This window comes from Pinus tabuliformis, chromosome X, assembly GCF_031772625.1.
Source record: "Pinus tabuliformis cultivar Carrire ecotype Pingquan chromosome X, CPIR1, whole genome shotgun sequence".
NCBI classification, from domain to species: Eukaryota; Viridiplantae; Streptophyta; class Pinopsida; order Pinales; family Pinaceae; genus Pinus; species Pinus tabuliformis.
The window spans coordinates 1,579,221,629-1,579,509,986 of NC_142308.1; the positions used below are offsets into that span (position 1 = coordinate 1,579,221,629).

General features: G+C 39.1%; 1 pseudogene across 1 annotated transcript; it reads right to left on the reverse strand.

Annotated features, from left to right (window-relative positions):
• Positions 1–229,107: 229,107 nt before the first annotated feature.
• Positions 229,108–231,661, reverse strand: LOC149146051 (F-box/kelch-repeat protein At1g30090 pseudogene; annotated as a pseudogene). Its single transcript, XR_016264170.1, has 2 exons — positions 230,099–231,661; positions 229,108–229,778 (listed from the first exon to the last, which is right to left on the reverse strand). The product of XR_016264170.1 is annotated as an F-box/kelch-repeat protein At1g30090 pseudogene (transcript).
• Between the last annotated feature and the right edge of the window lie 56,697 nt (positions 231,662–288,358).

Consider the following 288,358-nt stretch of genomic DNA (forward strand, 5'->3'; position numbering starts at 1 on the left):
CATTTTACTATATGAAGAGTAGACTGTAAAAAAATCAACAGAAGCTGATCATACAACTGTGAGACCCAGTCATTATCTTTAGACATGTTAAACTTGGTTTTTGCAATAGAAAATTTGAGAGAGATTTATAGTGTGGATACCCTCTTACGGAGAGCCTATGGGTTCATGATTTTTCATTCCCTTAAGAAACCCACACTATTCATGGTTGATGGACATAGATATGGGCTTAAGTCTAATAGCAATTATCTTATAAATAATTTGTACACAAAATTACATAATAATATTAGCCTAAAACCACTAAATATCTCCAGATAATAAAACTTATGGACAAGGGTCATAAAAGGGGAATTGAAGCTCCCAGGAACCTTCCCTAATAGTCTCACCTATTCAACTACCTTTAATAAGTCTTCCCTAATGAACTTGAAGAAGTCCAAATAAAATTAGTAATCCACCCATTTAGGACAAGACTTACCTTTTTGAAAAATATTTATAACAACTAGAAAATTCTATCTAGATATAGCCTTACACAAATTTTCATTATCTTCCCCATCACTTTCCTAGGAAAATTAACAACCACTCTAATAATTTATCCTATCTTCTCCCTCTCAGGTTCCTTAAAAACATCACTAAAAAATTGCAACACTATGTTTTCTTACTCTTGAAATCCTCGAACCTTATCTCGTTCTTGATTAGAAAGTTCCCAAATGGTGTTTTGAATTTTTCTAAAATTGGCATAATTATGGAAAAATTTAGTATTCTGGTTCCCTTGATCAAGCCAAATGGTCCTACTTTTTATTTGCTAGTCTTTCCCCTTGTACAACAAAACCCTACATTTATTGGATTCCAGAATTTTGATACTATTCAAAAATTCTACATTGAATAACCCTTTAAAATTTTCTTTAAAAATTCTATATATTTCCATTCAACTTCCTTCAATTAACTATTCCTAGCCATATACATCTCCCTTACCCAATATGCAACTTTCTCTTTCATCAATTTTAATGAGCTAGTAAATTGAGATCAAACATAATCATCCAAATCTCTAGCATAGTACTTCCAAGAGGTTTTAAAAAAATATTGAAACTCCTATTCATGAAACCAAGTAGGATTATATTTCAAAGGGGCCCCAGGTTTTGAGGTTCCTTGCTCCAAATTCCAACATAATTGGAAGTGATTCAAACATTGGGAAGAATCAACCCATGTCCTATACCTTCCACCTTTTTCCAACAATTCATGATGTACCAAAAGCCTATCAAACCACTTGGAAACCCTTCCACACTTGATCTCTTATTTGACCAAGTAGGAATAAAATCAATATGTTCCATGTCAACCCAACCTACCTTCTCAAACTATTCAAGAAAGAAATATGCTAGCATATCCTATCTTATTTAGAGTGAAATTCAAATCTCCTCCCATGATCAAAATTTCAACCTTTATCCATTGTAAAGTCAACATATTGGTCCAGAACGTATGTTTTCCTTTGGAAGGTCTAAGCACATTGAGCAAGGTTAATTCCATGCTTGTTCTCTTACTATATATATATACCTGAAAACATAATAAGGAGTTAATTAATGACATCTTCAGGCTCTACCCAATAATGAGGCCACTGAAATTTCTTATACATTCAAAGCCAAGAATTCCCATCTCAAGAAGGATTTTCTTAGATCCTTAACTTTAATATTCCTTTTTCCCATTCTTTCCTAAATAAAATTCACCTCAAGGTTAAATTTTATGCCCGTTAACTATTTGAGGGCCAATTTTTTTACATAACCCCTCGAACTACAATTGTTAATGGTGTTCGAAAAATACAATGTGGCAACTTATTATTCAATTTTCCTTACCTTAATATTTTCTTGTGAACTTATTTAATCTTCTTTAGTTCTTTAGTTATATCCTTTCATTAAAAAAATATCAAGAACGAAAAAATAACAATAGAGGACAAAAAAATTAGGCTCTCAGCCAGGGTAACACCCCTCTAAGGGGAAAACCTAGTAAACTCTTCTCCTCTTATCGATTTTTCTTCCAATGAGACAAAAAAACTCAATCCTATACCAATTCCTTCTCCAAGTAGCAAGTAAACCCTTCCAAGAAGTATTTCCTTGATCCATCACCAACCAACTTCAAACTGCAACTTCGACCTCCCAACTTTAGTACTATTTCTTCGACCCTTGAACCTGCTTCAAAAAACATAACCTAACATCCTTTTGAGACCTTCCTTGATTAATACAACTCCAACCAAGGTCAATGGGGTTATTATAGGGTAATTTTTCCTTCCAGCAACAAAAGATTGCAATTTGTCCTACTGTAACTTGGATATGGAATTTTAGCCTCTTCTGTACCTGCAGAAACCCTAGACTTTCACACATGTGGGAGAGAGATAGCCCAAAAACAAGTTCTTCATCCTTCTTTCCACTTCTAAACACTTACTCTTCTTGTCTTCCAGCTATAGATCAAACTTTTCCTTGAGATCGAACTTCTTGAGTGAGTGAGTGCTCAATGAGGTCGAACCACTTCTTTATATAACCTTTCTAAGGGGTCTAATTCCCTCCTTTAGGTCGACTTGTAACTGCCAGGGACAACTTGTACTCATTAGAGAATTTTTGAGGTAAAAAATGGGCTTCAAAACAAAAATGTACAACCAAAATCAAATTTATAAGAACCAAAAGGATTCAATATGATGATGTCAACCATGGGGCATGATTCACCATTTTTTGAGTAAAAAGGTAAAAAGATTAAAAATGTAAAAAAAACTACGTTTTCAACTTGTATTTTCAACTTATCTCCCTACAATTTTACTAAAATTTTGAATGGGAGTACTCGTTGGATGTAAAATTTAAGTCCTCATCCAAGGAGTACCATTATTGCATACTTTTGATGGACCTTTCTACACAAAAAATGAGAAATACATGAAAACATGATTGGAAATCAACAGAAGTTGATCATACAATTGTGAGACCCAGTCATTATCTTTAGATTGGTTCAGTATCGAAAGAGTGAGACCCAGTCATTATCTACAAGGTATGTACTTTTAGGACTATTCTTATATTGGATCTCCAATCCTAAGCCCTCAAATAATATCGGTCCTCTTCGACCACTCTTCTCTTGGATACTTGTCCTATCCTCAAAGAGTGTTGGTAAATTTTATTTCTTTGATTCTATATCGTCAAGGAAACCACATATGCTTATCTAATCCTCCACCAATATCTCTTCATTACCTGAAGACGAGAATTCACATGTGATGTCAAATATCACTCCCTCTCAACTAGAGAGGATAACGCTATTCCCTCTTGTCCAGGGAATAAATCCTTGCTCCTATTTAAGGAGTATCATTTTTTCCCTCTCAAATATAGAGGAGATTCCAGACTTCCTTTATATTTGGGAAGTTAACATCAAAAGCAGTATAACTTGTCTTCATAAGAGTATCAACTACTCGTTCTCCATAGCTGCTTGACTCTCTCTTTTCTTTGCATCTAATTGTATCAAGATTGCTTCTTTTCGAGGTATCATGGAACCATCTTCACTCTTCAATCTTGTGATAGGATATAGGTAATTTTTCTTACTCATCACTTTCATCTTCGACATCATAGAGGAAGGATTTGAATTGATACTTTCCAAACATCAAACTGATCACAACTTCCTCATGAAAGTGATCTACTTTGACCTTCAGGTTTTCTTATTTCACTGCTACTTTTCAATCCCAAGATGGACACATCTTGACTTCATAGTTTCCAGGTACCAAATATTGATCTTCCCTCAATATTCTTCATACAGTTGAACTTTCCTCAACTGTCATCGTGTATTCCTGCAACATCCTTCCAAATAGAAAAATAATATGTTAACCATATAACCAACAATAATTAAAATCAAATAACCTCATCATGATTAACTTCTCATTCAACATCCTCATGGTCCATCTCCATATGAATATTCCTTCATGCATCAAATTTCCCAAGGATCGAACTTGATTACCAAGTTACAAACTTTTCTTCCAGATATTATATTGGATGTTTAATCATTAGTTTACATATTCTAGAGAAATTATTAATCTTTTATACATCCTTGAGTAAGTAAAATTTTCCCTTTTAAACGTTATAGAATCATACAAAGCATGTTACAAGATTTTATTCACATGAATCTTATCCAAGAGTCACTTTCAATGTGCATTCTTATGCTTCTTATTCCATCATATAGCTATATGTCTCATAATGAACCTGCATCCTGAACCATTTCATTCCTTCATCCCTTTACCAGTATTGTTTCCACATTACATAAAATGTATACTAACTTTGTCATAGTCTTCTCCCAATAACCTTATATAATGATGATTCTTCTAGGATCATAATGATCCATCTAAGTAAGATGACTGCCTCTAACATAATGTTATATACTGCCTAGATAATCAATATGAAAAATAGTATATCTATCTATTCTTAAAGCCTATATGACATCTACAAGGCAAATTAACCAGGCAGACTCTACATATGCTACTATCACATGCTTCTCTTTATGATGTTACACAAAATCAATACTCTTATAAACTAAAAAATAATGCATGTTATCCTAAATGAAATACCAATTTACCAAGAACCTGACAAACAAGATGCCTTCTTTAATAGGAAAGATCTTTCACTTCTTCTCAGGTTCTCCTACTTCCTCAACTATGTGAGCTTTGCTTCTTTCCTTTCTCTTGTTGTTCTGTTGGCTTGGACATTCTGTTTTATAGTGTCCATATTTATTGCACTTAAATCATTGAACCTTGGATGTATCTTTCTTCTTGGACTTCCCTAATTTTCCTTTCTTCATCTTCTTGACTTGAGCTAGAAACGCTTGAGATTTCTCATCTGGTCCAATGTCATCTTTTACCTTGATCCTTGATTCTTCCAATATGCATTTTTCCGACAACTCATAAAATGGAGTTGAATCTTTCTTATAGTAGATACTTGTTGCAAAGATGCTCCATTTAGGTGGCAATGCATTTAATACATAGATGGTTATTTCTGAATCAGAAATTGTCTCTCCAAGCCCCTACAAGTGATCTCTTAATTGAGATATCTTCATCAAAAAGGATGTCATGTACTCATCCTTTGATTTCTTAATAATGTATAGTTTATTTCTCAAATACATATTTTTTCCAGATGTACTTACAGAGTACAAATTCACTATCTTATCATACATAGCCTTGGAAGTTTTCAAATTTGCAACAAATGGAACAAGAGGATCTTTGATGGATTCAACTATGATCCTTTGAGCCCTTACTTACCCTTTATTTTACTTTTACAGTTCTTGAGTCTTGTCTTTTCTAGGTCCAGTAATTTCCCCAGTTACATATTCGATTACCTCATGTTTTATTAGTTCCAGGTCAATCCTTTTCTTCCATGCTAGGTAATTTGATGCTCCAATGAGCTTATTTCTCTCCTTAAAGAAAGAAACCATATGACCTGTAGATTCAAACATAGAGTAATAATATGATACTTACTTGATAACTAATATTATCCTCTTCATTAAGGATGTATTCGGCCTTTCTTGATTCCCTTAAGACCTTTGAAGAAACTTCAACAGTATCCTTGAAAGATGTTTCTTGGGATTCCTTCAACAACAACTTTCCAAAGTGATGAATGATACCAAGATCCTTATGATGCTTCCTTTAAGTGAGCCTTTAAATGGATCTCCTTCTCTCAAGCAACAACCTTTCTTATAGTCTTCTTCTCAGGTCTTCTTTTGATGAGAGCTTGATGTAATATTGATCTTCTTCAATGTAGAAAACCTCATTCAAAATCAATAGGTCTTGTACTTCTTTCTTCCACATATGATTCCCTTTGACAAGAAAACCCTTGTTGGTTTCCACAAGATGATCCTTCCAGCTGCCTTCTTGTTCACCTTGTCTCTGACACCATGTTGCAAAAATACAATGTGGCGGCTTATTATTCAATTTTCCTTAACCTTAATATTTGCTTGTGAACTTAGTTAATCTTCTCCAGTTCTTTAGATATATCTTTTCATAAAAAAATATCAATAATTAAATAATAATAATAATAGAGGACATAAAAATTAGGTTCTCGGCTAGTGAAAAAACCCTCTAGGGGAAAGCCCAATAAACTCTTCTCTTATTATAGAATTTGCTTCTAATGAAACAAAAAATACCCAATCCTATACCTAGTCCTTATCGAAGTACCAAGTAAACCCTTACAAGAAATATTTCCTTGATCCAACACCAACCAACTTCAAACTACAACTTTGACCTCCTAGCTTCAGTACTACTTCTTCGACCTACAACTTTGACCCTTGAAACTGCTTCAGAAACCCTAAACCAACCTTCTTTTGAGACCTTCCTTGATCAAGATATCTCCAACCAAGGTCAATGAGGTTAATATAGGGTAATTTTTCCTTCCAGCAATAAGAGACTTCACTTCATCCTACTAGAACTCAGATCTATAATTTCACATATGTGGGAGAGAGATAGCCCAAAAAAAAGTTTCTCATCCTTCGTTCCTCTTCTAGACCTTCACTTTTCTTGTCTTCCAGCTATAGATCAAAATTTTCCTTGAGATCAAACTTATAGAGTGAGTGAGTGGTAAATGAGGTCAAACTACTTCTTTATATAACCTTTCCAAGGGGTCAAATTCCCTCCTTTATGCTGACTTGTACTTTTGGAGTTTTCAAGACCTTATAGACTCAAAATAATTTCTTTATCCAATTACATTTTTCCTGAAAGGGTCTTATAAACATTATGTTGACTCCTTTGATTCATGATAATAAATCCTAATACCTAACAAACCATAGAAGCATGAAGAACATGATTTTACCTAGAAGACCATCAATAATGAGCATGAAACCCATACTTTAATAATAATAATTTTTTCCTTTATTCTTTTGTTTGTTACATAGGATACATATTGAAATGAGTACAACAATAACTATGAAGACTGAAACTAGTTACATTTTCAACAAATGGATAGGATCAACATGGTTTAACCCCTACATAGATTATCCCTACCCTAAAAATCCTAGCAATATGTCTTTTCCTCCATTGATTAACTTCTTTAACCATGGTATTTTTTGCATGCTTCATAAGATATTATTCCAACCTTTTGAACCCCATTCTCTTTTTAAATATCTAATACCAACCCTATACAAACCAGAGAGACATGAGAGGAGGTACAAGGTTTCATATTGTAATGGCTACATAATTTTTCCTGGGTAGAATGAAAATAAAAAATGAGCTTTGCTAGGATTATCCCCTTAATAAATAAAGGGTTTGATTCATAGGATAGGTTAATAAAAAAATCCTCGCTTCCTACTAGTCCAACTTCCGACTTGGTCCACTCTAAAAAGGTGTCCCTTACACCCTCAAATTTATCCTTACAAAAAATAATAGAAAAATTCCTCATGCCAGATGATTAATATGATTCTTATTAGATAACTAGGAATTAAAGTCGAACACACCCTTGATGCCAAATGATCAATAAAATTCTTATTATATAGCGAGGAAAAAATGTGGTCTTACTCATAGCGTGCACACCAAAATCTAGAGCATATCCAAGTTTCATATTTTAAGGAGAAAAGTTAAAAAACCATGAACCTATTGGGACTTCATTCTTAATTAATTTTTATTGACAAGAGATATAAATTAAGGGAATAGGAATATTTACAATCATAAAAATCATATCCTAAAATGTCCTTTTTTCTTCCATAAATGTTACATAAAATACTTGTCACTATTGTGAGGAAAATGGACATATTGCTGGAATATCACACAAATAAAATTGAATTCATGTATCTGGGTGTATGATTTATCACCAACCACTAGCTTCATTAATTTAATCAAACCCTTAATAACATCTATTTCTACCAAATTCTAGGTAATAGAACAACCCTTCTAGAATTTTTAATTTCTATCCAATATAATGAACTCACCAAGGTGTCACCAATAGCCCACAAAGCACACAAGGACCACATCTCTAAAAGAAAACTTGGTACTTTTACCTAGACCAAATTACTAGTAGAGAATTCCTCCTTTGCATCGAAACATGAATTCCAAGTTTTGATGGATAGGTAATCCTCATCTATAAATCAATTACATTATATAATTTTTAAGGAATCCTCATCACACCTGAAAATAAACCAAAGCCAACATTTTGCGAGAAAATGAAATATCAATCCATACCCTATGATAAGATCCTACTCTAGTTGTAGTTGTTTAATCAAACTTGCCATGGAAACTCTATGATCAAGGATTTTTTCCACCAAAGTATTTTGTACTAAAAATCTAATTTATTCCACCCAAATATCTTTGCTAATAAACAAATAAATAACACCTCCTAGAGATCTAAAAAGCTTATGTTTATTCTTTCGTCAATCCTTTGCATGAATAACCCGACCACCCTGCAAATATTACAATTGAAATTTGCATTGATGAATTCTAATCTTGGATCATCTTATGACAGGCCTTAGAATGGTAGCCACAATGCTGCACTCCTCAACTCTTCAAATGTTAATATGAGGTTCTTACAAAATTGACTGGTACTAAACACTATATGTGTAGACTACACACACATTTTATCTATAGTAATAATCATAGATCATTCCATGGACCAACTTGAATTACTATATAAGGGAAAGTGACAATTAGCTATCTATTGTTGCTACGACAAACACCCTCCAAAGTTTTTCCTACACTTGAATTTTGGAGCCTACTAAGGATCTTACAATATGTTGTTCCATGGTCTCTTCATAGTCAGTTGATGTTTTACAAAGTGTTTAAGTATTCTTCTCATATTATAAGTGTTAAAGTCACTTTCTCACACATGTTAAAACCTTGATTAATTCATAAGTGCACCTTTCTTCTAAAATCTTAAACATGCATTGTGAAAGTATTGAGAGTAAGGCTTACACAACCTCTAGGAATAGGGCTTGAGCAATTTTCAGTTACAGTTCTTGTGCAGTGACTGTTGATAGTAACTGCAAAGTCCATAAGCATAGTGCACTGCATAACCTATGTCAATAGTCAATGCACACTTTTCATTGATAATCTCTCTCTCACTTTGGTTGCTATTGTACTTCTATTTCGATGATTTTTCCCAACAGTCGCTTTGCGCACCTTTGCTTTCAAAAGTGTCGCTTTCACTTTCGTGACTGTTGTTTTTGCTTGGTTTCACTTTAAAAAGTGTAAGTTTCATGTTATATTCACTCTATAATGTGCCTTTTTCGCTTTATTTATCTTTTTCAAGTGTCGTCTTCATGTCTTCTAACTATCGCAAGTGTCACTTCTAACCATTTTCACTCCTATATGTGTCACATCTTCGCACATCACTAGAGGAATATCTAGTGAAATATTCTAGATTAGATGGTCATACATATCATAAGAATATGCACTATAAACATTCCTACATCTTAGCACACTTTCTGGTCATAGTCGACACTTTTTTCATAACTTGTATTGTAAGTGTCGTAATGTGACATTTAACTGTCGTACTTAGAAATAAGTGTCACTTTACTATCGTTTCAAGGTACGATTGATGTTAATGAGTCCTGTGTATTCCCATAGCATGTATAGATGGAACTAATGTGTGTGAACCATATTTGAGTCTCATTCGGATGCTTTTCCCTCTCTTACTCTACTGGTCCCACACTTAGCCATTCTGGAGCTCTTCTTGGTCCTCCTACCCAGTGCAAGTTACGAAAGAATTGATCCTATCACGAGGTGACGAGCCTATCTATTCATGAGCCTCATGGATGAAATATATTCCTCCCAGACTTGTGCACTGATTCTTCTCAAGGTAATCTCCTATCATTTCACATTGAGATCCTTCAAAGCATAGTCACCTAACCCTTATTGCTTGTATTGAATCACTACACTAAGCTTTGATCAATTCTTCCTTGCATAGAACATGGAGCACCTCTAGCTGATATCAAGGACCTCCTTCATCCCACTACAAAATAAAACGACGAATTGAAAGTCCCTCCTTCCTTTATACTACAATGAACACCCTCCTGGAAAAGTGACTTGATTTTTTGTTTCTTGTCTCAACCATTGCGTAATCTCCCTTCCCAGTGAATCTCCCTCTATGCATGGTGCATTTCTAGCGGAAATCCAATCCATGTTTGAGCCATTTAAACCCTCAAATATGCTAGAATAGGAGTCTTCCCCTTAAGCATTGTGCATGGCGTAGTTGTAGTGCCTTGTCTTGCCTTCTTTGTTGACTGCAAACCCTCACTGTGCCATGCCTTGTTATGCTTTCCTTCCTAGTGCATGTCATAGTTCTAGTGGATAGTAAAACCTCCCTTGGATCAATGTTGAAGGGAAATGTGTAGTACACTAAGGCCGCCCTTCCTTCACAACCCATTATACAGTCTCGGTTAATAAGCCATCAACCCTTATCTAGTTGACCTCCCCATTGTGCAAAAACTTGTCCTATCTCTACTATGTTAAAATATGCAACTGCAGTTAAATTACACTTTGGAAAAATCAACTGATGGAGATAAGGGAAAGTGTACTTATGAAGAAAATCCCACATGTGCACATTTGACAAGGTCGGCCCTAAAGCAAGTGGACACCCTTGGAAGGCTATAAATACAAGTGACCTCTATATCATTTGCACACCACCATGATACACTCTTTTATCTTGGTTTTTGGATCGCACGGTCTGAGGCTCGTTTGTGGAGGAACATGTTTTCTTTGAGGTGAAATTGCAAGGTTTGAAGCTTGCATCTTAGTTTTAGGGTTTTCGACCACAGTCGTAGGCACAACACAAGAAGAAATTGACCTAAGTCGCTCACATAAGGGAGAGACTGGGAAGCTATAGTCATTCTCATGACTCCTCCTCCATGTGACCGAGACCTAAATGATGGAATTTTAGTTGTCTGAATATTTCGCTCAGTGACCGTAGTGTTTGGTAGTTGACCACAAACAATGACATTTCGTTACAAGATTTAGAGTCAGGATTTTGAGTATAAGTGTTGTTGGGTTAATTTCATGGATATTGTGTAGTTGTGTTTTCTGAATAGTTGTATGGATGAAGATATGGATCATTGTACTCTCTTTTGTTGAATCATTTGATGACAATCTAAGAAGAAGAAGAATTTGAAAGGGTTTCCCCCATAGTGGGTTTTTCCCCGATCTCTGAAAAATTTTGGTGTCTCTATGTGTGAATTATTTTCTTCTATTGTTCCTTTATGTGCTACTGCATTGATGATGATGATATTTTTCTTTCTACATAGTTGCATATGTTGCTGAATAATGATGTAAGTCTGAATAATTTTATGATGTTAATGGGTTAACTTAATGTGTTAATGAAAAAAAGAAATTATAAAATCAAAGAACAATATAGCCCTGTGAAAAATTAACATGGTATCAAAGATGGGCTGAAGAAAAGTCATGGAAATCATCCATATGATGACACCGTTGATGGATGCAAGAAAGGATGGAGAAGACCTAAAATAATTCTAGGGTTTAAAGAAAACCTTAGGTGATTTGTGCATTAGGGTTTGATGGATATTATGAGGTTAGGGTTTGAGAGAAACCTTGGTTTGTGGAAAATATATGAGATATAAAATCTAGCATGGTCAATGTGGAAATGTTCAAGTACTTGCATCATATTCGATGAAGCCCTAGATGATATAGTCTCTAGCAGGCCTGGTTGTTGATAAAGTTGATGAATGGAAAATGATGGATCTTGAATTTTGGTTCAAGGGAGAGAGGATCACCTCTAATTGAAGATAAGTTCCTTGTGATTTATGATGCTTCTTTATGTCCTTACTTTTATTTAGAATTATTGGTATGATTATTGTTTTGTTCATTACTTATACTTCTTGCATGTGTATTTGAGTATTTGGATGTTTCTAACCTCCTTGATGAGATGTAATAAGAGGATCCATCTAGAGGATCATTTGAGATGTAGGAAAGAAAATCTAGAGCTGGAAAAGGTAAAGAGGCACCTGATGAAAATATGACAAATTGCTAAAAGCTGCCTATGTCAAATGAAAATATGCACATGTATTTGAATACTACAACGTATTTATGGTTTTATGTTTCAACTGTAAAATTGGATGGAAAGGCAAGCCCTAAGATATGATGAGAACGTCTCTTTCAAAAATGGCCCATGCATATTGTTAGAGTTGGTCTAGTTATCCCTCCATCAGAGATCAAAGCTCTTTTGCATTTCATGATTAGGTGTCCCACCAGTTTTGATTAGTTGCATTTCGTTAGGCATGCCATAACTCTGATGGAGTGGGTTGTGTCACTTATTCCCCTTGTGCTTGGCACTGCTGGTTCAAGCCTGTTTATTAAAATAAGTCTTCAAAGGTCATTTACAATCATGTTTTAAATTTTGAGGTCTTAGGTCTAGGGTTGAGTCAATTTTGTCCTGAAAAGTCTTAGAAGATCAGCAGGCCAGAGGGATGTCTTTGATAGATCATCACTTCAATAATTTTCTTCATTGTACAGCTGAATAAGGACTTCCCTTCAAAACTCTGTTTTGAAGATAAGTCACCATCTCATTTTTGTAAAAAATTGTCAAAATTTTCAAGTTCTCCAAATGTTCAAGCGTAGCCTTGGTCTCCTTTGCCAGAGCATATCAGAGCTATCCCTGCAAAAAATTATCAGAGAAAATCATTATTTCAACCATTTTTTTTAAGAGAAAACCAAAAAGTCAGAGCCTATTAATCTGAAAAAGTGTCAAAAAACCAAACATTAGAAAAGGGGTTTTGGTCAAGCAAAAATCAAAGGGGAGTCTATATAAAGACATTTCTCCTCATAACCAAACCATTCTACATCCCAAGAGCAAAGAACAATGTTTTAAGGCGATTTTACAAATTTGTGGACAAATCGGGTCGTTTCCAGGGCGCGCTACGCATCAGCTTGGGCGTGCTACGCACCCAGGGCGCACTACGCATCAACACACTTTTCTAAGTGTAAATTTACTCGTGCGCTACGCACCAGGGGCGCGCTACACGTTGGATGAGGCGCGCTACGCGTTGGGAATTCTGCCCAGTAATTCGCCAGCAAGTATTCAACTCCTCTCCGAACTCAAGCAAAACCACAGGTAGGCTTCATTTCCATGGCTGGTTCTTGGTTTTGCAAGATTAATGAGAAAAAATTATGATAGATGTGCCATGAAAATTAAATGTAAAAACCCTAAAGTTGTTGTGTGGATTCAAAAGCCTAGTTTGCTAGGGTTTCAAAATTACATGCTGCCAAGGTTTTCCCACTTTTGTGTTTCCTATCCCTCCCATATTCACCAACATTTTCCTCAAAAATTATTCATAAAACCCTACACTATCCCCCTACAAAATTCTAACCCCTCCCTTCTATTACAACCATAATATTCCCTACTTCACCCCAAACCCTAAAATATTAGAATTTCTATGCCCTTTCCCTTCCCTAAATTCCTTGTTTTATTCTCATTGCCCCTATTTCCCTAATGTTTCCCCTTTCCTAACATTTCCCTTATATATTTGTGTCCCCTTGGTCACAACATTTTGAGAAAAAGAAAAAGTCCACAGTCAATTTTGCACACAGTTGTATATCAGCATATATATTCCAGCTACCTTGGTTTTAAAGAACATGTCAGAGACCGAGTCAGCTTATGAGCAGGATTATGATAGTGATTCTACACCAGAGGCAAGAAGGTATCACAAAGGTGGCAAAGGTGGTTGGCATGTCAGGGAGGAGCCTACCTCTTTGACTCAATTGCAAGCTTGTCCACTTGCAATGGATTGTTTTCGGTATCAATCATGTTTTTCATATTGTGAGCGGATCTCACAAATCCAGCATCATCGGGAACTAGTCTGTTTATTTGTTCTACATTTGCAGGATGGTCTTGTAAACCTTGCCAGAGTGAATTTCACCTTGTCACCCGAGACTATTGCTCAGGCCACTGGAATACCAAATATGGGGGAGGAATGGAGTAAACGCCAACAGTTAGACAGATATTACTATGAGCCATATATTAAGCCCGGATGTGTAAGCCACTTGACTGCAGTTTTTCCTTTCAGATTCCTAAGGGATGAGTATGCGCCATTGATGAAACTCATCATTCGATATTTCAGTTGTGAGGGAAGATTCTCACGTCTCTACGCGTACCATGTCCGTTTGTTGATGCATTTCACAAGGGTACGTATGATGAATATTCCATTTTTCATGTGTCGCAACATAGAGAGAATGGTGCCTTTAGTACGAAGGAAGAGCCCAGCACATCAGCATAAAAGCATCTATCATTATGCATTGATCAAAATCATAGTGATGCATCAGTTGACACAGCAGGGCATTACTTGGGAGGATTTTATTTCTCGTGACCTTTTCACAGCGCCACAGTCACCTCCTGAGATTGTTCATGATGAGGGAGGGCCTTCACATCAGTTTGACATTCCTGAGATAGAGCATGTCAGCGCTCCAACATGTGTGACATATCAGCGAGGAAACAGGGCCTTATTTGCATCTGCACGACGAGTACTATCTCCACCCGGGGTGGAAGGGTTCTCGTTGACTTCATCAGCACAACGAGTGTTATCTCCACCTCGTGTGGAAGGGGCGATTGAGTAAGGCACTAAAACGGCGGAAAAGGCCCGATCCACTCCAAATTTTGGCCGAAGCCTCTTTGACTAAGCATGGTACTTTATTGGGGACCCCTAGCCCAAATTTCAAGAAATTTGGGGAAAATTTTGTCAATTTTGAAATTTTTGTGTGAAAAACAGGTTTTTGGCCTCAATGCGTAGCGCGCCGCGCGCTACCCTTAGAATTGGGAGGTCCAAATCACGAAAGGTTTGCATTTTTGGATTTTTCATGATGAAATACACCTGCTCAGCTACTGCCAAGGCATTTTATCAAGGTTTGGGTCCCCAAAAGGTCAAAAAACATGCAAAAAATGACCTCACTGCCCCTTTTTGGACACACAGGTAGCAGCCTTGGGAGAATGCACGTTTGGAGGGGCAAAAGGACATCAAATTGGAAACTTCCACTTGGGTTGGAAAGTAGACATCTAGGGCTTTCCAACAAGCCAACCTGAGCTCAATTTGGATGCCGGGAAGTTTCCCAAAAATAGGTGGAAAGGCGTGCTATGCGTAGGGCTCAGGCGCGCTACGCATCAGGATTTTTTGCACATTTTGCACCTTCCAGCTCAGGAATTCGCCCAGTTTTGACCAGTTTTGACTTGTGATGGGATTTTTCACCCTCCTTGATGTAATTAATGTAATTTTATGTTGACTTGACACTTATTTACCTATTCTAGATGATTCATTCATAAAATAGCAAACATTTAATGAATGAATTGGTTTCCTAGCTTATAGAGGCAAGTTGTTTTGACTGCCTAGATTGTAGTGCTTTGTTTAGAATTGGTTGAAACAGCTCCTAGGATGATGAGCTCGACCCCTAGAGGCAAGGGAATGGGTTAGCTTGCCTATATTATGTATTTTCTTAGTCATTTTCAGGGTTGGACTCTTGGGAATAACTTGATACACTATTGTACATATTTTATCTGCATTTTTGGCAAAGGATAGACCAGGGTTTTGCAGCACTATTTGGGATTCATGTGGCCTTATGTGTTGATGGTGTGTTTCTCTCAGTACTTGTAAGTTGTGTATGTGTACCACTTTCCTTATTTAATCTTCTGCAATTAAACAAATGAAGTGTTAAGGTAGAATCCATAAATTTTCTATGCTCTGCCTTTAATTTTGTTTAATTTTCCATGTTTTCTTCAGTTTAAGGAGAATCCTTGAGACTTCCTTGCTCTCCTTAGCTCCTCACCTGTTAGGTCTATTCATTCAATCACTTTAAAGGTATCAAGATAATCACCTATCTTGCCCCAAGTAGACCTCTGCAAAAGCTGTGCCTCATCCCCGCACCCAAAATTGCCTTTCCCTTGAATTCAACAAAACTTCAAAAAATCAATTCCATAGTCCTTGTACTTCATACCTAGCCTAAAATTAGTCATCAATTCAGTCATCTCGAGCATTTTTGATTACTTTTTGCCGAGATTGACCGGAGAGAGGCCTCTCCTGTCCTCGTAGGGCTAGCTATGAGGCTGAGCGTGGTTTGATGTGGCCTCGAGTTTTGCCTTCCTCAGCCTGAGGCAGATTTGAGCGCTAACATAGTGGCGACCATACTGGGGAAGAAAAAATGGTTTACTTGTTGATGTCATTTGTTTTATAAGCTACAGACGGAGCCTGAAGTTATGCCAGGTAGCCTTCGAAACGCTTTTGCTTTGCATTAGCGGAAGTAGATAAACGCTGCTTCAGTCAATCTCCGGTCTAGCTTGTAAACGTGACATCTAAATTTAATTACCCCAGTACATGTATCAAGTTTCAGATCTGATTGTTGATGGTGGACAACGATTAGGCATAAGAAGGCTGAAATCATTCACCTGGCAACTCCTTTCACTGAAGAATCCAGCACCCTGTGCTTCATGGTGACTTCACTGCAGAGAGATCAGTGGTTGTGAGATTTTCAAGATGGACCGAATCACAAGAAGATATGCTCCCATGAGCCGAGATCACATTCCAGGTTTTTCGGATAAGATGCCCAAGGTAGATTGGTCAAGGAATCTGCCTACGTTTAAAGATGATGGTAAGAAGGATGCTGCTTTACATCTGGTTATATTTCACATGCATATTCGCAAGTTGAAGGTGGATTTACCTGAAGATTGCATGATGAAGATATTCCTGGCCACTCTGGAAGGTGAAGCCCAATCCTGGTATGAAAATTTGCCGCTGGCCTGTATTTACTGTTTAAAGGATTTTCATGCCTTGTTCATTGAAAGATATCAAGCATCTTATCCATCATTAAATTTGGTTCATGACTGTTGCAAACATGCTTCTACTTTTATTGAAAGCCTTGAGAAATATTATGAAGATGATAATTTTATGGATGATGAGATCATGGAGGCTCTGTATGAGAATCCATTTCAGCAGAATAAAGAAAACTTAGAGGATACTTGTTCAGATGATCAAGACATTTTGCAGCAGAATCAAGATCAGCAGGCTGAAGATGGTCATATGGTGGAAGATGATGAAAGAGAGGGTTCTATTTCAGATCTGCCCACAGAAGAAGACAACGTGCAGGGTAGTCAAGATTCAATTTTAGAATGTGATGCAGTCAAGTCAGCTATTTTAGATCAACATTCAGATCATGATGACCAAGAATACCTTGTGCTGAATCCTGAAAAGGAGAATTTTGTTGTTGAGATCATAGACAACGGTATGGATTCAAATGTTCTCAGTCGTGCTGCCAGTCTGTCATTAGAACCAAGTCTTCATGAGGAGGTCATTCAGTCTGCTCATGAATAGCAAGGTGAGATCTTTGCTCAAGCAAGTGAAAAAGTTTCTTTGAGTGAATTTGTGGCAGACGATATAAATGATAATATTGTGCTTGATAATATTGAAGAATGTAATAAGGAACTTGATAATTTGGTTGTGATATCATATGAAGATGACCTACCATATTGTTAGACTACAAAATATCATAGCATACAGGATTACCTTTCAGATTCTTCATATGTCTCATGTGTTGAAATGTTTTTACAAGAGGAGATCTGCTCATCTACCTGTTCAGAGTTTTTTGAAGCCCATGAGCATACTTTTACCGAATCACATGATGAAGGCAGATCAGAATTTGAAACAAAGGACACCTTGATCTTTCAGCAGGAGGTGGCAGTGACAAATCTTCATGTTTTTTACGATCCTCTAGCAAGTTTGTTGCAGCCAGCAGTGAAAGTGTTTATTACAGTGTTTTGTTGCAGCCATGGTCAACTATGTTTTTGGATGCCCAATGATAGGTTTGTACTGTTGACCAGAAGATCTGATAAGAAGAATCCGTCAAGAAGCCATCTTCTTGATTGGTTGCATTTGCATTTTGATATATTTTGAGGATATATTGTCTTGTAAGAAACACAGGTGGTTGTCATCATGATTTCAAATATTGATGGATTGCTGCCCTTCAAAAAGCTTTGAAAAGTCTTGTTTTAATTCAATCATGAGTCATTTGTGTTTGGTCTGTTGAGTGATTTTTTTTTTTTTCAAGTTATTTCAGTTTGCCATCGAGTCGGTTTGAGTCAAGCTTCAGTTAAGTTTCAGTCAGTTTTCAGTCAAGTTTTCATTCAATAAATGTGTCAAAGTTTTGTGTCAAAGGTGGAAATAATGACTCCATAGCCCAATGGACGAAGGCACTGTCTAGCTCTTCCAGAGATCTGCGGTTCTTGGCACCTCCAAGGAGCTACCATCCCCATTGGAGCCAATGTTAGAGTCGGTCTAGTTACCCCTCCATCAGAGATCAAAGCTCTTTTTCATTTCATGATTAGGTGTCCCACCAGTTTTGATCAGTTGCATTTCGTTAGGCATGCCATAACTCTGATGGAGTGGGTTGTGTCACTTATTCCCCTCGTGCTTGGCACTGCTGGTTCAGGCCTGTTTATTAAAATAAGTCTTCAAAGGTCATTTACAATCATGTTTTAAATTTTGAGGTCTTAGGTCTAGGGTTGAGTCAATTTTGTCCTGAAAAGTCTTAGAAGATCAGCAGGCCAGAGGGATGTCTTTGATAGATCATCACTTCAATAATTTTCATCATTGTACAGTTGAATAAGGACTTCTCTTCAAAACTCTGTTTTGAAGATAAGTCACCATCTCATTTTTGTAAAAAATTGTCAAAATTTTCAAGTTCTCCAAATGTTCAAGCACAACCTTGGTCTCCTTTGCCAGAGCATATCAGAGCTATCCCTGCAAAAAATTATCAGAGAAAATCATTATTTCAACCATTTTTTTTTAAGAGAAAACCAAAAAGTCAGAGCCTATTAATCTGAAAAAGTGTCAAAAAACCAAACATTAGAAAAGGGGTTTTGGTCAAGCAAAAATCAAAGGGGAGTCTATATAAAGACATTTCTCCTCATAACCAAACCATTCTACATCCCAAGAGCAAAAAACAGTGTTTTAAGGCGATTTTACAAATTTGTGGGCAAATCGGGTCGTTTCCAGGGCGCGCTACGCATCAGCTTGGGCGCGCTACACACCCAGGGCGCGCTACGCATCAGCATACTTTTCTCAGTGTAAATTTACTCATGCGCTACGCACCAGGGGCGCGCTACGCGTTGGGTGAGGCGCGCTACGCGTTGGGAATTCTGCCCAAAAATTCGCCAGCAAGTATTCAACTCCTCTCCAAACTCAAGCAAAACCACAGGTAGGCTTCATTTCCATGGCTGGTTCTTGGTTTTGCAAGATTAATGAGAAAAAATTATGATAGATGTGCCATGAAAATTAAATGTAAAAACCCTAAAGTTGCTGTGTGGATTCAAAGGCCTAGTTTGCTAGGGTTTCAAAATTACATGCTGCCAAGGTTTTCCCACTTTTGTGTTTCCTACCCCTCCCATATTCACCAACATTTTCCTTAAAAATTATTCATAAAACCCTACACTATCCCCCTACAAAATTCTAACCCCTCCCTTCTATTACAACCATAATATTCCCTACTTCACCTCAAACCCTAAAATATCATAATTTCTATGCCCTTTCCCTTACCTAAATTCCTTGTTTTATTCTCATTGCCCATATTTCCCTAATGTTTCCCCTTTCCTAACATTTCCCTTATATATTTGTGTCCCCTTGGTCACAGCATTTTGAGAAAAAGAAAAAGTCCACAGTCAATTTTGCACACAGTTGTATATCAGCATATATATTCCAGCTACCTTGGTTTTAAAGAACATGTCAGAGACCGAGTCAGCTTATGAGCAGGATTATGATAATGATTCTACACCAGAGGCAAGAAGGTATCACAAAGGTGGCAAAGGTGGTCGGCATGTCAGGGAGGAGCCTACCTCTTTGGCTCAATTGCAAGCTTGTCCACTTGCAATGGACTGATTTCGGTATCAATCATGTTTTGCATATTGTGAGCGGATCTCACAAATCCAGCATCATCAGGAACTAGTCCGTTTATTTGTTCTACATTTGCAGGATGGTCTTATAAACCTTGCCGGAGTGAATTTCACCTTGTCACCCGAGACTATTGCTCAGGCCACTGGAATACCAAATGTGGGGGAGGAATGGAGTAAATGCCAGCAGTTAGACAGATATTACTATGAGCCATATATTAAGCCCGGATGCGTAAGACACTTGACTGCAGTTTTTCCTTTCAGATTTCTAAGGGATGAGTATGCGCCATTGATGAAACTCATCATTCGATATTTCAGTTGTGAGGGCAGATTCTCACGTCTCTACGCGTACCATGTCCGTTTGTTGATGCATTTCACAAGGGTACGTATGATGAATATTCCATTTTTCATGTGTCGCAACATAGAGAGAATGGTGCCTTTAGTACGAAGGAAGAGGCCAGCACATCAACATAAAAGCATCTATCATTATGCATTGATCAAAATCATAGTGATGCATCAGTTGGCACAACAGGGCATTGCTTGGGAGGATTTTATTTCTCGCAACCTTTTGACAGTGCCACAGCCACCTCCTGAGATTGTTCATGATGAGGGAGGGCCTTCACATCAGTTTGACATTCCTGAGATAGAGCATGTCAGCGCTCCAGCATGTGTGACATATCAGTGAGGACACAGGGCCTTATTTTCATCTGCACGATGAGTACTATCTCCACCCGGGGTGGAAGGGGTCTCGTTGACTTCATCAGCACAACGAGTGTTATCTCCACCTCGTGTGGAAGGGACCTCGCTTTCGACAGTAGCACCGTAGGTATAGGATAAGGGCAAGAAGCCCAAGCATGAGGAGAGGCCTTCCGGTGAGCCATCAGGTTTTGTTACTAGTCATGATGAGACAACTTCATAAATCAATTATCTAGAGTAGTGCAATAAACAGTTAGAGGACAAGCACACACTTATAGAGCTGCAACGAATCCGTGAAGACCGTAGGTTGGCCCGTAAAAGACCGGGTGATTTGACACCTGTTGCGCGACAATTTGTGCTTGAGAAGGTCAACCGACACTTGGAGGGGTTGTTGGCGAAGGCCAATAGAGACAAAGACTTGCTTCGCCACATGAAGAATCATTATTGGGCCCGCATGCATGTGTGTAAAGCGAAAATGAAGATCCTTAAGTGGCGATTGAGCAAGGCACTAAAACGGCGGAAAAGGCCCAATCCACTCCAAATTTTGGCTGAATCCTCTTTGACTAAGCATGGTACTTGATTGGGGACCCCCAACCCAAATTTCAAGAAATTTGGGGAAAATTTTGTCAATTTTGAAATTTTTGTGTGAAAAACAGGTTTTTGGCCTCAACTCGTAGCGTGCCGCGCGCTACCCTTAGAATTGGGAGGTCCAAATCATGAAAGGTTTGCATTTTTGGATTTTTCATGATGAAATACACCTGCTCAGCTACTGCCAAGGCATTTTATCAAGGTTTGGGTCCCCAAAAGGTCAAAAAACATGCAAAAAATGACCTCACTGCCCCTTTTTGGACACACAGGTAGCAGCCTTGGGAGAATGCACTTTTGGAGGGGAAAATGGACATAAAATTGGAAAATTCCACTTGGGTTGGAAAGTAGACATCTAGGGATTTCCAACAAGCCAACCTGAGCTCAATTTGGATGCCGGGAAGTACCCAAAAAATAGTTGGAAAGGCGCGCTACGCATAAGGAGTTTTTGCACATTTTGCACCTTCCAGCTCAGGAATTCGCCCCGTTTTGACCAGTTTTGACTTGTGATGGGATTTTTCACCCTCCTTGATGTAATTAATGTAATTTTATGTTGACTTGACACTTATTTACCTATTCTAGATGATTCATTCATAAAATAGCAAACATTTAATGAATGAATTGGTTTCCTAGCTTATAGAGGCAAGTTGTTTTGACTGCCTAGATTGTAGTGCTTTGTTTAGAATTGGTTGAAACAACTCCTAGGATGATGAGCTCGACCCCTATAGGCGAGGGAATGGGTTAGCTTGCCTATATTATGTATTTTCTTAGTCATTTTCAGGGTTGGACTCTTGGGAATAGCTTGATACACTATTGTACATATTTTATCTGCATTTTTGGCAAAGGATAGACCAGGGTTTTGCAGCACTATTTGGGATTCATGTGGCCTTATGTGTTGATGGTGTGTTTCTCTCAGTACTTGTAAGTTGTGTATGTGTACCACTTTCCTTATTTAATCTTCCGCAATTAAACAAATGAAGTGTTAAGGTAGAATCCATAAATTTGCTATGCTCTGCCTTTAAATTTGTTTAATTTCCCATGTTTTCTTCAGTTTAAGGAGAATCCTTGAGACTTCCTTGCTCTCCTTAGCTCCTCACCTGTTAGGTCTATTCATTCAATCACTTTAAAGGCATCAAGACAATTGCCTATCTTTCCCCAAGTAGACCTCTGCAAAAGCTGTGCCTCATCCCCGCACCCAAAATTGCCTTTCCCTTGAATTCAACTAAACTTCAAAAAATCAATTCCATAGTCCTTGTACTTCATACCTAGCCTAAAATTAGTCATCAATTCAGTCATCTCGAGCCTTTTTTATTACTTTTTGCCGAGATTGACCGAAGAGAGGCCTCCCCTGTCCTCGTAGGGCTAGCTACGAGGCTGAGCGTGGTTTGATGTGGCCTCGAGTTTTTCCTTCCTCAGCCTGAGGCAGATTTGAGCGCTAACACATATGAAAGTAGTTTGAATTCATGGTTCTTATGAGGAACTGATGCACTTGGTATTGAACAAGTATCTTACTTCTTAGACATGATGAACTTCTTGATTCTATGAAGTTACTTAATATTGATATTTGATATAGTGGTATACTTTATATCAATTTGGATATCTTGATTCCATAGAAGGATAGCACCTTGATTCTAGTAGATGGTAACTTGATACTATTTATATTGTTTGTGAAACGAATGGTAGCCATGATGATAGAATTGTAACAAGGAGATTGATATTCATGATCTTTTGTTGACCATGGTTATGATTTGATGTGCTTAGTAATTATGGCATATGGTAAAAATGAATGCCCTCACTTGATGGATTGAGTTACATGTGTAGAAATTTTGAATAATTTAACACATATTCAATGGAGATTATCCTGATCATGTACTATTGCGGAATACATACACAATACATAAGCTCCTCTACGTTGATCACCAATATAGCAACATCAATAACAATAAAACATCAAGAGCATTCACACATTAACACAGTATGTAACCCGGGGAAAGCTTACAGCTGAAAACCCCACACTATCTGTATATTAATGATTGAGAACATGTAACATTACAAAGTACAATGCTTATCACAAGCAATCCAATACCAGCTCCACCTGTTACACACAATACAACTCAGATCTGATCTCCAAATCTATTCCATTACTTGCCTGCCTCCACTGCTCAATACCTGCTCAAGAATGAATGAGAATGGATTAACCAAAATCGTATTTACCTCCAAAGAATCACTCACACTAGGAAAAACGTGAGTAGAGGCTATAATATTGGGCAAACTCATTGGCATACTCAATCCCTTGATTGTGCAAATCCTCATGCACAACTATAGTCACAACTGATAGCAATCTGATCCTCTAACACCTGTCCCTGCTGAAATGAACATGCACTGACATGCAACTGAGCTAACTGATGTATTCTATAGTTGCATTATGAGTTAATAATTAGTTTAACAACTCATCATTAGTCTATTTGGAGTTAGACTAATTACAACTAGTTTAACCAAGTCAAACTGAACACAACTCCATCAACTCCACAATCAACTCCACCAAATTCAACTGATTGAGTTCTAACTGAAGTCATGCATGCAACAACTCAACTGACCCACAAAGAAAGCATACTTCCTTCTGACAGCTGCATGTGCCACATCTGTAGCTCAAACTGAAGTGCTCCAAGAGAATAAGATCAAGTTTATAGTCCAAATATTATTATGAGACACTAATATTTGACTTTTCTATTTTTGACAGCCAGTCTAAAAATAGACTTTGATCACTCCTGCTGTGATCACTCCTGCTGTGATCACTCCTGCTGTGATCACTCCTACTGTGATCACTCCTGCTGTGGTCACTCCTGCTGTGATCACTCCTACTGTGATCACTCCTGCTGTGATCACTCCTATTGTGATCGTCCCTGCTGTGGTCACTCCTGCTGTGATCATCCCTGCTGTGATCCAAAAATGGAACTTGCGCCATAATTTGCCTGCGGGCCCACTTAGTGAAGACGACTCTTTTCACTAAGCTCCATCATCTTGTTGCAATCTCAACACTCCCTCTCAACAAGATATGGATTATCAACAACCCCTCTCCTGCCTCGGTGGTATTCGAATTTTCTCTTGGTGAGAGCCTTCATCAGAATATCAGCATCCTGATCCTCCATTGGAAAGTATGAAAGCAACATGATCCTCCGCTGCACACAATCTCTGATATGATGGTACCTGATGTCAATATGCTTAGATCTATCATGAAATACAGGATTAGTCGAGAGTTTAATGCAACTCTGGTTATCACAGTAAATCACAGTAGGATCCAAATGATAATCGAACAAACCAACCAGGATCTTCCTCATCCATATAGCCTCACATGCAGCCAAACTTGCTGCCATATACTCGGCCTCTGCTGAACTGAGTGCCATGGTTCTCTGCTTCCTGCTGTACCAAGAAACTAATGTCGATCCAATACTGAAGGCCCCTCCTGATGTTCTCTTTCTGTCTGTTGGGCTCCCTGCCCAATCTGCATCTGTGAAGCCACATAGCTTCACCTCATCCTCCTGTCTGTACCACAAACCATATCCTGATGTGCCTCTCAAATAACACAATACATGCTTGCCCGCCTTCCAGAAGAACTTGGTAGGCTTAACCATAGCTTGTGAAAGCTGGTTAACTGCATAGCATATATCGGGTCGTGTATTGACCAAATACATCAGCGACCCCACCAACTGTTGATAAACAGTGGCATCCACTTCTTCTCCCAAAGGGGCATCCTCCTTCCTCCAACCTCCAAGAAGAGGAGTATCAACAGGCTTGCAGCCATGCATGTTGAACTTCTCTAGTATCTCTCGAGTATAGTTGCCCTGAGAAACAAACAGTCCACCACTGCGCTGCCATATTTCCAATCCTAGGAAATAGTGAAGAAGGCCAAGTCCTTCATCTCAAACTCCTTAGCAAGATCATCCTTGCATGAATGTATCAACAGCTCATCACCCATTAGAATCAAATCATCAACATACAGTACAATGATAAGCAACTTACCTTCCACCACAATCTGGTATAGGTTAGGATCTGCCTCGCTCTTGGAGAATCCAAGTCCTATGAAATAGTTATCTATCCGTGTGTACCAAGCACGTGGTGCTTGCTTCAACCCATACAGCGCTCTCTTGAGCCTGCACACATGTGACTCACTGCTGAAGACCTCAAAGCCTTCTGGCTGCTCAATATATACCTCCTCCTCAATGACTCCGTTGAGGAACGTAGTCTTCACATCCATCTTATGAATGTGCCATCCCATCTGCGCTGAGAGAGAAAGAATCGTCCGTATGGAAGAATACCTTGCGACAGGTGCAAAGGTCTCCTCATAATCGATCCCCTCTATCTGTGAAAAGCCTCAGGCAACAAATCTTGCCTTGTACTTCTCCACACTCCTGTCAGCTGCTTGCTTAACTTTGTAGATCCATCTCGAACCCACCACTGATTGCCCTTCCGGTCTAGGAACAATCTCCCATGCACTGTTTCTGACAATAGAATCATACTCTTCCACCATGGCGTCTACCCATGCGGGATCCTCCACAGCTTCCTCGAAAGAGGATGGCTCAGTCACAACACACTTGCTCATAAGAGCCATGTATCCAGTGTACCGATCAGGTGACTGTCTCTGCCTGCGTTGGGCTGTAGGTGGTCCTACAACTTTCTCTACATCTTGAGCCAGTCGCTCAGCTTCTGTCAAGTGCTTTTACCCTCTGATGGTTGGCGCTGCATGAGTGGTCTCTTCCACTCCATGAACCTTGTCCTGTGGCTGATCCATGTCCTGAAGCTCATTCTTAAAAACTAATAGCTCCTCATCTGCATGCAAGTGTAGCTCCCTCTCAAGCGAACACTTCATGGCTTTCTCCTCCTGAAATTTTATATCCCGTCGCACAACAGTTTTACCACTGTCTGGAAAATACACACGATAGTTGTGGGGCGTATCAGTGTACCCTACAAATATCCCAACTTCTGCGGTCAGCTCCAACTTCTTCTTGGCATCCTTCGTCACATGCATGTAAACGTTAGCACCAAAAATCCTCAAATGAGAAAGATCAGGCTTCGTACCAGAATAAGCCTCCTCAGGTGTACTCATACCAAGTATCCTATGAGGACAACGGTTCTGCACATAAACTGTTGTATTGCATGCTTCTGCCCACAAGTGAAGGGGTAGGCCCTGATCATGCAACATTGCCCGTGCAGCACCCACAATCGTTCTGTTCTTCCACTCAGCTACCCCGTTCTGTTGTGGGTTATGGGGAGCTATGAGCTCTCTTCGAATCCCTTCTGCCTTGCAAAAATTCTTGAACTCATTCGAGATGTATTCACCACCATTATTACTCCTAAGAGCCTTCACCTTCTTTCCCGACTCCTTCTCGACCAGTGCTTTGAATTCACAGAACTTTGAATATGTCTCGCTCTTCTTCTGCATGAAGAAGATCCAGCACTTACGAGAGAAATCATCAACAAAAATCACATAATACCTGTGTTTTGCTGTCGAAGCAACTGAGAAAGGTCCACACACGTCTGTGTGAATTCTCTCAAGGATCGTCGTGGCATGACTATCCTTCTCGTGAAAGGTGGCTTTCACAAACTTCCCCAAAGTACACCCCTTGCACTGATCTGACTGCGCAAGAGTGCCTTTAGGAAGCCCTGTAGTGATCTGCTGCAGTATCTTCAAGGCTCCATGGTGAAGGTGACCCAATCTCCTATGCCACAACTCGCCATCATCCAGGCTCACCATTCCTTCTGCCTTGCCTGCCATTGCTGCGCATCCATCTACATGCAACTGATAAAGGTTCCTCACTCGAACCCCTATCTTCCGGGTCTCACCAGTTGTCTTGCTGTGCAGGAAAGCTTTTCCCTCGCTGAAAACAACATCATACCCCTTGTCTTTTAACATTGCCACTAAGATAAGATTCTTCTTCAATCCTGGAACATGCATGACTTCCTTCAATACAAAGGGTTTACCAGACTCCCTCTCAAAGGAAATGGTACTGATACCGGTCGCACTGTATCTACCATCATCGCCCATCTCGATGTGCACTCCAAGATCTGTCTTCCAGATCAGAAAACAAATCTCTATCTCCCGTCATGTGAAAAGACGCACCACTGTCCAAGAACCACACTGATCCCATCACACTTGAAACCAAGCATGCGATCAATGAAAAATCAAGCTCAAACTGCGAGGCTAGAGCCTCTCCTGCTGCAGATCCAGCAACTTGCTTGTTCTTCTTCTTCTGCGGACAATTAGTGGCATAGTGTCCGTGCTGGTGACAACGAAAACACTTCACCTTGGACATGTGTAGAGCCTCTATTCTACACCTACTTGTCTACCATTTTCCTCAGTTCTTCCTTATCTTTCCTTCACTTTTGCCTCATTTTCACCATGAAACTTCTCAGATCATTACATTAGGTGTCAATAAGCATGATCAAGCAAGTTTTGCTAATAGATGACTATTTGTTTAGATTTTGACTTACTTGCAGGAATCCCGCAACTATCTGATGATCCCGCAGCTATCTGAAGATCCTGCAGCCTTTTTGTTAAACACAATGATCCACGTGTCGGTTTGCTAGATGAGCCACATGGGCACTCAGGTATCAACGTGCTCGAGGTTCCTGTCCCATTGTTCCAGCCATCCACGTCATCTCCACCCATGGTCAAAGCTGGTTAAGTTACGGTCAACTCAAGGCTGTTTAAACGGTGATTGAGAGCTGCTTGGTCACGTCATCTTAAATGGTGATTTGTCCATGTTCTACAGGTGGCAGGGGACGCAATCCAACATGGGATTTATTATCCATGACGACAGAACCACTAAACTCGTCCACGCAACCGTGATGTGTCAAGGGACCATAAATACGCATGACTGTTTATTGTTTTTCTGTTAATTAGCTGTACGAGTAGGCTATCTTAGAAACTCCTATAAATTGCTGCGTCTGCGTACGCTCAAAGAACTTTTATTAGTTGTAATTTTCTGAACTTGTGTTGAATTTAAGAGCTTTGTGAACTCTGTTTTCTAGTGCTATTCCAGCACTCTGTTTTGTATACTTTTTGCAAATGGAGGAATAGACATAGCACCGTTTTGAAGTTTCCAGATCTCTGAGTTTTCTTGTGGCTGAATGAACAGAGGGCCCCTGCTCATCTCAGCCTTTGTAAAGTATTTTATGTGCAGTATTTCGTTATTTTCTCATTTATTTCCTTAAGCATGTATAGTTTCATTTACTTGTTTTCCTTTCTTTCAAGCTGATCAGTGTTATTTCTTTGCAGGTTTCTTTTAGCCCGGGATTTATTTTTATATGTGTGTGTTTGCTTTACAGCTAATGGTATTTGAAGTTGACAATTCAAGTGCTGCCTTTGTCTTTATAGTTGATTTTTAATCTTATTTCTCAAAGAGCTGTTAACATACATGAATGATCTTCATCATAAACTATTATCTTTTAAGATCAAAATATCACTAATTTGCAGCTAGTTTGGGTGCTTTTTGGACTGTTCTTTCACTACTTTCTATCCGTGCTTTACACAGTACATGTGCTTTGAAGCATCGAGTTAGAAAGAGTAAATCATTACCACTAGTCTTTAAAGTAGAAGTTTTGATTTTAAAGTGCTTCCTAGACTATTTCCTCACTACTTTCTAATCATGCTTTCCATAGTACATATGGCTGAAGTAGAGAATTAGAAATAGCAAATCATTATCATTAGTCTTTCAAGCATATTTTTCTCACTTTTCTAATTCCACTTAAGCTACTTTCTTTCCGTGATTTACACAGTACATGTGCTTTGAAGCATCGAGTTAGAGAGAGATAATCTTTATTCTTGGGTTCTAAAAGTGACTCTCTTTTCTTTTATTAGCAGCAACTTGAACGGTGTCTAGTGCCATTGGTAGTGGTCATTTGCTTTCAAGTTTATTTCAAGTCATTTCAGTTCACTTATTCTTTTCAAGCATTTCCTTTCAAGCAAATAGTTAGAGATCACTCAACACACACTTTCACTCATTTAGGATTCACTCTACACACACACCATCACTCACTTGTTTATAAATTCTCACTCCATCTTAGGAACATAATTAACCACAACAACACCCCCAACGATAAGAAAAACTCTAAGAGGTTACTTAAGTACATATAGTACACCCTCACTTCATCAGCTTACGAGCCCCGGGTTGACAATAAATACTAGCAATTTAGATAACACTAAATTGACTAAATAACATGTCCTACTTCTTGCCTTTCGCACCAGACTGAGAAGCTTTCCTGCTCTTCCCTTTCTTTGCTTTGGCAGCCAAATCGAAATTCTCTTCATCAGCTCCCTTTAACGAAGATCCGTCCCTGGTACTCCGCCTGATCTCCTCCTGCATAAGATCTGACCATAGGCTTTCCCATCCTAACAATTTCTCCCGACCATTGACAAAGTCCTGATAGGAATGCCAACTCTTCGGAAGACCAAGGAGAGCCAAGCTCACCAAGTCCTCATCATTGACAGTAACCCCCACACTTCCCAGCTCATCTCGACACTGAGTGAACTTCGTGAGATACTTGGGCAAACTGTCACCCTTCTCGCATTTGATGTTTCTGAGTTTATCTTTGAGCGCCAGCTTCCTCTGATCGCTCTTGCTTTGTAGATCTGTTAAGCCTTCCACATCAGATATGGAGAAGTATTTCCATGCAGGCTAGACACAATGTGATCCTTCATGCCCTCCAACAGAATCCTTCGACATTTTGCGGTCTTCTTTTGCCAAGCATCAGCTTGAGTAGCATCAGTAGGCTTTGGGACATCCGTCTATATGAACTCCTTCAGCCCGTTATCATCCAATACTGCCTCCATCCTGTCCTTCCATGCAATATAGTTTGAGCTGCCCTCAAGAGCATACTCCAATCGCAATCCGTTGAAAGACATTGCTGCGTTGCCACCAAGAAAACACTGCTGCAAATTCGAATTCCACCAGCTCCAACCCAACTGCCTCGGATCTAAGATTCGTGAGATCACAATATTTCTCGTATAGAGATTGACTGTATGGGCATTCACCGGATATCTCACCTTCCAAAGGAAGGATGAATCCAGAGGCTACCTGGCCCGAATACAGACTCTTCCTGAAGAAATAGAATGTAAACACGTCCTGAATAGTAGATCTGATGATCAACAACTCCGATACCATGTAGAAATTTTGAATAATTTAACACATATTCAATGGAGATTATCCTGATCATGTACTATTGTGGAATACATACACAATACATAAGCTCCTCTACGTTGATCATCAATATAGTAGCATCAATAATAATAAAACATCAAGAGCGTTCACACATTAACACAATATGTAACCCGGGGAAAGCTTACAGTGGAAAACCCCACACTATCTGTATATTAATGATTGAGAACATGTAACATTAAAAAGTACAATTATTATCACAAGCAATCCAGTACTAGCTCCACCTGTTACACATAATACAGCTCAGATCTGATCTCCAAATCTATTCCACTGCTTGCCTGCCTCCACTGCTCAATACCTGCTCAAGGATGAATGAGAATGGATTAACCAAACTCGTATTTACCTCCAAAGAATCACTCACACTGGGAAATACGTGACCAGAGGCTACAATACTGGGCAAATACTTGGGCAAACTCATTGGCATACTCAATCCCTTGATTGTGCAAATCCTCATGCACAACTATAGTCACAACTGATAGCAATCTGATCCTCTAACACCTGTCCCTGCTGAACTGAACATGCACTGACATGCAACTGAGTTAACTGATGTATTCTATATTTGCATTATGAGTTAATAATTAGTTTAACAACTCATCATTAGTCTATTTGCAGTTAGACTAATTACAACTAGTTTAACCAAGTCAAACTGAACACAACTCCATCAACTCCACCATCAACTCCACCAAACTCAACTGATTGAATTCTAACTGAAGTCATGCATGCAACAACTCAACTAACCCACAAAGAAAGCATAATTCCTTCTGACAGCTGCATGTGCCACATCTGTAGCTAAAACTGAAGTGCTCCAAGAGAATAAGATCAAGTTTATAGTCCAAATATTATTATGAGACAATAATATTTGACTTTTCTATTTTTGATAGCAGTCTAAAAATAGACTTTGATCACTCCTGCTGTGATCACTCCTACTGTAATCACTCCTACTGTGATCACTCCTGCTGTGATCACTCCTACTATGATCATCCCTGCTATGGTCACTCCTGCTGTGATCCAAAAATAGAACTTGCGCCATAATTTGCCTGCGGGCCCACTTAGTGAAGGTGACTCTTTTCACTAAGCTCCATCATCTTGTTGCAATCTCAACAACGTGACAAAGAAGTAATGTTGTGATCATGATTCTTGAAGTATGCTCCGATTAGCTATTTGACACTAACCCTTGATGAAATATTGATGTCATCATTTCATGGTGAAGTAGATGATACTAACATTTATGACCATGATGAATATGTGGATATAGTCTGAATTTATGATCTAACAGACCAGCTGATGCATGGCAGTATTATAGACAGGTTGATAACTTGAATGAAGATGACTTTAGTGGATTCCCATTAAGAGGGAGAATCTCTTCATAAGATCCTTACTCCTATTATCTTTTTCATTATATGTATATTATTTACTGTTGATGTATGATTTATGGGCATGAATAGACAAATATATGACATTGTTGATCTGCAACAAAGTTCATATATGAGGAGAGAGAGTTTTCCCTTACTCTAAGCCTTAGTCACATAGAAGAAATCTTACAAGTGCAGTTGTAGTCTCCCAATCGCTCGGAGGAAGGCCTATGGTTGCGACTATGCGTATTGCACACAACAATGGATTTTTGTGGATAAAATCAGATGTTCACCTGAACGATGTCAGTCCTACAGACATGAAGCAGACAAAAGAAAGATCTATGTGCAAGAAAGTATGATTGTTTACTATAATATGAATATATAGACTAAAGTTGTGTCTATAGGTGACCGAGATATGATGTGTCATTATGATTGAAGTTTAGGCAACAAGAGTTTGACATGATTTGGATGATTGATATAGATGAGTAGTGTTTGGAGTTTTGACATGATGATTGATAATGACTAAGAACTTTGACATGATGTTGAAAAAAAATTTGAGCTATAGATCTCTCTATGATAGAAAATTTGGTATTTTACCTGATGACTAATGATTTGACTTGACCACTGATGATTTTCCTTGATGAAAATGCTATGTGGGCATGATGACTTTTAGTGACTAATATTGGTATGCAATAATGGTTTTGCATTGGCCTCCATGTTCTTAGTACATTTGTTGAATTAGTCTTGGTGTAAGCACTATGATCATGAGAATGACTTGATGAAATTTGGAATTATTTGGACAACTAGTTGGCATGATAATAGATGAAGTCATGACTTGATGACAAATTTTCCTATCAACTAGTCTAAAGAATTTGATACAAATGATATTTATGAGTTTGATATTAGTTTTGACTTGACATAATTGATTATGTAAGGCTAAGCATTTTTCTTTGATAAAGTGTTATGCTTGCAAAAAGATTTGTACGAATCAAGCTCCCCAATCTAGATATGTCTGCATTGATAGTTATCTCGTGAAGCCAAGAAGATGTGTTGATACAAACCTTTACTGCAGAAGTGTTCCAAGGTATGCTTTGATTTTGAATTTGGTTTTATATGTTGATGGTCTACTCTTGACATGAAATGAGCTCCTGTAAGAGGGAGATGGTATCTGAAATGCAAAATGAAGAATCATGGCCTCATGAATCAATTGCTGAAGTTTGGAGAAGAAAAATCTATACTGCAAAGCTACTGAAGAATTTTTCAAAAGTGGAAATGCAAATCCTTGGACACTCCGCATGAATTTCAAGAAGTTGTGAAGTTATATTGTTGAACTTGACTTGGAAACCGACAGTTGATTGAAGCATTGATGTTCCATTTTTAACACTCATCCATATATATATATATATATATATATATATATATATATATATATATATATATATATATATATATGATATACATAGAACCTGAGTGAATTCATGATTGAGTCGCTTCATATACATTGAGTTTCCACCAAGAATCCTTCTAGATACTTGCATGGGACGATCAATTTTGATCTGAGATATTCATTATATGATATGTGACTACATGGATGTACTGATGATGTTTGGGATTATTATTGATTAGCACATTTGGATGTTTCCTTAGTATGACATCTTGCATGAGAGGTCTGTAGCATGATTGAGGTTGAATACGATGTTGCTAGCATGGCTAGCTATGGGGCAGGATGAAGAAGATCCTTGGAGTTCCATTTGAGCAAGATCTGGATATTACATGGATACATTATGATGACAAAGAGTGGGAACCACTTGGAAGAGAATCCTGCATATAGTTGGGACTGAGTTACCTTCATATATTATGACAAGCTCAAGCTTGTGGTTGGAACCTCCTTGAGAGGGAGGATAACTATGGTATCTATTTTGTGATATATATATTTTTGTTCTAATATGATATTTTATTTGATGTCCTGTATGAACAGGATACAAATTCTATTGAGACATGATGGTTACCAGATATGAGTACGATGATACATTGCTGATCTATAAAGAACATTCTTGATCGAGGACACTGAGCTAACTCTTCCCCCTGTCTAAACTCCCAAGATGAGGAATTGAGATAGAGGGATCCTGGGGTTGAGGGAACTCTGGAAAATAGGGTATCACCCCTATCTTTTACCCATAGGGTTGGAGTAGCATCTCACCCTATCTTAATATTTGCAGAGTATACCCCAGTTGCGTCATACCCACACTCAGGGCTTGTTGGGATTGTCCCTCCTAGTCAGGCCAATGGGTTGAGGAGGCTTGGAGGCACGTTATCCTTACCTATTGGTAAGTCAAATATCTCGTCCAAGCTCATATTATGATGTAGATATTCTACCACATGACTATTGAGGGTTATTGCTGGGAAGATCGATAAGCAATAAGATGGGTTGAGTAGCAGGTCCCCTATATCACCTATTGCTCAATATGAGATCATAGTATTAGCTCTCCCATGAGATTCTGGATTTATATTAAGCTCCTCGATGTGGTTTCAGGTTGATATGTCCTCCTTGATGATATGCTCTCCATTGATGATACATGTCGTAGATTTAGCTCCCTGTCGATATCCCTGGGTAGTAGCCTACTAGCAGATATTTTGGGTAGTAACCTGCTGGCAGAGATTCTGGGTAGTAGCCCAATGAATAGAGGGTGGTAACTTAGGCTCCCCTTCGATGAAAAAATACTCTTATTTTGGATTCGAGAATATTAAACATATGAGCAGGGACAATCAAGAGATACGCAAGAATAATCAAGAGATGAATTGAGATGATCAGTGATGATACGAGTGATGATATACTTGATATTGGATATGATTTGATGATAGGATACACATGACATGATGTAGGTGGAATTCTCCCTAGTTGAGAGGGAGTGTTAAAATATGCAATTGCAGTCAAATTCCACTTTGGACAACTCACCTGATGGAGATAATTATTGTATTTATTCCTCTTTTCGAGAGGACCAAAATCAACCTAAAGATCACTCAAATCGGATAAGGGAAAATAAACTTATGACGAAAAGCCCACATGTGCACATTTGCAAGGTCAGCCCTAAAGAAAAGTGGACACCCTTGGAAGGCTATAAATACAAGTGACCTCTACCTCATTTGGACACCATCATGAGACACTATTCTATCTTGGTTTTTGGCTCGCACAGGTCTGAGGCTCATCCACAAAGGATCATGTTCGCTCTGAGGTGAAATTTCAGGGTCCGAAGCTCGCATCTCAGTTTTAGGGTTTTGGGCCACAATCGCACGCACAACACAGGGAGAAATTGACCCCAATTGCTCACATAAGGGAGCAGCTGGGAAGCTATAGTTGCTATCATAACTCTTCCTCATAGCGATCGAGACCTAAATGATGGAATTTTAGTTGTCTGAAGATTTCACTCAATGACCACAATGTTCAATAGTTGACCGCATAAAATGATGATTCATTACAGGCTTGAGAGTCAGGATTTTGAGTATAAGCGTTATTGGTTTCATTTCATTGATGTTGTTTAAGCGTTATTTTGAGTTTAAGCTTCTTTTTTTTTTGAATAGTTGTTTGGATGAGATGTGGATCATTTTACTCACTTTTACTGAATCATTTGATGAAAATATAAGAAGAAGAAGAAATTGAAAGGGTTTTCCCCATAGTGGGTTTTGCCTTGGTCTCTGACCAATCCTGATGTCTCTATGTGTGAATTATTTTCTTCTATTGTTCCTTTGTATTCCGCTGCATTGATGATGATGCTATTGTTATTTCTACATAGTTGCATATGCTACTGAATAATGATGTAAATATGAATAATGTTATGATGTTATGGGGTGAACTTAATGTGTTAATGAATAAATGTAATTATCAAAGCAAAGAACAATATATCCCTATGAAAAATTAACATCCTACATTGTGCAATGAACAATTCTAGTCAATAGTGAGACCTCCCCACAGTCACTATGAAGCTCAATTGTTCTATCATTGTCTCCTGCTCCCTTGAGCTCTGAGCACTACACAGTTTTAGTCAACAAGCTCATCATCCTTGCCTCTTACTCTTTATCACTGTGATGGAATGTGAACAGGCCCTCCTTACAGCCCATTTCATAGTTTTAGTGAACAATGGTTCCTTCCTTAGTCACTTCTAAGCTCAACTAGACAATACCCAACAAGCCCTTCCTTCTTAGTGCTTCACATACCCATCACAAGTAGCTTCTTCCATGAGAAGATTAGGGGTATAATAGATGTTTTCTAGACTGATATTTCCTTGTCATGAATGAACTACATTTGTAGGTGTACCATCACAACATGGCAAGGTGATGCTCAAGGAATATGTCAAGAAGAGGATACACAGAAACCCTTGTAGATAAGAAGCACAAAGAAGAACCATCAAGAAGATATGAAGAGATACTAAACCATGGTAGAATGAAGACATTTCATGATGACTCAGTAGGTCCCAATACTGATCCAAGACTCTTTGGAGGGTGAAGACAAAATTCAAGCAAATATCTCTCATGAATAATGCAAGACATAACAACAATGAAAATAACTTGGCATTGCCACATTATCATGAAGTTCCATGTCATCATTGTCAATTCATGGCTTGTACAAGTTCCATCATAATGTCATATGTGTCAATGTGTCTTGCCACATCATTTTTGGAATGTAATTATGTATTTTCAAGAAAATTACAGAATTTAAATGTGTGGAAGTCCAAGAGTCGCATGTGGAATAGGAAAAGTCACATGTGGACCAAAGAATCAATAGAAGTTCAAAGGTTCTTTAGGAGACCAATAGTAATGAGGGTAGCTTAATAGTTATAAGGGGAGATGAAAGGTCATCCCTCTTGTTATAAACAAACCCTCGTAACTCAAGCAAAGGGATTTGGGAGTCTTAGTATTTGGAGAGATAGCCTTGGCTTCTCTATCTTGGCATAGGAGAGAAGATCATTATTTGGAGAAGCAAGAAGTGACTTAATGTTCCACTACTAGAGCTAGTGGCTCACCATTGTAATTGTGTAATTGGATCTTTCACTTAATTATTAGAATCTCATTGAGCCAATGCACTTCCATGCATGTATTGTGAATGTTGTAAGACTATTGTTTAGATGTTTGAGGTATATGTCTTGTTCATATGTACTAAATAAATTAGACTACTTCATTGGCTTTGGTGCTTATCTTATTGAATGTGTGTTGTATTTGTTAATGATTGTTGTGTCTAAGTGAACTATTTCACTACATAATTAATGAATATTCCCTTGTTCTTGTGTGTCTTTCTTAGGATAGTACTATTACTTTCCTTCTAGAGACTCACCCTTATCTCCCCTCTCGTTAAAGCCTCCTTTCGCACATTGCAATTGGTGTTTCACAATGTTAACTTTCTCGTTGATCCCAAAGGTTACATGCATACTCCCTTATGTTATTGAGCATCCAAGGAAAACCTTGAGTTATGGTGGCCAGGAGGATACTCTGGATGGGGCTCCTACTCCAAATAATGTGAGGTATAATTGGGACTTCACATTGAGGAGACCCTCTATATGTTGGCAATATCCTCCACCATCAATACTATCATAGAAATATGAAATATAAGTGCTAGGAGAGTTGGAAATGAACTAAATGAAAAAAAAATGAAAAGTGAATTCAGGGAGGCCAAGTAGCTCAATCACTGATCCTTACTTTCTAAATAGTGAAAATCTAGGGTACAAATATGAAATAATTATACTGTAAAGATGCAAATCCAAGTGCGCTAAAACATTAAAAGTAGTTCTTCGATGCAAGCAATTTCTACAAGGTTTTGCGAGAATATACGTAAATCAAATCCTTTTATTTTTCTTTTTATAATAACTCACACATTCAGAATCAATCAAAAGGAACCAAATGCTCGTTCTAATGCACTTAACCCTAATGCACATTGTATACAATGCAATATTCAACTACAAGTCTTAAGGTAAGAAATCGTGGCAAGAAAAACAATGGAAAACCAAAAAAACAAAGAAGAAAAAGACTCCAATTCCAATCACACTCCCAAAACAAAAGGAATGCTTGAATTCACCACAAAGACTCACATTTCCAAAACCAAAATTCTTTAAACTAATGAAATGAAAACAAAAGAAAAAAATAAACACAACAATTTTTTTCTGTTTCTTTATTGAATGAAACCTAGATCTTCAAGAAACGAAGCAAATAGAGGATATTAAATCCAAATAATGAAGAATACTCAAGTTTACCAAGTCTATAATTCAAAATACAAGGAGTTTCAAAGACTAATGCAAACAAGATATTTAAGAACTCAAAAACTTTTCAAAGAAGGATGTAAGAGATTCAAAAGATCAACAAGGCCTCAACTGAATGAGATTTTAAATCTTCAAAAAGAAAGTCCAACGCTTTCAAGAAAAAATGAGAAAAAAACAATAAGATTATTTTATGGAAAATTCTCTTATGCGGACATAAGTGAATCCCTTATATCTAGTGGTTGAACTAAAAGTAATAGAAGCCAAAAAGGACAATTTTTTCATTGGAGAAATTAATAAATGGAGGAAGGGACTACCTGAAGTTCAATGCTAGTCTTCCTCTTCTCTTGATTTGTAGACTTTGAGGCCAAATACAATTACTATAAATGGAACCTGAAATATAATCACAATAAACAAGACAAATACAAGACTTCCATAGCATAAACTAATATCTCTATTGGATGATTCAAGTGGGTGTTGAAATACATATGCATCAAATAGACTCAAAGCATAGGAAAACAAAGCTTCTTATATTAATGAAATGTAGGAGAATATTACAACCCTTTTTACAGTTCTTGACAATGTCGAATCTCCCACCAAAATTTTCCTTCCTTAGCCACAACGCAAGCCTTCAATCACAACTCAAGGATGGTAATGGATCCTTAGGTAAAATTAGAAGCATCAGGGCATAGCTAAGTGTTGGCATTATGATACATATGTTGTACTTGATGGCAACCCACTCATCTCAGATAATAAATTTCATGTAGAGAAAAAGTTCACGCACTTTCATGCAAGGAAAATCGCGTATATGTTGGAGAACTTACCTTTGGTCCATGGTAGTTAGTCCTTGGTATTTGAACCTATGAGGAAAAGCGCGTATATGTTGGAGAACTTACCTTTGGTCCATGGCAGTTAGTCCTTGGTATTTGAACCTATGAGGAAAAGCGCGTATATGTTGGAGAACTTACCTTTGGTCCATGGTAGTTAGCCCTTGGTATTTGAACCTATGGTTTTTGGACCATGGTACCTCATCAAAAGTGTTGATCTCACGCAATTTCATGGTTGGTTCATGGTATTAGTCCGACAGTTTTTGATCCTATGGTTTTGGCCCGTGGTATTGTGAAAGGCCTAAGACTATATAAAGCAAAGGAGATCACTTGGCTAATTCACTCTTGCAAATCGAATATCTTAAGATCTGAAATATTGGGTTATTGTTTTAAAAGTTTGATCTATGAAAGGGAAGTTGAAAGCGAATCTCTGAAGGGTGATCTCTCGAGTGCTGCAGCTGCGGAAGCATAGAGGCGCCACAGAAGGCGCAGTGCGGAGGCGCCACAGAAGGCGCAGTGCGGAGACGCCACAGAAGGCGCAGTGCGAAGGCGCCATAGAAGGCGCAGTACGGAGACGCCACAGAAGGCGCAGTGCGGAGACGCCACAGAGGCGCCATAGAAGGCGCAGTACGGAGGCACCACAGAAGGCGCAGTGCGGAGGCGCCACAGAAGGCGCAGTGCGGAGACGCCACAGAGGCGCCACAGAAGGCGCAGTGCGGAGGCGCCACAGAAGGCGCAGTGTGGAGGTGCCACAGAAGGTGCAGTGCAGAGGCGCCACAGAAGGCGCAGTGCGGAGACGCCACAAAGGCGTCACAGAAGGCGTAGTGTGGAGTCGCCACAGAAGGCGCAATGCGGAGGCGCCACAGAAGGCGCAGTGCAGAGGCGCCACAGAAGGCGCAGTGCGGAGACGCCACAGAGGCGCCACAGAAGGCGCAGTGCGGAGGCGCCACAGAAGGCACAGTGAAGAGACGCCACAGAAGGCGCAGTGCGGAGGCGCCACAGAAGGTGCAGGTGCGGTGGTCGCGGCGCCACAGAAGGCGCAGGTGCGGAGGTAGTACAGATATCCGCAGATCTATACCAGTGAAGTTGCGATCCCTACTTAAAATTTGTTTTAACTACCTTTGACTATTCTGCAGGGTTTTGGGTGCATAACTGATGTTTGGTTACTGGTATTGAGTTCAGATAACAGCATGATTAATGACTTATCTTTATGTACTAGATCTGGTTGATAACTCTCATAATATCATTGTATATGTATGGATCTGGTGATTGGGTGATTCAGAAGGTTGTTTGATTATGAGCTTCAATGTTGTTATTAGGTCCAGTATGAAAATTGGATGAAAAGTGGCCTTTCAGATTATGTGTTGTGCTTCAGTGTATCAAGTCTGAAAATTGATGAAACGTGGTACCTGGAGGAGAGAAGATTGTAGGCCAGCGCCTATGTACTAGTATCTAAGCTAGTACAAAAGCTAAGGGAGATCTTTGGAGCATTGTAGCAGGTAGCAGCCTGCGTACTAGTAAATGGATCAGCTAGTACAAGAGAAAGGGGGGTTGTAGCTCCCGTACTGGTATAAGACTGCACCAGTACAAATATTGTAAAATGATTTTCTTATTAAGAAGAAGATTGAGATGACTTGCAGCAGGTGGTTTTTCTCCCGCATTGGGTTTCCACCTTATATCATGGTGTTCATGTGTGTGCCTTATGTGTGATGATCTATTCTCTATTACGACATCTGTTATCTGATAATATGGTTGATAATGTTCTAATGCACTCATTGAAGATCAATTAACTTAATCATAAGAAGTTGTGGAAGTATCATATATGAATCTGATTATGGAAATGAAAAAGTTTTATTAATGTGATAATACTGATTCACCCCCCCCCTCTCAGTATTATTTCCAACAATTGGTATCAGAGCAAGTCCTTTGGTAGAAGCTTGATCGCTTGAAGGAGATCCGTGGAACAATGGGAAAGAAGCTTAAGAAGAAAGCTCATAAGAAGAAGAAGACATCTCAGAAGAACTATGACAGTGGGAGAATCGATTGGGGATTAGGTATAAGAAGCTCTTCAGATTCAGATTCAGATTCGGAATCATTTCATAATGAAGATGAACTATCAGGTTTGAATTTGCTATCCTCTGATGTTCCAGCTATCTATCCATTTGGAAAAGATGGAAGTGATAACGAAACAACTGAATGTGCTCTTATGGGTGAGGAAGAAGGATATCAAATAGAAGCATAATTTAACAGGCTGACAAACAAAATTAGTGAACAAGAAAGACTTCTGAACATAAAGAGTGGTGCCCTCAAAGAAGCTGTTACTAGACAAAAGGATCAACGAGAGTTATTCAAGGAGAAATATCAAAAGTTGCAGGTTGAAGCAACATCTCTAAGAAATGAAGTCAATGAAAAGAACACAACCATCAAGAAACTCAGAGATAGATCCAGCTACTATGAAAGTCTTGAAGCCATGATCCGCTCTCTAAAGGAAGATCTTGAAGAATCAAAGAAGCAGAATAAAGATCTAGTCCAAGATATTGAAAAACAGGGAAACGAAGTTATCAACTTAAAATCCCAGCTAGAATGTGCCTTCAGAATTTGTCAAATGCAATAGGATCTGAATGAAGAACAAGAAAAGGAGATTCTCAAGCTAAAGCATCAGTTGGAAGAAGAAAGGAAAGCTGAAGAAGACATGAAGAAGCAATATCTAGAAAAAGAAGAACAACTTCAGGTTGAGGTAAATATCTTGAAAAGTAAATTAGAAGAAAAGGATAAGCTCTTACGTTTTCAAGATAGTACTAAAGTCTTGGATGATATTCTTAATAGTCAAAGATCTCCTGCTATCAAAACTGGTCTTGGCTTTCATGAATCTGTTGAAGGTGAATCTAGTTCACAAGGTGAGGCAAGGAACTCTAAAGAGAAATCTAAAATGATCAACAAGGAGATAAGAGAGATGAAAGGTCAATCTCATCATCAACCAAGGAAAGAAATTCTTCAAAGAAAATCCTTTACTCCTCCTATGAATAATGTTGAATGTTATGTATGTCATAATCTTGGACATGTTGCAGCTAGATGTAGAAGAAGAAGGGTTCAAGACCATTATGCAGAAAGATCATCACATTCAAGGTACTTTTATGGATATTGCTTTGCTTGCAATATGTTTGGTCACAAAGCTGCTGATTGTTACAGGAGGAATATGAAACATGTAAGATGTTATGCATGTAACAAGCTTGGACATATAGCTAAGGAATGCAGGAACAAAGTGTGGGCACCATATCAAAAGGAGAAAATGTCATCATCACGCTTGAAGATATGGAGGAAAAAGGAAGTACAACCAGAAAAAGGCGGCACTGCACAACGTACAGACATACCAGAATCAGAGGGAGCTGAAAGTACAAAACTTCAGTGTCCTGAATCTCATATGCAAACTCCATAAAGGAAAGTTGCATATATACGCGAGTTAGTTACTGCACAGTCGCGTATATGATTGTTTGAAGAAAGGCAGTAGGGACAGATTCAAGAGAAGGATCAGTTTTTCTCTAGTTAATAATAATGATGTGTGGATATGATGGTTAGAAGTGTTTTGGTTCTAACTTGATATTGATGATGTCTTGATACTTCTTATTGATATGCATGATCAGACAGATGGCACAGGTTTAGAGGGAGCATATGGACTTAATGCATTATTGGCATTATGGTTAATAGTCCTTGGAGATGATACTTATATGGATAAATGATTCATCTTGCTATGGTTATGAGTTGTTCACATGGTTCTTGGATTAGATTTATGGTTGATTCTCTAATGATGCTTGCATGGGAAGCACTGAGCTTGAATTCACATCTTCTTGATGTTGAGTCACTCATATGCTGCTGTCGTCATATGCATAAAGATCATATATTACAGTTATGATTCCTTTCATTCTTGGCACAAATGGATGAGGATTGTTGGCTGGATACAGGGATGATTATTCAAAGTTGCATTGTTGGAGACATGATGATAATGAGCTCTTATCTATATGATGATAGGATTGTTTCATACATATGTTGATTAATGCAGATATTCCCAATTGATGATACTTGATTCATGTAGATCTGGATGGCTATGATGTTTCTCACATAGAATGTGAAATTCTGTTGATGCGGACATACCTTGATGATTCATGCACTAATAAAAGTTGTTGGTCTAGTTGCTGTTGACAGATACTATGGAGCAGATCATAAAGTGTTGTTGCTGATGTTCATCTTATTTAGGTGATGTCATATCAAGACTCATGATGTAATAGTGTCATCTCTTCAGGTCATGTAACGACCTATGTGGGTTTCCCCACTATGCCTGGGATGAAGATGTAATGTATTTGGTTTTCATTTTTCTGATATATCCCCACTTGGTTGGGTGATGGATGTAGGTATTGAATATTTTAGGAAGGTCATTTGTGATGTAGAACATCCTTTTGCAGACCTTGCTTACAGTCAGGGGGAGCCTGAGCATGAACAACACTATATAGCAGAGCAGACATTTCAGCTTGTTCTCAGAAAGAGCATGATCAGATTGGTGCACCATGACATATACAAAGGGGGAGCTCATTCAGAGATTTCAACAGGTACTCAGGGGGAGCTTATAATGCATTGTTGGCATTATGGAGGACGTACAAAAGGAGATCTTGGATGCTGGTCTGATTATTGCTGCAATCTATCTCTTTCATGGTCATTTATGGTGTTTGGTGGATTATGTTTCTTCTTTATAGATCTGGTTCATATTCAGGGGGAGCATGCTCTTAGGGGGAGAATAACCCTTTGCCCTTGATGTCAAAGGGGGAGAATGAGCTGAAGATTTTGAGGTTGCCATCAAGTCCAAAGGGGGAGATTGTTGGCATTATGATACATATGTTGTACTTGATGGCAACCCACTCATCTCAGATAATAAATTTCATGTAGAGAAAAAGTTCACGCACTTTCATGCAAGGAAAAGCGCGTATATGTTGGAGAACTTACCTTTGGTCCATGGTAGTTAGTCCTTGGTATTTGAACCTATGAGGAAAAGCGCGTATATGTTGGAGAACTTACCTTTGGTCCATGGTAGTTAGTCCTTGGTATTTGAACCTATGAGGAAAAGCGCGTATATGTTGGAGAACTTACCTTTGGTCCATGGTAGTTAGTCCTTGGTATTTGAACCTATGGTTTTTGGACCATGGTACCTCGTCAAAAGTGTTGATCTCACGCAATTTCATGGTTGGTTCATGGTATTAGTCCGACAGTTTTTGATCCTATGGTTTTGGCCCGTGGTATTGTGAAAGGCCTAAGACTATATAAAGCAAAGGAGATCACTTGACTAATTCATTCTTGCAAATCGAATATCTTAAGATCTGAAATATTGGGTTATTGTTTTAAAAGTTTGATCTATGAAAGGGAAGTTGAAAGCGAATCTGTGAAGGGTGATCTATCGAGTGCTGCAGCTGCGGAAGCATAGAGGCGCCACAGAAGGCGCAGTGCGGAGGCGCCACAGAAGGTGCAGTGCGGAGGCGCCACAGAAGGCGCAGTGCGGAGACGCCACATAGGTGCCACAGAAGGCGTAGTGCGGAGGCGCCACAGAAGGCGCAGTGCGGAGATGCCACAGAGGCGCCACAGAAGGCATAGTGCGGAGGCGCCACAGAAGTCGCAGTGCGGAGGCGCCACAGAAGGCGCAGTGCAGAGGCGCCACAGAAGGCGCAGTGCGGAGACGCCACAGAGGCGCCACAGAAGGCGCAGTGCGGAGGCGCCACAGAAGGCGCAGTGCAGAGGCGCCACAGAAGGCGCAGTGCGGAGACGCCACAGAGGAGCCACAGAAGGCGCAGTGTGGAGGCGCCACAAAAGGCGTAGTGCAGAGGCGCCACAGAAGGCGCAGTGCGGAGACGCCACAGAAGGCACAGTGCGGAGGCGCCACAGAAGGCGCAGGTGCAGTGGTCGCGGCGCCACAGAAGGCGCAGGTGTGGAGGTAGTACATATATCCGCAGATCTATACCAGTGAAGTTGCGATCCTTGCTTAAAATTTGTTTTAACTGCCTTTGACTATTCTGCAGGGTTTTGGGTGCATAACTGATGTTTGGTTACTGGTATTGAGTTCAGATAACAGCATGATTAATGACTTATCTTTATGTACTAGATCTGGTTGATAACTCTCATAATATCATTGTATATGTATGGATCTGGTGATTGGGTGATTCAGAAGGTTGTTTGATTATGAGCTTCAATGTTGTTGTTAGGTCCAGTATGAAAATTGGATGAAAAGTGGCCTTTCAGATTATGTGTTGTGCTTCAGTGTATCTAGTCTGAAAATTGATGAAACGTGGTACCTGGAGGAGAGAAGATTGTAGGCCAGCGCTTATGTACTAGTATCTAAGCTAGTACAAAAGCTAAGGGAGATCTTTGGAGCATTGTAGCAGGTAGCAGCCTGCATACTAGTAAATGGATCAGCTAGTACAAGAGCAAAGGGGGTTGTAGCTCCCGTACTGGTATAAGACTGCACCAGTACAAATATTGTAAAAGGATTTTCTTATTAAGAAGAAGATTGAGATGACTTGTAGCAGGTGGTTTTTCTCCCGCATTGGGTTTCCACCTTATATCATGGTGTTCATGTGTGTGCCTTATGTGTGATGATCTATTCTCTATTACGGCATCTGTTATCTGATAATATGGTTGATAATGTTCTAATGCACTCATTGAAGATCAATTAACTTAATCATAAGAAGTTGTGGAAGTAGCATATATGAATCTGATTATGGAAATGAAATTTTTTTATTAATGTGATAATACTGATTCACCCCCCCCTCTCAGTATTATTTCCAACACTAAGAATCTCCAAAAACCAACCCAGACTCTATGGGAGGCAGTGAATTTATAGGGTAAAAGCGGTAGTTTAGGATATACCAATCTAGGCTTGAGATCCACATGTGAAGGAGGATAAGCTATAGGGATAAGAGATAAGACCTCTAGAGTAGGATAGGAAAGGAATTCAATATCTCTATCCATGGTAAATGGTTAAAAACACCTTAGAAGCTTATGGAAGGAGAAGGTTCGTAATTTTTTTTTTATTTTTATATTTTTCACAAAATTCTAGAACCATCACACCTTCAAAGAAGATAAACTTGCACTGGTTAGTGTAGCTGCTTAGTTATGAAACATGTGACCATAGAAGGTGGAAAAAAAGGCAGGGTGCGCAAGGGCCAAAAATGATTTTCTTAGCATATAATCCTGGAATTCTTGGACTTTTTGGAGAATCAATGCTTGAGGCTTTGCAAAGGGATAATGACAAGGTGTTAAGGATGCTGATTGATCCAGTTTCTAAGCCATTTGAATGAATGCAACAAAATTACTTGTAATATATTTCCCCCTAAAGTACAAAGTCAGAAGCAGTGTCTAAGGACTGAAGTACTTTACCTTGTGACAAGTTCATATTAAGTAATGGTTGGTCGAGATCATCTGTTACAACACATAATCATCATGATATCATTGTTGAGGTAGGCATACCCATGCTCATCCTATAAGCCAATATACATGTACAATGATCAAAGTGATTTCCATTAATGAAAAATAGTGGACCCATACTTCGATGCATTTCTGAAAAGGTCATTACCATCATACTTTGTGATTTGGTAATGAATTTTGAAATCACAACCCGGATGGATGGAACTAGATCTGGGGTCTCCTACCTCGTTCACTCGATAGTACGAATCTAACCATGCAAATAAGTGAGCTGAAATTGAACATGGTAGACACCAAATGATTACTGGCCAATGATGTAAGCCATTAATGGATGAGAGAGAAACCACTGATAATGATAATGGCTCTCAAGGTACTACAATAAAATCTATGTGGTGTAAATGAATGAGCTAAAATCAAACACCACACAAAATATTTCGGTCGAAGGCCAATGATGAGCACCCGCTGCCGGATGCAAGGAAACTTGCCATTATGGCATGCAAGTTCCAAGGAACTTAAGGAAGTTTCTAAGTCAAATTCCTGGATAATGAGCTGATGTAAATAGGAAGTGACCTGTCGTAGGAGGGCCTTGATGTACCCCCCATCAACGACATGAAACGAGTATCAAGATTTGAGATAGAATGATGTTGATACAAAGCTGGTTCAGGAATGATAGACATGAAATAACGCTTAAGGGTATTGTAGGAGATGTCAACTAAGGGTGGACTTTCTCTTGAAAATATCAACGACACTTAATGGAATTGGCGGCATTGACTCAAAGACCCATGATGAAGCTGTAATGAATAGTGAGGCAAGTGGATTCCCCAACCCAAAGAAGTCATAAATATAAAGTGAAATAGTGTCATGTTCAAGAGAAAATTGCTGCCATTAATAGGTAAAACGCCCTGTTTTCCCAATTTCCCAACCATTTCTAGCCAATACCTCTTTATTTTTGACAAGATTGAAGAGGATAACATATTCTTGATCTATAAGTTCATCCTTCAGATGAATCCTTTTGAGTATATTTAATGAACCCTTAGAAGGAGTGGTTCGGTCTCATCATGCTTAACAAGTCCATCACTGTTTAATAGTTTTACGATTCCAGTGAAGGAATAACTTGACTCTTTTTTTATGTTTAGAGAGTTTGAAAAATAGGTGAACAAGAAAACTCCAAGAGGTTCCTTTTTGTAAATTTAGTCTCTTGAGTCTGAAAAGGCATAAAATGATACCCAAGACAACCTTTTAGTCATGTTCAACTAAAGTATTCCTTTTTTTATAAATAGTCCATCCCAATTTGAAAAATGGTTAAACTTACACTGGGTAGACATATTTTCATGCACTTTAACAAGTTCGAAAAGATAAGTGCTCGAAAATATTTTCATATTTTGGGAGTCTGAAAAAAACCTGAAAGAGGACTCTAGGGGGTTCTTTTTTTGTATTTTTACAAAGCCTGAAAAAGTGATAAAAACATGCTCTCTCATCAAAATGACATGTATTCAATTTAAAATATGCATTACATCCTTCAATTAAGTATTAACCTGCTCAGAAAACCATAAAAGGATTCAAAATATATGACATATGGTAAAAATTAGGTCAAAATATTAAAAATGCAATAAACTAATAATTAATTTGACCATAAACAGTGAAAAGTAAAAACATTTATTTACCATTTTCATTTTACCTCTTGTGAGTGATCTTTGAGTGCATTTTACCCTCAAACCTCAATAGGTGATTGTAGCCAATTCAGTGGACCATTTCCAATGTCGTTAGTTCCAGGTAGAAGATCCATCCTTTCTCTTTTTCATTTGATGCAAAATTTTGAGTATTATTAGCATTATAGGGTTTAAAGTTTTCCCCTAGGCTCATCGTATCCTCTCTGTATTGAAAGGTGTATTGGTTCTACCTGAACTACACTAGGAAGAGCAAACCAACGCACCTGTCGAGAAGTAAAAGTGTGATGAGTCACTTTATCCACTAAAGGGCAGGTGTGATGGGCGTAGTTTGAGAACAATATTTATAATTTTGAGTTGGATTTCTCTCAAGGTTTTGCACAGGACTTATCCTAAGTGTTTTTCTTATGAGTTTGCAATTATTCATTGGAGAAAAAATGGTTTTGATCTGGAGAGAAAGATAACATGAGTCTCAAGACTTGGATGCTGCAAATGAACCGACAATAATACAATCTTTAAGGAACTGTGGGCTCCTTAAGATTTTTTGGATTTCAGGAATGAGAGCTCAACTTGACTTACAGGAATATTTGGTCAGGGCATGGGATATTGAGGGACAATTTTTCAGGACCAAAGCACATACGGTCATAATAGAGGTAGAGGATATATATTTCTTGACAAGTTTATCTCGTAGAGGAGATCCTATCTCACTATCTAGCATGAGAAAAGGTAGTGAGACTGTGAAAGACTACATAATTGCCCATTGTACGCCTCGTTCTCATGAAACAAAAGATGGGAAGATAAATATCAAAGATTTTATTCAAATTCCTCTCAAGATGATATTCTTCACTATTGCTCGGCTCACTGGCAGTGCTGCTTTGCATTTGGCTACCAAGTCCTAAATTCAATATGCATTGAAGTGCGTAGAACATATTGTCTTCAACTAGGTGAAGGGGTAATGCCTAATCTAAAGGAGCAAATCAATAGAGCAAAGGCTGGGTGATTGAAGAAATTTGGGTATGGTTCTATTTTGATCTCTTTTCCTCTGGAGGGGATACCATTACTCTGTCCTCAGTGGATTTCTTCTGAGCTTCCAAGACTCGGGGTTCCACAGATGAGGCAATGGGTAGATCTCATCTCTAGTCATGGGGGTGCACCTGCGATGAGCTTTACCCCTAATTTATTTTGATGGATGCGGGTACAACTTATTATGATCGAGGACTATCCATATGCTGGAGACGATTTCTGAGGAGACCTAAAACTTGTTTTACGCAAAGGTGAGCAATGGGGTGATATAGGTAAAATAATGTCATTTTGAATGTTTTTTGGTTTTTTGTATTTTACCATTTTTTTGGTATGTCTTTAATGTATCAGAGCCTAACTATTGGTTTCACGTGTAGATATTAGACCTGTTTGACCAATGGGATCGTCGTATCTTTAGCGACATGGACAACCACAACTTGCACAAATTGGAGTTGCTGCAAGGGCAGAGGGAGATATGGAGGAGCCCAACATAGCTAAGATTATTTTCAAGTTTGAGTGGAATGTTGAGGGTTTGACCCTTATGTGTTAGAGACTAGGATCAATGATATTCCTATGCGACTACAATGATACACTATTGGAGTACTAGAGCGAATCAATTGGTTGTTGTGCAAAATTTCCTGCGTAGTTGTTTGTTATCATGATCATCATTATGATTAGTTGACTGGGAGGTCTTTGAGCCATTTTTTGTCTACATGTATTTTGATATTATAGGCCATGGGGCCATATGTGTCTTAGACACAATTTTTTGTAAAACCAAACTCTATATATAATTGTCTATCAATATTTCCTATTTGCTTTATTATCTTGCTCAATGTGTGATGTTGATTGAATTATTTACATTTTTTGCAAATGTCTGTCTAAAACATAATTGGATAATGTATCCATTAATGTGTTTATACTTCTAGGAATATGTTTATATGGAATGTAATCAAAACATCATTTTAGAAGGCGAACCCTTAAAAACATGCATAATAAAGTTGGACTTTTGACTAAAGAAACATTATTTAAATGTTGTACCACAAGTTGTGAGTCAATTCTGATAGCTAAATAACGAATACCACTCTAAATAACATTAGATAACAATTTGATCACTGCACTATATTCAATGATATTATTAGTTGAGAAACCAATACAAATTCCTTGTAGAGTCACTTACTCATCATCGGGAGCATAAATTTCCCACACTGCGGAAGGAAGGTTCTGGGTACTACGACTAGCACCATCATCATAATCAACATATAGTTGAGGGAACACTGACATATGAAATTAAAATGTAATTTAAGATTAATAGAGATGCTAGGAAATTTGAAGGAAACGCACTGCAAACACACTTAACATACCTATACAATATGTACACAATTACTATGCAAAGATAAACTAGGCATATTATTTTTTAAGGTACAACCCATTTTTGGGTTGTGCCAAAGGGATTCCATCAAAGTCAACCAATTCATAGGCCCCTTTTTCTAGTACACATTTGAATATATATGGACCTAACCACAGTGGTTCGAGCTTCCCAGCTCCTAATTTTTCGCCAACCTGGTCGTATAAAAGGACTAGGTCACCTTGTGAGAAGGCACGAGGTTTAACATTCTAGTCAAAGTGTGATTTGACACATTTTTTTGTGAGCCTCGTTGGCCATTGCAGTGTTTCATTGGGTCTCATTTAATCGAGCTATATGCAAAAAGAATTCTTCTTTAGTGGAAATTGTGGGAAGAAGCTTGATGGCTAATTTTAAAGAAGGAATCTTGCATTAAATTGGAAGAATTGCTTCTAGACCATACACTAATTGAAAGGGCATGAATCTAGCCATTGTTTTGATAAATGTTCGGTATGCCAAAGCAGAAAAATAATGGGTGGAAAATTCATCTTATGAATACCTATGATGCATTGGAGCATCGTTTTCAAAACCTTGTTAATAGCTTCTACTTTCCCATTTGTTGGGTGTGGAGCCTGATTATCTTCTTTATTCAAAGGTTTTATAGACATATTTGGGCACTTCAACCCCAATATTATATGTCGATAAACTAGGGCTCTTTAACCCCTAAAAGTGTTGTTTCATACCCTAAAGGATCATGGTCAACTGATTACATCATTCCCCAAAAGTTCCACCTGAAAAACCATCCAGAACTGGCCAAAACAGGACCATACTGACTACTCCATTGTCAGGGTGCAATGCATACTAACTTCTACACTAGCCAGGTGTGATGCATACTGAAGAGGCCTTCTGTAGGGTGTGATGAGTGAGGATGGACAAATGTTCGAGACAATTTGCTAAGTGGATGCTCATGGAATCTTCTAGAAACTTCTCCTATGACACTTGCCTCTTTGAATTCGCCCAGGGATGAATAAGGGATCCAAGAAATCTCCAAGTGGAACCAAAAACAACAAGTGGAATGACACTAATCAAAAACCCAGAGATGACTCACACCCTTGCACACATCTATAAATGGATCCCTCATCTGAGAGATCTAGGAGGCTGGAATTTTGTAATTTGTAAGGAAGTGTTGGTAGTTTGTATCTGAGAAAGAGCATTGTATTGTTGGGTGATTTTGCTTTTCATGAGGTGAAAAGGGCTTTGATTCTGGGAGGATGATGCTGGATCAGATAGCTGGGTTGTAATTTTCCCTTCATATTTAGTAAAGTTATTTGAGTTTTCCTCCATACAATCGTGTATTTGTGAATGTTGTTATTTGTGAATGCCATTGTATGTTCATTGTATTTCTGATTCTGCATTGTTTATGATATAATAGATCAAGATGCTTTGATGGTGTTTTGTTACTTTGTTTCTATAAGTATTCTCTAAGCGGGATAAGTAGGAGAGGAGTTGCAAGCTCTGTCATGGGGGAGAGAAATCAAGCAAGGAGTCAAGCGAAAAATCGAGGTTGGTCCCTTTGCTTCTCCCTTATCTATCATACATAGAGGAAATCAAAAATTGCTTTAAACTATTTGTTTTTAGGATAGCTGCGAATCCTAGAGGGCTAGTCCATCGAAAAGACACTAGTTTTCCTAGAAACAAAATGGCGACTCCACTGGGGATCGAATAGATGTTTGTTTGTTGTTGTTGTTTGTTTTATAAACTATAGATGGAGCTTGAAGTTAGCCAGATAGCCTTCAAACTACTCTTGCTCTGCAATTGCATAGTAGATGAATGTTGCTTCAGTCAATCTCCGGTTTAGTTTATGAATTGAACATTTGACTTACAAGCATTCTAGATGCCCTTTTGGTAGCTCAGTAACCTCTCAAGATCATACCTTTGTACTTTTCTCTTTACTGTCCATCATAGCTCAGCTTAACTCACTGAAATCAGCTACAAATTTGAGCCAAAACCCATCTCAGTTGCGCTCCTTGGCCCATTGCACTATCTGTCACTGTCAACTAGTATGCATCACACCTCCCAAGCCTGAAAAGTGCGATGCATCCCTATTTCTGTGAAGCCCAGGTGCGATGATTGACTGAGCCTATTTCTCTCCTTGAAATTTGGGGTTTTTGTCCTTGTTTTCAGCTCTGTTTAGTTGTTTTTGCTGCTTATGAACAGTACCTCATTACTGAAGCCTGCTTGCATTACATAGACCAGCCTCCGTTGATTAGGATTTGTAAATGTTTTTATGTATTTGTCCATAATTTACAATCCTTTGTCGAAAAGTTGCTAAAATCGAACTGTCATTTTGGTACAAAAAGTGTCGTAACGGTCGTTTTGTGTCAAAAGAGAAGTGTCATTAAGTATTCCTTCTTTGAATAGTCGATTGAACTTTTCTTCAAGTATTTGATTTTATTTGTTGATATTTGAAGTGTCAAAAGCATTTTCTATTCAAAACTGAAAAGTGTCGTTTAGTCTTCCTTTCCATTTTGAAAAAGAAATTGTCGAAATGTCGCTTTGAGTAACATATTTTAGATCTTTGCTATACTTAGTTTTCCTTTTTTGGCATTTTTCACATTAAGGGGAACGAAAAATAAATACATGCATTTGCATTTGCATTTAGACTGTGTGTGAAAAACAATTTAGGAAAAGTGCATTTAGTGTGTGCTCTTTTGCTCTTTGTTTGAAAGAATCGTAATTTTCTTTCCTTAGTAGCTAGGATTTTCATTGCTCAAAATAAACAACGATTGTTTATCATTGTAGATTTCATTTTTAGGAATTTCAAATCTACATCACGCGGTGAACCATTGAAAGGCAAACTTTTAAACAAGATCAACTCTAAAATAAATTTCAATGAACTTAACAATGCTTTGGAACCTAACGCAACACATCTAGAGGTCTAGGCTAGAGATGTGTTCCGGTGTCATAAAATCTAGTAACTATCGTTTTCATCGAAGGTTGGGTGATTCCTCCTCTTTGATACGACAAGTGCTAGCACAGACTTGTGCTCCCCGTACCATCAAGTATATATTGGGAGACCACAATAGGCTTATATCCTTTATCCATAGGAAGCCGTGTCTGCCGCCCTATCGATCGCAATGCACTGAACACAACATTCGGGAAGATTGACTGTCGTACATAAGTCCTTGGTAATTTCTCTTTAATTTATCACCAAGGTGTATATTGCAGTTTTGCGATTGGTTTGGTAATCCCTCTATCTAGATTTCTAGAGTAGTCACTTTCATTCCTTTTCGACTCTTTAAAAGAAAAGGTCCATCTGAGCACTTGTCACTTTAGGCTCATTAAAAAATCAAAGGGGACTAGAGTCATCTTTAGCTTTTTCTCGACTCTTAAAAATTGAAAAAGCAAAGTTGTCTCAAAGCATCATTAAAATTTATTTAATTCGGAATAACATCCTTGTTCCTTCGTTGACCTTAGGTTGAGATATATGGAGGCAAATCCGGGAACCACCAATCAAGGAATCCCTTTTGAGGGGAATCCTAGTCCATTTTCTTCTTGGGGAAATATTGGTGCTCTGTATATGGCTACATTTTCCCTCCCAGGAATCAAAATTGGCTTGCTAGTATGGCTATTCTCAACCTCTGTCATTCAAAATACCATGATTCCTTAGCAATCGAATCAGCATCCAATTGATACTGAAGTTGACCCTTCACCTTCTTCTTCGTTTATTTCTCCCTCCCCTTCTTCCTCTTCGCTTGGTGAAAATATTGATGCTAGTAACTAGGTGGCTGAGAAGAAGAAGAAAGGGAAGGAGAAGAAGAAGAAGTCAATTAAGCAAGGGGGAAACCATGCAGCATTTGGTGAAAATCTGCACACTAAGCTTTTCAAACCAAGAGATCCATGCATAATTTGTAGAGGAGACCATTTTCATCGAGAATGTTCGTGCATTCCTCAGATCTTGAGAGAATGGTCCCCCCGTTCGCACCAAACGGTGTCATCAACCTCTGGTGATAAAGTTGACAGCACACCATCAACTAGTAATAATGGGTAGAAAAGAAAGGTCCAAATTCCATGTAAGTTATGTGAAGGGGACCATATCCTTCTCGTTGTCATTTTTTAGATGAAGCCAAAGGAGTCTTGCATAACTGTCCTACTTCACCACAAACTTCCAACTGGATACAGGAAACTCTCCTCAAGTCCTTTACTAGTTGAAAATCCAACTGACATAACTCAAACATCGGGTGAAACACCTCTCACTGAGAGTGAATATTCTGAGTCTGTATCAGACCAAAGTCAACAGGTCGAGATGGTAGTCAACCCAGTTTTACCTTCAGAAGATCACATCCTTTCCAAAGAGAGTGAGAATGATACTATTGAAATTCTTTTTGTTACTTCAGAGTCTGATGAACATGGGGGCAATCCGCCCATTCCTTCACAGCAAGAAGAGAATCCCCCAATTCCCGCTACTCAAGGGGTTATTTCACCCGTTTATTCGATACCCCCTCCAAGAAATCTAGTCACTTCCTTCGATTGGATTCGACTAGCAAGATCCCACCTTCCTTCTAATATACCATTCCAGATCATAGTACAAGTTTACAAAAGGATCATGTCTGGCACTATCATAGATGAAGGGGCATTAGTGAGTATCCTTTCCTCAACTACTTGGAAAGCGCTTGGTTCAGCAACGCTTATACCTGTCACACAGAATTTGTCAGGCTTTAACAAAGGAACCAGTCAACCATTAGGGATCCTTCCAAAGTTACCGATAACTTTGGGAAAGAAAACCATTCACCTGAACGTGATGGTAGTCCAAGGACTGTTAGGTTATAATCTACTCCTTGGACGTGACTATGTTTATAACATGGAGGCTATTGTTTCAACACTCTTTTGAGTGATGTGTTTCCCGCATGAAGGCAAGATTGTCACTATTGACCAACTTTCATTTCCTGGTTCAAGCATAGCTCCAAGTCCATTAGCAGTGTCTCTCGAACCTTCATTCCATCCACCTAATTACCACGAGTAGTCTGGTGAATGTAACGAAGCTTAGGGGGCATGCACCCTTGTCTATTTTGAGATGAACCCAGTTGAAAAGATAAGTTTCCTTGTAGGTTATGTGATTGGAAGTGCCCATTCACCTTTGTCCACTACGTGGACGAAGCCAAGGAAGTGTTTTGTTACTGTGTTTCCAAGGAAGTATTTTGTCTAAACGCTGACTAAAATCATCCTACTTAACCATAGTAATTTCCATATGGTTACTAGGAGACTCTCCTTTTCATCATGCTGCGGGCATGCAACTTTTTTTCAATTTCATTTTCTAGCCTTTTAGCTTTTTAGTTTTTTTTAGCTTTTTAGCTTTTTAACTTCTCAGGTTAGGTGATTGGTACAACACACCATTCAACTTTGTCTACTCTGCAGACGAAGCAAAGGAAGTGTTTTGTCTAAACTTTGATGAAACTATCCTACCTAACCTCAGTAGTTCCTTAGCTTTTTAGTTTTTCTAGCTTTTTAGTTTTGTCTTTTCTATTTTTGTCGTTTCTAGCTTGCATAAAAAGAAAAACTAAAAACTAAGCAATGTTGTCACATGGTTCAAGCTCGTTAAAAAATAAACCTACCACTGAGCATAGTTCCTCCACAGGTCAAGCTCATTAAAAAATGAATCCACCTTCGGTAAATAACCTTTGTGATTGCCCTGCTATCAGCCTTTTGAGCCTTGGTTGTGTTCCTGCCATCACCTCCATCCTTTTGGCCGATCATATGCTTCCACTTGATTGTTTACCTTTTTGAGGAACAACTGCGACGAGTGGTCCTATTAGCCACCCTCTTCACATCACCATGTTTTGAGAAGTTCCAAACTTACCCAGAACCAGTTTCTACCTTAAACACCACTCGTTCCTAAAAAACGAGTCTCCTTTAAACTCTTTTCAGACTCGTTAAATATGAAAATATTTTCGAGATATTGGCCTTTCTAGCTCATTAAAGTAATGGAAAGTGCCATCCCTCCTATATATTTTAATCTTTTTCGGACCTGAGGGATTATCTCATGAAAAAGGTCGAGCGCTTGTCTTTTTCGGCTCGTTAAAGTGATCGAAAGTCATCCCTTTCGTATTATTTTATCCTTTTTCGGACTGAAGGGATTATGCTACTAAAAAGAACTGCTGGAGTTTCATTTTCGTTCCTTTTCAAACTCTCTAAATATGAAAAGGACCGAGTTGTCTTTGTCGTTAAACTCATTAAAACGACAGCGACAAACTTGTCCACATAGGCAAGAACGAGTTTCACTATTGCTAGGCTTGCTAAAACATAGCGATGGGTTTGCCCAAAGGGAAAATTATAGAACAAGCATATGTTATCCTCCTCAAGCTTGACAAAAATAAAGAGGTACTGGTCAGCAATGACTGGGGAAAAAGAGAAGAAAACTTGAAGAATTTTATGGTAGGAGGTCGCTCTTGAACATGACACTTTCACTCCATCACCATGATTGAGTCGGGTTGGGTTATTCTGTTCACTGGTCATTTCACCATTGGTCTTCCACACCATCCATCTATTGGGGTTAACGCTACCAATCCATCTCAGTGTCGCCGATATGTTCAAGAGAAGTCATTCAGTTGAGAAACCACAATCCAGTTAATGCCTCATCCACTGCAATACCTTCACCCTCCTTTTTTCATGACTGCCATTCTTGAACCTTGTGTCGTCAGATCATTTTCACCTCCAGAAAATCATTTGCTTCGTTTCGTGTCGTAGATGTGGGATACATTAAGGCCCTCCTACGATGGGTCACTTCTTGTTGACATCATCTCATTATCCAAGAAGTTGACTTAGAAACAACCCTTTCAGTACTTTGAAGCTTGCATGCCTCAATGGAAATTTTCTCACTTCCGGCGACAGGTTGACATTAATGGCCTTCGATCGAAAGATTTTGTGTGGTGTTCAACATCGGATCATATATTCACACCACGTGAATTGTATTGTAGTACCTTGAGGGTCATTATCATTATCGGTGATTCCTCTCGTATCTGTTAACAACTCACATTATTGGCTGGTAATCAGGTGATGTCTTTCCATGTTCAACTTCAGAACATCTCTTCACATGGATCGACTTGTACATCGGGCGAAGATTGAACGAGATTGAAGACCCTGGATCTAGTTTCATCCATCTGGGCTGCGATATATTTAGGGATATAAAGACATCAAATGTACATAGAAGCTACATAGATGGTCATCCAAGCCAGGGATGATGACCCTACATATGAAGAATCACTAGTCTGCAACCGTAGACGATTATCTGTTCTATGTACATGAAATGAATTTATAAAGCTGAGCATGGGAATGCCCGCCTCAGCTAGATCATGAAAAAATTATATTATGACGATGTATTGTATTGTATCTTATACAGGTCACCTTCCATTTCGAATACCTCGGATCCTCATGATAAAGCATTTCACCCGACATCAAAGATTTACGACTTCATGCTTTAGGGGGAAACTGTTATAGACATATTTGGGCACTTCAACCCCAATCTTATATGTTGATAAACTAGGGCTCTTTAACCCCTAGAAGTGTTGTTTCATACCCTAAAGGATCATGTTCAACTGATTACATCATTCCCCAAAAGTTCTACCTGAAAAACCATCCAGAGCTAGCCAAAATAGGACCATACTGGCTGCTCCACTGTCAAGGTGCGATGCATACTGACTTCTACACTAGCTAAGTGTGATGCATACTGAATAGGCCTTCTGTAGGGTGGGATGAGTGAGGATGGACAAATGTCCGAGACAGTTTGCTAAGTGGATACTCATGGAATCTTCTAGAAACTTCTCCTATGACACTTGCCTCTCTGAATTCGCCCAGGGATGAATAAGAGATCCAAGAAATCTCCAAGTGGAACCAAAAACAACAAGTGGAATGACACTAATCAAAAACCCAGAGATGACTCACGCCCTTGCACACATCTATAAATGGATCCCTCATCTGAGAGATCTGGGAGGCTGGAATTTTGTAATTTGTAAGGAAGTGTTGATAGTTTGTATTTGAGAAAGAGCATTGTATTGTTGGGTGATCTTGCTTTTCATGAGGTGAAAAGGGCTTTGATGTTGGGAGGATGATGTTGGATCAGACAGCTGGGTTGTAATTCTCCCTTCATATTTAATAAAGTTCTTTGAGTTTTCCTCCATACATTCGTGTATTTGTGAATGCCATTGTATGTTCATTGTATTTCTGATTTTGCATTGTTTATGATATAATAGATCAAGATGCTTTGATGGTGTTTTGCTACTTTGTTTCTACAGGTATTCTCTAAGTGGGATAAGTAGGAGAGGAGTTGCAAGCTCTGTCAAGGGGGAGAGAAATCAAGCAAGGAGTCAGGCAGAAAATCTAGGTTGGTCCCTTTGCTTCTCTCTTATCTATCATACATAGAGGAAATCACAAATTTCTTTAAACTGTTTGTTTCTAGGATAGCTGCCAATCCTAGAGGGCTAGTCGATCGAAAAGACCCTAGTTTTCCCAGAAACAAAAGGTATCGCCACATTGGACCCCAGTTCATAATGGGCGGAAACGCCACCCGTTATTTGTGCTGCAAGGGGGGTCTAGGGGGGGGCTAAAATAAGATGTAAAATTGCCTTGTAAAATGTTGTAATTTCGTAGTCAATCTAGGTTGTTTATTAGGCAGAAATATGATAGTAGAATTTATGTTCAATTTAGGGTTTTTTTCCCTAAAAGGCAACCCCTTGCTATATATGAGGGAATTGTATTGCAGTTATGCAGATGTGTATTCTGAGCGAGAAAGAGAGAGGAGATCATGTGAGAGCGAAGATGGAATTAAAACAGATTTGTTGTAGGTTGTATCTCTTAATTTTGATGGATAATATAAAAGGAAGGACTAGCTGTTTCTCTGTGGACGTAGCCCAAATTGGGTGAACCACGTATATATGTGTCTCTCTTGTTTGATGCATTTTTTGTGTTTATATTTCTGCAATATTTTATGTGTTCCATTTCTTTGTAGTATATAATTTTCTAACACCATTAGCTTGTGGGTAATAGGGAGTTGAGCTATCATGCTGAAGGCCCAACTTGATAGTAAGTTCAGACATTGTGTAATTTCAAAAAAAATTCCATGGTCTATAAGAATAGCTCAAGGCACACCAAATATGGCAATGACATGGTTAAAAAGGAACAATGCAATAGTTTTTCTGGTGTTATCATATGTAGGAATAACTTCGATCCATTTAGTAAAATAGTCTACAACAACAATAATGTAGCCATGCCCCCCGACTGAACGAGGGTTACAGGTCATAAAGTCAATGCCCCATTTGGAAAATGGGCCAATGACAATAATTGGATGCATGGGAGCAAGTGGAGCATGGGATTTCTTATTATAAATCTAACATGCATGACATTTATGCATTGCAAGAATACAATCGCGAAATAGGGTCAGCCAGAAATAACCATCACGCAAAATATTTTGGAAATTCACATAACCAGACATGTTTCTGACACATGCTCCATCATGACAACCATTCAATTGTTTCTTGACCTCTTCATGAGTAATATAACGTCGAAAAATTGAATCAATACCATGATGGTACAAAGTGTCACCAATTATGATTTATTGGTGAGCTTGGTAGCGGATTTGACGCTGATCAGATCGAGTAGTATCAGGCCGGAAAGTTTGGGTTTGGAGATAAATGATAATATATCCATACCAAAGATCGGAAGAATCAATTAGAAACAATTTTTTATCTGGAATAGAATCATCAATGGTTAATTCTATTTGATATGAGGGAAGGTCGCAAATCAGTTCAACGAAGACTATAGATTTATTCAATTTAGGATTGATGAATTTCAAATCGAACTCTTGAAAGATGAAAATCCATTTGGAGTATTTTCCCACCAACAATTGTCGTGACAAAATGTAAGTCATGGGATTGCAATCAGAAACTACAGTAGCCTTTCGAGGTAGTATGTAATGGTGAAACCTTTGGACAACTTAGACAACTGCCAAAACTAATTTTTCAATGTGAGAATACTTGGCTTCAGTTTCGGTCAAGTTTCGGCTCAAGTAATAGATAGGGTCTTCATATCCTATATCTTCTTCTTATACTAGAACCATTGTGATTGTGGTAACTTCCGCAGCTAAATAGAGGAAATAATCTCATTGATAGTTAGGGGGATAAAATATGCTCTAGCTAACACACTTTTCAAAGCATCGATAGCTTTTTGATAAATGTGATCCCAATGGAAGCGAACCCCTTTTTTCAGTAGTAGAGTAAATCCTTTCATAACTTATGCATAGTTAGGGATGAATCTGCATAGAAAGTTAGCCTTACCTTGAAGGCATTATCACTAAACAAGTGAGGAGGGAGTAGACAAATCAATGATTGCCTAAAATTTCATAGGATTGATGCAGATCCCATTCATGGACACTAAAAATTATGTTAGGCTAGGTGGTAAATCCTAAAATCAATTTTGTTTATTCATTAATATTACTCCTCGTTATATACATGAGGGAGTGACTCTTGAGTTTCACCTCCCGAAGACTCTTCATTTTCCATTATTACTATTTACATTATTTACAAGTGTTCACCCAATCCCCATGATTACGTGTCAACATTCCCCCCCTTAATTTGAAGGGTTGTTGGTGAGTCCAAGCATCGTTTTGAATATTTCAAGCTTTTCTCTTCCAAGCGCTTTGGTGAAGATTTCTACAATCTGTTCATTAGTGGAACAATGGCATAGATGGATTGTCTTGGCCTCAACATGATGTCGAATCAGATGGTATTTTGTATTGATGTGCTTCGTTCGATCATGGAACTTTGGTTTCTTGGCCAACTTTATCACAGAGGTATTGTCAATCATGAGTGGAGTTGAATGTACTTGTTGTACCTACAAATCTTCCAGAATTTTCCTGAGTCACACAATTTCTTTTGTTGCCTTAGCTGCTGCCACATATTTTGCCTCTGTTGTGAAATATATTGGAACTTATTGTTTGTGTGATCTTCGAAAGATGGCTCCTGATCCAAGACTCATAGAATAACCAGAAGTAGGTACCCCAATTTCTTTGTCTCCATCGAAGTCTGAATCAGAGTATCCAATCAAGCTAAAGTAACCCACCTATGTAGACTTGAGTCCAAAGTCTTGAATTCCCATCAAGTACTTTAGAACTCTTTTTGTAGCAGACCAATGTACCTCACAAGGATTTTGCATAAACTTGGAGCGGATTCCAACAACAAATGAAATGTCTGGTTTGGTAGTAGTCATATAGTTGAGACTTCCTACAAGTTGTCTATACCTTGTTGTATCCTAAAATTATTTTCCTTCAATGGATGTGAGGTTTAAGTTTTGTTCCATTGGAGTAGTCAGAGGATTGCACTCATCCATGAAAAACATGTTCAACAGATCTCCAATGTACTTCTTTTGAGAGAGGAATATAGACTTCAGATGTTGAGTTACTTGAATACCAAGATAATAGTGAACATAGCCCAAGTCAGTTATTTCAAAACCTTTCCTCAATTCCTTCTTTATGGATGCAATGTAGATCTCATTGATCCCTGTCATCAAAATATCATCTACATATACCACAAGATATACAATTGTTTTTCCAACTTTCTTGACAAACAAAGTTGCATTATCAAGATCATAATATTTGAAGTTGAGTTTCATAAGATGCTCAGTTAACTTTTCATACCAGGCTCACGGTGCTTGCTTGAGGCCATACAAGGATTTCAAAAGGTTTCATACTTTATGGTCATGTCCCTTCACAACAAATCCTTCGGGCTAGGGCATAAAAAAAATGCTCTTTCACATCTCCATTCAAGAAATCAGTTTTTACATCCATTTGATGGAATTTCCAACCGCCATGAGCTACTAAGGCAAAGAGTGTCCAGATGGTATCCCATTTTGATGTGGGGGGAAATTTCTCCTCATAATCAACCCCTTCCTTCTGTACAAAACCTGTTTCCACGAGCCTGGATTTATGCTTTTCAAGTGAGCCATCAATTTTATACTTTTTCTTGTAGGCCCACTTGCAGCCAATTGGTTTGGTTCCCAATGGAGGATCAACCAACTTCCAAGTGCCATTCTAGCTCAATGGCTTCATATTCTAACTCAATGGGATTGAGCGACATATGGTCACCAAACGATTCAATGTTAGAGTTGTCAAGTACTATCCAAGGATCCACTTGAATAGTAGAAGATGAAATTATGTCAATAGAGGCAACTAAATTTGGAATGTCAGGAGGAGGGAGCGTAAAACTCCCCATCAAGTATGAATCTTTAACTAATCCTATACCAACATGTTGATAAGGTTGTAAGGATTCAGCTACAAGTGGAATACTTCCAATGACTTGGGAATAAGTGGAAAAGAAGGTAATTTGATCGATGGCCACGATGCCCCCCTGGTGGGGGAAATAAATCATCCTAAAATAGGTTGAGAACATGACTTCCATGGAATACACCCATGTTTTTCCTAGAAAGAGGTTATAATCTAAAGGTTCATCGATGACTTCAACCCCTACTAAGACCATTTTTTTTAGCTAATTCTACTTGTAACGAATTCAAGATCCTGTAAGGTTTAAATCATCTCCCATCAAAATATTTGTGAGTGGATGGTGACTAATTAAGTTGTGGAGAACCAATGGTTTTCCGAAATGAAAGAGACATGATGAAAGTTGAAGCACCTTCATCTATGATTGTGTGGTAAATAGTTTTATTTATAACAACAACTTGAATCATGAAAGCGAGTTGGGGCGTGAGTTTGGGAGTATGGTTCTCATGATTAAATACCACAAGATTCGAATCCAAAGGAAATACTCCTCTGATCGCTGCTAGTAAATAATTATTAGGTTGCATCGCTTCTTTCCATTCATCATGAGAAGCAGCTTCTTTGAAGGAATTTGGTTCAAAATCTGTAGACAAATTCAGTTCACAATCATAAGAAACATCCATATCAATAGGCGAATCAGAATCATCTACATCACCTCCATTTTTCCTGGTTGAATTTCTTGTTCCTATCTTTCCAACCTCATCAGGATGAACACTTTCAAGTGTCTTTGTCAACCACTTTGGGGGACCTTTCTGAGATGGTCCAGGCTGCTCAGTTGGTTGAGTTGGGACTGAATCAAGATTGAGTCTCACAATTTTGTCAATCACATCACTCAAAGTATCATTAGTGGTTGGAGTTTCATATGGGCGAGAGAGTGCTTCAGAAGAAGATTCTAGAGATTGATCCAACATAGGAATCCCCCCTTCAAGATGTGGAATCTTATTATTAAATTCTTGAAATGATTTTTCATTTCTGAATCTATCCAAGCGATCAAGTTGCCACTCAACAACGTTGTTAGCTTTGGAAGATTCAAGAAAGATTACATCTCTAGATATAACAAACTTTTTATTAACTTCATCATAGAGATGGTATGCTTTGGAGGTATTTGAATACCCCAAGAAGATACACTTACGACTCCTTGCACCAAGTTTTTTTTAACGCAATTTTGGTATCAAGGCATAATAGGTGGAACCAAAGACCCTGAGATGCTTTACCGAAGGACTGTGGCCATACCACATTTCATAAGGAGTCTTGTTTCTAATAGCATTAGATGGACATATATTCTTTACATTTACAACACATAGAACTGCATCAGCCCAAAACATCAATTTTACATTCTTGAAAAACATCATGGAACATACCATATTTAAGATTGTCAGATTCATTCTTTCAGCTACTTTGTTATATTGGGGATTATAAGGCACAGTTGTTTGATGTTTGATCCAATGTTGGACTAGATAATTTTCAAATTCATTTGAAGTGTATTCTTTTCCATTATCAGTGCGAATAGAGCCAATATGATATTGTGCATCATTTTCAATCCATGTATGAAAGTTCTTGAATGTTTGAAAAGAATCATATTTTTTATTCAATAAGTAAACCCAACACATTTTGGTGTAGTCATCAATAAATGTCATCATATATTTACTTCCATTTGTAGAAGGAACAGGCATTGGACACATGAATCTGAATGAATGAGTTCAATTTTTCTATGTGCTCTGAAATGTGAATCATGAAAAGGTTGTTTTCTATGCTTTCCTAGAATTCAAGCATCACATTGCTTAAGTTTCCTAGGAATTGTAGGCAAACCAGTAACACCATTTTTTTCAACAAGTGAAGGTTTTCATAGTGTCCAAATCTAGCATGCCATAATAGAATTTATGGAAATGTACCTTCATCATAATGAGAACTGTATGAGAAATTTTGTGCACAAGCAGAGGTACCTTGTAGCTTGAGAAGTCTTTGTTCTTCTATCCCCATCATGACGAGTGATCTGATTCTTTTCTCACCTCAACCTTGCCATCAAACATATGAATGGAGTGTCCTTGTTGTCAGATGTGGACCAAGGATAGCAAGTTTCTCCTCAGTTGTGGGAGAGATAAAAAAATCATACAAAAGAAAGTCTGGAAGACCAGGAAATTTGAGCCTAATTTTTCCAAGTCCCAATGGCCTAAGTTTTGACTTGTCTGCAAAATATACTGCTCCATCAACTCTGTCAGTAAATTCTTCAAAAAAATATTTTCTAAAATTCATGTGGCAAGTTTCCCCTGAATCAAGCAACCAATCATTTTTCCAGGAAGCAAGTGAAGCATTAAACAAGTCTCCATTTACTCCAATATTACAATGTGCCACAACATAGTGAGCGGATTCAAGTGCTTTACCTTTCTCTTTGTCATTGTTTTTACCTTTGGGTTGATTTCTTTCTGGCTCAATTATGTCCCAAGGCAACTTGCATGTGGATGAATCATGTGATCCATCTCTATTGCAATGTATGCAATGAAGATCATACTTTTCTCCTTGAGAGTGTCTACCCCCCTGCCTCTGAAATTTCTTCTTCCTCTTTATCTTCGACCACCTCTTCCTTTGGAAGAATCTTGAGCATGATTCTTTTCTCTATGTGCAAGACACACAACTTCTTCAGAAGACTGAGGAGTTTCCTTCTTCCCAAAACCTTTCTCTCTCTCAACAAATTTATTTACAAGGGAGTCAAAGGTAATTTCTTTGAGGTTTCCATTTGCTTGCAATGACTCAAGATAATTTTAATAATTGGGATAAATTTCCTTGACAAAAACTATCAGAGTAATTTCAACATTAGTGACTTTGATGTCATGCATAATAGATTTTACTTCTGATACAAGAGCAAGAGGATCATCATTTTTTAAGTTAAGGTTGAGCAATTTAATCATCAGTTGGAACTCTTCAAGCATGGAGTGTGAGTCATAGAGTTCCTTCGATTTTTGTAAGGCTTAAAAAGCATTCGAAAATGGTGAAATACTGTGACTCACCTCTTCATTTACAGATGTTGCAATCAAGGTGTAGGCCTTGTTATTCTTGTTTTCCGAAATGGAGAATTCCTTGCCTGAGGTAGGCTTTGCTGGTTCATTATCTCCTTCTCCATAAAATTGATCCTCCAAAAAACTCCAACAACACAGGTTTCGATCCTCCAGGTAGCGTAAAATCAATCCTCCAACAACCTTCAGCAATATAGGTTTTGATCCTCCAGGCAGCATAAAATCGATCCTCCAGAAACCTCTAGCAGCACAGGTAGATTAGCGCTTAACTTAGAGAATGGAGCAATGGCATAGGTGTTAGTTCTACAAAATGGGCAGAACATAGGCACAAAGGGAGTTACAAGGGAAAAGAGGGAATCCAAAAATGGCAATGGCTCTGATACCATGTCAGGCCAGGAGGTAACTCCTCAAATCAATTATGCTTATTCATTAATATTACTCCTCGTTATATGCATGAGGGAGTGACTCTTTAGTTTCACCTAATGATGACTCTTCATCTTCCATTATTTACTATTTACATTATTTACAAGTGTTCACCCAATCCCCATGATTAGGTGTCAACAAATCCTAAAAGTTGACCAGATTGGACACAAAACGCACACTTGTTTGGATTTAATCATATGTTATAATGCCAACAACATAGAAAGACAACTATGAGATGCAATGGATGATCCTCATGGTGTTTATAGTGGGCAGTAAAATCATCCAAATAAGGTTGCACTATATGCTTTATATCACAAAAAGCATAATTCATCGCCCTTTGAAAGATTGTGCCAACATTCTTCAAACCAAAATGAAGTTTACGGTAGGAAAATGTCCCCCATGGATAAATGAAAGAATTTTTATCCTAGTCCAATGATAAAATGTTGATCTAATTGTAACCAGAAAAACCATCCATACATGAAAATATTTGACTTCTAGAACAATCATCAGCGATTTGGTCAATGAAAGGGGTATGATAGTTGTCCTTCAGACAAGCTTGATTCATATCCATATAATCAATGCATACTCTAATTGTACCTTACTTCTTCATAACAGGAATGATATTCGAAACCCAATCAGTCAAAGAAACATGATAGATAAAACCAACACATAAAATATTTTCAACTTCTGCTTTTGTGGCAGCAACTTTCTTTGAGTAAAGTGGACGTAAACATTGATGAACAAGATTAACATCCAAATAAGCTTTAATCTCATGTACAACAATTTTTGGATCAATTCCTAACATCTCTTCATATGTACAAGTGAAAATGTCGTAGAATTCTTGAAAAAGGTCCTTATAAATCTTGATCTCATTGGGAGAACAAGATGCACCAATGTGCACATTTCCAACAACTCCAAGTTTCAATAGAAATATCGAGGTGTACAATCTCCTCAATATGAGCTAAAAAAAATTCAAATTCACCTCGTGAACAAAGATAGAACCACGAAGTGACTTAGTAGCGTTGGGTGAATAATAATATTCAAGATTATTCTCAAGAGTTTCAAGTAATGAGAACTGATGATGATGTTCATCCCATGGAGATTCATCTAGCATCATGATCTCCATAATGCTCTCATCAGTAGAAAATGTATTATTTAAAGGGTTAGAACCTGAATCTTAGGAATGATCAACCCAATTTACCAAGGCATCAATAGTAGGATTTTCTGAATAGGCTGAGTAAATGGCTTCATATTCTAACTCAATGGGATTGAGTGACATATGGTCACCAAATGATTCAATGTTAGAGTTGTCAAGTACTATCCAAGGATCCACTTGAATAGTAGAAGATGAAATTATGTCAATAGAGGCAACTAAATTTGGAATGTCAGGAGGAGGGAGCGTAAAACTCCCCATCAAGTATGAATCTTTAAGTAATCCTATACCAACATGTTGATAAGCTTGTAAGGATTCAACTACAAGTGGAATACTTCCAATGACTTGGGAATAAGTGGAAAAGAAGGTAATTTGATCGATGGCCACGATGCCCCCCTGGTGAGGGAAAGAAATCATCCTAAAATAGGTTGAGAACATGACTTCCATGGAATACACCCATGTTTGTCCTAGCAAGAGGTTATAATCTAAAGGTTCATCGATGACTTCAACCCCTACTAAGACCATTTTTTTTAGCTAATTCTACTTGTAACGAATTCAAGATCCTGTAAGGTTTAAATCGTCTCCCATCAAAATATTTGTGAGTGGATGGTGACTAATTAAGTTGTGGAGAACCAATGGTTTTCCGAAATGAAAGAGACATGATGAAAGTTGAAGCACCTTCATCTATGATTGTGTGGTAAATAGTTTTATTTATAACAACAACTTGAATCATGAAAGCGAGTTGGGGCGTGAGTTTGGAAGTATGGTTCTCATGATTAAATACCACAAGATTCGAATCCAAAGGAAATACTCCTCTGATCGCTGATAGTAAATAATTATTTTGGGTTGCACAACTCTACAACACCTCGAGTACTGACATAGCTGAAGGAGTTTGAGTTAAATCCTCAACTATGTTGTAATTTTGTGCAGCTCTCACCTGAGGATTAAATGCTGACTTATGAATCATCCCTTTTGGCACGTTGATAGTCAATTCAAAAGTTGGCTTCTTTAGTTTCTCTATCTAGAGAGGACTAGAATTAGGTTGAGTAGATTTGGAACATTGATCATCAGAATTTACAATTGAAGGATTCAAATTTCCATAATCCTTATTCCTTGTATCCACCATAAAACCATTCTTATTGTTAACAACAGATAACATCATTACCCGGGAAGAGGAAGATGGGTTTTGAAAAATCGTATTTGTATCCTGGCTTGGAAAGGGGTTTATCAAAATGGCAGGGGAAGTAGATGAAGCTTTCAAATACCTATTAACCTTTGCACGATGTAGACAATATTTCGTGAAATTATCATCATTACAAATAAGACATGGATAACGAGGCTTTTGCTTCTTGTTAGGATAATGATTCTTCTGCTTTTCTGTGGAGGTTTATCATTCATTTTATTTCCTTTACCTCGTTTCTTACTTCCAGGTTGTTTATATTTTCCTTTATCAAATTGAACAATGTTTATCTCAGAAGTACTCACAGGTGCAAGATTGGAAGTTTTTTGATTGGTTGTAGTGGGAGAAAATTTCGAATTAGGTGCATTAGAATATTTTCTTGCTCACTGGTGACCAACAAAACCAATTACGCTATCAACAATGTGTGGTTCCTTTAGAGGAAGAGCAGGTGGAATAGTATGTTGGAGCCGCAGAGTGTTTGGTATCTTGCCATAGTGCATTCCAAATTGAGTATAGACCAAATCCAAATATTGAGCACAAGAAATGAATTTATCTTCATTAAAAACCTTCGCCTTTGGCATGTTGAAATATGGCAACAAGAATATTCCAATTTAATTTGTCCTTGAATTAAATTGTGAATTAAAATCGAATTTAGTCTTAACAGCTACTTGGAAATAATTAATTAATTTATTTTAAATTAATTAGTTGGTGAAATTCAAGTTAGAAGTCTTTCTGAAGTCATGCAAGAGTTATCCCTTAAATTAAGGAGATAAGATTGAGTTATATTTGAGTTGTAATTAGTTAACTCGGTTTACTGAGTTAAGTCTAGTTAAATTAGTTCCAAACTATTTGAGGAACTAATTGTGAGTTAACAGTCAGTTGATGCATTAATGCACTCAACTAGTGCTACTCCAGTTAACTAAAGATTCCCTCATCAGAAACTCATGCATGTCTATTATGAGAAAGACCCAGTTGAGATTAATGTTCAAGGATATTGTACTATCAGTTGCATGTGTTTTCTTATAAAGTAAACTCATGCATGCAGTCAAGGATTAATCCTTGAGGATTGCGCAGTTTTGGAGGAGGTCTTCCACTTGGTAAAAGGAAAATCATCCACAAGGAACAACGCAAGCAAATAGGATCTTGGAGGGCAGAGAGGAAGGCTGGAGAGAATTCAAGATTGCCTGTGAGCATATGTGAGGATTGTACTGAGAGTTGGATAGTTGTGAGAGCTAAGTCTTTGTATAATTCCTATGTATTTCCACCATGTATGATAATATAATAGTGTGGGGTTTTTAGCTGAGGCTTTCCCCAAAGTAATTTCATGTGTATTGTGCGATTGACTCTTCTTCTTCTAGTTATATTGTTCAGCTCGATCTTTAAGCTTCCACAAATTGATAGTAGAAGTAGGTTATAGTATTCTGATTTGATTTATATTGCATTATCGGGTTAACCTACATCAAATTTTCTACATGGTATCAGAGCCAGGTTTGTAGAAATCTCTACATGGTATCGGAGTTGTGAATAGTATACTGAGAAGAGAATTCGAAGTTTGAAGTTCAGGGTTGCAGGTAAAAATCAAATTCATATCATACTTCAAGGTTGGTCAATGGCGTTCTATGGCTTGAGACTCGAGTATGCCTTGGAAGGTAGCTCGAATTACATAGCATGAAAAGATAGAATGGAGGTTGTATTGGAAGACAATGGCTTGAAGGAGTTCATTGATCAAGGAATCCCAAAGCCAGATTCAACTAATGCACAAGAGTTGGCTGAGTGGAAGAAGTGTGTGGTGAAGAAATTTCAACTCCCACTCTAGTTATCAGTTTTCCTTATCACTCCATGCATTTAGTTTTAAATCCAAGCATGATAAAAATTCTAAAATCTGGAAATGATAATATTTTTTTTAAAACAAAAATTTAGAGATTTCACAACTATTGAAATTGTAGAAATAAAACACAACAAAATTATGACAGCCACACAGAAAATAACACGGTGATTTTTGGTCAATGTGACCCTGGAAAAACCCTCTTGGGGAAAACTAGTTTGAGAGCTCTTCTTTATTTCTGAAAATGATTTTACAGAGAAAATGAAATACACAGTAAAAATTCCAGAAACCACAAATTACAACTTATCTTGATTTCCGTGCTTGAACTCCACCTCGAAAATCGTGCCAATCAGCAAACAGCCAAAACAGAAATTTTTATAGCAATAAAAAACATTAAATGTTGTATAGCTAGCCTCGAAAAATGTGCCCAGAACTTGTTATCCCTCTTCCTCGATTTTTGTGCCTTTCTCCTGCTGTACAATTTTTCCTTGGGATGCGTGCCAATAAATGTTGTTGCCCGGATTTGCTGAAATGTCTTCTTGTTGATCTCCTTCACTTCCTCACTATTCAGAAATTTTCTCCTTGCTCTCTCTTCTCTTTCTCTCAAACGCTCATGAAAGAATGAATTGATCGTTTCCTCTTCTTTTCTCCTTTTATGCTCTATATGACCTTTTGGGTTACCTTAAGATCTAATGGCTGAGATTCATTTAGATCTAGGGATGAGAATAAATGTGCATTTAATTCTCACTTTCTATTTTTTAACTCACCCACTTAAATAAAGACCCACTTAGCCTTTTATTTCCATAGTCACTTTTTCACTTTCTAATTCTTCATTCACTTTAATAAAGTCACCTTTAAATTAGAATGTAACTTTACCACTTATAAAGTCACCTTTAAATTAGAATGTAACTTTACCACTTATAAAGTCACTTTTAAATTAAATTGATTTTACCACTTATAAAGTCACTTTTAAATTAAATTGACTTTACCACTTATAAAGTCACTTTAGGAGAAAAGTAAAAAATAAATTTGGACACTTTTCCCTAGGCCAAAGATCAAAGCCTTAGGGAACCACTTGTCCTCTGGTACCCAAATTTTAACACTCCCTCTTACCGAGGAAAGTGTTCCTCACCACTCCCATCTTGTCTCTGAAGTATACATGCTTGCCCTATGGTAAGGCTTTGGTGAAAATGTCCACTGCCTGCTCATTTGTGGAAATTTACTCAAGCTTGACAGCTCCCTTTTGGACATAGTCTCTAATGAAGTGATACTTGATCTCAATATGCTTTGACCTGTTATGAAAAACTAGATTCTCCATGAGTTTTATGTAACTCTAATTATCACAGTAAATTACTAAAGGTCTCAATGCCTGAACAAATAGACCAAACAACATCTTGAGAAGCTATATGGCCTCACAACTAGCCAAACTAACAGCCATATACTCTACCTCAGCTAAAATCAATGCAACTGACTGTTGTTTCTAGCTGATCCACGACACAACTGCCGAACCCAACCCAAAACAACACCCATAAGTACTCTTCCTATCTGAAGCACAACCTGCCCAATCTGAATCCGTGTACCCTGCCAGTCTCACTCCATCACCCTATCTATAATCCAGGCCAAAATCCATTGTCCCCTACAAGTAACGAAGAATTTGTTTTACAACCACCCAGTGCACTCTCCTGGGCTCACACATGAACTGACTCATAGTGTTAACTGCAAAACATACATCTGGTCGAGTGTTGACCAAATACATCAAACAACCAATCAATTGTTTGTATAGACTAGGATCCACCAACTCAGAATTAGAAGCATGAAGCTTCTTCCAGTTAGTGATCATAGGTGCAGACATGGGTTTGCAATCCTCCATGTGAAATCTGGAAGAAATTCCCCTCCCCTTGCCACACCTCTAATCCTAGAAAATAATGCATCAAGCCGATATCCTTCATCTCAAACTTTGAAGCAAGATCTCTCTTGCAGCCCTCAACGAGTCTCTCTGCACCAGTGATGATCAAGTCATCAACATACAACACCAGAATGAGAGGCTCTCACCCACCACAATGAAGTATAGGTTCGGATCAGCCTCACTATTTGTGAAACCCAACTGCTGCAAGTATGTATCAATCCTCGAGTACCAAGCTCTAGGAGCTTGCTTCAGGCCATAGAGTGCCTTTTTCAATCTGCATACATGGGACTCCTTCCCATGCACCTCAAAGCCCTGTGGTTGCTCAATATAAACCTCCTCCTGAATGAAGCCATTGAGGAATTCAGTCTTCACATCCATCTGGTGGATCTTCCAACCCATCTCTGCTGCAATCGATATAATGGAGCGAATAGATGTATACCGAGCTACAGGAGTGAAGGTCTCCTCATAGTCAACTCCCTCTACCTGTGAGAACCCTCTCGCCACAAATCAAGCCTTGAACTTCTCGATGCTACCATCTGCAACATGCTTTATCTTGTAGAGCCATCTGAAAGTAACAACTGATTTACATTCAGGCCTCAGCACTACCTCCCAAACATCGTTCTTAATAATAGAAGAATACTCCTCCATCATGGCCTCTCTCCAGACCTGCTAGTTGGCTACCTCCTCATAACTAGAAGGCTCAGAGTCAACAATGCTTGTTACCAATGCCATGTAACTACAGAATCGCTCAGGTGGTTTACTCTCTCTAACCTGTCTCTTTGGCCTAGTAACTGATGTGGCCTCGCATAAGGTATCTTGAAGCCACTTGGGCTTCCTCTTCCCTTAGCATAGTTCTCCCACCGGAGTGAAAGAATCCTCATCATCATCAGAAGCCTGATCTCTTGAAGGCCTGTCAACTGACCTCATGCATGAACCTGTGCCTGTAGATGCTGAAGTATTGTGCGGACTATCCATTAGTGGACTACCTTGTGAACTGCTCTGTGGACTCCCCTGCATGCTGCCCGAAGAACCACCCACCTAACTCTAAGAGCCACTGCTCACTGATGGATCTAACACTGTAATCAATGTACCTCCTGATACCTAACTACTGGATCCCTGTGATTGACTCAGCTGCTCCTGAGGGTCTAGTGACTCTGGATACTCTAACTCCCATGACCTCCTGAAAACTCTCTCCTCCTCAAACTTCACATCCCACCTGACAACCACTTTCCTCTGCACAGGAATATAAATCCAATAAGATTTCGAGGTCTCGCTATAACCCACAAAGATGCCCTTGTCTGCAGTGGGCTCTAGCTTGGTCCTATTCTCCTTGGGGACATAGGAATATGTAAGGCACCCAAAGATACAAAAGTGCCCAACATCAGGCTTCTTCCTAGAAAAAGCCTCCTCTAGAGTCACATTCCCCAAGGCATGATGTGGACTCCTATTCTGCAAGTACATAGTAGTGTTGCAAGCCTCTGCCCACAAAAATAAAGGTAACCCCTGATCATGAAGCATGGCTTTGGCAGCCCCTGCAATGGATTTGTTCTTCCTCTCTACAACCCCATTCTGTTCGGGGTAGTAAGGAACTGTGAACTCCCTCCTAATGCCTTCCTCAACACAAAAATCAACAAACTCACCAACGGTATACTCACCTCCATTGTCTGACCTGAGGACCTTGATCTTCCTACCTGTCTAGGTCTCCACAAGAGCTTTGAACTCTTGAAACCGCTTGAAGACCTCACTCTTGGTCTTCAAGAAATAAATCTAGGTCTTCTTGGAGTGGTCATCAATGAATAAAACATAGTACTCATAGCCACTCAATGATACATGAGACATCAGACCACTCACATCGGTATATATCAAGTCAAGGATCCCGGTCACTCTACTGTCACTGCAGGGAAAAGGGGATCTGACAAACTTCCCCATAACACATCCTCTACATACATCAAGGTGATCAGAACTTAAATCTGGCACACCAGTGGTGATCTCCTGCAATGTACTCAAGGCCCCATGATACGTGTGCCCCATCCTGCGGTGCCAAATCTCACACAACTCTGAATTGTTAGATTTTTTGTCGGTCCTGTCTCAAGTGCTTCTACTTAATGCCATCAGAGGTTGGAATGAGAACTTGTACACCTTCGCATGGCACACACCAATCTCTCTAGCTGAAGAATCTGGAGTTCCCCTACGATATATAAGCACATGCCCTCTCCTGAACAACAAATCATACCCTTTATCCTCAAGTGCTGAGACGGATATCAGGTTCTTCTTCATTTTAGGCACATATAGAACATCTGACACTTTCAAGGGAGGTTTGGGTCCCTTATCAAATGTCAATTTCCCCACACCAACTACTCTAACAATGTTGTCATCACCAAGTACTACCTCCATATCAGTATCACCCTCTAAAATCTCTGAGAAGTACTCTCTCATTCCTGTCATGTGGCGGGAAGCACCACTGTCAACATACCAAATGCTAGAAAATGTTCTACTAGTAGCAGGGAAGACACACTCCCTCTAAACTTGTATGGCAAGTGATCCTACACTAGTGGCCTCACAAGCTATGAACCCAAACTCTTGATCAAATCTCTATGAGAAGCTCTCTATCTCTGCAAAAGCTACCATGGGTTTGTCTTTCCCTTTCTTGTTCTTCTTCTCCGGACACATAACAGCATAGTGTCCCAACTTTTGACAATTCCAACATTTGACTTTGGAATAGTCCTTCTCCTTGTTCTGCTGCTTGCCTTTACCTTTTCTTTTGCCTCCACTGTTGGAAGCTTGCTTCTTTTCTCTACCCTTCTTGCCTCTTGCTAACAATGCCGCATTGTCATCCTCCTCCACTTGTTTGGCTACCCCAAGATGGTTATTTCTTATCTCATTTTGAATGCAATCATCCCACAACCTCTCCCAATCGGGAAGGTTTTCCTGTGCAACAATGCCATCCACAAAATTCTCCCAAGTCTTAGGAAGACCATTCAAAGCAATTCTCACCAACTCAGTGGGTGTAATGATCTCACCTACGGCCGCCAACTCATCTCTCACTGAAGTGATATTTGTGAGGTATGATGTAGCATTGTCAGTCTTAGCCATTTTAATGGCCTTCAGTTTCTCCTTTACGACCATTTTTCTGTTTTCATTTGAGCTCTGGAAAAGACTGGTCAAGGTTGTCCACATCTCATGTGCATAAGTCTTTCCTCTCACATGAGGAATGACATGGTCTTTGATTCCTTCCAAAATCAATATTTTTTCCTTAGCATTCTTTTTGTTAAACTCTGCCAACTGTACAGGGTCAGCAGGTACTGCTACTGGGTTATGTGTGGTATTTACCATAATGCCCCAAACTTCTGCTTCCTCAAAGATGCTCTGGATTCTCTCCTTCCATGCACTGTAGTTCTTATGCTAATCCAACCTATCCTCAACTCTCAAACCCAAAGACATGTTTCACTATCCTATCAAACTAAAATTTTCAAATTTGTAGTAAAGATTTCTGTTTTCTGTGTAAAAATCAGCTTGCTGTAATTTTCACTTTGCTGTCCCAAACTGCACTTTTCAGCCAACCACACTCTGATACCATGAAGAAATTTCAACCCCCACTCCGGTTATCAGTTTTCCTTATCACTCCATGCACTTAGTTTTAAATCCAAGCATGATCAAAATTCTAAAATCTGGAAATGATAATATTTTTCTGAAAGCATAATTTTAGAGATTTCACAACTGCTGAAATTGTAGAAATAAAACACAGCAAAATTATGATAGTCACACAGAAAATAACACAGTGATTTTTGGTCAATGTGACCCTGGAAAAACCCCCTACAACTCTTGGGGAAAACCAGTTTGAGAGCTCTTCTTTATTTCTGAAAATGATTTTACAGAGAAACTGAAATACATAGTAAAAATTCCAACAACCACAAATTACAACTTATCTTGATTTTCGTGCTTGAACTCCACCTTGAAAATCGTGCCAATCAGCAAACAACCAAAATAGAAATTTTTACAGAAATAAAATAGCATTAAATGGTGTACAGCCAACCTAAAAAAATGTGCCAAGAACCTGTTGTCCCTCTTCCTTGATTTCTGTGCTTTTCTCCTGTTGTAAGGTTTTTCCTTGGGACACATGCCAATAAATGTTGTTGCCTAGATTTGTTGAAATGTCTTCTTGCTGCTCTCCTTCACTTCCTCACTAGTCAGAAATTTTCTCCTTGCTCTCTCTTCTCTTTCTCTCAAATGCTCATGAAAGAATGAATTGATCTTTTCCTCTTCTCTTCTCCTTTTATTCTCTAAATGACCTTTTGGGTTACCCTAAGATCTAATGGCTGAGATTCATTTAGATTTAGGGATGAGAATAAATGTGCATTTAATTCTCAATTTCTATTTTTTAACTCACCCACTTAAATAAAGACCCACTTAGCCTTTTATTTCCATAGTCACTTTTTCACTTTCTAATTCTTCATTCACTTTAATAAAGTCACCTTTAAATTAGAATGTAACTTTACCACTTATAAAGTCACTTTTAAATTAAATTGACTTTACGACTTATAAATTCACTTTAGGAGAAAAGTAAAAAATAAATTTGGACACTTTTCCCTAGGTCAAAAATCAAAGCCTTAGGGAACCACTTGTCCTCTGGTACCCAAATTTTAACATGTGGCGAAGGCGAGACGGATAATCCTTGAGGGAGTTCAAGACCATATTGTCTCGAGTCTCCATGGGAAGGATACTCCATTTTCAATGTCGAAGACATTGAAGGACCTCTACCAGAACAGTAGCGACCAGAGGAAATTGGCGCACAAGGATAAGCTTCGAAGAATCAAGATGGAGAAGGGTGATACTATTTCCACATATCTAAACAAGCTCACCACCTACAAAGATGAGTTTGGCAGTTTGGGAATAACTATTGTCAATGATGATATGGTGAACCTCGCTCTCCTTGGCCTTCCAAAGAGCTGAAATAGCTACCAGGACTCTGCGAATGGAAGGGAGAAACTGCTGGATTGGGAACGACTGTGGTCGGATCTTATGCAGGAGGAGATAAAGAGGAGCATGCGAGATGGTTCTTCATCCAAGAATGATGATGAATAAAATCTGGCCTTAGCAAGTAAGGCAAGGAAATGGAAGGGGAAGCCTTCCCATTTCAAATTGAATTCTTCTCATGGAGGGAAGAAGGGTGACATGTCTAAAGTAAGATGCTTTAATTGTCACAAGATGAGACATTATGCGACTAATTGCCCATCGAAGAAGTCCAAGAAGGGATCCTCAAAAGGATCGGAACATGAGGCATTAGCCTCTCAGTTCGAAATGGACTTTACCCTCATCGCATGCATGGTATCATCGATGACGGGTTGTGTCTGGTATCTTGACAGTGGAGCCTCGTTCCACATGACCGGTGATAAAAATTTATTCAGTGCCTTGGAGGAGAAATACCTCAAGATGCGCATAGAGATGGGTGATGATGGAAGGTATAGTGTTTCAGGAGTGGGCACGGTTGCTTTTCAGAGGGAGCATGGAGCTCCTCTCACCTTGACAGATGTGATGTATGTGCCTGGACTGAAGAAGAACTTGGTATCGGTCGTGATGTTGCAGGACAAAAGCTACGATTTTGTCTTCAGTAAAGAAAAGGCGTTCCTAAGACACATAGACACGGGCCAGGCCAAGATGATAGGGATTCAAGTGAAGAATCTATATAAACTAGAGGTAGATGATTGTGTAGCATTGAGTATGAAAGTATAATTGGTGCAAAGCGAAGACATTGGCAAGTTGTGGCACAGGCAGTTGGGCCATTTGCATCATGGGGCTTTGAAGATAATTCAACAGATATCTACAGGACTTCCCAAAGATAAACTTGAGCAAGTTGACACATGCAAAGGTTGTACCTTGGGAAAGAACACCAAGTCTTCCTTTTATGAACGAGATAATCGAGTAGAGGCTATCTTAGAGTGAGTTCATACTGATTTGTGTGGACAATTATCGACAGCATCCACAGCGAAGCAAACGTATTATGTGATTTTCATTGATCACTATTCTCGTAAATGCTGGATTTATTTCATGCAGATGAAGGACCAAACCTTCACAAAATTTGTGAGTTCAAAGATTTGGTCGAGAAAGAGTTGGGGAAGAAGATCAAGGCCTTGAGAAGCGACAACGGTGGAGAATATGTCTCTCAAGAGTTTAATGACTTTTGTGCAGCAGAAGGAATTAAACAAGAGTTGACGGCACCTCATAACCCATAGCAGAATGGGGTGGCTAAGAGGAAGAACATAACTATTGTAGGGCAGCAAGGGCAATGCTACATGACCAAGGACTACCACTTCACTTGTGAGCTGAGGCATGCAACACAGCGGTCTATTTGAAGAATAGAAGCTCGCATTGCATGCTTGGGATGAAGACACCAGAGGAAGCTTTCTCCCATAAGAGACCAAATGTGGGTCACTTTAGGATCTTTGGCTCATCAGTATATTGCCATGTGACAAAGTATGCACAGAAGAAGCTTGAGCTGACAGCAGAGTTGGGGATATTTGTGGGGTACAATGATACAACTCACAACTATCAGGTGTACTTGCCTACCAGTCAGAGGAGTGTGGTTCACATAGATCTCAAGTTTGATGACCAGAAGGCCATGTGAGTTTCCCTCGAGAGGGAGCTCCAACTACAGGCTCTGGAGGAACTTTTGGTTCCTAAGGAGGATGAGCCTCAGACTGATGCAGAGCAGCCGCATGCATAGGTTCCAGGAGTGGATACATCCACTCAAGCAGAGTCTTCCAGAGATGAACGGAAGTGCACAAGAGAAGCTGACAGATTGTTGGAGGATGCGAGAGAGAATGTGGGAGCACCATCTTCTCAGCGCAGATAGAGGAGGTCACCTAAGAGGTACACTGGATACATGGCCCTTGTGGGGGAATGTGTTGAGACCGAGCCATCTTCCTTTGAGGAAGTAGTGCAACAGCCGATTTGGGTTGATGCTATGGTGGATGAGTATGACTCCATAGTTTGTAATAGTGTTTGGGACGTGGTTCCGAGACCGGAGAACAAGTCAGTTGTGAGTTCCCATTGGCTTTACAAGGTAAAGCAAGCTGCTAATGGTAGTGTGGAGAAGCATAAGGGAATATTTGTTTCCCGTGGCTTTTCACAGGTCAAGAGGATCATGTTGTTGCAGTATATTTCGACAAAGGAGCAAGATGCTAACATTTTGACAAAGGCATTTTCAAAGTGTAAATTCGAGTTCCATAGAGATAGGATCGGGGTGGCAGATAATCCCTTTCTTGTTGAGAAGGAGTGTTGAAATATGGCAACAAGAATATTCCAATTTAATTGTCCTTGAATTAAATTGTGAAGTAAAATTGAATTTAGTCTTAACAGCTACTTGGAAATAATTAATTTATTTATTTTAAATTAATTAGTTGGAGAAATTCAAGTTAGAAGTCTTTCTAAAGCCATGCAAGAGTTATCCCTTAAATTAAGGAGATAAGATTGAGTTATATTTGAGTTGTAATTAGTTAACTCAGTTTACTGAGTTAAGTCCAGTTAAATTAGTTCCAAACTGTTTGAGGAACTAATAGTGAGTTAACAGTCAGTTGATGCATTAATGCACTCAACTAGTGCTACTCCAGTTAACTAAAGATTCCCTCATCAAAAAACCATGCATGTCTCTTTTGAGAAAGACCCAGTTGAGATTAATGTTCAAGGACAATGTACTATCAGTTGCATGTGTTTTCTTATAAATAAAACTCATGCATGCAGTTAAGGATTAATCCTTGAGGATTGTGCAGTTTTGGAGGAGGTCTTCCACTTGGTAAAAGGAAAATCATCCACAAGGAACAACAGAAGGGAATAGGAGCTTGGAGGGCAGAGATGAAGGCTAGAGAGAAGCCAAGATTTCCTATGAGCATCTGTGAGGATTGTATTGAGAGATGGATAGCTGTGAGAGCTAAGGCTATGTATAATTCCTATGTATTTCCACCAAGTATGATAATACAATAGTGTGGGGTTTTTAGCTGAGGCTTTCCCCAAAGTATTTTCATGTGTATTGTGTGATTGATTCTTCTTCTTCTGGTTATATTGTTCAGCTCGATCTTTAAGATTTCACAAATTGATAGTAGAAGTAGGTTATAGTATTATACTTTGATTTATATTGCATTATCGGGTTAACCTACATCAGATTTTCTACTTGCCAATGTCTTCAATTATGGTTGGCAAGAGGATTTGATAAACCATTCAACCAATAACTTATTGGGAATGTAAGTTTTGACCAATCGATGGTGGTGTCTCCACTCATGAATATGATTGGATATGTGGGTGGCGTTAGACTATTTAAAGGAGGTAAAAAGCTCAGTTCTAGTTTCATAATGGATGGGTAATTGGAAATGGGTCAGAAACGTGGTTTCCAAGGCATTGAAGTTGTTAAAAGAAGCTCGTGGAAATTCAAAATACCACTTAGTTGCCTTCCCAGTAAGAGTTCTATGGAAAAGTTGTAAACGGAGGGAATAAGCATTCAAGGAGTTGGATGAACACCATAAATGATAGGTCATAACGCAAGTGGACGGGTCTTCTCTATGATTTATGTTGAATTTCGAAATGTCACTTGGAAATTTAGTAGGAATAGATGACCACCAAGGAGAATGACAAATGGGATCATTAGTGAGTTGGGATAAATATGGTAACTCAAGCATTGTAATAAATGGAAAATGTCTATTAAAGTCCATTTAAGAAGGTTGACCTTGTGGATAAAGGTTAACCTGTGGTGGAGGGTATCCTGGGTATGGAAGAATGGGTTGAGAAACAGGTATTTGCATTCTAGGATAAGGAGGATTTTGATAACTAGGGTAACCATAACTAGGTTGCCCAATTCCATGAAAACCTTGATAAGGTTGGAATGGCTGAGTTTGGATTTTTTGGCCTTGATAAGGCATTTGCGGAATGGTATATTGACCAACAAGAATTTTTGGAATTCCTTGGAGTGGTTTCCCAGGTGGATTTTGCATTATCCCAACATTGGGTTGACTGGTTGGTACCTGTTTCATGTCATGCACAAGTTGGTTTATTTGCATCTGAGGTATAGAATGAGAAAGAGGTGGAGTTGGTAATTCTCCCTGAAGACATTGGGTAGATGGAATTTGAGAAATTCCAGATACCGTTGGAGTAGGTTGTATTTGAGATACAACCTGAACAGGTTGACTCACTTGAAGTGCATCTTGGGCAGATTGAGGTATATATTGGACAAATTGACAAGTCAAAACTTGGGGAGTAGCCATAACAGGTTGAGAGGTATGTATTTTATTTAAAATGAAACCAGGTTGAATGGGAAACATAGGGTGCCAAGGATTCATAGCCATTCTTGGAAATGGAGGACATGTAGGAAGATGACTCATAGGATGGAACACCAACTTGTGGCATTTGATAAACATAAGGGAACATTATAGCAATAGGTTTCCCCCCTGTTGAAGGATAAGGAGTATATGGAGTCAACTCCCCCCCTGGAGGAGGGTACCTAATGTAGGATGGAGTAGGTTGTTTTAGATGTCAAAATCCACTAAGAAATGCATCGTATTGCTGCTCCAAAGGAGATTGGGGCACAACGGGTGGAATAGGTGGTGGGATGCTCATAAAATAATGACTATATAATATTCCTGATGAAGTTGACAAGGAAGAAGTCCATGGAATAGTCGACACACCAAAAAAGGTTCCAGACAATGACTAATATCCAGGTGGTACTGATGGACCACCATACAAAGGGGTTTCCAATGAAGTTACAAACATCGAATAGGTTGTAACTTAAGTTGACTCACTCATGATAACATACATGGGTTGAGAAACTGTTGTTGACTCAGTCATGGTTGAACTTATCAAAATATTTTGTTGAGGGAGGTTCAAAGGCGAATTGAAATGAGGAGTATGATAGGAAGGAGCTTATGTGTGAGTAGGAGGAGTAGGAAAATGATGGTGTTGATAAATAGGAGTACCTCTTAAATGGATATGATTTGAAGGTTGAGAATCTTCTTCAGTAATTTCCTCAATACTCAAAATACTAGGTGGAAGTTGTTCTCTGCCAGGACCGAAATATACAGGTTGTGGTTGAGACAAAGGAAGAGGAAGAGAAGGAGAAACTCCTGAAGTACTTGGTTGGTTTATTTGAGGTTCCTCGTGCAATATGACCTCAAGTTGTAAATCTTTTCAATCCATAAATTTAGGTTCAATGACCTCAAATTCTAATGTCTTAGGGGCTTCCTTTTCAACTGTGTCAGTCTCACCAGCTGGTAAGGATGTAATTCTGGGTTTAGTACTTATGGAAAATGATGATTTTGGTTGGTTAATTTCGGATTTAATGCTAGAAGGGGTAGCTTCCGAAGTACCAATTTCATTAGTTTACATTTTCTTATTCTTACGACAACCAGGTGTTTCCTCTGGAGGTAAAGGGGGAAATATTTTCATTCTACGTGAACAACGAGGTTGTTGAGGGTGTACTTCCATGATGTATTAATAAATTTTATAAATTAACGACACAAATAAAACAAAATCAAGGTAACTTGGCAAAAGAATTTTCCAAGATGATGTGAACTACAGAATAATGTTTCTAATAAACGCAAGCAATCTCCCTAAATGATGTGTTCGATGTATCATAGTAATCAAGGCAACTGAATTAGTTACCTATGGCAAGATAAAAACGTACAGGAGGCTTCCAAAATATACCTGGATGTACATGGAAGCGCAGTCTGTGGTAGTGTTAGCTAATGCATCCTATACGATAGTAAATATTCTGATATACTTTTCATATGGGGAATGCCATTGAATATATGTGGAGAATGATCCAATATATGTACGTACGTGGAATACTGACTACCCCCATAATGTTACACAAACAAATAATAGCAAATCCTATGTTTTACGATGCTGGAACACGTCTCTAGCCTAGACCTATATGTGTGTCATTAATTTTACAAATTATCCTTAGGTTAATTTAATTTTGTTTGAAGTTGTTCCTCAATTATATTTCAATTTCAAGGCTCATGGTACGAATTCACCTAAACTTCCTAGGATGCAGCTAACATGATGAAAAGAACTCTTTCATTTGAATGAAGATCTATCTATGGGAAGGAAGAGAGAAACAATAATGAACCAATCAAAGATGCAACATATGGAAACTTCCTAATTATATCTTTCAATATATTATTTCAATGCAATTCAAAAAACCCTATTTTCATTGCAAAAAGGAGATTTTTATTTTCTTTTTCTTTTTTATTTCCAAATGCAATGAAAATGAAAATGCAGCTAGATTATTGACCAAAAGAACTCACGTAGGCTGCAACTGTAAAATGATTTTTTTTTCATTCAATCAACAATCAAGCTAAGTGCTTACAAGCCCTGATTGAGAAGAAGGAAGAAAAATCAAACAAATCTTCATCAAAAGGTAATCAAACTCAAATGTAACACAATGATGGATTTTGCAGAGACAATGACTATTACAGAGACTCAAAAAAATTAAGTCAAAAAAATTGAAACTAAGAGCAAGGCATAGAAATGAAATTTTTGCATCCTACAGAAACCATCACAAGCTAGATACAAACACCAGTGTGATGCATCACACTTGCAGAGAGTGACAGGTGTGATGGGTCACTCTGTCTCAGACCAAAAAGTGCATTAGGGCTACTTTTTTTCAAAAAGCAAAACAAAAACCCTACCAAGCTTAGAATAATTATTTCCCAAGAATAACTACTCTGTAAAAAAAGTCAACTTAAGTTAGATTGAAAGGTCCAAAATGGATAAACAAAAGAAGCCACTAAAGGAACATCTTGTTCCCCAGTGGAGTCGCCAAGTTTTTTTATGGAAAATTCTCTTCTTCGGATATAAGTGGATCCCTTAGATCTAGTGGATAACCTAGAAACAATATAAACCGAAAAGGAAAATGCTTTCCTTAGAGAAATTAATAAATGGAGCAAGGGCCTACCTGAATTCCAATGCTAGTCTTCATCTTCTATTGATTTGTAGACTTTGAGTCCAGCTCCAATTAATATAAATAGAACTAGAAATACAATCACAACAAATAAGAGAACTACAAGACATCCATAGCATAAACTAATATCTTTATTCAATGATTGAAGTAGGCATTGAAATACATATTTATCAAATGGACACAAAGCATAGGAAAATAAATTTTATTGTATTAATGAAATGTAGGAGAATATTACAACCCTTTTTACAGATCTTGACAATATAGAATCTCCCACCAAACTTGTTCTTCCTTAGCCGCAAGGCTAGCCTTCAATCACAACTCAAGGATGGTAATGGATCCTTAGGTAAAAGCAGCAGCATTAGGGCATAAATAAGAGTCTCCAAAATCTAACCTAGACTCTATGGGAGGTAGTGAATTTATATTGTAAAGTGGTAGTTTATGATTAACCAATCTAGGCTTGAGATCCATTTATGAAGGAGGATAAGCTCTAGGGATAAGATATAAGACCTCTAGAGTAGGATAGGATAGGAATTAAAGATTTATATGTTGTGTGGAGCCTGATTATCTTTCTAATTCATAGGTCTTTGTTTCAGCTAGATGTATACCCCAGGAATATTGTACACCCCTCCATGTGGGGGGGACTTGTTCCCCCCCCGTAGGGGTCTAGGGGGGACCATCCCCCTTGGCTGAGGGGTTCTGCGGAAGCACCCCCGGAGATAAAAATAGATACAAAATTTCCTTGTAAAATATTTTAATTTCGTATTCAATCTAGGTTGTTCATTAGGTGGATGATCTGACGGTAGAATTTATGTTAATTTATGTTTTTCCCCTAGAAGGCAACCCTTGGTTTATATGAGGGAATTGTATTTTGGATGTGTATGATTATTCTAAGTGAGAAAGGAAGATGGGATTATGTCAGAGCGAAGAGGATATTACAACAGATATGCTTAGGTTGTATCTCTTCATTTTGGTGGATGATATAAAAGGAAGGATTGGTTGTTTCTCCATGGACGTAGTTGTAACACCCTCCTCCCATGTTTACCCAAGCTAACTGGTCCACCGGGTTAAACATATGATGAAGAGTTACTATGATATTGTTCAACTCCCCATGTACAATTAAGGAAGTGGAATAGACATGAGAAGATCAATCTACCTTTCCTTAACATCCACAAAACCTTCAATATCCAACTAACCCCTTTAGGTGTCCAACCCCTAAGATAACTTTCTTTAACTGACCTAGAGCCTCAGTAACTCCCATGAAAATGCAGCATGTGATTGGGACCCTCCAGTCACTCCCAAAGAAGGCGTCCATGCGATTGTGGCCTTTTTTAGGCAATTCAATGCCAGTGACCCTAAATTCTGTGACACTTTTTAGGGCTAGGATTCAGGCCACTGCCTAGAACTTCATGAAACTTCCAGATAAGATAAATAACATTGAAATAAGGTTACTAATTCAAACACTTGAACAAGGAATTGAATTGAACAGACATTTCATCAAACATATCATAAACATGAAATCTACAGGTCATAACGACATATCTGAGAATAGGGGTTTCATACTTATATGAGAATCATGAAAGAGGAACGATATCTCCTCACAATAGCTGCATTGTTATCTGATAGGTAATTCATTCATAAAAATTTTATATACTAACCAAAACATGATGAGATCCATATATCGTAACTGTCATAAAACATGCTTATAACCAACAAATAACCAGAGATATATCAATGAGGAAACAACCATTAAAACCACATAATGGAAAGAACATTTGCACATAAAATACAAAAAGAAAATGCGCTCTTATGAACATATGAAAATATAACCAAGTCATGGAATTTCATGTACCACATGACCATAGATTGGGCTAAACCAAATATCTCTTTAAGCTAATCACCCCTGTGCGATATTCTAAGCATGAATGTGCGATCTCTTGAAACAAATCAAACAAAACCAAACTAGGGCTTCCAGAGGCCAAACCACCTCAACCCTCAACCATTGATTCCACCTCACAATTGGACATCACTAACCATTATTAGATTAGTCTCTACCCAAGTTGCCTAGGGCTCTAGAGAATTTTTTCCAAACAAGGCTTCCGGGACTAATAACTCAACGCACCAAGGGCTCCGGATCATTTGTCCAACCAAGGTTTCTAGGACTAGTAACTCAATCCAAGTTGTTACAGGGATTCTATAGAATTTCTCCAACCAAGGATTCAGGAACTAGTAACTCAACCCAGGCCCATAAGGAACATGAGAACCAACCAGAAAACGAGAGGAAAGAAACCCACAACACCATGACTATCTAGGAAATGGAAAGGCTAGGTAAAACCATTGTTAATCTAGGGAGTCCTTCATGCCAATGACAAACATAACCAAGAAGCCACACACATGTGCCATGCATGCTAAAACTAGCAAGGAAATCATACATGCAACTCGGTATCTACAAGAAAAACTCGCTATAGTTGTTGATCCCAATGTCCTCTTGCACTTTCCTGCTCTTCCTTCTTACTTCTTGCTCCAAATGACACCTACAACCAACAAGACTACTGAAAAGCAAAACATACTACCCATGGAGCTTTATAACTTTTTTCGTTGCAATATCTATAATGATCATCCTACTAAGAAGAAAAATAACATGAGAAACATAACAACATGACAACCATAACGACATGAAACCCATGCCACTTATTGGAGCTTTATAACACAGCTCATGAAATTATTTACATCCATATACATATACACATTACCAAAAATCACACCAAAACATGTACCAAAAGTCATTCGCTCAACCGGTGAATAGAGAAGGATACATATCTTGCATCTGATCAACCATCTCCCATGTAGCTTCATCAGGCCCAGAGTGCTTCCACTGCACTTTAACATGCTTGATTGCTCGGTTCTAGAGCATGAGCATCTTTCTCTACAAAATGCACTGAGGTTTCGTCTCAAATCCTCTTTATGGTTCCACCTACAATACAAACCAGTTAATCACATGATCAACATCTTTAACATACTTATTAAGAAATGACACATGGAAAAAATCATGGAATTTTATTGTCTGAGGCAGTGCAAGTCAATAGGCTAGTGGTCCAATCCTTTCAATAATCTTGAAAGGTCCAAAAAACCGAGGTTCCATCTTGGCACATGATCCAATCTACAAGGATCTCTTCTTGGGATTTATGCACAATTACACTTGTTCCCAAACCTAAAACTCCTTAAAAATATCGTTATAATCTGCATAACTTTTCTGTATGTCCTATGCTTCCTTTAGATTCTTCTTGATTACCTACATTTCATGTTTCATCTCTGCCAAAATGTCCAATCCTATCAACATCCTGTTAACTAGATCACTCCAACTGATGGGATTATTACAACTTTTCCCATACAGTAACTTGAATGGACTCATCCTTATAAGCGACTCCTGATACCCATTGTTGTAAGAAAACTCTACCAGTGGAAGATACTCTTTCCACTTTCGTTTATGATGAATAACATTCATCCTCAACATGTCTTCCAAAATCATGTTGACCCTCTCTGTATATCCATCTGTCTCTGGATGATAAGTTGTGTTGAAGGCCAACTCTATACCCAAACATGTAAACAAATCTTTCCAGAAACTAGAAGTGAAATTGGCATCTCTGTCTAATACGATCTTATTTGGTACACCATGCAACCTCGCTATATCTCTAATGAATACCCATTCTACATCATTATCTGAATAAGTAGACTTCACTAGAATGAGGTGCGCTACCTTAGTCAACCTGTCAATCACAACCATGATAGAATCATGTTGTCTAGATGTCCTTGGAAAACCTGTAATGAAATTCATGGCAAATACCTCTCATTTCCACTCTAGAATTGGAATCAGATGTAGTCATCCACCTAGATGCTTACATTTTGCCTTTACCTGTTTACAATCCAAGCATCTAGCCACAAACGCCGCCACTTCTTTCTTCAAATTCGGCCAATAGTAGAACTTCTTCACCACTGTTAATGTCTTCTGATATCCTGGGTGACCTGAGTATGGCTTAACATGAAATTCCTTCAAGTTAGGCTTCTTGAGCTCATTATTGTCCGATACAAATATCCTATCCCTAAATATGACCAAACCATCTGCTATGAGATGATAATCCACATCCTGATCACTTGTACCCTACTGTAACCTATGCTTAAGCTCCCTATACCTATCATCCTGTCCTCCTACCTACAAGATCTGATCTTGTAAATTGTCCCATATGAACTCATATATTCTATATGATTTACCTGTATTGTCCTACTAAAATCATCTGTAACCTTGTTTTCTTTACCTTTAATGTACCTGATCTCGAAATCAAACTCATTGATCATGGCCAACCACCTGGCTTGTCTGGAATTCAAATTTAGTTGGTCAAATAGATGCCTCAATCCAATTTGATCGCTCATCAATACAAACATCCTTCCAAGAATATAATATCTCTGCATATTCAATGCATGGATGATCTCTTCCAACTCAAGATCATGTGTTGGATAATTCTGCTTGTGCTCATTTAGTTTCCTTGATTCATAGCACACTACCGTACTGTTAGAAAATTATATATTACGGAGCAATGGAACACATAAAATATTGCAGAAATATAAACACAGAAAACGCACAAAACAAGAGAGACACAGATATACGTGGTTCACCCAGTTTGGGCTACGTCCACCCCGAACAGCCATTCCTTCCTTTTTATTATCCAGCAAAATGAAGAGACACAACCTATAGCAAATCCGCTGTAATATCCTCTTTTTTCTCTCACAGTCTCACCTCTCTGTTTCTCGCACACAGAATACACATCTATCTCACAGCCTCAAATACAATACCCTCATACAAAGAGAGGGGTTGCCTTCTAGGGAAAAAAACCCTAAACTAAACATAAGTTCTACCGTCAGATCATCCGCCTAATGAACGGCCCAGATTGACTAGAAATTACTATACTTTTACAAGGCAATTTTACAGCTGTTTTTAGCTTCGGGGGCGCTGCCCCCGAAACCCCCCGCCAGGGGGGGGCTCCCAAAGGTCGCAGCCGCCCCCCCCTGGACCCCCCCTGCAGCGAATATTTTACGGGCGGCGTTGCCGCCCCCATTTCGAACTGGGGTCCTATGTGGCGATACCTTTGAATATAGAAGATAATCAGGCTCCACACCCAACAATCTCCCACTTGGAGACTGATTGTAGCAACTCCACCGTTGCTCCATTTGCTGGACAATGACTCCTCTTTGGACCTGGCTGTTTCTCATCTTCATCGTCATCCTTGAAGACCAACTGAAAATGAGCATATTCTCAGTTTCTCCCTGGTTACAACTTTTGTTAGCATATCTGCAGGATTCTGGCTAGTGTGTATCTTTTCCAGCTTCAACTCTCCATCTTCCAACACTGATCGTATGAAATGGTACTTGAGCTGTATGTGTTTAGTCCTGGAATGAAATGCTGAGTTCTTTGCAAGATGAATGGCACTTTGGCTATCACTGTATAACGTGCCCATATCATGCTCCTTACCCAATTCACCCATAAAACTTTGTAACCAAATCATTTCTTTACTAGCCTCAGTAGCAGCAACATACTCTGCTTCTGTTGTTGAAAGTGCAACAACACTTTGGATTTTTGAAACCCAACTGACAGCTGTTCCTCCAACAGTAAATACATATCCTGTAGTGCTCCTCCTGTTATCTCTGTCACCTGCCATATCTGCATCAACATATCCTTGTAGGGAGATGTTTGAACCACCAAAGCATAATGCTTGATTTCTGGTACCTTTCAAATATCTGAGAATCCATTTCACTGCCATCCAATGTTCCTTTCCTGGATTGTTCATGTACCTGCTTACAACTCCCACTGCATGTGCAATATCAGGCCTTGTGCATACCATTGCATACATTAAGCTTCCAACTACTGATGCATATGGAACTTTAGACATATAATCCATGTCTTCTTGGGTCTTTGGGCACATTTCCTTGCTAAGTTTGAAATGGCTAGCAAAAGGTGTACTAACTGGTTTTGCATTGTGCATGTTAAATATTTTCAACACCTTTTGTATGTACTCATTCTGAGACAATGTTAATTTACGATTTTTCCTGTCTCTAGTTATTCTCATACCAAGGATTTGTTTCGCAGCTCCCAAATCCTTCATTGCAAATGAATTTGCCAATTTTCTTTTGAGCACATTTATTTCCTGCATGTTAGATCCTGCAACAAGCATGTCATCTACATACAGTAACAATATAATATAGCTGCCATCATTTTGCTTTTTCAAATAAACACAATGATCAGAGTGACATCTAGTATAACCTTGTTCAGACATAAACTTGTCAAATTTTAGATACCACTGCCTTGGAGCCTGTTTTAAGCCATACAAGCTCTTCTTCAACCTACACACTAGTTTCTCCTTCCCTTTCACCTCATATCCTTGTGGCTGCTGCATATATATCTCTTCCTCCAAATCCCCATGGAGAAAGGCTGTCTTTACATCTAACTGCTCAAGATGCAAATCTTCAGCTGCTACAAGACTTAAAATAGTTCTGATTGAAGTCATTTTAACAACATGAGAAAATATTTCATCAAAATCAATACCTTTCTTCTGTGCAAACCCCTTCACCACAAGTCTAGCTTTATACCTCTGTTTTCCTCCATCTTCTTCCTTCAGCCTGTAAACCCATTTATTCTTCAATGTAGTTTTTCCTACAGGCAACCTGACTAAATCCCAAGTCTGGTTATGCATTAAGGAGTCCATCTCTTCTTCCATGGCTAACTCCCACTTCTTCCTGCTTTCAACCTGCATTGCTTCTTCATAACATTCGGGTTCACCGGAATCAGTCAACAATAAATAATATAATGAAGGAGAGTATCGTTCAGGGGGTCTACCTATCCTGGTAGATCTTCTAACACCACTTTCAGGTGTTTGGGGTGCCTGTTGCTGTTGTGGTGGTTGCTGTTGTTGTGGTTGTTGATTATTATTATTTTCAGGCACCTTTACTTTTTCAGTGATTTCATCAAGGACTGCGTATTCCTTGTTTTCCTTTTCCTGTTTCTTTTCCTGCAACTGATTCTTATACAAGACCTTTTCATTGAATATTACATCTCTGCTCCTAATGATTTTGTGATTCTCGTAATCATATAAGCGATAACCAAAATCATTAACACCATATCCAATAAAGGTACATTTCTTTGACTTTGCCTCAAGCTTTGTTCTATTTTCTTTATCAATATGGACAAAGGCCTCACAACCAAAAGGCTTTAAAATAGAGTAGTTTACCTTTTTACCTGTCCATGCTTCCTCTGGAACACCACCATCCAAGGAACTTGAAGGCCCTCTGTTTATTAGATAAACAGTAGTATCTACAGCATCTGCCCAAAACTGTAAAGGCAATCCTGCATGCAATCTCATGCACCTTGCACGCTCCATGATTGTTTTGTTCATCCTTTCTGACACACCATTTTCTTGTGGTGTTCTTGGAACTGTCTTCTCTCTGCGAATTCCATGCTCTGAACAGTACCTATAAAACTCTTTGCTGCAATATTCACCTCCATTTTCTGATCTAAGACACTTCAATTTCTTTCCTGTCTCAATCTCAACCAAAGCTTTCCATTTCTTGAAAGTATCAAATACATCATATTTATTCTTAATACAATAAATCCAAGTTTTTCTAGTTGCATCATCAATAAAAGTAACATAATAACGAGAGCCACTGAGAGATGATACCTGAGCAGGTCCCCATACGTCTGTATGCACAAGCTCTAATTTTTCGTTCTTCTTTTGTTTCCCAACTCTGAGAAATCTGACTCCCTTCTGTTTTCCATAAATGCAGTTCTCACAGAAGTCCAAATCAACATTCTTCAAACCCGGCAACAAATTCCTTGAGTGAAGAATCTTCATCCCCTTTTCACTCATGTGTCCAAGCCTATGATGCCATAATGCTGCATCTGCTCCTCTAGAAGTTAAAGCATTAACAGAGTTAGAAATACCATTGCATAAATACAATGTACCAACCTTTTCGCCTTTTTCTATTACTAGGGCTCCTTTGGTGACCTTCCAAGCTTTATCTGTGAAAGTTGTCACACAACCTTCACCGCCTAACTGCCCTGTTGAAATCAGATTTTTCTTTAGATCTGGAACATGCCTTACCTCCTTTAATAGCCATTGGTTTCCATTCTGTTGTTTTACAAGAACCTTACCCATTCCAACGATTTTACAGGGTTTATCATCATCCAGACGAACTTGTCCAAAATCTCCTTGAACATAGTCTTGAAAGTATTTCTTATCAGGTGTGGCATGGAATGAAGCCCCTGAATCTACCACCCAGGAATCAGTAATATTTTCAAAAGAAAGAATCAAAACATCTTGTAACACCTCACCTGTCACATTTGCTTCATGATTGTTTTCTTGCTGTGCATCTCCTTCTTTTCCCTTTCGAGATCTACAGTCTTTCTTTAGGTGTCCTTTCTTTCCACATTTCCAGCACACTATCCCCGATCTGGACTTGGATTTGCCTTTCCTTGATTTACTGCGATATCCTGAGCCCTTTCCTCTTTCCATATTTCTTCCTCTAGACTCTGCACTCAAAGCATTTCCCGATGTCTCACCGGAGCTTTTCCGTTGCATTTCCTCGCTAAGGATAGCACCGACAACATCATCAAACTTTAAAGTACTAGATCCAAAAACGGAGTTACTAATGGCCATTACCAAACCATTCCAACTTTCTGGTAATGAGCACAAGAATAACAGAGCTCTAACTTCATCATCAAATTTTACCCCTACAGAACTTAACTGACTTGTAACTGTATTAAAATCATTTAGATGGTTTGCAACAGATCCACCTTCTGACATATTCATATTAAATAACCGTTTCATAAGAAATACCTTGTTTGAGGCCGAGGGTTTTTCATATAGTTTCGACAACGTCTGCATCAAACCCTCTGTCGTGGTTTCCTTCGAAATATTGAAGGCGACTGACGCAGCAAGGCACAATCGTATTGTTCCGAGTGCCTTTCTATCGAGAAGGTTCCATTCTTCGTCTTTCATACCCGTCGGCATCTTTGTTTTTCCGCCCAATGGTAGGTATAGATCTTTCTGATACAGATAATCTTCCATCTGCATCTTCCACAGCGAGAAGTTTTGGCTGTTAAATTTCTCGACCCTAAACTTACCATCTTCCGCCATTTCTCCCACTCGAACCAGGAACCCTTCTTTCCTGCGAGTTTATCAGCGAAATAGACCTTCGGCTCTGATACCAGTTGTTAGAAAATTATATATTACGGAGCAATGGAACACATAAAATATTGCAGAAATATAAACACAGAAAACGCACAAAACAAGAGAGACACAGATATACGTGGTTCACCCAGTTTGGGCTACGTCCACCCCGAACAGCCAGTCCTTCCTTTTTATTATCCAGCAAAATGAAGAGACACAACCTACAGCAAATCCGCTGTAATATCCTCTGTTTTCTCTCACAGTCTCACCTCTCTGTTTCTCGCACACAGAATACACATCTATCTCACAGCCTCAAATACAATACCCTCATACAAAGAGAGGGGTTGCCTTCTAGGGCAAAAAACCCTAAACTAAACATAAGTTCTACCGTCAGATCATCCACCTAATGAACGGCCCAAATTGACTAGAAATTACTATACTTTTACAAGGCAATTTTACAGCTGTTTTTAGCTTCGGGGGCGCTGCCCCCGAAACCCCCCGCCAGGGGGGGCTCCCAAAGGTCGCAGCCGCCCCCCCCTGGACCCCCCCTGCAGCGAATATTTTACGGGCGGCGTTGCCGCCCCCATTTCGAACTGGGGTCCTATGTGGCGATACCTTTGAATATAGAAGATAATCAGGCTCCACACCCAACACGTACTTCTTGCATCAAGTCTCCACCAAGTCCTCTCTTTCCAGTATCTCTACATACCACAAACTCTTTGTCTGGATCTACAATATTTAGAACTGGAGCATTTGTCAACAACTACTTCTACTGCTCAAAATTGGTTGCACATTCCTCTGTCCATTCAAATTTCTTACCTTTCCGCTGCAAAGGGATGAGTATTTTTCGAGTTAACAAGTTATTATCGCAAGTTTGTTAAGAATTATGGGATAATAGCAGCACCTCTAACAACATTACTAAATAACGATGCATTTTCTTGGACTCCATAAGAAACTAATGCCTTTGAAGATCTTAAAGAGGCAATGTGCCAAGAATTGGTCTTCGCTATGAAAGACTTCACAAAAACCTTTATTGTGGAATGTGATGCCTCGAGAAACGGAATTGGAATTGTTTTAATGCAAGAAGAGACCCATTTCTTTTGAAATGCATCCAATCAAAGGAAATTATTTACATAAACTTATTTATGAGAAGGAAATGTTGGCAATACTACATGCACTAAAGAAATGGAAAACTTACCTAATGGGAAGACACTTCAAGGTAAAAGCAGATCATGATAGTCTTAAACAATTTCTAGAACAAAGATTATATTCATAAGAGAGCCAAAAATGGGTCACAAAAATGTGGGTTATGACTTTGAAATCATCTACAAAAAAGGGAAGCAAAATGTTATTACAGATGCACTCTCAAGAAAGGATGAGGATGTGGAAGCATTGATTTGTGCCATTTCTATTATCCAACTAGATTGGATGACCGAAGCAAGGGATGAATGGAAGCATGATGAAGAAGTGTGAACACTCATTCAAAAGTTGCAGCAAGATCCCAGTACATCAAATACATTTAGCTGGGAAAATGATTCATTATGGCACAAATATCACTTATATCTTTGTAAGAATTCCCAACTCAAACAAAATATTCTTTTGGAATTGCACACCTCTCCCTTAGGAGGGCACTTAGGATTTTTAAAAACTTACCACAGGGTCAAGAAGGAATTTTTTTGGGATAGCTTTAACTATGATATTCAAAAGTTTGTGGTGGAATGTTTGGTTTGCCAACAAAATAAAGTTGAGACAATGAAGACCCCAGGTCTGTTACAACCTTTATCCATTCCAAGTCAATGTTGGAAGGAGGTTTCAATGGATTTTATCACAGGTTTACCCAAGTCCGAAGGAAAGAGTGTCATCATGGTGGTAGTTGATAGACTTACCAAGTATGCACACTTTTGTGCATTATCTCATACATTTAAAGCCAGTATAGTTGCTACTTCATTTATGGAAACAATTCAAAAGATACATTGAAACCCAAAGATTATTGTAAGCGATAAAGATCCCATTTTCACTGGAAATTTTTGGATGAAATTATTTTCTTTTCTGGGTACTCAGTTAGCTCATAGATCATCTTATCATCCTCAATCTGATGGTAAAATTGAGATAGTGAACAAATTTTTCGAAGGATATCTTCCTTGTTTTGTATCTGATAAGAAAACACAACTGGTCAAGTGGTTACCTCTATTGGAATGGTGGTATAACACTTCCTTCCATAATGCAACAAAAATGACCCCATTTATGGAACTTTATGGATATCATCCATCATTAATCATATCATATTTAAGAGAAAATTCTAAGGTTCAAGCAGTGGAAGATCACATCGAGCATCAACAACAATTTCTCCAACTCTTAAATAATAACCTCACTTTGGTGCCAAATCGAATGAAACAACAAACATATCAACATCGCAGTGAAAGAAGTTTGGATGTAGGTTACTGGGTATTTTTATGGTTAAAACCATACAAACAAATGTCCCTCAAGAAAGCTAAGAAGGATAATAAATTTTCACCAAAGTATTATGGTCCTTACAAGGTGTTGCAAAATATTGGTACTAGGCATACAAATTGGATCTTCTTGCATCTTCCCGAGTGCACCCAGCTTTCCATGTTTCATGCTTAAAGAGGGTTATAGGTAACAAGCTCCCAGTTCGAACAATATTTCCAGAACTTGGCAAGGAAGGAAAAATCATATTGGAACCTGATGCAGTCATGGAAACAAGAACTCAACAGTTATGAAATCGATCAATTTCAAAGTATCTCATCAATTGGAAGAACTTACCTGGTGAAGATTCCACATGGGAGGATGAGAATTTTATACAGAAGCATCTAGGAACTACTCAAGCATTGAGGAAAACACTTTTTTGAAGGAGAGGGGCACGTTAGGTCCCTATAATACTAGTGTATCCCCTTATTGTTATTGTTAGTGTAGCCCCCTTATTGTTATTGGTGTGCCCATGTAGTCCCCATATTGTTATTATTGTGCCCCATAAAAGCCCACTATTGTTATTGTTGTGCCCTTACATTATTATTGTTATGTAGGCTCTGATTATATTGTGACCCCTTAGACTCCTATATATAGAAATGAGGTTTTGTCATTTGAATCATCTAAGAATTGTTCATTTATGTAATGTAAAGGAGGTTTCCCCCTCGAAGAGGAACATTTTTAAGTCGTTGATATATCTATTTGCAAGATGGTTTCATAACACATAACTCATTGTGTAGAAAATGCCAAATATGGTTCTCAACACTATGCATGAAATATACTAAAATGAGACTTCTCATACATGGTTATCATAACAATCCTCTCATCAATATTTGTCTCATACAATGTCATAGTGTAAGTACATAGAGCATATAATCAGCCACATGTCCTCTATATGGCAACACGACATTGTCAATTGAATTTCCATAAGAGACATGCATCAACCTCTCTAAACCATCAACCATAAATCAAGATCTCTACAGTATAAATCAGTAGCATAGTGGCCCAACAATAACATGTTTCAACAACATCATGAAACAATAATCATATCACATCAATCAACCCAATATATCAGCCCTTTGTAGTCATACATGGAAGCAACAATAACCATCATATGGAGCATGATACGCTACAAGATACTCAATAACTGATAGCAAAAAATAAGCATTTAATGATGTAATTACAACAACATCACATCAACACCCACACTAAAAAACATAACCATCTTAATATGTAGTGGAAACATTAAAATGAAACACATCCATCCTTAAATATAAGCATCATTAACCATCATCATACTAATCTCCATAACACCACCATATGCATAAACTTATCAAACCAAGATGCATAATACATGCCAACTGCATGTCAAACCATATAGGTAGCATACATGATCAAACATACACATATGCAATGGATGAGAACATAGCATGAGATGCATAAGCCAACTCCTCCAAGGAGCCACAATGCCATTGAAATATTGGAATAAAATAAGGTTCCCCCCTTGGACATGTGCCATATCTCCTCCTGATTACAACTTAGCAAAGACAACATTAGTAGCAAAAATCCATAATCAAGAAATCATAATCAAAGAGATAAGCATCAATAACATCACATCTAACTTCATGCATAAAACATGACGTGTGATATACTCCCCCTGAGCCTATGAAGACCTCACATCCATTTTGTAGTCTAAAAGATTTATCATGCAAGATCAAACTACAATAGGTGTTGATCTCATTTACTTTGAATCTGATGAAGAAGAGTACTTCCTTGGTCTCCTTTCTTTGCATACTCTTTCCTTCAGCACATAACATTGTTTGGTATTTTAACTCCTCTAGCTATCACCCTCTTTGATCCTTCTTTCCTAATGAAGCAACCCTTGGATTTGAAGACCACTTCCTTACCTCCATCAACCATTTGGCTCGCACTTAAAATAATGTGCTTTAAACCCTCTATGAGCCACACATTTTCTGCATTGTCATCTTCTCACAAATATTGGCTTTATTGCTTCCCAACACTTTTGTTGGTTCACTCCCTTCAAAAACAATATGACCAATATTTATTTTCTTAAAGAAGTGAAATTTGATCCTATCTCTTGACATATGATGTGACCTTCCACTATCAATATACCATTTATCATCCTCATCATGAGAACAAAGAGAAATACCACATTTTCCTAACCATTCTTCCTTTTTCTTCCACATAGCTCCTGGTTGGTTCCTTTGTTGTGCATGCTTCTTTGGTTGTTGATTTTGTACTGAATGTCTCATGGATATAGGCATCTGGAAATATTTGGCCACGGGTCCAGAGTTGTGACACATATAACATTCTACATGACCAAGATAAGAATCCAAAGGATCTGATCTTTTGTTCTTCATGCTAGATTTCCAACTCTTCTTACTAGACCTACAATCAATGGCCTTGTGGAAAAAAAGGTTATAAGCACAACGTAAACCATTAAATAAACTTTTATACCTAATGGAAGATCTCATTCTTTGTTGTCCAAATTACTGCATGGATGTGTCCAATTTTCTCCTACAAAAAGTTGTTATATGTCCAAACTGATGGCAATTAAAACACTCAATTTCGTTCATCAAAGGAGCAAATGAATTATGATTTCTCCTTTGAATTTTGCTACTATCAACTCTAGGAGTGAATGATTTTCTTGGCATAGAAACTCCTTTTGAATCTCTTCTTTGTTGTTGATGAAATTGTTTCCTCTTTTCTTCAACATTGTCATGGTTGCTCACAAATTTCATTGTAGGCTTCTTTGAATCTATCTTGTTAATTTTTCCTACATCTAAACTTGCATCTCCTCTTTGAAGGTTAGAGCTAGATTTTCTCTCTGCTATGTTGCTCTTAATTTTTTCAAGTTGTTGGTCTTTCTCTTCTATTTTCTTTCTCAATTTATCTACTACATTTTCAAGTGCTTCTACATAATCTTTCTTTTCCTTTTTCTTGTTGCACATTACTTCTTCATTTATTTTTGAATCCGCCAGCTGGGTTCTCAAGGTAGTGAGATCTTCCTTGATATTTTTTTCCTTCTCATCACAAACCTACAATAATTTATTATGATATATACATGTAGCTTTTAGTTTTTCCACTTGAGAAGCTAATTCTTTGATCACAACCATTGTCGATTCATATTCAGCCTTAACAGTAGAAATATCCTTTTGTTGATGATGTTGGACCCGCCAACATGTCAAGGGGATCTCCGTGGTAAGAAGTCCCAATTAGACCTCAGACCGTTTGGTGAAGGAGTCCCAGCAGGGTCGTAAGGTAATGCCTTGGCTGCGATGTTGCACAGAGGCAAGTAAGATAACTCTGTCAGTAGCAAGGGTGTGACTGATGCAGAGAGTCATGGAATGAGTATGAGAGGCTCCAACACTTCAAAAAGGGGGAGGAAGGTGAAGGTGAGTTCCAGGTTGAAAGCAATCAGTCCCAACTCTGCTAGGAACACACCACACAAAGGACTTGCACAACTTTCGGTAGAGCAGTCGACACGGATGCAGCAGTCCCAACATACAAGGTAAGATAACCTGAACAACACTCATGAATCAGTCCGAGACGAGTGTGACAGTTTATATAACAAGGTTCAGATAAAGGTCTGTCTGGTGTCCGGCAGAGAAGTTGACATGGACAGTGACAACATTAACAACATATGCAACACATTAACAACAAGATTCATATAATTGCATGTGAATTAGTTCATACACAAGTAAACAACATATATCATTAAGGAAACTGGAGTAGTCCAATTACAATAACAACATATGCATGAAAATGTGTTGGATTTTATTATATAAAGAAGTGTAAGTCACAATCATACAATACACCATGTAAACCTGCTAGCCCTATAAGTAGAACATTACAGCCACATCCCCCTGCTCCTCCAAAGAGATGTACTAACTCCATGTAGTGGAGAAGCCAAGGCGCATTACAATATTGTCCAAGTCTTCTTCAAGATAGTCTCTGTAGAAGCTTGGGTGACCAAAATCCTATACAATGAGTTATGAGGGACTATTTATAGCAAAGGATGGGGTTACCCATGACATTCCCCTTTGTGACAGTTCAACTACCCTCATGACTCTTCACCTACTCTATGATTGTTACATCCAACTGTTGGCACTCGACTTACACTTGAAATGACTCAACATTACAATGCACATGTACTCATGTGAGATATCATGGCTTGAGCAAGCCTTGCAAGACATCACTGACACTCGGTCCGCTGTGGTGAGACCACCTCTTTGAAATGCTTGTGATGGTGAAGTTGGTGAGCCGATGCCAAGCTTGGTCGTCCGTGATGGTGTGCATGCACCTCATGGTGACATCTTTATGAAGTGAACTCTTGCCTCCATTGCAACTGGTGCATTGGTTCAGCCCCTTCATCCAACTCATCTGCTAACATGCGCATGGTCTTCTTGGGTACGATTGAAGCAGAAACACACTGATGCATAGTGTTTTTTTTTATCTTCAAGTGTGTGTTGGTGGTCATGCGCATCAACTTGGCGAAGTGCACGTTCAGCCCTAGTTGGACTTGCTTCTTATCTTCTCCTTGGTGAGTGTGTTGAATGGGTTGGATTGCATGCGTGCATTCAACGACATGCATGCTACTTGATCCTTTGGATGCGATCAACAACATTTCTCACCATGTTTGCTCTGTGTCAGCTGCTGGGATGGATCCTTAACTTGTACTGGCGTAGTTTCATCCGTGAGTGCACATTGCGCCCACTACTATTCATGTTCTTGATGCAACTCATTGGTTTGTCTGTGCAGCGTCATGTTCTTCCTGAGTTGCTACTTCGGCACATGCAACTCCTTATTTGTTCCATCTTATTCCTTGGGGTGATCTTCATGTCGTGTCGTCACTTCATAGCCTGAGTCTCCAAAGTTGCTTTCATTATCAATCGATCTGCTTGATCGTGTAACTTTTCTTTGCCTCTATGTTGTCAATAACCTTCATCTTACATTCGTTGTGTTCGCTGCATTCAGTATGTTTCCTTCAGCTACTGTCCATGATGTTGCTCGCTATGATTCTACTGCTTGATGTCCTGGTCCACGAACAACTTGATGTCTTCGTGAGTAGGTAAGCCCATGGACACTTGATCGACTGCATCCCCAAGCATGCTTTAAACTGTGTCTTTGTCTCTTCTCTCTTGGAAACCATTGTACCTGTACTGCTGAGAGGCAAATGAACATCTGTGATACCTAGAGACATGGAAACACTCATAGCAAGAAATTTGTTAGTCAAAAACCAAAATGAACATGAGAATTGACTTGAAACATACCTTGGGTGAATGATCATGAAGGTTGCGCAATTTCGGTCGGGAGGTCGGGAGACCGATTGCCAAGACTTCACAAGGCACAGTCTAGGTTGCTAGGAGACTAACTGACTATTGGAACTGCAAAATGTGCAATCCAGTTAGGCAGTTAGCTGCTGGGATTGCATGATACGCGATTCTAGCTGGGAAAGACTGTTGGCCCAGGGACAGATTTGCACAAATTTTTGGGCCAAGCAACCACTGACCTCCAGAAATGTGCAATTCAGTCTAGGAGGCCAGTGCTAGGGCCAGAATGCACAAATATGGAGGGGAAGGTGATCCTTCCTTATCCAGATTGCGCAATGCAGCCTTGGTGAAGGCAAAGACTGGGCCAAGGTTGGCTTGTCTTGCCTAAGAGCAACTGAAAGCAAGTAAGTCGAAGAAATGCATGGAAAAACTAAGTGATAGCAGAAGTGATAAACAGTGCATGAAAAACATGAATGGAGGATTGATAAAATAGATCAACATGCATGTGGGTGACGCAGTTCGCCGGTTGGGTGAATGTCCGTGCAAAACAGTTTCATGCATGCGAAAGTAGTGAGATAGCAATGGAAATTGAAACAGATCTAGGACAAGCTAGAATATATGTAAACGAATGCAGGCATCAAAGAAATCAAGAAAACAACACCCACATAAATGAATACACAAAAAGCGACAAAAATGTTGAAAAAGACAAGTTGAGGCCACTTACCCATGATTAGCTGAGCTGGATGTTTCGAAGAGTCATGGATGTGATGTGGGATGTCAGAGCTCCAAGATCAATGTGAATGAATGAGATCTAATGCATCGAATAACTAAGTTTGGTCTCAAGACGCACATGCCACAAATCTAGGAAAAAGCGACACTTGGAGGGAAACTTCTAAAACAACTTTTCATGTAACCCTAGGCTACCAAAAATATCTCCCTAAATCATGGGATTCCTTTTTCATGTTGCCTCTTGCTATTTTGGGAAGATCAAGTAATGCATGCATGCAAGTCAAGTTTCCTCACTCCTGGGTGGAACTGGTCAACTGTTTGGGAAAAATGCGCATTCCCGACTGTAAGCTGGGATGACTACCCAAGGGGATTGTGCAATTTTTGGGCCCAACAGCTGACTGTTGCCCAAATTTGCACAAATCCTGGGTTGAACTGCCTATTGATGGGAAAAATTGTGCAATTCCTCTGGGAGGGTTGGCCGGTAGGATTGCACAATCCTAGAACCCAACAGGCTATCAAAGGGAATTATGTAATTCCTAGAGGGAAAGGCTAGTTTCCCTCCAAAAATGTGCAAATTTCACTGGGAAGATGCTCAGCCTGCAACTGGACCAAGTCTGGGTGAGCAGCCTGTGAAGGGAAAAGATCAAACTGTGATCGACAGGCTGCCTTTGAGCAAGAAAGACACTGAAGCTTGAGGACTCAATGAAGCAAGGCAAGTTTTTGTGTAAGGTTGGTAGGGAGACTCCAAAATAGGCTAAGGAAAAATTTTGGAGGGTAGTTGTAGCCACTACAACACTTGGTGATACACTGGTAGAACTCCAGCTCTCTGTATAGACCTTGTTCGTGAAAAGAAAGTCTAACACCTCCAGAAGTATTGTTCAGTTCTTAGCTCATCTTGGTTTCACACTAACTTGATTGTAATTTGTAGCATCTGCCAAGCCCTTGGTTGATTGACACACATTCCAAGCCAAGGAAACACATTTGTTTCGATTAGGGTTGAGGGGTATATAGGTGCACAAGATGTATAGTCGTCAGAGTCAGTTTCATCTCTGGTGTTGCTCCACTTCCAGCAGGTCTGGACAATACCCCAGTGGAGTCACATAGGAACACAAGCATGGATCTGATGCCAGCGAGCCTAGTTAGTACCCTGGCGGAGTTACTTGCATCACCTCCCTACGCAGGAAGCCTTTCTCTTCTTTCGCCTTATTCATTTTTCATTTTGAATTTTTTGACTTTTCATTTTTTTTATTTTTCATTTTCACTATGCATAGAACTTATTCATTTCAGAGGTAGAAGAGGGATCCTAAATTATTGAGAGCAGAGGAGGTTGTTCCAGTAGAGAAGTAGTTTATTGTATCTCTGACGTGCTTGTTAAGGTTTTCCCCCTCACCTTACTCTACTTGACTGAGCTAACAAGGGTTAACCCAAAAACAATTGACTAGAGAAGGTGACACTAGTTAGCGTGCAAGCATTGTGTTTTCACCAAGGTTCACTTTGAACAATACGTATTTTCCTTCGACGTATCATGGACTTAAGAGTAACAATCTCATCATATAGAGGAAAGATGTCAGATAACCAAGTAGTAATAGTTGTACAATCCCACGTGTACTTTACCCAGCTCGTTTCATGAGTCACACATGGTTTCATGCAAACTAACCTATGAACGAATGAAACAAACAACAAAGCAAAGCAAGAGTAGAAGTGAAAATGAAAGTGAAACAAGTAAACAAACAATCAAAAAAACAAACAAGCAAACAAAGCATGTAATCAAACAAGCAAACAAATCATGTAAGCAAACAACTAAAAGCAAACACTACTCCTACTCCTACACTAACGGTGCATGGGCCTGATCACGTGAAGTGATACTTCCAATGCAGCCACCGGTGCATTGGTCGACCCATGTGAGTGAAGGCTTGGTTCGTGAGTAACCCAGTTGTGCGAACCAGCATAAAAGAAGGATATGATAGTGAAGATAGCCACACTTCGTGTTTCAAAGTGCCCACAGGACATAAGTGAGTGCATGTGCATGACGAACAATCTGTGGACTTATCATGGTGTTTTGTGACACTACATGAAACTTTGAAGCAAAAGCACACTATTGACTGAGACATGCAAGCAAACGAAAGAAAAAAAGATAACTTGCATCGCAAATGAGTGCTTGCAATGTAAGACTCCTCCAATACATGAGTAATGGGATCGTGAAGTTTGAGTGGAGGGGGTGTGATCTGTGTGTGAGATGAATCTTCAATGCATACAGACGAGTGATGAGGAGCCTTGGGTGACTAAACAACTTCATGATCGGAAGTGAGACTGACCCCAAGAGAGCAAGGGCCTGACATAACCATCAGCTCGGGTTGAAGTGCCTCGACGGTCTTGGGTGTCTCAACTTCGTCATTAGTTAGATCGTCATAAACCGGGGGCTTCGAAAGATCAACTGTGATAGATTCATGATCGTGATAAAAAATGGAAGTAAATGGATCACAACCACCACGATTAGAAAAATCATTGAATTCTTGAGCATCCTCATGATCAAATGAATCAAACAGAGGGGTAGATGGAAAGCAAACGAACTCATCCTTTGTGTTTTCGGAAAAGACATATGAAGGATTAAGTGGATCTTCAATGAATAACTTATCGTCTCCGTTGTCAAATGATGGACTAACATCCGGTGAGTCCTGTGAGTGATCAACAATGGGTGCATCCGTAGATGAAGACACACATAAAAAATCATGGATGGAAGATTCACCAAAGAAGCTAGGAAAGAACGGAGGGGACTCGGATGGAAGGGAGTCATCCTTCACCGAGTGTTGATGTTCAAGCTCCCACTCATACTCTTCATGAATGACAATACATGTTGGTTGTGAAATAATAACTCCATCAGTGGGTTGTTCCTCGTTCACAACAAGTGAAGAGTCCTGAATGGACGAACACAAGACAACATGATCCGGAGGAACACTTGAGTGCGAAGATGGAGATCGAAAGAAAGAATGCATATGGGAAATCGAAGGACTCACAACCAACTCTGCGTGAAAATTAAGTGGAGTGATGTTGGGGGGGTGTCAAGGGTAAATAGATGTGCAAACATGATCCTCAGCATCATTGGGCGATGGTGGAACTGTTGAATGAAAGGGAGGAAGATAGTCCGTTGGGATAGTGCCTGCTCCCACATGGGATTGCGCAGTTCCATCAACGAAGAAGGTTGAGCGAGGCTTGACATCAAGCTTCCTCTTGGGACGGGTAGATTTCTTAATACAGTACTCAAACCAGTCCCAGAGATAAGCGAACTTCATCTAGTTCTTTGGAGCTTGAAACTGTAAGTCACGAAAGCAATGCCAAAAATCAATAACAGATTCATGCGGAGCCCTCTGTTGCTGTAACAGTTTCCTGTCAAGATGTTCTGGATCAAAATGATGGAATGTGTCTTCAATAAGATCACAGAAGTATTGACATGAGTGCACGGTGTCGGCCAGTAGGCTGAGCACCCAATGAAATGGGGATTCGTGAAGTGTGAATGCAAGCAACATACTGGCATGTTCATCAGTTAACTCATATTCCTTATAAATCATGGAAAACAAGTTATGTAAGTGCTCACGATAGGTCACTTCACCTTCACCATAATACGTGTGAGTGGACAAGAGATTGAAAAGCTTCCCTGAGATGGAGACATCTTCACAATTCAAAAAACACCTTGGGGGAAGAAGAATGCAAGACTCCATGAAAGATATGCAGAGGTTCAAAACTGGATGAGAGGACACTGCTTGTCATCAAGCCCTCCTTCTAGCACCAGAAATGTTGACAGTGTTGGACCCGCCAACATGTCAAGGGGATCTCCCTGGTAAGAAGTCCCAATTAGACCTCAAACTGTTTGGTGTAGGAGTCCCAGTAGTGGGTCGTAAGGTAATTCCTTGACTGCGATGTCGCACAGAGGAAAGTAAGATAACTTTTTCATTAACAAGGTTGTGGCTGATGCAGTGAGTCACAGAATGAATATGAGAGGTTCCAACACTTCAAAAAGGGGGAGGAAGGTGAAGGTGAGTTCCAGGTTGAAAGGGATCAGTCCAACTTTGCTAGGAACACACCACACAAAGGACATGCACAGATTCTGGTAGAGCAGTTGACACGGATGCGACAGACCCAACATACAAGGTAATATAACATGAACAACACTCATGGATCAGTCCGAGATGATTGTGATGGTTGATATAACAAGGTTCAGAGAAAGGTCTGTCTGGTGTCTGGCAGAGCAGTCAACACGGGCGGTGACAGTATTAACAACATATGCAACACATTAACAACAAGATTCATATAATTGCATGTGAATCAATTCATACACAAGTACACAAGTTAAACAACATATATCATTAAGGAAATTGGAGAAGTCCAACTATAATAACAACATATGCATTAAAATGTGTTGGCTTTTATTATATAAAGAAATGTAAGTCACAATCATACAATACACCATGTAAACCTGCTAGCCCTATCAGTAAAACGTTATAGCCACATCCACCTGCTCCTCCAAAGGGATGTACTAGCTCCGTGCAGTGGAGAAGCCAAGGCACATTACAATATTGTCCAAGTATTATTCAAGATAGTCTTTGTAGAAGCTTGGCTGACCGAAAGCCTATACAATGAGTTATGAGGGACTATTTATAGCAAAGGGTCGGGTGACCCTTGACATTCCCCTTTGTGACATTTCAACTACCCTCATGACTCTTCACCTACTCTATGATTGTTACATCCAACTGTTGACACTCGACTTACACTTGACATGACTCAACATTACAATGTACATGTACTCATGTGAGACATCATGGCTTGAGAAAGCCTTGCAAGACATCACTGACACTCGGTCCACTGTGGTGAGACAAACTCTTTGACATGCTTGTGATGGTGAAGCTGGTGAGCTGATGCCAATCTTGGTCGTCCATGATGGTGTGCATGCACCCCATGGTGACATCTTGTTGAAGCAAACTCTTGCCTTCGTTGCAACTAGTGCATTGGTTCGTCCCCTTCATCCAACTCGTCTGCTAACATGCGCATGGTCTTCTTGGGTACGATTGAACTAGAAACACACTGATGCATAGTGTCCGTGCTGATCTTCAAGTGTGTGTTGGTGGTCATGCGCATCAACTTGTCGAAGTGCATGTTCAGCCCCAGATGAACTTGCTTCTTGTCTTTGCCTTGGTGAGTGTGTTGAATGGGTTGGATTGTATGCGTGTGCTCGACGACATGCATGCTACTGGATCCTTTGCATGCGATCAACAACACTGTTCACCATGTTTTCTTTGTGTCAGCTACTGGGATGGATCCTTAACTTGTACTGGCGCAATTTCATCTATGAGTGCATGTTGCGGCCACTGTTGTTCATGTTCCTGCTGCAACTCATTAGTCTGCCTGTGCAGCTTCATGTTCTTCCTAAGTTGTTGCTTTGGCACATGCAACTCCTTCTTTGTTCCATCTTTTTCCTTTCCGCGATCTTCATGTCGTGCCATCACTTCATAGCCTGAGTCTCCAAAGTTGCTTTTGTTATCAGTGGATCTGCTTGATCTTACAACTTTGCTCTGCCTCTATGTTCTCAACAACCTTCCTCTTGCATTCACTATGTTCACTGCATTTGGTATGATGTCTTTAACTATTGTTCATGATGTTGCTCGCTGTGATGTTGTTTCTTGATGTCCCGGTCCACGAAAAACTTTATGTCTTCGTGAGTAGGTAAGCCCATGGACACTTGATCGACTGCATCCCCAAGCGTGCTCTGAACGATGTCTTCATCTCTACTCTCTTGGAAACCATTGTACCTGTACTGCTGAGAGGCAGATGAACACTCGTGATACCTGGAGACATGGAAACACTCATAGCAAGCAATTTGTCAGTTTAAAACCAAAATGAACATGAGAATTGACTTGCAACATACCTTGGGTGAATGATCATGAAGGTTGCGCAATTTCGGCCGAGAGGTTGGGAGACCGACTGCCAAGACTGCATAAGGCATAGTCCAGGCTGCTGGGAGACTAACTAACTGCATGAACTGCAAAATGCGCAATCCAGTTGGGCAGTTGGCTATTGGGATTGCAAAATGCACAATTCCAGCTGGGAAAGACTGTTGGCTGAGGGACAGATTTGCGCAAATTTTTGGGCCAAGTAGCCACTGACCTCTAGAAATACACAATTCAGTCTAGGAGGTCAGTGATGCGCCAGAATGCACAAATATTGAGGGGAAGGTGAGCCTTCCTTATCCATATTGCACAATGTAGCCTTGGTGAAGACAAAGACCAGGCCAAGGTTAGCCCATCTCGATGACGGGCAACTGAAATCAAGTAAGTCGATGAAATACATGGTGACACTAAGTGATAGCAGAAGTGATAAAGAGTTCATGAAAAAAATGAATGGGGGATTGAGCAAATAGATCAACATCCATGTGGGTGAGGCAATTTGTTGGTTGGGCGAACGTCCGTGCAAAATAGTTTCATGCATGCAACAGCAATGAGATAGCAACAGAAATTGAAACAGAGCTAGGACAAGCTAGAATATATGTAAACAATAGTTGGAATTCAAAGAAATCAAGCAAACAGCACTCACACAAGCGAATACACAAAAAGTGATAGAAATGTTCAAAAAGAGAAGTTGAGGCCACTTACCCGTGAATAGCTGAGTCGGATGTGTCGAAGAGTCCTGGATGTGCTATGGGATGTCAGAAATCCAAGATCGTTGTGAATGAATGAGCTCTGATGTGTCGAATAACTAAGTTTGGTCTCAAGACGTGCATGCCACAAATCTAGGAAAAAGTGACACTTGGAGGGAAACCTCTAAAACAACTTTGCATGTAGCCCCCCGGCTACCAAAAATAACTCCCTGAATCATGGGATGCTTTTTGCATGTTGCCTCTTTCTATTCTAGGAAGATCAAGTCATGCATGCATGCAAGTCAAGTTTCTTCTGTCCTGGGTGGAACTGGTCAACCGGACTGTCCATGCATGCCAGTGCTCAACTTCTTGGGAAAAATGTGCATTCCTAACTGTAAGCTAGGCTGACTGCCCAAGGGGATTGCACAATTTCTGGGCCCAACAATTGACTGCTGCCCAGATTTGTGCAAATCCTGGGCTGAACTACATGTTGATGGGAAAAATTATGCAATTCTTGCTGGGAGGGTTGGCTGGCAGGATTGTGCAATCCTGGAGCCCAGCAGGTTGTCAGAGGGAATTACACAATTCCTGGAGGGAAAGGCTGGTTTCCCTCCAGAAATGCACAAATTTCACTGGGAAGCTGCTCAACCTGTAGCTGGACCAAGTCCGGGTGAGCAGCCTGTGAAGGGAAAAGATCAAACTGTGATCGACAGGCTGCCATTGAGCAAGAAAGACACTGAAGCTTGAGAACTCGATGAAGCAAGGCAAGCTGTTGTGTAAGGATGGTAGGGAGGCTTCAAAACAGGCTAAGGAAAAATTTTGGAGGGTGGTTGTAGCCACTGCAACACTTCTTATCTTTACTAAGTGGATCAACAAAATCATCAAAATCATAATTCAGAAATTTCTTCAAAATATTACCTCATGACACATCTAATTTGGCTAAGATTTTGTAATTTGTTGCTTCTATTGCAATGGATTGATTTTCTTCCTTCTTCAAATTATTTCCCTTTTGAGACATCCTCCTCTTTCTTTTGATCACGATCCACAAACTACTCTCCAAGTAGTCAAGCTTCACTAAAGAGAACCTGCTCTGATACCAATTGTTGGAAACAATGATCACTACTTGGGGGGGTGAATCAATAGTGATGGCATTTATACTAATTTAAATATTTTTCCACAGTTTCAACCATACATGCATATTCACAACATTATATCATCAAAACATATATGCAGCAATAAACTCAAAACATAATAACCATGACAAATATAAACAAAAGCATGCTCACATACAAACACAAGTATTTCTGGTGGAAACCCTTTCGAGATAATATCATCCTGTTGTTGCTACACTACTCAATTCTTTTATTATTTTGTTGAACAAATTGTAAATGGATTAGCTTACACCCATAAGCCAAAAGACTTGACTTCCTCTACATTATGTTGGCATCTATCAATTCAGAAATATGTTTCTCTCACGGATCTATGGAAATATATTCACTGGAAGCTCCCACAGCCAACAATCCTTGCCCAACTACCATTGGAATATCCAACTCCTATTGGATGGAGAAAACTCTTCCTACTACTGAATTCACCAAATCATTGTCTATACTGAAGCCTCCGCGCCTTCACTTCCTCCATGTGAACCATTTTTCATAATATTTCACATTGGGTTCTCAATTCGCTCAACATGAGTAAGCCAAAAAATCCATCGTTCTGCACATAAAATCTAAAACAAAAACTTTTCCCAGAGATGGATTTTTCTTTTCTTCTACTCACACCAAAACATTGTTCTCAAGCACACCACAAGGTCCCAATTATTATCCACTCCGCAACACATAAAATCTGAATTTTGCATACACACTCTCTGCAATACAATGTGAGTAGCTTCAAAAATTTCTACTCACTCACAATTCCCCCACAATAGAATGCTCTCACACTCTTACAACAGCCAAACAAATAGACTCAAATCATTTCTCTATTTATCATTTTTCTATGTTGAGTAATTTGGTAAGTGCTACATGTTATGGATCACTCAATTATCCTTTTCACATGCTTCAAATTTGGTTGATATAGGATTTTTTACCAAATCAACCACCAACACCACTAGCCCTTTGATATATTCAAACTTGATCAACTTCTACAGGCCCCACGAACTTTTCCGACCATAAACCAAAAATTTTCGAACAAGAATGTCGCCATAATGTCAAAATTAGCTCATTAGCGTGAGGAATGCAAAGAAATTCTCGTGAAAAACCTCGGTCTCTCCCACAACATAGGATCCATGCGACTTGAACTCCTCAGTCGCTCTCATAGGCCTGCCTTCCAACAACTAGATATTTTCAGTCACTCCCATGACTTAGCATCCATGTAACTAGGGCAGAGGATGAGGGAAAACATATTTCCTTAGCTCAGAAACCACTCCACCCTCTTCCAGAGTTTGACAAGCATATCTAGGACCTTTGGAAGTCACTAGAAGCTATGAAATACTTCGCGAAGTCACTTCCACATCACTATCATCATCATCAGTCAAACTAGTTTGACTAGGATGCCAACCAACAACCATACTAAACATCTGGGCCATCAAAATTCTCCAAAAACACTTTTTCATTAGTATGCAGCTTTGAAACATGTCATACATCCTCCAGCACCTGTAAAACTATCTCAAGCATCCACTGACACATGTTGATCCTCTCCAAGCCCAAAATATAACATTGACAACATGTGGACCTAACTGGGACATGGAGACCTATTCAACAAGGCTCCTCAACTCTAACTCCTGAAGAAGCCACCAACATGTGTATGCAGTAACATGATCAAGGTTATCATCATCATGGGAAGGCCTCCAAGATAGTGCAATCTACTAGACATGCGAAGGATCATCTACACCTCAACCATCTACAACCACACATACACATGCATAACCAACTCGCTTGCAACCTAAGCAACCAAGTTGACATCAATGCCATCCAATAACACATCTACAACACTACAACTCACATCAATGCCAACGGTTGATTGACTAGTTATTGAGAGAGAAGTTGGTTAACAATAGTCATAACTACTAAACTGACCTTCAATTGACTCAACTAATGAATAGAGCTCGGTTAACTAAGTTAAACTAACAATAACTAAACTAGATTGCTAGATATTAGCAATCAACTCATGCAAAACACTACGTCTAAACCACAAACTCAAATTTACTGACTTAACAAGTAGATAAGGCCATGCCACTCTAGCTAACTGCAATCCAAGTCATCCTGTTGGTGTGGAAAATCGAAATTTCTCCATTTGAATAAGGCACAAGTCAAATGAAGCCTTTTCTTGCTACAATTTCAACAATGTGTTCTCTTGTAGATAAATTGAAATACTTTCTCTTTCTTCGAAGGATTCATTCTTCCCTTGGGTCATTTATAATATCTCATATTTTGTGTCCATTGCTATGTAATAATGTTTATGCTTATTGCTAAAAGTTTGCTTCATTTGATCCCAACTAGTAATTTCTTCACCTTCTAAAACCATGAACCATCTAAAAGTTGAGTCCTTCAATGTAGAAGGGAAGAGCTTGAGCTTCTACTCATATGAAGTATAGTCATATGTATTTTACACAATAGAAAACTCAAACAAAAAAGTATTGATATCCTTTATAGTTAGTGTTGGAACCTAAGGTATTATTGGTTTATCACACTTACACAACCTGTGAAGATAGTTAGTTGCAGGATCAAACAACAAAGGATCGATTAAAAAGAGATAATAAGTCAAGGGGTTGAATACATTTGAGTTTTTGACCAATAGATTAATTGACAATATGATTTAATAAATATTTTATATTGACTAAATTCTCAATTCAACTTGGGCGATTGACTAGAATAATCAATCAGCCGATGAAATAGAGACAATTTCATGAAAATGGTTGGAATTGTCGATGCTCATATATGGAATAAATCTTTTGCAATTCAAGGAAATTGGTTAGATTCAAACACTATAATAAAGGACCTTAGGGGTCGAATAAAAATAATGAATCATATAAATCTTATGGTGATTAATTATCGCAATGTCATGCATTGTGATGTTACGATCACAATGCACTATGATTGAGTTTTGTAACAATGTCCTTAGACACCACCCATAATTTTGGAGCATGATTACTCTTATATTTATTTATTTTAGATTCTAAAATTTGTTCTTATTTCATATTCATTTCCCAACATGGAATCTGAGCTATTGGTTTTGATCTAGTCCTATTGTCTTCAAATCATGTTGATTTAGAACTTGTATTGATAGACTCTAGGTTGATTTATTTGTTGATTGGAACCTTTTGAATAGTTTCTATCTATTAAATTTTGAATATAGCTTCCAATATTGATCTATTATTTTTGAATGGATAGAATTGTTCTTTTTGGGCACCAGATAAGGAAACCCTACGAAAGAGAAAAGGGCTATGACAATATACAAATACCACCATTCCAAATATGAAGGATGACCAAATGAAGTTTGTCACCTATGGAAAAAAAAAATACAAGGCCATTAGGGCCATTACAACCTATATTTCTTAAGAAATTTGTTTTCATATGAGTAGGATTGGTTGCCCTCATGAGTCCTAGAATAAGTTGAAGACATTGTTTGGCAAAGTCAAAGAAATTTAGGTCAGGTAGTAAGAGAAAGAATTGATCTCTCTTACCCATCCATTTGAAATGATTGAGCACTATTTAGCTATGTCAAGGAGATGCAGTTGAAGTTGGGAGGATGTGGGAATAATTTTCCAAAGAAAGATGGATAGTTCATTGAATTGGTCCTTATGACTGTTAGAACAACTTATGATGTGTTTTTTTTGTCATTCTACGCCATTTGGAGATCATGTAAGGAAGAGCAAAAGGAATACACCTTTGACACTCGTTGCAATATGTTGATCAAGGACCAATAGAGGTTAATTAATGAAGGAAATTTTTATGACAAGAACAAGGTGCACTTGCTCAAGGGAAGGAGAAGTTCGAATAAGGAGAGATGAAGCGGGCAAGAATTCCTCAATAAAAAATGTAAATAGAAGGGTGATGGGTTGAAATAAACCGATCGAAATAAGAAGATATTTCACTACTATGGGAAGATAGGACATAGAAAGAAAACCTACTGGAAGAAGAGTCACAAGTGTAGAGCTATAAAAAGGGTCTCTTTCACCTCTAATTACCTCACATTAATATGTCAATCCGGGAGCGTTTGGTTATTTCAAACAGTGACTCAATCTGAGGCTATTTGTCAGAGTAATGCTAGTAGTACAGCGTCCTACAAAAATACGAGAGTAAACTGATGCTTGTCTATGACTAAGTTACTTCAAATGACTAAAGCACACGCTCTTAAATCTAGGCAACTTCATCAGTCAAGGGTTCGACAGCAATAGCCCATCCCTTTGGAAACTGATGAAAAGGAAACTAGAGCATGGACCACGGGTCTGGGAGCGAGGCAGTAAATGCCGAGGCTCACTACAGCCACAGATCATCTCTCACACCAAATGCGAGTAAATGAAACGGCAGATAAAAAATGGAACGGCAAATAGGAAATTGAACAGCAAATCTAGAATGGAACATCAATGCTTAAATGGAACAACAATTCTGAAATGGAACAGCAATCGCTATAACTAAACCTCGCGAGCAATAATCAAACTTTATCCTATCAACTCAAACGCACTCATTGTAATCCAAAACTCCAATATTTCATTCTCCAAGCAAATCACGCAACCAACTAATGGAACAACATTAATTACTAATTATGGAACAGCATGTGAAAATCATACACACATAACACTCTGAAGAAGTAATCTGATTTAACACCAATCATCAACAGGAATTACAACTGTGTTTCAAAATGGAACAGCATGAATTTTGAATCATAAAGAACACACCTTTCAAATAATTTCCTTAACGGACTCAGCGTAGAAGCTCCGTAACACAATGATAACAATGTTCAATCAAGTCTAATAATATTGAATCCACTCTGAAAGTATTGATAATATAATGCAGAGTCAATAGAAAGAATATTAATGAACAAATCTTAACAGAGCATGTGATGTAACTTATAAAGCATATCAGATTACCAACTAGTGACGATAAGCAAACCACGCAGAAATCAAATCATAGTGATACAGAAGCAAGTGTCCTCCGGAGCCGGGCCCTTAGCCTCAAGGGTACACTGCTTTAAGTTAATCCAAACGCAGAGATAAGATAATCACCAAGTTTATATTAATGCATAAAACAGAAAGTACAATGAGCCAAGTTCAACGAGACTCGATGATCAAAGTTCAATCTTTAACAAGAAGTTACATAAAAGCATCCCCCTAGACTAACAGTGTCGTCCCTTTATATAAGGGTAACGGCGGAGATGTCTAAGCGATAAGATAAATAAAGCAGCGATCCCTTAGGATCAAAGATCCTGAGGGATTCGCCAAACTGTTAATCCTTAATCACTTCTTTTCTCCTCCGCCGAGCTGGTGCCTTCTCCTCCTTTTCCGGACCGGTTTGCTTCAGCCTGCTTTGCCTCGTTTGCACTCGGTCCTTCGTCAAAGGGACAGCAGTTACCCTGTTCTTATCTTTTTCTTTGGAACAGCAGCTCCTCGTTTTTACCCTTTCCTGCACAAGAGAATGACAACTATCAGCGGTTAAGTCTTGCATACTAATTCCACATATTTTATCACAATTCTCTATTGTTTTCCACATTCATGATGTAAAAGATTCACAAGTCCCACTGAAAAGCCACTGAAATTATCATTAAAAACATACCTTTTTAGTACTCCACACACCCCCCTGCTTACCCTGTTTCATGCCCTCATGAAAATGTTTTAGTTGACATGCAAAGCAGTGAGAGAATAGGCTGGAGAAGGAATCTCATGCAGAGGCCTACAACCATGGTGAGTGACTAGGTAGTCAAATAACTGGTATGTTTGACCCTCAGGCATCTCATATAGGGCTTGATATCCGGGTGCAGGGTGCCAGATAATTGGACTACAGAATCTATATCCTAACCAGGATGCCCCTGCCCTCAAAATGCTTTCGCCATAGAGGTTCAAACGATTGGCATAATTGAAAATTCTCATACTTAAATGGCTCCCTGAGCTGGATGTTTGGATTAAAGATTCGGTACTAGAATTTGGTTGCATCAATGGCGAGGCCATTGATAGAAAGAAAATATTCTAAACTTTGTCGAATGAGTGCCTCGTGCATGGGTCCTAACGTTTCAATGACACCGGGAGTTCTCATAAGGTTTCTATGTGCTTTCCATAACCGTACTGGGTCCCTAGGCTCAACCCTTACCCACAAGTCTAGGCCATTTTCCTGTCTCTGGAAAGTGTTATAGGCTTTGATCCATTTAATCTGATTAACCCCAAATGAGATGAATGCTTGCAATTGAATGTCCCCAACAAAAGCGCCAGGGTTCAACTCAGTCTCCTGATCTAGCACGAGGTTATGCAAATAAAATTCACATAGCAATCTCTGGACCTTCACCCCATAATGTTTACAACAATCTATAAAATCATTGACAGTGTTAATTTGTATCGGGGCGCCTGCTTTAACAGCCTTTATTTTTAATTGTAAGTATCGTTCCAATAAAAACATAGCATAGTTTTTCGCAGGGGCCCTACATGCTAAAACGTCATTGTATAAAGAACACAAGGTATCCATCTGTTTGATAACAATATCTAGCCTACAGGTTACCTTTGCAAATTTCTCCTGTTCCTTTTGCCACCCTTCAAAGGCCTGGCTTTCCGATTGGTTGACATTCCTTAGTTGCTGTTGGAGTTCTTCATACTTCTCACAAGGGACTGTTTGCTCTCTAAGCCTCTCCATTTCTTGCTGAGCCTGTTTCAATCCCTTGTGCAAGGTTCTCGTCTTTGGATCTCTTTTCCATGCATCAGTGGAGGCCGGGAGTTTTACCTGAACTTTCTTATTGCGTTGTTTCGAGTTCAGAACCCTTATCACCCCTGAGGGTGGTGCCTCTGTTTGAATCTCCTTGTTGTCCTTTTCTTTTTTAACACGAATACCAGCTTGCAGCTGTTCCTTTTCGAATGGAACAGCAGTCTGTCCCTCAACATCATTTGGAACAGCAGCTGGACCTTCAGCTTCCCTTGGAACAGCAGCTGGGCCTTCAGCTTCATTTGGAACAGTGGCTGAACCTTCATCTTCATTCGAAACAGTAGCTGGACCTTCAGCTTCATTCGAAACAGCAGTTGGATTTTCAGCAGGGTTTTGATCAACAGAGCGATTTTTAGTCCTCCGTCGTTTTATCCTGCGGTTTCTTACTGCAGTGGTCATCTTTTTCTTCCCGGCGGTCTTCCTTGTCCTTTGCCTCGCTTTCAGGATCCTGATCTGCTGGTGGAGCTGGGCTATTATGCTCAATAACCTCCGTTGTTCCTTTCGTAATTCTCTAATTTCCAATGTTTTATTAGAAGGAACAGCAGGCTTTTTGCTGCGTTCTGGGCCGTGACTAGTCCCTGGATCTTTCTCCTGGGGTGCTTCTTCACTGTTTTGTGCTGGTTGTTCTGGGGTAAGAACCCTAACTGGTTCCGTGGCTTCGCTTTCTATCCTCACTTCCTCTGGAATTTCCTCTGGTGCCGTGGGAACAGATTGTTCCCTCTCAGTGTCTCCTATCTCCTTTTCATCATGAACAGGCAGATTTCCTTCCTCTGCCTCTTCTGCATGTGGTTTTTCAGGTGCATCTTCTTCCTGGGGTTTGTCGCGGAGGTATGATGGAGTGGAAGGTTGGCCATACTCACCCATATTGGCCAAGATTGCGGCCAATTCCTCTTCTCCCACTGGGTCCTGTGGTGGGCTACCTACCTGCTGTCCCATTTCCTCCTCCTGCCTAGATTGTCCATCTTCTGCCTCAAGATGCTCAGCTACTTCATCATTTTCCTCTTCGGATTGCTCAGCCTCCTCGGCCTCTCCTTCCTTTTCTCCTTCGACTTGTTCTTCTTCTATTTCTGGTCGTGAGGGTTGCTCGTCCTCAATTACCACTGGCTGGCTGGTGCTTTCCTGGAGTTTTTCCAGCCTTCCTCTTATCCGGGCTAACCGGACTGATTTTCTGCGTTTCTCTGGCTATTCCGGTGTATCAGTGTCATGCTTACGCTTTGCTGATTCCTGGCGTGTTTCTGGTCATTCGGATGTGCTTGCAACATGTTTTTGTTTTCTTAATTCTCTGCGTTTTTCCGGACGTTCTGGTGTGCTTAGAGTATGTTTACGTTTTGGGGAAGGTGTTGTCGCTCTCCCCTCAATTATTGCAATTAATTCTTCCCAGCTGCTTTGCTGCTGGGTGAGGCTATGACTAACTATTAGTCAGATTAATCCATGGTGGCCGACAATTGACTCTACATGCTGCGCCTTTTTTAGGCTTCGTGCGACGTCATGGAGTAAATAATTCAAAAGTGCAGGAAGATTTACAGAGCATTTCTGCTTTAAAATAGCTAAGATTTTAAGGTGTCGTGGCCTTACCACGTCTTTTCTCCCCTCGCAGGTGATGTAGCTTTGCACTGTTCTTGCTAATTATGTCCAGGGTTCTCCTAGCGTTGCTGGCAGAACTCCCTTCCCTTTTAATTGTTAAGCTATGGCCTTCGTCCTGGAAAATTTCCATGATCTTCTGGAGTCTTTCCTTCTTTAATGTCCATACGGGTCCGGTGGCTGGTAATCCCGAGACTTCTGCAATTATATCGTCGATGACCACTATCCACTTCCCCCGCACCGTGGAGTGATCCTCCTGCAGGTTCTGCAAAAATTCCATCGCCACTGTTTCATTGGACTCCTGCATGCGACTGAGATAAGTCAGCCATCCTGCTCTTTCCAGGATCTCCCGAGCAGCAGCGGAGACTGTCAACTCCTATGGTTCGCTTCGAATTGCCCTACCTCCCATGGTTTCACTGTGGATTCTCAATGGAACAGCAACTGCTTGTGTTGTTTGAAACACAGAGAGGGTAGTAATCGTCGGATTTAGAAAAACACAGAGTATGCAACAGAAATGACTTATGAACAGCAACTTGTATAGAAAAAAATAGAAATGTCATGCCGTTAAACCGTCTTTAACCCGGGGAATCATGAGGTTAACCTCCCCCCCACAATGCGATAGGCTGCCCCAGCCGTCAAAGAAAGGAGCAGCACCCGATCGGTGACCAAGTCATAAAGGAACAGCGTATGAAAATATGCCATGTTTAGAAAAACAACGGATTGCCGAAATCAATGCGTAAAGTTAGATCGCGTATTACGTAAGAGGTTGTTTTGATATGATGCAAGGCCGGGAGATAGGACGTCTGTTGTACTTGCCAAATCTCAAGTGGTCATTGTCACCTCCTTTGCCATGATTGGTGTAATAAATGTTCATGCGATATATAAGTCGGGAAATAATGTATGATTAGTGCCTAGGATATAAGAAACAAATGAGTATTAGTATCCTACCTATTGGTGTAATTAATATGACTTCGATACCATTAACAGTGCTCTGCTGCCGACAGGTGTCCATAACCTTGGCAGAGCTATTTATTTCACCCCCGGAACCATGATCCTTTATGTGCATATTAAGGAATGTGATGTCAAAGTGTAGGCCATTATGCTGGCTTGGTAACCAGTTAGCCATAATGCCATTCACGAGGAGGGGGCGAAGAGTGGGCAGGCCGGCTCGTAATGAGACCTCCTATTCCAAGGTTTTTTTTTTTTGCTATACCTTTTGGACCATATCCCTGGTGTGGTGGCCATAGTGGGAATGCCACTTCGCTTCCATCCTCATGATCATGGTAGGCTGGCTCTTGATGAGACCCCCTATCCTGCATTTGACAATTTATAATTCATTTTCTTTCTCTTTCTCTTTTTTTTCATAAAGCACTTTTCCTTATATATCCACAAAGGGTGGTTCAACACTCCTTAAGAGTAGGAATGGTGGAAGAAGTCTTATCATCTCAATAGGAGGATATAAACCCTTTGCTCTTATTCCTGAACAAAAATCAAAGGGAATTAAAAAAAGAATGGCATGATAAAGATAACCAATCAGGGCAAAATTAGTAAGACAATGACAACAAAAGATAAGTACATCCTTCCTTCTGTCCTCTTACCAATACATAGCCTTATAAAGATAGCGATTTATAATTGCCTGATTTCAGTATGTTGTGATTTTGTATTCATTGCATAAGTGCATCGCTTGTCTCTAAAAGACTTTGAAAGAATAGGGGCAAGAAGCATCCTCAAACTTGGACCAGCAAGAGGGATAAACTATTTCACAAAGAGAAAAAAAGTATGCTGGAACAATAAAGGAGCATAGGTTTCAAAAGTGCAAATGTCGTTCTTTTTGAAAAAGGAACAGCAGAACACAGCAATGTCGTTCCTTTTGAAAAAGGCATAGCAAAACACACCAATGGCGTTCCTTTTGAAAAAGGAACAGCAAAAATCAAAATGATGTTCCTTTTAGAAAAGGAACAGCAAGACAAGCGAACGCCATTCCTTTGAAAAAGGAACAGCAAAAATCAAGAGTGTTGTTCCTTTTAAAAAGGAACAACAGAAAAACCAAAAGTGTCGTTCCTTTTGAAGAGGAACAAAAAAAAAAAATCAAAAGTGTTGTTCCTTTTGAAAAGGAACAGTAGAAAAACCAAAAGTGTTGTTCCTTTTGAAGAGGAACAGCAAAAAAAAATCAAAAGTGTTGTTCCTTTTGAAAAGGAACAGCAGAAAAATCAAAAGTGTTGTTCCTTTTGAAAAGGAACAGCAGAAAAATCAAAAGTGTTGTTCCTTTTGAAAAGGAACAGCAGAAAAATCAAAAGTGTTGTTCCTTTTGAAAAGGAACAGCAGAAACATGCAAATGCCATTCGTTTCAGGAACGGCAAAAAAAATTGAAATCTATATGTGCACAAACAAGTTTGAAGAAAAGAAATTATGTACAAATTGTGAAAAGAAATGAATTCCTTAATGAATTACAGGTGAGGAAGATTTCTCTTCCTCTCCTAAAATCTCCATATCAATGTCTCTGCGTAGCTGTTGGCAGAAGGATTCCTGAGTGAGTGGTTTACGATAGAGATGAACTCGGTGGCCATTCACTTTGAAGGTATATCCAGAACCGTCAATGGTGATTAAAGTGATGGTCCCATTGTCATGTACCTTCTGGATTTCGTATGGTCCCAACCAACGAGTCTGGAGTTTCCCAGGGAAGTCCTGAAACCGAGAGTCATATAATAGGGCCCAGTCTCCCTCATGGAAGACTTTGTTTTTGATGAGGGCATCATGCCATTTAGCTCGCTGCTGTTGAATCAATGTTGTATTTTGTAGTGCGGAGAGCCTAATTTCGTCCAATTCATTGATCTGTTGTAGTCGATTAATCTGTGCCTCAGTTAGATCTAAGCCAACTTCCTGTGTTGTTCGTAATGTTTGGATTTCAAACTCTATAGGGAAAATGGGTTGTTTTCCAAACACTAATTGATAAGGTGAGTAACCAGTGGTGCTTCTCCATGTTGTTCTATAGGCCCAGAGTGCTTCAGGCAATCGGGTAGCCCAATCACGTCTATGTGACGCAATGGTTTTTGTTAGGATTGATTATATTACCTTATTGCTGCTTTCTACTTGTCCGTTCGCCTGTGGGTGATATGGAGTAGTGATTTTGTGCTGGACATGATAATTATTAAGTGTTGCCGCTAAGGTCCTCTGTCTGTAATTATTTCCCTTGGAAGGCCATAACGTAAAAATAGATGGAACAGGAATTGTATGATAGAATCCTCTGTGGCTCTTGGCAATGCTTCTGCTTCAACCCACTTGGTGACATATTCTGTTGCCACCAAGATATATGTTCTCTGATTTGATGAGGGGTTGATGGGTCCAACGAAATCAAGAGCCCATCGCTCGAATGGTTCGATGACTAACTGTGGTTTGAGAGGCATCTCGTCAGCTTGACCAGGACGTCCTGCTCGCTGGCCACTGTCACAGGCTTGGACAAATTTCTTTGCATCTCTGAAAATCGTGGGCCAGTAATATCCTGTCTGTAATACTTTGTGTCCAGTTCTACGCTCAGCGAAGTGTCCCCCATGTTATCACTCAGGTTGTCCTTAAAGCTCCTTAAAGGATATGGCTGAGGTAACCACAAACCAATCTTTGGACTGCAAGTCCTAGCGTACCTGCAATCAGAGAGGGCTCTCTCTTTATAATTTAGCTTTGTTTTGGGTTGATTTTAGGCTAGTTATGATTTTCTTGGGTTTTGTTTTGATTTTGGTGGGATGGAGGGTTCTTTCAAACAGAGTTGGGATGCATAGTGTGAGAGGTTCAAACCATTGGGCATGGAGTCGTGGATTAGGCTTGCTGTTGCGTTTTCTTGGTCACCAGAGGAATACATAGCAGGATAGCTACACATAAAACAATATCAAACTGGAATAAGGATGGAATGAAGGTCAGTGAATGAAAGGCAACTAAGTAGCTCTCATTATGCTAACAGAGGGAAGGTGAATGAACATTATATAGGAGCAATCAAGGATTCCTAAACAACATTCATATATGAAAGAACTAGTGTAAATATGAGCAAATCAGTATTCATATTTAGGACTAATTCAGAGGAAAAACATAGATAAATCACAAAAATTGAGAACAGAATACAACTAAGTGAGCTCTGAACTATTCTTCTTTCTGCTATTTAGATAGTGAAACAATGATGGCATAAACACATATAAACTGTAAACAGAGATAAGAAACACTTATTGGGCTATGTAGAAGCATTAGGATTCCATAGTCACTCTTCAAACATTAAAACACAATAGTCAGTTCATCTCCCAAACATTCCAGCGATCTTTGATTATAGAGACTCTCAGAAAATACAATGCAAGTCTAGAGGAAGTTATCGAAAACCAACCCTTTAAACAATGCTCAAGGTGGTTTATATAGGCAAAATATCTACAATAAACGGATCTTAGACAGATCTGATGAAATAACTACTTCTAACCTAATATGTACTGAAATAAATGCACAAAATATCTAAGCTGCGCTGGAGGTAGCAGCATTCAACATGAGTAAATATGGTGTCCTTTGAGCTCTGCGCTGGCCAATTTATCATAACTGTGCTTTAACACTTGTTTTGCTTCTTTATATTCGGCTTTGCTACTCTTGGGTGGCCTTAACGTGCATTAACTGTGATCTGGTGAGCTTTGAATGGCCTTTGCCACTTTCTTTGACTTTGATGGAGGCTTTTCAATGTTCATCTGCCTTGGAAATAAAGATTTCCACTAAAAAACATTAACTGATACACTTTGCCGCAATGTTGATACTCTTTTACTGAATGTGGGCTCTTTCTCACCACTGATACACTTTGCCGCATCAAAATCACCCTTTTATGGCCACTTATGGCAAGATTTGACTGTTGTTGTGCTGTCTGCGGGCTTCTGGAGGCTTTGGAGGAGTTTCAGCGCTGGCCGATCAAACTATCAACCAAAATGAAGAAATATTGCAAAAATGGTAGAGATCTGCAAAAAGAGAATTGTGCTTAGGTCGTGCTCGTTGTCCGGAGCAAAATCTGGGCTTGGAGCGATCAAAAATGGCTTAAGAATGCATGCTTTTCCTTTGACTGGGCGCGCGCGGGCGCCGCACAGAAAACATTTAAATGGACCTTTTATTACAAACAGGCGGAATGCCATAAAAACATGAATTTTCATTGAAAAACGGTCCAATAGTGACACTGTTCATTGAATTAAATTGTGGCCGTTGGATCGTGCGAAGGCAGATCCAACGGCTGGCGCTAAATCGGCAATTGGCGGATCCCAAACTGTAATACCTCCGATGAGCGATGAACCTGGCGGACCCGATATACTATATGCTGCGCTTTAATTTATTTCAGCTCCGTCAGTAGGACATGGGGAGAGCCACGAACAAATCATGGCGGTTGATCTGGGAGGACGATGGACGGCAGAGATTACGTCCGCAATTCGCTATCGGCGGGGTCATGGGGTTGCCACATAGAAAACCCAAAACCCATCGGACCCGATATGCCTTTATGCCGCGCCTTTATAATATTTTGACTCCGCTGGTCAGAGCCATATGTGGGGCGATGCGAAGTGGGGGGCCGCGCGACAAGATCTGGGCCGTCAGATCTGGGGCCCGATCCAACGGTCCTGGATCCGTCGGCAGATCGGCAGTCGGAGGGACCGGGGAGCGGCACACATAGAATCGCCGAAATATGGCGGACCCGAAATCCTTTGCAAGCCCTTTATTATTTTTGAAATCGGGTCTAGCCCGGGCTTTCAGCAATGCAACATAGAGTTAACACATTATATCGCCTGACCTCCGACAGCGATATCGCGTCGGAGGGAGGGCAAATGTCTTCGGAGGGTTTCCAAATATGCTTGTTATATGCCACTTCCCCCTCCCGATAGCGATATCGCATCGGAGGGGGACCAAATAGATCCTTTTCTCATCGGAGCGTGCATTTTATCAAAATGCAAAGGAAAAATGAATTCGGAGGGGTAGCCTTTGGTGTTTCGGATGGATTCTAAGGCATCGGAAGGGGTTCGATGGCCAAAAAGGGAGGATTCTTTCATTTGTAGAAGGTTTTTAATGATTTTTGCATGGTTTTTGGCAACTTTCATGCCTTGGAAGGAGTCCAAAGGAATTTAGGAGGAATTTGATGTGTTTTGAGAGGGTTTAGTGACCAAAGAGGGTTCCATGCCTTATAAAGGCAAACCAAGGCCAAAGAGATGATTTTTATACATGTGAAGGGAAACTATGCAAAGGAATGAGTCCTTATGCATTTGGAAGATGGTTAGACGGGTCAATGAGGGTTCTTGGTGAGTTTCAGATAAACTTAGCAATTCCCGAGGATATATATGGTTATTTTTCAACCAGGGGGAGGGATAAATATATAGGGGAGTTATATACATAGTTTTAGTAGGGGAAGGGGAAATAGATAGGGAGCTACGTAGTAAAGTTAATAGTTAATATGATAATGATGAGAAAAAGCACTAAGAATGATGTCTTAGGCTATCAATGGGGGAAAATGACTGATAGAAGAAGTGTGAACATTCCTTGAGTGAAGCAGATCTCCACCAAGGCAAATGATATGGAGAATGATGAATCTAAGAGGTATCAAGCAGATCTTGACCTCTTTAGGGGAAGTTAGTGAGTGACTTGGGGACAGAGGAGGAAGGGGAAGTTAGACATGCCTCGCTTGAAGACCTTCAAATGGAAAACTGCCTCAAACTTGTGATATGAATAGATATGACACTTGAAAATCTGAAATGGATCACAAGTCATGATTCTGCAACCACAAAGCTACCTACCCGGCCTATTCACCTAGCATTTTCTCTTCTTTTTGGTTTGGGTGCACTTGAACTAGCATACCCAGCTTTTCATTCTTTTCTTCTTGCTGTCCTCCTATCTAAATCTACACTTATTGCATCCAGGGGCTCAGATTAGGCTGTTGAGCACCCTTGTTTCTCTACCTATCTACAAATCTGCCAAGATTAAGCTCTTTGGACAGATGTTCATTCTCTATATTCTACAACAAGAAATTGAAACCTAGGGAGGCCAAGATTAAGTTGTTTGGACCTCCCTATACTTGAAAACTGATCAAAATGGATTACTCATCAAAACTGGAACACAGCAGTGGAATTTAGACTAGCACACTCTCATGGATACTTCTCTGGCCATCTGTAGCAAATGATGGAACATTGCAGCATGCATAGTATGACATATTTGGCATGTAAAAATGTCGATCATGAAAGATGATTAACCTGCTGCAGCAGGAGGCTAACAGTGGCTCCACTTGGGGATGGCTTTTCCTTGTGACAAGCCAAGAACAGCAGGTCAGAATGCCTTGATCCTCTGTAGTTGCTGTTAATTGAAAGTTTCTTCTGTGCTAACTGCTGAATGACTAGAACTTTAACTTCTGAATGCAGCACTCCTCCTTATCTGAAACACTATGAAAAATAAAGCATCGCCTGCTTTCTTCTGCGTGCTTGATATTGCATACACTTTTGCTTGAGCACTGCCTTGTGAAATAAACACAAAAAGGGAATAAAACTGGAGCTCTTCTTTTCTTGTCTTTGAAAGGGTGCTGAAGTAAACTGAAAATCCTCCTTTCTTTTTGATACTGTTGACTTGAAGACTACAAGCTGCAAACAACTTCTCTTTAACATAAATCACTGTGATATGACAGCGCTGCTCTTGCTGTTTTGTTGAGATTACTGCAGAGACAGAGCTTAAAAATAGAGGACTTGCATCGGCTGTGTCTTCACAAACTTTTTTGTTGCTCCTCTAACAATCGGACTGTTTATACAAAATAAAAACAAAAGTGCTGATATATACAAATATCAATGTACAAAGAGATATTTACAAAGCTGCGTTATGTTCAACAAAAGGGATCATGATAATGCTTCAACATACGGCCATTTACAGGGCCTTCTTCAGCAGTGCTGCCCTCTACAGATTTGAGGAAATATGTGTTATTTCCCTGAACAGCAGAAATAACAAATGGCCCTCTCCAAAGGAAATCGAATTTTGCATGTTTTCCCTTGTCTTCTCTTCGTGAGTCCCACCTTAGAACTTTGTTGCCAACACAGAAATTCTCAGCCTTAGTCCTCTTATCAAACATCCTTTTGAGCTTCTCTTGCATAATTTGATCTCTGTCATAGACTTGCTCTCTTGTCTGCTGCAAATGAATTGTTTGGTTTATCCTCCTTTGTATATCATTTGGCTCAGCTTGAATCTCTTGCAGCAGCTTGATAATAGGAATGCCCAGTGATGAAGGAAATCTGGCCTCCATGCCATATAATAGCTCATAAGGGCTCATCCCAATGGATTTCTTGGTTGACAATCTGTCTGCCCATAGGGCATTTGTGAGCTTTCTATGCCAGTTCTTCTTGTTTTCTTCTAAGGTCTTCTTGATAATACTGATCAGGCTCTTGTTATATGACTCGGCTAAGCCATTACCTTGAGGGTAATAGGCTGTGGAATGGCCTAAAGTGATATGGAATTTATGGCAAAAATTGATCATCTTTTTGGATTTGAAAGCAGCGGCATTGTTAGTTATAATCTTCTCAGGGCAGCCAAATATAGAAAGGATATTGCACTAAAGGAATTGGATAATGGTGGTGTCATTGGCCTGCCTACATGGAATGGCTTCAATCCACTTGGTGAAATAGTCGGTGGCAGTTAGAATCCACTTATGCTGGCCTGAGGAAGAGGGATGGATTTCTCCAATGAAGTCAAGACCCCATTGTTGAAAAGGCTTTTCGGTTGAGATGGGTTTAAGAGGCAAGGGCAACAGCTTTCTTTTGCCCTCAAATATTTGGCATTTGTGACATGAGATAGCAAACTTCTTTACATCTGCAAACAAAGAGGGCCAATAGAAACCAGCCCTTAAAATTTTATCAGCAGTGGACTTCCAATATAGATGTCCTCCACAGTCCCCTACATGGAATTCTTTCATGACATTATTAGTTTCATTCATGGTCAAGCAATTAAGAAATATGCCTTCATGATTCTTCCAAAATAAAGCACCATCTAAGACACAAAATTTCAAAGCCCTCATTCTTAAAAATCTCTTCTTGGTCCTGGACAATCCTGGGGGAGCAAACAGGTTTAACAATACAAAGCATATATCAGCATACCATGGGGATTGCAGAAAGGTGTCACTGATCTGTGGAGTCGCCGGCTCCTGTTCATTGTCTAGTTGGTTGATGTCTAAGGCTTGAAAGTTTGTTTCGGACATCAGTTTGGCTAAACCTTGTCCCTTTATTAGCTTGGTTGGCTTTATTTCTATGTCATACTCAAGAATGTTAGCAATCCACTTGCCTCTTTTGCCTTCTAATCCCTCTTGGGTTAATATCTCTTTTACAACATCATTTGGGACATAAGCAATCACATGTGAATATAAAATATAAATTCTGAAGTCTTTGATTGCTTTAACAAGGGCATAGGCCTGCTTCTCCATGATTTGGTACTTCAGGGGTGCATCTCTTAAGGCTCGGTTGAAAAAAGCGATTGGCTTTTCATTTCCTTGGTCATCCTTTTGCAATAGGACAGCAGCTATGGTATTATCAGATGCAAATGAAAATATGATAAAGTCCCTATCAAATTGAGGACTTGTGAGGACTGGGGCTTGAGTTAGGGCAACTTTGATACTTTCAAATGCTTGCTTGGTTTCAAGAGACCATTTTACCTTGGCATCTTTCTTTAACATGTTGCTCAACAGTCTTATTAGCTCGGCTAGATTTGGGATAAATCTCCTTAGGAAATTGATCTTTCCTAGGAATGCTTGCAGCTCTTTTATGTTTCTTGGATATGGGATTTGGAGAATGGCTTGGATCCTTTCCGGATCAATTCTAATCCCGTCCTTTGAAATGATATGTCCAAGTAATTTGCCTTCTTCAAGGCCAAATAAAGACTTCTTGGGGTTCAAGGAAATGCCATATTTCCTACATCTTAGGAACACTTGTCTCAAATGTCTTAGGTGCTCTTGATCAGATTTGGAGAAAGGGGTAAGATCATCAAGATAGATAACCAAGAAATCATGGATCTCCTTGGCAAATGCAATGTCCATGGCCCTTTGAAAGGTGGCACCTGCGTTCTTTAGGCCGAAAGGCATTTTCACATATTTGAATGTTCCCCACGGTGTGGTAAAGGCTGTCTTGTCTTGATCATCTGGGTGAACCAGTATTTGATTAAAACCTGAAAAGCCATCTAGCAAAGAGATTCTAGATGACCCCACTACTCTTTGTAGGATGTGGTCCATTTTGGGCAATGGGTATTGGTCTTTAAGGGAGACTTGGTTTAGGTTTCTCAAATCTACACAAAGCCTAATCTCACCTGTTTTATTTCTTGTGGGAACAAGATTGGATACCCATTTAGAAAATCTTATGGGTGCTATGATACCTGCTTCAAACATTCTTTTCACTTCTTTCTCAATTAAAGGGAGAAGCACAGGATTGATTCTCCTCAGTGCATGTTTGAAGGGATTTTGATTTGGCTTTAAGGGAATGGTATGTTGAATAATTGAGGTGTCATAGGACTTCAAGTCCTCATAACTCCAAGCAAATACATCTTGGAATTCTTTGAACAAATCCACATACTTTAGATTTTGATCAGAAGGCAAAGATTTAGACAGTTTGATCATTTTGGGCTTCTCTGCTGTTCCAATTTTGTATTCTTCTATGGCAGTGTTTATAGGCTGCATTTTTGGCTTTTTGGGCACATCATTTGCATCAAACATGTCTTCTAGTGGAGTGAGGCCAACCGGGAGAAAATTGTCCTTTAGATCAATGATTTCGGCCTCTGTTTTCGCTATTTCCTCCAAATGCATCTGTTTCAGCTCTTCTATGTTTTCTTCATCAAAGATGGTTGGCTGTAACAATTTTCTAGTTGTTTCAGCTGTTACAGTTTGTTGGATTTGGTTTATTGCTTGCAGGGGATCATCCATGGCATCCATATCAATGTTTAGGCCTGAAAACTCATGTTGTAAGGTAAGAAAATTGTTGATTTGAGCATCATCCTCAAACACTTGCCAATCTTTAATGTTATTTGGGAGGTTTTCCTTGTGTGCTGGTTGCATTGGCTGTTGTGACAGTCTCATGGGTATGTGCAACCGATTCTTCATTGATGTGTGCTTGTTGTACTAAAGGAAAAGGCCTCTCATTAGTTGGAGAACTTGTTTCATCATTAAACAAAATAAAAGAGTCCATATCAGAATGGATTGAATAGATAGGGAAATTCTGGGGCTTTTCCTCACTACTTACCACATACTTCATCAGTGTTTCTCTATATAGTCTCTTTGGTTGCCCAAAGACTGAAATAGTGGCATAGGAGAGGTCTAATTGGAGAGATCCTTGGAGTTTTGCCCCCCAAGATCTTGACAACAGCATACCATACTTTGGTGGAATGTCAGCAACCACCACATCCATGAGGATTGTCTTGTTTGAGTATTGGACTAAGGAGACACACAAGTCTTTGATGAGGCATAAACATTTGACTTGACTTGAGTCAAAGGAGAATAGATCTTTGTAGGGTCTTGTTACATCAAGGTTTAGCTTCTCCATTACAGCTTTGGGCATAAGGTTGTGTGAGGTACCTGAGTCAAACATTGCATTGTGTAAAACTTTATCATGTATGTGCAGACTGACATAAAAGGGGAGAACAGCTCCATGTGCTGATTTGCCATCAACTTCTGGACCAAAAAGAAATTCAGGTGTATCATCTAAAACATTCACATCATCCCTATTCTCTGGCATTTGCAGTGATCTTTGGATTTGTTGCCTATACACATCATGCTTTGCAAGTTCAGATAAGGGGATGGAAATCTTAAGTTTGCTTATTTCTGCTTCTAAGTTGAATGGTTTCTCCAATGGAGTCTTTGTGTTGGCAATAGCAGATTTCCCCTTTTCAAGTGTATTTTCTACGTTTTCCTCTTGATTTTCAGTGTTATGGTGAGTGATACCTTGCGGTATTTCTATTTTCGGAAGGCTTTTAGGAGTGCTGTTCAAGTTCTCTTTCGAGGAAGAAGGTGGCAGAGGCTGATCAATAGAAGGCTGTATGTGTGTTATGTCCTCTACAGTCACTCGGTGCGGGTTTGGGACAGTTATATCAGCTGTTTCTATTATAATAGCCTTGCCTCTAATCTGGTTGGGCTATTTGCCCTCCTTTGGTTTAACCTTTTCGGGCACATCTATGGTTCTTGTCCTCAGCTTATAATGTTTGTGGACTTCATAAATAGCTGAATCATAACCTTGTTTAAAGTCAAAAGACTCACCAGAGTTAGTCTGAAATTGATTTATCTCATGGTCATCTTGGTCTTCTTGGGTTAGGAAAATTTGTTGCTCACCCTTCAAATCCACCAAGTTCATGTGAGTGTCCTCTATGGCATCACTAGATGTGGATGCTTCTGTATAATTTTCTTGGAAAGGAGGCCTTATATCATGGTCTGGGCTAGACCTACCAGCGTTTGGATTTTGAGTTTTCCTGAAATTTGGGTTCCTTATGGTGTTGGGTTGTTGCCCTTCCCATGATGATTTCCTCTCAACACTCTCTACTATCTCTCCCAGCCTATGCATGCCATTGATAATAGCATCTATCTTTTGATCTAAGGCTGAGGGCTCTTCCTTGAAGGTGGTTCTTCTCTCGGTTCAAGCTCTATTTCTTTTGGCAATTAAATTTGCCTCCACAATGACAACCACATTTTGCATGTCTGCAAGGCTGTTAGGGGCTCTTTATTTTAATTGGTAGGCCATATCTGGATCGAACCCATCAGGGAATTTATATAAGGCAAGGTCAGGTGGGGGCCTTAAGTTTTGTGGGATAGCATTATAAACGCTAATGAACCTTGCACAATAGTCCAAGACTGTTTCTTGTGGACCTCTTTTGATTGTATCATATTCAGCTAGTATGTGCAAAGGGTCTTTCTTTTTCTCCCATCTGTTGATAAATGACTGGTATAAGGCTTCTGGGTCTGCTATGGAATTGGCTGGAAATGCTCTAAACCAAGTCCTGACATCACCTGACAAGCTTTGGACAAAAATCTTCATTCTCACACCATCATCGTCAATCTCATAGCTTTCAAAGTAATACTGCATTTTCTTTGTATGCTTAAGGGCTGTGCAGGCACTTGTGCCATCAAAATATGTGATTTTAGTTTTGTAATCCTGAGGCATAGCCCCGGGATTTGCAGGCAGCTGTAAAGGTGCATATCTATTCGCCATGTTGGCAGGGATAAATGGAACAACAGGGATAAACGGAACAGCTAGAACAACTGGGATAATAGGAGTAGTAGTGGTAGTATGTGCAGTGAATGGAGGTGTGGAAGGAGTGCTTTGAGAGGTGGATGAAGAACAAGGGGAACTAGGGGTTGAATGAAATAAAACTTTGACAGGGGTTGGGCCACAGCGTGGGTGAACTGCTTCAGGACTATTATCAGCAAAATCCTCTCTTCGCTCTAGCTTCCTGAGGTTTCTTTGGATCAAATTCGGATTTTCAAAGGCAGCTGTAGGATTTGGGTCTGGATTTGACCTTGTATAACGTGAATTCTTCCTGGGAGCCAACTTCTGGCTTGTTTTTTTCGGGGATTTTCTAAGAATATATTAGTTAGAAAGAAACTTTTGAAGGTCTGGTTCTTTCCCAGTGGAGCTTTCCACCTTGATTTGTGAAATTATCTGAGGATGGTCCCTAGTGGAGTCGCCATTATGTTATCACTCAGGTTGTCCTTAAAGCTCCTTAAAGGATACGACCGAGGTAACCACAAACCAATCTTTGGACTGCAGGTCCTAGCCTACCTACAATCAGAGAGGGCTCTCTCTTTATAATTTAGCTTTGTTTTGGGTTGATTTTAGGCTAGTTATGATTTAGCTTCGTTTTGGGTTGATTTCAGAGGGTTTAGCGACCAAAGAGGGTTCCATGTCGTATAAAGGCAAACCAAGGCCAAAGAGATGATTTTTATACATGTGAAGGGAAACTATGCAAAGGAATGAGTCCTTATGCATTTGGAAGATGGTTAGACGGGTCAATGAGGGTTCTTGCTGAGTTTCAGATAAACTTAGCAATTCCCGAGGATATATATGGTTATTTTTCAACCAGGGGGAGGGATAAATATATAGGGGAGTTATATACATAGTTTTAGTAGGGGAAGGGGAAATAGATAGGGAGCTACGTAGTAAAGTTAATAGTTAATATGATAATGATGAGAAAAAGTGCTAAGAATGATGTCTTAGGCTATCAGTGGGGGAAAATGACTGATAGAAGAAGTCTGAACATTCCTTGAGTGAAGCAGATCTCCACCAAGGCAAATGATATGGAGAATGATGAATCTAGGAGGTATCAAGTAGATCTTGACCTCTTTAGGGGAAGTTAGTGAGTGACTTGGGGACAGAGGAGGAAGGGGAAGTTAGACATGCCTCGCTTGAAGTCCTTCAAATGGAAAACTACCTCAAACTTGTGATATGAATAGATATGACACTTGAAAATCTGAAATGGATCACAAGTCATGATTCTGCAACCACAAAGCTACCTACCCGGCCTATTCACCTAGCATTTTCTCTTCTTTTTGGTTTGGGTGCACTTGAACTAGCATACCCAGCTTTTCATTCTTTTCTTCTTGCTATCCTCCTATCTAAATCTACACTTATTGCATCCAGGGGCTCAGATTAGGCTGTTGAGCACCCTTGTTTCTCTACCTATCTACAAATCTGCCAAGATTAAGCTCTTTGGACAGATGTTCATTCTCTATATTCTACAACAAGAAATTGAAACCTAGGGAGGCCAAGATTAAGCTGTTTGGACCTCCCTATACTTGAAAACTGATCAAAATGGATTTCTCATCAAAACTGGAACACAGCAGTGGCATTTAGACTAGCACACTCTCATGGATACTTCTCTGGCCATCTGTAGCAAATATGGATCATTGCAGCATGCATAGTATGACATATTTGGCATGTAAAAATGTCGATCATGAAAGATGATTAACCTGCTGCAGCAGGAGACTAACAGTGGCTCCACTTGGGGATGGCTTTTCCTTGTGACAAGCCAAGAACAGCAAGTCAGAATGCCTTGATCCTCTGTAGTTGATGTTAATTGAAAGTTTCTTCTGTGCTAACTTCTGAATGACTAGAACTTTAACTTCTGAATGCAGCACTCCTCCTTATCTGAAACACTATGAAAAATAAAGCATCGCCTGCTTTCTTCTGCGTGCTTGATATTGCATACACTTTTGCTTGAGCAATGCCTTGTGAAATAAACACAAAAAGGGAATAAAACTGGAGCTCTTCTTTTCTTGTCTTTGAAAGGGTGCTGAAGTAAACTGAAAATCCTCCTTTCTTTTTGATACTGTTGACTTGAAGACTACAAGCTGTAAACAGCTTCTCTTTAACATAAATCACTATGATATGACAGCGATGCTCTTGCTATTTTGCTGAGATTACTGCAGAGACAGAGCTTAAAAATAGAGGACTTGCATCGGCTGTGTCTTCACAAACTTTGTTGCTGCTCCTCTAACAATCGGACTATTTATACAAAATAAAAACAAAAGTGATGATATATACAAATATCAATGTACAAAGAGATATTTAAAAAGTTGCGTTATGTTCAACAAAAGGGATCATGATAATGCTTCAGCATACGGCCATTTACAGGGCCTTCTTCAGCAGTGCTTCCCTCTACAGATTTGAGGAAATATGTGTTATTTCCTTGAACAGCAGAAATAACAAATGGCCCTCTCCAAAGGAAATCGAATTTTGCATGTTTTCCCTTGTCTTCTCTTCGTGAGTCCCACCTTAGAACTTTGTTGCCAACACAGAAATTCTCAGCCTTAGTCCTCTTATCAAACATCCTTTTGAGCTTCTCTTGCATAATTTGAGCTCTGTCATAGACTTGCTCTCTTGTCTGTTGCAAATGAATTGTTTGGTTTATCCTCCTTTGTATATCATTTGGCTCAGCTTGAATCTCTTGCAGCAGCTTGATAATAGGAATGCCCAGTGATGAAGGAAATCTAGCCTCCATGCCATATACTAGCTCATAAGGGCTCATCCCAATGGATTTCTTGGTTGACAATCTGTCTGCCCATAGGTCATTTGTGAGCTTTCTATGCCAGTTCTTCTTGTTTTCTTCTAAGTTCTTCTTGATAATACTGATCAGGCTCTTGTTAGATGACTCGGCTAAGCCATTACCTTCAGGGTAATAGGCTGTGGAATGGCCTAAAGTGATATGGAATTTATGGCAAAAATTGATCATCTTTTTGGATTTGAAAGCAGCGGCATTGTTAGTGATAATATTCTCAGGGCAGCCAAATCTAGAAAGGATATTGCACTCAAGGAATTGGATAATGGTGGTGTCATTGGCTTGCCTGCATGGAATGGCTTCAATCCACTTGGTGAAATAGTCGGTGGCAGTTAGAATCCACTTATGCTGGCTTGAGGAAGAGGGATGGATTTCTCCAATGAAGTCAAGACCCCATTGTTGAAAAGGCTTTTCGGTTGAGATGGGCTTAAGAGGAAAGGGCAACAGCTTTCTTTTGCCCTCAAAGATTTGGCATTTGTGACATCAGATAGCAAACTTCTTTACATCTGCAAACAAAGAGGGCCAATAGAAACCAGCCCTTAAAATTTTATCAGCAGTAGACTTCCAATATAGATGTCCTCCACAGTCCCCTACATGGAATTCTTTCATGACATTATTAGTTTCATTCATGGTCAAACAATTAAGCAATATGCCTTCATGATTCTTCCAAAATAAAGCACCATCTAAGACACAAAATTTCAAAGCCCTCATTCTTAAAAATCTCTTCTTGGTCCTGGACAATCCTGGGGGAGCAAACAGGTTTAACAATACAAAGCATATATCAGCATACCATGGGGATTGCAGAAAGGTGTCACTGATCTGTGGAGTCGCCAGCTCCTGTTCATTGTCCAGTTGGTTGATGTCTAAGGCTTGAAAGTTTGTTTCGAACATCAGTTTGGCTAAACCTTGTCCCTTTATTAGCTTGGTTGGCTTTATTTCTATGCCATACTCAAGAATGTTAGCAATCCACCTGCCTCTTTTGCCTTCTAACCCCTCTTGGGTTAATATGTCTTTTACAACAGCATCTGGGACATAAGCAATCACATGTGAATATAAAAAATAAATTATGAAGTCTTTGTTTGCTTTAACAAGGGCATAGGCCTGCTTCTCCATGATTTGGTACTTTAGGGGTGCATTTCTTAAGGCTCGGCTGAAAAAAGCGATTGGATTTTCATTTCCTTGGTCATCCTTTTGCAATAGGACAGCAGTTATGGTATTATCAGATGCAAATGAAAATATGATAAAGTCCCTATCAAATTGAGGACTTGTGAGGACTGGGGCTTGAGTTAGGGAAACTTTGATACTTTCAAATGCTTGCTTGGTTTCGAGAGACCATTTTACCTTGGCATCTTTCTTTAACATGTTGCTCAACAGTCTTATCAGCTCGGCTAGATTTGGGATAAATCTTCTTAGGAAATTGATCTTTCCTAGGAATGCTTGCAGCTCTTTTATGTTTCTTGGATATGGGATTTGGAGAATGGCTTGGATCCTTTCCGGATCAATTCTAATCCCGTCTTTTGAAATGATATGTCCAAGTAATTTTCCTTCTTCAAGGCCAAATAAAGACTTCTTGGGGTTCAAGGAAATGCCATATTTCCTACATGTTAGGAACACTTGTCTCAAATGTCTTAGGTGCTCTTGATCAGATTTGGAGAAAGGGGTAAGATCATCAAGATAGATAACCAAGAAATCATGGATCTCTTTGGCAAATGCAATGTCCATGGCCCTTTGAAAGGTGGCACCTGCGTTCTTTAGGCCGAAAGGCATTTTCACATATTTGAATGCTCCCCATAGTGTGGTAAAGGTTGTCTTGTCTTGATCATCTGGGTGAACCAGTATTTGATTAAAACCTGAAAAGCCATCTAGCAAAGAGATTCTAGATGACCCCACTACTCTTTGTAGGATGTGGTCCATTTTGGGCAATGGGTAGTGGTCTTTAAGGGAGACTTGGTTTAGGTTTCTCAAATCTACACAAAGCCTAATCTCACCTGTTTTCTTTCTTGTGGGAACAAGATTGGATACACATTCAGAAAATCTGATGGGTGCTATGATACCTGCTTCAAACATTCTTTTCACTTCTTTCTCAATTAAAGGGAGAAGCACAGGAATTATTCTCCTCAGTTTCTGTTTGAAGGGCTTTTGATTTGGCTTTAAGGGAATGGTATGTTGAATAATTTAGGTGTCATAGGACTTCAAGTCCTCATAACTCCAAGCAAATACATCTTGGAATTATTTGAACAAATCCACATACTTTGGTTTTTGATCAGAAGGCAAAGATTTAGACAGTTTGATCATTTTGGGCTTCTCTGCTGTTCCAATGTTGTATTCTTCTATGGCAGTGTTTATAGGCTGCATTTTTGGCTTTTTGGGCACATCATTTGCATCAAACATGTCTTCTAGTGGAGTGAGGCCAACCGGGAGAAAATTGTCCTTTAGATCAATGATTTCGGCCTCTGTTTTCGCTATTTCCTCCAAATGCATCTGTTTCAGCTCTTCTATGTTTTCTTCATCAAAGATGGTTGGCTGTAGCAATTTTCTAGTTGTTTCAGCTATTACAGTTTGCTCGATTTGGTTTATTGCTTGCAGGGGATCATCCATGGCATCCATATCAATGTTTAGGCTTGAAAACTCATGTTGTAAGGTAAGAAAATTGTTGTTTGAGCATCATCCTCAAACACTTGCCAATCTTTAATGTTATTTGGGACAGCAGGGCTATGTTTTATTTCAGCAGTGAAATGGTGATTTGGCTCAAAGGGAAGCTTACATGTACTAGCGAAAGTGGCTAGGCTGTGAGCATGAATGTTATGATTTCTTGAAATCTTGGCAAGCTTGGATTCAACGAATGTATCAAGTATTGCAGTGGCAGCAATCCTATAAGCTCTTAGCCTTCTATCATTGGTAACAAAGTTGCCTTTCATTTGTTGGATTACTAGGTCTGAGTCACCTAGAATGGAAACTTTGGCAACTCCTAAAGCTTTGAGCAGCTTAAGGCCTAAGAGGAGTGCCTCATACTCAGCCATGTTGTTGGTGCATTTGAAATTCAGTCTATAAGCATGACCCTCTGCATGGTTGTTATGTGTATTGTGAATCCATATTCCTGCCCCTGCTCCTAACTTGTTAACAGAGCCATCAAACTCTAAATACCATGTGATTTCTTGCTTGTGGTTAGTATTAAGAGTTTCAGTCATTTTAGGATTGGGCAGACCCGAGTCTTGTGTTTTGGGAGGTTTTCCTTGTGTGCTGGTTGCATTGGCTGTTGTGACAGTCTCATGGGTATGTGCAACCGATTCTTCATTGATGTGTGCTTGTTGTACTAAAGGCAAAGGCCTCTCATTAGTTGGAGAACTTGTTTCATCATTAAACAAAATAAAAGAGTCCATATCAGAATGGATTGAATAGATAGGGAAATTCTGGGGCTTTTCCTCACTACTTACCACATACTTCATCAGTGTTTCTCTATACAGTCTCTTTGGTTGCCCAAAGACTGAAATAGTGGCATAGGAGAGGTCTAATTGGAGAGATCCTTGGAGTTTTGCCCCCCAAGATCTTGACAACAGCATGCCATACTTTGGTGGAATGTCAGCAACCACCACATCCATGAGGATTGTCTTGTTTGGGTATTGGACTAAGGAGACACACAAGTCTTTGATGAGGCCTAAACATTTGACTTGACTTGAGTCAAAGGAGAATAGATCTTTGTAGGGTCTTGTTACATCAAGGTTTAGCTTCTCCATTACAGCTTTGGGCATAAGGTTGTGTGAGGCACCTGAGTCAAACATTGCATTGTGTAAAACTTTATCATGTATGTGCAGACTGACATAAAAGGGGAGAACAGCTCCATGTGCTGATTTGCCATCAACTTCTGGACCAAAAAGCAATTCAGGTGTATCATCTAAAACATTCACATCATCCCTATTCTCTGGCATTTGCAGTGATCTTTGGATTTGTTGCCTATACACATCATGCTTTGCAAGTTCAGATAAGGGGATGGAAATCTTAAGTTTGCTTATTTCTGCTTCTAAGTTGAATGGTTTCTCCAATGGAGTCTTTGTGTTGGCAATAGAAGATTTCCCCTTTTCAAGTGTATTTTCTGCGTTTTCCTCTTGATTATCAGTGTTATGGTGAGTGATACCTTGCGGTATTTCTATTTTGGGAAGGCTTTTAGGAGTGTTGTTCAAGTTCTCTTTCGAGGAAGAAGGTGGCAGAGGCTGATCAATAGAAGGCTGTATGTCTGTTATGTCCTCTACAGTCACTTGGTGCGGGTTTGGGACAGTTATATCAGCTGTTTCTGTTATAATAGCCTTGCCTCTAATATGGTTGGGCTGTTTGCCCTCCTTTGGTTTAACCTTTTCGGGCACATCTATGGTTCTTGTCCTCAGCTTATACTCTTTGTGGACTTCATAAATAGCTGAATCATAACCTTGTTTAAAGTCAAAAGACTCACCAGAGTTAGTCTGAAATTTATTTATCTCATGATCATCTTGGTCTTCTTGGGTTAGGAAAATGTGTTGCTCACCCTTCAAATCCACCAAGTTCATGTGAGTGTCCTCTATGGCATCACTAGATGTGGATGCTTCTGTATAATTTTCTTGGAAAGGAGGCCTTATATCTTGGTCTGGGCTAGACCTACCAGCGTTTGGATTTTGAGTTTTCCTGAAATTTGGGTTCCTTATGGTGTTGGGTTGTTGCCCTTCCCATGATGATTTCCTCTCAACAATCTCTACTCTATCTCCCAGCCTGTGCATGCTATTGATAATAGCATCTAGCTTTTGATCTAAGGCTGAGGGCTCTTCCTTGAAGGTGGTTCTTCTCTCGGTTCTAGCTCTATTTATTTTGGCAATTAAGTTTGCCTCCACAGTGACAACCACGTTTTGCATGTCTGCAAGGCTGTTAGGGGCTCTTTCTTTTAATTGGTAGGCCATATCTGGGTCGAATCCATCAGGGAATTTATATAAGGCAAGGTTAGGTGGGGGCCTTAAGTTTTGTGGGATAGCATTATAAACGCTATTGAACCTTGCACAATAGTCCAAGAATGTTTCTTGTGGACCTCTTTTGATTGTATCATATTCAGCTAGTATGTGCAAAGGGTCTTTCGTTTTCTCCCATCTGTTGATAAATGACTGGTATAAGGCTTCTGGGTCTGCTATGGAATTGGCTGGAAGTGCTCTAAACCAAGTCCTGACATCACCTGACAAGCTTTGGACAAAAATCTTCATTCTCACACCATCATCGTCAATCTCATAGCTTTCAAAGTAATCCTGCATTTTCTTTGTATGCTGAAGGGTTGTGTAGGCACTTGTGCCATCAAAATATGTGATTTTAGTTTGGTAATCCTGAGGCATAGCCCTGGGATTTGCAGGCAGTTGTAAATGTGCATATCTATTCGCCATGTTGGCAGGGATAAATGAAACAACAGGGATAAACGGAATAGCTAGAACAACCGGGATAATAGGAGTAGTAGTGGTAGTATGTGCAGTGAATGGAGGTGTGGAAGGAGTGCTTTGAGAGGTGGATGAAGAACAAGGGGAACTAGGGGTTGAACGAAATAAAACTTTGACAAGGGTTGGGCCACAGCATGGGTGAACTGCTTCAGGACTATTATCAGCAAAATCCTCTCTTCGCTCTAGCTTCCTGAGGTTTCTTTGGATCAAATTCGGATTTTCAAAGGCAGCTGTAGGATTTGGGTCTGGATTTGACCTTGTATAACGTGAATTCTTCCTGGGAGCCAGCTTCTGGCTTGTTTTTTTCAAGGATTTTCTAAGAATATATGAGTTAGAAAGAAACTTTTGAAGGTCTGTTTCTTTCCCAGTGGAGCTTTCCACCTTGATTTGTGAAATTATCTGAGGATGGTCCCCAGTGGAGTCGCCATTATGTTATCACTCAGGCTGTCCTTAAAGCTCCTTAAAGGATACGGCCAAGGTAACCACAAACCAATCTTTGGACTGCAGGTCCTAGCCTACCTGCAATCAGAGAGGGCTCTCTCTTTATAATTTAGCTTTGTTTTCGGTTGATTTTAGGCTAGTTATGATTTAGCTTTGTTTTGGGTTGATTTGAGAGGGTTTAGTGACCAAAGAGGGTTCCATGCCGTATAAAGGCAAACCAAGGCCAAAGAGATGATTTTTATACATGTGAAGGGAAACTATGCAAAGGAATGAGTCCTTATGCATTTGGAAGATGGTTAGATGGGTCAATGAGGGTTCTTGTTGAGTTTCAGATAAACTTAGCAATTCCAGAGGATATATATGGTTATTTTTCAACCAGGGGGAGGGATAAATATATAGGGGAGTTATATACATAGTTTTAGTAGGGGAAGGGGAAATAGATAGGGAGCTACATAGTAAAGTTAATAGTTAATATGATAATGATGAGAAAAAGCGCTAAGAATGATGTCTTAGGCTATCAATGGGGGAAAATGACTGATAGAAGAAGTGTGAACATTCCTTGAGTGAAGCAGATCTCCACCAAGGCAAATGATATGGAGAATGATGAATCTAAGAGGTATCAATCAGATCTTGACCTCTTTAGGGGAAGTTAGTGAGTGACTTGGGGACAGAGGAGGAAGGGGAAGTTAGACATGCCTCGCTTGAAGTCCTTCAAATGGAAAACTGCCTCAAACTTGTGATATGAATAGATATGACACTTGAAAATCTGAAATGGATCACAAGTCATGATTCTGCAACCACAAAGCTACCTACCCGGCCTATTCACCTAGCATTTTCTCTTCTTTTTGGTTTGGGTGCACTTGAACTAGCATACCCAGCTTTTCATTCTTTTCTTCTTGCTGTCCTCCTATCTAAATCTACACTTATTGCATCCAGGGGCTCAGATTAGGCTGTTGAGCACCCTTGTTTCTCTACCTATCTACAAATCTGCCAAGATTAAGCTCTTTGGACAGATGTTCATTCTCTATATTCTACAACAGGAAATTGAAACCTAGGGAGGCCAAGATTAAGCTGTTTGGACCTCCCTATACTTGAAAACTGATCAAAATGGATTACTCATCAAAACTGGAACACAGCAGTGGCATTTAGACTAGCACACTCTCATGGATACTTCTCTGGCCATCTGTAGCAAATATGGAGCACTGCAGCATGCATAGTATGACATATTTGGCATGTAAAAATGTCGATCATGAAATATGATTAAACTGATGCAGCAGGAGACTAACATTGGCTCCACTTGGGGATGGATTTTCCTTGTGACAAGCCAAGAACAGCAAGTCAGAATGCCTTGATCCTCTGTAGTTGTTGTTAATTGAAATTTTCTTCAGTGCTAACTGCTGAATGACTAGAACTTTAACTTCTGAATGCAGCACTCCTTCTTATCTGAAACACTATGAAAAATAAAGCATCGCCTGCTTTCTTCTGCGTGCTTGATATTGCATACACTTTTGCTTGAGCACCGCCTTGTCAAATAAACACAAAAAGGGAATAAAACTGGAGCTCTTCTTTTCTTGTCTTTGAAAGGGTGCTGAAGTAAACTGAAAATCCTCCTTTCTTTTTTATACTGTTGACTTTAGACTACAAGCTGCAAACAGCTTCTCTTTAACATAAATCACTGTGATATGACAGCGCTGCTCTTGCTATTTTGCTGAGATTACTGCAGAGACAGAGCTTAAAAATAGAGGACTTGCATCGGCTATGTCTTCACAAACTTTGTTGCTCCTCCTCTAACAATCGGACTGTTTATACAAAATAAAAACAAAAGTGCTGATATATACAAATATCAATGTACAAAGAGATATTTACAAAGTTGCGTTATGTTCAACAAAAGGGATCATGATAATTCTTCAGCATACGGCAATTTACAGGGCCTTCTTCAGCAGTGCTGCCCTCTACAGATTTGAGGAAATATGTGTTATTTCCCTGAACAGCAGAAATAAAAAATGGCCCTCTCCAAAGGAAATCGAATTTTGCATGTTTTCCCTTGTCTTCTCTTCGTGAGTCCCACCTTAGAACTTTGTTGCCAACACAGAAATTCTCAGCCTTAGTCCTCTTATCAAACATCCTTTTGAGCTTCTCTTGCATAATTTGAGCTCTGTCATAGACTTGCTCTCTTGTCTGCTGCAAATGAATTGTTTGGTTTATCCTCCTTTGTATATCATTTGGCTCAGCTTGAATCTCTTGCAGCAGCTTGATAATAGGAATGCCCAGTGATGAAGGAAATTTGGCCTCCATGCCGTATACTAGCTCATAAGGGCTCATCCCAATGAATTTCTTGGTTGACAATCTGTCTGCCCATAGGGCATTTGTGAGCTTTCTATGCCAGTTCTTCTTGTTTTCTTCTAAGGTCTTCTTGATAATACTGATCAGGCTCTTGTTAGATGACTCGGCTAAGCCATTACCTTGAGGGTAATAGGCTGTGGAATGGCCTAAAGTGATATGGAATTTATGGCAAAAATTGATCATCTTTTTGGATTTGAAAGCAGCGGCATTGTCAGTGATAATCTTCTCAGGGCAGCCAAATCTAGAAAGGATATTGCACTTAAGGAATTGGATAATGGTGGTGTCATTGGCTTGCCTGCATGGAATGGCTTCAATCCACTTGGTGAAATAGTCGGTGGCAGTTAGAATCCACTTATGCTGGCCTGAGGAAGAGGGATGGATTTCTCCAATGAAGTCAAGACCCCATTGTTGAAAAGGCTTTTCGGTTGAGATGGGCTTAAGAGGCAAGGGCAACAGCTTTATTTTGCCCTCAAAGATTTGGCATTTGTGACATGAGATAGCAAACCTCTTTACATCTGCAAACAAAGAGGGCCAATAGAAACCAACCCTTAAAATTTTATCAGCAGTGGACTTCCAATATAGATGTCCTCCACATTCCCCTGCATGGAATTCTTTCATGACATTATTAGTTTCATTCATGGTCAAACAATTAAGCAATATGCCTTCATGATTCTTCCAAAATAAAGCACCATCTAAGACACAAAATTTCAAAGCCCTCATTCTTAAAAATCTCTTCTTGGTCCTGGACAATCCTAGGGGAGCAAACAGGTTTAACAATACAAAGCATATATCAGCATACCATGGGGATTGCAGAAAGGTGTCACTGATCTGTGGAGTCGCCAGCTCCTGTTCATTGTCCAGTTGGTTGATGTCTAAGGCTTGAAAGTTTGTTTCGGACATCAGTTTGGCTAAACCTTGTCCCTTTATTAGCTTGGTTGGCTTTATTTCTATGTCATACTCAACAATGTTAGCAATCCACTTGCCTCTTTTTCCTTCTAACCCCTCTTGGGTTAATATGTCTTTTACAACAGCATTTGGGACATAAGCAATCACATGTGAATATAAAATATAAATTCTGAAGTCTTTGATTGCTTTAACAAGGGCATAGGCCTGCTTCTCCATGATTTGGTACTTCAAGGGTGCATCTCTTAAGGCTCGGCTGAAAAAAGCGATTAGCTTTTCATTTCCTTGGTCATCCTTTTGCAATAGGACAGCAGCTATGGTATTATCAGATGCAAATGAAAATATGATAAAGTCCCTATCAAATTGAGGACTTGTGAGGACTGGGGCTTGAGTTAGGGCAACTTTGATACTTTCAAATGATTGCTTGGTTTCAAGAGACCATTTTACCTTGGCACTTTCTTTAACATGTTGCTCAACAGTCTTATCAGCTCGGCTAGATTTGTGATAAATCTCCTTAGGAAATTGATCTTTCCTAGGAATGCTTTCAGCTCTTTTATGTTTCTTGGATATGGGATTTGGAGAATGGCTTGGATCCTTTCTGGATCAATTCTAATCCCGTCTTTTGAAATGATATGTCCAAGTAATTTTCCTTCTTCAAGGCCAAATAAAGACTTCTTGGGGTTCAAGGAAATGCCATATTTCCTACATGTTAAGAACACTTGTCTCAAATGTCTTAGGTGCTCTTGATCAGATTTGGAGAAAGGGGTAAGATCATCAAGATAGATAACCAAGAAATCATGGATCTCATTGGCAAATGCAATGTCCATGGCCCTTTGAAAGGTGGCACCTGCGTTCTTTAGGCCGAAAGGCATTTTCACATATTTGAATGTTCCCCACGGTGTGGTAAAGGCTGTCTTGTCTTGATCATCTGGGTGAACCAGTATTTGATTAAAACCTGAAGAGCCATCTAGCAAAGAGATTCTAGATGACCCCACTACTCTTTGTAGGATGTGGTCCATTTTGGGCAATGGGTAGTGGTCTTTAAGGGAGACTTGGTTTAGGTTTCTCAAATCTACACAAAGCCTAATCTCACCTATTTTCTTTCTTGTGGGAACAAGATTGGATACCCATTCAGAAAATCTGATGGGTGCTATGATACCTGCTTCAAACATTCTTTTCACTTCTTTCTCAATTAAAGGGAGAAGCACAGGATTGATTCTCCTCAGTTTCTGTTTGAAGGGTTTTTGATTTGGCTTTAAGGGAATGGTATGTTGAATAATTGAGGTGTCATAGGACTTCAAGTCCTCATAACTCCAAGCAAATACATCTTCAAATTCTTTGAACAAATCCACATACTTTGGTTTTTGATTAGAAGGCAAAGATTTAGAGAGTTTGATCATTTTGGGCTTCTCTGCTGTTCCAATGTTGTATTCTTCTATGGCAGTGTTTATAGGCTGCATTTTTGGCTTTTTGGGCACATCATTTGCATCAAACATGTCTTCTAGTGGAGTGAGGCCAACCGGGAGAAAATTGTCCTTTAGATCAATGATTTCGGCCTCTGTTTTCGCTATTTCCTCCAAATGCATCTGTTTCAGCTCTTCTATGTTTTCTTCATCAAAGATGGTTGGCTGTAGCAATTTTCTAGTTGTTTCAGTTGTTACAGTTTGCTGGATTTGGTTTATTGCTTGCAGGGGATCATCCATGTCATCCATATCAATGTTTAGGCCTGAAAAATCATGTTGTAAGGTAAGAAAATTGTTGATTTGAGCATCATCCTCAAACACTTGCCAATCTTTAATGTTATTTGGGACAGCAGGCCTATGTTTTATTTCAGCAGTGAAATGGTGATTTGGCTCAAAGGGAAGCTTACATGTACTAGCAAAAGTGGCTAGGCTGTGAGCATGAATGTTATGATTTCTTGAAATCTTGGCAAGCTTGGATTCAATGAATGTATCAAGTATTGCAGTGGCAGCAATCCTATAAGCTCTTAGCCTTCTATCATTGGTAACAAAGTTGCCTTTCATTTGTTGGATTACTAGGTCTGAGTCACCTAGAATGGAAAATTTGGCAACTCCTAAAGCTTTGAGCAGCTTAAGGCCTAAGAGGAGTGCCTCATACTCAGCCATGTTGTTGGTGAATTTGAAATTCAGTCTATAAGCATGACCCTCTACATGGTTGTTATGTGTATTGTGAATCCATATTCCTGCCCCTGCTCCTAACTTGTTAACAGAGCCATCAAACTCTAAATACCATGTGATTTCTTGCTTGTGGTTAGTATTAAGAGTTTCAGTCATTTTAGGATTGGTCAGACCCGAGTCTTGTGTTTTGGGAGGTTTTCCTTGTGTGCTGGTTGCATTGGCTGTTGTGACAGCCTCATGGGTATGTGCAACCGATTCTTCATTGATGTGTGCTTGTTGTACTAAAGGAAAAGGCCTCTCATTAGTTGGAGAACTTGTTTCATCATTAAACAAAATAAAAGAGTCCATATCAGAATGGATTGAATAGATAGGGAAATTCTGGGGCTTTTCCTCACTACTTACCACATACTTCATCAGTGTTTCTCTATACAGTCTCTTTGGTTGCCTAAAGACTGAAATAGTGGCATAGGAGAGGTCTAATTGGAGAGATCCTTGGACTTTTGCCCCCCAAGATCTTGACAACAGCATGCCATACTTTGGTGGAATGTCAGCAACCACCACATCCATGAGGATTGTCTTGTTTGGGTATTGGACTAAGGAGACACACAAGTCTTTGATGAGGCCTAAACATTTGACTTGACTTGAGTCAAAGGAGAATAGATCTTTGTAGGGTCTTGTTACATCAAGGTTTAGCTTCTCCATTACAGCTTTGGGCATAAGGTTGTGTGGGGCACCTGAGTCAAACATTGCATTGTGTAAAACTTTATCATGTATGTGCAGACTGACATAAAAGGGGAGAACAGCTCCATGTGCTGATTTGCCATCAACTTCTGGACCAAAAAGAAATTCAGGTGTATCATCTAAAGCATTCACATCATCCCTATTCTCTGGCATTTGCAGTGATCTTTGGATTTGTTGCCTATACACATCATGCTTTGCAAGTTCAGATAAGGGGATGGAAATCTTAAGTTTGCTTATTTCTGCTTCTAAGTTGAATGGTTTCTCCAATGGAGTCTTTGTGTTGGCAATAGAAGATTTCCCCTTTTCAAGTGTATTTTCTGCGTTTTCCTCTTGATTATCAGTGTTATGGTGAGTGATACCTTGCGGTATTTTTATTTTGGGAAGGCTTTTAGGAGTGTTGTTCAAGTTCTCTTTCGAGGAAGAAGGTGGCAGAGGCTGATCAATAGAAGGCTGTATGTCTGTTATGTCCTCTACAGTCACTTGGTGCCGGTTTGGGACAGTTATATCAGCTGTTTCTGTTATAATAGCCTTGCCTCTAATCTTGTTGGGCTGTTTGCCCTCCTTTGGTTTAACCTTTTCGGGCACATCTATGGTTCTTGTCCTCAGCTTATACTCTTTGTGGACTTCATAAATAGCTGAATCATAACCTTGTTTAAAGTCAAAAGACTCACTAGAGTTAGTCTGAAATTGATTTATCTCATGATCATCTTGGTCTACTTGGGTTAGGAAAATTTGTTGCTCACCCTTCAAATCCACCAAGTTCATGTGAGTGTCCTCTATGGCATCACTAGATGTGGATGCTTCTGTATAATTTTCTTGGAAAGGAGGCCTTATATCATGGTCTGGGCTAGACCTACCAGTGTTTGGATTTTGAGTTTTCCTGAAGTTTGGGTTCCTTATGGTGTTGGGCTGTTGCCCTTCCCATGATGATTTCCTCTCAACGCTCTCTACTCTATCTCCCAGCCTGTGCATGCCATTGATAATAGCATCTAGCTTTTGATCTAAGGCTGAGGGCTCTTCCTTGAAGGTGGTTCTTCTCTCGGTTCTAGCTCTGTTTCTTTTGGCAATTAAATTTGCCTCCACAGTGACAGCCACGTTTTGCATGTCTGCAAGGCTGTTATGGGCTCTTTCTTTTAATTGGTAGGCCATATCTGGGTCGAATCCATCAGGGAATTTATATAAGGCAAGGTCAGGTGGGGGCCTTAAGTTTTGTGGGATAGCATTATAAACGCTATTGAACCTTGCACAATAGTCCAAGACTGTTTCTTGTGGACCTCTTTTGATTGTATCATATTCAGCTAGTATGTGCAAAGGGTCTTTCTTTTTCTCCCATCTGTTGATAAATGACTGGTATAAGGCTTCTGGGTCTGCTATGGAATTGGCTGGAAGTGCTCTAAACCAAGTCCTGACATCACCTGACAAGCTTTGGACAAAAATCTTCATTCTCACACCATCATCGTCAATCTCATAGCTTTCAAAGTAATCCTACATTTTCTTTGTATGTTGAAGGGCTGTGCAGGCACTTGTGCCATCAAAATATGTGATTTTAGTTTGGTAATCCTGAGGCATAGCCCCGGGATTTGCAGGCAGCTGTAAAGGTGCATATCTATTCGCCATGTTGGCAGGGATAAATGGAACAACAGGGATAAACGGAACAGCTAGAACAACTGGGATAATAGGAGTAGTAGTGGTAGTATGTGCAGTGAATGGAGGTGTGGAAGGAGTGCTTTGAGAGGTGGATGAAGAACAAGGGGAACTAGGGGTTGAACGAAATAAAACTTTGACAGGGTTTGGGCCACAGCGTGGGTGCACTGCTTCAGGACTATTATCAGCAAAATCCTCTCTTCGCTCTAGCTTCCTGAGGTTTCTTTGGATCAAATTCGGATTTTCAAAGGCAGCTGTAGGATTTGGGTCTAGATTTGACCTTGTATAACGTGAATTCTTCCTAGGAGACAGCTTTTGGCTTGTTTTTTTCAGGGATTTTCTAAGAATATGAGTTAGAAAGAAACTTTTGAAGGTCTGGTTCTTTCGCAGTGGAGCTTTCCACCTTGATTTGTGAAATTATCTGAGGATGGTCCCCAGTGGAGTCGCCATTATGTTATCACTCAGGTTGTCCTTAAAGCTCCTTAAAGGATACGGCCGAGGTAACCACAAACCAATCTTTGGACTGCAGGTCCTAGCCTACCTGCAATCAGAGAGGGCTCTCTCTTTATAATTTAGCTTTGTTTTGGGTTGATTTTAGGCTAGTTATGATTTAGCTTTGTTTTGGGTTGATTTGAGAGGGTTTAGTGACCAAAGAGGGTTCCATGCCGTATAAAGGCAAACTAAGGCCAAAGAGATGATTTTTATACATGTGAAGGGAAACTATGCAAAGGAATGAGTCCTTATGCATTTGGAAGATGGTTAGAGGGGTCAATGAGGGTTCTTTCTGAGTTTCAGATAAACTTAGCAATTCCCGAGGATATATATGGTTATTTTTCAACCATGGGGAGGGATAAATATATAGGGGAGTTATATACATAGTTTTAGTAGGGGAAGGGGAAATAGATAGGGAGCTACGTAGTAAAGTTAATAGTTAATATGATAATGATGAGAAAAAGCGCTAAGAATGATGTCTTAGGCTATCAATGGGGGAAAATGACTGATAGAAGAAGTGTGAACATTCCTTGAGTGAAGCAGATCTCCACCAAGGCAAATGATATGGAGAATGATGAATCTAGGAGGTATCAAGCAGATCTTGACCTCTTTAGGGGAAGTTAGTGAGTGACTTGGGGACAGAGGAGGAAGGGGAAGTTAGACATGCCTTGCTTGAAGTCCTTCAAATGGAAAACTACCTCAAACTTGTGATATGAATAGATATGACACTTGAAAATCTGAAATGGATCACAAGTCATGATTCTGCAACCACAAAGCTACCTACGGCCTATTCACCTAGCATTTTCTCTTCTTTTTGGTTTGGGTGCACTTGAACTAGCATACTCAGCTTTTCATTCTTTTCTTCTTGTTTTCCTCCTATCTAAATCTACACTTATTGCATCCAGGGGCTCAGATTAGGCTGTTGAGCACCCTTGTTTCTCTACCTATCTACAAATCTACCAAGATTAAGCTCTTTGGACAGATGTTCATTCTCTATATTCTACAACAGGAAATTGAAACCTAGGGAGGCCAAGATTAAGCTGTTTGGACCTCCCTATACTTGAAAACTGATCAAAATGGATTACTCATCAAAACTGGAACATAGCAGTGGCATTTAGACTAGCACACTCTCATGGATACTTCTCTGGCCATCTGTAGCAAATATGGAGCATTGCAGCATGCATAGTATGACATATTTGGCATGTAAAAATGTCGATCACGAAAGATGATTAATCTGCTGCAGCAGGAGACTAACAGTGGCTCCACTTGGGGATGGCTTTTCCTTGTGACAAGCCAAGAACAGTAGGTCAGAATGCCTTGATCCTCTGTAGTTGCTGTTAATTGAAAGTTTCTTCTATGCTAACTGCTGAATGACTAGAACTTTAACTTCTGAATGCAGCACTCCTCCTTATCTGAAACACTATGAAAAATAAAGCATCGCCTGCTTTCTTCTGCGTGCTTGATATTGCATACACTTTTGCTTGAGCACTGCCTTGTGAAATAAACACAAAAAGGGAATAAAATTGGAGCTCTTCTTTTCTTGTCTTTGAAAGGGTGCTGAAGTAAACTGAAAATCCTCCTTTCTTTTTGATACTGTTGACTTGAAGACTACAAGCTGCAAACAGCTTCTCTTTAACCTAAATCACTGTGATATGACAGCGCTGCTCTTGCTATTTTGCTGAGATTACTGTAGAGACAGAGCTTAAAAATAGAGGACTTGCATCGGCTGTGTCTTCACAAACTTTGTTGCTGCTCCTCTAACAATCAGACTGTTTATACAAAATAAAAACAAAAGTGCTGATATATACAAATATCAATGTACAAAGAGATATTTACAAAGTTGCGTTATGTTCAACAAAAGGGATCATGATAATGCTTCAGCATACGGCCATTTACAGGGCCTTCTTCAGCAGTGCTGCCCTCTACAGATTTGAGGAAATATGTGTTATTTCCCTGAACAGCAGAAATAACAAATGGCCCTCTCCAAAGGAAATCGAATTTTGCATGTTTTCCCTTGTCTTCTCTTCGTGAGTCCCACCTTAGAACTTTGTTGCCAACACAGAAATTCTCAGCCTTAGTCCTCTTATCAATCATCCTTCTGAGCTTCTCTTGCATAATTTGAGCTCTGTCATAGACTTGCTCTCTTGTCTGCTTCAAATGAATTGTTTGGTTTATCCTCCTTTGTATATCATTTGGCTCAGCTTGAATCTCTTGCAACAGCTTGATAATAGGAATGCCCAGTGATGAAGGAAATCTGGCCTCCATGCCATATAATAGCTCATAAGGGCTCATCCCAATGGATTTCTTGGTTGACAATATGTCTGCCCATAGGGCATTTGTGAGCTTTCTATGCCAGTTCTTCTTGTTTTCTTCTAAGGTCTTCTTGATAATATTGATCAGGCTCTTGTTATATGACTCGGCTAAGCCATTACCTTGAGGGTAATAGGCTGTGAAATGGCCTAAAGTGATATGGAATTTATGGCAAAAATTGATCATCTTTTTGGATTTGAAAGCAGCGGCATTTTCAGTGATAATCTTCTCAGGGCAGCCAAATCTAGAAAGGATATTGCACTCAAGGAATTGGATAATGGTGGTGTCATTGGCTTGCCTGCATGGAATGGCTTCAATCCACTTGGTGAAATAGTCGGTGGCAGTTAGAATCCACTTATGCTGGCCTGAGGAAGAGGGATGGATTTCTCCAATGAAGTCAAGACCCCATTGTTGAAAAGGCTTTTCGGTTGAGATGGGCTTAAGAGGCAAGGGCAACAGCTTTCTTTTGCCCTCAAAGATTTGTCATTTGTGACATGAGATAGCAAACTTCTTTACATCTGCAAACAAAGAGGGCCAATAGAAACCAGCCCTTAAAATTTTATCAGCAGTGGACTTCCAATATAGATGTCCTCCACAGTTCCTTGCATAGAATTCTTTCATGACATTATTAGTTTCATTCATGGTCAAACAATTAAGCAATATGCCTTCATGATTCTTCCAAAATAAAGCACCATCTAAGACACAAAATTTCAAAGCTCTCATTCTTAAAAATCTCTTCTTGGTCCTGGACAATCCTGGGGGAGCAAACAGGTTTAACAATACAAAGCATATATCAGCATACCATGGGGATTGCAGAAAGGTGTCACTGATCTGTGGAGTCGCCAGCTCCTGTTCATTGTCCAGTTGGTTGATGTCTAAGGCTTGAAAGTTTGTTTCGGACATCAGTTTGGCTAAACCTTGTCCCTTTATTGGCTTGGTTGGCTTTATTTCTAAGTCATACTCAAGAATGTTAGCAATCCACTTGCCTCTTTTGCCTTCTAACCCCTCTTGGGTTAATATGTCTTTTACAACAGCATTTGGGACATAAGAAATCACATGTGAATATAAAATATAAATTCCGAAGTCTTTGATTGCTTTAACAAGGGCATAGGCCTGCTTCTCCATGATTTGGTACTTCAGGGGTGCATCTCTTAAGGCTCGGCTGAAAAAAGCGATTGGCTTTTCATTTCCTTGGTCATCCTTTTGCAATAGGACAGCAGCTATGGTATTATCAAATGCAAATGAAAATATGATAAAGTCCCTATCAAATTGAGGACTTGTGAGGACTGGGGCTTGAGTTAGGGCAACTTTGATACTTTCAAATGCTTGCTTGGTTTCAAGAGACCATTTTACCTTGGCATCTTTCTTTAACATGTTGCTCAATAGTCTTATCAGCTCGGCTAGATTTGGGATAAATCTCCTTAGGAAATTGATCTTTCCTAGGAATGCTTGCAGCTCTTTTATGTTTCTTGGATATGGGATTTGGAGAATGGCTTGGATCCTTTCCGGATCAATTCTAATCCCGTCTTTTGAAATGATATGTCCAAGTAATTTGCCTTCTTCGAGGCCAAATAAAGACTTCTTGGGGTTCAAGGAAATGCCATATTTCCTACATGTTAGGAACACTTCTCTCAAATGTCTTAGGTGCTCTTGATCAGATTTGGAGAAAGGGGTAAGATCATCAAGATAGATAACCAAGAAATCATGGATCTCCTTGGCAAATGCAATGTACATGGCCCTTTGAAAGGTGGCACCTGCGTTCTTTAGGCCGAAAGGCATTTTCACATATTTGAATGTTCCCCACGGTGTGGTAAAGGCTGTCTTGTCTTGATCATCTGGGTGAACCAGTATTTGATTAAAACCTGAAAAGCCATCTAGCAAAGAGATTCTAGATGACCCCACTACTCTTTGTAGGATGTGGTCCGTTTTGGGCAATGGGTAGTGATCTTTAAGGGAGACTTGGTTTAGGTTTCTCAAATCTACACAAAGCCTAATCTCACCTGTTTTCTTTCTTGTGGGAACAAGATTGGATACCCATTCAGAAAATCTGATGGGTGCTATGATACCTGCTTCAAACATTCTTTTCACTTCTTTCTCAATTAAAGGGAGAAGCACAGGATTGATTCTCCTCAATTTCTGTTTGAAGGGCTTTTGATTTGGATTTAAGGGAATGGTATGTTGAATAATTGAGGTGTCATAGGAATTCAAGTCCTCATAACTCCAAGCAAATACATCTTGGAATTCTTTGAACAAATCCACATACTTTGGTTTTTTATCAGAAGGAAAAGATTTAGAGAGTTTGATCATTTTGGACTTCTCTGTTGTTCCAATGTTGTATTCTTCTATGGCAGTGTTTATAGGCTGCATTTTTGGCTTTTTGGGCACATCATTTGCATCAAACATGTCTTCTAGTGGAGTGAGGCCAACCGGGAGAAAATTGTCCTTTAGATCAATGATTTCGGCCTCTGTTTTGGCTATTTCCTCCAAATGCATCTGTTTCAGCTCTTCTATGTTTTCTTCATCAAAGATGGTTGGCTGTAGCAATTTTCTAGCTGTTTCAGCTGTTACAGTTTGCTGGATTTGGTTTATTGCTTGCAGGGGATCATCCATGGCATCCATATCAATGTTTAGGCCTGAAAACTCATGCTGTAAGGTAAGAAAATTGTTGATTTGAGCATCATCCTCAAACACTTGCCAATCTTTAATGTTATTTGGGACAGCAGGCCTATGTTTTATTTCAGCAGTGAAATGGTGATTTGGCTCAAAGGGAAGCTTACATGTACTAGCGAAAGTGGCTAGGTTGTGAGCATGAATGTTATGATTTCTTGAAATCTTGGCAAGCTTGGATTCAATGAATGTATCAAGTATTGCAGTGGCAGCAATCCTATAAGCTCTTAGCCTTCTATCATTGGTAACAAAGTTGCCTTTCATTTGTTGGATTACTAGGTCTGAGTCACCTAGAATGGAAACTTTGGCAACTCCTAAAGCTTTGAGTAGCTTAAGGCCTAAGAGGAGTGCCTCACACTCAGCCATGTTGTTGGTGCATTTGAAATTCAGCCTATAAGCATGACCCTCTGCATGGTTGTTATGTGTATTGTGAATCCATATTCCTGCCCCTGCTCTTAACTTGTTAACAGAGCCATCAAACTCTAAATACCATGTGATTTCTTGCTTGTGGTTAGTATTAAGAGTTTCAATCATTTTAGGATTGGGCAGACCCGAGTCTTGTGTTTTGGGAGGTTTTCCTTGTGTGTTGGTTGCATTGGTTGTTGTGACAGTCTCATGGGTATGTGCAACCAATTCTTCATTGATGTGTGCTTGTTGTACTAAAGGCAAAGGCCTCTCATTAGTTGGAGAACTTGTTTCATCATTAAACAAAATAAAAGAGTCCATATCAGAATGGATTGAATAGATAGGGAAATTCTGGGGCTTTTCCTCACTACTTACCACATACTTCATCAGTGTTTCTCTATACAGTCTCTTTGGTTGCCCAAAGACTGAAATAGTGGCATAAGAGAGGTCTAATTGGAGAGATCCTTGGAATTTTGCCCCCCAAGATCTTGACAACAGCATGCCATACTTTGGTGGAATGTCAGCAACCACCACATGCATGAGGATTGTCTTGTTTGGGTATTGGACTAAGGAGACACACAAGTCTTTGATGAGGCCTAAACATTTGACTTGACTTGAGTCAAAGGAGAATAGATCTTTGTAGGGTCTTGTTACATCAAGGTTTAGCTTCTCCATTACAGCTTTGGGCATAAGGTTGTGTGAGGCACCTGAGTCAAACATTGCATTGTGTAAAACTTTATCATGTATATGCAGACTGACATAAAAGGGGAGAACAGCTCCATGTGCTGATTTGCCATCAACTTTTGGACCAAAGAGCAATTCAGGTGTATCATCTAAAACATTCACATCATCCCTATTCTCTGGCATTTGCAGTGAGCTTTGGATTTGTTGCCTATACACATCATGCTTTGCAAGTTCAGATAAGGGGATGGAAATCTTAAGTTTGCTTATTTCTGCTTCTAAGTTGAATGGTTTCTCCAATGGAGTCTTTGTGTTGGCAATAGCAGATTTCCCCTTTTCAAGTGTATTTTCTGTGTTTTCCTCTTGATTATCAATGTTATGTTGAGTGATACCTTGCGGTATTTCTATTTTGGGAAGGCTTTTAGGAGTGTTGTTCAAGTTCTCTTTCGAGGAAGAAGGTGGCAGAGGCTGATCAATAGAGGGTTGTATGTCTGTTATGTCCTCTACATTCACTTGGTGCGGGTTTGGGACAATTATATCAGCTGTTTCTGTTATAATAGCCTTGCCTCTAATCTGGTTGGGTTGTTTGCCCTCCTTTGGTTTAGCCTTTTCGGGCACATCTATGGTTCTTGTCCTCAGCTTATACTGTTTGTGGACTTCATAAATAGCTGAATCATAACCTTGTTTAAAGTCAAAAGACTCACCAGAGTTAGTCTGAAATTGATTTATCTCATGGTCATCTTGGTCTTCTTGGGTTAGGAAAATTTGTTGCTCACCCTTCAAATCCACCAAGTTCATGTGAGTGTCCTCTATGGCATCACTAGATGTGGATGCTTCTGTATAATTTTCTTGGAAAGGAGGCCTTATATCATGGTCTGGGCTAGACCTACCAGTGTTTGGATTTTGAGTTTTCCTGAAATTTGGGTTCCTTATGGTGTTGGGCTGTTGCCCTTCCCATGATGATTTCCTCTCAACACTCTCTACTCTATCTCCCAGCCTGTGCATGCCATTGATAATAGCATCTAGCTTTTGATCTAAGGCTGAGGGCTCTTCCTTGAAGGTGGTTCTTCTCTCGGTTCTAGCTCTGTTTCTTTTGGCAATTAAATTTGCCTCCACAGTGACAGCCACGTTTTGCATGTCTGCAAGGCTGTTAGGGGCTCTTTCTTTTAATTGGTAGGCCATATCTGGGTCGAATCCATCAGGGAATTTATATAAGGCAAGGTCAGGTGGGGGCCTTAAGTTTTGTGGGATAGCATTATAAACGCTATTGAACCTTGCACAATAGTCCAAGACTGTTTCTTGTGGACCTCTTTTGATTGTATCATATTCAGCTAGTATGTGCAAAGGGTCTTTCTTTTTCTCCCATCTGTTGATAAATGACTGGTATAAGGCTTCTGGGTCTGCTATGGAATTGGCTGGAAGTGCTCTAAACCAAGTCCTGACATCACCTGACAAGCTTTGGACAAAAATCTTCATTCTCACACCATCATCGTCAATCTCATAGCTTTCAAAGTAATCCTACATTTTCTTTGTATGTTGAAGGGCTGTGCAGGCACTTGTGCCATCAAAATATGTGATTTTAGTTTGGTAATCCTGAGGCATAGCCCCGGGATTTGCAGGCAGCTGTAAAGGTGCATATCTATTCGCCATGTTGGCAGGGATAAATGGAACAACAGGGATAAACGGAACAGCTAGAACAACTGGGATAATAGGAGTAGTAGTGGTAGTATGTGCAGTGAATGGAGGTGTGGAAGGTGTGCTTTGAGAGGTGGATGAAGAACAAGGGGAACTAGGGGTTGAACGAAATAAAACTTTGACAGGGGTTGGGCCACATTGTGGGTGAACTGCTTCAGGACTATTATCAGCAAAATCCTCTCTTCGCTCTAGCTTCCTGAGGTTTCTTTGGATCAAATTCGGATTTTCAAAGGAAGTTGTAGGATTTGGGTCTGGATTTGACCTTGTATAACGTGAATTCTTCCTGGGAGCTAGCTTCTGGCTTATTTTTTTCGGGGATTTTCTAGGAATATACTGGTTAGAAAGAAACTTTTGAAGGTTTGGTTCTTTCCCAGTGGAGCTTTCCACCTTGATTTGTGAAATTATCTGAGGATGGTCCCCAGTGGAGTCACCATTATGTTATCACTCAGGTTGTCCTTAAAGCTCCTTAAAGGATACGGCCGAGGTAACCACAAACCAATCTTTGGACTGCAGGTCCTAGCCTACCTGCAATCAGAGAGGGCTCTCTCTTTATAATTTAGCTTTTTTTTTGTGTTGATTTTAGGCTAGTTATGATTTTCTTGGGTTTTGTTTTGATTTTTGTGGCATGGAGGGTTCTTTCAAACAGAGTTGGGATGCATAGTGTGAGAGTTTCAAACCATTGGGCATGGAGTCGTGGATTAGGCTTGCTGTTGCGTTTTCTTGGTCACACGAGGAATACAGAGCAGGATAGCTACACATAAAACAATATCAAACTGGAATAAGGATGGAATGAAGGTCAGTGAATGAAAGGAAACTAAGTAGCTCTCATTATGCTAACAGAGGGAAGGTGAATGAACATTATATAGGAGCAATCAAGGATTCCTAAACAACATTCATATATGAAAGTACTAGTGTAAATATGAGCAAATCAGTATTCATATTTAGGACTAATTCAGAGGAAAAACATAGATAAATCACAGAAATTGAGAACAGAATACAACTAAGTGAGCTCTGAACTATTCTTTCTTTCTGCTATTTAGATAGTGAAACAATGATGGCATAAACACATATAAACTGTAAACAGAGATAAGAAACACTTATTGGGCTATGTAGAAGCGTTAGGATTCCATAGTCACTCTTCAGACATTAAAACACAACAGTCAGTTCATCTCCCAAACATTCCAGCGATCTTTGATTATAGAGACTCTCAGAAAATACAATGCAAGTCTAGAGGAAGTTATCGACCAACCAACCCTTTAAACAATGCTCAGGGTGGTTTATATAGGCAAAATATCTACAATAAACAGATCTCAGACAGATTTGATGAAATAACTGCTTCTAACCTAATCTGTACTGAAATAAATGCACAAAATATCTATCTAAGTTGCGCTCGAGGTAGCAGCATTCAACATGAGTAAATATGGTGTCCTTTGAGCTCTGCGCTGGCCAATTTATCATAACTGTGCTTTAACACTTGTTCTGCTTCTTTATATTCGGCTTTGCTGCTCTTGGGTGGCCTTAACGCGCATTAACTGTGATCTGGTGAGCTTTGAATGGCCTTTGCCACTTTCTTTGACTTTGATGGAGGCTTTTCAATGTTCATCTGCCTTGGAAATAAAGATTTCCACTAAAAAACATTAACTGATACACTTTTCCGCAACACTGATACTCTTTTACTGAATGTGGGCTCTTTCTCACTGCTGATACACTTTGCTGCATCAAAATTTCCCTTTTATGGCCACTTATGGCAAGATTTGACTTTTGTTGTGCTGTTTGCGGTCTTTTGGAGGCTTTGGAGGAGTTTCGGCGCTGGCCGATCAAACTATCAACCAAAATGAAGAAATATTGCAAAAATGGCAGAGATCAGCAAAAAGATAATTGTGCTTAGGCCGTGCTCGTTATCCGGAGCAAAATCTGGGCTTGGAGCGATCAAAAATGGCTTAAGAATGCATGCTTTTCCTTTGACTGGGCGCGCGCGGGCGCCGCACAGAAAACATTTAAATGGCCCTCTTATTACAAACAGGCGGAATGCCATAAAAACATGAATTTTCATTGAAAAAGTGGCCCAATAGCGACACTGTTCATTGAATTAAATCGTGGCCGTTGGATCGCGCGAAGGCATATCCAACGGCTGGCGCTAAATCGGCGATCGGCGGATCCCAAACTGTAATACCTCCGATGAGTGATGAACCTGGCGGACCCGATATACTATATGTTGCGCTTTAATTTATTTCGGCTCCGTCAGTAGGACATGGGGAGAGCCACGAACAAATCAATGCCATTGATCTGGGAGGGCGATGGACGGCAGAGATTACGTCAGCAATTCGCTATCGGCGGGGTCATGGGGTTGCCATATAGAAAACACCGAAACCCATCGGACCCGATATGCCTTTATGTCTCGCCTTTATAATATTTCGGCTCCGTTGGTCGGAGCCATATGTGGGGCGATGCGAAGTGGGGGGCCGCACGACAAGATCTGGGCCGTCAGATATGGGGCCCGATCCAACGATCCTGGATCCGTTGGCGGATCGGCAGTCGAAGGGACTGGGGAGCGGCACACATAGAATCGCCGAAATATAGCGGACCCGAAATCCTTTGCAAGCCCTTTATTATTTTTGAAATCGGGTTCGGCCCGGGCTTTCGGCAATGCAACATAGAGTTAACACATTATATCGCCCGACCTCCTACAGCGATATCGCATCGGAGGGAGGGCACATGTCTTCGGAGGGTTTCCAAATATGCTTGTTATATGCCACTTCCCCCTCCCGATAGCGATATCGCATCAGAGGGGGACCAAATATATCCTTTTCTCATCGGAGCATGCATTTTATCAAAATGCAAAGGAAAAATGAATTCAGAGGGGTAGCCTTTGGTGTTTCGAATGGATTCTAAGGCATCGGAAGGGGTCTGATGGCCAAAAAGGGAGGATTTTTCATTTGTAGAAGGTTTTTAATGATTTTTGCATGGTTTTTGGAAACTTTCATGCCTTGGAAGGAGTCCAAAGGCATTTAGGAGGAATGTGATGTGTTTTGAGAGGGTTTAGTGACCAAAGAGGGTTCCATGCCTTATAAAGGCAAACCAAGGCCAAAGAGATGATTTTTATACATGTGAAGGGAAACTATGCAAAGGAATGAGTCCTTATGCATTTGGAAGATGGTTAGACAGGTCAATGAGGGTTCTTGCTGAGTTTCAGATAAACTTAGCAATTCCCAAGGATATATATGGTTATTTTTCAACCAGGGGGAGGGATAAATATATAGGGGAGTTATATACATAGTTTTAGTAGGGGAAGGGGAAATAGATAGGGAGCTACGTAGTAAAGTTAATAGTTAATATGATAATGATGAGAAAACGCACTAAGAATGATGTCTTAGGCTATCATTGGGGGAAAATGACTGATAGAAGAAGTGTGAACATTCCTTGAGTGAAGCAGATCTCCACCAAGGCAAATGATATGGAGAATGATGAATCTAGGAGGTATCAAGCAGATCTTGACCTCTTTAGGGGAAGTTAGTGAGTGACTTGGGGACAGAGGAAGGGGAGTTAGACATGCCTCGCTTGAAGTCCTTCAAATGGAAAACTGCCTCAAACTTGTGATATGAATAGATATGACACTTGAAAATCTGAAATGGATCACAAGTCATGATTCTGCAACCACAAAGCTACCTACCCAGCCTATTCACCTAGCATTTTCTCTTATTTTTGGTTTGGGTGCACTTGAACTAGCATACCCAGCTTTTCATTCTTTTCTTCTTGCTGTCCTCCTATCTAAATCTACACTTATTGCATCCAGGGGCTCAGATTAGGCTGTTGAGCACCCTTGTTTCTCTACCTATCTACAAATCTGCCAAGATTAAGCTGTTTGGACAGATGTTCATTCTCTATATTCTACAATAGGAAATTGAAACCTAGGGAGGCCAAGATTAAGCTGTTTGGACCTCCCTATACTTGAAAACTGATCAAAATGGATTACTCATCAAAACTGGAACACAGCAGTGGCATTTAGACTAGCACACTCTCATGGATACTTCTCTGGCCATCTGTAGCAAATATGGAGCATTGCAGCATGCATAGTATGACATATTTGGCATGTAAAAATGTCGATCACGAAAGATGATTAACCTGTTGCAGCAGGCGGCTAACACCCCACATGGTCCATCGTGACAGGCTTTTAGGATGTCAAAGATTTCATCTTCTCGACCACATCTCCTGATATGCATGTCTGCCCCTGTATGAAACAAATAGCCCCCAATCCAGGAGAATCAAGTACTCTTCTGAACAATCTGTTTTCGCTCATTAGGGGTTAAGTGTTTTGGTAGTTTACCTACTGCAAGGTAATTGGCAACATCGGCATACCAGGGTGTTCGAATGGCAACAGCAAACAGATGTTCGTCCGGAAATTGATCTTCAACTGCTGCTGCATCAATTGGCTTTGGCATTCTTGAGAGAAAATCGGCTAGAGGATTCTCTTTGCCAGGCCGGTCCTTGATTGTGATATCGAATTCTTGCAATAAAATCAACCATCTAGTTATTCTGGCATTTGTAACAGGCTTATTTGCTAAGTATTTTATGGCGGAATGATCCGTATACAAAATAACAGGATAGCCTGTAATATAATGTCTAAATTTATTGACATCATGTATTATAGCTAGGAATTCTTTTTCAGTAACAGTGTAATTTAATTCACTAGGGGATAAATTTTTGCTGATATAATAGATAGCATATGGTTTTTTATCCTCTTCCTGCCCAAGGACTGCGCCAATGGTTGTATTTGAGGCATCAGCTGATATCTGAAATGGCATATCCCAGTTTGGTCCTCGTAGGACTGGGGTTGTGGATACAAGCTTCTTTAAATCCTTGAAAGCACGTTCACATTTTTCTGTCCAAAGAAAATCAACGTTACCAGTTAATGCATATAAAGGTGCAGTAATGTGTGAATAATGCTCTATAAATCGTCTATAATATCCAGAAAATCCAAGAAAGTTGCGTACCTCTGTTTGAGTAGTAGGAGTGGGAATAAGCAAAAGTATTTGGATTTTGGCCGGGTCTACCTGAATGCCGGCTGCTGAAACATAGTGTCCTAGAATAAGTCCTTCAGTCATCATCATGTAACATTTTTCGTGACTTAAGCAAAGCCTGGTAGCTATATAGAATTGTAGGACTTTTTCTAGGGTATTTAGTGCTCGATCAAAATCATCTCCATAGGGTGTAAAGTCATCCATATACACTTCAAGTCCATCATTTATTAAATCTGCAAAAATGCTAAGGATAGCCCTTTGGAATGTGGCAGGAGCATTACATAGGCCAAAAGGTAGAACTCGGTAGGCAAATGTCCCCCAAGGACAAGTGAAAGTTGTTTTGTCCTAGTCTTCAGGGGCAATCTGAATCTGATTGTATCCACTGAAGCCATCCAGGAAGGAAAAGAATTTTTTTCCTGCCAAAGTATCTAGCACTTGGTCTATGAATGGGAGTGGAAAGTGGTCTTTTTGTGTTTCTTTATTGAGTTCCCTGTAATCCACACAAATTCTCCATTTCCCATTCTTTTTTGGTACGACCACAAGCGGAGAGACCCATTTACTGTCAGAAATAGGATAAATAAAATTGACATCTAACAGTTTCTGAAGTTCTGCTTTCACCACATCCTTTAGATGAGGATTAAGTCTTCTCTGCGGTTGATGGACAGGTCTAGCATCCTTTTCTATATAAATGTGGTGTGTACACAAATGTGGGTCGATTCCTTTCATATCAGGGTAATCCCATGCAAATGCCTGTTGATATTTTCTTAATAGATGGATGAGCTTAGTTTCTTGTTCAGATGTGAGATTGGCATTGATATTTAAAGTTTTTCTCGGTTCAATTTCCACAATTTTACTATTTGCGACAGAAGTAACAGGTATTGTTTGATCATGTGTGTCTTTCAGAGGATCTTCTTCTAATTCATTATCGAATGCTGCTTCTATCATGTGACATTGTGTGTAGGATTCAGCTTCGGTTTGACTAATGAAATTGTTAATGGCATCATCTTCTGTTTGGTCTTTAAAATCAAGTGCCTCTTGCACTTTTGATTTTTCTGCTGTTCCTTTTCAAAAGGAACAGCACTTTTGATTTTTCTGTTGTTCCTTTTCAAAAGGAACAGCACTTTTGATTTTTCTGCTGTTCCTTTTCAAAAGGAACAGCACTTTTGATTTTTCTGCTGTTCCTTTTCAAAAGGAACAGCACTTTTGATTTTTCTACTGTTCCTTTTCAAAAGGAACAGCACTTTTGATTTTTTTTTGTTGTTCCTCTTCAAAAGGAACGGCACTTTTGGTTTTTCTGTTGTTCCTTTTTAAAAGGAACAACACTCTTGATTTTTGTTGTTCCTTTTTCAAATGAACGGCGTTCACTTGTCTTGCTGAAACAAAATCTAATTGGAACAGCAAGAAACTGAAATGTTCTAAACTAAATCATTCACTCAAACAACCATCAATCGAGGATACAGTAGCAATAACTCATTCCTCTGGATATTGATGCAATTGAAATCAAACCGGAACAAGACAATCAATCTGGGAACGAGGAAGCAATAACCAATGTTCTCTACAGTCGACAATGTTGCTTTAAAGCAATTAAAAGGAAATCAAAATTAAACTAACGCTGCCATTGAAAGTAAACTAGGAAAACTCTTTAAAAGCAAACTATTGCAATTAATCAACAGAAATGAACAACAAAGTAAATGGGTAGCAAACTGTAATTAAATGAATCTGAACAGCAAACTCTAATTAATGGAAATCAACAACAAAATACCTTGAAGCCTAAATCATTCATTCGGAAAAATAAGCAATGTATCAGTCAAGGGTTCGACAGCAATAGCCCATCCCTTTGGAAACTGATGGAAAGGAAATTTGAGCATGGACCATGGGTCTGGGAGCTAGGCAGTAAATGCCAAGGCTCACTACAGCCACAGATCGTCTCTCACACCAAAACAAAGATAATGTGAATAACAGAAAATGGAACAGCAGATTAAATATGAATGTACAACAATCCAAATCAAGCACGCAACACACTTATCATTAAAAGGGACAGTAATCCGAGCTTCGATACAATATGCATGAATCACAGCTATAAAGTAACAGCAAGTATAACGGAACAGCAATCCCGAATAAACACCAATCACAGTTTAAGAATACATCATACAGTTGTACCGATTTAGGAACATACAGCGCGGTTAATCTGTAATTGAATGTCAATATGTAAGGAATAGCAATGTTATATCAATTATCAAAAGGAACAGTAATGCGATACAAAGTTAAAATGATAACCTAGCATTCCTGTTGCAGATAACGATAGTATCCAATCAAGTATATCTAATAGCGTTGATATGTAAAACAGTAAAGTGCGTCAGATTACTGAACAGAGTAAAAGAAAGAGATCAAACCACACATGAAGCATAAAGATATAATACAGCAGCAGCATACTCCACCAGATGTTGGGCCCTTAGCCGCCAGCGGATGCTGCTGGGTTACTTCAGGATCAAAGATGGAATGGCAACTAGATTTATATTAAAATATCAAAGCAGAGTTACAGTGGATTACAACAAGAAATCTCTCAATCTCTCATCCATTATCCATTCTCTCTACCATCCTCAATTCTAAAGCTCTAATTCATCCTCAATTCCATCATTTGAATCCCCGGCAACGGCGCCAAAATGTAGAGCTATAAAAAGGGTCTCTTTCACCTCTAATTACCTCACATTAATATGTCAATCTGGGAGCGTTTGGTTATTTCACATAGTGACTCAATCTGAGGCTATTTGTCAGAGTAATGCTAGTAGTACAGCGTCCTACAAAAATACAAGAGTAAACTGATGCTTGTCTATGACTAAGTTACTTCAAATGACTAAAGCACACACTCTTAAAGCTAGGCAACTTTATCAGTCAAGGGTTCGACAGCAATAGCCCATCCCTTTGGAAACTGATGGAAAGGAAACTAGAGCATGGACCACGGGTCTGGGAGCGAGGCAGTAAATGTCGAGGCTCACTACAGCCACAGATCGTCTCTCACACCAAATGCGAGTAAATGAAACGGCAGATAAAAATGGAACGGCAAATAGGAAATTGAACAACAAATCTAGAATGGAACAGCAATGCTTAAAATGGAACAGCAATTCTGAAATGGAACAGCAATCGCTATAACTAAACCTCGCGAGCAATAATCAAACTTTATCCTATCAACTCAAACGCACTCATTGTAATCCAAAACTCCAATCTTTCATTCTCCAAGCAAATCACGCAACCAACTAATGGAACAGCATTAATTACTAATTATGGAACAGCATGTGAAAATCATACACACATAACACTCTGAAGAAGTAATCTGATTTAACACCAATCATCAATAGGAATTACAACTGTGTTTCAAAATGGAACAGCATGAATTCTGAATCATAAAGAACACACCTTTCAAATAATTTCCTTAACGGACTCAGCGTAGAAGCTCCGTAACACAATGATAACAATTTTCAATCAAGTCTAATAATATTTAATCCACTCTGAAAGTATTGATAATATAATGCAGAGTCAATAGAAAGAATATTAATGAACGAATCTTAACAAAGCATGTGATGTAACTTATAAAGCATATCGGATTACCAACTAGTGACGATAAGCAAACCACGCAGAAATCAAATCATAGTGATACATAAGCAAGTGTCCTCCGGGGCCGGGCCCTTAGCCTCAAGGGTACACCGCTTTAAGTTAATCCAGACGCAGAGATAAGATAATCACCAAGTTTATATTAATGCATAAAACAGAAAGTACAATGAGCCAAGTTCAACGAGACTCAATGATCAAAGTTCAATCTTTAACAAGAAGTTACATAAAAGCATCCCCCCAGACTAACAGTGTCGTCCCTTTATATAAGGGTAATGGCGGAGATGTCTAAGCGATAAGATAAATAAAGCAGCGATCCCTCAGGATCGAAGATCCTGAGGGATTCGCCAAACTGTTAATCCTTAATCACTTCTTTTCTCCTCCGCCGAGCTAGTGCCTTCTCCTCCTTTTCCGGACCGGTTTGCTTCAGCCTGCTTTGCCTCGTTTGCACTCGGTCCTTCGTCAAAGGGACAGCAGTTACCCTGTTCTTATCTTTTTCTTTGGAACAACAGCTCCTCGTTTTTACCCTTTCCTGCACAGGAGAATGACAACTATCAGCGGTTAAGTCTTGCATACTAATTCCACATATTTTATCACAATTCTCTATTGTTTTCCACATTCATGATGTAAAATATTCACAAGTCCCACTGAAAAGCCACTGAAATGATCATTAAAAACATACCTTTTTAGTACTCCACAACAAGTAGGAGAAAAAGGTTAAGATTCTTGAAGGAAATGTATTAGTTGAGAAAATTATTTGTCGGTTTTTTTGAAACTTCACTTTTTCCACCAAAACTCAATCATCACATGCTCACACCACATAGAATGAATGGCTAGTCGATTTTGGTTGAACTCATGATATGGGGAATGATGATTCTCCATTCTCCTCCTTGGATAAAACTATTGATCATTTTTTTTCTTATAGATGATTTTGTTCTTGACATTGTTGGTCACAATAATGTACCTTATCAAGATGGAAGAATCATGAATGTCTATCATGTGCCAAACCTAAGCATAAATTTGTTGTATGTTTCCCAACTAACGTGGACCGATAAAATTGTTTAATTTTCATTGAATCGGTTCTTTTCCAAAGATCTGAGGAAAGATAAGTAATTTCTTTCCAAATGAATTCTTGACCCAAAGGATGGAATATATCATTTTTGTAACTTGTCCTAACCAAACATTGAACCGACTACCTTTATTGCATAGATCAATGGTTGAAGTTGACTTTGGCAGATGACTTGGACATCTAAATTTTCAAAGTCTAAAGACAATCACAACATAGAATATGGTTGTTGGTTTACCAAAGGTTATTCCACTTGCTGGAATCTATAGAGGATGTGTCCTAGACAAGCATCATCAAGAACCCTTTGAATTTAGAAATAAGTGGTGTGTGCAGAAACTATTGGAGCTTGGTTCACAGTGATCTTTGTTGCATTAATAATACCTCACTAGTAGGTATGAAGTATATTGTAAACTTTATCAATTGTTTCTATATGTTACTTAGGTCTATTTATTAAATAATAAGAGTGATTTCTGTGAAAAAATCAAAGAATTTAGGGCATTAGTTGAGAAACAATGAAATCAACCCATTAAATGCCTAAGATTTGACAATGGGGAAGAATATGTGAATAGACATTTGAATAATACCTTCTTCAGTTGGATATCTCTTGGAAAAGGTAAACCCCCCATACCCCACAACCAAATGATGTGGCAGAACAAAATAATCAAACCTTAGTTGAAATGGACCAATTCTCTTACAAGCCAAAGATTTACTGACAAAATTTAGGTTAAAGATGTCCACTATGCCATTTACCTTCTAAATCTTGTTAGGGTTGTCAATTTCGTGATTCTAGTCGAACAATGGTGTGGAAAGAAGCCCTTAGTTAGCCACTTTAGATTTTTCATATCTATTGATTGGTTACATATTCCCAACAATTTCAGAAAGAAATTGGATGTAAAGAGTCATGCTTGCATCATGATGAGATACTCTGAAAATTTGAAATCCTATCAACTATTTGGTCCTACCAAGCAATAATTCATTATCAAGAGAAATGTTATATTTGATGATAAGTCTTATGGAATAAAGTTTTTGAATTATTTTGGACAATTGTATAGTGATCCCTTTGATGTCGTTGAAGATTATGAATCGACTATCCATTTTTTCATTTTTTCAATTGCTCCATCAACTACATCGACCGACCAATGATCATCTCCTACTGAAACTGTAACCTCTCCTCATCGACTTTCTGAATTAAATGACGGTTCACCAACTCCTTGTTTACCTTGATGGGATACTACAACAATTGAACCTATTGAACCTAATGTTAATGAAGTTTCAATAAGTCGATAAACTCATAGTCATAAGCAACACGTTAGAATTTCAATGATGGCTTGTGTTCATGAGACCTTTGATCCAAAATCCTATGTTGATACACAAGGACAACCTAAATGGGAACATGTTATTCAAGCTTAAATTGGTTCTCTTTTGAAGAATCATGCATGGGTCTTAGTTCCTCGACCACAAGGGAAGAATTTCATGAAGTGTTGATGGATATATAATACCAAATTCACTTCTGAAGGTGATATTGAGTGTCATAAATCTTGTTTTTTCATAAAATGATTTTCATAGAAAGAAGGTATTGACTACACTGAAGCCTTTTCCCCTATTGCAAAGATGAAATATGTTCGAATAATTCTATCTCTTGTTGCTTATTTGGATATAAATTCATCACATCGTTGTAACTTAAAAGTTCCTTCCTTCATTGTGACTATTATAAACCTAATTTCCTACTTAGATTTAGTGTACATGAGCCTCTATACAGATGACCTTTTTGTTGATGCCTAACCATTGTTTTTCCTCATTTTTGTGCTTCTTTGTTGGGACAAGGTTAGTAACAATGTGAGGATCCTCGATGGGAGGATAACCAACACCTAGCGAGGATATATATCTTGGCTCTATTAGCTATTGTATGCTAATGAGGATGGGAGAATTCGAATTTTAACGATAGATCTGAGCGAGTTCAAGAAAAAAGTAGGATCAATCAGAGAAAAACCAACCTAGAACAGGCTGCAAACACTTAGAGAAGGAAAAAAAGCAATAGAAAACCAAATAGGTCACAAAGAGAATAGATCCAATTTCTAGGGTTGACTCCCTAGTGGAGTTTCCAATTTTGTTATGGGAGAATTTTTCCTGAGCCAGCAAGATACTCTTAACCTAGTATATCAAATAAAGATCTACCCATATTGTGTTTGTAATGTTGAAGAGGAATAAAAAAATATATCCCTAGTTCACTCTTACATAAGAAATTATTTTTCACACTCATACATGATACAATAAGAATAAGGTTTGAAGACTAGTACTAGGAACCCTCCTAGTTGAAGATATCACTTCCAACTGCCACAAACTAAGACCCTACACACATACACCACCAAGCAAGAAAACAATAGCATTTCGCAAAGGGCTTATCGGTCTAAAAACAAAATGTATGTAAACATGATTAACTCACAAGTATAAGAAGGGAATAATAATCTATTAATCATAAATGGAAATACAAAATATACTCCTCTAGCCAAGAGAGCCCTCTCCTCAAGCATGCAACATATCCTCCTCCTCCAAGTGTAACAAACGATCTCTAATCTCTAAGATCTTTTCTAATCTCTAGAGCTAAAGATCTTAGATCTAGGGAAATATCACTCTCCAAGACTCAAAATCTAACCATTAGCTTGACCCTTGGAATCACTAGTATAAATAGGCTTAGAGACCTCTCCCAGAGGATGAATCTGGACGCTTTTGATGAAGATAAGTTAAGAATATTCACAAATAATGAACCCAAGCCAACTCGAATACATGATCCTCTAATCTAATCTCATAGGGAAAATAAGACTCTAGAATCTCATCCATACTTGCTAGGAAAGGAACAATCAATTTTGGATGATCCTCGCAGGGAATACAAAGGCTCCCAGTGAGGATAGGGTATCATCACTCTGTTAAGAGCTAACTCCCAGTCAAGATGCATAAAATGAGGAAAAAAAAGGTCCAGGCATCAGAAAAAAGGTCATCAGTATAGAAGCTCATGTACATTGATTCTAAGGAGGAAATTAGGTTGATAACAATGACTTATATGAAGATATATACATAGATGAACCCCTTGGTTTTGTGATGGATTTGAATCTAATTATCCTCCCACTGAAAAAGTCATTGTATGGTTTGAATTAGGCTCCTTCGGCTTGGTATGCTAAGATTGATCGATTATTTCTCAATCTTGGGTTCAAACATTCTGAATTTGATCAGATTCTTTATGTGTGACAATATCGTAATTCTGATACTTTAATTGTTATTGTATATGGTGATGACTTGATTATCACTGGTAATAACATTGAACAAGTTCTTTTAATGAAGATTCGATTTGCTAACCCTTTTTAGATGAATGACCTTAGTTTTCAAGTATTACCATTATCTGATGGTAACTTTCTCTTTCAATCAAAATATGTATTGGACTTGTTGAAATGCTTTAAGATTGACAACTACAAGCCATGTGCTACACCCTTTCTGTTGGGTGTCAAGTTGACTAAAGAATTTCAAACCTTGAAATTCAAGGTTACCCTTTATATCTATTTAATATCCTTATATATTTAATTCGCAATCGAGTTGATATTTATTTTATTGTTAGTGTGGTTTCTCATTTTATTTAGGATCCAAGAGAAAGGAAATTGAAATTTGTAAAATCAATTATTTGTTGCATTAAGGGAACATCTAATTTTGGTATCAAATATAGTAAATGTTTAGATTCATTAGTCATCTTCATCGACTCTGACTGGGTATGCGATGGTGATGAGAGAAAATCCACTTTTAGCTATATTTTTTGCCTCAGTTGTAGACCTGTGATTTTCTCATGTAAGATACAATGTGTAGTCTCTCCATAAAATGTGGAAGTTGAATATCATGGAGTTTTTAATGCAAGTATGAAGGTAGTTTGGATTTTTCAACTCTTGGGAGATCTTGGATTTTTTGTTTAGGCCTCAAGTGCTATTTATTGTGTGTTCTGCAACCATTTCACAAAATAGAAGAAAGAGATAGATCAACGACTTAAAACGTAGCCTCTTTAAGGGGGAAACCTCCTTTACATTACACAAATGAACAATTCTTGGATGATACAAATGAAAAGAACCTCCTTTCTATATATAGGAGTCTAAGGGGTCAAAATATAATCAAAGCTGACATAACAATAATAATATAAGGGCACAAAAATAACAATAGTGGGCTTCTATGGGGCCCAATAATAACAATATGGGGACAATAGGGGCACAACAATAACAATAAGGGCTACAATGACAATAATAATAAGGGAATACACTAGTATTATAGGGACCTAACATGCCCCTCTCCTTCAAAAAAGTGTTGTCCTCAACGCTTGAGTAGTTCTAGATGCTTCTGTATAAAATTCTCATCCTCCCATGTAGAATATTTAGTGGGTAAGTTCTTGCACTTGATGAGATACTCTGAAATTGTGGTGGGCTCCAGTATTGCAACAATAATGTTACAACTCCTGGGACTCCCTTCCTTACTTTTATCAACCTGGTAGTTCGTAACAAACTTGGAAGCGACAGTGCTATATGCACAAGTACTAGCTCTTGCCACAGCTGTCACTGGATCAGCTGGCACAAGTCCGCTAGGAGCTTAAGCCAACTTCTATGAGCTCTCAGAAGAAGCTTTTAATGGTGATGGATGAAAGCTAACTCAACCAGAGGCTAATCTACTTGCAGAAAGAAGTTGAAAGCTAGAAAGGAATGCAAACCCTAGCGAACCCTAGTTCTACCAACTAATCCTACTAGTGCAAGTAAAAGGATGAAAGCTATAGAAATGGATGCCATTAACTTCTAGCAAGGTAAAATACATGTGATTAAGCTACTTCTGAAAAGAAATATGAAGAAAACATCTTTTTGCATTTTTGAGTACTTTGTCACGATTATTTTGCATATGCTTTAACTGTTTTTTACTGTGCAGAGGTTAACTGGCGAAAGGAAATGGAGTAGGCGCTTGCAGGAGGTTGGGAAGGTTAGAAGAGGGCCTAAGGGGTCCCTAGCACCCTTCCAGAGAGTTTCACAGTGATCGGATTCCAAGAAACTGCTTTCGTGAGCTTCTACAGGAAGTCTGTAGGGGTTCTACAAGATGTTCTGTGGCTTCTATAGGATGTTCCTACAGGATGTTCCGAAAGGAGATTTTTGAAGGGTTGATGGTGGAAAAGAGGTGAAGAAGTGGGTATGGAGGTTGACGATGATGAGGAGTGGTCCAGGACCTGGCAAATGAAGCGGGTGATTGATAAGAATGGTTGGATTTGTTCAAGGAGGGGGTAGAGCAATGTTGCACAAAAATATGGGAATTAGGTCAAAGTGAGGGAACGTAGCACATGTGAGGCAAGAATCAGAGTTGGAGAGTGAAGCAGGTCGTATTGATGGAGTAGGGGTAGGCAAAGAGGTTTTACAGGTGCTCTGCAAGTTATTTTCCCAAATCATTCAAACAAAAACTCGAAAAACTAAAGACTTAGCTACTTTAACCTAATCTTACCTGAATATCAGCAAAGCAAATGAGCAGAATTTTATTGCAACGAAATCATGTGAAGTAGCGATGCAAACTAAGCAATCATGAACCTGAACATGTAACCTCCACTGGTATCAACTTTTGCAAATGAGAATCTACACTAATAATTGCATGATGAAGCAAAGACAATGTTTTTGGTAGCTACAAGGACACCTTGATCTCAGCTCATGGTCCCACAGAGGGAGAGGTGAGATCAGGGGTGCTTGATGGCCTTTTTCTAAATATCTTCTCTGTTATTAACCTATCAAATAAATCTGAACATGAAAAACCTTTTCAATCATCAACATTGACCTATATAATCAAGCGAAACTGTAATCTACTTAACAAAAATTATTTGATAAAGACATTCAAAACATATCACAGTACAAGAAGGAAGCCTTGGCACTTGGGTTGGGCCCAACCCCAAGAGCTGTAGGCTTCTAAGAAAAAGCTCAAGACTGATGCCAAATGAAACTTCTTTCCATAATCCAAACATTACCATGTCACAAGAAAGTTGTACAGCAGAAACTACAAAAATGAGCTGAGAAACTAGCAGCACTATGGTGCAAAATACAACTATTCAAAAAGTAACCTACGAAGGCTGGAAGCCTTCCTATTTATGCACTACGAGGGTCTCCAACAGCCCTCCTTAACTCGAGGGGCTCGGCTGCTCAAACTGCCAGTGATCAGTCACTTTACACAAAACTGCTCGGCTGCCCTTGGGAATCCTTTTCGGTGGCCTGCTGAACTCTGAGCTGAGGGTGGAGATTTCGAGGAAGGGGCCATTTAGTGCAGGAGACACCCTTCCTATGAATCCTCACCCTTGTTCCTTCATGCTTGGTTGTTATCTGGCTCATAAATGCTTTGCTTTGGTCCAAAATTTGTCCAAAACCCTACAATAACCATGTGTTAGCCTTCTTGGTCAAGTGACTACCCTCATTTGTTCAACCAACATAAATATACTCAAAAAACATGCATAAACTATAAAAAAATGTTGGATTGATGAAGAACAGTAGGCAAAATGAGCCCAATAAGTTACCCATTTTTGGGGCTCATCATCACCCTCCTGCTAAATGGGTTGCTCATCCTCTGAGCAACTAATCTAGCTCATCATCCTTGATAGCTTTGACTTCCTCTCTCACATCCCAGGCCTTTGCGGTGATGTCTTATTGCCGATCGTGAAATCCTGCTTTTCTTTCCACTTCCTCCCATTGTCTGTTTTCCTCCTCTTCCTTAACTCCTTCTAGCAATCCCAAAAGCAAGGGAGGACTGAATTTCAAGCCGATCCAATTGGCCTGCATATTTTTCATTGACTGTTTATAGAGGGGTACCCTTGCCAAGGCCTCCCTCAGCCTAGTTGGAGAGTGGTATTCTCTTATCTTCAAGCTATGGGGCAATGTGTTCCACCGCCTTGTGCAGGCATGAAGGCAGTTATCCCCCAACAGTCTTTCCATTTCCTCAAAGTGGGCAATAGCTTGAGCCTGTTGCTCAATGTAATCTGGTAAATCCTGAGTGCTATTGGCCAAGTGCTGGTGGCTGCTTATCAATGCTGAGGGATCCTCCGGCTCTGCTCTGATCATTAGTGGCTCACTGAGTTCCCTGTTCATAACATTTCAGACCTCTGCTGCTCTTTTTTCCTCATGATTAATCCAAGAGGCCATGGCCATAAGTTGTACGTCTCCTACCATAGTGTTGGGATCCCACGAATTCATATTTGGAAGAGTTAAGTTGTACAAATAAAACTCTGATAATTTAGCCTTGTCCTCTTATGAGCTGCTGGCACATAAAGCCATAAATTGATGATAGTTTTGAAATGGAGTAGTGCCCATTTGTGCCAAGGTGTTAATCTGGAACTGCAACCATTGATCTTTAAGGTACAGAGTGTATGACTTGGCACGATTCCTACACTGTATGGCCTCTATTTCCCAGCTAGCCATGCAGGCCAGTTGGGCTTCCTTCTCATGTACATGTTGCCTTAGAGACTATATCTCCTCTGCTGCCTACAACTCCTTCTCCTGTAACTGTTTTGTTAGTGCCTCGATCTCAACCTGCAACCCATCCTTTCTTTGTTGTTCATCCCAGGTTTCTTTGTCTGTTGGAGGCTTTTCTCGTTGCTGTTGTTCTCCTAGAATGGAGGGCTTGTCTTCTTTATGGATTCCCGGTAGTTGTAGCTGTTGTTTCAGCAGCTCGTTCTCTTCCTGTAGTTTGGCCCTCTGACAGCTTTCCACATGCTTCACCATAGCCAATTCTTTCCTTGACTCCTTGAGTCATTCCTCTAGGGGGCCTATGTTTGCCACACCCTTGGACTTGGCGATCCTCATCCAAGTATGAGTCCTAATCCTTTTTTCCTCCAGTGCAAAAAATAGCGGCACTGCAAATTTCTGGGGAATTATTTTCCCACCTTCTAACAAGTTACAGTGTGTGCCCAAACTGGGCTGAGGACTTGGTTCCAATATTTCCTCTGTCCTTTCTTCTTCCTGTGGTTGTGTGGCCACATTTTTCTCCAACTTCTCGATCTCCTTTAGCTTAGCTCAAGTTTCCTGTAGAGCTTTCTCAGCTTCCTATAGAACAATCTTTGTGTCCATTGTCTTCAGTCTTTCTCTCCAGGTGGAAGTTTTTGGGCTTCCTCGCTCATAGGTGACGGAAATCTTTGAAGGAGACCCTTCTTTTGGTTTAGGGGCTGTGTCCTCGATGATAATTGGCTCCTTTGACTGCGGCTGGGGTCTGCCTACTTTGATCCGTGTGCTCCTTCTTGCCTTAAAGCACATGGAGGTTTTCCTCTTCCGCTTCCCTTTTTGTTTTGGAGGTGTTTTTAAGGCGGCCAGCATCGCTGCTTCCTCTCTTGCCAATATTTCCGGTGATTTTCCACTTTGCTGTTCTATTTCCATGCTTCCTTTAGAAGCCTCTGTGTCAATTGTTTCTGCCTGAACTGTGGACATTTTGGGATCTGTTTTTACTTTTTGTTTTGGTGTGACTTCTGTTGTTGTGCCAGCCTTTACTTGTGATGTTTCTGCCTTCTCTGCCCTCCTCTGCAGTCTCTTTTCCCTTGGTGTTAGTGTTGTGTTCCTTGCTCTATTTTAGGCTCAGCAATTTGGCCCTTTTCCTCTTTCTCTTTTTGTCCTGCTTGTGTTTGTTTGTCCTGTGTTTCTTTACCACTGGTTTTCTCTCCTGCCTCAATGTGTTCCCCTTCTTCACTGCTGGATGAGGTGAGCTCCTCGGCCAGAATTCTAACATCGTCATCTTTGGTCGTGTTTCGGAAAATTCCCAAGAGAGGGGGACAGTGTAGGTGTGAAGGGCATCTTCTACTAAAAGTTTGATGAGCCCATGATGGGCTAACTGATCCGATGTCCCTTCTTTCAATTTTGTGCCACATTCACTTAATGACTACATAAGAAAATAGGGGATGCTCAACTTTTGTTCTGGAGGGAAATCCATTCCATGTCTTAGTTCATTTAGCAACCTGAAGTGATAGTCGTAGACAATGTTGAATCTCCCTTCACAGGTAATCTATTTCATGATTTGGAAGCTGACTTTGCTCCAAAGAGGAGGTAAGCTAGCTCTCCGGACCCCGTTTTTGAATTCTACAGGATGTTCTTCAGGCAGGAAGAATACTTTCTTGGCTGCCTGGCCCAATGACCTTTCTTCTTTGCTCCATGGGAGTCCTAATGGGAGGCCAGTAACACGACTGATGAGCTCAGGGGTAACTTCTAAGGTCAAACTCATAAAATTCAATGTGGCCTGTGTCTTTGATTTAGGTTTTAGGGACATTAAGAATTCCTCCGTTATTTCATCGTCATGACCCTTAATTTTGTCACAAAAGGACATCCAATTGGCACGGGTGAAGAGGTCTACCACCTCTAGATGCTCACGCAGCTTGCTGGGGTCTGAAGGTTCTCTCCTGATAAACCCTCCTGGCATGGTGAGAGTGCTCTGTTTTATGCTCTGTCAGAAAAGGGAATGTTGTCTATGGGTTTTTCCCTGGACTCAAGGAAGAATTCTTCAACTATTTGATATCAATGAGCAACAATTCCTTGGTTACAAGACTGCTATGACTCAACTCTCAACTATCTGGTTATGAAAGGGAGAGTGTTGCTTTTACAATCAGAGGACAGAGACCAAGTTTTCTTCTCAGGACACGTTCAGATATGCAAATTTTAAAATTTTCATCCACAGGCTGGCTCTCACAGCCGCATATGCCTTCCTTATAGGAGAATTTTAGCAACAGGAAACGTGGAGAAGAATTTCGATGCAGAAAAACTGAGGAATATCGTTCAACACACAGGCAAACTGTTATTTCCAACTCACAGGCTAATTTTTCTCGGACTCCCCAATTTGAAACAGTTCAATTCACCACCTTTTCGAAACATACCATGCATGGAAGAGTGTTTTCGAGCCTACCTCTCTCGGAACTCCAAATTTGACGAAGAAAAGTCCAGGCTTTTCTGCTCCGGAAAGCTGTGCAGAACTTCTTGTAGAGCTGCTTCCTGTAGAACTCTTGCCGGCTTTTGTAGGATGTCACTGCGCTTCTGAACGAGCCCGGTACATGGGAGAATTTTATTTTTTTTTAACAGGTCGAAAAACTCGGTGGAGGACAACAGGTTAACAAATTTCAGACGCAGAGGACGGGTACTTCGGCCGAGGACGTTGCAAGTGCAAATGAATAGCAGGTGGCGAGAGTCTTGAGCCGATTATTTTTTAACTGCGACGCAATTCGTGGCGAGGGAGTTAGGTGGCCAGACCGAACCGTTGATCCAACATCACGGCCATCATTTTTCTGCGTGTCTCTAACTGCCACCACCTCCCCTCTGCCATTAACCGCCGCCACCACTACCAATCCCGCTGATTTTCCCCGACTGGACACTCCACACGTCTCGGCTGCACGTCTCGGCGGCAAATTTGAACGTAACTAAGCTTGTTCAGATCCCACGAGGCTTTGTAACTGGCTGAGGGTGGCCAGTTTCACTGGCCACTGATCCCGTTCAATCCAAACCAATTTCACAACCATGTAGTTTTCGAAATCTAGTTTATGCAATTGACGAATGAGGTTAGACACTTACCTGCGTGGCCGTGGACGCGTTATGCAGACCTCTGGTCTTGGAACCACTGCTTCGCTTGCTGCTGCCTCATGCACGGGTGTTAGAACCCATTCCTCCATTCGTTGATGTTGTATGTACAAGTTTTGGAACTAGATCCTTTGGTTGTCATTGTTGTATGCACAGGTTTGGCTTCATTTCAGTTGTCGAGGATGTTTTCACGTTCAAGAGGAGCCTTCTGCATGTTCCCTTTGTTGATTTCGGTTGTCCCTGTCTTCAGAGTATGTCTTTCCAGAGGGATCAGCCGCTACAGGATTCCTGTAGGATATCCTGTAGTTGCTTCTCCTCCTGGAATGCAGGCTAAACGAGCAGGGCTATATTGTGGTCGATGGATTTGATGATGAATAGTCCAGATGGAGATTGACAGGTAGGGTGAGCTGGACATCATTGTTTAATTTGTCACTGAAAAATTCTTGCTGGCAATCTGAGGAAAACAGGGTTTCTTGTATGACTGTGCAGGAACACATAACCAGGTGGGTGACGGAGGTGTAGAGAGATGGAACAGGGTGCCATATGGTGATGGGTGGAAACAGGGGTGGCTGCAGGCCTAAAAAACAGATTCCCACCATCAGATTCCCCTCCAAAATCGATTTTGGCTTGCCCGAAGGTTCTACAGGATGTTTCCTGTAGGAGACATGAACTTCTTGTAGAAGAGGCAGAGCTTCCTGTAGAAGGTGGAATTTGAACCCGAATGCAATCAAATCCTAGGAAAGGTGATTGGTCATGGAGGAAGTGTCTGTGAGGGTGTCCTGTAGCCTGGTGCGGACCCATGTCCTTGTTTTGTGCGACCTTCCTAACCTGCAATATATTCCCTGCAACCTGCAATTATTCCACAGAGATTAGGCCTCTTTTTTTTTTTAGAGAGAGAGAGACAGCTGGGGCGCCTCCATGAGGTTTTCACCCTCACTGGCCCCGGGCGCTTCTAAGAACTTTTCACCTAGGGATCTTTTTATTTCACTACTCTGTTTTTTTTTTTTTTATGCTCAAAGTGTGGGTCGAGCAGATACAGGGCCCTGCTCCACTACCAGCACTAATTTTTCCAAAGTTTCAATGAACTCTTGCCTCGAAAGGGGTTGCCTGTAGATTTTCAATCGATGCCCATTGACGAGCATGGGGATGGCTTCTTCATCAATGGTCCTGATAAGGACTGAACCATTGTCATTGCATTTCTCCACTGTATATGGTCCTAACCACCTTGTCCTCAGTTTCCCTTTGAAATCCTTGTATCTTGAGTCATACAGCAGCGCCCAATCTCCTGGCTGGAATTTCTTTTCATTAAGGTGCCGGTCATGCCATATCTTCCTCTGCAGTTGAACTACTTCTGAGTGGAGGAGGGCCTGCATTCTTTATTCATCTAATCCATTCAGCTACAGTAATCTTTCCCGTTGTGCATGGCTGAGATCTAGGTCCAGCTGAGCTGCCACTCTCAATGTGTTGTACTCGAATTCTATGGACAGCAGAGCCTTCTTCCCGTAGACCAGCTCATAAGGTGTGAAACCTGTTGTAGTTTTCCAAGTAGTGTTGTAGGCCCAGGTGGCCTCAACCAAGCGATCTACCCAATCCTTCCTGCTGTTGTTCACCACTTTAGTCAAAATCTCTTCCAACGATCTAGTAGTAACCTCCACCTACCCATTAGCTTGCGGATGATAAGGGGTGGAAGTTATGTGCTTGATCTTGTGATGACCGAGCAGGTCTTCAATCAGGTTAGAGGTGAACTGACTTCCTTGATCGGTGACCAGCTCTCTTGGGTACCCAAATTTGTAGAAGATATTTTCCCTTAAAAACTCAGCCACTTTTTCTTTTGTCACTGCCTTGATTGCCTTGGTTTCTGCCCACTTTGTTAGGTAGTCTGTGCACATAATGATGTAAGACATTTGCTTTGAAGGAATGTTGATAGGACCCACAAAATCCATGCCCCACTTCTCAAATGGCTCGAAGGTCACTTGAGGTTGGAGGGTCATTTCATCCCTTGGAGTCGATTTCCCCATCCTTTGACATCGGTCACATTGGCTGATGTATCTTCTGACATCTTGATGAAGAGTGGGCCAATAGTAGCCTGCCTGTAGAATTTTGAAGGCATTCCTTTTCGCTGCAAAGTGACCTCCACAGGGTTCATCGTGACAGGTCAGGAGGATGTCGAAAACTTCCTCCTCCCTAACACAATGCCTCAAGATCTGATCTGGGCCAAGTTTAAATAGGTTGCCCCCGATCCAAGTGAATGGGGAACTTTTCCTCACAATTTTTCTCTTCCCTATTGAGGATAGGTGTGGAGGGAACTGTGCTGAGACCAAATAATTTGCTATATTAGCAAACCATGGTGAGAGTACTGAAATAGCAAACAAGTGTTCATCTGGCATCTGGTCATCCATTGTCCCTTCTTCACCTGCAGGCAAATCCAATCTAGACAGAAAGTCAGCAACAACATTTTCCTTACCTGGCTTGTCCACAATGGTCAAATCAAATTACTGCAACAAGAGTAACCATCTAATGATACGAGCATTCACATCAGTCTTATTCATTAAATATGTAATCGCAACATGATCAGTGTGTACGAATGTTTGATAACCAATGATGTAGTGTCTGAACTTGTTTAGGGAATGTACTACAGCCCGGAACTCTTTTTCGGTTACAATATAGTTCATTTCTGCCTTGCACAGGTTTTTGCTGACAAAGTATATGGCATATGGTAGTTTCTCCTCAACTTGTCCTAAGGCTGCCCCTATGGCTTTGTTCGAGGCATCGGTGTGGATGTGGAAAGGTAGGGCCCAGTTTGGACCTCTCAAGATCGTGGGGGACACCAGCTTATCTTTCAACTCATCTTATCTTTCAACTCATCCAGAGCCCCTTGATAGTCGTTAGTCCATTTGAACTCAACATCTTTCCCTAAGAGGCCAAACAATGGCGAGGCTAGCTTACTGAAATCTTTAATGAATCTTCTATAATATCCTGCTAAGCCTAGAAAACTTTGAACATCTCTTACCTTTTGAGTAGGTGGAACCTTTTGGATGATAGCAATTTTGTTAAGATCCACCTGTAATCCTTGCTGAGAAATGGTATGACCTAACACGGTCCCTTCAGTCATCAGGAATTCACATTTTTCAAGACTGAGGGACAGGTTCATCTCAATACACTTGTTTAAAACTTTTCCCAGGTTAGACAATGCTTCTTGGAAGTTAGACCCATGAGTAAAGTCATCCATATAAAATTCCAGCGAATCATGAACCAACTCAAAAAATATGCTCAATACTGCTCTCTGGAAAGTGGTAGGAGCATTGCATAGCCCAAAGGGAAGGACCCGGTAGGCAAAGGTTCCCCAAGGACAAGTGAAGGTGGTATTATCTTGGTCTTCCGGGCTGATTTGGATTTGATTATACCCACTGAACCCATCTAGGAAAGAAAAGAACTTCTTCCCTGCCAGCCCATCTAGCACTTGATCTATGAAAGGCAAAGGGAAATGGTCCTTCTTGGTGGCTTTGTTAAGTTCTCGATAATCTACACAGATTCTCCACTTCCCATTTTTCTTGGGCACAAGCACTAGAGGAGAAACCCATTCGCTGTCCGAGATGGGGTAGATGAATCCTGCATCCAACAACTTTTTCAATTCTTCTTTAACGATGTCCTTAAGGGCTAGATTCATTCTCCTCTGAGGCTGCCTGACTGGTTTACAATCCTCTTTAATGTAAATGTGATGGGTACAGACCGAAGGGTGGACTCCTTTCATCTCCTTATAGCTCCAGGCAAAAGCATCTAAATGGTGGCTCAATAAGCTACAAAGCTCCTTTTCCTGGGAGGGAGATAGGGATGAGCTGATCTTTAAGGTTCTTTCAGGGCCAAATTCCACATTCTTAACTCTGGGTGAGGTCGGATTGGCCACACAGAGGTCCACTAAAGCGCTGGCTTGGGTACCTTCCACTAACTCCTCTAACGACAGTGCACTGGGAGGTGGATTTTGAATCAAATTCTCGATCAAGTCATCCTCGATCAGAGGACCTCCCCTGGTGGCTTCTACTGTGCACAATGGTGCAGAGTAGACTTCACCTTCATCTCCCTCCTCCAACCAGAGTGGTAAGTCATGTTATACAGAGGTTGGGCAGGAGGGTATAGGACTAGCTGTTTGGACATAGGCCCATTCTTTATGGTCATGCTTCCAGCTCGACAACTGATGTAAGCATCCGTAGTAGCTAACCAAGGCCTTCCCAAGATGAGGGGGTATCCAGTGAGTTTTGCCTTTGGTTGAAGGACCAAAAAGTCCACAGGGTACTCCAAAGAATCAACAGAGACCAGGACATCCTCCACAATCCCTTCGGGAGTCACGGTGGAGCGGTCTGCCAACTGCAGTACTATCGAGGTCTTTCTTAAGGAACTCTGAAGGTTAAGTTTAAGCATAGTGTCCCTGGTCATCACATTAATGGCAGCCCCTAGATCAATCAAGGTGTGGGGGATTATGGTGCCATTGATGTGGAAATCAACTACAGGACTCCCAGGGTCCAAATATTTTTGACAGATTACTTGTCCCAACATCAGATCGGACAGTTGTCCTATGACATTGATAGTCAGGGCATCTCTCTTGCGCCTGCCTCGGTGCCTGAAACACTTCTCCTTGATCAATTTTTTGTAGATTGGTACATCTTTTATGGCTTGGAGAAGTGGAATTTTCACACGCAATTGTTTAAGTTCTCCTAGAAGTTCAGTCTCCTCTAGGTTTGGTTGCGTGGCTACTGTTAGTCTCTCAGGAAAGGGTGGAATGGCTTTGGGTTCACTTTCCTGTTTCTCTTCCTCTTCCTCTGGGGGAGGAGGTTGGCGATCTAGAAGGACCTTTCCAGATCGTAGGTTGATCTCCTGAATCTCCACAGTATAGGTAGGGCATGTTGTCTCTCCAGTGTATACCTATTGGGCTTGTCTATTGTTGGGCTTCGGGTTCGGTTGAGCAGGTATCTGGGGTTGTCTTGGAGGAGCAGGAGGTAATGATTGTGGTTGAGTAGGAGGTGGAGGCAAAATAGCAGGAGGAGATTTGTATTGGGGCCGCCACCCCGGTTGAGGTGCATTCCACTGAGGTTGTGGCTGGACATGAGAGTGAAACGAATGAGCAGCAGGTTGAGTATGGTATTGAGCTGGATAAGACCAAGGAGGAGGTGTGGACCAGGAAGGATGAGCATGGGGCCCCCAAGAAGGCATGTGAGCAGATGGATTGGGGTTGTAATAAGTTTGGGATGTTCCTTGCATCCCCTGCTGATAAGGTCTGGACCCATGCGGCCTCCTTTGGTTAAGGAAGTAGAGTGGCTCAGTGGCCCCTTCAGTCCCTTGGTACATGGCTTTCATTCCAGGTAAGGTTGGGCACTGGTTCATGGGGTGGTCTTCCTCACAAACGAAACATACCTCCACTGAGTGCAATGGACACTCGTTCTTAGGATGCTTCCTTGTACATTTGGGACAAAAAATGGCCAAAGCCCTCTCAGCTTCCTCTTTCTTCTGTTGGATTCGGAAGGTATCCAATTGCATGGCAATAGTCTGTCTCATCTCACTTTTGAGGTCTTCCATCTGATTAGCAAACTCATGCTTGGAGAAGGTAGCACTAGCGGAGAGTGGATTCCCTCTACCTTGTTTCCGGGCTGCCCTGGAGTGGTTTCTAAACACAGTCTTTATGTCCTCATAAGGTAGTTGGTAGATGTCTCCTCCAGCTAGCAGATGGAGGGTATCTAGAAGGTCTTCGGGGACTCCTCGGAGCAGAACCAGCTTCAGAGATTCAGGGTCAAGCGTGCACCTGGCCCGTTTATAGCTAAGTTGGAACCTTTCCTAGTAGTCTTCTAAAGACTCATCACTTCCCATGGTCATCCGAAAGATTTCTCCCTTTGTTTCCTTTGACCTACAGTAGTCCTGGTATTTGTTTTTAAAGGCTTGCTGCATCTGAGCCCAAGTTGTGATATTGTTTCCAGGTTACCCCATGAACCAGCGTAGTGTTGCATCCTTGAGGGTAGAGGGAAATATTTTCAACTTTTGCTCGTCTTCTGCATAGTCATAAGTTCGACAAAGAATAGCAAACTCAAACAGGAAGGTATCAGGGTCTTCAGTGGTCAATCCATGGAAATGAGGTAAGGCTGAGGGACTTATGTTTTTCATCTTCATGTCCCCGTTGGTCTCTCGGATGGGAAAGGCACCTTCTATTCTCTCATCATCCTCTCTACCGTTTGTGTTTTCAGCCATGGTCTCAAAAGGAATGTTTTCTTGCTCTTTTTCTGTTATAGGATCTTCATATATCGCAGGAGGTTCACCTATAGGTTCTTCTGGATCACTGCCACCAAAGAAGAGAGAAGGGTGACTCAGTGATGTGGTGAGGGTGTTGGGTAGGAATTTTCTGGTATTATCTCTGTTCCTACGAGGCATGAAATGAAATATTTTTGTTTGCTTTTGTTGTTTTCTGCTTGTACCTGCAAAACTGAAATAGATTAAATTGCAACTAACTAAAATCTATCTTGCTGAAACGAAAATGCGGAATTGAAATGAAAACAGGAAAGGACTAATCTATTTTGCTGAAATGAAATTGCAGGAATGAAATGCTAAGCTACGCTTGCAGAATTGAAATGCTAATCTACGCTTGCAGAATTGAAATTGCGGAATTGAAATGCTAATCTATGAAAGTAGGAAAGGTCTATTCTATTTTTGCAAAAATGAAATTGCAGAATGGAAATGAAATAAACTACTCAGCAGAAGGTTGTAGTAGAAAATAGAATAAAAGCAGCAATCACAAATACTCTGACGCTTCCCCAGCAACGGCGCCAAAAGGAATGGTGAGCTCCAGTATTGCAACAATAATGTTGCAACTCCTGGGACTCCCTTCTTTACTTTTATCAACCTGGTAGTTCGTAACAAACTTGGAAGCGACGGTGCTATATGCACAAATACTAGCTCTTGTCGCAGCTGTCACTAGATCAGCTGACACAAGTCTGCTGGGAGCTTAAGCCAACTTCTATGAGCTCTCAGAAGAAGCTTTTAATGGTGATGGATGAAAGCTAACTCAACCAGAGGCTAATCTACTTGCAGAAAGAAGTTGAAAGCTAGAAAGGAACACAAACCCTAGCGAACCCTAATTCTACCAACTAATCCTACTGGTGCAAGTAAAAGGATGAAAGCTACAGAAATGGATGCCATTGACTTCTAGCAAGGTAAAATGCATGTGATTAAGCTACTTCTAAAAATAAATATGAATAAAACATCTTTTTGCATTTTTGAGTACTTCGTCACAATTATTTTGCATATGCTTTAACTGTTTTTGACTGTGCAAAGGTTAACTGGCGAAAGGAAATGGAGTAGGCGCTTGCAGGAGGTTGCGAAGGTTAGAAGAGGGTCTAAGGGGTCCCTATCACCCTTCCAGAGAATTTCACAGTGATCGGATTCCAAGAAACCGCTTTCGTGAGCTTCTACAGGAAGTCTGCGGGGGTTCTACAGGATGTTCTGTGGCTTCTACAGGATGTTCCGAAAGGAGATTTTTGAAGGGATGATGGTGGAAAAGAGGTGAAGAAGTGGGTATGGAGGTTGATGATGATGAGGAGTGGTCCAGGACCTGGCGAACGAAGCGGGTGAGTGATAAGGATGGTTGGATTTGTTCAAGGAGGGGGTAGAGCAATGTTGCACAAAAATATGGGAATTAGGTCAAAGTGAGGGAACGTAGTACATGTGAGGCAAGAATCAGAGTTGGAGAGCGAAGCAGGCAGTATTGATGGAGTAGGGGTAGGCAAAGAGGTTTTACAGGTGCTCTACAAGTTATTTTCCCAAATCATTCAAACAGAAACTTGAAAAACTAAAGACCTAGCTACTTTAACCTAATCTGACCTGAATATCAGCAAAGCAAATGAGCAGAAGTTTATTGCAATGAAATCATGTGAAATAGCTATGCAAACTAATCAATCATGAACCTAGACATGTAACCTCAACTGGTATCAACTTCTGCAAATGAGAATCTACACTAATAACTGCATGATGAAGCAAAGACAGTGTTTTTGGTAGCTACAAGGACACCTTGGTCTCAGCTCATGGTCCCACAGAGGGAGAGGTGAGATCAGGGGTGCTTGATGGCATTTTTCTGAAGACCTTCTTTGTTATTAACCTATCAAATCAATCTAAACGTGAGAAACCCTTTTTAATCATCAACAATGACCTATATAATCAAGTGAAACTGTAATCTACTTAACAGAAATTATTTGATAAAGACATTCAAAACATATAACAGTACAAAAAGGAAGCCTTGGCACTTGGCTTGGGCCCAACCCTAAGAGCTGCAGGCTCCTAAGAAAAAGCTCAGGACTGATGCCAAATGAAACTGCTTTCCATTATTCAAACATAACCATGTCACAAGAAATTTGTACAGCAGAAACTACAAAAATGAGCTGAGAAACTAGCAGCACTATGGTGCAAAATACAACTATTCAAAAAGTAACCTACGAAGGCTGGAAGCCTTCCTATTTATGCACTACGAGGGTCTCCAACAGCCCTCCTTAACTCGAGGGGCTCAGCTGCTAAAACTGCCAGTGATCAGTCACTTTACACAAAACTGCTCGGCTGCCCTTAGGAATCCTTTTCGGTGGCCTGCTGAACTCCGAGCTGAGGGTGGAGATTTCAAGGAAGGGGCCATTTAGTGTAGGAGACACCCTTCCTATGAATCCTCACCCTTGTTCCTTCATGCTTGGCTGTTATCTGGCTCATAAATGCTTTGCTTTGGTCCAAAATTTGTCCAAAAACCTGCAATAACCACGTGTTAGCCTTCTTGGTCAAGTGACTACCCTCATTCGTTCAACCAACATAAATATACTCAAAAAACATGCATAAACTATGAAAAATGGTGGATTGATGAAGAACAGTAGGCAAAATGAGCCCAATAAGTTACCCATTTTTGGGGCTCATCAAATTGATCGATTTCGCAACTGTCAATTTCTTGTTTCTATGACTGCTTCAAGTTCCAATATGATTTTTCCTTCCTCGTCAAGCTCTGGAAATATTATTTGAACTGGGAGCTTGTCACCTATAACCTTCTTTAATCATGAAACATGGAAAACTGGGTGCACTCGAGAAGATGCATGAAGTTCCAATTTCTATGCCATAGTACCAATCTTTTGCAACACCTTGTACGGACCATAATAATTTGGTGATAATTTATTATCCTTCTTATCTTGCTTGAGGGACATTTGTTTGTATGGTTGTAGTTGTAGAAATACCCAGTCACCTACATCAAAACTTCTTTCATTGCGATGTTGATCTGCCTGTTGTTTCATTCTATTATGTGCCAAAGTAAGGTTATCCTTTAAGAGTTGGAGAAATTTTGTTGATGCTCGATGTGATCTTTCATTGCTTGAACCTTATAATTTTATCTTAAATATGATGTGATGGACAGTGGATGATATCCATAAAGTGCCATAAATGGGGTCATTTTTGCTGCAGTATGGAAGAAAGTGTTATACCACCATTCAGCGAGAGGGAACCATTTGACCCATTGTGTCTGTTTATCAGATACAAAGCAACAGAGATATCCTTCCAAACATTTGTTCACTATCTTAGTTTTCCCATCAGATTGAGGATGATAAGATGAGCTATGAGCTAATTGAGTATCCAGACAAGAAAATAATTATGTCCAAAAATTTCCAGTGAAAATATGATCTCTGTCACTTACAATAATCTTTAAGTTTCCATGTAGCTTTTGAATTGTTTCCATAAATGCAGTAGAAATTGTACTCGCTTTAAATGGATGAGATAATTCACAAAAGTGTGCATACTAGGTAATTCTATCAACTACCACCATGATGACACTCTTTCCTTCGGACTTGGGTAAACCTGTGATAAAATCCATTAAAACCTCCTCCCAACGTTGACTTGGAATGTATAAAGGTTGTAATAGACCTGGGTTCTTAATTGTCTCAATTTTATTTTGTTGGCAAACCAAACATTCCGCCACAAACTTTTGAATATCAAATTTAAGGCCATCCCAAAAAAATCCTTCTTAACCTAGTGGTAAGTTTTTAAAAATCCTAAATTCCCTCCTAAGGGATATGTGTGCAATTCCCTAATAATGTTGGGTTGTGTAGCACCCCTAGTTAACCGACGGGTCAAAGGGGGGGCGGAGCGCCCCCCTTCGTTGTGCTGATTATGCAGTGGGGGGGGGGGGGGGGGGCGCCACAGGGGGGGCGGCAGCCCCCCCTATCCAAGGTGTTTGAGGGGGGCGGGTAGCCCCCCTCAATGGGGTCTGGGGTAGCGCCCAAGCGAAATTATTTTTTTGGACCCTATATTAGGTGGGCAGACCTACCTATGGTTTTGTGCTTGGTTTTCGCACATGGTTTTGGGTGCGATGGTTTTTAGTCCATGGTATTAGATGCTTCGGCATGTATAAATATGTATTGTAACATTGAAAGAAACATTATGGAAAATCAATCTGGTAGTCCCAGTTTTGGGATCCAAGGGAAAATCTCTATGTATATTTGTTTTATGTGTTATGCTCTCACGTTTTTTATTTTTTGTGTTTTAGAATTCGTACGTATGCAAGTAATTTCTGTACGGGATTAAAACCTACATTTGGTATCAGAGATGTTTTGGCTTCAAGGGGACACCTTTGTTGCTGAGGGGTTTTACTCGGGCCTGTAGTAGACCCTGTTTAGTGGGAGATCTATGAGATTGATTTTGGTGGTAAAAGAAGATGGAGAGCAGTGGAAAGATAGAGATAGAGAAATTTAATGGTCAGAGTTTTTAGTTGTGGAAACTCAAGATGGAGGATTTGTTGGTGGATAAAGATCAGTGGATCACGATAGATCTGGGTACTAAACCAACGGGAGTGTTCGATGAAGAATGGAATAAGTTGGATTAGAAGGCAAACAGCACAATACGATTGTGTGTCTCAGATTCAGTGTTGCTGAATGTATCTGGGGAAGCTACGGTGAAGGCTTTGTGGGACAAGTTAGGGAATTTATACCAATCTTAAGTCTCTGGTCAATAAATTGTTCCTACGGAAAAAGTTGTATAACTTGAGGATGAAAGATGGAGACTCGGTGACAAAGCATCTGAACGCATTTAATAATGTCGTAAGTCATTTATTATATGTTGATATTAAAATTTCAGATGACGATAAGTGCATCAGTTTGTTGTGTTCTCTGCCATATTCATGGGATAGTCTGGTTATTGCAATAGGTAGTAATGCAACTGCCTTGCAGTTTGATGAAATATTCTCATCCTTGTTGACGGAGGAGATGAGACAGAAAAATATGGAGAGCCAGAATGGTGATGCCTTGTCTATACAAGGACGGTCCTAGAACAGAAACAAAAATAATTCATCGAGTGGGAGATCTAAATCTAGAGGGAGATCTAAATCTCCAGGAAAACCTGTAAAGGTGGTGTGCTAGAAATGTGGAAAGGAAAGGCACTACAAAAGGGACTGTAAATCTAAAGCTCCTGAGAAAGGAAAGGGATCTGATGTTGCTCCTTCTATAGAGGCGAAAACCACCTCAGATGAAGGTGGGGATGTGTACTTGGATTCTTCAAGTACACGTGTAGATCATGAGGCATGGTTGATTGACTCAGGTGCATCCTTTCACTTCACTCCCCATAAAGATTGGTTTTGCGAGTATGAGAAATATGATGGTGGTTATGTCTTCTTAGAGGATGATAGGAAGGCTAGAATCGCTGGTCGCGGAAAAATAAAGTTGAAGTTGCAAGGTGGAAGGGTTAGAACACTTCCGAGTGTTCTGCATATTCCTGCATTGGCCAGAAATCTGATTTCTGTAAGCAAGTTGGAAGATGCAGGTGTAAAACAGTGTTTGAGAAAGATACCTTCAAGATGGTTCAAGGAGCACTGGTATTGATGCAGGGAGTTCAGACTGGAACTCTGTACAAGCTGCAAGGTAGAACTGTTGTTGATGGGTGCAACAGTTCTGTGGTTCCTGAAAATGGAGCAGAAAATCTAGTGGTCTCTGGAGAAAATACCATGATATGGCATCAAAGGCTTGGACATATTGGAGAGAAGGGCCTTCTAATACTTCATGGTAAAGGTATGGTAGAAGGTATGACTAATAGCTCTATGGATTTTGATTTCTGTGAAAATTGTGTATATGGGAAGCAAAATCGGGTGAGTTCCCCTTCTGGTGGTAAGAGGGCGAAACAAATATTAGAGCTTGTTCACAGTGATGTGTTTGGACCTGTGAAGGTTCCATCACTAGGTAAGTCTATGTACTATGTATCATTCATAGATGGCTTCTCAAGGAATACATGGATATATTTCCTCAAGAAGAAATCTGAAGTCTTTGACAGGTTTACAGAATTTAAAGCTCCGGTGGAAAACTAGACAAAGAAGAAGATAAAGGTGCTAAGGACAGATAACGGTGGAGAATTTTGCAACAAGGAATTTGAAGAATTCTGTAAGAAGTGTGGTATAGCACGGTAGAAGACTACTCCATACATACCTGAGAAAAATGGAGTTGCAAAAATAATGAACAAGACGTTGATGGAAAGGGCAAGAAGCATGCTCAATGGTGTCAGGTTAGGATAGGAATTCTGGGCAGAGGCAGTGGAGATAGCATGTTACCTGGTCAATAGATCAACTTCATCAGCGTTGGAGGATAAGACTCCACAAGAGGTATGGACTAGTAAGAAACCCTCTCTTTCACATCTGAGGGTATTTGGATGTGATGCATATGTCGATGTTCCAAAGGAGAAAAGAACCAAATTGGATAGTAAATTTGAAAAGTGCATCTTTATTGGGTATAAGGAAGGTTTAAAGGGTTATAAGATTTGGAACCCAGTAACAAGGAAGGTTGTATACAGCCGAGATGTGGTGTTCAGAGAGGTGAAAGATGTTATTAAACATGACGTCCAACCAAAGGAACCTGAGAAGATAGAGTTTGAGCTTAAGGAGGAAGAATGAGGCTTTAAAACAGAAGAGGAATCAGAATATGAAGAGCCACAAACTCCGGGTGTGAGAAGATTAGTTCGAGAAAAAAGGAAGCTAGAAAGGTATAGTCCATCTTCTTTCTTCTCAAATTTTTCTTTATCTATTACTGATGATGATCCCAGAACTATGAAGGAATCAGTAAATTCAAAGGATGGAAAACTCTGGAAAGAGGCCATGGTTGATAAAATGGCATCTTCGCACAAAAATGAGGCTTTGGATCTGGTGGAGTTGTCAGCTAGAAGGAAACCCATTGGCAGCAAATGGGTGTTCAAGAAGAAGAAAAATGCAGAAGGAAAGGTGGAGAAATACAAAGCTCGGTTGGTAGCAAAAGGTTATTCCTAGGTGTCGAGAATTGATTTTGGTGATATTTTTTCTCCTGTTTCCAAGGTAGCTTCTATTAGATTACTTTTATTTGTTGATGATGCTTTTGATTTTGAGGTAGAACAGATGAATGTGAAGACATCATTTATCCATGGGGATCTGGAAGAGGATATCTACATGAAGCAACCTAAAGGCCTTGTGGTGAAGGGTATGAAAGAACTGGTATGCAAGTTAAAGAAGTCTCTGTATGGGCTAAATTAGTGACCAAGGATGTGGTATCAGATATTTGAAACATTTATATGGGGACTTGGCTTCACCAGAAGCAAAGAAGATTACTGTGTGTATTTTAAATTAATTGGTGACCATGTTATTTATCTGGTCTTGTATGTGGATGACATGTTGCTGGTTGGAAATGAAAAAGAAATTGTCCAAGATTTGAAGACCTAATTGTCCTCCAAATTCGACATGAAAGATCTTGGTGTTGCAAACTATATTTTGGGCGTGGAAATTAAAAGAGATCAGGCAAAGAGGAAGCTCTGGTTAAACCATAGGAAGTATGTCGAGACAATATTGGAGAGGTTTAATATGCAGGATAGTAAACCGGTGAAGGTTCCTATTCCTGTAGGTGTAAAGTTATCTACTAAACATTGTCCCAAGACACAAGAAGAGGAAGAGGACATGTCCCATGTTCCATATGCAAGTGCAGTCGGTAGCCTGATGTATGCAATGGTCTGTACTAGACCAAACATTGCACATGCAGTGGGAGTATTGAGCAGGTTTATGTCAAAACCAGGGAAGGAGCACTGGATAGAAGTGAAGCGGGATTTCAGGTATTTACGTGGCACTAGTGATTATGGTTTGTGCTACCAAGGGAGACCAGGATTGGATAGAGTGTTGGATATTCGTGGCTTTGTTGATGCAGACTGGGCTGGAGATATGGATCAGAGAAGATCTACAAGTGGGTATGTGTTTAACCTATTTGGAGGTGCAATCAGTTGGATGAGTAAGAAACAATCTATAGTAACATTATCAAGTACAGAAGTAGAATACATGGTAGCCACTCATGCAAGAAAGGAAGCAGTTTGGTTGCAAAGATTGTGTTCAAGTATGGGGTTAGTACAAGGAGCTATAAGAATAGATTGTGATAGTCAAAGTGCAATTTTCTTGGCAAAGAACCCTGCTTACCATTCAAAGACAAAGGACATTGATGTTCAGTATCACTTTGTGAGGGATATGATAGAAGACAAAAAGGTGTTGTTGGTAAAGGTGGACACTTTGAAGAATACTGCAAATGCATTGACAAAATTTTTGAGCTCTGAGAAGTTCTCTTGGTGTAGATAAACAATGGGCATTGCAGGGTTGGATAAATGACTAAGCTCTCCTATGGCCCCCTGTGGGAAGAAAACAACAAGTGGGAGAATGTTGGGTTGTGTTATATTCTTTCCATGACTAGCATCCCTAGTTAACCGGGGGGTTAGAGGGGGGTGGATCCCCCCCTTCGTTGCACTAATTGCATAGTGAGGGGGTCACAGGGGGTTTTAGGGGGGAGGGTAGCCCCCCTCTATGGGGTATGGGGTAGCGCCCCAGCGAAATATTTTTTTTGGACCCTATATTAGGTGGGTGGACCTACCTATGGTTTTGTGCATGGTTTTGGGTGCGATGATTTTTGGTAGGGGAAAATCTCTGTCTATATGTGTTTTATGTGTTATGCTCTAGCATTGTTTATTTTCTATGTTTTAGAATACGTATACAGGTAATTTCTGTAAGGGATTAAAACCTACAAAGAATCTTTTGTTTGAGTTGCGAATTCTTACAGAGGTAGAAGCGATCTTTGTACCATAATGAATCATTTTTCCATCTAAATGTATCAGATGTACTGGGATCTTGTTGCAACTTTTGAATGAGTTCCCACACTTCTTCGTCATTATTCCATTCATACCTTGTTTCATTTATCCAATCTAGTTGCATAATAGAAATGGCACAAAGCAATGCTTCCACGTCCTCATCCTTTCTTGAGAGTGCATCTGCAATAACATTTTGCTTCCCTTTTTGTAGATGATTTCAAAGTCATAACCCAACATCTTTGTGACCCATTTTTGTTGCTCTCCTAAAGATAATCTTTGTTCTAAAAATTATATAATACTATCATGATCTATTTTTACCTTGCAATGTCTTCCCATTAGGTAAGGTCGCCATTTCTTAAGTGCATGTAGTATTTCCAACATTTCCTTCTCATAAATAGCTTTGTGTAAATATTTTCCTTTGATTAGATGACTTTTGAAAGCAATGGGTCTTTCTTATTGCATTAAAACAACACCAATTCCATTTCCCAAGGCATCACATTCCACAATAAAGGTTCTTGTGAAGTCTGGTGTAGCTAAGACCGGTGCTTGTCACATTGCCCCTTTAAGATGTTCAAAGGCCTTCGTTGCTTCTGGAGTCCATGAAAATGCATCTTTCTTCAGTAATGTTTTTATAGGTGTCGCTATTCTCCCATAATTCTTAACAAATGTGTGATAATACCCTGTCAACCTGAGAAATCCTCGCAGGTGCTTTATGGATGTGGGGATTTTCCATTCCTTAATGGCTTTAATTTTTCTAGGTTCTACTTTAACACCTTCATGAGATACAATATGACCCAAATATTCCACCTCTTGTACTCCAAAGAAACATTTGGAGGTTTTTTCATATAATTGTTTCCCCTCCAATAGTTTGAGCACTCTGTCAACATGTTGAACACGTTCCTTCCAAGACTTGTTGTAGATTAGTATATCATCAAAAAATACTAACACAAATTTTCTAAGGAAGGGTTTGAAAATGGAATTCATTAAACCTTGAAATGTAGAAGGTGCATTGGTAAGGTCAAAAGGCATGACCAAAAATTCATAATGACCCTCATGAGTTCTAAATGTTGTTTTCGGAATGTCTTCAGTCTTCATTCTGATTTGATGATATCCTGAACAAAGGTCTAACTTGGTGAAGTAAATTGCTCCATGCAATTCATCCAATAATTCATCAATGACAGGAATGGGGAATTTATCTTTAATAGTGAGCTTGTTTATCTCCCTATAATTCGGACACATGCGCCATGATCCATCCTTCTTGAGCACCAATACTACTGGAGCAGAGAAAGAACTCTGACTAGGTTGAATTATACCAGCCTCTAGCATTTCTGCAACCATACGTTCAATTTCACTCTTTTGGGCATAGGGATATCTGTATGGCTTGATGTTTGGAGGAACACTTCCTGGAATCAAATGAATAGCATAATCATGATCATGAATAGGTGGGAGGCCTTTGGGGGTCTCAAATACCCTGGAATGATTGTCCAAGACATTTTGGAGATCTGGATAAATAGATGATTCCAATGTGGGAACCTCTAGCGAACATAATTGTGAAATTACGCCTCATTGTTCTTTCTTTAGAAGTTTTTTCATGCCGTTAGAGATTATTATCTTTACTAGTTTCCCTATGATACCCCTTAATTCAACTTCCTTCCTTTTCCAAACCAATTTCAAGAAAAGTTCTTGAAATTTAAAAGTTATCGTACCCAAAGATTGTAGCCATTGGACTCCTAGTACAACATCTGCACCATCCATTGGAATGGAAAGCATTAGACTATTCAACACATATTCTCCCATGGATAGCTTGATATTATGTCACTTTATAGTGCAATTTATGGTTCCTCCATTTGCAACCATCACTTGACACTTTGATGTTGGATATAGGAAGCAATTCAATTCCTTGGCTATCTTACAATGAATAAAATTATGGGTACTGCCCGAATCAATCAACACTATTACCTTTTTCTTCTTGATATGTCCTTCTATATTGATAGTTCAAGGAGTGGTAATTCCGGCCAATGAATTACAACATATGATCAGATTCATTTCTTCTTTCTCTAGGGTTTGTTCCTAGTGTGTATCCTCTTCTTTTGATGTTTCTTGTTCATTTTCTTCCTCCTCTTCACAATCTATGTAAAATAATTTCTTCTCAGCACACTTATGACCTTTAGTGTATTTGTTATCACAACTGTAACAAAGCCCTTTTGCTCTTTTTTCTTCCAATTGTTGTGGTGTCAAAATTGTAGTTTTTGGAAGGCTAGGGGCAAAAACACTTCCATATTTATAGTTGTGAGTGGTAGGCTTCTTTGTTTCCATAATTTTGCTTTCAATTTTTCTTGCCAACCTGAATTCCTTCTCCAATGAATCAGGTTCCCAAAGGCGAACCTCATGTTGGATGTTATCCTTTAAAGTACCTATGAACACATTAATCTTATGCTCCTCTGGAATATCTTTTACCCTTACATTCAATTTTTAGAAGTCCTCAATGTGCTCCACCATTGAACCCTTTTGTTTGAAATTTATCAATTGGATAAAAAAGGTGTTGCTTTTTGTATCCTCATAATGTGTTATCATTTCTTCCCTAAAAATTTCCCAAGTGACAATTTGTTTATGAGAGAAAAGTCATGGATAACATACAAACTGATTAGGTTCCAAATATAAAGTTTCAATGCGTACCTTTTGTGTGCTTTGCACATTATGGAGATCGAAATATTGCTCCATCCGTAGTATCCATGTTACGGGATCCTTGCCATCAGGCTTCCTCATATTGATCTTTGGAACATGGTGGGTCTTCAATCCAACGTTAGAGTCTATGAAATCATGACTAACATTTCTTTTGTTCTCATCACGAGTTTCCTTTACTACCCTTTCGCCATTAGTAAGCATTTCTTGTAGCAACTTTGTCAAATCTATCTTCAAATCTTCCATGTTGCCTTTAAGTTTTTCTTCTATACCATCCATCTTAGCTTCCATGCCATCCATATTAGCTTCCATTCCATTCTTTAAACCATCCATCTTAGCTTCAATTACTTTTTGTGAGAGTGAAATTTGTTGCACTTGGTCTCGTAATTTTGATATATCATGTTGCATTTCTTCCTCTTCTTCATGTGTCATAGTAGAGATTTCAGGTTGCTTATTAGGTGTTTCCATTTTATTTCTTCAGGTCATCAATGAATAATAATTATGTTTTTCAATTCCCTTTGAATCACTTCAAACTACTTTCTCAAACAAGGCTTATGCAAATTTAACAAAAAAAAAAAAATTACACACCTTTTTTTCCGCTTTGTATGAGATAGATCTTCAAATACCTGTAACTCTGTAATTTCGGATCTCCAAGTTCTGAAATTTCGACATGTGGTAGCCCTCTAATTCTTCTTTCCAACCCTACAAGTCTGATACCAATTGGACTCCCAAAGAAAGAGTTATGTCCAATCTCCCGCGATGACCTAATTATAGATTGGCTCAGTAGAGCGAACTTGTACGACGTGCCACGTGTAACTTTTTCGACCTTAGGTTCTGAAAACGATACCCAAAAAACCACAGTCTGTCTTATTTCTGTCACTTTTTATGAAATTTGAATCAGATGCTCAAAGAGAAATTTATGACAATTTTCCCAAGGTAACTTGTTTGAGATCCAATTCGGGAGCTTGCAAAAACCATAACTTCCTCAGTTCATATCTTCAAAAATATAGCGAGACAAGATCTGAAATTTGATTACGCGGTTCATCATGATTTATTCTCAAATGGGTTTTAATTTCAACATCTTAAGCTTCGTATAAAAAAACTTATAGCGAAAATTCCATGATGACCTATTTAAAGTAGCGAAACCCTAGAATCCAAAGCTCTGATACCAATTGTTATACAACCAGCTCACAAAATAGAAGAAAGAGATAGATCAATGACTTAAAATGTAACCTCTTTGAGGGGGAAACCTCCTTTACATTAAACAAATGAACAATTCTTGTATGATACAAATTGTTATGAAACCAGCTCACAAAAAGATAGAAAAGATAGATCAACGCCTTAGAATTCAGCCTCTTCGAGGGGGCAACCTCCTTTACATTACATAAATGAACAATTCTTGGATGATTCAAATGACAAAACCTCCTTTCTATATATAGGAGTCTAAGGAGTCACAATATAATCCAGCCGACCTAACAATAATAATATAAAGCCACAAAAATAACAATAGAGGGATTCTATGGGGCACAGTAATAACAATATGGGGGCAATAGGGGCACAACAATATTAATAAGGGGTATAACTACAATAGTAATGGGGTAATCACTAGTATTATAGGGACCCAACATGCCCCTCTCCTTCAAAAAAGTGTTGTCCTCAACGCTTGAGTAGTTCTGGATACTTCTGCATAAAATTCTCATCCTCCCATGTGGAATCTTCAGCGGATAAGTTCTTCCACTTGATAAGATACTCTGAAATTGATCGATTTCGTAGCTGTCGAGTTCTTGTTTCTGTGACTGCTTCCGGTTCCAATATAATTTTTCCTTCCTCGTCAAGTTCTGGCAATATTGTTTGAACTGGGAGCTTGTCGCCTATAACCTTCTTTAAACATGAAACATGGAAAACTGGGTGCAATCGAGAAGCTGCAGGAAGCTCCAATTTGTATGCCATAGTACCAATCTTTTGCAACACCTTGTACGGACCATAATACTTTGGTGATAATTTATTATCCTTCTTAGCTTGCTTGAGGGACATTTGCTTATATGGTTGTAGCCGTAGGAATACCCAATCACCTACATCAAAACTTCTTTCACTGCGATGTTGATCTGCCTGTTGTTTCATTCTATTTTGTGCCAACACGAGGTTATCCTTTAAGAGTTGGAGGACTTGTTGTTGATGTTCGATGTGATGTTCCACTGCCTGAACCTTAGAATTTTCTCTTAAATATGATGTGATGGATGGTGGTTGATACCCATAAAGTGCCATAAATGGGGTCATTTTTGTTGCTGTATGGAAGGAAGTGTTATACCACCATTCAGCCAGAGGCAACCATTTGACCCATTGTGTCTGTTTATCAGATACAAAGCAACGAAGATATCCTTCCAAACATTTGTTTACTATCTCAGTTTGCCCATCAGATTGAGGATGATAAGATGAGCTATGAGCTAACTGAGTACCAAGACAAGAAAATAATTCTGTCCAAAAATTTCCAGTGAAAATGGGATCTCTGTCACTTACAATAATCTTTGGGTTTCCATGTAGCTTTTGAACTGTTTCCATAAATGCAGTAGAAACTGTACTGGCTTTAAATGGATGTGATAATGCACAAAAGTGTGCATACTTGGTAAGTCTGTCAACTACCACCATGATGACACTCTTTCCCTCAGACTTGGGTAAACCTGTGATAAAATCCATTGAAACCTCCTCCCAACGTTGGCTTGGAATGGATAAAGGTTGTAATAGACCCGGTGTCTTAATTGTTTCAACTTTATTTTGTTGGCAAACCAAACATTCCGCCACAAACTTTTGAATATCTGATTTAAGGCCATCCCAAAAAAATTCCTTCTTAACCCTGTGGTAAGTTTTTAAAAATCCTGAGTGCCCTCCTAAGGGAGAAGTGTGCAATTCCATAAGAATCTTTTGTTTTAGCTGGGAATTCTTACAGAGGTATAAGCGATCTTTGTACCATAACGAATCATTTTTCCAGCTAAATGTATCAGACGTACTGGAATCTTGTTGTAACTTTCGAATAAGTGCCCACACTTCTTCGTCATTCTTCCATTCCTCCCTTGCTTCGTTTATCCAATCTGGTTGGATAATAGAAATGGCGCACAACAATGCTTCCACATCCTCATCCTTTCTTGAGAGTGCATCTGCCACCACATTTTGCTTCCCTTTTTTGTAGATGATTTCAAAGTCATAACCCAACATCTTTGTGACCCACTTTTGTTGCTCTTCAGAGGATAATCTTTGTTCTAAAAAGTATTTAAGGCTATCATGATCCGTTTTTACCTTGAAGTGTCTTCCCATTAGGTAGGGTCGCCATTTCTTAAGTGCATGGAGTATTGCCAACATTTCCTTCTCATAAATAGCTTTGCTTAAAAACTTTCCCTTGATTGGACGACTTTCAAAAGCAATGGGTCTTTCATCTTGCATTAGAACAGCACCAATTCCATTTCCTGAAGCATCACATTCCACAATAAAGGTTTTTGTGAAGTCCGGTGTAGCTAAGACCGGTGCTTGGCACATTGCCTCTTTAAGATGTTCAAAGGCCTTTGTTGCTTCCGGAGTCCATGAAAATGCATCTTTCTTCAATAATGTTGTTAGAGGTGCTGCTATTCTCCCATAATTCTTAACAAACTTGCGATAATACCCTGTCAACCCAAGAAATCCTCGCAGATGCTTTATGGATGTGGGGATTTTCCATTCCTTAATGGCTTTAATTTTGCTAGGGTCTACCTTAACTCCTTCATGAGATACAATATGACCCAAATATTCCACCTCCTGGACTCCAAAGAAACATTTGGATCTTTTTGCATATAATTGTTTCTCCTCCAATAGTTGTAGCACCCTGTCAACATGTTCAACATGATCCTTCCAAGACTTGCTGTAGATTAGTATATCATCAAAAAATACTAACACAAATTTTCTAAGGAATGGTTTGAAAATTGAATTCATCAAACCTTGAAATGTTGAAGGTGCATTGGTAAGGCCAAAAGGCATGACCAAAAATTCATAATGACCCTCATGAGTTCTAAATGTTGTTTTTGGAATGTCTTCAATCTTCATTCTGATTTGATGATATCCTGAACGAAGATCCAACTTGGTGAAGTAAATTGATCCATGCAATTCATCCAGTAATTCATCAATGACAGGAATGGGGAACTTATCTTTAATAGTGAGCTTGTTGAGCTCCCTATAATCCGGACACATGCGCCATGATCCATCCTTCTTGTGCACCAATACTACTGGAGCAGAGAAAGAACTTTGACTCGGTTGAATTATACCAGCCTCTAGCATTTCTGCAACCATACGTTCAATTTCACTCTTTTGGACATAGGGATATCTGTACGGCCTGATGTTTGGAGGAACACTTCCTGGAATCAGATGAATAGCATGATCATGATCACGCATAGGTGGGAGACCTTTGGGAGTCTCAAATACCTTGGAATGATTGTCCAGGACTTTTTGGAGATCTGGAGAAATAGATGATTCCAATGTGGAAACATCTAGCGAACATAATTGTGCAATTACACCTCTTTGCTCCTTTTTTAGAAGCTTTGTCATACCATTAGAGCTGATTATCTTTCCTGGTTTCCCTGCAATACCCCTTAATTCAACTTCCTTTCCTTCCGTAGAAAATTTGATGAAAAGTTCTTGAAAATTAAAAGCTATTGTACCCAAGGATTGTAGCCATTGGACTCCTAGTACAACATCAGCACCTCCCATTGGAATGGAAAGCATTGGGCTAGTCAATACATATTCTCCCATGGATAGCTTGATATTATGGCACTTTCCAGAGCAATTTATTGTTCCTCCATTTGCAATCATCACTTGACACTCTGGTGCTGGATATAGGAAGCAATTCAATTCTTTTGCTACCTTACAATGAATAAAATTGTGGGTGCTTCCTGAATCAATCAACACTATTACCTTTTTCTTCTTGATTTGTCCTTCTATCTTGATGGTTTGAGGAGTGGTAATTCCCGCCAATGCATTACAAGATATGGTCGGATTTATTTGTTCTTCATCTAGGCTTTGTTCCTGGAGTATATCCTCTTCTTTTGACCTTTCTTGCTCCTTTTCTTCTTCCTCTTCACAATCTATGTAGAATAATTTCTTCTCAGCACACTTATGACCTTTAGTGTATTTGCTATCACAACTGTAACAAAGCCCTTTTGCTCTTTTTTCTTCCAATTGTTGTGGTGTCAACCTTATAGGTTGTGGAAGACTAGGGGCAACAACACTTCCGTCTTTATAGTTGTGAGTGGTATGCTTCCTGGTTGCCATAATTTTGCTTTCCATTTTTCTTGCTAACCTGAATGCCTTCTCTAATGAATCAGGTTCCCAAAGGCGAACATCATGTTGGATATTATCCTTTAAAGACCCTATGAACACATCAATCCTATGCTCCTCTGGAATATCTTTTACCCTTATGTTCAATTTTTGGAACTCCTCAATGTGCTCCATTATTGAACCCTTTTGTTTGAGACTTATCAATTGGCTAAAAAAAGTGTTGCTTTTTGTATCCTCATAATGTGCTATCAATTCTTCCGTAAAAATTGCCCAAGTGATAAATTGTTTACGAGAGCAAAGCCATTGATACCATACAAACTGATTTGGTTCCAAATATAAAGTTGCCATACGTACCTTTTGTGTGTTTTGCACATTATTGAGATCGAAAAATTGCTCCATCTGTAATATCCATGTGGCGGGATCCTTGCCATCAAACTTCCTCATATCGATTTTTGGAATATGGTGAGTCTTCGATCCAACATTAGAGTCTATGGAATCATGATTAACATTTCTTTTGTTCTCATCATGAGTTTCCTTTACTACCCTTTCACCATTAGTGACCATTTCTTGTAGCAACTTATTCATATTTATCTTCAATTCTTCCGTCTTATCATCCATGCCATCAATTTTAGCGTCCATGCCATTCACCTTAGCTTCCATGCCATCCATCTTAGCTTCTACGCCTTTCTTTAAACAATCCATATTAGCTTCTACACCTTTCTTTAGACCATCCATCTTAGCTTCCACATCTTTCCTTAAACCATCCATCTTAGATTTGGTTGATTTTTGTGCAAGTGACACTTGTTGCACTTGTTCTTGTAATTTTGATATATCATATAGCATTTCTTCCTCTTCTTCATGAGTCATGCTAGAGCTTTCAGGTTCCTTACTAGGTGTTTGCATTTTCTTTCCTCGGGGCATCAGTTACCGATAATAATGCTCTACTATGCCCTTTGAATTCCTTCAAAATAAATTTTCAAACCAAGCTTAAGCAAAAATTTAAAAAATCTACACACCTTTTTTCACTTTGTAGGAGCTCGATATTGCCTCTGATGTATCTCTGTACTTTCCGATCATCTAGTTCTGAATTGTGACCTGTAGTAGCCTTCTGTGTCCTCTTTCCAATGCCACAAGTCTGACCCAAATTGGATTCTCCAAGGAAGAGTTATGCGAAATCTCCCACAGTGACTTGATTATAGACTAGTTCAGTAGAGCGAACTTGTACGACGTGCCACGAGTCACTGTTTCAACCTTTGGATCTGAAAAATTCATACAAGAAACTACAGTTCGTCCTCTTTCTGTACCTTCTTACGAAATTTCAATCTGATCCCCAGAGAGAAAGTTATGACGATTTTCCCCAGGTCACCTGTTTTGAATGTAATTCAGGAGTCTGCAAAAAGACCAACTTCCTCAGATCATATCTCCGAAAATATAGCGCTAAAAGCTCTGAAATTTGGACCCGAGGTTCAGCGTGATTTCTTCTCAAATGGGTTTTTTTTTAAACTTCTGAAACGTCACAGGAAAAAATTTATAGCGAAAATTCCACGATGACCTGTTTGGAGCAGCGAAACCCTAGAATCCAAAGCTCTGATACCAAATGTTATGAAACCAGCTCACAAAAAGATAGAAAAGATAAATCAACGCCTTAGAATTCAGCCTCTTCGAGGGGGCAAACTCCTTTACATTACATAAATGAACAATTCTTGGATGATTCAAATGACAAAACCTCCTTTCTATATATAGGAGTCTAAGGAGTCACAATATAACCAGCCGACCTAACAATAATAATATAAAGCCACAAAAATAACAATAGAGGGATTCTATGGGGCACAGTAATAACAATATGGGGGCAATAGGGGCACAACAATATTAATAAGGGGTATAACTACAATAGTAATGGGGTAATCACTAGTATTATAGGGACCCAACACAAATGACAAGACCTCCTTTCTATATATAGGAGTTTAAGGGATCACAATATAATCAGAGCCGACATAACAATAATAATGTAAGGGCACAACAATAACAATAGTGGGCTTCTATGGGGCACAATAATAACAATATGGGGACAACATGGGCACAACAATAACAATAAGGCGTACAATTACAATAATAATAAGGCAATACACTAGTATTATAGGGACCTAACATTGTGACAACCAGAGTACAATCCATGTTGCTGACAATTTGATTACACACAAAAAGATGAAGCATGTTGGACTTCATGCTCACTAGTTGAGACAATTGGTTCAAGATGAGGTTGCCACCCTTTTATATTTCAAGACAAATTATTAGGTTGCTAATATCTTTACAAATCCATTGGTCAAAGATAATGTTTTTAAGATGTGTGGTATGCTTCGGCTTGAGGAAGTTACAATTATGGGGGGGAGAGTGTGTTGGAGGCATAAATTTACCCCATAAGCCTATAGAACATTGTGTTGATGGGGGCTAGGGGCTATTGTAAGCTAATGTATTATTGGTTCATCACAATCTACAGCTTTTGGAGACAATGAGTTGAAATATTGACCAATAGAAGCTTGACTAACAAAAGACAACTAGTCGAGGGATAGAAAAACAAGAGACAATCAATTGAGGGATTGATTACAGTCAAGTGGTTGACTACGGTAGGGAAATTGACTATATGATGGACTAAATGATTGGGTCGACTCTGGAAATTGACTAGATGGTGAAATATGAATAACCTAGAATATTCAACTAGTCGATGAAATAGAGTGTATTTCATGGAAATGGTTGGAACTGCCAATAATAATTTATGAGTAGAATATTCTACAATCCAAGGGACTTGGTTAGATTAATATACTATAAATAAAAGACCCTATGGTTTAAATACAAATAATTATTCATATCAATCTTATGGTGATAAATTATCTCACTATCACGCATTGTGATGTTTTGATCACACTATGTTGTGCTTTAAGTGTTGTAATGGTGCCTTTAGACACCATCCATTGTCTTGGAGTGTAATTACTCTTTTGTTTATTTATTTTAGATTATGCTATAGCTTTTTTGTTCATTTTTACTCCCAAACTGATCTGGATTGGATCATTATATTTTTTTTCATCCATATCTATGCATTCAAAGTGGAAAAGGTGGAGGAACTAGCTCATGGGACCGTTTTTACCAGCAGGACCTAGTTTGGCAAAACGGGGTCTAAAACCTTCCAAGAGCGTTTTGAGGCATAAAACAATGTTTTTTGGGGGTAAAAAATTATCTCTTTGGCATAGAACCTTTTCATTTTATTCTACACACAAATATATTTCCAACAATGCAAGAAGCGCACCAATTAGAGTCCATGTGTGAAAGTTATGCCACTCAGAATTTGACCTTCCTGTTTTCACACCCATAAGTTGGGAGGATGTCGCGTCAGCCCCAATTATTCATGGAAAATTGGATAGCCATGTGATTATGATGTAAAATACTCTGGAAGAGTCTATATTGTAACTTTGGTTAAGATTTGAGGTAGTTAAACTTAACCACTAGTAGGCTATCAGGTCATGTTAATATAACTAGGCCACTAGGAGGAAGAAGCATTCCATTCTTTCGAGTGCATTTGTTCCATAACTAAGAAAAAATAGCCTAGAGCAGACAGAGAGGATTTTTACATTGTAGTAGCTCACGGGCCACATGCCATATTTCTTTGTACCTGCATCCATATTTCCAGACAGGCAAAGAGAGTGGAGCGACCTCACCTTCCAAATGGGTTTTCTCCCATAAGGGCTTCCTAGAGCATATCTTGTGTCTTATGGTGTGTGTGAGCTTTTATTTTTCGTTCTCTATTTTTTACATAATTTCCATTTGCATGCATGCATTATTTATAGTAAAATCTACAGATCTAGAAATTTAGTAAAATTGTCATAGTGTAGAATTTCATATTTTAAATATAATATGATTAGATTTGTTGTGACAAATTGTCCAGTGGAATAGCCATGGAATTTTATAGATCATATTGGTATCATAGAAGGTTCCTTTGGGTATTTTGTGTAGATTTTCAGAGGATCTAGGTCGGCAAGGCCGAAAATCATAAAACCCTAATCATGGTCGATGAATCTGTGAATGATCCTCGTGATCCTGTAGAGGTGAGGTTTTCACAGCTGGAACAACAAGTCGCAGATATAAATTGCAATGAAAACCTCCTCATGGTGGCCCTGAGAAATAAGATTGGGATATTTGGAGAAGATGGGGGTTCAAATGAAAAGGGCAAATCAGAAGGGGGATTAGGATATTGAAAAGAAACAGAGACCAATCAAAGAAGGAACCTAGAAAAGATAAACCCAGTTCAAGTGTTGTGAATCAATTGTAGTCCCTATTTAAAATGGAAGAAGAAGTTGATATTAAGTTGTACCATGGTGATATAACACTCTAAAGCTGAATCACTGGTTGCAGCAACTAGAAGTTTATTTCAGCATCCTTAAAATTGAGGAAGGACGTAAGATTTCATTTGTGTGACTGAAATTAGAGGAACATGCACTGACTTGGTGGAAAATCCACACAAAAATCCTGAGGTTGGAAGGATAGCCTCTAGTGAATAAGTGGGAGGACTTAAATACCCTCATTAAGTCAAAGTTTTATCTCGTTTAGCACATAGAGGACCAATGGATCTCGTGGCAGTACTTTAGGAAAAATTCAAGCCAAAGTGTGCAGGAGTACACCACAAAGTTCAGAAAGATGGCTATAATGTTGGGTACCTCTCTAAAGAACCAAGATGTACTCCTTAAGTATTTGGGGGGTCTGCACCGCCATCTGCGTGAGAAATTGATATTGCTCAAGCCCAAATCAGTGGATGAGGATTTTGTACAGGCGCAATACACAGAGAAGATCGGTCTGAAGAGAGCACAATCAAGTGGATCAAAGCAGAAGGAGCAACAAACTGCTTCTAAGGAGGGGAAGAAGAAGAAAAATGGGGGAAAATATAAAAATATGGAAGCCACAACATGTCATTGCAAAGATCCCAACAACCACTACAACCACTACAACATTGATGGTTGTATAGAAGAGAAGTGTTGGAAGTTGCATCCATAGATAAACCCAAAGAACAAGAAGAAAGACAATACAAAGAAGAATCACATGGCCACATATTCAAGCAACTAAGTTGAAAGAATCTCAGAAATGGATGAGAAGATCCTTTGTACGTCAGTAAAGAAGGAGGTGAATCTGAGTAGCCTTCAACAAAAGGAAGAGAAAGAAATGACAAAACTCTTCCATATAAAGATACAGGTCAAGAAGACAAAGATTGGTGCACTATTTGACTTAGGATTGCAAGTGAATCTCATTGTAGCAGAGCTAGTCAAGAATTTGGGGTTGAAAGTTTGTGATCACCCAAACCCGTATCCACTGGGATAGGTAAATAAGGATGCAGCGCTGAAGGTAACAAAATAATGCAAAATTAGATTTGTTATCAATGTTGATTTTATTGATGAAGTAGATCTAGATGTGGTTCCCCTTAATGTATGTGGATTCATGTTTGGGAGTCCCTACATGTACATGTGAGATGCAATATTCATGCGGAGAGCCAACCAATACCAGCTCATCAAGGATGGAAAATAATTCATCATCAACACGCACAAAGGCAAGTAAAAATTTTCACTGGTAAGTGCCAACCAAACCAAGAAATTGATTAGTTCCAGCAAGAAGTGTGTTTTATTTCTTTTAAGAGAAAGTCAGTCTGTAGAAGAGTCAGTAAGAGGTAAGGAATCCCTGGAGGGGTGTACTAAGAAACAAAAATAACAACTGGAAGAGTTGCTATATGAATATAGGGATGTGTTCCGAAAGTCTAAAGGATTACCGCCTAAGAGGGAAGTGGAGCACGAGATCATGCTTTTGTCAAACTCCCCTTGCCAAACATTGGGCTGTATAAGAAATTTGTCATGGAAGCAAGTGAGGTGAAGAAACAATTGCAGCAACTACTGGAACAAGGCGTCATTTGACTAAGTACATCACCATTTGGGTCACCCATCATTATTGTGCCAAAGAAGGTCGAGACTTGGTAGATGTATATAGATTATAGGGCATTGAACAAAATCGTGCTCAAGAAAAAATACCCCGTGCCCATGATAGACGATCTGTTGGATCAATTGCAGCAAGCAAATTACTTCACCAAGATAGACTTAAAGTCTGGATATCACCAGGTTCGAGGCAAAGAAGAAGATACCTAGAAGAATTCCTTCAAAACGAGGCAAGGTTTGTGTGAGTGGTTAGTCATGCCATTTGGCCTATGTAATGCACCAACTACATTTATGAGATTAATGAATGATGTATTGTGCCCTTTTATAAATTCATTTTTTATTGTTTCTTTTAATGATATACTGGTATACAGTGCTACTTAGGAGGAGCACATCTCACATTTGACGCAGGTGCTAGAAATATTAAAGAAGCAACAACTCTTAGAATATCTCAAGAAGTGTGAGTTTGCACATTAGTCTTTGGTGTATCTGGGGTATGTGATAGGTGGAGGAGAGCTAAAGATATATCCTACCAAGATGGAGGCCATCATGAAATGGATGATGCCTACTAATTTTTTTGAGGTCAAAAGTTTTGTTGGGATTGCACAGTACCTGAGGAAATTCATAGCCTCATTTTCAGCAGTAGCAGCACCACTCCACACCATAACAATAGGTGGCAATAGTTTCTAGTGGGAAAAGGGTCAGTAAAGGGATTTTTAGCAGCAAAAGAAGAAAATCAGTGAAGCGCCAATTCTAACATTACCAAACTTGTTGTAGCCCTTTGAAGTGGAGACAAATGCGAGTGGGTAGGTTATGGGAGCGGTCTTGACGTAGGGAGGAAGGGTTGTATGATACCATTCTGAAGTATTTCATGGAGCAGTTCTTAAACACCCTGTCTATGACAAGGAGCTCTATACCATGGTGCAAGTTGTGAATAAGTGGAAGCATTATCTAATGGGAAAGAAGATAGTAATCCACATAGATCACCAACCATTACAGTACTTGCAAGCCTAGAGTAAGCTACAACTGACCAACCATTACAAGTGGATGGGGTTTTTACAATAGTTTCAACTGGTGATCAAGTACAAGAAGGGCAGCACAAACAGGTTGGCTGACATGCTTTCAAGGCCACCCACATCAAATATCCCAGCTTTTGGGACTCTTATGCACATGGAAACATTCACCCATGACGCATATAGAGAGGCATATTCAGAGGATGAGGACTTCAAGGAGGTGTATCATCAATTGCAGAGTCAAATTCATGTGCACGATGGTGATAACACCGTTGACTACCATCTCCAAGATGGGTTACTTTATAGGCTAGATAAGTTATGTGTTCCTAAAGGGGAGTGATTGTAGCTGATTAGAAAGGCTCACACCTCCAAGGTTGCAAGGCACTTTGGTGTAGGGAATACCATGGCCAACTTCAAGAGGTATGTGTATTGACCCAAAATGTAAGAGCAAGTAGCTAGGTTCATAAGAGGATGCATGCATTTTTGTACCAACAAGCCTAGCAATAAGAAATAGGGTCTATACCATGCCTTACTTGTACCCAATCATTACCATCTCCAAGACGGGTTACTTTATAGGCTAGATAAGCTATGTGTTCCTAAAGGGGAGTGAGTGTAGCTGATTAGAAAGGCTCACGCCTCCAAGGTTGCAAGACACTTTGGTGTAGGGAATACCGTGGCCAACTTGAAGAGGTATGTGTATTGACCCAAATTGTAAGAGCAAGTAGCTAAGTTCATAAGAGGATGCATGCATTTTTGTACCAACAAGCCTAGCAATAGGAAATAGGGTCTATATTGTGCCTTACTTGTACCAAATCGTCCTTGGGAAAGAATTTCCATGGAATTTGTTGAAAGTTTACCAACAACCATGAAGGGACATGAATATCTGTCTGTGTTAGTTGACAGGCTCAGCAAGATGTGTGTTCTAATTCCCTATAAAAAGAGCATCACTGGGCAAGAATCAACAAAATTTTCTTTGGATAGTTCTGGGTGTACTTTGGGATACCAAGGAGCATCATTTCAGAAAGGGATACAATATTTCTCAGTGCATTTTGGACTACATTGTGAGATAATATGGACATTGTGGGTGATAATGCCTATTGACTCATTTTACCACCATATATGTGCATTTGCTTAGTTGTGAATGTAGAGAATTTGAAACTCTATGAGCCTTCCATGCGAAATCAAGAAGATGGACAAGTCCTACCTTCTATGGAGGATTTGGCACCAGATGCTCAGGTAAAGTTGATAGAAACTAGTTTTGTAGAAGAATTCCAAAAGTATAAGATAGGGGCAGCATGACCTTCCGAAGATTGGGTTGAAAGGACAACTTCCCATCAAAGCTAAATGGTACACCAGAGAGAATTAGGTGGAGGAAAAATTTCCTCAACTCATTCAATAGAATCTTTTGGGGACCAAAATCCTCCCAAAATGGGGAGGTGTGATCTAGATTCGATCATTATATTGTTTTTCATCCATCTCGATGCATTCAAAGTGGAAAAAATGAAGGAATTAGCTCATGGGACCACTTTTACCAGCAGGACCTAGTTTGGCTAAATAGGGTATGAAACCTTCTGGGTGCATTTGTAGAGAAAACATACAGGATTTGTGCACTTTTGTAGCCCACGAGCCACAAGCCATACTTTTTTGTACCTGCAACCATATTTCGAGACAGAGAAAGAGAGTGAAGCAACCTCACCTTCCAATTGGATTTTCTCCCGAAAGGGTTTCTCGAAGCATATCTTATGTCTTATATGTGTGTGTGTGAGAGACTTTATTTTTTTGTTCTTTATTTTTTGGATAATTTCCGTTCACATGCATGCACTATTTACAGTAAAATCTACAAATCTAGAAATTTAATAAAATTTTCATAGTGTAGATTTCAGGTTTTAAATATAATATTATCAGATATGTTGTGATGAATTGTCTAGTGGAATATCCATGACAGTTTGCATATCACCAAAAATTAGGCCATAGAAATAAGTGTAGATGGGAGGATGTTTTTCATTTTTGTCTCTCCATTATTTTCCTGAATAGGGAACTAAATTACCTTTGTTTTGTTTGCATCATTAGCCATTGTGTAGTGAGACAAGGCTACTCCTTCCTCTAGGAGATTCTCAAAGTCACTTGCTTCCCTTTCAAAGAAATCTTCAAAAAAAATTGTCCACCTTTGGGAAGAGGGTTCATAATTAAATTCTTGTTGTTATTGATTGCCTAGTCTTGGTTCACTCTTAGGGTTTTGGGGTAAAAGTCTTATAAATTCATCCCTATGTCAAGACATACATGCTTAAGAGATTTCAAGAAATTCAATTTATTCTATATGTCCTAAAACTATGTTTTTTATCTACAAAAATGATATGCAATCTTTAGCACCTCACCAGTGATGAGAAAAAAAATGGTGGTGGGCCTTAGAATTGTAGAAACATTGCTACACTCCTTAGTCCTTCACTTTAAATGTCAAACTAGGGTTTGTACAAACTTGAGAGGTACTAAGAATTATATGTGCATGCTACACACACATTTTATCTATAGTAAGAATCATAAGTCATTCCATGGACCAAATTGAATTACTCAATAAGGGAAAGTGACAATCAAGTAATCATGGAAATATTAAATCTAAGTGCTAAGGAAATTGGAAATCAACTAAAGTGGAAAACATCCAAAGAAAACTCAAGGAGGAAAAGCAACTCAAAGACTGATCCCTACTTTCTTTTCACTGAAAAGTTAGGATATGGACATGTAATAAGCGAATTGTAAAGTGTAAATCTCAGTAAGTTGATATGCACTACTTGGTTAAAACAAAGTAGTCATACTTTGAATTCAATTGCAGAAAAGAAAAATAAATCGTACTCATACTCATTATATTGTAGATATTGAACTAAAGCATACTAAATCAGAAAATCCCTTATGGAGCAAATATAATGTGAATCATGTTGTAGCTCACTCCTCTTGATACAAACTAATGTTTACAAATGCAATAAAGCAAGTCTGTAAATGATGCTACATGTATTGCTTTCTTACAGAAATTTCTATAGGAAGATACCCAATCCTACATGAACATTTATCAAAAATTGGAAAATAGTACATAAAGGGTAGAATGCCTTCATATCCATGCAATGCAAATGAAATATATTAAATCAAACCATAAGTAACATGTTTGTAAGAGAAGTAATTATACTATGAGAATATTGTTGTAAGAATACTACAAGAAAATGGATAGTCTACCTATGCATGATTGTTGTATAAGAAAACCTCCGTGAAAATAAATAATAGGAAACAAAATCACAAGAGATCCCTAAGTTTTGTTACACATGCCCTACCCAAGGACCTCAAGGAACCTAAGAAAAACTAATAGTAACTAGCTGAGAATAAAACTTTTTTCATTAACATATCATCAAATAGAATTAAAATATCAAAGAATTGTTCTTTTACATGCACCAACACAGTGGGATCAAATTATTTACAAAATAAATAAGGCTTTTGGGGTTGATCCTTGAGTTCCTTTTATACATAACCATCATGAGTCAAGTGCCCCTTAAATCACCCTTAATTGAAGGGATGTTTTCCCCCAAATCTTGAGAATTGAGGACTTCAGTTCTAGGAACTAATCCCTCCAATGAATTTTGTCTTCTAGCTCTTCAAGTGCATGACTAGACTAGAGGTGCTTTGGAAGATATGTTAGCTCTAAAGTCGAGTGTGACAACATCCAGGATATCTCTCATAGTTATTGGGAAGAGCTCTTCCATATTAGTTCAACCTATAGGTGTTAGCTTAACACATGCACACATGTCATGAAATCAAACATTAGTACTTAAGTACTCATCTAAGTAATGGCTTTTAATCATTCACTTAAACCTCTTATAATGAAATGGACCATCTTTATCTAATCAAGTGCACTCTTAATTAGAAATAAATTGTTTAATTTGATTGGAAATAAAATGTTCAGTTTAAACAAGTCATAGCCAAAAAAATATTACTTCATTCATTCACCAATCTATAATTAATATAATTAATAACATCTAGACATTCTTCAAAATCTAAAAAAAAACATTCTCATATATATTATAACTTAATATTTTACTTTGATTTTTTCCATAACTTCCAAAACTATTTATACTTTAAATGTGTTCTACATATATGGTACCCTAATCTTTTGTGTTAATTTTTTCCACAATTTCCAACTATTTTTACACTATAACTCTCTTCTTTCAATTGTCGATCCTTTTGAAAAACAATGTTGCTCTATGCTTCCTATTACTCCTAAAATATCTTACTTGTTATAATACTTTTGGGGCTTAGTGTTGATATTAGTTAATTTATTTTAAATTTAATCGATGAAAATGATTTTTGAGTATTGATATTGAATAATGATGATTTTCCTTTCTCATTAACAAAAATGGATCCCATTTATAAGGCTTCTTTGGTTAATACACTATTTCCATCGATTCATGTGTGATATGGGACTTGTAATTTTAATAGATTTTTCTTCTCTTCATTTGTGACCTAGGGCTTATAGTTTTAATAGATTTATTTATTTTTATTCAAACTCTTAACAAAAACCATAGGCTCTAGTGCCTCCTTCCTTCTCCTATTGTGTCATATTTGTAAATCCTTCAATCCTATCCCAAGTTGTTCTTAAGGGGGGATGTTAGGATATTCCGACACATAGGATATAGTTAAGTTCAACTTGGTCTAGTGTAGAGTTAGGTATAGAGTTAGGTAAAGTGTGTTTCTTTACCGTTGTACATTTTGTAACTTACAATCCGACGGTCACGATATGTAGTGATCCGACGGTTCACTCTCTCCTCGGTATTACCGACACTTGATCTGTGGCTTGACACCCGATTGGTCCATGAGTTCTATTTAAAGCGCATGGAGGGTCATTGTTCGGGTAATCCGTGCATGAGAGAAGCTTATGTAAATTTTCATTCTTTGATTAATAAATTGCCTGTAGTAGCCACGTTGGCACAGGCCGTGGACTGTTTCCCTCTTTGAGGGTTTTAACCACGTCAAAAATACTGGTGTATTGATCTGTGATCTGGTTGTGAGCGGTGTCCTTTTGGTGTTCTTTCTAAGGAACTTACCCTGTAAATTCCTACATGGTATCAGAGCTATTTGAGGGCCGCGTCCGTTGGTGATCCAAATCTGAAGCTGGTAGAACTGCATCCGACTGCCGTTTCCTAGATCTGCTGTTTCCGACTGCTTTCGGGCCGAGAGGACTGCTCTGTTGTGTTCGGAGCATCTGTTCCAGTGAGGAACCCCTTTCATTTCACGCGAAAAGGTTTCTGGTAGCCCTAGCTGCGTCATTTTTAAGATCTGGAGGTATACAATCTTTATTTGTAGTTTACTGTTATTTCTCTCTGCTTATTTCGGTTTCGGTTTATTTAGCTTTTTTTTCTAACCAGATCTATACCTTTCATTTCTGCGTATGCTCTTTGCCCTGCGACTCTGTGCGATCTGGGCAAATCAGAAACAAAAAGGAAGGATTTTTCTCATGCGTATGCTCTTTTCCCTGCGCCTTAGGGTGATCTCGGAAAATCAGAAACATTGAGAAAAATATTTAGTTTCCGGCCAAAGCTAACTTTGAGCCACAAGGTTCATTTTTGAAAATATCTAGTTTTTTGGCTAAAGCTAACTTCGAGCCATAAGGTTCGTTTTCTTTGCATGTCCATGTTGGGTTTTGTGTTTTGTGTTTTGTAGGGAAAAAGAGCTTTCTCAAGGCAAGCACGCAAACCAAGGTCTTTATAGAATAGCCACAGGCCAAGAGAAGAAACCAAAAGATGAAGACAAGGCTGCAAAATGGGAAAATAGACAAGATCAAGCACGTGGTTTGATAGGGATGTCTATTTCTCCTGATCTTAGATTCCATATTGCAGAACTTGAAACTCCTCATGAAGCATTGGAACAAATCACTAAAGTTTTTGGGACTAAAAATGAAATTAGAGCCCATCAACTTGAAAATGAGTTGCTTACATTGGATCCTAATAATTTTTCTTGCATTGAAGATTTCTTGTCCAAATTCAAGACCCTTAGATATCTCTTGGAAGGTGTTAAGGTTAAGAAAGAAGATAGTAACCTTATTTATTCCATCCTTACTAAGTTGGGACCAGCCTACTCTGTATTTGTTTCCACCTTTCATTCTACAAGGGAAGCTTTCATTTGTCAAGGAAAAGACTACAAGGCCCCTTCCTTTGACTCTTTTTGTGATTCTTTAATAAGAGAACAAGAAAAACTCTTACACCTTGGTCTTCTTAATCTTGGAAACTCTTCCAAGAAAGCGTTAGCCGCCCAGCAGCAACCAAATTCAAAGAATCCTAAGAAGTCATATCCTAAAAAGAATGGTCCTAAACCAAACAAGGGTCCTAAGCAAACTCAGCCTCAAAATGAAAGATCATTTCAGCAAAATGATAAGACCAATAAAAACAAATGGAAGAAGACTGATAGACATTGTAACTTTTGTAATCGAGATGGCCACTTAGAATCTAAATGCTTTAAGAAGATGGAAGCCTTGGAAGCTGCAATGAAGAAACATAACATCCATGTGGAGCATTCTTCAACTTCAACTTCAACTTCATCTTCAGGAATGGCACTTTCTGCATGTCGTTGTCAATCATCTCAGTCTGGTTATGCATTAAATGTATCTTCTTCTTCTCATTCTCATGAGTGGCTCATTGATTCTGGAGCCTCTTATCACATGGCCAAAAATAAAGCCATGTTTTCTTCTTTAAATGATTGTAACACCAAAAATATATATGTTGGTGATGATAGATCTCTTAATGTTGTAGGGACTGGAACTGTTCATCTAGACAATGGTCAGTTTAATGATGTATTATGTGTTCCAACCTTATCCTGCAACCTTCTATCTGTATATCAGATAACTCATTCAGGTGAAGGTAAAATTGTTGAATTTTCACCTCATGATGTTGTAATCAAGGATCTAAGAGATCCTAAACAGATTCTAGCTACTGGTATTGCTGATTATTCCACAAGGTTGTATAAGTTTCACGACTTTGGGTCATCAAATCTTCCCTCAGTATTTGTTGCTCATAATGATGAAGTGAGCAAACTTTGGCATGAGCGATTTGGTCACTTAAACTATCGCTCCCTTCAGCATCTATGTAAAGAAAATATGGTGACAGGTCTTCCTATGGTATCTTGCAGAGATGGTGTTTGTTCCGGATGTGTACTCGGAAAACATCATCGGGACAGTTTTGAAAAACGTGCCTCTTGGCACGCCTCAGCCCCTTTACAGCTTGTGCACAGTGATTTATGTGGTCCACTTCCTGCTACTTCATTCTCTGGCTGCAAGTATTTCTTAACTTTCATTGATGATTTCTCCAGACGCACTTGGGTATACTTCTTAAAACTCAAGAGCGAAGTATTTAACACATTTTTGGCCTTCAAAGCCTTTGTTGAAAAACAATCTGGACATCAAATTCTTAAGCTAAGAACTGATAATGGTGGAGAATATGTTAAAAACACATTCATCAAGTTTTGCACCGAAAATGGAATTCAAATGCAACATACTGTTCCTTACACTCCACAACAAAATGGTGTAGCTGAAAGGAAAAATCGCACCTTAAAGGAAATGGCAAATTGTATGCTACAATCTAAAGGACTCAGTCTTAGTTTTTGGGCCGAAGCAATTAATTGTGCAAATTATATAATCAATCGCACTCCTACTAAGGTTCTAAAGAATATCACTCCAGAAGAAGCTTGGAGTTCCATTAAACCATATTTAAGTCACTTTCGTGTTTTTGGAAGTGAAGCATGGGCCCATATTCCAGATGAAAAGCATAAAGCTTTAGAACCTAAGAGTGAGAAATGTACTTTTGTTGGATATTCTGAAGATGTAAAAGGTTATAGACTTATTCCATTTAAGTCCAAAAATGTTATCATTAGAAGAGATGTAAAATTTGATGAAAATAAATCGGCCTGCGAGCCTAGTCCGGCGGATGTGCCACCTCTTCCTATCTCTTCTACTTTTGAAAACATTTCTTCTTCAGATGATGAAAGTGAGGATGACAATCCTCCCCCACCTTCTCAGGATCCTCAACTTCCAAGATGGGTCCGTGCTACTCGGGATGCAGCAGGTGATCTTGCCGGTGATCCTACAGATCAGCGACGTACACGTTCTCAGTTTGAAAGAGCCTCTTCTTTACTAGCTCAAGCTCCAGTAAATCATGATCCTAACACTTTTGCAGAAGCTTCAGGCCATCCACATTGGGAAGCAGCTATGAATGAAGAATATCATTCATTGTTGGAAAATGATACATGGGATCTTGTTCCTCTACCAAAGGGCGCAAACTTGTTAGATGTAAATGGGTTTACAGAACCAAGTATGGACCAGATGGGAAAGTTGATAAACATAAAGCTTGTCTTGTTGCTAAGGGCTTTTCACAGGTTGAAGGCATTGACTACACTGAAACCTTCTCCCCGGTTGCCAAAATGAACTCTATCCGCCTTGTTCTTTCCCTTGCTGCCTCTTTAAAATGGGAAGTCCATCAGATGGATGTTAAATCTGCCTTCTTGCATGGGGACTTGCATGAAGAAATCTATATGGAACAACCCATTGGCTTCATCCAAACAGACTCCAGCCTTGTATGTCGACTTAAGAAATCTCTTTATGGTCTCAAGCAAGCTCCTCGGGCTTGGTATGCCAAAATGGATAGCTTTCTTTTAGAATCTGGCTTTTCTAGGTGTTATTCTGACAATACTGTCTACACCAAGAAAGTGGGAAACTCTCTTATCATCCTTGTTCTTTATGTTGATGATCTTATTCTTACTGGTAGTGATCCCAACCTTATAAACCATGTGAAGTCCAGCCTCAAAAAGAAATTTGAAATGACAGACTTAGGACACTTACACTATTTTCTCGGTCTTCAAGTCTTGCAATCCAAGGAGGGTATTTCCCTTTCCCAGTCCAAGTATGCTTGTGATATTCTTCGTCATTTTCACATGGAAGACTGTAAGCCAACCCCTTCTCCCTTTCAGTCTGGAGTCAAACTTTCAGTCTCTTGTACTTCTCCTGAAGTTGATGCTACCTTATACCGTCAACTTGTAGGAAAACTCTTGTATTTAACCCATACTCGTCCTGACCTTTCCTTTGTTGTTGGCCTTGTTGATCGTTTTATGCAAAACCCCCGTGAAAGTCATTGGAAAGCAGCTAAAAGAATACTTTGTTATGTTCGAGGTACAGTACAGTTTGGGATTCATTACAGTGCCAAAGCAGCTCCTCTATTAGTTGGTTTCACTGATTCTGTTTAGGCTGGTGACCCTGATGATCGGAAGTCTACTGTCGGTTATGTCTTCACTCTTGGTTCAGGACCTATTACATGGGCTTGTAAGAAACAGGCTGCCATTTCTCTTTCGTCAGCAGAAGCAGAGTATCGTGGTGCCGTGGAAGCTAGTAAGGAAGCCTTGTGGCTTCGTCAGATCCTATCAGAGTTTGGCTTTGAGCAGCAGCATCCAACCACACTTTGGTGTGATAATCAAAGTGCCATTCAGCTATGCAAAGATCCAGTCCAGCATCAGCGTAGCAAACACATTGAACTACACATGCACTTCATCAGAAAGCTCATTCATGACCATGTTCTTGAAGTGCAATATTGTTCAACAGATGATCAGGTTGCAAACATCTTCACAAAGGCTCTCACAGAGGCGAAGTTCACTAAACTTCGATATATGCTTGGAGTTCAAGAAGTTTTCACTAAGGGGGGATAGGCTCTAGTGCCTCCTTCCTTCTCCTATTGTGTCATATTTGTAAATCCTTCAATCCTATCCCAAGTTGTTCTTAAGGGAGGATGTTAGGATATTCCGACACATAGGATATAGTTAAGTTCAACTTGGTCTAGTGTAGAGTTAGGTATAGAGTTAGGTAAAGTGTGTTTCTTTACCGTTGTACATTTTGTAACTTACAATCCGACAGTCACGATATGTAGTGATCCGACGGTTCACTCTCTCCTCGGTATTACCGACACTTGATCCGTGGCTTGACACCCGATTGGTCCATGAGTTCTATTTAAAGCGCATGGAGGGTCATTGTTCGGGTAATCCGTGCATGAGAGAAGCTTATGTAAATTTTCATTCTTTGATTAATAAATTGCCTGTAGTAGCCACGTTGGCACAGGCCGTGGACTGTTTCCCTCTTTGAGGGTTTTAACCACGTCAAAAATATTGGTGTATTGATCTGTGATCTGGTTGTGAGCGGTGTCCTTTTGGTGTTCTTTCTGAGGAACTTACCCTGTAAATTCCTACAAAAACTAAATGTTTTTATTGGAGTAATATTTTCAAAATTTTCGATCAGTTGAGAAGTATGGAGCTTTTTTTAAATCCTCATTTTTTAAATTCTCCGAGATATAGATTTGACTATTTTTGGATTTGAATATGTTTTTGCCAATAATAATTTATAATTTGACTATTTTTGGATTTGAATATGTTTTTGCCAATAATAATTTATATATAATATTAGTGAATTTGAATGATTTTTTTTTATATACAATATTTTTTTCTTTGTTTATTAAGTTGTCTGAGTTCTTTAAAAATTGTTTCAGATTTGACTTGTGGTTTGAGAAATCACGACTCAAGGATATATAAGTTGTTACAATTACATGTAGATCGCACTTGGGTTAGGCACTCTAACCCTTAATATGGCTAGATTTTTGTCCATAGAATTTTGAACCAGTAGCCTTCACATCACAATGACTTAACAATACACCCTGTCATTGTCTATTCTACACCCTGTAGGCTTATCTCACAAAGTTTTAATTACAAATTAAATATAAATTTAAAAATTATACTAGATTCCCTCATCATATTACTTCCCCAGAAAACTAATAGATTTTTTTAAGACTTCACGATTTTGACATATTTATCTTTCAACAAATTTGATTGCATACACTAGATTTGATATAATATTGATAGCTACAACTCAACTTAGGGAGATTGTGATGTATTTTGATAAAATGGATGGCTCTTTCCCCTCCAACTCAACTTTGTTAAAGTTATCCAATCCCTATACTCACGTCTCATCACATAATTGTCTCAACTTCATTATTTAAACAATGCTTTGGGTTGTATTCCTAGTTAAGGAAATTGAAAAAAAAATAGTTGGAATTTTTAATTTATTTTATGTTATTTTTCTAAATAAAATGGAATTTTTAATTTTTTTTATGTCGTTTTCTCTAAATAAAATGCTTAGATATACTAACTAATTGACTAAAGTTTTAATTAGGCAATTTGTTCTTGATAAATTTGTTTTCCAATAATACCTTCATAACCCGTTGATGTATATGTTGTAAGTGCACAATCCTTAAGGATATATGTGTAGCATACACCCATAGTGACTTAATAAACTACAAAAAAATATTTCCAAAAAATTGTATATATAAATAGTAAGTATCTTAATCATGGCATTTTAGTTACTAATAAAATGACAAAAACATTGTAATAGATGAAGAAATATTGCAATAAGTAAATAAAATGCATTATTAATTTTTAATATTGTAAAATTGCATTTCTCCCTAGTGACTTGGTAGAATGCTACCTCATAAAAGTAATAAAACACAAATTAGGTTTACTATTCAAATTAGTATACCTAAAATTACACTAAGCTAGGAAGGCAATCTAATAATTGATCATGTTTTTGTTGTAATGGAATTTTGAAAGAATTAAACAATTTGCTTATGTTTTTATTGTGATGGGATTGTATAAAAAATTTAAAAAATTATTTATGATTTAACTCTTTTTTATATGAGCTTCACGCTAACATGGATCACTAGTAACTCACAAACTCTCTTTGAAGTTAATATTTATTCAAATGCATTTCAATAGAATTAGGATTCCATATGCTATTGTGGATAAAGAAAAATGCTTCCTTCTTATAAGCAATTATCTACAAAAGATTATTCGTAACACATTAAATTACCTATGTTTTTGAAGTTGTAAATAAAATTGATTTTAATTTTGAATATTAATAATAAAATATCCTAAGCTCTTCATAGGTAGAGATGAATGTAAATATCTTACAAAATCAATATGGAAGAAAATGCTTTTAAATTCAAATGAAGATGGTATACAACATATATTGTAGCTTGTTGTAACAAACAAACTCTAAGTTGGACACAAGTCACATTAAAGTATAACAATTAATGAATAATTATCTTAAAATATGTTACCTAGCAAGTCTACTATGATGACTGGTTTCAAATACCACTTAGTAATATTCATTCAATCAAATACACATTGCACACTAACGTGGCAAATGAATATCACCTCTATCTCATTATACGTATCAATTAACTCATATATATATATATATATATATATAACTTATTATTACTATAAATTTAATATAAATTCATTATGAACTTGTTTGACTTAAACATCATAATCATTCACTATCTTATTATCCATATCTCTCTTTCATTAATACTTGTATCCCTTACTCATTATTATTATAATGAGTACAACTATATAACCTAAAAGATGGAAGAACATCAAAACAATTACCTCATCATACATTTCACATTACTATAATTTAAAAAAAAAAAACAAAACAAAAACAATATATAAGCTAAACATATATACATTTAAACAAATCAATTTATGAGTTAAATATATATACATTTAAAAAAGCATGTAACAAGATTCCTAATTATGGGCATTTATCTTCATTTTACCATGGAGATTCTTAACCTATAAATAGGCTTCATTACAATATCATGGCTTACTAATAGCATATGCCCAAAAAAATCATAATTCATATTCATTTTTTTAACTAATCAATTTAATTAAAATGGATGAAAGGACAGAACTAGATAAATAACATTTTTTCAATTAATCAATTTATTAAGAGTGAAGAAAAACATAACTACTTTTAAAATAAATCTCCACTTTTGATTTGTGATTACTACTAAAAATATTCCAAATATTCCATAGGAATTAAATCCCTACTATTCACCTAATAATTATTAATAATTAAATTAAAATTCTAAAATCTTATTCCAAAATATATCTCTTATAAACAAACTATTTTATTTTATTTTTTGCCGTCATATCATTAACTACCTTACCATTATGCAATCCAACCTTCTCTTTCCCTTTCATTATACTTGACAAGTTTATTTTATCTTATTATTTCATAATAAACTCATCAACACCACAAATATATCATATTTTTTTAATATAACTATCATATCCATTTCCTACCTCATTTTTCCTCTCCATTATATTAAATAAAATATTTTATTTTTCATCCTCTATTAATAAACATTTAATCATTTATTCTTTTACATGATTATTTAGGTGAATACCACACCATCAACTACCTCATTCTTCGCTTTCATGATGGGACTTAATAAGATATTTTATCTTATTCCACACTTTCAATATTACACTTAATAAAATATTTTATACTTTAATTTTTTATGCCCATGCTTTAAGTACCCCACGCCTTTTTTTGGTGACCTGCACACGAAGCAGACTCAAGGACGCCACGCGTATCAAGTACGTCAGCATCATAAAACTCCAACACGTCACAACTCTCCGGCCCTCGGTCCCCTTAATTGACCACGCTCTCCAAATGTTTCGTCTCGTAATCCCCATTCTCTCTCACAGTGACGAGGACCACTCACTGCGCCACCTCATCATTGTTCCACTCACCAGAAACAATAAGCTGCAGTTATCCACGTGTGAATATTTGAGTAAATATATGGTTTGGTAGTTGGTAAATATGACTTTCCACATTGTTTATACCTGGTTGCATTTCGCAAATTTATTTTTTTATTTTGATGTGAGTCTTACAGTTTGTTCTAAGATAGATGATTGCATTTAGCCATGCCAAACATGTTTAACAATTTTCCAATGTACTTCTCTTGACAAAAGAATATATACTCCATTGGAGTAGATAGATGATTGCATTTAGCCATGCCAAACATGTTTAACAATTCTCTAATATACTTTTCTTGAGAAAAGAATATATACTTTGAATGTCGGGTCGCTTCAATGCCTAAATAGTAGTGTGTTGGAAACAATGTTTAATACTCAGGGGGAGGGGGTTGGGGGAATTAGTATTATTAAGGTTAATTTTAGCTTTTATGCCAAATTATCATTTTCATTCAAGCTTGGCATTCATTCATGTGAGCAACCACCGTCATAGCATGTGCAACAAATGAAATCATCTCATAAACATACACAACAAAAGCGTGAGCAACAAACACATAGAACACAAAAGATTTAAAACGTGGAAACCCAAAAGGGAAAAACCACCTATCTTTGTTTTATGATGTAAATATGAGCTTCTACTTTATTACATCAATTTGTTTGTGAACACCAACTCTTTTACACTGTTTGCTAGCACCGACTAGAAGGAAGCACCAACTCCCTTCTTCTATAGACACCTGATAAGCTTACCAGAAACACCAACTGAAGCACCAACTTCTTCGATTTGTTGTGTACCAACTTGTTACTTCATGGATTTGTTGCAAGCACAAACTTATAGGAGGCACCAACCTCCAAGCTCTCTTTAGACACCCACTAGATAGAAGCTCTAACTCCTTATTTTGTAGGCTCCAACCCAAATTCAATAAGGAAATTACTACTCTCTGTTTCAGGGTCTCATTCAACCTTATAACAATAATGCTATATGCATTCTCGCCTCTCTATAATAACCAATTCTCTGCCCTCTCTTTACCTCATCAGTGTTACAACCACTCTACCCTCTTTTCTCGGCCCTCAACAACATACTCAATGCTTAGTCTTCTGCTTGTTTTACTCATTCTGCAATAGCACACATTCAACTTTCGGCCCTCATGCATTCAACTTGCTCGCTTTTGGCCCCTAGTTGTTCCATATGCACTCTTGGCCTTTCACAACAGAACATACTTGCTTAGAGCTTTCTTCTTAGCACACAACAATGCTACAATCCCCTTAGTCTAACTCTATATTCCAAAGTTTTGTTCCTCTACTACACAAAGCATGATGTAGTGCGTGCTCACTGTCATTTCATCACTTTGCCCAAAGGAGTACTTCTAGCATGGCTGATCATTTTGATGTTCCTTTTTGTTTTTAGTCACTGCCACTGAATTAATGCAAAGAATGGGCTTTTAAGAATTTTCCCATGTTGAGAATTAAATCTCAGTCTTACATGCACACTCAAGGAGTACCACCCATAAATTTTGTTTGTACAAACAACATGGTTCTCTAATCCTACTCTTTAAGTCACATGGGGCTCAAGAAGAAATATTTGTAGCACGCCATCAAAACTTCTTAATTTCACAGTGTAGTATTCCTTGCTTGTAGATGTTTCGTTGTACCAATTTTGAGATCAAGAATGGCTCCCTTTCCTGTGGTCAAATCTCCATTAATTCTCTATGAATATCGTGGTCCTCGCTACCTTGTTTTCATGTTTTCTACAATCGCCATTAACTCCAACAGAGTTTAGTAGAGTTCTCCAACTCTGGGGAACCTTCAAATATGGTTTAAACACTGACTTTGTCACACATGCCAAAATAGATGTCAACCCTACCATCGGTGATTTAATGTGGGGCCCCCTTAATTGGTTTTGAAGTATGAAGATGAGAGGCCCTGCTTTAATCTGAATCATTGATCACGTGATCAGTGGTTTGGAAAAACCATCCAATGCGAGATCTTCCCTGTCATTAACCTACATGTGGGCATGAGCCCCATTTTCTTTGATGAGGTGGTGGGGACACGTGGTGCATGCTTTGTTCTCGAACATGAGTGTGATTTAACCCCTTCCCACCACTAGATGTTCCAACAACCGCCCTTGCCAACCAGTGAACACTTTCTACTTGTCTCTCCGCATCAGGGCACACTACTTCGTTATATTGCCAACTCCTTAGCACACCTCCTAATGCAGGTCAAGAGTCAGAGGTCGGAGGTCAATTTGCTCCACCTGCTTGCACCTGCATTTGCCCTAACTAGTCCTAAAAGTCTGAGTTGGGTCATTTTCTTTTCCAAAAAATGAATACACGGGGAAACTTTCACAAAACAACCCTCTAGCATAAACTTCATGGTCCTGCCACATCATTGACTTACGTCATGTTGATGTCATTTGGGCCATGTGTCACCTCCTAGGTGGTGACACATGTCACCTAGATTTGCCCCACTTGGCCTCTTGAAAATGCAAAAAACGCATGCCACGTGTCCTCTCCCTGTGCTACCACGTTACCATGAGTTAATGTCCTCTGCCACCCTAGTTGCCCCCTGTGCTCCATGTATCACTCTTGCCAGTTGTCCCCCTGCTCTAGGTCCCACATAGGTTAGAGGTTGGAGGCCAATCCTTCGTACTCCTACTAAACTTCGCCAGAACAAACAACCTCCCAACTAGCCCGAAGTCCCGACTAAGCCTTGGTCAGGGGTTGGGAGTCAGCGTATTTTCACTCCATAAATTGCTACGCAACCCGACCTTACTCCAAAAACGTCGAAGTCCAACAAAGAAATTTCGTAGAAAACATTAAGTCTATGCGAAACCTTGAGCCATGTAACCTTGCATGTTGACCTTTTGAATTGCATACTTTAACTGGCTATAACTCCTTCATCCTTATGAGTTTTTCAAGTGGTCATATACCATTGGAAAGCTCTTTCAAAACACTATCCAAATATGCCATATTCAAGAACATTTGAGCTGGTCTTCTGAGGTAGAAATGCTCTCAAATCTTATTCACTTAATATAGTTACCATTGTTCTTTGTTATTTATAGATCATCTACATAAACTGCAAGATATACAACATTTTTTGTCCACTTTCTTGACAAACAAAGTTGCATCATCAAGATTGAATGAGATTCAATTTCAAAAAATGCTTAGTCGATTTTTCATACCAAGGTCACGGTGTTTGATTTAGGCCATATAAGGATTTGATAAGTTTACATAATTTCCGTTTACAACAAAACCTTCTAGTTGAGCCATAAAGATGTTTTCTTTGAAGTCTCCATTCAAGAAAGCAGTGTTCACATCCATTTCATTAACTTTCCATTCATTCTAGGCTACCAAAGCAAAGAGAGTTTGGATGGTGGCTCATTTTGTTGTGGGGGGGAAAATCATAATCAACACCTTTTTTTTGTGCAAAACCTTTTGCTATAAGCCTCACTTTGTGCTTGTCAAGTGATCCATCTAATTTGTACTTGTTCTTGTAGACCTACTTGCAACCAAATCATTTCGTTCCAATTGGAGGGCCCACCAACTTCCATGTTTCATTCTTTATGAAAGCATCATACTCCCTTTGCATTGTTTCTTCCCATTCATCATGAGAGTTACATCCCTAAAGGAAGTTGGTTTTAAGTGAGTAGATAATTCATTTCACAATCATATGAAACATTGATGTCATCTACATACCACTAAATTAAAATTATCTACATCACATCTATCTTCTCTAGTGGAACCTTTGTTCCATCTTTCCGATCTCATCAAGATGAGCACTTTCAAGTGTTTTGGTGAACCATTTTGGAGGACCTTTTTGAGATGGTCCATGTTACTCCACAGATTGAGACAAGGTTGCATCAAGGTTCAGTTTTCCAATATTCTCAATTACATCATTAAAAGTGTCTCCCTTATTTGAAGAAGTGGTTGGAATTTCACAACAGGGAAACAATGCTTTAGGAGATTCCATAAATTGATCCAAGATAGAGTTCTCCCCTTGAAGATGTGAAATCTCATTGTAATATTCGTGATATGTTTTTGCATGATTGAATCTATCCAAACAATGAAGCCATTGCTCAATAGTGTTGTCAGTTTTGGAAGATTTAAGAAAAATCATCTCTAGAAAGAATAAACTTATTGTTTACCTCATCATAAAGATGATATACCTTGATGGTATATGAATACCAAAGAAAGTGTTTATGTCTCCTTGCATCAAGCTTGCTTCTTTGCTCTTAGGAATCAAGGCACACACAAGAAGTTGAAGCAAAGACCCTAAAATGCTTCACTGAAGGAAGATGGCCATACCACAAGTTTTTTTTTTCTAACTAGGTTGAGCCTAGGTAGGGGAAAGCCCCAATGTTGGATGGAAGAACAAATTGCCCACCAGTGTCGTGCTATCACCAAGGTTGTGTGAAGCTCCATTAAGCTTGGATGCCCCTTGGGATAGTTTAATTCCCCCAAAAGTAGCTCTCATCCTCAACCTCTCCCCATAAAATTTGAACTTATGACTTGGTGGGGACCTCATAAGGCCCTTTTATTTCTAAGAGAATGAGATGGACTTCTATTTTTCACATATAATTCATGGAGAACCACACCAACCTAGAATATCAACTTTACATTTTTGAAAAAACATCATTGAGCAAACCATATTTAAAATAATCATGTTCATTCTTTCAGCAACACCATTTTGTTGAGGATTGTAACAAACAATAGTTTGATGTTGAATCTTATGTTGGCAAAGATAGTTTTCAAATTCATTAAAAGTATATTATTTTCCATTATTAGTGTGAGGGACAATTATGTGATTGTGCATCAATTTTTCCATGCGTGAACTTTTTTAAAAGTTTCAAAAATTTGTGATATGCTTTTCAACAAATATACCCAACACATCTTGTTGTAATTGTATCCATAAAAATCATTGAATAACTCTTGTTATTTGCAAAAGGAACAAGAATAGGGCCACACCACTTAGAGTAAATCAATGCAAGTGTTCTATGTGCTCTAAAAGCAGAATAAGAAATGGTTGTTTCTATGTTTATAGGGCACAAGGATCACATTGCTTCAAAATAGTTGTCAAACCAATAACAACATCCTTTTTCTATAAACATACCACTGTCATAAATAAGATGCATAAATCTTACATGCTATAAATAACTGGATGGCAATGTGCCTTCATTGTGTTGAGAGAAAGGTATACATAATTTTATGTGCGAGTAGATGTTCCTTTCAACTTTAGCAATGTTTCCTCCTCTACTCCAGTGATGACAACCATGTCGTCAAAGGCTTTCCTTATTTCTACTTTCCCATCAAACATATGAATAAAGTGGCCTCATTAATAAATGTGAACAAAGGACAACTGATTTCTTCACGGCTCTGAAAGGTAGAGTATATCATGCAAAAGAAAATCAAGAAGTCCAGAGGGTTAGACAATTGATTTCTTCACATCTCTGAAAGGTAGAGTATATCATGCAAAAGAAAATCAGGAAGTCCAGAGAGTTTAACCTTGATTGTGGCAATTCTTAAGGCTTAACACTTGATTTGTTTGCAAAATACACTACCCCATCTACATTGTTACCAAGGTCTTCAAAAAAATCTTTTCAAAAGATCGTATAGCAAGTTGCACCTATATCAAGCAACGATGCATCTCACTAAGAAGCAAATAATATGTGAAACAAATCTTTAATTACTTTAGTATTGCAATGGGAACAATATAACAAGCAGATTTAAGTGCTTTACCTTTAGGTGGATCTACTGTTTTTATCTTTATTTTCTTTTTGGCTTGTTTTTATCTTTATTTTCTTTTTGGCTTTGGTTGTCTTTGATTCTCTCCCAAACATTCTACATGTTGCATCATGTCCTTGTTTGTTGCAATGCAAATAGTGAAAGTCAAAGCTCTCCTTGATAATGTTTACCACTTTGCCTCTGAAATTCTTTATTTTGCATCCTCTTATATTGCAATTTCTGTTGGGAGAATCATGTCACTGATTCTTCCCAATCTAAGCAAAGGCACAATGCTTCTTTAGGGGATTGAGTTGTTGTCTTCCTCTACCCAAATGCTTTCTCGCAAACTTCACCAGGGATTCAAGGTAATTTAAGTATATGGGATAGAGAGCCATGACAAAGGTTGTGAGAGGAATGTCCATCTTAAGCTCCAGTGGCATCTACATTATGCATGGTGGCTCTAATTTTAAAGGCATGGGTTAGGGGATCATCATCTTTCGTCTTTCAACTCGAGGATGAAGAGTTTGACCATCAACTAAATAATTTCAACTCAATAATTTCAACTCTAAGTGTAAATGACATAGATTTACACTTAGATCTTTCAACTTTTTCAATGCACCATAAGAACTTGTAGTTGAAACTATATGGCAACTCAACTTTTCACTTACAAAAGCAACAATTAGGGCATAGGCTCTCTCAAATGACTAAGTGGACTTGACAAGTGCATTGTCATCCTTTCATCGCAAATACTTTTCCATAAGTCATTGAAAATGAAGGTGTGCTTGATCTTTTTGGACCATTTTCTATAGTCCTCCTTTGTGAGGACTATGCCAACAATGGAAATGCTGAAATGCATCTTCAAGAAAGTTTTGAGATAAAACTTTAGAAACAAAGAAACAATGGAAATGCATCTTCAATAAAGTTTTGAACTAAAACTTTAGAAACAAACAAGAAAAAATGAAGGTGTGATTCATCTTTTTGGACCATTCTCCGTAGTCCTTCGTGAGCACTATGCCAACAATAGAAATGACGAAATGCATCTTCAAGAAAGTTTTGAGCTAAAACTTTAGAAACAAACAAGAAAAAATGCTGCAATAACAATAATCTCTCTTTCTTCACATGTTAACATGTTTAATAATAATAAGAAAGCTTTCTTGAAAACCTTCGAAATATCCATCTCACTTGAAACACAGAACATTTATATAAAGAGCAAAGTTCTTTGAACCTACGATTACATCTTCAATTCATGGAGAGCATGATCTAGCTCTGAAGGGTATCTCAAGTGGATATTCTATCAAGAGACTTTTTTTGTTCTATTTAAAGGAAATATAGCAAGATAAAGCTCATTGCTCTAAACAAGATCCAATGATTAATTCCATCTTAAAATGTGCTTAAAATTCTGTAACGTTACTTTACATTTCTGTTCCATGCCTGGTTCCTAACCAGGGATTCTCATCTCATGATCACAGTCATCGATTAGAAAATCACCAGAGACATTCAGCAAACCAGCGGTTCATATGTGAACACATCAATGCCTCCTTGTCTATTAAGAGTTGTGTATCAATCCCACAATATGTCACTTGGTGTAAACAGAGTAAAGAATGAATGACATGCAACTAACCATATCATCAAATGCATTCTCAAGTTATCCCACAAGCAGACAAGCAAATGTTGTTTACGGAGGCATTTTTTTGGACATCTTTGCAATCATGGAATCTCAAGAAAAGAAGTCAAATGGAAATGGGCATGGGTTCGAATCCCATTCTTGACACCAACAAAAAAAGAAGTCAAATGGAAATGGGCATGGGTTCGAATCCCACTCTTGACACCAACAAGGAAACTAAAGTGCATCAAACCTGGGCGCAGGGGGAGATCCAATCCATTCGATTTCTATGCAGTGTTACGCGCATGGGCCAGGATTAGGGTTAGGGTTAGGGTTAGCCACGACTTTCGTGAGAAGCCATCAAAGATGGGGAGGCACGAGGGTAGTAGCAACGCAAAGCCTCTCTCATTCCAAGTCACGTGTTTGCTCCACGTTCACCGCATCAGCACAGAGCCGGGTTCTTCAAACAATATTCATTCAATGATCTCCATACATAGTATGGAATAGCCAAAAACACACATTGGAGATGACATATTCAATGGAGATAGATATTCAATGAAGAACAAACAATGTACAATTTTTTGCGAGGGATAAAAACATAATTAACTATATGAATCAAACATGAATCTATACACAGGACAGTCTTTTAACTCCCAAACGAATTATTTTGGGACTCGATATATTTGTCACCGAAATCTTGTTAAGCTGAAAAGACATTCTGATATTAATCTGTACATAATCAAAGGGGAAAGAGTCCGTACAATAAAATAAAACTTTAAAACATTTTTTGTGCAAATCAATCATCAAAACAAATTTAGTAGCATCTGTAAAGAGAAGTTAAAATCAGATTTCAAAAATGCCCTTGGATTCTACAGTTAACTTTATCAACCCTCTCCTAATTTTAGTCTTTTTGACATAGAGTTACTATGATTACTTATGGAATGAATATTGCTTCAGCGTGTATGGCCTAACTGTAAACTTCCAAGACAAAAAGAGTCATTTAATAAAGTATTGCCTAGCCGCTATCATAATTGCAGGGTTTGAGCTTTAGGAAACGAATGTGGCTAAACAAGCGTCAATGGAAGTGTTTCCTAAAATAAAAGCCTTTTTGACAGAGTTACTGTGATTACTTGAAGAACAAATATTGCTCCAGGGTATATAAGTAACAGCTGTGTAACTATAAACTTAGAAGCAAAAACAGATTATTGCCTAGTTACTCTCATAATTGAGGGGCTTGGGCTTTAGAAGAAGAATGCGGATACAAGCGTCAATAATATTGTTTCCTGAAATAAAAGCCTTTCACTTCATCAGCTTCAACAATCAGAGCCAATGGACATTTACAAGATCTCCAAAGTGCAATATTTAGGAAACAATCACTCCCTTTATTTTGCCTCGTGTAGTCGAGATCCATGTTGGAAACCATACCTTACATGTTTTCTCAGTTGCCATTTGAGATCTTGACCAGAACCACAAATTGCCTCGTGTAGTCGAGATCCACGTTGGAAACCATACCTTACATGTTTTCTCAGTTGCCATTTGGGATCTTGACCAGAACCACAAAAAGGATGACCAGAAAAAAAACTATCAAAAGATGCAATGAAATAAAGTTGAAAAGCCCACGGGAGCGTAATTTTTGGTTTTTGATAGTGTATGTTTTTGCAGCTCAGCAGAAAAAGCATAAAAACATTCCTTAACTTTTACAGGTTTTAGAAACTTTAAGATGGATTTCAAAATAATCATTTTAAACTAAGGAAATCATGATTTTTCAACTTTTCGACTATATTTCGGGGTTAAATTAAAACATTAAGCAGAGCTCTTTCAATTATTCTGGTAAATTTCACGAGTGAAATGCAAATAACTAGATCTAAACTACATCCGAATATACAATTCTACATTTAAGACTTCAGAATTACCGAACAAACTGCAAATATACAATTCTACATGATACTTTAAAAGACTACTTCTAGAGATTACAAGACCACCAACCAAACTGGCTAAAATTCAGCTGGATGCAATATCGTAAAGTAATATATATTGAATTAAATATAGAACTCAAATCAAGAACATCATCCCCAAGCCTGTTTACAGGGCATTTTCAAGAACCCAATAGAGAAGGAAATGACATAATAATCAACCTGCGAACAGAATATCAATTTCCACTAGTTGAAAAGCTTCACCAATGCCATAGAAGGGCCGAAGAGTCCCGTTTTTCCGAGAATCTCAAGAAACACACCTCAATTTTTACCCTTATATTTATTCTTCCACTTTCTATGAGAGCTCAATCATATACTCCCAACACAAATCAGATCTAAACCAATTTCCACTAATTCAGAAACTTGACCTCAGCATACAGTAACAAAGAGATCCCCTGTTTTTCCAAGCACATGAGGAACACACCTGAATTGTACCATTATCAGAGAGCCCCACTCATTCACACTGAATAATTACATTTTCAAGACTCCCAACACAATCAGATGTAAACCAAGCTACTGCAATTTTCCATGTTATTGCAGCAAACAATTACCAAACAAATATCCTGTGCCAACTTCGGTTAATTGGTGAGGTCGACGAAATGATGAGCTATCCACCAGGGGTCCCTGGGTCTATGTGATATAAGAACCCTACAAAAGGTTTCTGGGTTATGAACATTTTCTGCATGCCGATTTGGGTTGTAGTTGCAAAATTCAACTCCTGCTTCAGTAAAATGTACAATTTAATCAGAGAGTTGAATTAGGCAAAATCCTGTCAAAACTTATGTGTGGGACATAATCACAGTTATATATTTCTGAAGTGAATTCGGCGCAAAAACTTGCAATCTGCAATCATCTTTAAATTAAAGCCAAATTAGGCAAAATCTCGTCTAAACATATATGTGTGGAATTCAATAATAGTTATAGTCAGCCCTGCAGTAAATTCAGCAATAATATGCAATTTTCGTCGAATCAGAGCTGAATTAGACAAAACTTTGACACGACAAAACTTGTATGTGCAAAATGCAATCACAGTTTTACCTCTGAAGTACTGTCCATCAGAATTTCTTTCAATGAGAATCTTTTGAACAGTTTGCATCTTCTGAATAGGTGCCCCCCTTCGGAAGAATAGATGACCCTGACATCTGGCATGGCTTTAAAGCGAAATGAAGTCCGTTCTTGGGGTTGCAGCCCCTCGGGAGCATGTTTCTTGAAGCAAAAATTTAAAAAAGAAAACAGAAACCCTAATTCTGGCGCAAGAACAGAGGCAACTAGGCATAAAGAACCTGAGAATTCGAAGGTACAAAGTCGGAGAACGCCTCTGGGGCCTGTATAACCTCCCATTCAACAGAGACCGCGTTGGCGCTATAGGAGACATTTCCAATGGCAACATGTAGGCTGCGGGCGACGACATAGAGCTTCCCGTCGATGGTATTTACAGAGAAGGGCCTTTGCAGCTCGGCAGGAATTGGCGGACCAGCGACGTGGCTCCAAGAATCCGATTTTGCATCGTAGAACTTTAATTTGGAATTGCCGTGATCGGAGATGATGAAAAGATGGTTGTCAAGCACAACAGAGAGCCCAGTCCAGCCCTCTCTCATCCCGACGCTCATGTCAGCCCAGCGGTCGAGCTTGGGGTCGTAGATCTGGCCGCGGGGGCTGAAATGAAAAGGCCACGACCAGCCTTCGGTCATATGAAGCTTCCCGTCAAGGACAGCAGCGTCGTAACGGGACATACTGGCGCCCATGTCGGCAACGGGGCGCCACTCGTCAGCGGCGGGATCGTAAGCTTCGGCGGAGCTGAGGTCGGAGCTGGGAGCCACGCTGCTGCCGCCCGCGGCGTAGATGCGGCCGTCGATGGTAACGCTGGCGAAGAACGAGCGCGGCGTCCCCATGCGCCCCGCGGCACTCCAGCGGTTCCTATACGTCTCAAATTTCAAAACGGAGTCCATCGGGCAATCAATGTCTGACCGCATCCCGCCGCAGACGTAAAGAACACCCGAGGCGGCGATCGAAGCGCACCCGAACCCCGGCGGGCATACTCGCTCGGCACAGGGCATCGCCGGGAGCACATAATAGAGACGGCGCGCGGGGTCTAGGGCTTGCCACTGTATCTGCCCGCTCACCCTGTGGTACGCCAACACGAAAAGCCACGCCTCTGCAACCCCCATCGCCCGCCGCGTGCTCAGGTAGCCATGATTCGACATGGCCGCCCTCCATGACCTCGAAACAGACCGCGCCACTGCCTGCTCCGGCAGGGATAGCCGGAGAAGGCAGCTCAGAGCCAGGTCCTCTGGAAGCCCTGGGATCAGAGGTCCAGGGACCGTCCTGCATCCATTTTTCTCAACCTCAGCTCCCTCACAGGATTCGAACTCCAGACATGACTCCACCGATGAAGACGCGTAGGGCTCGGCGACCTGAGGTTTATAGAACTCTATGCGCCTCTGCTCCACGCTCATTGCGATGTGTATATATTCACACTACCTCTGCCCTTCCCTGCAACACACGGTATATATGTTCCACTTCGGGCTCTCTCTGGTGTTTTCCTCCGACTACTGTGTTCGAAATAAATTTCTGCCAACGCTATATATACACAAAGAGAGATGTGTATATATACATATTGATGACGAAGAGTAGATATACACACTCGTCATGATCATGAGGGTTGAGGTTTTGTTTTTGTTTAGGGTTTTCATTTAAAGACAAGAGGGAACGCGTGTCCGTTTCGATATTTGCAGAAATCTTGGGAGATTTTAAATCAAAAAAGTGTCATTATCTCACTGTGGTCCGTATCCGAACAAAATGTTTCTCACCAACCCCCCATTTGGTCTGCATTTCCTCGTAATTATTGGGGTTTCTTAGATTTTGATGGAACGTGATTTGGGTAAAATATTTTATTTTATTTATTTTTTTCCTTTTTTAAAGGAAACAATTTAACACAATGAGTTTGTTGGGATTAAGTTACACAACGACGTTGTAATTGTGTTATTTTCATACTGACCATTTCAACGTCTCATTAGAATATAATTTCTATGAGATGGTAATTATTTAGATTTTGTGTGTATTGTTTAAATGTTTTTTCATTTTTATGGGAGGGTGGAAGAATTGTCTTAACCGCTGGAATCTGGATTAAAAAAAAATCAAGTGATTGGAATCTGGGTAAAACAAATTTCAAATGGCTGAAATCTGGGTAAAAAATTTCAAAAAAATCTCATAATAATAAAAATTAGAAAAAATTTCAAGCTGACAAGAAAATTTCAAAAAATCTTATAGTAACGAAAATTTCCATGATTTTCATTATGATTTTAGCAGAAATTATATTGAGAGATATTTAAATTCTATTTAATAAAATATAAAAATGAAATATGATTCACCATATGAAATCATTTGGAAAATAATATTATTAGTATTAAGCCATTACATTTAATTTAATTTTGTGGTAAACCGTTTTGGGGATTTTAAAATTTGTCGCTAATTTAATTCAATTTTTTATAATATAAAATCTTGGCAAAATCTTCAGACCATCTTCCACCCTGCGCAAAATATGAACTATGGTGGAACTTTACTCATCTTCAAATTTTTTGTCAAAATTTTATTAAATTTATGGTTGGAAATATAACACTTTTACCCCAAGATTAGAATATTTTTAGTTAAAGAAGATATATGTCTCATGCTCAGACTTTTTGTTAAAGTTTTATTATATTTATTGCTGGAAATAGAGCACTAAAGTATTCTGGGTTAAAGAAGACACATGCCCAATAAACGTTGCTAACCTAGTTAGCAGATCTCACACATGTGAGGAACTTGCCCGCCAAAATTTGAATATGGATCATATTCATGGTGATACAAAGGAAGTGCTACATTTTAACTTGTGTCATTTTCACAAGAATAAAAGTTTAAATACAAAAATATTCTTTTGATTCACTTATATATATATTTTAATTAAACTTTTTTAATTATCACTTTTTACTTTTTATTATTAAATTTAATTTTTTAAAACAAAAAAATGGTTAAAATATTGAGAAGGGTGAATCAGTGTTTCTTTTAATTGTTATAATTAATGCTAGTTAAAATTCTTCACAATTACAATTAGAAATTAAATAATAAGAATTTTATTAGGAATAAATGAGGACATTTATCTTATTTTTACAATAATTTGAGTACAATATGTTGGCATTCTGACTAATGTGTTGTCCTTGATGGCAACCTAATTGATGAGTTGTCCTTTGATGCCAACGTACTTAATGCAAATGCCAACAAGATATGTCTACATGTGACAGCAAATGATTATCAGTTTAAAGACAGAAGAATGATAAAGATGAAGTTTGAAGAAATATACACAAGTTTGGTGAAGCAAAATCGAGTATACACAGGTTCTATGAAGCAAAGTCATGTACACACTCAGGTTTGGTGAAGCAAAGTAAAGTATACGCGGGTTATGTGAAGCAAATCCGCGTACACACGCGAGTATGAAGAAGGAAAGGCACGTACAGTTTCTGCACCATGGTATTCTAAGTAACAAGGGTCTTTACCATGGTATTAACCTGTGGTATTGAGCCCCACAACGGATATTTGATCTCGTCTAAGAATACCATCGGCATTATTATGGTTTTGACCTGTGGTATTGGATAAGGGCAAAGCTATTTAAGGAGATGAAGATCAAAGTGGTAGAAGTGTGCAAGTGATGAATATTTCATGAATAGTTAGATCTGAAGCAAGTGTGCATGTGATGAGTTATTACTGATTTGTTTGATCTAAAACTAGGTATGCACCCGGGAACTTGATGATGGATCAGATCCAATAGATCTGAGATGAGAGTTTTGATTATAGGTTGATTTGATCAATGATGATAGTGTCTTAACGTGTGATTTTTCTGTGTATGTCGAGATCTAGGTATGTCTGAAGTTTTGTGATGCAGCGAAGGTTTGCTAGTAATTGCATATTTGTATGCGGGTTTGATAACCTGAAAGGCGCGTACACACACGGTTTAATACTAGTAAGTTAGCGTATATATTCAGATCTATATGCGGATTTGTTTTTTGAAAAGCGTGTATACACGCGGAAATGCTTTGAGGAAAGCGCGTATATAAGCTAAGGTTTTCTGAAAAAAGATGTCTAATTAGTTTAATTGGCAATGAAGTCTTACTTGATGATCTGGGCTTAATAATGTTGTTTTGGTTGAGGATTGATTGATTGAAAAATGAGGAAGCTACTAGTTATTTGTGATTGAAGATCAGTGATTGTTATGTGATTATTTTAGAATGATGCAATGGATATGTGTATGATTCAGTGTTTATTTCAAAGTGATAGTGGTTCAGTTTTAGGGTTCAATGTTTTGAAATATGTACGTGGATATGCTTTAAGGAAGGTGCGTATACTCCTTGGTTTGCTACAACAAAGTAGCGTATATATTCTGATCATTTATTGATTAGGGCTTTCAGTTGATTCAGTAAGATGATGCATTGTTTGGGTTCAGTATTAGTACTTTGGTTGCAGTGATCTAACTATTCTTGTTGTTTGAGAATAAGTTGGTTGATTTGGGTTTCAGTTGATTCAGTGATTGTTTGATTCAATTAGGTCATAGATTGTTTGTTTCAGTGATTTGTTGCAGTTGTTGTACCTGTTTCCCGTAGGCAGTCCTTGGCTGCAAAAACTACACCAGGAAACCAATTCAACCAGCCTTTAGGTTCAAGCTAGCCCTTGAACCAGAGGGGGCTCCCTCAAGTGTTACGAGGCTTTGTTTAACGCTATTCACCTATCACTAAATAGCAGCCTTTGAAGCACAATGGCCAGATTTATGGTTTTAATTTGGGGTGGTTGGCGATCAATGACAATCCCTATCCATGATTAAAGGCCTCTCTCACAGGGTCCCTTCAGAACATGTTAGCTTCTAGCCTGGTAAACAATAATATCTGTTATAAAACAGCGAGAGGGTTTTGTAAATGATGATGTTGGCAACAAAAACCTCTTTCAGTTTCTAAAAATTCATTTTTCCCTGCTTGGAAACCGCATTTTAAAACACTGACTAAAAATAGGAAAATTCGGGAAAACATGCCTACAAAGATTCATCTGAATCTCTCAAACCATAATCTTTGTTACAAAAATGAGAGAGGTTTTTGTATATTATAATCCTAGGAATAAAAACCTCCTCCATTTTACCACAATTCATTTATGATTATCCACAATATTCTCTTCAAAAAGGTGACTCAAACAGGAAATTTCTGGAAAATATGCATTTAAAGAATCATTAGTGTCTCCAAAATCATAACAGCTGTTAGAAAACTGAGAGAGTTTTGTGTACAAGAAGATGTTAGCAACAAAAACCTCTTTTAGTTTCTGAAAATCCATTCTCATTTGTTTGTAAGCAATGTTTTACATTACTGTGTTGTATAGGGAGAAAACATAGTTTTAGCTGACCACGAGACGGGCATAAGACGTGGAGGTAAGAGATGATGTGGAGGCACATGGTTGATGGTAAGCAAGTGGGGAGTAATGTGGAGACAGAATAGGAGTGGAGGAGGATAAGGGATGTGGCGGGGAAGATGATGTGACTGGGGGTAAATAGACGTTGGCGGGAAGTGATGTGTGAATGTTGGGGAGATAAGCGGATTTCGGAGGGGGGTGCGAAATGTCCTCCCCGCCATTGATCTAGGCAGGGAAGATCTTAACCGTGCAAAATCACCCGAACTTTTGTGAAAGCGACAATATGTCTTGTCAATCCTCGATCATAGTTAAAAACAATCCAATTTGAACTTTATTGCATCATTTAATCATGTTTAAATGCATGATTAACTAAATCAAAACTTAAATTTACATTTTTGAGGGTGCATTTACTCTTGCAAACTCATTTATTATTTTTAAACTACTAAAACCTATTATATCAGCTAATTTCGATGAAATTTGATTGATGATTTAATTTATTCCCTAATCTAAATACATAACTTTTAAAATTGTTGAATCATGCAGTTTAATCAAAACTAATCATGTTACAATAGCAGTGATTAGTTTCAATTTTGATATTTGGTATTGGGCTTAAATGTTGGTAGTGGGCCGAGTCTGAAAATTTGATGAAATGTGGCCTATAGTTATAATGTGTTGTATAAGGTGGATCTAGTATGAAAATTTATGAAACGTGGTCCACAAAGGTGTTGAGCGTTGGAGCCTTCAATGAGGAAGTCAAAGCTTCCTTCTGGTGGTAGTTGGTAAATCAGATCAAGGGGTTGGAGCTCCCTTCTAGTGGGTGCTGGAGAAAGAGAGAAGGTTGTAGCCTTCTACAGATGGGTGCCTACATGCTGGTATGAGTCTGCGCCAGTACAAGATTGTAAGAATTTTTTTATTATAATAAAAATAAGACAAAGACGACAACAGCGGTGGTTTTTTCCCACATTGGGTTTCCACCTAAAAATCCTAGTGTTTATGTGTGTTGATGTGTTTCTTATGTGTGATGGTTTATTTTGTTCTTGTTGAACATGGTTACTGTTTAATTAATGTTTAATGAGGTATTGATACACTAGCTCAAGTTAAAAAAATGATGAATTAACTGAAAAGTAAGTTTATTGGATATACGCTAGTTGTCTGCATAACAGTCACGTACATACAGGGGTTCCCTTCAGTAAAGTCGCATACAAAAATCTGGATATGAAATTGAAAAATTTTAATGATTTTTAAACACTGATTCACCTGCCTTCCCTTCACCCCCCCCCTGTTATAGACATTTTTGGGCACTGCAACCCCAAGCATAAAATGTCCATAAACCAAGGGCTCCTAAGTCCCTAAAAGTGTTGTTCTAACCCCTAAAGGAACAAGGTCAACTGATTACAGCTTCTCCCAGAAGTTCTCCATGAAAAACTGCTCAGAACTGGTCAAAACAGGATCATTTCAGCTGCTCCATAGGCAAAGTGCGTTGCATCTCACCTAAATACTCTGTGTGGGTGCGTTGCATTTCAAAAAGCCCTTCTACGGGGTGCGATGGGCGAGAAGTGACAAATGGCAGTGTCATTCCGCGAGGTGGAGAGGCATGGAATCTTCCAGAAACTTCTCCTATGACACTTGCCTCTCTGAATTCGACCAAGGATGAGTAAGAGATCATCAATCTCCAAGTGGAAGCAAGAACTATCAGAGGGAAGACACTAATCAAATCACAAGCTGACTCATCTCCCTTACAGATATCTATATATGGATCCCTCATCCCAGAGATCCAGAGGCGGGAATTTTGCATATTGTAAGGAATTGTTGTTGGTTTCTTGAGACAACATCATAGTGTTGGGTGATCTGAGCTTTGTATGAGGTGAAGAAGGGCTTACTTGCTGAGAGGATGATGTTGGGTCAGAACAACTGGTTGTAACTCCCTTGGCTCTTTCTTGTTTATCAATAAAAGCTATTCAAGTTTTCCTCCATACTCTTGTGTCATTTATGTTTTATGCATTTGTATGGTCAATTTACATCTGATCCTAGATTGTTTATGATTATAGATCCATGTTCTTGTATAGTGTCATGCTACTGTGATCCTACAGGTACTCTGTAAAGCTGGGCGTACAAGGGAGCAAGTAGCGAAAGACTATCAAGAGAGAGAGGAATCGAACTAGGAGATTAGCGTAAGACAGAGGTTGGTCTTCTTTGTTCTTCTCTCATCTATATTTCATAAAGGAAAAATAAAAGTAGCTTTACTTTGTTTGTTTCTAAGGTAGCTACCACACCTTAGTGGGATAAGTAGTTCTGTGTAGACACTTTTCCCTGTAACACCCCCCCTCCTCCTCTCAATATTTTTCCCAACAATTGGTATTAGAGTTGTTTGCTTCAGTTGAAGCTTAATCGCTTGAAGTGGATCAGGGATGATGGGAAAGAAGAAAAATAACAAAGCAACTCAAAGGAAGAAGACAACTCAAAGAAACTGTGATAGTGAAGATTTTCTAATAGATGGAAGCAAATATTCAGATTCAAAAGCACCCTGCTTTGTATTGATCAAGAATGAAGATGATAAAGCGAAATAATTATCAGGTACTGGTTTTTGTTCCACTTGTGATCCATTTTCCTGTTCATGTAATATTGAAGATAGTGAATTTGATAGTGAATCAACTGAATTTGATCTTATGGGTAAAAGTGAAAGTAATCTAATGGCCCTAGAAGTAGAGGTTAAAAGGCTCACAGATAAAATTAGAGATCAACAAAATCTATTTGATAAAAGGGACTGTACCTACAAAGAAGAGATTACCAGGTTAAAGACTCAGTTGCAAGAGGGAAACAAAATAAGGAAGCAATACAAGGAAAAGGAAGATCAATGTCAAAGGTTGCAAGATGAAGTAACATCATTAAGAAATAAAGTGAATGAAAAGGATACAACAACCAAGGAACTTAAAGAAAGAATCAATTACCGTGAAGGACTTGAAGCAGAAATCATCTCTCTCAAATCCAATCTTGAAAAGTCAAACAAACAATATGAGGAGACTCTTCAAGTATTTGAAGAACAAGAAAATAGGTTAAAGAAGGAAATCATTGAGTTGAGAACTCAATTGGAAAAGACTAGAGGTGAAAAAGAGGTTGAGGTAAGTATTCTAGAAGGTAAGTTAGCAGAAAAGGATAAGCAATTGAGATTTCAAGATAACTCAAAGATATTGGACAATATCCTTAGCAATCAAAGGTCTCCCTCCATCAAATATGGTCTTGGATTTCTTGAAAATGAAAAAGGAGAATCTAGCTCACAAGCTTGTGCAAGCAATCATAAGGCTATCAAAGCAAATTCTGAAAAACCAGATAAAGAAGTGAAAAGTCAACCAATCCAACAACCAAAGAAAGAAAATCTTCAAAGGAAATCATTTTCTCCTAACTATAGAAGTAACAATCAATTCTATTCTCTACACAAGAATATTGAATGTTTTATCTGTCATAACTTTGGACATGTTGCAGCCAATTAAAGAAGCAGATTGTTTCGATCTCAAGCAAATAGCCACTTCACAACAAGATCAACTCCTAGGCATAAAGGATGGTTTTATGGATATTTCTTTTCTTGTAACTCATTTGGGCATAAGGCCACTGATTGCAGGTCTAGTATGCAGAACAGAACCAGGAGATGGGATAAGTTCCAACACATGGGTAGAAAGTGCAAACAAATTTGGAGGAAGAAGGAACATCAGTCAAAAACGTAGGGAAGATTGACCCTATTGCAGTCCATTGATTCTTGAAGCTTACTTCTCACAGTGACTACAAAAGTGATGTGAGGTACATGACCTCATAAGAACAAAAGATGATTATCAGGTCCTTAGGATCAATAATCTGAGGGGGGAGCAATACATGTTTTGTCTTGATGATAACTCCCATCACAGTTTTGATATTCATGTTGCTTATATTACTAACAGTGCATCAGGTGTAGTAATGGTGAACAAGTACATAGAGTATAGGCTGAGGGGGAGTTGAAGCTATGAAGTTTCAATATCTCACTTTCTATACATGGATCCTATGAAGACAAGTCGTGTATATAGGTGAGTTATGATCTGAATAGTCGCTTATATTTTGTTGTGATGAAGAAACAATGGGACAGACTCATGAAAAGGCTCTAATATGCTTTAGTCAATTATTATTTAGCTTCTTGTTCTGATGGTTGATGGTTACAGTTTGTTGATGTTATTTATAAGTGGTTTTTATAAGTTGTTGATGCCTTAATGGATAATTGATTGATGAAGATACTTTTATGTTCTTACTGATATATGAGATGATATGATCAGACCTGATAGTGAACAGTTGGCATAGGTTCAGGGGGAGCATTTGCTATGCTTCTAGTAATGCATTGTTGGCATTATGTTTTCTTTAGAATTCCTTGGTACATAATGATGCTTATCAATGGTGATGATACTTGTGTTTTTGAAGTTATTTAATGATGGTGCATGATTTGTTAATTATGGTTTATGCTTATCAGTTGTGGAAACAACATGTAGATCTTATTATGTCATGCTATGACTATTTGATGTTAATGTTGTTATCGTGGATGAAGTCTATGGGATGAGTGGTTGAGTTTCATAGTTTCTGATGTATGAAGAATTTGGGCCAAGAGAATGATGTTGCTACAGTTTTCACAAAGACATGGTTATTGATATACTACTGCTACATCTTCTTGATGATACTTGGGAACATGGCATATTTTGATGATGTTGAAGAATTATGCTACACTATCCTACCTTACTTTATGATGATATGCTTGGTCCTCACTTATGTTGTTGTTGCATACCTAGTCACAGGTTGATGATATTGAAGCTACATTGTCCTATCTTGCATATTGAAGATGAGTTGTTGCTGTCATATGCTTATGGTGTAGATCCTGTATGGTGTATGATAGTTGTTGATGACTATCATGGCCTTATAGAGGTATTTGGTCTTGGTTATAAATGTCATATCTGTCATTTGATGTAAAGGTCATATAAAGACATATGATGTAATCATGTATGGACTATTGTGGTCCTATCTTTTTGGGCATGTGATGTAATTTATAACTCCATTGTGATTGGGTGATTGATGTAATGTTGAGTCAAATATGTAACGCCACTGTGTTGGGTGATTGAAGTAAGCATGAGTCATTGGTGATAGGAAAGGTCATGTATGGTTGAGTCATAGAGTCATGGGCTTTATTGTACATCCTTCAGAAATTTTAGCATGTGCTCAGGGGGAGCATGGTCAATATTCAGTGTTCATACTCAGTAGTTCATATCTACAACACTCAAGGGAGAAGCCTTCATTCAGCATTGGTTAGCCACTTTCCCTTGATGTCAAATGGGGAGAGTAACTTGGTGTTTGAAAAGCTTGGTGCTTAGCTTGCTATGTTTTTTAGGTATCTGCAGGTGGTGGTGACCAAACACCAAAGTGGTTCCCATCAAGTCCAAAGGGGGAGATTGTTGGCATTATGACTAGTGTTGTCCTTGATGGAAACCTACTTGATGAGTTGTCCTTTGATGGAAACCTACTTGATGCAGATTCCAATAGGATATGTCTACATGTGACAGAAAATGACTATCAGTTCAGAGACAAAGGAATGATAAAGATGAAGCTTGAAGAAGTATACGCAGGTTTGGTGAAGCAAAGACGAGTATACACGGGTTCTATGAAGCAAAGTCGCGTACACGCTCAGGTTTGGTGAAGCAAAGTAGACTATACATGGGCTTACTGTGTTTTTCAGGTATCTACAGATGGTGGTGACCAAACACCAAAGTGGTTGCCATCAATTCCAAAGGGGGAGATTGTTTGCATTATGACTAATGTGTTGTCCTTGATGGCAACCTACTTGATGAGTTATCCTTTGATGGAAACCTACTTGATGCAGATGCCAACATGATATGTCTACATGTGGCAAAAAAGGATTATCAGTTCAAAGACAGAAGAATGATAACAATGAAGTTTGAAGAAGTATATGTGGGTTTGGTGAAGCAAAGTCGAGTATACGCAGCTTCTATGAAGCAAAATCATGTACACACTCAGGTTTGGTGAAGCAAAGTAGAGTATACGCGGGTTTTGTGAAGCAATGCCACGTACACACGTGGGTATGAAGAAGGAAATGCGCATATAGTTTCCACACCATGGTATTCTAAATACCAAGGGTCTTTACCATGGTATTGACTTGTGGTATTGAGCCCAACAATGGATATTTGATCCTGTCTAAGAATACCATCGACATTAGTATGGTTTTGACCTATGGTATTGGATAAGGGCTAAGTTATATAAGGAGATGAAGATGAAAGTGGTAGAAGTGTGCAAGTGATGAATATTTCATGAATAGTTAGATCTGAAGCAAGTGTGCATGTAATGAGCTATTATTGATTTGTTTGATCTAAAACTAAGTATGCACCCAGGAACTTGATGATGGATTATATCCAATAGATCTAAGATGACAGTTTTGATTATGGGTTGATTTGATCAGTGATGATAGTGTCTTGACATGTGATTTTTTTTGTGTATGTCGAGATCTGGGTATGTCTAAAGTTCTGTGATGCAGCAAAGGTTTGTGCCAGTAATTGCAGATATGTATGCGGGTTTGATAACTTGAAAGGCGCATACACACGCGGGTTTACTACTGGTAAGTCACGTATATATTCAGATTTATACGCAGGTTTGTTTTCTTAATAACGCGTATACACACGGAAATGCTCTAAGGAAAGCACATATATAAGCTAGGGTTTTGCTGAAAAAGATGTCTGATCAATTTAATCAGTCTTGCTGTGTTTTTGTTGTCTGTCAATGAAGTCTTACTTGATGATCTACGCTTAATAATGATTTTTTGATTGAGGATTGTTTGATTGAAGAATGATGAAGCTAATAATTTTTTGTGATTGAAGATAGTGATGGTTATGTGATTATTTCAGAATGATGCAGTGGATCTATGTATGCTTCAATGTTTGTTTCAGAGTAATGTATATATTCCAATAGTTTATTGATCAGGGCTTCCAATTGATTCAATAAGATGATGTAGTGTTTAGGTTTAGTATTAGTACTCTGGTTGCAGTGATCCAACTATTCTTGTTGTTTGAGAATAAGTTGGTTGATTTAGGTTTCAGTTGATTCAGTTAGGTCAGAGATTGGTTGTTTCGGTGATTTGCTGCAGTGATAAGTTTTAGTTTTGATATTTGGTATTGGGCTTAAATGTTGGTAGTGGGTCCAGTCTGAAAATTTGATGAAACGTGGCCTACAATTGTGATGTGTTGTATCATGTGGATCCAGTATGAAAATTTATGAAACGTGGTCCACGGAGGTGTTGAGAGTTGGAGCCTTCAATGAGGAAGTTGAAGCTTCCTTCCAGTGGTAGTTGGTAAATCAGATCAGGGGGTTGGAGCTCCCTTCCAGTGGGTGTTGGTAAACGAGATCAGGGGGTTGGAGCTCCCTTCCAGTGGGTGCTGGAGAATGAGAGAAGGTTGTAACCTTCTGCAAGTGGGTGCCTGCGTGCTGGTATGAGTCTGCGCCAGTACAATATTGTAAGAAGTTTTTATTTATAATAAAAAGAAGACAGAGACGAAAACAACGATGGTTTTTCCCACATTGGGTTTCCACCTAAAAATCTTGGTGTTCATGTGTGTTGATGTGTTGCTTATGTGTGATGGTTTATTTTGTTCTTACTGCACATGGTTACTATTTAATTAATGTTTAATGAGGTACTAATACACTAGATCAAGTTAAATATATGATAAATTAAGTGAAAAGTAAGTTTATTGTATATATGTTAGTTGTCTGCATAATAGCCACGTACATACGTGGGTTCCCTTCAGTAAATTCATGTATAGAAATATGGATGTGAAATTGAAAAAGTTTAATGATTTTTAAATATTGATTTACCCCCCCCACCCCTCTCAGTATTTTTTGGCACCAGCCCTTCAATTAACGAGGCTCCAACCTGTTGCCAAGCTCCAACTTGGGCTTTATGAGGCTCCAACCTCTAGGGCTTCAACCCTATCTTCCTTAAGGCTCTAACCTTGTTTTTAGAGGCTCCAACCCTTCAAATTTTAACAACAAAATGTATAAATAACTTACTTTGATTTCTCCATTTTTGTCTTCAAATGTTGGTATAGAATGTGCTTCAAACAATGCCTTTAATTTTCTTCACATATGTCAATGACTTATTCAAACGATGTAGTAATTTGACTCCAAGTCTGTTCCTTAATACAATACTTCAGCACTTAATTTGAGCTTCAAAAATTGAGCCTCAAGTGACTTTAACAAATCCGAGGGTGTAAGTTTCCATAGGTCCAAAAGTATAGGTGACAATGAGCTGTTATAGGTGGACAAATTTCAAATGATACTGCAATCACAAATTCGAGTTGCTATAGACTCCAAATGATAGTCCACTGTAATCACTAATCCAAGATGCTACAGGTGGATAGACTCCAAATGATAGTCCATTGTAATCACAAATTTGAGGTATGTTGTATAGTCTCAACAGGTCTAAGGTCTAAAGTTGTTGTAGCTTTGAAATCCGAGGCATAATGTAATTCTTCCACAGCCAAAGGCTATTCTCTGTGCCAAAAACTGAATTGTAATAGATGATCGTCCCTCTTTACCTGATTAGACTGAGTTTCTGAACTAGATTACTGAGTCCAGACCCTTCACAAGATTATTACCGGTCCAAGGTGTAATATAGTTCGAGCTCCTAACAAACATAGATCCGAGGTGTAGTATAAGTCTCCACAGCTCGAAGATAAATCGCCATAGATGAATGTTGCCAACAGGTTTGTCTGAGCCTGAAACCAGATCACCGAGTCCACGGGTGATAGACTGAGCCTCCATAGGTGTATTTCCACTCCTCCCCATAATTAACCCAAGCTTTGCTCGACCTTCCTAATTCACGAGATGTGAATCACCTCTTTGTCTTATCTATGTGTTGTTCTTCACTGAGTTGATAATGAAAATGAAGATTTTGAACTTCTATTTATACAAATTTTGGCTTTTAAATGAAGGGATGGGTCTCTTGGTGGGGAAGCCGACTTATACAAGTAGGCTTAGGTCAGCTAGGCCCTATGGTATATTATATCATCTTAAAAAATCATTTTCTCACAGACTAAGAAGATTTAGAGGACAAGTAAGGGCTTGCTTGAAAGGGGAAAATGTCCTCTATAAGCTGGTGAAAAAATTATTTTAAGATCATGTCTTAAAATGTTAATAACAATATTTTTCTTTATGACTGTTCTAGAATTGTAGTATAGACCTTGGGGTTTTAGGATTCTTCTTGCACAAAGTCATTGGGACTAGGATAAGGGTTAGGGCATCTTCATTAGAGCTCCAAGGGTGACCTTCAACAATCATCCATGTCGTCATTATCTTCATTAGTGCTCATATTGACATCAATGACAAATATTGACCAACAATCTCCCCCTTTATCATTGATGGAAATATTCTCTCTTCTTCCAACATTTTCTCCCCCTTTGACATAAATGGAAAATGGGGTGTCCAAGTACTCCCCCTATCAAGCCGCTTCTTGTCATGCTACTCCCCCTGTCATGTTGCTCCTACCCCTGTCAATGTGTTGTCTTAATGTGATGCAAGATAAATGAACCCCATCTTTTGGCGAAGATATTCAAATGCTTCTCGTGGTAGGGGTTTTGTGAAAAGTTCTGCAATTTGTTCCTTTCTATTGATGTATTCCAATCTAATATTTTTTTCTGCAACTTGTTCTCGAAGAAAATGGTATTTTATTGGAATATGTTTTGTCTTTGAGTGCAGTACCAGATTCTTTGAAAGACTGATGGCGATGGTGTTGTCACAATAGATAATGATAGGTTGATTTATTTCTATGTTGACATCTTTCAATGCTTCCTTCATCCACAATATTTATGTACAACAATCTGCAACAATTATGTATTCAGCTTCAACTGTGGAGAGAGACATAGAAGATTGTTTTTTGGTGAGCCAAGACACAAGACAATTTCCCATGAAGAATGCATTTTTGCTAGTACTTCTTTGATTGTCTACACTTCTAGTCCAATCAACATTGGTGTAAGCGGTCACGGTAAGATTTGTGCTTTTTGGATACCATAGGCCAAAATTAGGAGTACCTTTCAAATATCTGAGAATTCTTTTCACAACCAACAAATGGGATTCCTTAGGAGCTGATTGAAATCTTGCCACCATTCCTATTGCTTGCATAATATCGGGTCGTGAAGTAGTTAAGTATAGAAGAGCTCCAATTATTGACCTGTAAAGAGTTGCATCTACCGAAGGGGATTTGTCATCGGTGTGCTCATAGGAGCACATTCTTCCATCCCATCTCTCTTAAGCATGTCCTTAAGATATTGTGATTGGGATATGAACATACCTGCTTTAGTTTGAATTACTTATAATACAAGGAAGTAAGATAATTCACCAATCATAGACATTTCAAATTCCTTCGACATGTTTTGAGCAAATTCATGACTCATCTCATCATTATCGATGGCAAAAATCAAATCATCAATATATACAAGAGTGACTAGCAATTTATCCTTGTCCATCTTCATGTAGAGATTACTTCCTGCCACCCCCTTTTTGAAACCTTGTTGTTGTAGATAATGATCCAACCTTGCGTACCAAGATCTAGGAGCTTGTTTCAATCCATATAACACCTTTTTTAACTTACATACGAAGTCTTTTCCTTTAGCTAGATCAAACCCTTCTGGTTGCTCCATGTAGACTTCTTCCTTTATGTCATTGTTCAGAAACGCTAATTTCACATCCATTTGGTAGAATTTAAACCCTTTTGAACAAGAAAATGCAAAAAACATTCTTATAGCTTCTAATCGAGCTACTGAGGCAAAAGTTTCTTCAAAGTCAATTCCTTCAATTTGTGAGCGTCCTTTACAAACAAGCCTTGCCTTATTTCTGATGATGTTTCCCTATTCGTTCATTTCATTTTTGAACACCCACTTGATTCCAATAATATTTTAATCTTTTGGATGGGGTACAAGTTTCCATGTTTCATTCTTTTAGATTTGAAACATTTCTTCTTCCATAACATTCATCCAATGAGGGTCCTTACTAGCTTGAGTAAAGTTTTTTGGTTCTGCCATGGATAATAAGGCAGCATCATATTTTCTTGGTGTATTTGTCATATGTTATGAACCCAACTCACAAAAATATAGAAAAGATAGATCAACGACTTAGAAATCAGCCTCTTCGAGGGGGCAACCTCCTTTACATTACACAAATGAACAATTCTTCGATGATACAAATGACAAGACCTTCTTTCTATATATAGAAGTCTAAGGGGTCATAATATAATCAAAGCTGACATAACAATAATAATGTAAGGGCACAACAATAACAATAGTGGGCTTCTATTGGGCACAATAATAACAATATGGGGACTACATGGACACAACAATATAATAAGGGGGTTGCACTAATAACAATAAGGGGTTACACTAGTAGTATAGGGATCGAACATGCCCCTCTCCTTCAAAAAGTGTTGTCCTCAACGCTTGAGTACTGGGTGCTTCTATATAAAATTCTTGTCCTGTCATGTGGAATCTTCAGCAGGTAAGTTTTTCCACTTGATGAGATACTCTAAAATTGATCGATTTCGTAGCTGTCGGGTTCTTGTTTGCGTGACTGCTTCAGGTTCCAATATGATTTTTCCTTCCTCGTCAAGTTCTGACAATATTGTTTGAACTGGGATCTTGTCACCTATAACCTTCTTTAAGAATGAAACATGGAAAACTGGGGGCACTCGGAAGATGCACAAGCTCCAATTTGTATGCCATAGTACTAATCTTTTGCAACACCTTGTATGGACCATAGTACTTTGGTGATAATTTATTATCCTTCTTAGCTTGCTTGAGGGACATTTCTTTGTATGGTTGTATTCATAAAAATGCCCAATCGCCTACATCAAAACTTATTTCACTGCAATGTTGATCTGCCTATTGTTTCATTCGATTATGCACCAAAGTGGGGTTATCGTTTAAAAGTTGGAGAACTTGTTGTTGACACTCGATGTGATCTTTCATTGCTTGAACCTTTTTCTTCTTGACATGTCCTTCTATCTTGAGAGTTTGAGGAGTAGTAATTCTTGCCAATGCATTACAAGATGTGGTCAGATTCATCTCTTGATGCTCTATGTGATCTTTCACTTCTTGAACCTTTTTCTTCTTGATATGTCCTTCTATCTTGAGAGTTTGAGGAGTGGTAATTCTTGCCAATGCTTTACAAGCTATGGTCGTATTCATTTTCTTTCTCTAGGGTTGGTTCCTGGTGTATATCCTCTTCTTTTGACGTTTCTTGATCCTTTTCTTCCTCCCCTTCACAATATATGTAAATAATTTCTTCTCAGCACACTTATGACCTTTAGTGTATTTGCTATCACAATTGTAACAAATCCCTTTTTCTCATTTTTCTTCCAATTATTATGGTGTAAACCTTGTAGGTTGTGGAAGGCTATGAGCAAAAACACTTCCATATGTATAGTTGTGAGTTGATCTCCAATGAATCAGGTTCCCAAAGACAAACCTCATGTTGAATGTTATCCTTTAAAGTCCCTATGAAGACATCAATCCCTTGCTTCTCTGGAATATCATTTACCCTTATATTCAATTTTTGGAAGTCCTCAATGTGTTCTTCCATTGAACCCTTTTGTTTGAGATTTATTAATTGGCCAAAGAAGGTGTTTCTATTCGTATCCTCATAATGTGCTATCATTTCCTCCATGAAAATTGACCACGTGACAAGTGGTTTACGAGAACAAAGCCCTCTATGCCATACAAATTGATTTGGTTCTAAGTATAAATATGCAATATGTACCTTTTGTAATAGTTGTACATCATGTAGATTGAAATATTGCTCCATTTGTAGTATCCAATTTACCCGATCCTTGCCATCAAACTTCCTCATATAACTTTTTCTTGATTTTAGGAGCTCGATCTTGAATATGTTGTATCTCTAAAATTTCGAATCTCCAAGGTCTGAAATTGTGACCTGTGGTAGCCCTCTGCGTCCTCTTTCCAATTCCACCAATCGGATCAAAAATGGATTCTCCAAGAAATAGTTATGCCCAATATTCCAAGATGACCTGATTATATACTTTTTTAGTAGAGCGAACTTGTATGAAGTGCCATGTGTCACTGTTTTCGATCTTCAGACCTGAAAAAATACACAGAAAATTACAGTTCATTCTCTTTCTGTATCTTCTTATGCAACTTCAATTTGATGCTCAGAAAAAAAGTTATGGAAATTTTCCTAAGGTCACATGTTTGGAATGTAATTCGGGAGTCTGAAAAGACCCTAAATGTATTGGACTGTATCTCCAAAAATATAGTGTAACAAGATCCGAAATTTGGGCCTGAGCTTCATCAAGATTTCGACTCAAATGGGTTTTAATTTCAGAGTCTGATCCTTCGTAGACAATAAATTATGGCAAAAATTCCACGATGGCTTGTTTGAGATGGAATTCTGGAGCTTGCAAAAACCCTAACTTCCTTAGATCATATTTCTGAAAATATAACGATACAAGATCTGAAATTTGGACTTGAGTATCACTGCGATTTCGGCTCAAATCAGTTTTTTTTTTTTTTTTATTCTAAAATGTCGCAGAAACAAAGTTATAGCACAAATGTCATGATGACCTGTTTTGGAGCAGCGAAACCCTAAAATCCAAAGCTCTGATACCAAATGTTATGAACCCAACTTACAAAAAGATAGAAAAGATAGATCAACGACTTAGAAATCAACCTCTTCGATGGAGGAACCTACTTTACATTACACAAATGAACAATTCTTCAATGATACAAATGACAAGACCTCCTTTCTATATATAGAAGTCCAAGGGGTCATAATATAATTAGAGCCAACATAACAATAATAATGTAAGGGCACAACAATAACAATAGTGGGCTTCTATGGGACACAATCATAACAATATGGGGACTACATGGACACTACAATATAATAAGGGGGTTGCACTAATAACAATAAGGGGTTACACTAGTAGTATAGGGACCTAACATCATCTTTCTTCGAGTTTGTATTCCATCATCTGCATTCCAAATAATCTTTTCGTCCAGATGGTGTTTTTGAACAAATTTCACTTTTGATGGAGTTTGAAATGGTTCCTTTTGACTTTCTTGATCCTTTTCTTCCTTTGTTGTATCTTCTTCAGATTCTTCAACAATATAATCTTCTTCTCGAACTTCAATTTCCTTTTATAGAAGTGCCTCGTCAATCTTCACATCAATGCTTTGTACTATCTTTCATAGTCGATTATTGTAGCATTTTTATGCTTTGCTCCTTGTAGAATATCCCAAAAATATTCCTTCATCAACACAAGGATCAAACTTGCTTGGTGAGTCATCATTGATCTTCATAAAGCATTTACTTTCAAATATTCTAAAATATTTTACCAAAGCAGGTCTTCCTTTCCATAATTCGTACAACTTTTTGTCATTATTTTGTCATAGTTAGGCTCTATTCAAGGTATACAATGTCGCCCCAACTGCTTCTCTCCAAAACTTGGCTTGCAAATCAGTTTCTAGTAACATTGTTCTCGCCATTTCTTGCAAAGTTATGTTTCTTCTTTCCACTACTCCATTTTGTTTAGGAGTTATAGTTAGAGAAATTTCTCTTTTGATTCCATGTATTTCATAGAAATCATTGAATTCTTTTGAAGTAAATTCTCCTCCTCTATCTGTTCTAAGACACTTGATTTTTTATTCTTTTTCATTTTCCACAAGAGCTTTGAAATTCTTAAAACATTCAAAAGCTTCAGATTTAAACTTTATAAAGAATACCAACATCATTCTAGTATAGTCATCTACAAATAGAGCAAAGTACCTTTCACCTTGTAGTGTTGGAGTTCTGGTTGGTTCACATAAATCTACATGTATGATCTCCAAAGGTTTTGATGTTAGGAATTCCATAGTCTTGAAGTAAGTTCTAGTTTTCTTTCCGTGTTGACATGGGCCACACACAACCTGTTCTGATTTTACAATTTTTGGAATGTCCCTCACTGCACTTGTTTTGTTGATATTAACCAAGTTGTCAAATTTTAGATGTCCTAATTGCTTATTCCATAACCATATTTCATTTGCTCATCTCCTATAGAATTTTTCTTCTTGAATTTTACTCAAAATGTATATGTTATTTGGTGTTCTTACTCCTTTTCCCACAAGTTCTCACGAAGAGGATTTTCTTATCTCACAATCTTTAGTACTGAAGATAACATTATGTCCTTGGTCATAAATCTGACTAACTCTTAGAAGATTGTGTTTGAGTCCTTCTACTAGTAGTGTATTTTGTGCTTTTCCCTTCCCATTAGCAGATCCACTTCCAAAGGATACATTTCCATCCTTTTTGTTTAATGAGATAAACTTCTTTTGATCACCTATCATGTGTCTTGAACATTCACTATCCTCAAACCATTGAGTTTCATCACTTTGTGCACATAAAGCTAGGCCACATTTATCTATAGTGGGTTCCTCCTTCTTCAATTCTTCCCTTTTTGATATAAATGGACAATTTTGTGCATCATGGCCAAAATCATTGCATTTTGAACATGCTAAGTCATACTTAGCCAAAGGATCAAATGAATTATAGGTCTTGATTTGACTTTGTTCTTTTGAGCTAAGTGGCTTGCTTTGATAATTGGACCGACATCTCCTTGAGCTATTATCCTTATAAGCCTTGCAATGATTATCTTGATGACCAATTTTCTTTTACAGTAGAAACAATAGTCAAGAAAGATAGTTTGATACCTATTAGAATAACCTTGACTTGATGTAACATTCTTTCTTGGAGATAGGTTTCCTTCATTCCTCGGGTTGTTGTAAGTGGATCTTTATTCTTTGAGAAACAACATTTGCTCTTTTTGATGATTGCAAAGGATGTCAGCATAACTTCTTTGGATTTCTTCATTGGCATTCTTTTTTGAACTCGATGGTTCACCTTTAAAACCAATTCCAGTCTTATCATGTTGTGGTCTTTGAGTATTAAGGATGTTATCAAGAGTTTGAGAGCTTTGCCAACTCCTATTAATCTGACTCAACTCTTTCTTTAAAGAGACAATTTTAGCTTCACTTTTCTCACATATCTCTTCTCTTTCTTTTAGTTTGTTGTTCAAAAGTTCTTCCTTCCTTTTTGCTTCTTCCTTTTCTATTTTTAGAGAAATGACCTTCTTCCTTAATTTCTCATTTTGTTCAATAACACTCATTATTAATTCATCTACATTTCCTTCATCTTCTTTTTCAGAATCATGATCATTTGTAAATGCCATGAACAATAATTCACTGCTTCCAGCATAGTCATTTTCTTCATGATATTCATCATTATCCCTTTTGAGTAGAAAGGTATTTTTAGTTGATTTTTTCTTTGTAATTAAGAATTATTCTTCAACAGAGTCATCTTGTTTGGAGAATAAATTCTTCTTACTCGACCATTTCTTCTTGAATATCCTCTTTTTATATTCATCTTCATCATCGCTATCATGTTTATGAGGACACTTTGCAGCATAATCTACTATTCTATCACACTTAAAACAAATGAGAAGACACTTACCTTAGAGTTTGGACCCTTTCCTTAGTTTCTTTACGAATTGTGTTATTTCTATTTCAGTGTCGGAATCATCGCTGCTACAATTTTTTTCCTTCCTTCAATGTTGCTTCCTTAGAGTTTGGGATTCCTTTTCTCATTTCATATGCATTGAGAATCCCATCAAGTTCGTCCATTTTTAGGTCATCCAAGTCCTTCATTTCTTCTATGGCACTGACTTTGGAATCAAATAGTTTTGGAAGTTATATCAAAACTTTTTGGACAATTGTGCTTTCTTCAACGGTTTCCCCTAGACCTTTGAATTTTGAGTGAGTTGACAACTTCATCCACTCGGAGGAAAAATATTGCAATGTCTTCTTCGTCATCCATTTTAAGACTCTCAAATTGTCTTCTATGAGTTTGGAGTTTTGCCTTCTTGACCTTGGAGTCTTCATCATGGATAACAATAAGCTTGTCCCGCATTTCCTTGGCAGATTCACAGTTCATAAATTTTTTAAATTTTGAATCAGAAATTCCACTTGTTATGGAATTTAATGCTTTGGAATTTGCTATATAAATTTTTCTCCCATCCTAATTTGTTGGTGGAGAAGATGGAACTTTATACCCATCTTGAATTAATTTCCATACTTCAGGTCCAAGAGACATTAAATAAAATGTCATCCTACATTTCCAAAAGGCAAAATTTGTTCCATCAAATTGAGGGATTTTTCCTAAATCCTTACTGGTCATTGTGACTAAGAATCCTTCTTCCAGCTGTGAGGCTGATTATGAAGAAGCTAGCTCCGATTCCAATTGTTGAAACACGAGGGGGGTGAATCAATATTTCTTTCAATTGTTATAATTAATGCCAGTTAATATTCTTCACAATTACAATCATAAAATAAATAATAGGAATTTAATTAGGAACAAATAAGGACATCTATCATCTTTTTACAACAATTTGAGTGTAATAATGTTAAGGGCACCAACCTAATGCCAAGCTCCAACTTGGGCTTTATGACGCTCCAACCTCTAGGGCTTCAACCCTATCTTCTTTAAGGCTCCAACCTTATTTTTAGAGGCTCCAACCCCTAGGGCACCAACCCTTCAACTTTTAACAACAATGTGTATAAATAGCTTACTTTGATTTCTCCATAGTTGTCTTCAAATGCTAGTCCAGAATGTGTTCCAAATGATGCCTTTAATTTGCTTCATAGATGTCAATGGCCTTGATCTAGGTGGATATTGGTGGCCACCCGCCTATTCCACTTGGACCCTCACCATTGTTTCTTTTAGTTTTTCAGTTTCCTTAATAGCAAAAATTACTATTTTTGGCAGTTTTTCGGGTCCTGAACTTCCGGAGCCATTTTGAGGCCCTAAACGACGCTTTTTTGGCAAAATTTCTCAATGATTGCTATGGAAATTGTGTTGGTTGCTATAGTGCTCAGAGAGATCTTTCCAACAAGGTATCATATGCGTCAACCAGAGATAATATGACCAAGTTACGAGCGTGGGAAATTGGTTGCCCAACTAACCCCAACGGGGCCCATAAACTCTTGGTGTTACATCTCCTCGGGTTAGGGTTTTCCCTTATTAGTCAATAATAAAAATGCCCTTGAGCCTCATTGTAACTGAGTTTAGAGGCATGTAGCTGCCACATATCTTCTCAAAGAGAAGCTACCATCGCCCGAGCTATCTTATTTCCATTTTGTTTGTAAGCATAGTTCAATATTTTTCTATTAATGAAACGAAGTGTTTTTCTGCTGCATCTTTGCGTTTATGATTATATCTGTAGGTTGTTGTGTTCTTGTTTAAATACGAATCAGGCCTGCTTCAAACAATGTAGTAATTTGACTCCAAGTCTGTTCGTTAATACAATACTTCAACACTTAATTTGAGCTTCAAAAACTAAGCCTCAAGTGATTGTAACAAATCTGAGGGTATAAGTTTCCAAGGGCCCGAAAGGGTAGGTGATAGTGAGCTGCTACAAGTGGACAGATTTCAAATGATACTGCAATCACAAATCTGAGTTGCTACAAACTCCAAATGATAGTCCACTATAATCACTAATCCGAGCTACTATAGGTGGACAAACTCCAAATGATAGTCCACTGTAATCACAAATCCGAGGTGTAAGGTTGTTGTAGCTCTGAAATCTGAGGTATGGAGTATAGTCTCAACAAGTTCGAGGTATAAAGTTGTTGTAGCCCTAAAATTTGAGGTATAGTGTAATTCTTCCATAGTCAACACTGTTCTCTATGCCAAAAAACGAATTGTAATAGATGATTGTCCCTCCTTAGCTGATTAGACCGAGTTTTTGAACTATATTACTGAGTCTAGAACCTTCACTTTATTATTACTAGTCCAAGGTGTAATACAGTCTAAGCTCCTAACAAACGCATATCCGAGATGTAGTATAAGTCTCCATAGCTCGATGATAAATCACCATAGATGACTGTTGCCAACAGATTTGTCTGAGCCTGAAACTAGATCATTGAGTCCACAGCTGTATGATTGAGCCTCCACAGGTGTATTTCCACTCCTCCACATAATTAACCCAAGATTTTCTCGGCCTTCCTAGTTCACGAGATGTGAACTCACCTTTTTGTCTTATCTCTATGTTGTTCTTCCCCGAGTTGATGATGAAAATGAAGAGTCTGAACTTCTATTTATACAAATTTTGACTTTTAAATGAAGGGACACACCTCTTGGTGGGGAAGCCGACTTATACAAGTAGGCTTAGGTCAATTAGGTCCTAGGATATATTATATCATCTTAAAAATCATTTTCTCACAAACTAAGAAGAGTTAGAGGATGAGTAAGGGCTTGTTTGAAAGGCGAAAATGTCCTCTATAAGCTAGTGAAAAAATTATTTTAAGATGATGTCTCAAAATGTTAATAAAACTATTTTTCTTTATGATTGTTCTAGAATTGTAGTACAGACTTTAGGGTTTTAGGATTCTTCATGCATAAAGTCATTAGGACTAGGATAAGGGTTAGGGCATATTCATTAGGGCTCCAAGAGTGACCTTCAACAATCATCCATGTCATCATTATCTTCATCATTACTCATATTAACATCAATGACAATTATTGACCAACAAAAATATTAATATTATAATAATTTAAATTAAAAAATATTACTAAAAAATATTTTGAATATGAATTAAAAAAATATTATTATAAAATTATTTAAATGAAATATATACCATAATTAAGTTTTGAAAACTCATTTATGATTAACCTCCTTCACCACCACAAACTTCTTACTCTTTATTATTAAATTTAACCCTTTAACCAAAAAAAAAATATTAATATTATAATAATTTGAATTAAAAAAATATTAATACTATAATAATTTGAATTAAAAAATGATTTGGATATAATATTATAATAATTTGTAGCACTACTAGTTGAGAAGTAGTTTTATTAGAAAGACACCCTGTATTCAAACCTCAGTGGGCTAAGCACATGAGCTCGGAGTAAACATTTGACTTTAAAAATTATATATATTATAATAATTTGAATTAAAAAATATTATTTGAATATAAATATATATTATAATTGAGTTTCGAAAATTAATTTAAATAGTCATAAATTAAAAGTAAGGTTTTTATCTTTAAAATATAAAAAGATACAAAATTTATTTTTAATTATATAAAATTTAAGTTTTTTAATTTTAATCCGAAAAACAATTTTATTATTAATAACAAAATCTTTCACTGATAAAAATAATCACATCACATCGCAACCCAACCCAACCCAACCCATTGATGATTGTAAAGTAGCCCATTGATAATAGTAAAATATTTAAAAATTTACCCTAATTACCTTCTAAAAGTTATTACAGCCCGTTCATTATTGTAAAGTCAAAGTTTATCCTCATTTTAAGCTAGATTTGGTCGTACGAATTTTATTCAAGATATCTAAAGTTTGATCCTTATCATTAGTCATTATAAATAATCTAAAGTTAGATCCTTAGTGCACTGCAAGTGGCCCTGCAAGTGGCCCTTCAACAGGTAAGGTACTATAGAATTCCTAAAAAAACAAAACTCCTCCAAGTAATTTAACCCCACATTGCCCTAGAAAAGATGTTCACATCATAACAACCAAAACCATAAGTCAAAAAAAACCATAAAGTATGATGTAGAAATGTAGTTTGGTTTTGGTGATAGCGTTCACTATACTCATTCAAGGGTAGATATATATGGGGAGGATGCACATAACATTGTATTAAGTATTTTTTTTTTTTTTTTTTCATGAAATTGTATATGTGTTATAAAAGAATAGAGATGATAAATAAGAATGAGATAAAGTTAATTGTGCAGTGAAATAATTTTTTTAAAGCATAATTAGAATTTTATAATAATTCAAGTTCTTGGCATGTTAGGAAATTGTTAGAATTTTATAATAATTCATATAATAGAAAAGTGTTAGAATTTTATAACAACTCAAGTTCTTCATATAATAGAAATATGTTTGTAAGAGGTTTATCTAATTTAAAATTAATCTAAATCTTCACAACAAATTATTTATTATTTCAAATAGATTTGAATTCAAATTTATATTATAAAATTTGATTGACTAAATCAAATTTGTTATATGATTTTATAATTTTGTAAGAAAGTATATTATAAAAATGGTTGAAGTATATTTGATTGGGTTGCTATTGAGTAGTAATGGGAAATGTTGTAGTCTCTATAAATAAGTGTAAACATTTGAATATCTACTCACTATGGGAGAGATATTGTAATGTCCATAAAATGAAGCATTAAAATAAAAAAATATAATAATAAAAAATAAAGAGTTTAGTTTATTAATTTTGTATTTATTAATAAAATTACAAAATATTTTTCTCCAAAAGATTATGTTATACATATCACATTAAAATAAATTTAAATGATAATGATTCATATTTTTTTTGTAATTTCCGACCACTGATTTCTATTAATTTCCAAAAAAAAAAATACATTGATATATCTTTCGAGCACATCGTTATCCTAGTAAAATGACGAGTAACTTCCAAGAAACAATATAAAAGAGAACCAACCCAACTATTAAGACTGATACATTCCCAAGGAGTAAACTTTGTGGGTAATCTCGATAACTACAAAAATAGTACTTGACATAGTGGATTTTCTAACAAGACAAAAAATCCATAGATACTCACATGACAAAGTTTACAATCTAACAACAACTAGCATACTTAAAAGTAGATGATAGCGTCTAAGCAAAAGACTACCACTAACTGCTAATCCCAAAAGACAAGAACCAAATCAGAGATGGACATATTCGTCTGAGATGATCATCGAGTAATCTAAAGAGGAGTTTGCATTAGCCATGTTGAGGGGTGCAACATTGATAATAGTTTCCTCATTCTGATGAGTATTGGAGTTAGTATCCAAGTCTGGGAGTATGAAGCGCTCCACTCTATTCAGTCTAACCACTATATCAAATGAAGAAGTCACAGGATGTCGAAGCATAGTTGCTTGGAATGAATAAGTTCTTCAGGTTGCATGGTTACTCAGCAAACAAGAAAGTCAGAATAACTACATTCATTCTTAAAGGTAAAGCAGATATTTGGTGGGAAGATGTAAAGAATGTTAGAGGTATTCATGAAGAGGAGTTGACTTGGAGTGAGTTCGAGAGACTATTTAGGAAGATGTATTTATCGGAGATATACTATGACGACAGGGCAAAGGAATTCTATGAGTTGAAGATGGGATCTATGACCGATGATGAATACACTAGCAGATTCCTGGAGCTATCGAGATATGTGCCTTACCTCAAGGAGGAGGAGACCAAGATTCATAGATTCGTCAGTGGGTTGCCGATAGCATTCAAGGACAGGATTGAGTTCGATGAGCCTAGATCATTGGAGGAATCCATTAGGAAGCTAAAGCATTATTACGAGCAATCCAAGCACAGGTCTGAGACTAAGAAGGTTTGGAAAGGTAATGAGAAGAATAAAGGAAAATGGAATAAGAAGCAAATAATACCTCTGGACACAGATAACAAAGAGAATGCAACGCCACCTAAGAAGTTCAATACATCAGATATATGACATGGATTTCGGTTTGAGGAGTAGAACAAGGGTGATGAAAGGAAGACCTTGTAGTGTTGGACTTGTGGAGGAGAGCATCGCAAAAGAGATTGTCCACAACATCAAGGTGGTAGACCGAAGATCTATAGTGCACAGGAAGCACAAATAATGGGGGATGTTAGACAGGGTATTCCATGAATCTATACAGTATTGGAGAATAGGCAAGCAAATGATCAGGCATCTATTATCGAGATGGACGGTAAGCTTTGTGATCAAGTTGTTTCTATTTTGATTGACCATGGATCTAATTACAATTATGTTAATCCTGACCAGGTGGATAAGTGCAGTTTGAATAAATAAGTACATGCAGAATCTTAGTGCAGTTGGCTACAGGTTCAAAGAAGAGAGTTAATCTTGGGTAAGAGCTCGTGCATTTGATTTGAATGGTATGCCTACATCAACACATTTGAATGTACTACCATTGGGATCCTATAGTATGATTTTGGATATGAACTGCTTGTATCTTCACAGGACTAAAGTGGATTGTTATGACAATGCCATTGAGTGCTTGGATGACAATGGGAAACAAATAATCTTGCAGGGTAAGAAGAAGGAAACATCAATTAGAATGGTGACAACTATGCAGGCGAAGCAAAGGAAAGGGTGTGTGTTATTCGCAGTGCATATTTCTAGTGATAAAAGTAAGGAAGTTGAGGATGCGGATGTCTTGAGGAGGTATTCGGTTTTACAACAATCATGATGTGTTCCCAATATAGATTTCATAGTTGTCGCCTCACAGGGAAGTGGAATTTTCTATTGAGTTGGTACCAGGGACAACACTAGCATCGAAAGCACCATACAGGATGAGCACACTAGAGTTAGTGGAATTGAAGTTGTGACTAAAGTAAATGCTTGACAAAATATACATCAAACCAAGTGTATCGCCGTGGGGTGCACTAGTGTTGTTTGTGAAGAAGAAGGATGGTACTCTCAGGTTATGCATTGATTATAGGCAGTTGAACAAAGTGACCATCAAGAATAGGTATATGTTGCCAAGGATTGATGACTTGTTTGATCAGTTGAAGGGAGCAACCGTGTTCTCAAAGATTGATCTGAGATCAGGATACCATCAGGTACGCATTAAGGAAGATGACATATACAAGGCTGCTTTCTGGACTAGGTATGGGCATTATGAGTTTATTGTAGTTCCATTTGGTTTGACTAGTGCTTCAACTACTTTTATGTGCTTGATGAATACTGTATTGTGTCCTTATTTGGACAAGTTTTTTATTGTATTCATCGATGATATATTGGTATATTTTAAGAATGAGGAAGAACAAGTCAAACATTTAACAACGATATTAAGATTGTTAAGAGAGCATCAGTTGTATGATAAGCTCAGTAAATGCAATTTTTTCCAGACAGAGGTACATTACTTGGGACATGTGGTTTCGAAGGAAGGCATAGCATTGGATCTAGAAAAGATAAGGGCTATCATGGAGTGGGCAACTCCTAGAGATGTAGATGAGGTAAGATCATTCATGGGGTTAGTAGGTTACTACAGGAGGTTCATTAGGAACTTCTCATAGATTTCTTATCCTATTACATCGTTGTAAAGGAAAGGTAAGAAATTTGAATGGACAAAGGAATGTGCAACCAGTTTTGAGTAGTTAAAACAATTGTTAACAAATGCTTCAGTTCTAAAGATTGCAGATTCAGACAAAGAGTTTGTGGTATGTACATATGCTTGTAAGAGAGGACTTGGAGGAGTCTTGATGCAGGAAGGACATGTAGTATGTTATGAATCAAGGAAACTTAATGAGCATGAGCAGAAATATCTGACACAAGATATTGAGTTGGTAGCAATCATGCATGCTCTGAAGATGTGGAGGCACTATCTTCTTGGTAGGTGGTTGATCTTGATGAGTGATCACAGTGGATTGAGGTATCCCTTTGACCAACCGAATCTGAATTCCAGACAAGCTATATGGTTGGCCACGATCAATGAGTTTGACTTTGAGATCAGGTACATTAAGGGGAAAGAGAACAGGGTTGCATATGCTCTTAGCAGAAGAGTACATGTAAATCACATAAAAAATATGAGCTCGTATGGGACAGATTTATAGGATCATATCTTACAGGCAAGTCAGCATGATAACAAGTATAAGGAGCTTATGCACATGTTACAACAGGGTACAGGTGATCAGGATGTGGATTATTGTCTCACAATAGATGGTTTGGTCAGATTTAGGGACAAGATATATGTGCCAAACGACAATGAGCTCAAGAAGTTTATCTTGAGGGAGTTCCATGCTAAGCCATATTCAGGTCAGCCAGGATATCAAAAGACATTGACAACGATGAAGAAGTTCTACTATTGGCCGAACTTGAATAAAGAAGTGGCAAAGTTTTTAGCTAGGTGCTTGGATTGTCAATAAGTAAAAGCATAGTGCAAACATCCAGGTGGTCTACTACAACTGATTATGATTCCAGAGTGGAAATGGGAGGTCATTTCCATGGACTTCATTACATGTTTTCCGAGGACATCTAGACAACATGACTATATTATGGTTGTGGTTGACAGGTTGACAAAGGTAGAACACTTCATTCTAGTTAAGTCTACATATTCAGCTAATGATGTAGCATAGGGATTCATTAGAGAAGTGAGGTTGCATGGTATTCAAAAGAAGATTGTGTCAGACGGGGATGCCAAGTTCACTTCTAGATTCTGGAAAGAGTTATTTTCGGTTTGGGTACAAAGTTGGACTTCAATACAACTTATCATCCACAGGCAGATGGATAGAAAAAGAGGGTCAACATGATATTGGAGGGCATGGTGAGGATGTATGTGATACATCAGCAGAGGAGGTGGGAAGAGTATCTTCCACTGGTTGAGTTTGCTTACAATGATGGGTACCAAGAATCTTTGAGGATGAGTCTGTTTGAGGCTTCTATGGGTGGAGTTGTAATACTCCCATCAGTTGGGTTATCTAGCTAACAAGCTGTTGATAGGACCGAACATGTTGGAAGAGATGGAACGAGAAATGCAAGTTGTTAAGAAGAATCTAAAGGAAACATAAGATAGACATAAGAGTTATGCAAATCAGAACAAGATGTTTAAGGAGTTTCAAGTTGGGGAACAAGTGTACTTACACATCAAGCCCAAGAAGAGCTCCTTGAGGATTGGATCATGTGCCAAGATGGCACCTCGGTATTGTTGACCTTTTAATATTCTTGAGAGGATTGGACCAGTAGCCTATCGACTTGCACTGCCTCCGACAGTGAAAGTCCATGATGTTTTCCATGTGTCATTGATTAAGAAGTATGTTAAATATGTTGATCATTTGATTGACTGGTCTGTATTATAGGTGGAGCCATAAGGAGAATTCCAGCTGGAATCTTAGTGTATTTTGCGGAGAAAGACGCTCATGCTTCAGACTTGAGCAATCGAGCAGGTTAAAGTGCAATGGAAGCACTTTGGGCCCAATGAAGTTACATGGGAGATGACAGATCAGATGTGGGTTATGTATCCTTCTATATTCACTAGTTGATAAGTGAATACATGTTTTGGTGTGATGTTTTGGTATATGTATATATTTATATGGATGTAAATACCGCCATGAGTTGTGTTATAAAGCTCCAATAAGTGATATGGGTGTCATGTCATTATGATTGTCATGTTGTTATGTTTCTCATGTTGGTTTGCTTCTCAACAGGATGATCATTGTAAATACTGCAACGAGCTAAGTTATAAATCTCCATGGGAAATATGTTTTTCTTTTCAACAGTCTTGTTGGTTGTAGGTGTCATTGAACACTGAGGATGGTGTTCCCCCAAGGGGGAGGGTTCTATAACAACCCTGGTCAAAAATCCATGTAATAAAGTTAATAAAGGCAAAATAATAACCAAGGTCATGGGACATGTATTCCAAGCTGAATGTTAGGAAAAAACATAGTGATGGGGATCACTTGTGATTAATTAATGGCTATGGAAATTGGCAAAGGAAATGGAAAAGGTTTGGAAAGGCATGAGGCATTTATTGGCATTTTATTTATGAAAATAATGGAAAACATGACAAAAGGGAGGTGAAAGGTCACAGGTTGCATGTGAGGAGGAAAATGAAGGAAAATAATGGAAAATGAAGAAATAAAGGCCTCGTTAATAAAAAGGCTTATGAGGATCATTTTGTATCTTTTTGTTAGTTCAATTTTGGAGTTCTCATTTTCTACTCTCTCTCTCATACTCTTGGACGCTTAGAGTTTTCTTGGAGCACTCTTGGAGGAGTGTGGAATACTCGGGATTTGGAGTAAGAAGGAAAAAGAAGAGTAGGAAAGCGCAACAGGACATCGATATTAACAACTACAATAGGTTTTTCTTGCAGTTATAGAGTTGCATGTATGATTTCCTTACTAGTTTTGGCATGCATGGCACATGCATGTGGTTTCTTGGTCATGATCTGTCATTGGCATGGAGGATTACCTAGATTTACAATGGTTTTGCCTAGCCTTTCCATTTCCTGGATAGCCCTGGTGTTGTGGGTTTATTTCCTTTTGTTTTCTGGTTGGTTCTCATGTTCCTTTGGTTGTGGGTTAAGTTACTAGTTCTTGGAGCCTTGGTTGGAAAAATGCTCTAGAAGCCCTGTAATAACTTGGGTTGAGTTACTAGTCTTGGAAGCCTTGGTTGGATAAATGCTCTGGATCCCTTGGTGGGTTGAGTTACTAGTCTTAGAAGCCTTGGTTGGACAAACACTCTAGAGCCCGATAATAGTTGTGGGTTGAGTTACTAGTCCTGGAAGTCTTGGTTGGAGCAAATGCTTTGGAGCCCTGAACAGCTTGGGTAGAGACCGACCTGGTGATGGTTAGCGATGTCCAACTGTGAGGTGGAATCACTGGTTGAAGTTTGAGGTGGTTTGGCCTATAAAAGCCCTGGTTTGGTTTTGTTTGATTTGTTTCATGAGATCCCACATTCATGCTTGGAATATAGTGTGGGGGTGATTGGATGAAAGAGAGATTTGATTGAACCCAATCTACAGTTGAGTGGTATGTGGAAGTTCCTAACTTGGTTGGATTTTTGTATGATAATAAGAGATCCTTTCCTTTGGTATTTTATGAGTATATGTGATCGATATTATGTGGCTTTATGGTTGTTTCCTCATTGATATATATTTGGTTATTTGTTGGTTATAAGTATGTTTTATGACAATGATGATATATGGCTCTCATTATGTTTTGGTTAGTATATGAAATGTTAGTGAATGAATGAACTAATAGATAAAAATGAAACTATTGTGAGGAGATATCAATCCTCTTTGGTGATTCTCAGATAAGTATGAGACCCCTATGCTTAGATATGTTGTTGTGACTTGTAGATTACATGTTTGTGATATGTTTGAAGAAATGCATGTCATGGCTAGTAGGGGTCAGAACAAGTCCTTGCTCAAGTTTTTGCATTAGTATCCTTGTTTCGATGCTGTTTGTCATTTCTGGAAGTTTCATGAAGTTCTAGGCAGTGGCTTGAGTCATGGCCCTAAAAAAATCTAGGGTTGCTTACACAGAACTGCCTGAAAAAGGGAATAGTCGCATGGATACGTTGTTGTGGGAGTGATTGGAGGGTCCCAGTTGCATGCATTCTTCTCATGGGAGCAGCTAAAGCTCTATGGCAGTGAAAGGGAAAGTTCTCGTAGGGGTTGGGCACCTGAAGGGGTTGGTTGGCTCCTGAAGGTTCTGTAGCTTCTGAGGAAGGTCAGTTTGGTCTTGTCATGTTAGTTCCACTTCCTTAACTATACCTAGGGATTTAAATCATATCATAGTAACTATTCATCACATGTTTGTAAGGACTCTGGACACCACATATCTCCACAATGGTATGATATTGTCCACTTTGGGCCTAAGCCCTCATGGATTTGCTTTTGGACTTACCCCAAAAGGCCTCATACCAATGGAGATATTTGTCCATCCTTATATACCCATGATCCTCCCCACCTCTAGTCAATGTGGGACTTTGGTCATATACCCAACAATGTTTACCCCAGTGGCTCAGTTAGCTTGAGTAAATGTGGGAGGAGGGTGTTACATCCAGAGGGACTAAAGAGGCAAAATAACTCATTTGTGGATTTACAGAACTCTAAAATTGCTGAGATTAAAGAAGCATGTTTTGTAAATGTATATGTAAATGGTTCTGGCCATAAAAACCATATTATCTAATACAAAACTACTCATTCTGTTAAAAATAAACTAATTAATTTTTTTAATCGAATTAAAAAGAAGAAGGAAAATGGTGGCATTTGGTTAGGCATTGGAGGAAATATGGAACTTACGTGCCACCCTTTTCCTCCTCAAGCTTCCACCCTCCAATGTCCCACTAACCCCCTTCATCCATAACCTTCTCCTTTAAGTAGTAAGCGTGGGGTCGAGGGGGATAGTGACATGTAGGAGGGCTAGGGATCAGGTGGAATTGCATCCTTTTGACTAAAATGTCACTTTTCTTAAATTCATTTTATCATTTATTTACTTTTAAATTTGTTTTTTCACACAAACTATTGCATTTTATTTTTAAATTTTTTTGAGGTTTGGTATAAAAGAATAGAAATATGAGGACACACTTGTGATAGTTAAGTAAGAACTAAAAACTAAATCACAATTCAAACAACTTTCTATATAGAAGAAAATAGGCGCGAAAAATAATTTAACATAAAGATAGGTTCATTCGGTTTAAGGTAAGTTCTAATGACCATAAATATGGCATACTCAACAAAATTCCAAGATTAGAAGGGTTAGGAATATTTATAAAGGAAAATGTCATTCTAGAAAGCCGAGTGGAATTAAGTAAGAAAGTTCAAAACGTAAAAGAAGCTAGGAAGGAAGGAAAATGGGAACTGATTAGGAATTGAAAAGCCATTATTATGGTTAGGGACCAAAAATATAATAATCAATAGGAAGTTGGGACACTCTAGATCCTCTCATTGAACTACCATGGTTTTCCATGGAGAAAAGGGCCTATATTAAGTTGGATCTCAAGTGGAATTGATATTATATTTTTGATTGTGTGAATCCCCTGGGTAAATATTTCTCTCAATGTAAATAATTGTAGTTATGTTAAATAGATGATAAAGGGACACATATCCATTGCTTGAGGTAGGAGATTGCTTGAGTAATTAGTTGTTTTAAATGGCAGGCATGGGTTGGCTAAAGTGGTCTTAAATGGATTAACCGTGCAATAGGTTTAATCGACCAGAAAAGGATAGGCCTAGGTGTCCTTAACCTCTAACAACAAGCAAGATAGGACAAAATTTAATGGATCAAAATGGGTTTTGTTGTTGAAGGAGGGGGTTGCGCAAAACCTTGAGAAGAGGTAGGTAGTTGATTGTTGAATGGGAAAGGAAAAAATGACTTGAGGGGACTTTTCAGTGACTCTTACACTCACTCTTAGATAGACACATAGGTGCACAAAAAATATGCACACAAAAACAACAAGAGAGTAGAAAAGGCCAAAGAGAAGGAACAATGATTCCTATCCTTAAGTTTTGATCTCTGGATTTAAGAACCTGCTAAAGAATCCTTTAACAAAAGGCTTGCTGGGTAAAAAAAAAGTATCACAGACAAGAAGCAGTGGCTTGCTTGCCAATTTGAATAAACCGCTAGAATATGGTGGCTTGAAGAACTTGCTAGGTTGGACGTATTACCCAAATGCTCGTGAGGATTGAAAGAACTATCAGGAGTTTTCTTGGGCTAAAATATTTGGTGCTTGACTCACCGATGAACAACCTAGAGAGTGATTTCTTTACCATTGATATCTTAACCATTAATGAACCTTCCTTATTGTGGCTCTCTTCTCCTGTAGAGTGAGCTAAAGTTATTTGCACTATGGTATCCTAACATGAAGTGAATACATCTAAATTGTTGAATATCATGTGGGTAGCTGGTGGATGAAGGTAGTGTATCCTTATGGCATTCCTATTTTAGTTGTTATGTTGGTCAAAAGCCCACAAAATCACTCTACCCCAAGCTTTGGAATTTGGCTTGGGGGTGACAAATACAAGTAATAGTGGTTGTAGCTTGTTTATGGTTGGGCGGAGAGTCATAGTACCGACTCATTTTCTCGAAAATTCACAAGATAAGTGTTCCTCGTGTATTTTCCATGATAATGAATGTGTGTTACATTTCTGGTTTGAAATGATGCTATTGTGCATGAGACATGACTGTGTTAGTATTATTTACATGATTGAATAATGTTTTGTGTTAGTGTTTAAAGGAATTGGGATAGGGTGTAAGAACATTGGTTATGTCATAACAATATTTAGCATGGGAACTCTTTCTTATTGCAGTATGGTGATTACATTGATTACAAGCTTTCATTAGCATTGTGATGTTGCAATGTGGAAATATTGAGGATTTCCTCCTCTTATACCCTTATTGACTTGTTATTTTATATGAGGGTCTTCTTTAAACCTCAAGTGATGCATGCCCTAGTGTTGGGTCTACACATCCATTTTTCCAAGGATTTTGTTCAATAGATATATATTTTGTGCTATGCAAGGCACGACCTTGTGATCTTGAAGGACTTGATTTTATGTTCCTGTACTTCACACAAAGCTGCATTTCTGCTATGCATGTGTTGGTGATGAATCTGTTAAGGTTGGGTGCCATATTTTGTATGTTTTCTCGGTGTTGAGAAGAAGTGGTAAATCCCTGCCTGAATGGCTAGTTATAGCCATGGTGCTCAGCTTGATTGGTACTCTACTAGTGGGTATTCATATATTGGTTAATTCTGTTAATAATTTTCTTGGAAACCTCTTCATAAATTTCAGTAACACGAGCTTTTTTTATTGTAGGTTGTCTCAACACTGCATATAGTATGGGGTAGCATATTGGAGAATCCTTTCTCCTCGCTAGCCTGTGTGCCTATTTATTTTACATGCATATTTCTCTAAGTCATCCAATAATGCATACCCAAGTTCTTGGCTCAGTATTTCTACTTGTTGTAGATAAGATTGCTTCGGGAGCTAGAGGACTTGGTTTTATACTTATTGGATGGGCATTATATTGCCTTCAATCCATATGTATCATGGGGATATGTTCCTCTATGGACATGTACTCCTTTGTATGCTTATGGTTAGGCGTATGGGTTATGGTATGTTGATTGATCATCAAGGAAGACCATAGACCTATGAGAGTATGAATGGATAAGCCACTGGTCTTAATGGACAAGTCCTTGTACTGTATCTTGTATATTTTCCATTAAGAACCTAGAGGCAGTGACTTTGCATTAAGCCCATGAGGGATAGCACCAACGGGTGCCTCAGTAAATCTTATTAGAAATAATAAAACTCATATGCATATCCAAGTTATTATAGAACCATCATGGTCAAGCCATGGTGTAGCTCTCCATAAATGGTTCTATGTGAACTCTACGTGACCCAAGTATGAGGCATAACCACTCTGGCCTCAACAGAGTATATGCAATTGTACGCATAGGAGAGTTTTCCTTATCCTCTTGCAATGCAAATGCATTTCATTGCAGTGGAAGATAACATGTAGGAGGATCCTTCATATGAAGCCTTATCTTTAATAATCTCCCTAGCTCCAATCCCCATGTCTAGGTGTAAAACTGTGACTTACGACTGATGAAAATGCAGCAAGAAATTCCTAATTTAATTTTGCCCAAAACTAATTAGGAGAAATTCTAATTCTAATTTCATAAAAATACTTGGAGGAATTTAACTGAAGTGATATGACACTTATCACTCAGTTAAATCAGTTAATTCAAGTTGGATACACTTGAGTTCAGTTCTACATGATTGATTGCTAATTTGTAGCAATCTAGTTTAGTTAATTTGAGTTATTTTCAGTGTAACTAGTTCTCACTGTTAGTAGAACTAGTGGAGGTTCAGTCAAGGGTGTGTAACTTTTTTCACACTGAGTGATCATCTAGTTAAATTGATCAATCAACCTAAATTAACTCATGCATGCAGAGAATTCGAGTTACCTAGTTGAGATTGGAGTTCAAGGGTAGTGTACTATCAGTTGTAGACAATTCCAAATTGTACAGGTGGTGCATGCAACCAGAGAAGGGTCTATAGGGATTGCACAATTCTAATTGGGAATTCCCCTGATTAATAGGGGCCTAATTCCTTGAGGAACAAAGCAAGGAAATAGGCAGACTTGGATTTGGTTAAGTATTGACCATAGCCAATGTCTATGAAGCAGTGAGATAGATTATACTAGTGCAGAGGTTTCTCGGGCTTGAGCAAACATTATATTTCTTCTCTATTTTTTGACTAATGAAATACATATAGGAAGGGGTTTTGAGCAGTTGTTTTCCCCTTAGATAAATCTTTGAGCATATGTGATTCAATATTGTATCATGTTTATGTTGTGATTTCTCGATCGTTTAATTGTTTCCGCTAATGAGCAGAGTAGATTCAAGTCTTTTGTTTTAGCAAATTACATAAGAAATTTGAATCTACAAGAAATTTCTACATGGTATTAGAGTAGGAATCACAATAGAAGACAAGAATTCAAGTTTTTCTTTGTGGATGAATAGAATTTGTAGTATCATTCTTTAGAGCCAACAGGATGTCATTCTATGGATTGAGACTCGAGTATGCCCTTGAGGGTAGCTCAAATTATATTTCTTGGAAGGACAAGATGGAGGCAGTGTTGGAAGATAACAGGCTAAAGGAATTCATAGAAAATGATATTCCTAAGTCTCCAACAACTGATGCTCAAGATCTGGTAGAGTGGAAGAAATGTGTAGCAAAGGCAAGGAGGATCATACTAGAAGGATTTCTAGATCATATTGTCTCGAATATCCATAGGAAGGATACCCCATATGCAATGTGGAAAGCCTTGATAGACTTGTTTCAGAACAACAATGACCATAAGAAGCTGACACTGAAGGACAAGCTTCAGAAGATCAAGATGGAGAAGGGCGACATAGTACCACAGTACCTGAGCAGGTTCACCCAATTTCAGGATGAACTTGGGAGTGTTGGTATTACAGTTGTTGAAGATGATATGGTAAGCTTACCACTTCTAGGCCTTCCGAAGAGCTGGAACAACTACCAGGATTTGGTAAACAGGAGGGAGAAGCTACCAAATTGGGAGCGATTGTGGTTCAACTTGGTGCAAGAAGAGATAAGGCGGAACAATAGATATGGAAACTCATCCAAGCATGATGATGAGGAGAATTGTGCCTTGGCTGGAAAGGCAAAGAAGGGGAAAGGGAATAAATCCCAATCCAAAGGGGATTCCAGTTAGGTCGAAAAGAAGAAAGACTCGTCGAAGATCAAGTGCTTTCACTGTCATGAACTGGGACATTATGCCACGAAGTGTCCACAAAAGAAGGTGAGTAAGAAGCCCTCGGGAGGAGCAGCTAGTGAAGCTCTTACTTCACAATTCAAATTTAATTTCACCCTCATCGCTTGTATGGTGAGCACCGTGATGGGTAGTGTGTGGTATCTGGATAGTAGAGCCTCATTCCATATGACGGGCAACCAAGATTTTTTCAGTGACTTGGAGGAGAAGGACCTCCAGATGCACATCGAAATGGGAGATGATGAAAGGTATAATGCTACCAGTATTGGTACAGTTACTTTTCAGAGGGAGTCTGGCTCCCCTCTCAAATTAAAAGATGTGATGTATGTTCCAGGTCTGAAGAAGAATCTCGTTTCAATTGCTATGTTGGAAGACCATGGATGTGATCTGATAATTAGCAAAGGAAAGGCTTTCCTTAGACACATTGCCACATGAAAAGTGAAGCAGATCGGGGTTTGGGTGAAGAACCTCTACAAATTGGATGTAGAATATTGTGCAGTATTGAGCACAAAAGCAGTGAAGGTGCAAAGCCGAGACATCGGTGAGTTATGGCATATAATATTGGGCCATTTTACCATGGAGCCTTGAAGATCATGCAATAGGTTTCTACAGGACTTCCCAAGGGTGCGCTGGAGCAGAGAGATACATGCAAAGGGTGTACATTGGGGAAGTACACGAAATCCACCTTCAATGAGCGGGACAGTAAAGTGCAAGCAATCCTTGAAAGATTTCATTGGGATGTGTGTGGACCTTTTTCGATAGCCTCCACGACCAAACACAAGTATTATGTGATATTTGTAGATGATTTCTCACATAAGTGTTGGATCTTCTTCATGTAGAAGAAAGACCAAACATTCTCCAAATTTGTTGAATTTAAAGCACTTGTTGAGAAAGAGACTGACAAGAAAGTGAAGGCTCTCAAGAGCGACAATGATGGAGAATATGTGTTGAATGAATTTAAGAACTTATGTGCAAAAGAAGGCATTCGATGGGAATTAATAACACCTCATAACCCACAACAAAATGGGGTGGTTGAGAGGAAGAACAAAAGTATTGTGGGAGTTGCACGAGCCATGTTGCATGATCAGAGCCTACCGTTGCACTTGTGGGTTGAAGCATGCAACACAACTGTTTATTTGCAGAACATGAGTCCTCACAAGATTCTTGGCATGAGTACACCAGAGGAATATTTTTCAGGGAAGAAACCAAATGTGTCACTCTTCAGGATCTTTGGATCATCAGTTTACTGTCATGTTTCCAAGGATGCAAGGAAAAAGCTAAAGCCTACAACTAAGTTGGGCATATTTGTAGGGTACACTAATACACCTCACAACTATCGTGTGTACTTTCCATCTCTTAGGATGACAGTTGTCAGAAGAGATGTGAAGTTTGATGATGTTAGGTCCCTATAATACTGGTGATGCCCCCATTACTATTGTAGTTGTATCCCTTATTAATATTGTTGTGCCCTTATTGTCCCCATATTGTTATTACTGTGCCCCATAGAATCCCTCTATTGTTATTTTTGTGCCATTATATTATTATTGTTAGGCTGGCTTGGTTATATTGTGACCCCTTGTTATAGCTCCAAATATCACTCTTATGGTTTGTGATGCTGCACTCATGGCCTAGGGCAACCCCTCCTTCCAGACCTGGTCCTAAAATTTAAAAAACAATGTTTTATCCCTTATACACAACATTGCCCTGAGTTAAACGCGTGTATACGTGGGTCTGTATATACCCAACCCGCGTATATGTATTAAAACACTTAAAAAAATATAAAACTCCTTATTTTTGGGCGGAGATCGCGGGTTTTACCTGCTGATCACCTGTTAGTGCCCGTGGCCCAACTGTTCCCAACCAACTCCCAACTAAAAAACTACTTTGGGAGAGGTATAAAAAGACCTCAAAGGGAAAGCCTAGAGGAGGAGAGAGGAGAGAGGAGAGAGGAGAGAGGAGAGAGAAAGGTTATTATGCTGAGATTTTTCCCCTGACCAGGTCTGAAGTCCCTTGTGCCTTATGCACTTCCCCCATTTATACAGGAAACCCTTGTTTCCTTGTGTGTTGATGTTCATCCACCATTTATGACATCATGGAGAGAGTCATGGAAGGAGTTTGTTAGAGGCTTGAGGCTGGAACGGATCCGGAAGGAAGCTTTGCTTGGAGCCTGCTGAAGGTGACTCAAGTGAAATTATTCCTTTTTATGTACTTTATTTGTCTATAATAAAAGAAACACATGTCTTGGTTCTCGAAATGAATCTTCTTTATGTTAATGATATTCATGTTTAGAGTTCATGTGTAGATGGTTGTTTGGATTTCATAACTAACTACCTTTATTTATAACATGAAGATGGTTTCTTTATAAGGTTTTGTCCATATACTGCTGTGTTCTTTGGAATTGGTTGTTTTGCAGGACAAAAGAGAAGAAGGGAACTCCAAGAAGGGTTTGGACCCTAAAGGCCTTCTCGAATGTAGGACCTAAGGTACATACCCTTTACAATAGAATTTGCTTATAATAGCATAATGGCTGTGTGAATGTGTGCTTCTTTGAATAGACAACTTTCAGTCTGCTAGGGTTTCAACCCAAAAAGCCCTAGGGGAACATTTCCCTCCATCAGAATTGGCGACTCCACTGGGGACAACACTCTTGTTGTTCCTAGTTTGGGTGTTTTTCAAGCCAATCAGGGCTCAGCTGCCTGTTTGTTTGCTGTTGTTGTCTGGTCTGTTTTTGAACTTTAAGTTTTGCTAGTTTCTTCAGTTTGTTTTTTATTTTTCTTGAAACCTTTTATATACGTTGTTTTTCTTAGTTACAGAGGCGTATGTACGCATGTTGCTTTAAGTGAACCCACGTATACGCAGGTTTCCTTAGTTACAGTAGCGTATACACGCATTCTGTACATAAGTACAATCGCGTATATCTTGCAATTTTCAAGATTTGTAAATCTTTTTGTCTCTGAAGGTCTGTCTGGTAGTTTGAGTCAGTCTGAAACAGTCATTTTCTAGTATCAGTTATTTGTTTTACAACGAGCATCTTGTTCCGAATTCTCTCTGATTATAAGAAGTATTGGTCTTGTTTTTGTTGATTGCAAGCGCCATCGTTTTTTGCTAAAGCACGGAAAATTTCTTGCTAGGAATCTTGGCTGCTCTGATTCATCAGGGTAGGAAGATTGATCTCAATCTTTGTGTTAACCTTGCTTTTGGTGACTTTTTGTTTACTTGACAAAAACCGCTTTTTGTGACCATCCACTTCTTTGTTTCATGAAAGTTGTTGATTGACACTTTCTTGGAATTTGTCTTTTTGATCTTTTTGGTTTTCATTGCCAGAGCTTTCATTGCTACTTTTGATTGTTAAGAACGCTTTTAAACACATTTATTTTTGTTGAGTTTTCATCCATTGAGTGGTGTCAATTTGCAAAAGTGTTTGTTGCCTATTCTTCAATCACAAGTTTTAGTGTTGTTGAGAGCATTTTTGAAAAGACTCTTTTGTTGTTGCTTTTGAAGAAAATCTTTTGAAAAACTTAGTTTTACTTTCTTGAACTTGGTTTTCATTTGGTTTCCTTTTAGTGAGTGAAAGTGCTTTATGTTTGTCTTAGAATTTGTTTTTAGTGTTTAGACGAAATGGATTGTAGCATCTCATATTCCATCTAGACATTTTAAGTGGCAAGATAAAGATTGATAAGTAAGCAACTTTCATTTTTTGTTTTTAGAATAGTTTTGAATCTTGCATCGACATATATTTGTTGCATTAGGATAGATTTGCATACCTTTTTAGGCATACATAGAGTTGTTAACTTTTGTGAGTGTGAAGCGTGAATTAATGAAAAGAAAAGAAAAATTTGCTTTATTAGAAGTTCCTCTGAACCTGTTAGCCTCCTGTTGCAACAGGTGTTCATATTTCATGATTGACATTTTTACATGCCAAATATGTCATCTTTCATGCTGCAAGGTTCCATATTTCCGAAAGAGGCCAAAGAAAAGGCCATGAAAGTGTGCCAGTCCAAGTGCCACTGCTGTATTCCAATTTTGATGACTTAACCATTTTTGAAGAATGTTCTATAAAAGGGAGGGCCAAACAGTTTAATCTTGGCCCCCCTAGGTTTCAATTTCTTGTTTTAGAATATAGAGAATTGATATATGACCAAACAGCTTAATCTTGGCAGATTTGTAAATAGGTAGAGAATCAAAGGAGCCCAACTGCTTAATCTGGGCCCTTGGCAGAAATAAGGGTAGACTTAGATAGGAGGGCAGTCAAAAGAAAAATTGTAAAGCAGGGTTTGCAAGTCTAAGTGCACCCACCCAAAAAGAATAAAAAATGTTAGGAAGGTAGGCTGGGTAGGTAGCTGTGTGGTTGCAGAATCATGGCTTGTGATCCATTTCATGTTGTTAAATGGCATATTTATTCAGATCACAAGTTGAAGGCAGTTTTCATCTGGAGGAGCTCAAGATGGATATCTCTAACTTCCCCTTTCTCCCTTATCCCCAAATCACTCACTAACTTCCTTGAAGAGGTCAAGATCTACTTGATTCCTCTTAGTTTCATCATTTTCCATTATATTTGCCTGAGTAAAGGTCCTCTTTGCTTAGGAGTCCTGTTGTTTCACTCTATGAGTCACTTTTTCCCCCAAAATAGCCTAAGGTCACATACTTAGCGCTTTTTGGTCACCTCCATATTAACTACTAATTCTATTATATAGCTCCCTATCTATCCCCCCTTCCCATGCTAAAACTATGTATAAAATTCCCCTATGTACATATTCCCCATCCCCAGCACTATAGCCCTATTGAATAAGTTCTAGGAAATAACAGTCCATCTGAGGCTGTTAATTAGCCCATCCGTGTCCTGGATTTACTCTGACATCTGGTCAGAATAACAACCAGTTCCCCTAAAATCCTAACCTTAAAAAACCTATTTTTCCGCCTTTATTCTAAAGTTTTGCCTCTAAATATCTACCCTGGCGCGCAAAACCCGCAAAAACCCACTTTCCTAAGGTTTTAAACCCCCCCCCCCCCGCCATACAAAAAATTAAATATAGCGGGCGGGTCCCCGCCCTAACCTTCCGTCACCTTACCTGTCCCGTCGATCGTTAGATCTGGCCCGCCCAAGATCTACGGTGGGCGGGTGTTTTCTCGCGCCAACAGCCCGAGGGTTAGCATCTGGGAGTTCGGCGGTTTTACCGTCGTACTCCCGCCACGCGTCGCCCTCCCAGGTGTGGCAGAGCCCCCTCCTCCCAAACTGCTTCAGTGCAAAGGCGGTGCGCCCGAAACCGCCAAACCGCCCTCCCCTGGGTGACGTCAGCGCCACGTCCTCCGCCCAGTGACGTCATCCTACCGCGTCATCTGCCTGCGTCGGCCTCCTGCCACCATACTGCCAACTCACCATTGCCACGTCACTACCACCGTGTACCACCACGTCACCCGCCGTACATGCTGACGTCACCCTACTGACGTCACCCTGCCACGTCACCGCCGTACTGGGTCCCACCTGCTGACGTCATGCTGACATCATCAGCAAAAAAGGCACGAAGGCGAAAATCGTGCTTAGGAAGCCCGGATTCAAATTCTGAGGCAGTTTTTCATGCGCGATGCGCTAGGGCTATAGGAAATGGGCCAAAGTGGAAAGACCCTCATCGCGTAGCCCCCAGCAAGCCCGAAAGGCGCAGAATGACCCGTTTTTCTTTGCGAAGCATTTAGAAAGGGGCAAATGCAGTTTTTAAAGCAACAGAGGGCCGAACAACGGCCATTAACTATTGATTTGAAAATTTCATACACAGCGAAAGAGAGAAACGGATCGATTCAACTACGAAAGAGTATCAGAGGAAAGATGGAGCGGAAAAGAGTATCAGTTGGATGTTTTAATCAAAATCTTCATTTCCCAAGGCAGCTTAGCATTGAATGGCCTCTAACAAAGTCAAATAAAGCGGTGTAAGCCCATTAAAGCTCTCAAATCACAGTTAAAGCATTTAAAGCCGCCGAACATCAATGGATCAAAGCCCAAAGCACAGTTATTGCAGAAACACTGCACCAAGCCACCAAGGACAACATATTAACTCAGTTTTGATACGGCTGCCCTCAGCGCAGCTCAAAGATAGTTTCTTGCATTTATTTCTGGATAGGATTAGGTTAAAGTAATCATTTTCTTTCAGACCTGTTTAGGTCAAGTTGTAATAGACAATTTTGGATATTTTTCCCTATTTATACCACCCCCTAGATTGTTTTAAGGGTTGGTGATCCAGGTGGATATTGGTGGCCACCCGCTAATTCCACTTGGATCCCCTATAGTGCTTCTTACAGTTTTTATCAGTTTCTTTAATTATAGCACAGTTTACTATTTTTAGCAGTTTTTCGGGTCCTAAACTTCCGGAGCCGTTTTGAGGCCCTAAACGACGTTTTTTGGGAAATCCACCTCAGCGATTTTTTTGATAAAAATCGTCTTTTCCGTCATAGTCCTCGGAGAGATCTTTCCAACGGGCTATCATGCACGTCAAACGGAGATAGTATGACCAATTCGCGACCCCGGGAAGTTGATGTACCAACTTACCCAAAAACGGGGCCCACAATTTGGCGTTTCATCTTCTAGGGTTAGGTTTTGGAATGTGAAGGGTTTTCCATTGTTTCTCAACAATAAATAGGCCCTCGAGCCTCATTGTAACAGAGTTCAAAACAGTTCAGAGGCATGTAGCCGACACATCTCTTCTCAGAGATAAGCTACCATCGCCCTAGCTGGGTTATTTCTATTTGTAAGCATATTTCAGTATTCTCCATTAATGAAATGAAGTATTATTTCCGCAGCATCTCTGTTTTTATGGTTATCACATATTATTATTTCTGTTGCATCTCTGTTTTTATGGTTATCGCATCTCTGTATTTATGGTTATCTATGTAATCTATTGCGTTCCTGCTTAAATCCGGATCAGTGGTATCAGAGCAGTCTGCTTTTTCTCTGTTTTTCTTTGCATGTCCCCAATGAGGTCGGGATATAAGGAGTTAGGGCTTGAACTGGTCGAACCTTTGCAAGACCAGCCTCGCAAATCTCGACGTCCTCCCATGGCGGATGAGAAGAAAGACGAGGGGGCAGGAGATCCTATCAAAATATTGCTCGAAGAAGCGCTCGAGCGGCAAAGGAACGCGATGATGGATAGCTTTGCGCAGATCCTTCAGCGGCTACCTAGAGGCGACGCATCGGCTTCCAACAGCTACTCTGGAAACGCCACACCGTTTAAGGTACAAGTTAATTTTGAAATCCCCATCTTCGAGGGTCAAATAGACGCAGATGCCGTAGATAAATGGTTAAATCTGCTAGACGGGTATTTTTCTGTTCACGAATTTTCAAGTCGGGAGAAGATTGTTTTCGCTCTTCTCAAAGCAGCCCCCCATGTCAAGGACTGGTGGGAAACCTATTGCGAGCAGAAGGATGAAAGTACAGGCTCACTATTTTCAACCGCACCCACTTGGAATGACTTCCGGGATGCCATCAAGGAGCAGTACTACCCCGTCGGAAGCTATGAGGACAAATACATCAAATGGACCACACTGCGGCAGGGACGAGACCAAGATGTGCCGGAGTTCACAAACATTTTTCATACCCTTCGCACACAGTTGGGTATCAAAGATTCTGAGCTGCATCTGGTACTCAAATACCGCGGCTGCGTACACAGATACATCCAGGAAGAGATGGAGTTCTTGAACATCTCCTCACTCGGCACAGCATACCGATACGCTGTCAAAATCGAGCAAAAGTTCAAACAGAAGAAGCGAGACTTTGGATCTGCAAATCCAAAGCCCAAAGGACAAATCCAAGGCGGGGTGACCCAAGACAACCCGTCGAAGCTACAAGAAAAGAACAACCCCACGAAGCCGAAGAAGGACACAGGAAAGTGGTGTGAGTTCCACAAGAGTCCCACTCATAACACCAGTGAGTGTCGGACCAAGCAGTCGCTGGTGGCCGAGTTGAAGGCTTCCGAATCAGATGCATGTTCCGACTCTGAGTCAGAACCCGACAAGGGGAATGACAAAGGGAAGCAGATTATTAATGCGGATCCCAGCGCCACTGTTGCTACTGCCAAGATCCAGAAAAATGAGCCCGAAGATCCAGAGGAGGGGGAACGTCTTTTCCACTCACAGATGTGGGTGAAGGGTTCGCCGCTGCAATTCATTGTCGACAGTGGCAGCCAAAAGAACCTCATTTCAGCAGAGGTCGTGAAGCGGTTGGGTCTACCAACTACACCACACCCACAGCCATACAGTATCGGTTGGCTTCACGAAGGACGAGATCTCAAAGTTCGCTAGCAGTGCCGCCTTCCCTACAGCATCAAGCCCTTCACAGACGAGGTATTGTGTGATGTTACACCTCTGGATGTTTGTGATGTACTATTAGGCCAGCCATACTTGTGGAGGCGACATGCTGTGTATGGGTCAAGGCCTCGCGCTGTCATCATTTCTTTGGATAATTCATTATACAGGATACCGGAGGTAGCCCCACCTACCGCCACCTCTTTGATCATTGCTAAGAAAGGCAGCAAGCTCATCTCACAGACTAGGAAATTTATTTTCTGTCTGGTTCGTTCCCAATGTAAGGGGAAGATCGTTGCTACATCCATGAACCCCGCGAAGGGTTCCTCCACACAGCAGCAGCAACAGAGGGATACATTCATGACAGAACACAGGAACAACTTCTCGTTACCTGGAGGGGTACCACACAAGTTTCAGGTGGGCGACAAAGTTTGGTTACATCTGCAGAGGGAGCGCCTTACCAGAACCCATCAGAAACTCAGACCACTTCAACATGGTCCTTACACCATTACCAAAGCTATGGGAGACAATGCATTTGAGCTCAACATTCCCCCATTCCTTGGCCTGCACCCGGTGTTCAATGTTGACCGCCTTCGGCCATACTTTCCACCATTACTAGACACGTCCGACATTGCAGAACAACTCACACCCACAGAGTTAAATCCAGCTTGCATGGAACAAGTTGCAACTGATCGGATCATGGACACATAGATCAAGCACACTCGCTAGCAGAATATCCAACTGTATCAAGTTGTCAAAGCAGGACAACTCCTTCACCAGGGCAAGTGGCTCACCAGGGACCAAGTGCAGCAGAAGTTCCCTCATCTCATGGAGGAACTCAACGCAATGGGGACCATTGCTTCCTAAGGGGGGAGGAATGATCCAGGTGGATATTGGTGGCCACCCGCTAATTCCACTTGGATCCCCTCTAGTGCTTCTTACAGTTTTTATCAGTTTCCTTAATTATAGCACAGTTTACTATTTTTAGCAGTTTTTTCGGGTCCTAAACTTCCGGAGCCGTTTTGAGGCCCTAAACGACGTTTTTTGGGAAATCCACCTCAGCGATTTTTCTGATAAAAATCGTCTTTTCCGTCGTAGTCCTCGGAGAGATCTTTCCAACGGGCTATCATGCACGTCAAACGGAGATAGTATGACCAATTCGCGACCCCGGGAAGTTGATGTACCAACTTACCCAAAAACGGGGCCCACAATTTGGCGTTTCATCTTCTAGGGTTAGGTTTTGGAATGTGAAGGGTTTTCCATTGTTTCTCAACAATAAATAGGCCCTCGAGCCTCATTGTAACAGAGTTCAAAACAGTTCAGAGGCATGTAGCCGAAACATCTCTTCTCAGAGATAAGCTACTATCGCCCTAGCTGGGTTATTTCTATTTGTAAGCATATTTCAGTATTCTCCATTAATGAAATGAAGTATTATTTCCGCGGCATCTCTGTTTTTATGGTTATCACATATTATTATTTCTGTTGCATCTCTGTTTTTATGGTTATCGCATCTCTGTATTTATGGTTATCTATGTAATCTATTGCGTTCCTGCTTAAATCCGGATCAGTTGGTTGGTTGATAATCTAGAGGAGAGACTCACATGAGATATCTGAGATGTTTTACTTAATCAAAGATTACTGAAAAGCTTTGGAGAAATGACTGTCTGCTCTGTGTCTAATGGTCTGAAGAATTGAATGTGGAATTCTTGTGCTGCAGTATGAATCAATAAGTGCTTCTTACCTCTGTTATTTCAATTTCATATAAGCTCAAGTTGCAGAACGAAGGATTGGTTTAGAATTTGCTTAGCTGCACTCTATGCTCAGTTTCTGTGGCTTTTTAATGTTTTCTTCTCGATTTAGGCATAAACATGAATTCCTTTGTGGCTCATGTTTGATCTTTTTCACATATGAATGACTGTTATCTAGGAATTCTTAACTGCTCCTAGATAGGGCTCATTTGTTTTCTTTCTGCTAATCTGAATGAGAGATTCTTAATTGCCCCTCATTCCTTAGCCTTTAATCCATCTCTTTTACCTTAAATAATTGTTTCATATACAGCTAGCTTGCTCCATTTTCCTTCTGGCGACCAAGAAAACGCACCAGCAGTCCTACTCCTTGACTCCACGCCCAATGGTTCTAAAACTTTCATGCTATCCCTGCCTCTTTACCTGAAAGTATCATCCTTCCCACCAAAACTTAAACAAAACCCCCTTGAACTCAATAGCTAGCCTAAAATCATCTTCAACAAAGCTAAATCAGAAAGAGAGAGCCCTCTCTGATTGCAGGTGGGCTAGAACCTGCAGTCCAAAGACTGGTCTGTGGTTACCTCGGCCGTATCCTTTTGTGCTAATCAAAAGGACAACCTGAGTGATAATAGAACCCTATAGAAATTGCTCTTCATCGAAAAAACGAAAAAGTGCATGTGCATGTAGTTAAGTTTTTATTAATTTCTTTTGCGTCAAAAAACACCACTAGTTTCACTTCCGTTACCTTGTGACTTAAAGAACAGCCTATTTTAAATTCAAACGCTAACTAAAATTCACTAGAACTTTTTGTTTAAGTCAGTTACACAAACAAGTTTAGGATTTTAGGGCCTTGGATTAGGCGAGTGGAGAGTTAACTCTCCTAGGCCATTTAAACGTCAAACATAGGAGTATGAATAACAAGAGAAAATCCAATAGCGTTAGGAAGACCAGGAAAGCTCCGGATCTGGGAGTTAAGCACGAGGGTCTGTGAAGATAGGGAAGAGAGATACCCCCTCTCCTACTTGTCCGAACTTACCTCACGACTGTTCCGCTTGGCTTCTGCGACGATTTGGTATCCATAGTTTCTACTCCTAGGGATCTACACAGGTGGCTGCGGAGGGGAATCCCGTGGCACCTGAGGTCGACGTTGCATCATTCTCGACAGTACTACTGGAGGGCACCCTTGCGAAGCTTGGGGGCTTGCACCGGTGTAGGCTGTTGTTAGGAGGTCAGCGTAACTTCCTCTGATACCTTCGTTGATAGGACTGGGCCCTCATCATCCCAGACTATCTTCGGAAGGCCCCTTATTTCACTTTCTTGTATTTTGGTGTCCGGTCCTAATCACCTGGAGCGAGAATACTTGGAAGTTGTTTGACTGGTTGTTATCTTTAGCGACTTTATAGTGCGTGCTCTGTGCTCTTAGTTGGCCTAGATTTCAATTTTTTGAGTCTTTAGTTAGATCATAACAAAAAATTCAAAGTGGCTGACCGATCTCCCAGACGGTCTCGAAGACTTCGTGGTCTTTCACCACCAAGTTTAGAGCCTTCTCCTAGAAGGTGCAGAGGTAATACTACCAGTGGGTTCCGTCCCACGCCGGTTGATGCATCGGGGATTGATCCTCCTCTCAGGGGCATTAGTGTTCAAGCAAGGCCTGACACTTCTGAACAAGAGAGGGACACTCCAGTCCTTTCTCGAGTTCTCTTTCAAGCGGAGAATAACATAGAGGTAGAAGAACTCTCAGAGTCGTTACCGGCTCCAAATTATCCACTACCATCTAGACGTATTACAATACGTTGGGACTCTGACGCATAGACCGTCAAGTCCAGGTTATGCTACGCGCTTACCATCGATGACTACTACTGGAAGCATGGCTTCTACAAGTGTTACGACTATGCAAACTCCAACATCGGTGCAAGGGGGAGGAACGATTTCCATCTCCTCTGCTTCCTTGTTTGGATCTTTTGCCAGCACATCTTTAGTTGGGTCTACCTCCATTCCGTCCACGAGTGGAAATGCCCAAACCAATGCTTTTGGTACTGGATTCTTTCCATTTGGCACCCACTCACAGGGTATTCCATCGGTTCCGTTTAGTGCCGCTACGTCCATGATGGGTGGATCGGCTTCATTCCAGGGTTTGCCTTTCGGAAGTGGTCATATACCACATTCCAACTCGACGATAGGATCCATGCCTTTTTCTTCTGTAGGATAAAGCAGTAATCCTTTCCAAGGTTGGACTAACCCTGGGGTTAGTGGCGTGGGAACTGGGAATCCGTTTATCGGCCAACATGGGAATAGGCCGTACTCCACGGTTAGTTCATTCCAAAGTATTCCTCCCCTAGCTTCGACTTGGAATCCTTATTAGGGGTTATCAACCCCTTATAATCCTTTAGGAGGAAACTTTGCTGGTTATGGAGGTTTTGCGGCCAGAGTTGGTCAAACTCTGAATTTTGCTGGATCACAAGGCTTGCCTTTTGGTTCAGCTGGTTCTACGGGTTACTTCGGGCAGCCTGGTGCCTTCCAAAACCCAGGACAATCTTTTCAGAACTTTGGGAGTTCTGCCCAGTCTGGGTGGAATCCCCAAGGTCCTCCTAGGCTTCCATTTCTGGCAACGTTGAACTTGCCAGATCTCACTAAGTTAACAAATGACCCAATCAAATACAATCCGTCCTAGCCTCCGGTCCCAACCAAACTCCCTTCGGACATTCCAAAATTCGAAGGGAAGAGTGGTGAGGACCCAGGCGACCATGTAACCACATTCCATTTGTGGTGCTCATCTAACTCCCTTATCGATGACTCGATCAGGTTGAGACTTTTTCAACGCACCTTGACTGGTAATGCGGCCAAATGGTATATAGAGTTTCCAGGGGGCAGCTTTACATCTTTCGCTGACTTAGCCAATATTTTCTTAAACCATTTCCAGTTGCTTGTTCGTTATGATGCCGGAACTGAACTTCTGGCCACTTTTCGTCAGGATAAGGCAACTCACATTTCTGACCATATTCAGGAACGGAGACGGAGAAAGAGGCTCATTAAAGACGAGATCCCTCTGGAGTACTGTCTCGAGTGGTTTTTGAAATCTTTACAACCCGAGATCTCCAAGGATGTCTCCATGTCTGGGGTCTATTATGAGGAGCAAGCCATTTTTAGGGCCCAACAATTAGAATTGATCTACTCTCAGTCTGGGATCCTATAAAAATACTTGCTAGATGCTCCTGGGTCTAAGGTTGACGTAGCTAAGTCGAAGCCAGGAACCCACGCGGATGGTATCGTTGGGTCGGTAGACACAACTACCATGAACTTGTTGAACCAATTGCAGCAGTTGTCCTTACAAACTGCTTCTATCAACCAAGCCACATCGTCTAATCCCCCGACTTCCCAAACTTCTTCAATTAATGCCGTCCAATCTGATAACCCCAAAGGAAATCAAAATTCCAATGGGAAAAAGAACGGACGAGGTAAGAAAAAGAACCAGGATGGGAAGCCTGATGCAAATAAGTCCGGCAACAACGCTGGTGGTGGTAGAAATGAGTATAGAAAGAAAGTCAAGTTTCCATGCAAGTTTTGCAGTGGAGACCATTTAACTCATCTCTGCCCTAAGATTGAAGATGCTCAGCGCTTGTTAGGACAGCAAGGGACTTCGAGTTCTCAATCTGTGTTGACTAACCCGTTTCCCCAAGGGCAGCAACTTCTTGCTGGCGCAAGTTCAAATCCTAGTACCTCCGCAGGGGGCAACCAGGAAGGGGAAAAATCATCAAATGTTTTTATGATGGGTTCTAACGTCCATGTGGCTACTCGGTCACGTGATTATGGTGAAGCAGAAACTTCCAAGGAAAAGACTGTTCCCGGAAGTACTGACCTTCATATTGAGCGACCCCCTATCGAGACTATACCACGGATACTGAAAGGTTCCGCTCAAAGCGTGACTATTAATCCTAATGCCAGGGACGCCCAGAATTACTCCATTGTGGAGGATCTGGCTGAAAGTCCATGTGCCATGTCCACTTTAGAGGTTCTCTAGTCATGTCCGGCTCAGAGAAGTGCTTTACTTTCCGCGATTGGAGCAGTCGATCCAGCTAATTCTTTAGTGCTCACTTTTGACATGTTAAATGTCAAAAAGTGACTCCCTCATCATATGGCTTTCCAAATAAAGTCTACATACCGGAAAATCAACATTTTTCATACCATTATAGATGAAGGAGCCTCCATGTGCATCATGTCGATGTCATGCTGGATAGCTATTGGATCGCCTTTAGCTGTTCCTTCACCCACCGTCTTGACTACACTTGATGGTCATTCTCATAAGATGCATGGGATTATCCCGGCCTTTCTTATATGTGTTGGGGGGAAGGTCGTCAATATTGAAGTAGAAGTCATAGATGCTAACCTAGACTATAATCTCCTATTAGGAAGGAACTGGGTATACGAAATGGATGCCATTGTTTCGACTCTGTTTCGTGTCATTTGCTTTCCTCATGAGGGGAAAATCGTTAAGGTTGATCAATTGGACTATTGTCCAGTTGATCCTCAAGCAAGCTCTGACTCTACTGTTCCTTTAGTGGATAACCCTCGCCCGCCTACTGAGAATTTAGGAGTAGGGATGTATTCCTCATTGATGGGTACATTTGATCTTCCCTCTCCTTTCGCTAAAATCAATGCTATTTCATCATCTAAGGAGTCTCCTCGAGAAGAGTTCTTTCGAACTTGTTATTTTTCAGACCCTTGGACCTTGCCTTCACCTACGACCACATTAGGTGAAGGACAAGTAAATGGAATGGCATTTCCTATATCTGCAGCTGAGCTTAGATATCAATCTATCGTAAACTCTGCAGACGACCACTCTACTCCTTTTTCTGAAGAGGAGTTAGATGGTGATGTGGCCCCGGCTTGGAGCCTTGATTCTACCTCTGCCTTGGACTGCTTAGATTCGGTTTTACCTTCTGAAGAAGCAATCCTTGAAGTAATGACGGGTATAGATCGACCTTGGGAAGACATACACTATCGTTCGTACTTTCTTCCTCCATTGCAGGAAGTAGAATCTAGATTCTCCGAGCTCTTTACTAGTGATGTTTGTATGGTGTCGAATCCTTTGGCTCCAACACACATTCGTGCCGAAGGTAATATGTCAGTGATTTCAAAAACGATACCTATAAACATCTCTAGGGACCCTAACATCATCGAGAATCTCTTCATCGGAATTGAGTGTTCCCCTGAAGAAATTCAAATTTACACCAACATTTTCAAGGAATTTCTTGATGTATTTGCTTGGTCTTATGAAGAAATGCCTGGCATTGATCCTTCTATAGTTCAACATGAGATCAAGACGTATGAGAATGCCAAACCGGTTCGTCAAAGGCTTCGGCTGGTTAACCCTAGGAAAGCAGCAGCCATCAAAGCTGAAGTTGAGAAGCTGCTAAAGGTGGGTTTCATATACCCTGTTCCTCTAACTGATTGGGTTTCTAATCCAGTCCCTGTGGATAAAAAGCAAGGAACAATCTGAGTAGCATCGATTTTAGGGATCTAAACAAGGCTTGTCCGAAAGATAATTACCCCACGCCATTCATTGATCAGATTATCGACGAGTGTGTGGGTAATGAGATTTTTTCCTTCATGGATGGTTTTTGGGGTTATAATCAAATTTCTATCCGTCCTGAAGATCAACATAAGACAGCCTTTATATGTCCCTGGGGTACCTTTGCATATAGAAAGATGCCTTTTGGCCTTAAAAATGCTGGAGCCACTTTCCAGTGGGCCATGTCATATGCTTTCCACGACATCAAACATGTCATCGAGGCATACTTGGATGATCTTGCTGCTCGTTCTCGAAAGTAAACTGATCACCGTAGTCATCTTCGATTGGTTTTCGAGCAATGTCGTTTTTATAAAATCCGGTTGAATCCCAACAAGTGCGTTTTCGCGGTTACGCCCGGTCGGTTGTTAGGGTTCATTGTGTCCAATGAAGGGATCCGAGTTGATCCCTTCAAGGTTGAGGCAATAGTTAAGTTGCCTCCCCCGTCCTCGATTCGACAACTTCAAAGTCTTCAAGGGAAGGCTAATTTCTTAAGACAGTTTATATCAAATTATGCCGAGATCACTAAAGGGTTCATGCGTTTGCTACGGAAAGGAGTTCCATTTGTATGGGACGACTTTGCGCAGCGATCGTTTGATGCTTTAAAAAAGGCATTAGTCTCTGCCCTGCTTTTGAGTCCACCGGATTATGGTAGAGACTTCCTTTTATATCTCGTTGCAGCAGAATCAACCATTGGTATGGTTCTTGTTCAAGAGGATGATGCTCTCACAGAGCATGTGATTTATTATTTGAGCCGAGGCTTAATAGGTCCTAAACTTCGCTATTCTCTGGTTGAGAAGTTGGCCTTGGCAGCTGTCCATGCTGTCCAGCAGCTCCGTCATTATATCCTGCTACGCAAAACTTTTGTCTTAGCGGCGGTCAATCCATTTCAATTTGTCCTCAGTAGGCGAGTGATTGGGGGCAAATATAATCGATGGATAGTAATTTTGCAAGAATTCGATCTCGAGTTCTTGTCCGCCAAGTCTAAGAAATCCATGGTTTTCGCGGAGCTAATTTATGAGCTACCTTGTGGAGAGGATACTGTTTATGAGGAAAGTTTTCCCGACGAACATTTATTTATCATCTCTTCACTCGACCCTTGGTATGGAGATATCATTGTCTATCTCCAGACTTTGAAGTTTCCCTCTACTTTCTCCAAGGATGAACGTCGAAAATTATGTCACCTGGCTAAAAACTATGTTATCATCGGTGACACATTATACCGTCGAGGGGTTGATTCAATCCTTCGGTACTGTTTAACCTTAGAGGAAGCAGAGTCAGTGCTCAATGACTGCCACAGTGGAGCTTGTGGTGGTCATCTATCAGGGCTTGCTACAGCCCAGCGCATCTTACGTGTCGGCTATTTTTGGCCTTCACTCTTTAAAGACTGTGTGGAAGTGGTCAAATGCTGTCACCCGTGTCAAATTTTTACTCGGAAGATGCGCACGCATCCAGCTCCTTTTTTTCCTGTTGTCACTGTCGGTCCCTTTACTAAGTGGGGTATTGATTTTACGACCTGTAATCTGCCTTCAGCGGTGAATCACAAGTACATTATTGTGGTTGTAGACTACTTCATGAAGTGGGCTGAGGCCATGCCTACTTATAAGAAAGATAGTGACACGGCAGCTTTCTTTCTTTTCAATCAGGTTATCTCAAGATTCGGTATCCCGAGAGAGATTGTCACTGACCACGACAGTCATTTCCAGAATCAATTGATGTCTGAATTGGCACTCAAATTAGGTTTCCGGCAGGAGCATTCGTCTCCTTATTATCCTCAGGCCAATGGACAGGTCGAGGCAGTCAATAAAACTCTTAAGACGATACTCCAACGGACAATCGATAAAAATCGGTCCAATTGGCACGTTATGTTGTATTCGGCTCTTTGGGCATACCGAACCTCCGTGAAAATGGCTATTGGTTTTACACCTTTTTAGTTGGTTTATGGGATGGAATCTATCTTTCCGGTTGAATGTGAAATTCCATCTCTTAAGTTAGCTATTGAGCTCCTTCCAGAGACTTCGAGTCTCGAAGAGCGCCTACTTCACTTGGAACATCTCGATGAGCAGCGTCGAGATGCCGCCACGGTGAATGAGACTCATAAGAAAAGGGTTAAAACGCAGTATGATAAATTTGTCCGTCCTCGAGTCTTTTCTGAAGGTGACATTGTCTTGGTCTATGACCAAGATAAAGACACCTTGGGGGTAGGCAAATTTAAGCCTATGTGGTACGGTCCTTTCATTATTAAACAAGTTTTAGAAAAAGGGTTGTATGAATTAATCGATTTTGAGGGAAACAAGTTGGCGGAGCCCCGAAACGGGCTCTATCTAAAGAAGTACTTTGCTTAGTTTTGGCTAGGCAATGGCTTCTTTGTACTTTATGTATATTTGTACATATATCGTCGAGAGTTTTCTGATATCAGCACTTTTTGGTATGCTGTGGTAGGTGTTGATGGATGATTTGGTCTATTTTGGGTTCGCTGATGGTGTTAGTCGGCACACTCGGAATATCGCTTCCGCAGCTTGGGTACTCTATTATCCAACTGGTCAATTGATGGTATCAAGAGGCGTATGTATCGGTCCTGCTTCAAACAATATGGCCGAGTATACTGCCGTTATTAATTTATTATCCGAGGCAATCTCTCATGGGATCGACTCGTTGGTAGTGTATCTTGATTCTCAATTGATAGTGTCTCAATTAAATAACATTTATCGGGTAAGGGATCCATCTTTATATCGCCAGTATTTAAGGGTAAGGTTGTTGCAAAGATCATTTACTTATATTAATTATTTGCACATTCCAAGATCTCATAATTGGTTAGCTGATTCTATCGCTAATCAGGCATTAGACTGGCACATCAATCATTCATCATAATAAAATCAAGCATCAAAAAGTCAAACTGTATATCTATATATATATATATATATATATATATATATATATATATATATATCATAAAGCGTCTCGAGTGTACATATGTGTGTCCAAAAATATACAAAATTGGGACTTAAATGCCCATAATCATATCCGACATATCTAATGCCTCGGCTCAAGATGCGCGTCTAAGTATGTAACTATAGCATTGGCCACACGCCGAAAAGTGCGAACCCAGTCACGTGGCATGCCAACCACATGACGCTGCATATCCTCAGGAAGGTCCTCTATGGCAGCCATCGGTACTTGGCAGCTCAGTCTCGCCAAGTGTCGCTGGACGTTATGTAGAGTCCACTCCGTATCAGCAGCCGCCTCTTCGGCTCCTCGGCCACGCTGTCCATGCCGTGGGAACCCGTATGGTCGTACCGGCCCAATGTCTGGAACATGATCATCATATCAGTCATTTGAATCTCATCAAAAATATTTTTCAAAATGCATCATTATATTTGAAAAATCCAA